Source organism: Chanodichthys erythropterus, chromosome 14, assembly GCF_024489055.1.
Source record: "Chanodichthys erythropterus isolate Z2021 chromosome 14, ASM2448905v1, whole genome shotgun sequence".
Taxonomy (NCBI): domain Eukaryota; kingdom Metazoa; phylum Chordata; class Actinopteri; order Cypriniformes; family Xenocyprididae; genus Chanodichthys; species Chanodichthys erythropterus.
Window position 1 is genome coordinate 8,679,845 of NC_090234.1, and position 288,358 is coordinate 8,968,202.

Below are 288,358 nucleotides of genomic sequence, written 5' to 3' on the forward strand. Positions count from 1 at the left end.
GGTTAATGTATTACAGTTTTTTACATTCACTTTGTTACTATTTTCAGTACCTTGATGTCATTTTTCAAAACTCTAGACACAAAACTCAAAACGGTTATCACTTGTAACACAGGCTGTCTAATGTTCAAAACATAGCATTGTGCATTCACATCTTTAAAGAAATCTTGCACTTGCACAATCATTGGTTCAAAATACAAATTTACTGTGAAATACCATTGAAACATAACTACAGATCACCAACACACAAGCAACCGATAGTTTCACTGTGTCATTGTTCTTACAATCATTAAATATTGTAGAACAAAATAGGTGATACAGGTTTCATTATGGTACTACATGTACTCTGTAAAAGTACTGCAGTAGTAGAGAGAAGACACAGACACAGTGGAATCAATGAACAAAGTTTGTAATATACAATCACAACATTGGTTTATTTGAATCAAAGCAAAAATAATTAGCTATGAAATAAAAAAGAAAAGACAGTACTGTAAAACATCAAATGCAGTGTTCCTCAACTTGCTTGCTTGTACTGTAAGAAACAAAACAGGAGTGCACTGCAAAAAAAATGCTGTTCTTACTTAGAGTTTTTGTCTTGTTTCTAGTCAAAATATCTTAAAGTTCTTTCATCAAGAAGCATTTTCTTGACAAGTAAAAATGATTTTCTTGTTTTCAGGAAAAATAAGTAAAAATTAAGTAAGTTTTTCCTGAAAACAAGAAAATCATTTTTATTGATCAAGAAAATGCTTCTTGATTTAAGAACTTTAAGATATTTTGACTAGAAACAAGACAAAAACTCTAAGTTAGAACAGCATTTTTTTGCAGTGTGAGAAGGTGGTACAGTATTTGGGGCCATAGACACAGTGTCTGATGAAGCATTATGATAAAATATTAGGCTACATCCATGGATATTGTAGTCTAATTGGTTCATGCTCCATGCTAATTGGTGACAATGAATCTCATTAACCTGAAACTTTCATAATTTACAGTAAATATGGAAGATTGTTTTTCTGTTTCCATACAACTAGAGTAATGCAACAGTTACTTATCATTTTGAGCAGTTCTATCAATTGATAGTTAGATCATTGTAAGGAAATGAGCAGACACTCATTTGAAATGTAATGTGTGAATTGCCTTTTGAAATAGTAGTAATTTGATGTTAAGTTGTGTCATATTGAACAGGTGATTTTTGTTGAATGAACAAATGATCTAAGTTTTATGTGTATTGTATCCAAGCAATTGAGAAAAGGGTTAGAGTTTTGAAAAATGTGCATTTTGATCATTGGTTTTGAGTTTTGTGTCTAGAGTTGTGAAAAATGACATCAAGGTTCTGAAAATAGTAGCAAAGTAATTGTAAAAAACTGTAACATTGTCCTGATTACACTGCGTTAGAGAAAGTGATTTAGGAAGGAACAAATAAAGGAGAGAACGACAGGGAAACAAACTGGCAGCAGTGCGACCGATTTTTGTCAATATCATCATTGTTTCAATTGCAGGGTTCAGCACAAAGTGGCTTGTCAGTATTTATCAGGTGCAGGCAGTGACAGAGAAAATGAATGGGCTAGCAGTTGCAGATCGAGCCACCTGAGGGCGCTGGAGCGTCAACTTGAAGAGATGTTGGCTGTTTCTGAAATGGAATATAAGCTTATGGCTTGCTGCATACTGCGCAGTACACAGTGATGCCTGCTGTTTTTAATAGTAAGTGCCATTATTCCGCTTTAAACGCTGTAAACAGAACAGCATTCCTGTCACATGACCTCACCCCACTATCAGTGGCGGAGCCAGGATTTTTTCATAGGGGTGGCCAGGCAGGGGCCAGCAACCAGTCCGAGTCTGACTATAATGTAGGCTACTGGACTGTGATTACAACACAACTGAATACAGTTAATTTGTACTTAATTGTAATTAAGATAGGGAATTAGATCATGGAATGCTAAGTGAATTTGACCTTTTTTTGTTGTTTTGTTGTAATCATTCCTCACTTGCAGGCATATTAATAAAGGGGCTCACACTATAGCTTCAACTTGTTCAGTCAGTTTTGGTTCTCAAAACCCCCAATAGCTTGTTCTCCATTGTTGCATCTCCATGGATGAGACATGCAGATAACTACATACTGTAGTTCAAAGATTATTCAACCTTCATTGAATTTATGTATAATCAATGAACCTCAACAATTCTGAGTTTGTCTGTTTCAAAAAGTAACCAAAAAAGTAAACACTAAATGTTTAACTTTCTATATTGTCAAAATAAATAATTGCAACAGTTCTATCATAAATTAAACTCAGTACAAAGAAAAAAAAAAAAGTGTTCTCTTTTGAATTCCCATAAATTTGCTGACAAGGAAGCAGAAATCAACAGCACATAAATGCCAGAATGTAAAATTAATTATGCATTTAAATGTGATATTTTTGTTTGTACTTTATAAATTAACAAAATTAGCATCTTCTATTACAAATGCACAGTTCTCACATTTATTTATGCATTAAAAAATTACATATCAGCTTGTGCCTTATATTGTGATCTCACATAGGCAGAATATTTTAGTCCAGAGACATGTGACGCATATATATATATATATATATATATATATATATATATATATATATATATATATATATATATATATATCAAATAGGCCTACATACATGCATGCACAGTTTTAACACAGCTTTAATCGCCTTTTTGGTTATTTCGTGACTTAATAGATGACAGAACTACGACGTTGCATGCTCGTAGTTTCTTTTCTGGCGCTGAGGCGAAGTTGGAGTGCGCGTCTGAAAAGTCTACCGTTTTTTGTGGTCTTAAAGAGACGGTTCTGTGTTTAAATAAACGCAATTCTTGTCATCAAAAAAGTAGACAGAAACAGCAGTTGTGAGCGGGGTGGCCAAAGGGGTGGCCAAGCTTAGGCCAAGGGTGGCCACGGCCACCCCTGGCCACCCCCTGGCTCCGCCCCTGCCCACTATAGCATCTGTAATTCAGGGAGTGGCTTTCAATTATTACAGATTTTCACCTACTGGCTTTTTTTTTTTTTTTTACAGTTAGCACATTTTAAAGCACTTAACGGATTAATTAAAATTTCCTGATAATTTACTCACCCCCATGTCATCCAAGATGTTCATGTCTTTCTTTCTTCAGTCAAAAAGAAATGAAGGTTTTTGATGAAAACATTACAGGATTTTTCTCCATATAGTGGACTTCAGTGGAGCCCAAACTGTTGAGGGTCAAAATTACAGTTTACAGCGATCCCAGACGAGAAATATGGTTCTTATCTAGAGAAACCATTGCTCATTTTCAAAAAATTTTGATGCCACCTGAGGAGGGCAGTAATACACTTCTACACTGCCTGAATTCAAACAGAGAAGAAGAAGAGAGCTATTTCAAGATGAGCATTTATGGTTAAAACATATACAATTTTTAATATTTTTTTTTTAGAAAATGAGCGATGGTTTCTCTAGATAAGACCCTTATTTCTCATCTGGGATCGTGTAGAACGTTTTGAAGATGCAATGAAACTTTGTAATTGAGTAATTTTGACCATTTGGGCTCCATTGAAGTCCACTATATGATGAAAAATCCTCAAATGTTTTCATCTAAAACCTTAATTTCTTTTCAACTGAAGAAAGAAAGACATGAACATCTTGGATGACATGGGGGTGAGTAAATTATCAGGACATTTTAATTTGAAAGTGAACTAATCCTTTAAAATCCAACCTGTGACTCACTAACCAGGTTAACACTACTAACACTAACCAGTAGTAGTGCTGTCTTAGACACAGTGATGGTGTCAGATGGTAATGCCAAGTTATTTTTATATATGTACACCATGATACTGTTTCATCGTATTCAAAGGCACTTCAGAGAATATCAAGGTACTTTTAGATTATTGTGAAAACAGACATTAATTGTAAAGAGGTTTCACAAGAATCTATTTTGTTTTGGATGGTTATCTTATGAAATGGTAAAAGCTTATTTGTGTGCAAGCTGCTTTGTGTATAGGGGGTGTCAAGGTAGAGCAGACGGCTGGTATTTCTCAGTCTACTGCCCATAGTCTGCACAGCACACCTGAGACGTGTGTGTGGGAACAGAGCCAAGCTTATTCTTTCCAATGCGCCTCCAAGTTTAATAATGCTTGTAATTGGAATTGATGGGTGAAGAAGAGCTCTGCTAAGACTGTGAAGGTAATGTGAGTAAGCGTGAGCTCCTTTGGCGGCTTTCCACAAGGTTCCACAAAGCTTATCCATTTGGCATTATGGAGAAATAACATTTACAGGTGTACCAGCAGCAAAATAATTTTGTTGAGTTTAATTAAAGTTATAAACAAATACCATTACTCTTAAAAAAAATATCCATAATTTTCCATATAATTTTATGTCCATATATCATTATCTTGTTATTTCAGCAAACTTTTTGTTTTGCCTTTTTTGCACATTATTAAAGGTGCTCTAAGCGATCCTGGGCGGAGTAACTTCCCGTTGACATTCAAAGTGTTGTCAAACAAAACAGAGGCTAGCTAGCTCCTCCTCCTTCTCCACCTCCCCCTCCCCTCAGTGCTTCCTGAAACAGTCATGAACGCGCATTTAAAATCATTCTTGTCGGTTATTGGCTGGAGCATGTTTATTATGATTCGTGGTCCAGACTGCACCAGTTTGTTTTTATTGTCGTTTTTGGAGCTTGTTGTGACTACAGAGACCGCATTTTTACAGTGTGTTCAGGGGACAGGCAGCTAGCGGATAGTTTGCTGTATGTGACAAAAAATGTTTTGACCTAAAATGGCATGACATTGCTTAGAGCACCTTTAATTAATTTGAATTTGTTATCAGTGTTTCCATGAGAAATCTGTCATTTTAAAGGGATAGTTCACCCAAAAATGAAAATTCTGTCATTAATTACTCACCCTCATGTTGTTCCAAACTTGTAAGACACAAATGAAGATCTTTTTAATTAAATCTGAGAGCTTTCTGTCTCTCCATAGACAGCTACACAACTGACACTTTGACGCTTCAAAAAGTTCATAAAGAGATCGTAAAACTAATAAATGAATTGAGTGGTTTAGTCCAAATTTTCTGAATGCTGAAATTGGCTCCCCCCACAGGCCTCCTTTGCTTATGAAAAAGAGCAAGTCCTGATGGCTTTTATAATAAATATGTTTAAAGAGCAAACTGCTCCCACAGAGGGCTGGAAACTCTTCACTGCTGTGATCACTCAGTAAAACTCCTGCTCAGGGTTAATAATGTGAAAAGCAAGGAGTGACAGAGGAGATTGAGTGACAGAGGCTGGATATAAGATGAGATACCGAGTTTCTTTTCTCTGCCCTTAGGCTAAACACTTTTACAGCAGAGAGCTTTCTTGAAAAGCTGTCTGAAATCTGCCACAAGAAGCGGTTTGGATAAAGTAATGGTGCGTTTTGTAGTGATTGCATTTCGAATAGTGTGTTGCATTAAATGCTGCAGCTGTGTCACAACATTACATCCAATGGCTGTGAAATTCAAAGATAATCACTGTGAAATGGGCTGGAACATGAAAATTCAGCAGCTTATGCAATCTAATGAGTGGTATGGCACAGTTCTGGCTTTTTATCTGTTACGACCTCAGTGCTTTGATTCAGTTCCTCATGCTGGACCATGTCTATGAAGGGACTGACCCAGTGACACCCCTGTTTTCCTCTTCAGAGAAAACCATAATAACATAGAACACCGCATTCACTGGAAGAGACAATCGTTTTTAAGGGATGCTCTACTCACTGCTTATTAGGCAAACCTCAGTAGTGTTCACAAGTTGAACATTGACATATTACCAATATACAGTGGGCTCCAAAAGATGGTTAATTGAGTTTTTAAATGAAACTTTTCACTTAAATTCTTGTATGGATAATATAACTCATAATGAAAAAATGTCATTACATTTACAAAACAAAATTCAGAATACAAGCATTTCCACTACACTGAAAAAAATGATACTTTGGACCAACTTAAAAAAATTGCTGTAATTTGTTACAGCTAAATTTATTAGTTTTTCTCAAACTATATTTTTAATTTGGTTAAAACTTTAAATTTTATTTTAATATCAATCAAAATAGTTCTTCAGCCCAAGGTAAAAAAAATACATTGAAACAAAGTTAAAATATTGGTTTTTATGGAGACCAAATCATTATTTTTACTTTAGTACAGCTTAAAATGTTTACTTTGGAAAAACTTACTTTTTACCGTAACATCCAAGTATAATTTTTACTTTGGACTAAACTAAAAAAATTGCTGTAATTTTGTTACAAGGAATTTTATTAAGTTTACTCAAGTTAAATTTCTGATTCAGTACAAACTAGATTTTTAATAACACCTAAATCAATTTATTCTCTTTAGTCACAAGACAAAATGTTACTTAAATAAAGACATGATTATTCTCTTCAATAGACCTGTTTATTGTGATGTCTTTAAAATATGCATCAGTTTCTCAGTCAAAAAATAAAAAATAATAAAAACATACAAAAATAAAAATAAATAAAGCCAAATGACTTTTGCTGCCAGTTAGACTAGCCTTTATCAACAATAGATGGAAAAAACATTAAAATAAAATGGTTTTAAAAGGTTTTTGAATACAAGATCTAACACAATAAAACATCCTGTATCCAAATTTCTCCAATATTTAGAGCTTCACACTTAGACTACACACAATAAAGCACAATAAAACATCTAACATCAAATATTGGGATGACCTTGACAGTTGTCAAATCCTCAAGTTCCACAGTAGATGTCAAGTTCACTAGTGCATCTCCAAAATCTCTGTCTTGGTACTGCAGTCTGAAATTGCCATTTAACCCACACACTTTCCTAACTTCATCCATAAGCTGCTCCATTGACTCTGGAATTCCACCAGGCAAAACTAGCTTCCTGGTGTCATCAGGATTCAGAATAACACGCAACTTGGCTGGCCTTTTGACTGCCATGTCTGCCCATCCAAAAGGATCTAGTCAAAACAAGAAAACAATAATATTAGTTGCAGTACAAAATTGGTCATAACTTACATTAAATTCATATTTCACAAATTAAATGATTAACAACACTGTCTTTTGACAATTCTGGTTAAAAAAAAGAAAAGAAATTTCACAGTCAATATTATTTAGTAAATTCTGAATATTTGTTTAAGTCAAATTGATAAGGCCTTATGCTGTCTTAGCAGTTTTTTTTTAACCAGAATTGTCAAAATAGAGTTGTTAATGTGTTTATTTTAAACAAATTTAAATTCATATTCACAAATTCGTCTTTTAACCCTGTTGAAAAAACGAGCATATGCTGGTAAAGTAGGTTTTGTAGCTGGTATGGTGGTTTGAGTTGGTTTATGCTGGTCCAGGACCAGCTTAGGACTAGTATGGACCAGCAAGACCAGTTTAGGACCAGCGTTTGACCAGCATACAGCTTTAAAACCTACCTTACCAGCATATGCTGTTTTTTTCAACAGTACACAATGGATGTTTGAGCATTTAATTATTTATTTATTTATTTTTATATTTCAAAATTTATTTAATTGAGGTAGCCTATATACACACACAATCCAAATCATATTTAATGTTTTTAAAATAGGCTATATAAAATAGTAAAATAGTTCCAATAAATTTTACTGTGGTACCGAAATTGGTACCGAGAACCATAAAATTTTCATGGTATCGGTACCGACTACTGGAATTTTTGTACCGTGACGACACTACTCTGTGGTCATTTAAAAGCTATTCTCTAGTGTTAGTGATTCCTATTTACAACATAAAAATAATGTTCACAGATGTTTACATTGGTACTCACCAAATTCAGCAATTAGGGCAAAATTCTGGAATTTCCAGGGAACAAAATCCAACCTGTAAAACAAAGGAAAAGTTGAGATTTCACATCTTAGTTTTTTGTTGGGGCAATTAGCACTATCCATAATCACTAGACTGTAATTATTAATTAGTCCCTACTTTTGTAGTGATATTGTACTAAACTGCATTATGCTGACAGGAGAAACAATGGAATATGAATTCTTCCTTGTCAATCAGAACTCATTTTCTAATTCAGTAAGTTTTATTAATAACTTTCATTTTTCTTAGTCATTTTGCTTTCCAGATTTAATCTCTTAACGTTACTTGCGTAAAGAGCACGTACACACATGCGCACTCTTCAAAAACGGTGCTTAAAATCTCTTGACAAACTAAAATATGTAAATGACATTTGTATATATTCAAAATAAAAGATATACATTGTACTTAATGAGAGCTTGCTTATTTTGCTCAAGATAATGATTAAGTCCATATGTCGTAAAAAACAAGAAAGCTGTCGTTCCAACCACACAAGTTTGCGATGCTTTTTGTGAATGTTCGTTTGAACTATGGTTTCGGGAAACACAGAATCATTTAACTAAGTTAGTAACGACAGAACTTGCGATGTTAGTTGGACGATGTAACAATGTTTTTGGGAAACGCACCTCCAACAACTGGCACCGCTTCAGCCGTTTGCCTATGTGAAATCCGAATAATTGTTTTCCGTTTAAAAAAAAAAAAAAAAAAAACAATTACCGACTCTATACACAAATAGGCTCAAACGAACATTAACTGATTCCGACATTACAATTAACGTCTCATATAACGTTACAGCTCCCGCGGTCAATGTTTAACCAACGTTAGATTATTTGACGGCTGCAGTGTATGTGAGAAAGCTGTTGTAGTTTATTCGAGCACTAACTTTGTTAGAGACAAACGAGCCTTATCACACTAAATTACAATTATATTTTCCTCACATCACAGTGAAATAAAAATTAAATTAACCTTGTATTTGTCACACTGAGGCAACATGCGTATTGCGATAGCATGGTTTGGTTTGGCTAGCTTTAGCTAACATGTGCACAAACACAGTTGTCTGTAAAGAAATAACCTAATTGTCCATCCTGCCACTAACCATAAATGTGAATGAAAAACACTTATTTTCGTTAAAATAACACATTTTCGAATGCTTACCTTGTCTAAAAAGATTTCCTGGGCAACGGACCGTCTTCAGACTCGAAGCGATAATGGCGGATGGCAAAATGCTGGCTGGTGGCGCGAGCAGTTAGATGATGTGACGTCATGTGGTCACGTGACATGAAAACATCTGGTTTAAAGTAAAAATACTACTTAAGTCAAATTGTTGTTTTTAATTTTTTCTAGGGGCTTCGTTATTTGCTTTAAGGCAAACTGAAAAAAACAGGTTTAAACCAGAAACCATGATTTTCACTTAGTCCAATGTAAAAATGCACTTTAAATGAACAACACAGTAGTTTCACTTTTTTCAGTGTAGTTGTCGCAGACTTCACCACATATTTATGTAATGTTATTTTATTGTAACAACATAAACGTGTTGTATATATATGAAAATATGTGATGAACTTTACAAATTTATTGAACTGAACTGAATCAAAATTGGACTGACTTGAGCTGAATATTGACACTATTCCCTTCTTTAGTGCTGCTTTCCAGTAGAATTTCATTTTGTCAAATATATAATGAAGTTTGCATCATTGATTCTGATATTTTCTTATTACAGTGAAGCTGCTTTGAAACAATCTGTATTGTATAAAGTGCTATATAAATAAAGATTAAAGTAAAAACACTTTGTCCAGTGTTCTGTTTAGAGTTACATGTGATAACCTCCATTCCCTTCTTTTATGAATAAACACAAAATAAATCAGTGTTTTTAAAGCTGAGTATTTATTTGCAGTGGTGACAGTGAACAGCAATATTGCACATATTGCAGGCCATTTAAAATGCACATCTTTTGTTTAGTAAACACTCAGGGCCTTCAATGTAGAGATCTTTAGCTTCACATTTACAGTGCAGACTCAAGTAAGCATAGCGTACACAAAATATTAGCATAGTTTGTTGATTCAGGAATGTGTAATTGTGTTTGGCACATACCGAAGAAATGAAACCTTATTACTAATACTACAAATAGCATCTAATAAAATACATGTCCCTTTCTGGAATGACGTGTTGCTGTGCTTCTCTCTTAACCAAATAAAAACAGACTTTAATGTTAGCATTCTTCCTTCCCTTTTTTAAGTTGGTTGTACACCATTTACTGCACTCTGGTTGGAAAATGCTCTGATATCATAACATTCATTTTTTAGACTAAGTTAGATACACTATATGGCCAGAGGCAATGATGTTGAGTTTGGCAAAGTTGTTAAGTGGGGTTCACGTCTGGGCTTTGTGCAGACCCGTCAAAATCTTCCACAATGGACTTTGTAAACCATATTTATATGGACCCTGTTTTGGCACCAGCATTTCTCTAGAATGTCATTATGAAGTAGCATTAAAATGGAATTACTGGAACAACCAAACCCATTAATTAGAATCCACATACTCTTGGCCATATAGTGTAGTGTTACTGACAGTGTTGGTGTAGACTGACAGTGAAATATAATTTTTGTTCCATGTCTTTGGGAAATAAATGAATGAAAATCTCTAATGCAGTGTTTTAAACAATATAGATAAATATTGTCTCTCAAAATACAAATGAAAATACTACAAATAGAGGAGTAATCTCTGTCACAATTATGTTTTGTGATATAAATAATATATCATCAAATATTCCTATTTATTAATCTTTACTACTATTCAAACATTTCTTACTGTAAAACTATGTGATATATATTTGTCACAAACAATCACAATTTGCACAGAGTCATAAGTTCTAAAAACACAGCGTGTCAATACAGTACTTGGTACAATGGTACGCACTTCAATTAATCTTCATTACATAACAGCTAAGAAATTATGCATTTGACTGTTGACGGTCCAAGAGGTTATTAGATGCTGATATAGTACATTATATTCTATTTTTATTGAGAATTCATACCAGTTATGGATTTTTAAGGAAATGTTCCTGGTTATGCACAATATGCACAGAAAATTTGATTTGTCCCTCAGTTTGTACATAAATATTGTGTTTAAATTAATGCACTTATAACAGACATCTGTGGGGCAAGACATACAGGTTTTAAAGCACAAATTTGAACCTATTATTTTTTGTTCATGTGCTTATCTTAATTATTCTGTACAAAACTGTGTGATATTTGAGATGCAAGTTGTCTAAATCATACTTCTGTCATGACAACTCTCGGAGTGTTTGGCATGGTAATGGATATGACAATGTTCATATGTTTGGTCTTGGTGGAATAGATCTGCTACACTGCTGCTGCTTTTATTGCTGCTGCTGTTGATTATTGCTGCTGCTGCAGAGCAAGTACGGGACTTGCTGCCGCCAATACATACACAACACACTGCTGTGAGCAAGTAAGACATGCTGCTGCTGTACAATATAGCGGACATGAATTACCTGCAGCAGATCTATACAGGTGGAGCTGGGGAAGGGTGAGGGTTTCTGAAGCGCACTGCACTGCAAAGGCAAATGCTACCAAAGTATTTGAAGGTTGAGCATGCAAGCTCATTGGCTACTGATACAGCAGGAACCAATAAGCTGTGCCCTATAGATAACAATGTGATTACGAGCAGGTTGAGTTAAAGGACCTATTAGCCTGTGCCATCTAGAGTTTCATGACAGAACTTTGTATTTGTGACTATATTTTTACTGCAGTGTGGTATTATGACCCCAATGTAATGCCTTGCTCCTTATATTTCATTGTAAAAGCTATACTGTAAGCACAATTTTTGTTTCTTTGTACAAAGTGATGGACAAATTATTTCTACCTTCTATGGTAATCAACCTTGAATATTCCTTTAATGTACAGTTGTGCAGTTTACAGTGAGTATAATATTTCCAGTTAAAAGAAAGAACAGAACAGAACACAACAGAATAGAACACAACTGGGAGAAGGGAAGAGGAGAAGACATATAATGTCATAGGATGAAAATCTGGTCCTTCATTATGAAATTATAGCTCAAAGAGCTCATCACCTCTGCATTCTGGAATGTCCAATTTAATTCTAGAATATCCGAGAGGTTCATTATTCTAGAGCACTTCACTGGTCTAATACTCTGGAATGTCCAGCTGAAACAATACTTCAGAATGTCTTCTCAATTTCCTATATCCCTACAGAATCTACTAACGTCTACTGAATTTCCACCCGGTGCACTCTATAAATCCTGTCCCAGTCTTTCTATCTCATCAATCAGGAAGTCAATGTCAGACCTGGTTACAGCCGGATTGGAGATGACCATTCTGAAGAAGTTGACCTTATTACCCTGAGGCTGGTAGCCCACCATTGTTGTCCCACACTCCATCATCAGTGCCTTGATCTTGGGTGCAACCTAGATAAAAGTCACAAGACAGAAGTTTAATACTTGTACAGTATTATGAATTATGAATACATGTAAAGTATTTAGTTGTACAGTATTAATAAAGTGAGTTCTCTGTAGTGAAATATGTGGCGTACCAGTCAAAATTTTGGAATAATTATAATTTTTTCTTATGTTTTTATGTTTTCTTTTTTTTTTAAATAAGTCTTATGCCCACCAAGGCTAAATTTATTTGATTAAAAATACAATATTGTGAAATATGTTTACAATTTCAAATAACAGAAGACACTGAAAATTCAGCTTTGCCATTATAGGAATAAATTACATTTTAAAATATATTAAAATAAAAAAAGTTCTTTTAAATTGTAATAATATTTCACAATATTGACGTTTCACTGTAATTTTCATGAAATAAATGCAGGCCTGGTGAGCAGAGACTTCTTTCAAAACATTTAAAAAATCATAATTATTACAAACTTTTGACCCAACTGGTGTTGTAAACGATACTGGAATTTCCAATTTTTAATATGATACCTTGAAAATACCGATATTCAATACCATTTTCGATCAATACCACAAGGAAAACTGTCATATATACTAGATATTTTTTATTATCCAATTTTTATTTATTTATTTATTTTTATCTATTTTTTGTGATAATTTGGGTAATTTTGTTGCAATAGCTTACAAACAGAGACTTTATTTGAAATTCTGAACTAAATTTACAAAAAAAAAAAAAAAAGATAAATAAACAGTCAGTCATAAAATAAGAACAAATAAACTGCAAAAGATATCACAGATAAATATAACAGAATAAAGATACAAAGGAAAAGCACAGATTTAAGTTTTTCAGGTGGGTCTAAAGGCCTGTACACACCAGGACGAATATAGCATGCGTTTATCGCCAGCGTTTTTCGAGACGTTCATACCCAAAATACCCAAGTAATTTTCACTAGCGATGCGCAGAGTGAACGTGCGAATTCCCTCCCTGACAGTATGTGCTTAACGGTAGTACAAATAGACATATTTATGATATTAATAAAAAGTTAAAGAATATAAAAATGCAGATATAAAATGGAATATATATGTATGTGTATATATATATATATATATATACATATATATATATATATATATATGTATGACATATGAGAGACGGTAGTCAGAAACGGTAGTGCAAGTCACAATGACAGTAGTGCAAGTGAACGGTAGTGCTAATAAACATATTTATGAAATAGACATTCTCAACTATATTTCTTGAATGTAAAAGAAAAAACAAACAGTAAAAATACAGAAATAAAATACATCTATTGGTGTGGCCAAGAACTGGCAGAGCACCCATTTGCGTGCGTCTCAATCAGCTCTCCCTAGTTCACTAGTCAGGGTACTGATCAGGGAGTCAGCCACATTCATTTACACGGTATACTGATACACGACCTAGGAAGCTAGGGAGCTGTTTGAGACGCAGGGATAGTTTATAGGGTTCTTCCTCATCTACTTACTTTCTCTTCGTCGTCTTGGTATCAATGTGTGCTCGGCAAGACCGTTTTGTGCTCAAGTGCCACCAAGTCGTGTTTTACTGTAACTTCAGCAGCTCCAGGCACGTGAACGAAAGTGCCACTCTCATTGGTCTGCCAGTTTTTAACGCAACGCGTCAAACCAAAAAAATAAACCCGAGGCGTTTTTTAAAAAATGAAGCTTTTACGCCTCACGTTTTTCATGTCGGTGTGCACACTCACATTGGCACCCTTTGTTTAGTCATGAGGCGTTAAATGTCGCCGATAATCGTGCGATATTCGTCCCGGTGTGTACAGGCCTTAACAGTAGTGTTCAAGTAAGAAATACTATAATAATCAAATAAAGTAATTAAATGTAAAATAACACTGGATATTCTTAAATGTAAAAATTTTATTAAATTAAATACAGATGAATGCTTACAAATTAAATTTACAAAAGTTATTCAGTCAAGAGCAGTGAGTCTCTTTTGTTCTTTGGTTAACATGACAGCATGGAAATTAGGCTGCAGTCACTTTAAGAGTGTATGTACGGATCCAATATACTGTTACACAACATGCATTTTGTCAACTATTTACATTCCAAAACTGACTTTCTTTTACCTAAATACTTGCCAAGACAGGCATTTTGACAATTTTGTGAGTTTTTGAAGCCCAATAAGCCAGAAAAAACAACTCAGTTTGGTACTCAACGGCTGTTTGAGAGGTGTCTTTATGTGCGCACCATTTATATAGATCACACTTTTGGTGATGTAAGGTTATGTAAAATTATGCGCAATACAAGCACAATTCAACCAAAGTGAATGAGACAAGTGAGTGAGAGGAGGCAGGTGTGTGTCAATTCGCCGTTGAAGAGAAGAGAGTGTGAGCTGGTATCGGTGTATCGATACTGCAGAAAACGAGTATTGCAACCATTTCAGATATTTCAGTATTGATATGTATCAAAATATCGATATTTTTGATGACACTAGAGTGTACACATTTTTTATTTTATCAGTTCATGTATATAAGACAGTGAGTCTTTGAGTATCATCTCACCTTATGAAGCCGTTGTCTTTTCTCCTCTCCATCTGGCAGGAGTCGCAGGCTTGGAGGAATGTACCAGAAACACACATTGGTGTGTTGGGGCTGAGAAACAGACAGAAAGACAGCATAGCATTTAAGAAAACAGGACATATTCTAAGCAGACATTTGTCAAAGTATTCTTCGAACAAATTATACATTTGTAAATCATAATAAATTGCTACATTCTTTGCTTTTGTGCACTGCAAGTGTTCATTTTCAACATCTTTAAAGTTGTCTAAGGTCTGAAATATATTCTACACAAGTACATGGATGTAAACACTTTGACCAACACAAATGCAATTTCATGTATTGCTGCATTCTGAAATGTGTCAGAATGCAAATCATAATGCATTGCAAGTATGTGCTGCATTCTCAGCATTGGCATAAGGGGCAGTATAGTGATGTAAACTTCTACAATCTTCTTCTGTGGTCAGTTTTCTTTTCCAGGTCAACTACTGTCGGAGCAACCATTTGAAGACAATCTTGTTGAACAAGATTTTAATGTTAGTTAAACATAAACCACATGAGCAATGTGTTACAGGCCCTTACCAGATTGTAGAATATAGAACAACTCTCTGCTAGTCTTAAAGAGACAAGGCCATGATGTGGCTCAGACTAATAACAGACACCTTGACTCTGAATTGTACTAAAGTATGTTATTATGGACAGTGGTAAACTCTGTTGTGTTTTCACTCACCTCCCCTTGAAACACCATCTCATATCCTTCTCGGTTCTTGATCTTGTGGTAGAGATACTCAGACAGCTCCAAACATCTGTCAATGTGTTTCTCAAAGCCAATAGTGCCCTGTTAAAGATGAAAGATCCATAACATGACAGCTGATATTCTGCACAAGCATCTTGTGTTGGATTGACATTGATTCTCTACATGACAATACAATACCCATCCATCCATCCATCCAGACATCTACCCACCCACTCATTCATCCATCCATCATTCATCCAACTGTTTACCTATCCATCCATCCAACCGTTCATCCATCCATTCATCCATCATCCATCCATCCATCCATCCATCCAACCAACCAATCGTTCATCCATCCGATCATCCATACATCATCCATCTATCAACAATTCATCCATTATCCATCCAACCGTTCATCCATCCATCCACCCATCCATCATTCATTCATTCATTGTTGTATATCAGTGATTCTCAACCGGTGGGCCTTGGAGCGCCATAGTGGGCCGTAAGCAGTGTTAGACTACACCCAAATTATTTTTTTATTTTTTTTAAATTGACAAATCTTGATATTTTCTAATTATCTAATTATTCTTATGAATTTATGTGACCAAATATACATATTATGTGACAGTCAAGTCAAGATGCATTCACCATTCATCTATCAATCTATATCATTCATCCATGATCCATTCATTCATCCATCTATTCATCCATCTATCCATCCATCATTCATCCAGTCATCCATCCATCCATCCATCCATCCATCCATCATTCATCCATCCATCCATCCATTCATCCATCATCCATCCATCCATTCATCTATCCATCCATCATTCATCCATCCATCCAACCAATCGTTCATCCATTCATTCATCCATCATTCATCCATCCATTCATCTATCCAACCGTTCATCCATCTATCCAGCCATCATCCATCCTTCCAACATTCAACCATCCAACCAACCATTCATCCATCCAACCATCCATCCATCATCCATCTGTCCACCATTCATCCATTATCCATCCAACCGTTCATCCATCTATCCATCAATCATTCATTCATTCATTCATCCATCTGACCATCCATATATCATCCATCAATTAGTGTTGGGTGATGTCTACCAAATTGGCATCGGACGATGTCTACAGTGAAACATCGTGATGGACTGTGACATCGGGGCAAGGGTGTGGGGAAATTTAATTAATTGGCTTGCTCTGCTCCGAGCCAGTAGACATGCACCGCTAATGTGGTGCACGTCTGGAGAAAGAGAGAACACACATGGAGCTGGAAGGGCTTGAATGAAGCGCGTTTGGTTTTAAATAAAACTACTAGAGGATATCGCACTGAAATCCATCCAACCAACCAACAATTTATCCATACATCCATTCATCCATTAACCCATCTACCGTTCATCTATCATCCATCAATCCATTTGTTTGATTAATTCATAAGTAACACATTATCAGACACTGAGCTTCTGATCTCATGAATGTGCACACACACCTTTGACTTCCACATGAGCCAGAATTTGAAGATGTCTACATGGCGGCCACACTGTATGGCCTTGTCCCCCGTGTCATAGTTGACATCATACTGTTTATCCTGCTGAAAGAGATATCCAGCACACATGGAGTTGCAGTCCTGTAGTAGACCCTGTTAAACACACACACATGAACACAGTGAGATGGCAGGAGCACTGAGCAGAGATGAACATAATCACATGTCAAACTGTCCTGTCTATCGCTCTTTTACTTTATTGCCTTTTGAACATCTTGTTTCTAGTCAGTTTTCTTTGTATCCTATCACTAAATTTTACTCCATTCTATTATCCTTAAGACTCATTCATTCTGCCACCCCCATTTCTGTCTTTCTCTCTTACCTTCTCTCGCACCAGAATGGCGGAGCACTGTAGTGGAACACCCATCATCTTGTGTGGGTTCCATGTGACAGAATTAGCTCTGCAGAAACAGCACTGATCAGAATACGGTGTTGGCATGTGGTTTAGTTGGTTATAGAGGCAATAAAATACCATTATAACATTTAGAAATGTCAAAGTCAGCCCCTCCCATTTTGGGAAATCCTTATATTACAATTTAATTTTGCTTGACTGCAGTGCAAAGATAAGCAGGCAAATAAAACCAAGGACTTTAGGACCAAGCAGAAACCTCTACTAACTGGTTGAATCAGCAGAGGACAGCTCTTGTGAAATGAGTTCTTATTACAGTAACAGTATACTTAAGTGCGAACTGAATGTAATGTTAATTGCAATTAAATTCAAATGTAGAGCATTTGTGATAAACTGAAATATACTTTAATGTTATTTCTATTTACTTTCATGTCATATGTTTAAATATATATGTAACTACACATTTGTAACGATGAAGATGCAATCTAGTACATTTAATATAAATTTAATATAATATATTAACTTTAAATGTAATATTAAATAACACTACAGTTACAATCAAAATCAAGTACTTTACATGTGCTTCAGTATGTTAGCCAACACATCAAAATAAGTGTACTTATTTAAAGCATCACTTTAATATGTACTATATTTATATGGTAAAATAATATTCATGAATATAATATAATATTCACGAAATAAAAAGCTCATAAGGTTTATAATATGTCTCTCCACTTTTGAGATCATCCCAACGCCGCTGATGCTTATGTATGATACCTCTCAATGCCGTTAAGCTTGTGTCTGTGTTTTCTGGACATCAGCAAACCTCCTCCCCACGCTCCCTTAAAAAACACATTTACACCATCAGAAATTTATTCACAGCATTTCAACATAATACATCTGTTTACCTGAGTCAAGAAAGAATCACAAACGTACATCCACATGAAGCCAAATGTTGTATTTCTCACAGATGTCAGCGATCTCATTGATTGGATCAAAGGCTCCGTACACTGTAGATCCAGCTGTGGCATTCACAAACATCGGCACAAACCCCTGGACAGCACAGACACAACAGAGCCACTTCATATAAACTGACTTCACATACACAAACAAAATCAAAGTAGATGCACTGCTTAGAACTAACTGCAACTTAATTGCAAGTTTAAATTCATATTAAATGCAATTAGCTGAACTTTAGAACATTTTTTTGATGTACTTAAGTAGAACTTAAGTATATCTTAATATGAAGTTTCATATTTAGTTCCATTGTGTTTGAAATATGGTTACTGTATGTACTGACAAGCATTTATGGTCAACTAAAATGTACTTTAATACTGTCATATTTATACTTGCATGTATATATGCATGTACAAATATATTTGTAATTACACATTTCTGATGAGTCTAATAAGTCTAGTACATTTAAAATATATTAACTTTAAATGTAATATTGAATAAGACTACAGTTACAATTAAAATCAAGTACTTTACATATGCTTCAGTCAAAACATCAAAATAAGTGTACTTTAAAGCATGACAAAAGTTTATTAAAACATAATGATATAAGATGTACTTTAAAGAAAAGAATGTTTAATTTGACATTATTACAAAGTGCACTTTTAACCTCTTAAAGGATTAGTTCACTTCTGAATTAAAATTTCCTGATAATTTACTCACCCCCATGTCATCCAAGATATTTATGTCTTTTGTTCTTCATTTGAAAAGAAATTAAGGATTTTGAGGAAAACATGCCAGGATTTTTCTCCATATAGTGGACTTCACTGGGGTTTAACGGGTTGAAGGTCCAAATGTCAGTTTCAGTGCAGCTTCAAAGAGCTTTACATGATCCCAGACGAGGAATAAGGGTCTTATTTAGAGAAACAATTGGCCAAAATTTACATACTTTTTAACCACAAATGCTCATGTTACACTAGCCCTGCGATGCTCCACGCATTACGTAATCACGTTGAAAAGATCATGCGTGACGTAGGCAGAAGTACTGCAGTAGGGCAAAAAACTCACACAAAAAAAAACATCACATTTTCTTCTCCAAATTCAAAATCGCCCGACATCATTGTTTTACCTATCTTTGTAAAAGCCGTTTGATTTTTAGTCTTTGCATGTTCGCTTTGAAAACATAATTTTAAATTTTTTAGAAACTGACTAATTGTTTCACTAGATAAGACTCTTATTCCTCATCTGGGATCATGTAAAGCTCTTTGAAGCTGCACTGAAACTGACATTTGGACCTTCAACCCGTTGAACCCCAGGGAAGTCCACTATATGAAGAAAAATCCTGGAATGTTTTCTTCAAAAACCTAAATTTCTTTTCGACTGAAGAAAGAAAGACAAACATCTTGACATGGGGGTGAGTAAATTATCAGGAAATTTTAATTCTGAAGTGAACTAATCCTTAGCGTAATGAGATGACAGAGAGGTTTGTTGAAGAGTTTATTCTTGTGTACAGGACATTCACCTTCTGTTTGGCGTCAATGACTTTGGCCTCCAGATCAGCTGGAATGACTCTACCTCTAACAAAGAGACACAAATGTAACAGACTCTCACTGATGAGAGGGTCCTCAAACACACAGCACAGACACAGAGAGCTTCCGCTTACCTTTCATCTGTGCTCAGCAAGATCAGATTCTCTGTGCCAAAACCCAACACAGCACTGGCCTTCTTTATAGAGTAGTGACTCTGGGAACGATATTGTAACAGACTTGTAAGTGTATGATAGTTCATACATTAAATGCTTATTTCGCCAAAAACATGAAAATTAATTTATTCATCTTCATGTCATGCCAAACTTGTATGACTTTTCTGTGTGACACAAAAGGAGATGTTCTGCAGAATATCCTGACATTCCATACAATGAAAGTGAATAGAAATGAGGTCTGTCAAGCTTCAAAACTGACCCATGGAAAGCACCATCCAGCATAGCTCTCACATCTCATTTGCATTTGCACACATTCAAATATGGTGCAAGACACATCACACCAGGTTGGACATCAATGATGATCTGTCCTGGAACCGCAAATGTTTGATGTCATTGATATCTTAATGAGTGCAAACGAGATGTGAGAGCTGCGGCAAAGGAGGTTTACAGAGAGTATTGGGTAAAATTTTGGTCTTTTGATCTCCAAAATGCTCGCTTATGGTTTCAGAAGACTTACAATAAGTCGTTGCATCAGACTTTCTCATTGTCCATCATCAAAATTCTATCATAATCTATTATTACCCATCATTTTCAAATTTTAATTTATTTAATAGCATTTGTTTTCACTCACATTTTCATTTTTAATCATGAATTTACAGGATGAGCATATAGGCTAGATTATGCATTTATTTTACTTATGAAGAGAACAGATTAACAGTCAACTGTGCATCATTTTACATGTTCAACACTACACGAAAGAGATGAATGTTTGTCTTTTTCCGCAGTGACAGCGGAGGCCACTAAAACATGACCTTTGTGCCCGAACTGGAAAATATGAACAATTATGATTAAAATATGAACAAAACACTTAATTGGACTAAACTCGACTTTCTTTTTCTGCTGGGTTCTTGTGATTGATAAACATTGTGTGTTGTTTTGTCCTTCATCCTCCACCACATCCGCATCAGTCCCTCATTTTCACCTCTTTCATCAACAACATCACAACTCTTTGGCCGTTTGAACTGAGATCAAAGATGAGACAATGCTACATAATAGCTCATTAATATGCATGCTCGCCACCATCTGGACAGGGGTGGGAATTACAGTTACAAGTTACAATAGATCACCCTCAGTGTAATCTGTCAAATGACAGACAGCTTTCAGATTTGTTCGTCAATTCTAAAAAATTCAATCAATGACAGAAGAAATTTGGTTAACACGACCACAACTTACAATAAAATTCACAAGTTGTATAGACTACTTTTAAAGTACTTTATGGTGCTTATTTTATCTGTTTTGGAGCTCACTGGATTCACTGTATGGAAAAGAGACACCAGGATATTCTGCAAAACATTTTTTTTCAAGGGGGTTCAGAGAGAAAGAAAATACAGGTTTGGAACAACCCTCATGGGTGAGTATGTGATAACAGAATATTCATATTTGATTCCATTCCTATTATGCAAGTTTAACCATTGATGTGACTTCAAAAACATTTGATAGGAGCAATTCAAATATTAAAAATATTATTAAAACTTTCAGGCTCTCAAACCACAAAAAAGTCGCACATAGCTATGTGTTTTGCACATCAACACTCTAGTGTGAAGTGAAAATACTATTTAAACAAAATAGTTTCTTTTAATTTTGACTTTGGAGAGTGTTATTTACTTTTAGATAAACTGAACAAAATGGCTTTAACCGGAAATCACAATTTTCAATTAAACCCTTATAAAACTGCAATAAATTACACATTCGTTTCACTTTTCTCAGTGCACAAGCATTTAACTACACAGAAATGAAGAGACAAAAAATAAACTGAGGGAGAGAGAAGAGAGAGAGTGAATGACCTACATGTTCTGAGGTGAACAGCACCAGTCTGGGAACCGCTGCCATGCCTTTGATTTTCACCTCAGGGTAGTGTTTGTACCGTGCCACCATCACGCTGTACATGTTTGAGATCGCTCCTCCTGCAAGAACAAACATGCACCCACCAGTTGTTGAGAGGAAAACATCAGTATTAAAAAATTACCCCATTTAGGCATACTGTGTAATGTTAGGCTGTCTAGTGGAAAAAAAAAACTGCATGCATTTTGCAGAAGAACATTGTTTTGGTTGTGCTTTGGCTCTGCGTGACTTTTAATGTTACAATTACTTCTGTTAGAGAGCTACATATGGCAATTTATCTGCTCAATAAAATATCTTACTCACCTGCTGAGTAATAAAAACGTCATCGCTTTTACAATATTTCAAATCCCTCAGTTCCCGCCATATTCGAAAAGCCAAGCCAATGTTGATTCTTGTTTTATTACGAGTTCTGTCTTGTTCTCTTTTTGGCAGCAGACTCTCCTCTGTTAAACGTTTGTTTAAACTGGTGATTCACCGGAGGTTGGAGATTTAGCTGCTCCATGTCAACCTTTCTCGCTCGTTGTGACAACTAACCTATGCCACTCCCACACCAGTCAAAGTACCAGAGCAATTTTTCTCTATTTACAGATATGACAAGATGTATGAACACAATTTCCTGCAAAAAACAATCCCGACAGGTCTAAAATATAAACATTTATAACAGGCTTTTACCACAGTGAAGCAGGGTAAGACAAAAAGATGTTTTGGAGAAAGTTGTATTGATGAAAAAAAAAGTTACATAGTGTACCTTTAATCTAGAACTCTTAATTATTCTGTTGTTTAAATGGCCATACCTGGTGAGAAAATTCCATCGCCCTCTCCGTTTGGCCAGCCGACAATCTCTCGCATTTTCTTCAGGGTGAGCTGTTCCATCAGTACAAACACTGGTGCAATCTCATATGTGAACCTGTAAACACACACACACACACACACACACACACACACACACACACACACACACACACACACAACACACACATTTATTTTTGTGAATTGTGGGGACTTTCCATAGGCCGCAATGCATTTTATACTGTACAAACCGTATCCCCCTACCCCTAACCTTAAACCTAACCATCACAGGAAACTGTGCACACCTTTATTTTCTCACAAAAACATCATTTAGTATTTTTATTAATTAATTTACATTTTGGGGACCAGTGGCTGGTCCCCACGATGTAGGTGAACTCAGGTTTATATTACATCGTGGTCCCCGCAATGTAATATAATCAAAAGCACACACACACACACACACACACACACACACCCCTCATTTCTACTTGTCCCATATTAATAAGTGTCTTGACAGCAGGAGGTAATTCACTATCTGTATTCATGTAAGTCTGTTCAGTCCATCACAGAATCATTCTGATGGGAGGCCCTCGCTGGATGCATCTTCAACCTATTAGTACCCGTCAATAATCATCCACTGTGATTAGTAATGATGAGCAGCTCATTAGTACATGCAAATGTCAAGTGCTCATGCAGTTCTGTCTAATCAATATAAACAGTACTGACATATAATTTACAGACAGCAGGAACATGTGCAAACATGAAAGGTGAAATCATATGCTGTAGGGGAGACTGGGGCTAGCTGTCACATGGGGAAATTGAAACAAGGATGCATTTCAAAAACTGAGGTTTAGTTTCAAAAGTGCAATTCTCTAGCAGGTAAATATATATAGTGCTGGGAAGTAACTGATTACATGTAATCTGGATTATGTAATCAGATTCAAAAAATTAAATACTTGTATTTAGATTACATTACATTTTAAAATATTTGTATACAGACTATAGTTACTTTTTTATTGATTAAATGATTACATGTTATACATTAAAATGTACAAATTCACGTCATTTCATATGTAGATGCAATGTACACCTCTTTGACCTAATATATTTACTTGAAGTTCCCCGTCAGATTTTAAGTTAATAATTTAGGTCAATAAAAAAATTAAGTAATTTATAAATAAATAAATAAATTTAAGTTCACGGTTCTCTGATGTTGGTTAATGGTCACATGACTTACAGGTAAACAAAAATGTTTTAATCTTTTTATTTTAAAATTATTTATTTTAATTTTCAGTTTTTATTATTTAATTACTTAAAAGCCTTCATTAAACTCACAAACCCCAGTCTGAGAAAACCTGAAGAAATGTAATATTTAATTCACTTCATGTAGTTGATAACAAGGAATATATTAATATATTTTATATAGAATTTATTTTCTTTCTCTTTGTATTTTTATATCAATATGGTACAAGAATATCCTATGCAAATCAAGGTGATAAATGGTCAAAAGTAATTTAAAAGTAGTCAGATTATATGACCTTAAATGTGTAATGTAATGGATTACGTTATGAGCTACAATTTTTGTCATTTAATATGGAATCAGTAACCAATTACAGTTTGTAAGTAATCTACCCATCACTGATTACAGAACTGTTTATGTTTTTCCCGGGCTATAACTGTGAAAATGTTCAATATCTTTAAAACAAAATTTTAAGGACTGACAATAAGGGGGCAAAAAGTGTGACTATCCCTGGTATATACTTTACAGACTTCTGAAAATGCTCACTCCAAAGTGCTTCATGAGGACAACAAGGCATTTTCATCAGCTGATTTTATCAAATCTGATGTAATTTTCTAAAAGTGGTCATTTGCTGCTTTATGATACAATCAGTTCTATCATAAAACTGACTATTGGCCATTACAGCCGTTAAGCAGCAGAGTCACAAAATACAGCCCCCTAAAATCCAAAGGTTCAGTCATTTGGGGAAGAGGGAAGTAAATCTGAGGATGAGGAGTAAATCTTTTATTGATCAAAGGAGAATTTGGGCATGGACTGTGAAAGACATCATAAAATCTCTGACCCTCAGAGGTCAAACAAGATCCTTACATAAATGAAGAATATCCCAATGGACCAATAAAAAGTACGGATCCATTAGAGTAGAATTAAACTTCCTTTTAGTTTTGTAATCTGACCATTGTTTTGTCATTAGACCATTCCAGCAATACGTGTCATATAAATGTCAAATATTTCTCACAGATACCAGTCTACTTGAATGAACAGACAAATGGATGGATGGTTAGATAGATGGATAGATGAATGGGTGGCTGGATGACGGGGTGGAGGTGTGGATTGTGTCAGAGGCTCAGCTGGCACTGTGTCTCACCGTGTAGCTGTAAATTAGTCTTGACCAATGAGGTGTTACTCTACATTCTGGCCATTTCCATCTGCATGCTGTCTCAAAACACTCATCACATATCACAGGAGCTTTTCTGCTGAGAGCTTATATGTGTTATTAATGTGTTATTCTGAGCTAGCACACTCAGGTAAATGCCAATTTTATCCAGTGGAGCAATATTACACTTGATTTGCTTTCCCTGAAGGAAGTGCTTGCAAGGCAGCAAAGGGCTGTTAAAGTTTTAGGCTTAGTTTAAATGTATGATTTTAATTCTCTTTAAATGAAATGCTGCATCAGCAGTCATGTTTTCTGTCAGCTGTGCATGGTGTAAAGATGACTGTATGGTTAAACAGTCTGAATATGCACAAATGATGTTGTCACTGAAGTTGGTTACACTTTGAATGTTCAACAGCAAGCCAATGGTAAATTTTCAAATCTGTTGTTTAAGATGTGTGTATACTGTTGCACTCATGTTGATTTGATTGCTTCTACTGTTCTCATTTGTAAGTCGCTTTGGAGAAAATTATCTGCTAAATGATTAAATGTAAAATGTAAGATGTTTTAAAAAAACATAGTTCTTTAAAACAAATTATAGCAGATCTAAAGCTAAAATGATCTGACAAAGTTTGAATTGAAGCAGTACATTTAGCCATGGGCTAAATTAATAGTAGATTTTTAATACACATGGTTAAGGCTTTATAAAAAGCCCCATCTAGAAAGTTTGGGGAATATATGTGCAGTTCTGTCTTGCAAATAGTGTAAAACTTCATAGACAGTCTGAATATAAACTCTTACATGTTCACATTACTGAAGTGTCTAATTTGGTCAAATTCATTTACTCCCTCAACACAACTAATCTGTCACATTCTGTTGCTGTTTTGGTTTCATTTTTTAATGGACTTTTAGTCTGTATCACATTTTCATTGGTTGTCCTGGTTTTTCATTAGATCATTGATTATCTGTCAGCTGTTTCTTTTCAGTTCATTATCTTGTGTGTGTATATTGCCCTCAATTCTCTCAGTTCTTTGCCTAGTGGCCATTTCACCTCAGGTGTGCATTATTTTGTAATAATTCAACAGACTAGAGTCAATTATTCCATTTATACTATATGGTTACCACACCTCAAGACATTGTTCAGATGTTGTATTTTAAGACATTTGTCAGGTTCTTGTGTGTAGGACTAATTTCTTATGCATCTCATCCCATGCCTCCATTGCTAATTCCAAAATGACATTAAAGCAGTCATGAAAGGGCCCTCACTCCCGGGCCCACGCCACCCAATGGCCTTAGGAAAACAGTGAACAGTGGGCTATGTGCATGTAAGCGAGTAAATACAAGAGAAATATGGCAAAGTCATTTCAAGTCATTCAACTGTAACTTAATGTTGCCATGTAGATGTCTTCAGGCCAGGACTGTTATCAAACATGTGAAGTTTGGAGCAGATCAGACATCGTATGCCTGAGTTACAAGAACTTCCTGTTTTGTGGCTTTAATCACATACATTAGCGCTTAGCCAAGTGTTTCATGATTTAACATGTTTCTAGTATGTTTGGTATTTCGTGGCATACTGAAATGTGTTTCTGGAAGTGAATTACAGTGTCAAACATGCCGTTTCCTGTTGCCAGCAGGTGGCGCTATGACTAATTGAATATTGGCATATAGATGTCTTTAGGCCAGGACTCTTATCACACATGTGAAGCTTTTTTGTAGGTATTGGGATGTTACATCTGTCTACCGAATTTCATACCTGTACATGAAACGTAGCACAAAGGACACTTAATTAAAATTTTGTAGGTGGCGCTATCGAGCCAGTTTGCCACACCTAATTCTAAAACCCGTAAATTTTTACCACTTCAGACGCGTGTGCAAAGTTTCATGAGTTTTCAAAGAATTGGCCGAGCAATTACAATAGGGTCTTCACACTATTGGTGCTCGGGCCCTAATTAGAGGAGAGCAAGAGAGAGAGCGAGATTAAGCGTGTGTGAGTTATCTGAGTATGTGCATCTCTCAACAGTGTTCGGAAATAATTCTGAATAATTCTGAAAATAATTGCACAACCTAAGAACATTCGTCAACCAATCAGATTTGAGCATTCAAGAGCCCCAAAGTATAATTAATGTTTTTATGCTGCTAAAGATCTGCTATGCCTTGCCTTGTCATCTTCATCAAAACGTTACAAAATCCCAAGTGAATGGAAGGAAGGTGGAACTCACATGTTAGTGTTGGCAGTAGAGGTTAGCCACTCTCCAGCTAAGCCAATGATGTCTAGACCTGTTGACAACTGGTTAAAAAACCTTGGGTGACCTGCAGGGAAAGAGAAAGAAGGAGAGAAAATAAGACACACACAAACCATGTGTTTCTATGATACTAATGCTTCTTTTGCTAGTTAACAGGACTGAAAGAGCAGGTATCCGTCATCACCTGTCCGGACTCCATATTTGAGTGTGTCCCTGCAGTCCACCAGGATCTGCTCCAGGCTCTCCGGCTGATCACACAGCTCTAAGTTGAAGCCTTCCAATCCTTCCAGCAGCTGGTGCGGATGATGGAAGTCCAGCACTTTTGTGGATCTGTCGAAGGTCTTCCGCACATAGTTAGTGAGGATCTCCACCACCTCCAACAGGAACTGCATTGTGTACTCCTCGCCATTTTTAGCAGGAAGCAGATCTGTGACCAATTTTGTTACACAGTTTTATCAGTCAATCAAATTGCTGTTCTACATAAATGTTTTTTTGTTTGTTATATGTAATTTATATATATATATATATATATATATATATATATATATATATATATATATATATATATATACATATATATATATACAGTGCAAAGTTTGTGAACCACTTGCAGAATCTGTGAAAATGTGAACATTTTTTATTTAGTACTGTCCTATATAAGATATTTTACATTAACAATGTTTACATAAAGTCCCCAAGACAAAAGAAAAATCTGAATTTATAAATATGACCTCATTCAAAAGTTTATGAACCCTTGATTCCTAATACTGTGTGTCGTTATCTGGATGATCTATGACTGTTTTTATGTTTGTGATGGTTGTTCATAAGTCCCTTGTTTGTCCTGAGCAGTTAAACTGCCCAATGTTCATTAAATAGTCACTGCTGCAAATATGCAAAAGATGCTGGAAAACTGAAGAATTTTTGGGACCTGGAGGATTTTTCTGAAGAATATTGGGGAGTTTAACTGCTCAGGACAAACAAGGGACTCATGAACAACCATCACAAAACAAAAAAACAGTCGCAGATCATCCAGGTAACGACACACGGTATAAAGAATCAAAGGGTTCACTAAATTTTGAGCAGGACATTTTTATAAATTAAATTATTTTTTGTCTTGTGGACCATATATAATTTTTTTATGTAAAATATCTTACACAGGACAGTACTGAATAAAAAATAACATGTATATTGTTTGATCCCTGTTATTCCGATAAAAATATTCACATTCACAACTTTCAAGCAGCACTGTGTGGGTGTGTGTGTGTGTGTGTGTGTGTGTGTGTTTATATATATATATATATATATATATATATATATATATATATATATAGTGTATTATGAGTGTAAAGCAGAATATTTAAAATGAAAATAATGAAACCATAAGGTAAATCATGCAAAGCATTTACATAAATGTAAATCATGGTGACATTTTTGTCAAATCTTCTGGTAGAAAGAGAAAGATATTTTACAAATCATTTAAGGAAGAAATGCACTGTAGGCAGCCAGCATTTGGACACATTTGGACTCTAGAAACAGATCAAGTTTAAGTGGATGGAAAATTTACTTCTATTTAACTACAATGTTAATTTCACTATATACTGCATCACAGTCAAATTGAGTGAACTTGTGCATTTACTTTTAGTTTGTATATATATATATATATATATATATATATATATATATATATAAAAAACATGATCTGCTTTATTGTTCAAAACCCTGGAATTTCATTTTTTAAAACCTTTTTTAATTTATTCTAAAAACATAACTGTTTATTAGAAGAAAATGTGTATATTAAATAAAAAAGTATCCAACTGCAAATTCTATAAGTATTATATATATATGTATAATATTATATATTATAGAAATAATATATAACATTATATATGTTTATATGAACAGTTCTGGTACACTGTAAATAAATATTTTCATGATTTGTTATCACATTTTTCCTTTTGTCAAATCAACTTATATAATTAATGTGGTTCAGATAACAATATTTTGAGATTCTGTTGATTAAACCAATTGCCTTCATTGTATTAACTCATTATTAACTCATTATGAACTAAAAATTTTAAGTCAACTTACTTTATTAAGTTAAACCAACAATAAAAGTCACTTAATCGAGTTTTCTGCACATAAGGGTGATAATAAACCAGCATCTTTTGTGGGTTATGTTTTAAAAAAAAAGTGAGCCTATCTTCAGGTTGCCTGAATTGACTGTATGAGGATACAACTGAAAAAAACAAAAAACAAAAACAAAACAAAAATAACAAGTCTGATGTATAAATGTATTTGTCGGCTGGATGATTCACATAATGATATTATTATGCTTTTGTCTAACAAAATGAGGTGCAACAGTCGTGAGAAAATATTGGTATAATTGCCTATATTATATAGGCAATTATACCAATATTTTCTCATGACTGTTGCACCTCATTTTATATATATATATATATATATATATATATATATATATATATATATATATATATATATATATATATATATATATATATTGCACTGTCTGTTACTGTTTCTTCTCTCTAATGGTCTGGAAATAAAGTTGAATTGAAATTTTATCTCTCACCTCTTGCATACAGATTGGAGAAGTCAGTCTCTGTGCGTCTGAAGCGGGAGTCTGGCTCGTTGTCCCGTGTTAAAATGCTCTTGGGCTGCTGATCGTTAAAAAACCCGACAATTCGGCTCTTGTCGTCAACATTATTGTTCTTCTGCAAAAATCCTATATTATTACACAGAGAAGAAGACTGAAATGAGCGACCTCCGTTCCCAAACATTGCCGCAAATATTTGACACAAATGAAATGTCTTTAAACTTCTCTTCGGAGCTGTGGGGATGTCCTTACTGTCCGCCTCATGTGTATTTATATGGCACAGGTTATCTGGGGGGAGGTCACCACTGATGACATCAGTGTAACAATGATTTAGATGCCCAATGAAGCCTCATCATCACCACAGAGAAGCAGACGTGAGCGCGAGGGACGCATAGGCTATTTGATGCCGCGCGGATACTCACAGACTATAACTGATGGTGTTAGGGACCGTAACAAATTAAATCATTTTACTTTTGTATATGCTGTAAAAACAACAACTAAAGATCTATCTGAGAGCAGAATTTAAGATCTCGTCACATTGCATATTTACTACAGACGAATTCGATTTAACATAATGTCAGTTTAAGACAGAAAAAGTCGGCATCGAGACAGCTGCAGCTCTTTCCATCCGCAACAACGGCTGCAGACTGTTTCATTTTGTCTTCTGCAGCTTCCTCAATGTCCTCATCTTCATCTTCAGCTTCATATATGGGATCATTCAGGCGGTGCTTCTTCTTTTAACACGGCAGCCAGAGCGACATTTCAAGTAGGCCTATGCCAAATGTTAAATAACGCAATATTTCATCTAAATATTTTTTCAGATAAAAGATACATTTGTATGGTTTTTTTTCTACTCCTTAAAACACATTGTAATTTTATAGGCAGCATTATTTATATGTAGGCCTATTTTTTATATAAATGAAACAACCGAAATAAACCGATTTAGCACGATTAAATCATGGGGGACCATTTCTTTTGAAAGCACCATCCATATAAAGGCGACGTGCGTTATCTCGGCAAAACAGAGGCTTGACGGATTGTCATTAATAGATGTCCATTGAGCATAAATTCTCTTGGGACACAGATTTATCTGTTCACCTCTTAACTCGACTATAACTCTGCCGGATAAAACAATCGTAAAATAGCTAGCTATTCTTTAACATTAAAAATCGTACCTTTTCGAAGGGATTTTCTCTTTAAATCGTGTGGTTAAGCAAATCAACATTTAGCAATTAATCTAATCTGCATCTAATCTGCAGCGCATCTTCGATCTTTCAGATGATCAACATGCCGAACACTCACCCCTTTAAATTTGTCTTTAAAAAAAGAAACGCATTTGAAGCCTTCTGCTTCATTCATGGTACATAATAGAGGTAATTGCTGTGGTGCTGTTGACTGTCAATTAGGTGACCAACTCAAACCACCAAAAGGCGTCGCTAAATGACACGTCTGCTCATTAAAAAGCAATTAATACAGACATATAATGCACCGCAGTGCCACTTTAAGTGGTATTTCAGGCACAGTATGGCAGTCGACGTCCATCTCAATCAATTAATTGTTTATAAAGGAGTCAACTTTTTTTTTTTTCAACTTACCACATATCTTCATTCCAAGTTTCCTTGTACATCCATGAGCGACTCCACTCCAGTCATAGTCTACAGGAAGAAAACGGCGAAACCTCTAAGTAGGTAGGCTAATATTACGAAATAAAGCGATAATTAAGGTTCCTTCCTATCCACAAAATACAGTTGAAGCCCTCTTCTTCCTAAATTTACCCAAGCGGTAAATGCGCCATCCTTTATGCTTAATATGGGCAGCCGAACAAAATTTAGCGTTAATACAGGCCAAATCAGGACAAGAGGCTCCCTCCATTTGGAGCTCGGCGGTCCCGCCCCTGCGGCCCAAACCCTCAGCAGCGCTATTACGAGTTCAGCCCCATTTACCAGCTCATTATCTCTGTCGGTCCAGACCTCAGCCAGCCAGCCAGCCAGCCACTTCCTTCCCATTCTTCTCCAAATGGCTTCTCCTCTATTCATCTCAGGTGCATTAAATCGTTTTGAACAGATTTACTTTTTATTAGACAGTGATGTAAATAATTGCCATGCTTGGTAGGCTATAAATGTGGCATGCAGGGAAAAAACGGATGGTTTGAAATCTGATTTCCAAATGTAATCTTCACAAAAGGCAACTGAACAATAGCCTATATATAATTTTGTTTTATATATATATATATATATATATATATATATATATATATATATATATATATATATATATATATATATATATATATATATATATATATATATATATATATATATATATATATATATATATATATATATATATATAGCCTGTATATATATATATATATATATATATATATATATATATAAACAATTTTATTAACATGTTATTTTTTAAAAGTTTGAAAGACTGGGACATTTAGAGTTCAAGAGGATAATTGTATTGAATAAATATGACTTTTCGGTTTTAAAAATGATATATATATTGAGATAAAGTATTAAAATCTATAATTGCTAACGTAGAAAAAGAATAAAATGGAGCTCAGGGTGAATGGTCGCTTATTTACCCTGCAGCTACAAACACAGCCTACACAAAGTCACAATATGCCGTGACTAATTTTTGAAGAACATGTTTCTGTTCAGGTCATAAGGAAATTAATAAACAGAGCTGTGTGCCTCCCCCATCACAGAGGAAGACAGTGAAGCGAGCAGAGCAATTAGTGCCGATTTAGAGCGCCTACAATTAGCCTATAGACACACTTCATATAATTACACAGACAGACTCCTTCACGGTTTTTCCTTTTAGACGAGAAAAATATTTAATACAATACTGAAGCTATAGAATTGTCCTGCTGTTGTGGTAATAATAATAATAATAATAATAATAACAACAAGGGTCGTTTTAAAATAATAAATAATTTTAAATAGGCCTAATACATTTAAAACAACCTTGTATGACATAGCCTACCTGTTAGTACATCTAGCAAGGCAAAAATGTATTTCAAATGGATAATGACGGATCACAGTTGGCTGCTCATCTGTCTTCTCTAATTGCCTGTGAGCAGGTGTGTTTAAAGGCCATCACCTATGTTGACAACGACATTGACCTGGCTGGCGCGGGAGGTCCGCCGCGCGCTCAATGCTGCGGTGATTTGTTGGTCCTGACGCGTAGCGAATAGCGCCGTTTTCCCGCCTCACCGACAAGATTAATGACGTTGGCCACAAAGCAAATAGCCGGAGTGAAATAGCGATTTATCGGTGATGGACCTACTTGAGGAAGGTGGCCGTAAATTTGCCGAGTTGGGATCCGGATCGCCGCCAGTGGAGGAGGAGGAGGAGGGTGCAGACGCCGCCATCACCCCAAGTGTTTAAGACCTCAATTCACTTTCAGAGAAACCGCTCCTGTTTTAGCAGACAACAAAAGTCTGACTGGAGGGGAGATGGGGGATTCAGCAAGACCTGCATAATTAATGGTTGGTTAATATCATTAGGCTATTTAATTGAAGTAGATTTTTTCACATTATGGCCTTTAAGAAAAATTCGTTTAAGCTACATTATGATCTCATATAGCCTATCCGTGTCACTTTTTTTTCTTTAAAATGTCAAAGTTCTTTGAGTTGTAACAATAACAGATGTTCTTCTGGAAATAGAATTTAAAATCTAAGAGAACAGAAGAGAACCTTTAAAAAAGAACCATTTCAGCATAAAGGATTCTTTAAGTTCATATGGTTTAAAATTAAACTATTAAACTCGCTGAACCCTGAAGAAATCCTCTTTTTTAACAGTCTACGCACAGGTTGCCGAGCCCTACATTATTTCTTAAGCTAACCTTCCCTAAAAAAAGTCAGTTAAGCCAATAATAAACAATTATGTTTTGTTCGTTTGTTTGACTGAGAATGCTACCGGATCAGTTCGTCAAATGATTTTGCATTTAAATAATACCTGTGAAGTGAAACTGTGAAAGTTTCTCTCAGAGAAAAGGATTTGGTAGGCTATATCATAATCATGCCATACGAATCACATACTGATTAAAAGCCCAAACATATAAACATTGATTAAGAATTAAGATAATTAAGAATTGGTGCATATTGATTTCTCAGTTCAGATGACATATGGATGATTGAAATTGATGACTGTTGAAAGGTTAGTAGAAACCTGATTTTATATCATTATGCAATAGCCTATAGATTTCCATTATTAGCTTCAAATAGGCAATATTTTTTTTTCAGAGCCCTCAGACATAAACTACACTGTTTATCGATTGAACAAAGGCAACCTGTGTGAAGCACCTGTTAGATTAATCATTTTACATGACATGATCAACAGAAACATTTAAAAGTAAAGGAAGCCGCTTACCTTGTGAAAGAATCGACAGAGAATCGCAACAGTATCCAAAAATCTCCACGCAACTAAATTTCCTCGACGTCACTCCTCCAAAATCAGCTCACAAATATCAGTCAAAAAGATCACGATGACCTTTCCGGAGGCAATGTTTGATTTGCTGCTGTCCAGAGCGTAAATCGCCTATTTATTCGATGCGCAGATGCACGGCTGGTAATCCTCGAACCCCTCCACAACATCAGATTGGCTCTGAAACACATCTCATTTCTACAGAAGCGTCGGCATGAGCATTACGACAGCTCTGGCACGTTCCCGCAGGACTTTGCGCCTTAAATGAGAAAGCAAGTCACGAACAAACACTTTCCAAGTTGAACACAACAACCACACACAACAACACAACACACGACATGCTGCTTCAGAGGACTCTGTATCATTCTGACCTTGAAACATGAAGGACAACAGTGCTTGAAGAACACGAAATGTCCTGTTTTATTCGCACCTGTTCTCGAACAGGTTGTTTATGAATATCCATAAGCGAGATAAGCTACTTTTGCATCGAGGTTTAGAGGTTTATATATTTATGGGACAAGCGACCCTCTTAACCTTGAAAAGAGAAGCTCTTGTCTTAGAAAGTTTTAGTCCTAAATGTTGGCCACGAAAGGAGATGCTTTTCAGACTGATGTTGAAGAAGAATTCCACATGGTGGCAGCAAGCGTTCAATTAATAAACTCCTGCTTCATACACATATTCATAGTTCAGGCATGCAGTGAGTGTTTATGTTTTTCATTAGTTCACCAAGGAAGGTGATAATAGCATTATTTTCCCTAAACATTGTTTGCGTGATATGACACGAAGGAATGCATTGATTGTAGGAATAAAACTGATTGCTAGATTTCGTATTACATGTCAATATTTTTGCACGAGAGCTTCGGGCGGTTCAGCAGCTGGACAGCTCCCTCTGTGACTCACATCTGCACTCCAACAACACAATAAACATTCATTAAGCTTTCGTGAGTCAAACGGAAAACTCGTCATGTCCGCGTTTTATTGTTATCGAGGTTCTTCAAGGGTTCCTCAACTCAAAGGACCCTCTTTTATGAAGAGCCATTTTCTGTTGAACTGAGTTCTTGAGCTGCCAGGTACTGCAGGTTCCTCAGATGAGTTCTACAGCACCTGCAGTCCGAAGAAATTTATATTTAAAAATTCTTTCTTGAAAAGACAAACCCTTATTAGGTTTACTATATTGTTTGCTATCAAACATTTTTCCATATGCTGGCGGTCATTACAAAATAAAGCAACTTTTAATGTTGTTTGTTTGTGTTGATTTTGCAGTAGGTCTATGGATGTGACTGAACGTTAATTTTGAGAGAGAGAGAGAGAATGCTGTTCTTTTCAGTAACGCCAATAATTCTATAGAACGACAGAACTTCCATGAAACTATACTCACCTATGGATTATATGGATTATAACTACCGCTGCTGAAAAGATAATGTCATGTTTAAACGAACCGTTCTTGCAATTGTATTTTCAGTGAGAAGCAGCAAATTGCAGAAGAGAAGCAGATGATCACTTTTAGGCTCAGACCCACAAGTCGCCGCAAGATGGCGCTGGTATATTAGTAGCTGTCCACAAAGCTCAGTCAGCATTTGCACCTGCTCTTCTATGCAAATATTCATCATGTATATAAAAAAACCCTCTCCGAGTAGATGCCAAGAAAAACAATCAAATAAATAAATAAATAAATACATTTCTGTTTGTATAGCACTAAAAGAGTGTTCTTTAATTTAGACTTTTAATGTTGTCAGGTGCTTGCAGGCTTCAGGTAAGTAGTGATAATAATAATACCAGTAATGTAAATGTAAAGATTTCATAGCCTAAAAATAATATTCAATTTAGTTTAGGGTCCAGTTCTCAGTATTAACTAGCTGCTGATTAGCATGCATATTACTGGGATATTGGCTGTTTATTAGTACTTACACTTTAAAAATGCTGGGTTAAAAACAACCCAAGTTAGGTTGAAAATGGACACACAGCAATTAGGTTGTTTTAACCCAGCGGTTGGGTTAAATGTTTGCTCAACCTGCTGGGTAGTTTTATTTAACCCAACAATTGTTTAAAAATTACTGTAGGCCTATTGCTTGCTTAAAATGAACCCAAAGTATGTTGGAAATAACATACTTACTATGTTTAATAAATTAACATTTCAGTTGAATGAATAATAATTGATCAATAAATATTTATTAAATTGCTTATTAATAAATGTCCACCTTTTTATAATTATTGTTGCGCCTAGTAATTATGTGTCTGATTTTTAATTTCCAACATATTTTGGGTTCATTTTAAGCCAGCCATATAGTAATTTTCAAACAATAGTTTAGTTAAATAAGACTACCTAGCACATTGAGCAAACATTTAAAAAAAACGCTGGGTTTGTCCATTTTTGTCCGTTTTTAACCCAGCATTTTTTATAGTGTATGAAGCAAATATTAATACCTTATTCTGCATGATATTCTACATCCCACAATTCTACCCAGTACCTAAACTTAACAAATACCTTACTAACTATTAATAAGCAGTAATTAGGAGTTTATTGAGGCAAAAGTTGTAGTTAATAGTTAGTTTATTATAACAGAGTTAAACTCTGTTTACATTTTTTTCTTTTTTTTAAATGAACAGATGACTACTTCTGGCCCTGGCTTCTGATTGGTCAACACAATGTTCCAGCCACAGCTTTGGCCTGTTTAGCACTGCACTATAGCAGATTGTTATTTTTAATGCACAAAAACATAGGAACTATAACTATAGTGAGGGGATGCTACTTAGTCAATCAACCTAATAAAATGTATAATAAAATTTTATATGTACCATTTTAGAAAAGCAATTAGGCAGTTAAGTCACAATATAGCACATCTCGTATCTCAGCGCTTAACAGAATGTGTTTTGAAGAAAAGAAAAAGTATCATGGGACAGTGAGGTAAAAATGTATTGATCTGTTGACGCAGAGCGCCATGTCATTCTCAAGACATAAGTGATGCTCAAAACAACCTTTGATGCTCAGCTAGGCCTGGGTGTATTTGATTTATTTATTTTTTCCACATTTAATACTCTAAAATAAACAAGCACATGTTAGATTTCAAGTATGCATGCTTAAGTATGTGTGTCTAAACGGCTGATTCTGCCAGACTTTCAACAGACTCACATCAAAGGAAGATCAGAGTGTGGCATTCAGATCAGGTCACGGTGAGGCTTAAACACAAACTCCCTGCAGCAGTCCCTCCATGCAAAGCCACATGTGCTGTTGTGATAGCCTGACCATATCTTGCTCTCTGAAGCAGAGAATCAGCCTTCTCTGCCCCATGGGAATTCACTGCGTGTGCAGTGGCACATTGAGACATGTTACTTAGTACCTGAAAAGGCACTTGGTGCAGATCCTTCAGAAACTGTTTTTTTTTTTACTTCATAATGGGAGTTATTATTTATTCTATAGCATGACACCAGTCAAAACAAAACTGACACATCTACTAAAGCACGTTACATGCTATTTTGTGAATCAAGACCAATAGAAACACACAGACTCTTTTCACATTTCTGGAAGCAGAAGTCATCATAGTTTTGTCTTTTGTATGTATTTTGGGTTTCATCTAGGCAAGGTGTGGATTTAGTAACATGATTGATAACCAAATACAGTTATTTGTATGGGCTTCTCATGGTGTTTAAAAGAATGGTTCACCCAAAAATGTTCTTCCAAAAAACAGTTCTGTTACCAAACAGTTGATGGACCCTGAAAAAAAAAAAAAAAAAAAAAATACTATGGACATTACAGACATTCTTCAAAATATATTCTTTTATGTTTAGCATAAAAAGAAACTCATAAAGATTTGGAACAACATGAGGGTGAGTAAATGATGACAGAATTTCATTTTTGGATGATCATTCCCTTTCAGTCCTAACTTACTGAATATGTATTTATGTGTGGTAAGAAAATACCTGCTACAAACATGAATGAATGTGAAGAGACGACTAAGAATGTCTGAATCATTTGTCCTCTTGTTTTGCATATACAACAACAACAATAAGCAATTCCATGTTGAAAAAAAAAACCCATTATTTATTATAATAGAAGTATATATGAAAGAACTGTTTAAACAATAAATTTTAAAGCTATAACATGTTTAAAATTTAAAGTTCATTCAGAAATATATAGTAATTAGGGCTTTTCTTCTGTACATAATTCAGAATGAGGTTTTAAAAATTCTTTTGTTTATGTATGAAGATCCAATAAATGATTGCGTTTAACTAAACCGGCACAGACATGAGATTGTTCTGATAGGATAGAAACAAAATCCATTAAAAACACTTTTTTATTAGTAGTAATGGGAGTTTTGGAGACTAGAATCATGGCTTGCCTGAAGTGGTTTTAAGAGAAAACATAATAATAAAGAAACAATAATGAAGAAATCTTTTTTTTTTTTTTTTTAGGATACTGAAGTACAGATGTCAGTGACATTTGAGGAACACGTTACAAAACACCCGATTGTCAAAAACTTTAACTCAAACACCGCCTTTACCAACAACCTATCACTGTATGTCCTCAATGAGAAAGCGGTTTTATGAATCCCAATAAAATTGGATTGATAAGTGTGTTTAATAGTGTGTTTTCATGGAATATTAATACCTTTTATAATTTATGCAGAACTGTAACAATTATATTTGCAGTTCAAATCATTAAAGCAGCATGGAACAAGTTGTGTTGCTGTATTTGCACTTATATAGCTGAAGAGAGAACGATATTGATGAAAATCCCACATAGAACATTTGAGTTGTTGACAGTAGTATAACTAGATCCTCTGAACACAAGGAAGAGGGCAAACATTAGAGAAGCGTTTAGTGATTTGTGCCAGGAATTTACCAATGGAGGCGCTATTGCTGGAGAAGCTGCACAGAGTTCAAAGACATGAACATCTTTCTAAGAGCCAAAAAGCCTCTTCCAAATATCATTAATACACACTTCATATATAGCAATGCTGGTTTTACATGTTGTCATGTATGAAACATTTTGTCAAGGCATGCAAGATAAAAAAAAAAAAAAAAAACTCATTTGATGACCAAATGTTTACTTTATGGGCTTTCTGTGCCACTATGTGCAAAACGTGCAAAATTGTCAGTACAATTCAGACATATAATTAATTACCATCATTCTCCTCCTATTTAGAGTGAACTGCCAGAAACCAGTAAAAATCTAAACGCATTGAGATTGCGGTTAAAATCGACTCAATTTGATTTTAATTCAGACAAAGTGAGAGTGAGAGCACATCAAAATCTGCATTGAAATGATTTGCTATTGCAGTGCATCTGAATATGTGTTATATCTAGATGGAGCAGAGTTGTATGGCACAGAAGTGATCTTGTATTTTCTAATTAATTCCATAGATGGTATTAAATGAACTTATATAGTTCGTCACAGTATTTTTTCATTAATGTGATTTTGAGATTTCAATGCAGTGCAAACACTCCAAGAGCACTTCTTACAGAGAGACAGATTCTGTTTTGTAGCATAGCTTGGGGATGTTTAAATATTTTACATATCAAATACTGACAGCATCTGCAAAACGCTCAAAACGAGTGACACGAAAAACAGAAAAATACAGCTGATGGTAATGTTTGCTTTATTGTCATTTTTGCTGACTTCAAATCATATAATGCCGTGTAAAACTGTCCTCATCAGAACTCTACGTATCCTAATAACTGATAAATCTCACAGTGCTCGATTCTCGGATCATCCTGGACGTTTCACGCAATCACAGAGTTTCACTGTTTCTCTGTTGAGCGTTTCATACACACTCACACTATAAACTCGAACTTTGACATCTGTTTAACTTGCATTTTTCCTCTTGAAAAAAAAAAAAAAAAATCTATCCACTTTTAATAACTCCACCTCACCGCCTTATGATTCAATGGCATGTACAAGTCATATTCTTTATTTTCACACAATAATTTTGAAAGTTTAACAGATGGTTTTTAACAGCATGCTAAAACACCCCACAAGGAGCGAAAAACTGACACTTTCATTCAACAAAAGCTATCAATATATATTTACAGAATAAAGAAATCTTCCACCGAAGACAGAGATCTGAACACAAGTTGAAACTTGTTAATGTTTTGAGTAGCTCAGGGACAGGAAACATTTTCCAGGGTTCCTTTAGGAACTGAGAATGACTTGAAATCATATTTACAAGTCCAAAAAAAGGTAAGTCTCATGAACCTTTTTAATGAAAAAATAAAAAGCGTATTTTTCACTTCATTAGGATCCTGAAGATTATATTGCACTAGTCTATGGTCATCTGAGTCTACTACACAGTTCTCAGCTCTTCTCTTTTCACGTAATCAGAAGTCTTTTCGTGACTTTTGCTCTTCTTGTTCTGGTGAGTCTTCACATGTTTGGCCAAATGGTCGCTCCTCATGAACCTCTTGCAGCAGTCCGGACACACAAAGCGCTTTTCCCCCGTATGAGTTCTCAGGTGCCTCTGTAACTCGTCCGATCTGGTGAAACTCTTCCCACAGAAGAGCCAGTTACACACGAAGGGTCTCTCTCCTGAGTGCCAGCGCAGGTGCGCCTTCAGGTGGGACGTTTTGCCATATACTTTTCCGCATCCGGGGATGTGACAGATGTGCTGTTTCTTTTTCCCGGGCTCATCGCTGGAGCTGGATGACTGACAGTTGGGACACCGGCATCTCCGGCAGCGCCGGGCAGTGGCCAAGGGGGATTTGGTATGGAGAAGGGCTGCGATCTGGGTCTGGTACTGTGCAAAGTCTGTGTGTCCTAACACCAAACCCCTCTGGATGGGGAAGCGGTGGGGGCCAAGGGTCGACGGATGGCTGACGTGGTTCCCTTGTTGAAGGCTCCACCACGGTATATCCTCCCCCGGGTTCGGAGACAGCTGTCTCTGCTGCTGATGGACCAGGCCCGAGTGTCCTGGCACGAAACCGGGCATGGCGGGCGGGATGGGGGCCGGCGCCGCGTAGGTGACGGCGGGAACATAGGTCGGTGGGCAGGTTGATTGTAACGACTGCATGGAACATGGCAACATTTTGACCGGAGAGAAATCATATGGATAAGTAGGGTCGGCCGGAGGGGTTAACGGGAGCTCATGGTGGGAGGTGTAGGAGCCCTGCAGGTGAGATTTCGAGGATAGTCCAAAGGTGGAATTGCTGGAAAGCGCGGATTGGGGATTCGCCTCGTTACTCCACGGGTGGAAAATCCGTGACGGCGACCCGAGGGTCGTGTCGTAGGGAACTTGAATAAAGTCCGTGGGAGTGGATCCGTGATGATGACCGATCCGGTTACATGTCGCTGCTAAAAGTGCCAGAGGAGAATGTTTGCTGTTTTCCGGTGAGGAGTTTGGAGTGCGATCCTGGATCATGAGAAAGAGTCATATTAAACACTTACACATGACAGACTGGTAAAAAAAAAAAAAAACACTTTTTGAAGATCAGATTGAACCTTTTGGGGAAGGTTTTGCACACACAATTTGCTCAAAGATTCCTACTAAATTCTCATGCAAATGTACTACTTTATTTCACAGGGTTTATGAAGGAATTGATGTACTATGCAGATAAAATTTCAAAACAAGCCAATGGACAGAAATTTGCATAACTTTAGCTGCATTGGTGAAATATGTTTAGAATCAATTTCAAGTAAAAAACGATTAAATATTTTTGACACTGTTTAAGTTTAATTGTTGCCGTACAAATTCAAAATGAAAGCGTTACCTACATTAGCAAGTTTATTGCACTTTTTGTAGCTACCACTTAATTTAATTACTAGTTATGAGATTCGAACTGAAACATCTGTAATAACTCATTGATGGATGGAAAAGCATTCTTATAGTTCTTGTTATGTGCACACGTTTGCTTAATGTTAAATCGTTTGAATAATCTTTCGCCGAATAAAGTAATAATGTCTCGCTACCTGCACTATTTTGCGCAGTTCAGAGACACATCTCGTCAAACAAGCACCGTTTTTCTGCGAAAGACATTTTCAACAATATCTCAAACTTTTGACGAACCTGAAGAAATGCCTGTAGTGTGTCGTTCCTCAGCACAGCCACAGCTGCCATGGCAACACTTCCTCGAGCTCCTCAAGCTTCCCGATTTAAAGCAGCCAAATGCAGTTCTTCAGAAATACTTGTTCGCGTCTTCTCGTGGAAAGTGCGGTCGCGTCGCTTCCTCTCCTCCAGCTATCCCCGGACTATCTGAGGGAGTGAAGGATCACTTCTTTGGATTTGATAAGGACTTTGGTGGGCCGCCAGCCAGTCAGGAGTGAGATTTATGACTTTGAAGTTCGCCGCTGCCCAATCATCAAAGAAGAGCGGCTCTTTGAGAGGGGGAAGCAAATCCTCTGAATCCACACAAAGCTCCTATGGTGTGTTTGTTGGTCTGGATAAAAGGGCTGATTATTAGTGGGGGATGGGACGGGTGGGGATAAAGGCGGGACAATTAATGAAGTAATCACTATGTGGGAAATGTATATACACAAATAATTGGATTTTCTTGATCAAAGACCCCCTCGCCGCCTGGAGACCCCCGCTATTGGATGCCGGAGTCACCCGATCCCCCTTTCTGTAATTAAGGATTTGTTGTGCGACAATGCGACTGTGTGTTATCTCCAGAGATCTCGTACGGGCTTATGAGATAACTTCAAGAGGAAGGAATCATTTGACTCAGTATGAAGTTCACACACAGTTTACGATTTAATTTACGATTATTGGCTAAATTAGTTACACTTACAATGAGTTTGACTTGTTTGGCTTGATCCAAAAATCACAGTGAACACGTCATATCAGTTAATAACATTTCATAATGTAGGCTGTAGATATTGTAGCTATACATACACACAATAGGCTATACTATAGTTAGAAAAAAGTTATAAAGTTTGCAATGATGTCTGATAAAATAGAATCTGGTGTAACAGTGATTTAACAATTAGAAATTTCAAGTTGCCCTGAATGCGAGAAAATGCAATCATATTTTAATTTAATTACAACAGATATAACCCTACATGAAATATGTCTTAACCCTCTGGTGCTGTTCGAGTCTTGGTAAAAAATTAAGTTTTTTTATTTCAATTAAATGTTTGTGCTATATTTTAGTTTGATGATATTTTTTATTTAATATTTTGTATTTTTAGGGGATTTTATGGTACTGAATTATATTTATGGAGTAGTTATAATCCATTTATTCACTTTTTGAGCATGGTCCTGAAAATGAAATTTTTCAACTTAAACGGTCATAAATCTTGAATGCTTTGGAGCACAGACTTTATTTTTTATAAAAAAGACTTGGCAGATTATTGCTGAGTTTAAAGTTTTAAAAAGTTGACTTGAAAAAAGTTATACAATTTTACATTTGTGACCCTGGACCACAAAACCAGTCATAAGGGTCAATTTTTATCACCTGAAAGCTGAATAAATAAGCTTTCCACTGATGTATGGTTTCTTAGGAATGGACAATATTTGCCAACTATTTGAAAATCTGAAACTTGAGGGTGCAAACAAATCAAAATATTGAGAAAATTGTCTTTAAAGTTGTCCAAATGAAGTCCATATCCACTTACAAAAATAGATTTTTGATATATTTACAGTAGGAAATTTACAAAATATCTTCATGGAACATGATCTTTACTTAATATCCTAATGATTTTTGGCATAAAAAAAACAATAATTTTGACCCATACAATGTATTGTTGACTTTTGCTACAAATATACCTGCATGATCCAGGGTCACATGTATTGTAATGAAAAATGCACAAAAATACCATTTTCAATTTTTATATGAAATACATTTTCCAAAACATGATTTATTCTAAAACTGTGAGAAAATCAAAGCCATGAATCTAAAAAAAGCTATGTTCCAAATTTGAGGTTGATATCTCAAAAAAAGCTTTCAGTAAAATGTTGTTTGTGCGCAGTACTAAACGTTTCCACTAGATGATATTTGTCTCCCATTCATTTTCAATCCACTCATTTTTGATTGCGAACAATACAACTGCGGCTGTTTTTTCAGGACCATTTAACCTTTTCGAATCATGTCCATGATTTTTTTTGTGTTCACACAGCAAGTGCCAAAACCTTTACCAAGTTTTGTACCATTCCAAAGAACTAAAAAGTAAAATTCTAAAAAACTAAGCGTCAAATTTTTGGGTCAAAAAGTCCCAACAGCACCAGAGAGTTAAACACATGACTAATGGCAACAAAAACAGACAACACATTTTCCCACAGAGGGCTTTTAACAAAATTAAAATAAGATCAGGTTGTTTCTGGCACAGAAGTCAACAGAACGCCTCTCAAATCACTTTGCCTTTGTTTGCACTAAATGATTGTGATTAAAGAACAAAAAGAACAAGCACTTTCTTTTTGCTTTCATAGTTGAAATGACAAATTATTTAGTAAAGAACAAGTCAACGTCAACGCATCAAGGTGTGGAGGTGACATGATGATGATGATGATGATGTCTTAGTTGTGTGATTCGCAGGCTGGCGAGAGGAGGAGATCCAGTCTTTGAGAAAGTCTGAACGTTTTCCAGTTCTCCTCCCACTGCTCCCCCCTGAACCAGTCAAGCTCTCAATGCAACCCAGTCTCCAACACACGTGACGCCTTCACAAATATTACAGGAATCAGGCACTAAGCATCATAAATGAGTGCTAAAACGAAGAGTGCTCTAAAGTAGGATAAGTTTAGTAGTTTCAAAGTTTTGCAGGCAAGTAAACTGTCATATCAGAGCAGCTTCAAATGTGAGCGGTAGACTAAATAAAAACAAGACAAGTAAACACCCACAGAGAGATGCCTCTAATCTATGACTTTTTAAACTGTCCCTTTCGAGCAGTTTTGGAGTGCTTGATGTTGAAGCAGATCAGCTCTTTTGATGGGATTAAGGTTTCTCACATAGTAATGGGGGGAAGGAGGGATATTCCCACTGGGAGGAGATCTCAGTTTTCCTGCAGTCCAGAGAGAATTGCAAGGGGACACAATTCTGTTTGTTCTTCTTAACCGTCACCTCCAATTATAAGGTGTATACTGTATATATTTATAACCTCTCTTTATGAGCATATTCCTGGGTCCAGACAGGTTAACAACCACCACAAACCTTAATTCAGGTTATACAGTGCACGGAAAAGAGTAGCAGCAAACAGTAAATGACAAACGTGCAAACTTGATTTTGTTGACTTTATTTCTCAGACAGATTAGAATACAAAACAGCTGCTGAGATTGGATTGAGAAACACTAACACTGTACAAGGCTGAAACTTCACCCAAACTCACATGCCATTCACAGACGTGTTACTTATTTTTAAACTATACTGTCTATATGGAATTAATCTATGACCAGAAAAGGTAGTTTTATAATATCAACACTACAATGAGTTATGCAGAGAACAAGAATGTACTTGTTCTATGTTCAGTCGCTCATAAACAGCTCAGACCAAACAGTCTTATAAAAAAAGAAGAAATAAAAGCAGCACAGTGAGTCAGCCATCGCTCATCTAATCATGTTGTTTGGCAACATATTATTTTAAATATGAACAGTTCAACAGGCTGCCTTTGAGAGTCCTTATTTAATTAACCATGTATTTTTCCTTTTTATTCTAAGAAAACTGATAAATAGCACATTTGCCTTTAATAATAAATACATAAATGCAAATACTGAGAAAATAATGCATACATAAATAACGCTCCCTCATTATTTTGTATGTACAGCACATTTTGTAGCAAAAGACTGGAAAAGGTCATCTGTAAAAGAAGAAAAAAAGGAAGGTGATTAGATTTTAGCAGTTACATAAAACGTAAATTCTCACATTTAACCCTGAAAAGCCTGATTTTAAATAATATTAAGATAAAAAAAAAAAAATGGTTTATCAAACTTTTAGACAAAATATTAAAAACATTTTGGTTACACTTTAGGCTAGGGTCCAATTCTCACTATTTACTACGAATTTTGCCTTAATAAACTCCTAATTACTGCTTATTAATAGTTAGTAAGGTAGTTGTTAAATTTAGGTACTGGGTCAGATTATGGGATGTAGAATATGGACATTCAGAGTAAAGAATTACTATGTGTTTATAGTACTAATAAACAGACAATATCCTAGTAATATGCATGATAATAAGCAACTAGTTCATAGCGAGAATTGGACCCTAAACTAAAGTGTGACCAACATTTAAAAAAAAAAAGTTTGCACATGTGTTTTTTGTAGAGCATCATATTTGATGAGGAAAACAACACCTCAGTTCTATTCAGAGGCCCAAACTGAGCAAAAATATGCAATTTGGTGAAGTTACTGATATTTACATGGACAAAAAGTAAGATGACGTTCTGATACTTGTAAAGTTAATCAATGAGATCTTTCTAACAGTATGGCAATCTCAACTCAATAACATATATGGATAATCAAGTAAACCTAAGTTGCTTCAGTCCAGTTAAGTGTTCATTTTGACATATTACAAACAATATAAAAGTTATTTGGTAATACTTTATAATAAGGCTTCATTTGCTAACATTAGTTCAACAATACTTCATTAATGTTAATTTCTACATTTACTAATACATTTTTAAAATCAAATGTTAACATTATTTAATGCACTGTGAACTAACATGAACAATGAATAACAGTATTTTTATCAACTAACTTTAAGAGACTAATAATGTAAAAGAAATGTATTGCTCACTGTTCATGTTAGTTAATACATTAACTAATGTTAACAAATGAGTTCTTACTGTGAAGTGTTACCAGTTATTCTTATATTTAACTAATAAAAAATCAGCAAGGATTTCACAGTAAAAAGATGCAATGTGAAGGGGGTGAGTTATAGAATTATACTACAAGGTATTTTACTTGATAAAAAGTATAAACTAACAATCAGACGACAGAAGGGATGTGGTAGATTGTGTGCAACAGGTTTTTCTGCAAAGTTTTGATCATGTTGATAATTTAGAGGTCCAAGAAACAGTAGGCTTTAAAGGGAAATTGGAGAGCTATAATCATATTAAGTAAATATTGTAAAATATCAGTCTAATCTACAGAATTTTAGTGGTGACACAACTTTAAGCGATGTTTTTTTGTCAGGATCACAGCACCGTCTGAGAGTTTTTGATAGAAGTGTCAACAGTGAGTTTCTTCATTTTCTTCGGACAGGTCAGAACCGCGTCTAGCTTTTCATGTTCTTTGGACAGACAGCAGCAGAAAATAAGTAAAAAAGTCTAAAAAAGAAAAAAAGGGTTCCACATCTGTCTCACACACAAGAGCAGGAGAGATGGAAAGGCAGAGAAATGCTCGGGGCTACCGGGTACGAGAGCCTCTGTAATGGTGTCTCGTATGAGAAAACATCTGTGAATTTCCTCAGTGATCTACAACAAAGTCCAACTCAGAGTAGTCACTCAGCGGCCCTTTGAAGTTTCTCCCTGACAGAAAGCTGCCATTGTGTTCTGCCCTCGACGCTGTGTAGCCTGACTCTGCTCTTGCTAATTTCCAACATTTTCCCCTGAAATCTGATACTGTTGCCTGTGCTCAGGCTGGCGCGGTGTGCTGACGGGCCTCGGGTCAGGAGATGAGGTAGAAGTTGGCCCTTAAACAGCCGTTCGCCGCTGTGTGTGGCAACGCAACTCTGACCCGCTCTGTTCCCGCTGGCCCGTGGTAATTGTTGGGGTCACGTCTGGCTTCCTTGAGCGGGATCAGAGGTTCTGGATTATTTGAACATCTACTTCATGGATATTTACTAATTTTAGATTCAGTCTGGCAGGGTTTGAAGTTCTGTGCAGATATTTGTCCTTGGGACAATTAAGGCTCTTTTTGTTGCAGAATTAATCAAACATTTCAGATTGAGTGCAGAGAACGAGATAATTAACATTCAGATTTCACTATAAACTTACAACAACAAACTATTTTGTAGGCAAATTAACATTAAACAATGGTAGGCCAAATTAGGGAATTAGACATATTGTTCAAACCACTGAATGATGGAAAATAAAGCTGCAAAATCCACAAATCCCAGAGAACAAAGTATTGCTCAGAGCTCAAGAGACTTAATTGAGTTCTTATAGCTGTGCTTAAGAATCAACTTTATCGCAAATGCTTCTCCTTAAATCCATATATGAAAATGCATATGTGCAATGCATATAGACTCAAATGTGTCAATAGTAACATACATACAATAATAGAGCTATAAAGTAAATGTAGAAGGCAGCTCGGATCATTTGGTCTTGGAAGAATTTGATATTTCACAAACACATTGGTGAATCAGGAGACTTAAGCAATAGACTTAATATGATTTTCATTTCATCTGTTTGAGTCACAATTGAGATATTAAAGAGATCAAGTTTATTTTAGCATTTTAGTGCATTGTGTGTCCACCAAAGCCTATTTTTCCAGGTGAAAATGGCAAGCTGTGGGTGCTTGAGAGCACTTCAGAGGCGCAACGTTTTTTTTCAGTTGAGATGTTTGGTTGCTATAATATAGGATATCAGCAGAAGTGTTACTAGTATCTGATTTCGCAGATAATTTATTTCTGACTAAAAAAATGTCAACTCAATGTAAAGTAATTGCTCTGACCCATGTTTTAAATAACTTTAGCCTTGTTTCCACGTAAATTACCCAGAACAATTTGTCCTAGGAACTTTTTTTTCCCCCAGACCTGTTGCTGTCTATGTTTTCATCACATTCCAGAGTACCATGAAGACTAGGCAAATTAGTCCGGTGACGTAGGACTGTGTGTGACTTTCCAGTTCCCGCTGGATTTTGTCCTCTGCATATAAGCTTAATAAAGCCTGAACCTCCTCGGTCCATCAGCCGTAATTTTTAAACACCATTGTTAATTTGAATAGCAAGCAACTCTTACTGCACGCACCGCAACAGACTTTTAAAAATGGTGGTTGAAATAAAAGCTGCTCGGAGTCAACCAATCAAAATGCTGCTTGAACTCAACCAGTCAGCATGTACAGTGCCCAAGTCCCACCCCCAAAAGTTCCTGAACTTAGAAAAAGTACTACCTCATGAGCAGGGACTTTCTGAGGGGGAAATTTTTACCCAGAACTTCATTTAGACCCTGGTTCCTGCAGTCGAAACGTGGCTTTTGTTCTGTTGTTGTGATTGTTTTTGTCGATTGTTATCGTACAAGCAGGATGTGGCAATTGGTCAATGTGGTATTTGTCCCTCCCCTCCTCCACTGTGATTGGCTCATTGGGTGAAAAGTTACAGTCATGAGTGGTGCATTTTACCCAAACTTGAACATGTCAACTCTTGGCGCCAAGCGCTCAGTGTGAAATAGACACTCATCGCCTTGTCATGCTGATGGTGTTTGTAAATACACAGCGTTCCCACTGAAACAACTGAAAAAATATGCTGGCATCAGGAAAAAATGCTTGGTGGACATGCAGCCTTAAGTTATAATGTAGTGATTATATTATATCCCATTAGTTATGGGTAGGTTAGTATAGGGTAGGGTAGGGTAATTAACTGAAACTAAACCTAAAACCTTATAAAAATATTTTGTTACTCAAAATAAAATAAACAATACTAACATAACTAAAACTAAACACAATTACTACAACTTTAAGTAAAATTAAAATGAAAACCAATTCAAATATATTAATAAAAACTACAATAGTATCTCAATAATACTAAAATAATACTGATTCAACCACTCTTTTCTTTACAGTACCACTCAAAAGTTTGGAAACATTACGTTTTTTTTTTATGTTTTTGAAAGTAGTCTATTAATCTCACCAAGGCTGCATTTATTTGATCAAAAATACAATAAAGTAATACTGTGAAATAAACAGTAATACTGTGAAATATTATTTCAATTTAAATTAACTGGTTTCTGTTCTAATATATTTTAAAATGTAATTTATTCCTGTGATCAAAGCTGAATTTTCAGCATAATTATTCCAGTCTTCAGTGTCACATGATCCTTCAGAAATCAAACTTTAGATCAGTACTGTATATCCTTATAGATCTTTTTTTTTATTTATGATGAACTCATATTCTGATAAACAGGAAACACATAGTGTAGGGAAGCTAATGGTTCAAGCTGAAATAGGTAAATTATTTCCACAGTCTGTAAAAGAGATGAGCCGCAAGAAAGTCTACACTGAGTCTCTTTCCATTGCTTGCCGAATTGTTGTTTTGCCTCCTGAATGTAAACAGTCCTGGCCACCTCTCTCACCACTCACCCTCCTTGCGTTTACTCAGTGGCAGCTGCGAGCACCATCTGGGAGGGCTTCAGCAAGGCCAAACAAAACAGGTTACACCTTCGGCCATGCCAAGTCCTGTAGCCTATTCCTGGTCTGCAGAAACAACAGGGGCTAATCGCAATTTCATGCTCTGATTTTCCCCAGACCTCCAAGCCCCGGAGGAAAGAAACTTTAGCTCATTTTCAGGAGATATGGGCTACACACGCTTCCATATGGCCGTGTGCGGGATAGTGTTCAGCTCATACCCCATGATTACAGAATTCAGCATTTTCACGTTGAAAGTTGTTTCTCCAACTATGGGCACTGTTTTGAAACAAAAACTCCCTTAACACTTTTCACAGTATCTCTGTGAAATCAGTCTCTCTTTAGTCTAATCAGTGTCTAAATGTAGATTTACATACTTAACAGGAGAAATCTGTCTTACTGACTCGTCACATGTCAAATCACTTATTGTGTTTTAATAGCATTCTCTGGTGAAAATGAGAATGCTATTAAGCACAATTTGTTTTTTCTGTTTTTTCACATTTATTGAGTCTCCTTGGTAAAGGAGTAACTCTAGTGGTATATTTGTTGGTCTGATTGCTAATTTGTGCAAAATCTGATATAAGTCATTTTTACATAAACTACAATTAAAAATTACATATAGTTGACCAAATGTGACAGTAAAGACATTTATAATGTTCCAAAAAAATTCTATTTCAAATAAATGCTGTTCTTTTAATTTTTTTTTATTCATTAAAAATATATGAAAAAAGTTTCCACAAAAATATAAAGCAGTTTTCAAAACTGAAAATAATCAGAAATGTTTCTTGAGCATCAAATCAGCATATTAGAATGATTTCATATGACACTGGAGACTGGAGTAATGATGCTGAAAATTCAGCTTTTTTATCACAGAAATAAATTACATTTTAAAATATATTCACACAGAAAACAGCTATTTTGTATTGCAATAATATTTCACAATATTACTGTATTTTTGATCAAATAAATGCAGCCTTGGAGAGCGTAAAAAACTTCACAAAATCTTACTGAGGGTTTTTTGAACCGTATAGGGTAACACATATTTAAATGGTTTATGTTTATTGTTTGTCTGTTTAGGTTTATCATAGTTTTACCAAGAAAAAAATGATATTTTTATGAATTTTATATTTTAGGAGCAAAAATAATAAATAAACCATTTGCAATGCAGCAAAAATAAACAGGGAAGACAGAGTGAAAAGCTTCCAAAAAAAGTTAGAAATCTGAAAAAAAAACTCATCCTGGAACATAAAAGCGCCCGTAGTTGAGGAAACACACTTAAGTTCACGGAAATCGATTTGTCAAAGTATAGACTTGTTTGGTAAATCTTAAATCTTTCAGACACAGTTGAGCTAATAGCTCAGTCACTACAGAGACAGATGACGAACACTGGCAAGATTTGGGCACATTCAAGTCCAAATGCAGCGGAGTAAAATCTCCCACTTTTATCCCTTCGGTATTCACTCAGTGCTCATGCAAATGTGGGTAATTCAGCGGGGCATAGAAAGCCCTCAACAAATTGCAGGTGTTAGGAAGCCGAAACAAAGGCCACTACAAGCCCTAATGGCATCCACCATCATTAGCAAGTCTTTGATGTGCGTACTCCACTCACTCTTTTATCTCCTTCTCCCCCTCTCAGCCCTTCTCTTTCTACATCTTACGCTAGCTCGCTCTCTCCTTCTGTCTTTCTCCTCGTAACCCTCTCTCTTTCCGTGGTTCTTCATTAAATCAGTCTTTAGGGAGGGCGCCCACTCCTGTACCCGACATCTGTTTGGCTCTTATGCCTGTCTGTCTGTCACACATCAGTCAGCGTAAAGCGTCGCAGTGCTAATCTGCAAATATCCTAAAGTACCTGTTTATTCGGAGAGGCGGCAAGCAAAGACGGCAAAATAAAGTGTTTACTTTCATTCCCAGCTTTATTATCCCGGCGCGATTACGAGATGCGGCTTGCGGGAAGCGTTTACTAGCAAATGAACATATATGCGAGTGCGGGAGTGTGTGTTCTTGTGTATCAATAGCAGGTTACCTGCTTTACATCCCAGCAGGTTTGAAAGAGAGGCTTTGGAAACACTGCTATTCAAAACTCTTCCTTTGAACTCTAGAGGATATAGAGACAGGACAATGCCAGTCTATTTGTGTTCCCCCTTTGAAGTCCACCCTGTCTATTAGTATGAGAGAGTGTGCTGTCTGACAATAAATACTCCTCTATCTAAAGATTACGGCTGCAGAATATCTGAAAGGTGCCACATTGCTCCGCATACTTGGGAAAGAAAACACACGGTCTAGAACAAACAGTTAAAACCGAAGGGGAAAACTCTTTGGCGGTGTGCGGACCACATTAAAAGAGATCGTCGGGCGCTCCAGATGCGGAGGGTGCTTTAATGAGTGCAAAGAATAGGCTGTCCTGGTTTTATTGAGAGTTATTGAGATATTAAAGAGCACAGGTGCAGGGCCAACACTGAGCTTCTGACACAAGATCAGGGATCATCAGTAGCATTGCGGTGTTGGACAATCACAGCTTGGTGAAATACTTCTGATTATTTAACTTCACGCCATTTCTTGGGTTTTATATTGTCTTAGTTAACTGAGGATGTCTACTGAAGAACAGTCCCCACCGTGAAGGCAAACTTCAGAGGCTTCTCGCAAGCACAAAAACTAGAGAGCTTGTTCAAAATTGATTTCCATGGCAAAACAGGGCCAAAATAATCTAGGGAACAAGATCTCTCTTAATGGATTCGATGTTCTTTAAAGAGGCACTCGCGGGTGTTAGAGTGACCTATTTCAGCCGGCGCTTTTCAGAGGAACTAAATATTCTCAGACGGGGAATAATGCTCACAGAATATTCTCATTACCGCCTCATCCAAGCGCAAGAAAACTGGACACGGCTAGCTATGATTAGAACAAGAACTAGTCAGTATGCATAAGCTGACACACAAACACTGACAAACACAAAGCAAATTTGCTACTGACAGAACTTTGTGATGATCATTTATCTATATTGTCTGCTGGCTTAAGCATTACTGTCATTCGAAATTACGCTTTAAAGTCCCCATGAAATCATAATTGAAGATTTTTGGCTTTTAGTATGAATATGTTAGCCTTATAGCAACACATAGCGTTAGTTCACCCAAAAATGAAAATTCTGTCATTAATTGCTCATGTCACTCCAAAACCGTAAGACCTTCGTTCATCTTCAGAACACAAATTAAGATATTTTTTGATGAAAAGCGAGAATTTTCTGATCCCCATAGACAGCAACGCTATTACCACTTTCAAGGCCCAGAAAGGTAGTAAAAATATTGATAAAATTGTCCATGTGACTACAGTGGTTCAACATAAATTTTAATTTTTTTACGAGGATACTTTTTGTGCCCCCCCAAAAAGGAAACAAAACAAAAATAACAACTTTATTCAACAATTTCTTCTCTTCCGTTTCAGTCTCTGATAATTTTCACATTATAAACACAGTGCAGCGCTTCCGGGTTCTACGTCAGAATGCAGACTCATGCGCCAGCATCACATGCATGTGCCGCAGTGCTCACGTGAACAGCATAGGAGACTGACACGGAAGAGAAGAAATCGTTGAATAAAGCCTTTTTTTGTGCACAAAAAGTATTCTTGTCGCTTCATAACATTAACGTTAAACCACTGTAGTCACATGGACAATTTTAACAATGTCTTTACTCCCTTTCTGGGCCTTGAAAGTGGTAGCGTTGCTGTCTATGGGGGATCAGAAAACTCCCAGATTTCATCAAAAATATCTTAATTTGTGTTCCAAGATGAACGAAGGTCTTACAGGTTTAATACGACATGAGGGTGAGTAATAAATGACAGAAATTTTCAGTTTTTTGGTGAACTAATCCTTTAAGGTTATCTATAAGCTAGTGTGCTCCAAAAAAATGACAAATTTCGCATTTAGAAGAAATAAGCCTTCAAAAAACAGTCTCTCATTTCCACCAATATGGATCAACGATTTTGATGACATCACACTGCACTTCAGCTTCTCATCACATTTTCTATCCAATCAAATGCTCTCTCGACTCTGAAGCGTCCCACCCCCTACAAATAGACACTGTATCTGCAGCAAAAATCGGTCACTTGTTCACACAATTACTATTTTCTATATATGGTGAATGGCACATAGTGCACAATATAGGGAATAGGGATCAATTTGAACAGTGTAAAAATGCTTCCCATTGGGTTAATGAAGTCTGGTTTCACATTGGTGTCAGCACACAGCACACAGTCTGCTCCGGTCCAGAGACGCGATAGCACAGAGCGGATCACATGCGCGAGTCGGTGCAGACCACAAAATGTATCGGACCCATTTGAATTCTGCACAGAATGCTATATTTTAAAGCAATATTTGGAGGAGATTAGAAGGAGAAATGTACTATGCATTAGAAACAACACTGACAAGTAGAAGAGATAACACTGGTACCATGCGTCAACATAAATTACAAACTACACATCCTCAGCATGATTATGATCACTGTTTTGTAGTAACAGATTCATATTTAATCTAAAGGGGGAATCTATTAGACTGTGGCTGTCGTAAGATGTCAAATACAGCTTTTTCTGAGCTGTGATATAAATGAAACGCTTTTGGCTACTTAAGAAAGGAGAGGAGCTGCTCGATATGTCCTGCCCTGTCTTCCTGTTTCAGTGGAAATTATGTAAACACATTGAATAACGCAGCGCATTTCAAGGTACTTCAGTGGGCCTTTAAGTCATTTTGGTAACTGGTTCATTTTAATTCAATGTTTAAGAGTATTAAAGTGTATTAAATTGACACTTTCGGTTAAACATAAAAATTAATTCTAAAACCAAAGTCTAACTAACCTTTGTTATGAGACATATGGAAGCTGTGAGTAAGTGTAGGCTATTTATGAACATGGGGGTTCTTTATTCACTGTAATACATGGGAAAGCACTCATGTCCACAACACATTCACAGAAGTGTGCATAATGTGCCCGCTAGAAAATCACTCACAGTAATATTTGTCTTTAAATTGTTTTCCAAATATGTCACAAACTCTGCAATTTCTGAAAGCCTCTTGAGCCTACACTGTCAGAAAAAAGTACAAAAGCTGTCACTAGGGAGGTACCATTTCAAAAGGTATTCCTTTGTACCTAAAGAGTTCATATTAGTATCTCAAAGGTACATATTGGTACCAAAGCATACATATTAGTATCTAAATGGTGTATTACAACCTTTTTAAAGGGTACCATCTGGTACCATTCCAGTGACAGCTTTTGTACCTATCTGTGTACCCATCTATAACCTAAAAATAACAGAAAAAAACTTACTAGTTCAGTGAGAAACTGCTTTATAACACATGTAAAAGGAAAGAGATGAGAACCTAATAAGAAACACAGAGGACTTTCTCACTTCTGTCAGAATGCTCTGAGGAGGAAAAACAGATCCAAATCAAGACACTTTCAAAAATGAACTGGAAACTGGACCACAGTAAACAAACATCACCATGGACATTTAGATAACTGGAAAACCAATTTCTATAACCTCTTCTATAACGAAAACAACAAAATATGCACCTGAATCTGCATGGACCATGAAAAATGTTGCAAATTTAGATCAGCCATTCTCAAATTCATCTCTTCAGGACAAGCATATTTCCCACCATCTGAGAGCAATGTTTCATTACTCAAACACAGTACACTGCTCAAAAAAATAAAGGAACACTTTTTAATCAGAGAATAGCATCAAGTCAGTTAAACTTGTGGGATACTGATCTGGTCAGTTACGTAACAGAAGGGGTTGTTAATCAGTTTCAGCTGCTTTGGTGTTAATGAAATTAAAAACAGGTGCACTAAATGGGCAACAATGAGACGACCCCCAAAACAGGAATGGTTTTACAGGTGAGGCCACAGACATTTTTTTATCTACTTATCTTTTCTGACTGTTTTTCACTAGTTTTGCATTTAACTAGGGTCAGTGTCACTACTGGTAGCTTGAGGCGATACCTGGACCCTACAGAGCTTACACAAGCAGTCCAACTCCTCCAGGATGACACATCAATACATGCCATTGCCAGAAGGTTTGCGGTGTCTCCCAGCACAGTCTCAAGAGCTTGGAGGAGATTCCAGGAGACAGGCAGTTACTCTAGGAGAGCTGGACAGGGCTGTAGAAGGTCCATGGCCCATCAGCAGGACCAGTATCTGTTCCTTTGTGCAAGGAGGAACAGGATGAGCACTGCCAGAGCCCTACAAAATGACCTTCAGCAGGCCACTGGTGTGAATGTCTCTGACCAAACAATCATAAATGAGGGTGGCCTGAGGGCCCGACGTCCTCTAGTGGGCCCTGTGCTCACTGCCTGGCACCGTGGAGCTCGATTGGCATTTGCCATTGAAGACCAGAATTGGCAGGTCCACCACTGGCGCCCTGTGCTTTTCAAAGATGAGAGCAAGTTCACTCTGAGCATATGGAGAAGCTGTGGAGAATGTTATGCTGCCTGTAACATCGTTCAGCATGACTGGTTTGGTGGTGGGTCAGTGATGGAGGGATGCACAGACCTCTACAGGCTAGACAATGACACCTTGACTGCCATTAGGTATCGGGATGAAATCCAATAGAACACCTCTGGGACATTATGTTTCAGTCCATCCGATGCCGCCAGGTGAAACCTCAGACTGTCCAGGAGCTCAGTGATGCCCTGGTCCAGATCTGGGAGGAAATACCCCAGGACACCATCCATTGTCTCATTAGGAGCATGCCCCGATGTTGTCAGACATGCATACAAGCATGAGGGGGTCATACAAACTACTGAGTACCATTTTGAGTTGCTGCAATGAAATTTCAGCTAAATGGACTAGCCTGCTGCATAATTGTTTCACATTTTCGGGGTGTCTTTGAATTCAGTCCTCTGTAGGTTAATAATTTTCATTTCCATTAAACTATGTGACATCCTTTCATTCTTAACACATTACCCAGTCCATATCAATATAGATATCTAGCATGATATTTTTCTCCAATGAGATCTGATGTGTTTTTGTGTTATGTGATTTTTTTTAGCAGTGTATTTGACTATAATCATTAATATGGGATACGTGTAAACCTGCGTAAAATACAAGAGCAAATTCATCAACTTTTTTACTGACAGAAATATATTGAACAAATGCCAAATTGGCTTCTTACCAAAATGTCACACATCAAATGATACACTCACTCTGTGTGGACTGTAATTGATTAACAAACCAACTGAAATATAGGCAAAATCTTCATCTGCTTCATGGATTTAAAAGAAAAAAAAATCCTTCATAGAGTGTTTGGCATGAGAGTCACCAAATCACATTGACTGACAGCAGAACTGGAGGAAAAACTTAATCAAATCAAAATAAACTACTGTTACAATTGGCATCAAACACAGCTCAAGTACAGACAAATATAAAGTACCATAAATGGACAAACAAGGCCACACATCCAAAAGAAGACAGAATAACTTGACCTGCAACTGTATGTGTTAACATGCACATTCATAAACACACTGATATCACTTGATATCCATTTTTTTTTATCATCAATACCTCTATTACGTGTATGTAAATATGTGTGCAATATTTGTTCACTGAATTTCATTCTTTGAAAATATTTGAAATGTAACCCTGACAATGCCAATAAGGCAAACATGCTAATAAGGCTGTTTTTGACCAGAAAGGAATTGAAAGAGAGACAGAAAGATATGGAGAGAGTCTGAGAGAATAAGATCTGTCTACATCTTTACTAAAGATCAGATTTTCCTCTGGGCCCTGAGGGGTCAACAACTGCAGATGAACCAAATGATATGCAAATTTCAAAAAACAGCGCCACAAATTGGCTTGTGTGCTCGGTGCGGCCCTTCTCATCCGAGAGAGAGTTTTGTCCAGAATTTCTCAATAAAGAATCTCACGTCTACACCGACATCACGACAGGTCCACAAATGTGGAGGTGTTGAATAAAAGATTTATAGAAAAAAAACGTTAAAGGAACAAAGTTGAATACAATTTGAAATGCGAGGCATTCATAACAGTCTTATCTTGCTCTCTTCATGTCTTTTTGTCTCTGTTTCTGTGAGGGGGGATCAAAAGCAAAGAATCACTTTTCATGTGCTAATGTTATCTGCCTCCTTGAGGAGAATTCAAATTAATGATTGTATCATTATTGGTTTGATAAACTGTGTTTAATGAAAGAATTATATCAAGGATGCGAATCAAAAATACGAAAGACATTGTAGAGTATTCCTCAAACTTTCCATAACCATGAGTGGCTTTGAAATGCAGATATTGCCTGACGCCATGAGATAAGGTCAAATCCATCTCTGAGAGTGCAGGGCTGCCCTAAACATCACATAATATTCAAAAGGGCAGTTCGATATTTGGTTCATAGGGCCTTAAAAAAGTAGGTTTAGACAATAAGGACCATTAAAAAAAACTTAAAAACTAAATACATTTATTATCTATTAATCTATTTATTTTTTTTTGGCTGAATTATCCTTATAACTTTACATATAATAAATATTTATATACTGTATATAATAATATCTTCATGTATTATTTAATAATACAAATTTTGACACTGAAATCACGCTTAAAAATGTATGAACGTTATTGCAATATATATAAAATATCAAAGAAAGTGCTTTTCTCTTCACTATCTTCACTTTTCTTCATAATTTTTGCTCAATATATTTGAATCAACTGATGTATACTGATGTAAAAAGGTTGTGTACGCACAAAAAAAAAAGCATTAAAAATGTAAAATTTTCCACGCACATATCGGGATTTATAAAACATAAACTTAGCATAAATATGTGCACACGTACATACACTCTATACCGTACTCACTCTTTTACTGGAGTGAAGCAATTAAGTAAACAGAATGATTTTAAATTCTGTTTTCATTTTGATATACACATTTAGATTAAAAATACCACTCTCATTAATGAGATTCAGAACTCAAATTACATAAAGTCATTATCTAGAAGTTAAACAAACATTTTATAAATTTATATTTATAATATTTGTAGTGGATGCGCAGCTTTTGATAAGAAAACGTGCATAAACTACGATGGAAACACATTTACCAAAAATCTTGATGCCGAAAACCTTGATCAAAAAAATCATGTGACTTTGCATGATGGGATGGCATAACTGTACTAACTAGCGGAAAATCTTGTTGCAAAGCATCTGAAATGCTGTTTAGGTCATTCTGAAGTTTGTCGTCAATGTGGTTTGGTATAATTCCTCCCAGAACTGTCTTACTTGACTGCGTTCCCAAACAGCAGCATCCGCCTCTGAAAGCAAGATAAAATTGTATTCCGTCTGCGTGCTCAGAGACGCAAATAATTTATTATATTTGAAAATTATTATATACAGTGGCTTCACCTACTTTTCTTAGTGATATGTATCAGGAAGTGACGATTTTGTTCTTTTTATTTGCAATATTGTGTTAAATTCACAACTTTGGATGGAAACATAGCTAGTGAGGAGTGCTAGGTGCATGATAATTCCTCATTAAACTAAATTTGGCGAATATTTCTCGATAGAACAATAATCAATGATGCACATTTTCGTTCAGTGGTAGAACGGTCCATTGGCTGGTTTGAAAAGGTCAGATGATAAAAAAAGTTGCTGTTTGGATTTAAACAGGCAAATGCTTAAGAGTCTATGACTGGATCATTATTGCAGAGATTATTATGTTTCTAGCATGTTTTATGTTTGGGAGCAGTTCTTTTAAACCTAATTGATAGAGTGTGTAGCTTTTCATTTTTTTAAACAACCATTTAGGAAAACACATTATTGGCCATATTCCAGCCAGGATGACACTGTCAAGATTCATCAGGCTCAAACTATGAAAGAATGGTTTGGGAGGAGCATGAAGAATCATTTTCACACATGTTGTGATGTTATTTTCATCAAGACGTGCATCGATGTTTGGTCAAGAACTTGTATTGACAATGCAAGAGGTGAGCACTCTGTCTTCTCCAGCACATCCCAAAGACTTTCAATGAAATTATTTTAAGGTCTGGACTCAGAGGTGCCAGTTCGTGTGAAAATGCATATGCATATGGAGATGATATGCAGATGATGTTATACATAGTAAAACTAGGCATTGTAAGCTCCATATATAGTTATTTCAGGGAGGAGACAAGGTGGAGATGCATTTATCACAATCTTCCTATGACTGGGTTTTAAAAAGGGAATTTTGCACAGGTTCTGGAAAAATTTAGCTTTTGTGGTGTTTATGCACACTTTAAGGATGAAGTTTTACACAGGTGTAGAAAATCACATTAACTATCAACATGATCCACTAATATTTCACAACCGCAAAGTGTCACATTATTGTTTTTCTTCATTTCAAACTAATTTTTGTCAATGTTTTCTTGAAAAGTGTGCATGATATCTTTCTGTAAAATAAATATCACTTGCTTTGATAAAGCAGAGAAATTCATAAATCTTTTTAAGTGTGTCTTAAGTATCCATGTACTTTTTGGGGCCACTGTATGTATACGGGTAGAAAGTTAATAGAAAATAAGGGTTTATGCAAAATAACTGCTGTTTAGTCCTGAATGACTATTACGACACCACAGGACATCAATGTCTCCAAACTCAGTGAGCTCTGTCATTACATTCTTCATTCATTCATGCCATGTGACATCTGCACTGTCTGTCATGTGTATTAGGGCGAAACGTGTCTGATCTGACAGTCTGCCACAGCAAACAACACAACAATCACAGAAAGAGGTGGAAAAAGCACAAAAATAAAGAGACAAACAAAGCAGTGTGAACGGATGTAATGCTGCACTTGATGGGAGTCACTGAAGACTGAAACATGTTTCTCTGAGGAGCAGTTTTGCTTTACTTTTTAGTAGTACTCATTTATCTGTGTTTGAGCACAGAGAGAGAGACTGACACTAGTCCTGTGCCATCGTCACAAAGTACCACTTATCTTCTGTGGCCAGGTAAGTGTCCTGTAACTCATCTTTGTAAAACAGATGGTTCAGGTCTAAAATCTGACTGCATGAGCCATGTCTGAAACCAAACTAATAAAGCAATAAAGCATGTGAAGTTGTTCTCTAGTGTGATCATATTCAAGGCTAAAAGGGTCTGAACCCCATTCAACTGTAACTATTTTCTCAAAAAAAATATATATATATATATTTAATTTGTGCAAATTCATAATTTTTCAGTCATTCGTGATGATTCCGCTAGAAGATATAGTTCCTGACATGTAAACAAAGCTTTGGCATAAATCGACTTGCGTAGACTGTCTGCCGGAAGCTAGTTATTATGCTTAGTAAAGTTGAAAATATGGATATTTTTCGTACAAAAACCCATCGCTTCACTTCAGAAGGCCTTAAGTAATCCACTGGAGCCGTATGGATTATCTTTATAATGGATGGATGCATTTTTTTGGGTAAAATTGCGACACCCTCATTAACTACCATTATAAAGCTTGGAAGAGCCAGAATATTTTTTAATATAACTCTGATTGTGTCTGAAAGAAGATAGCAATATACACCTAGGATGGCTTGAGGGTGAGTAAATCACGAGTTAAGTGCACATTAAGTGCACTTAACAAGAGATTACAAAATGTTATAGTGTACAGAATGTTATAGTGTACTTTTTCACAAGAGTGTAGATGGCCTCAAAGCTACAGATATGAACTTAAAGTGATGCTTTCATGTCAGCTTTAATCATTGTAAAATCATTGTAAAGAACAACCTGCAATGGCTTATTGTTATTGCATTTAAAGGAGTCATTCAGCCAAAAATGAAAATTCTGTCATCATTTACTCAAACTCATGTTGTTCCAAAACCTGTATGACATTCTATATTTTGAGGAATGTAACCAAGCAGGTGACCACTGAGTTCCATTGTATGGACAAAAAAAAAAAAAAACAAAACGAAACATTGCACTTCTTATATTTTCAGAAGAAAAATTAATACAGGTTTGGATCAAAATGAGGGTAAATAAATAATGACAGAATTTTCATTTTTTGGTGAACTGTCCCTTTAAATACTTAGAATCATCATGTAATATGTATCTAAGCCAACAAGTTTGTAGTGTGTGTTTAATTGTGTACAGATGCAGTGGTCTGGCTGTCTGTGGAGCTCTTACCAGCTGCCAGCAGGAGTCAAAGTGGTGGGCGGAGCACAGCTCATCTGGATGGGATAGTGGGAGGGGCAGTAGGCGTGACAGACTTGGGGTTTGAGGAGGGGCCAGACAATACTTCCTCCTCAGGAACAGACTCTATTGTGGACAGTAATTGATAATATTCATCCTCTCCATCCAGAAGCTTGATTTGCCTGAGCATTGAGAGGGAAATATAAGAGAGTCACAGACACATGAAGTCAAACAGAGCATACACTGTAAAACTATGCTTCATGTATTATCTAAATTAACTGGATCTATCAAGTCAAAAATATGAATTAATATGACTGAATTATAGCTTAACTGTATAAGGTTACAAGAACAAAAGTCATTTTTAAGGGCGAGATAAGGAGCTAAGTTAATGGCTCTAACATGGACATTTTTAAATCCAGTGTTAAGTTTTTATATTAAAACTTATTAATTGCAGTGGTGGAAATGGCCAATATTCACTGGAGGGAATCTAGTCTAGTTGGGGACAATTTCCAGCCCTGCCTTGTATAACATATATTTTTGGGAATTTAAGTTGATACACTGAGTACAGACAGCAATGAGAATAATGGGGAGGAAACAACAAACAAAAAATCAGTTTTTATATGAGCAGTGCATACTTAGCCAGGTAAAGAAAAGTGATACATCTCATTATTTGTACTAACAGTATGAATTGCTTCCTTCTGGGAGAAGATACAGAGCTCCACATGGTAAATTTAATAAGTTTAAGAATGAATTTGTGCCTGTATCTGTACAGATTTTTAATAGTAATTCAACTCAATTGAATTTTTTTTATTTTTATTATTGTGTCCTCAGTAGTTAAATGAAATGGTTCTATTGAGAGGCAAATGAATTAATTAAATTAATTAAGTACAAATACTTAAGCATAATCTCTCAACCAATATGAGATCATAAAAACTGCATGGATAATAATTACAGTAGAATTAGCAAAATACTGTTAAAAATTAGTTTTTAAAAATAGCAGGACATTTCAAATTCCTTAATTACATACTAAAATAAATTGGCTGTCTGTCTCATTTCCTTTAATGACCTTTCAAGTATCTCTCTCTCTCTCTCTCCCTCATGAATTTCTCATGTCACAATGTACAAATTATTTTCATGATTTATCACATTTTTTCAACTTAGATAATTAACGTGGTTCAGATAACATAATATTTTGAGTTATCGTTGATTAAACCAATGGCCTTCATTGTTTTAACTTGTATTAATTTTTAATTTCGATGAACTCAAAATTTTAAGGCAACCAGGAAACTTACTGTTTCAAGTTAAACCAGCAATTATTTTTTATAGTGCAGTCAGTTGCACTTGTTTCTGAAACATCTAAATATTACAGGAGCTAAATTAATAAAACATATGATTTATTATTTTATTGCTACTCTTTAACAGTGTAACTAAACGAAAGTAACAAACTAAGAACAAAAAAGGTTTTTCACAGGGGTTAAAAATATTAAATAAATAAAAGAAAACGCGAGAAACGGTTAATCCTTTAATAAAGAGCGCTGATATACAGCCTGCTCGAGGCATTAGAGGATCCAGGCTTAACTTCACAGACTGTGAGGTCACATATCTCACAATTAATACATGCATTCTTATACCACGTCTTCTCTCCTCCCAAAAATAATACAAAAAAAAAAGGCTTCTTAAATAGCTCGTATTTTCAGCTGCAAATTTGCATGAGAAGCAAACAGAGCTGTGGTCTTCTCAGCTCCCCTCCTGAGCTGGTGGGGTGTTTAGATACGAAGAAGGAAAGCTGTTATTTACCCCAGTTTTCTGGGTTTCCTCTTGCTCCCCTGATAATCCAGACTTCTCTGCAGAGAGGACACAGAACCAGCACACGCAAACACACGCAGACAAACACACACACGCACACGGAGTTAGAAAAGCTTCAGAAAAGACAAGCGCGAAGCAAGGAACATGCGCGAGAGAATCATTAATTTTTAATTCAAAGTGATTTTGTGTTGAATGTGTGCAGATGCTGATAATATCAGAAGTCACAGCATAATTTTTCTTGATCAAAGCGCGCGGGGCTGAGGCTGATGAGGCAGGCATCTTGCTCGGCTTTGATAAACCACATCAATTATTCACCGTGAAGGGAGACATCCTCACATGAAAGCAACAGATAAAGCGCCAAAGCACATGGTGGAGACAACAGAACGGCAGAGCGGCGTGGGGGTGGGGGCTCGGGGGTCTGGCACAGGTAGCTTTAATTGTATTATCATCTGGAAACAAAGTTAGACAAAGGCTTCCATGAAAGGCTTTGAACTCACGTTGAGATGGTTGTAATAAAGACTGTCTTCCGGGCTGTTCAGGAGCTTGGGCTGCTGTCCTCTTCGCCGAGGGGAACGGTGATGTAGCTTCACCGTTGGACCTGCGGGACACACACACACACACACACACACACACACGGGACGGATCAGTGACACGTCTCCCATTGTGTCGCCCTGAAGGAATTGTATAAGCAGAGCAGCGCGAATAAAGCTGACAGCTGCAACATAAATACATCACATGTACATGCTAAACAACAGTACACTGCAAGATTTGAACATTTTGGAAGAATGAAATGTGAGTGGCGTCCATGCAAAAGTTGCCGTTGCAATGCTGAGGGAGTTGCTAAGATGATCTGATTAGTAATTAGGTAGCTTCTTACTAGTAGAGATGCACTGATACTAAATTTCTCTGCCGATTCGATAACGATATTTTAATTTTTCTTAAGGAAGAAAAATCTTCCCCAAATAATGCTGCAAACTATACAGGGAACCCTCTCATTTGGTACACTATAATATTAGAGCTTACAGTTAACAACAGAGGTATTATATTCAGCTGCATTTATTTTCAGATATAATAATTACACTCAAATAAAAACTCAAATGTTTTGTGTTTGTGATTGTGTTTGTATAATGTTTGTATAAAAGTAATTACAAACCCGATTCTAAAAAAGTTGGGACCATGTACAAACTGTGGATAAAAAAGGAATGCAATAATTTACAAATCTCATAAACCTATATTTTATTCACAATAGAATATAGATAACATATCAAATGTTGAAAGTGAGACATTTTGAAATGTCATGCCAAATATTGGCTCATTTTGGATTTCATGAGAGCTACACATTCACATACACAAGTTGGGACAGGTAGCAATAAGAGGCTGGAAAAGTTAAATGTACATATAAGGAACAGCTAGAGGACCAATTTGCAACTTATTAGGTCAATTGGCAACATGATTGGGTATAAAAAGAGCCTCTCAGAGTGGCAGTGTCTCTCAGAAGTCAAGATGGGCAGAGGATCACCAATTCCCCCAATGCTGCGGCAAAAAATAGTGGAGCAATATCAGAAAGGAGTTTCTCAGAGAAAAACTGCAAAGAGTTTGAAGTTATTATCATCTACAGTGCATAATATCATCCCAAGATTCAGAGAATCTGGAACAATCTCTGTGCGTAAGGGTCAAGGCCGGAAAACCATACTGGATGCCCGTGATCTTCGGGCCCTTAGATGGCACTGCATCACATACAGGAATGCTACTGTAATGCAAATCACAATATGCGCTCAGGAATACAATCCACCGTGCCATTAGCCGTTGCCGGCTAAAACTCTATAGGTCAAAAAAGAAGCCATATCTAAACATGATCCAGAAGCGCAGGCGTTTTCTCTGGGCCAAAGCTCATTTAAAATGGACTGTGGCAAAGTGGAAAACTGTTCTGTGGTCAGACAAATAAAAATTTGACCAAAAGTTCTTTTTGGAAAACTGGGACGTCATCCGGACTAAAGAGGACAAGGACAACCCAAGTTGTTATCAGCGCTAAGTTCAGAAGCCTGCATCTCTGATGGTATGGGGTTGCATGAGTGCGTGTGGCATGGGCAGCTTACACATCTGGAAAGGCACCATCAATGCTGAAAGGTATATCCAAGTTCTAGAACAACATGCTCCCATCCAGACGTCGTCTCTTTCAGGGAAGACCTTGCATTTTCCAACATGACAATGCCAGACCACATACTGCATCAATTACAACATCATGGCTGTGTAGAAGAAGGATCCGGGTACTGAAATGGCCAGCCTGCAGTCCAGATCTTTCACCCATAGAAAACATTTGGTGCATCATAAAGAGGAAGATGCGACAAAGAAGACCTAAGATGGTTGAGCAACTAGAAGCCTGTATTAGACAAGAATCGGACAACATTCCTATTCCTGAACTTGAGCAACTTGTCTCCTCAGTCCCCAGATGTTTGCAGACTGTTATAAAAAGAAGAGGGGATGCCACATAGTGGTAAACATGGCCTTGTCTCAACTATTTTGAGATGTGTTGATGCCATGAAATTTAAAATCAACTTATTTTTCCCTTAAAATTATACATTTTCTCAGTTTCAACATTTGATATGACATCTATTTTGTATTCTGAATAAAATATTGAAATTTGAAACTTCCACATCATTGCATTCTGTTTTTATTCACAATTTGTACAGTGTCCCAACTTTTTTGGAATCGGGTTTGTACATGAGACATGATACATTCTGGTGAGTTGTACTGTATCTTTCAACATACCTTTTGATATTCATGCATGTTTTTCAAGATATAACTTGTATTAATATGGAAGATTGCTTGAGATTGCTTACTGAAGATTTGTATATGAATTTCTTCTTTCAGATGAACACAATTAATAAATATCCTGATGCATCTAAGCTTTATAATGGCAGTGAGTGAACAGGACCAATGAGTATAAAGCTCAAGAAAGTGCATCTATCCAAAGCAAAACTTACTCCACATGGCTCCAGGAGGTTAATAAAGGCCTTCTGAAGTGAAGTGATGCATTTGTGTAAGAAAAATATCCATATTTAACAAATTATAAAGTAAAATATCTAGCTTCCGTATTCAACCTAAGAAGAAAGTGTAAATCCTCTCACAGTTCAAAACACTTACGCTACTTCCTACATCTTCCGTATTCAACATATGAAAAAAGCTTAACTGACCAACATCAGTTACGTTTTTTACCTAAGTTGAATGTGGAAGGCGTTCTGGCAGAAGCAAGATATTTTACTTTATAACTTGTTACATATGGATATTTTTCTTACACAAACACATCACTTCAGAAGGCCTTTCTTAACCCCTGGAGGCATGTAGAATAGGTTTTGCTTTGAGTGTTCATCAGAAAGAAGAAATTCATACAGTATACACCTAGGATAGCTTGAGGGTGAGTAAAGCTTGGGGTAATTTTCATTTTAAAGTGAACTAATCCTTTAACTACGGGTGATTCATAGGGTCAGATAGAGCCTGCTTTAACATCACTATTTTTTAACTGTTAATGCGTTATTGTCGTGTTAACTAAATTCAACATGAGAGATTTTCTTCACACACAGTATTAGTTGCAGCATGAATATATTTTTCTGCACCCTTTTGATCGACAGGAAATAATCGGGCCTGATCATCAGCTGTTTTTAAACAACTGACTGTTGGCCGACAGTGATGATAATAGCTTTTTTCGGCCGATACCTTGGTGCATCTCTACTTTCCAGTCTAAGTCAGTAGGCTTCTTTAATATGTCTATATGATTTTATCATCCACTAGTAGAAAATATGAAAAAATATTAGCAAACCCTTCCACAACAAGCCACATGATTTGAGGAGTCATGAATATAGCACAGACGATGTGTGATGAATTACACACAGAAGTTTTTGTTTAAACTATATTATAGCATTAAAAAGTCTGTTATACTCATCAAGGCTGAATTTATTTGATCAAACACAGTAAAAACTGTAATACTCTGAAATATTATTACAATTTAAAATACCTGTTTTCTATTTGAAAATGTAATTTATTCCTGTGATCAAAGTTGAATTTTACAGCATTACTCCGTCTTCAGTGTCACATGATCCTTCAGAAATCATTCTAATATGCTGACTTGATGCACAAGAAACATTTTTTTAATATTATCAATGTTGAAAACAGTTCAATATTTTTGTATAAAACTGTGAACCACTTTTCTATCATAAATGTTCAAGTAGTTTAAATATGCAGTATGTCCTTTTCACAATCAAACATTAGTGCCAACCATCTGATCCACCAAAATTCTGTCGGTTTACAATTATCGTAGATCAAACAGCATGTCAGGAACAGGAGAAAGAAGAAAAAGTCTTGCTTCCTCATGTTCATTCGTAACCTTTCAGATCTACAAACATGACAAAATGAGCAGAAATCCAGGACACCTTTCTACGCCAGCATGTATATTTAATATCGGGGCCTGTTTCATCTCGTCTTCATTTTAGACGAGGCAGAGCTTCTCTACTCATCATCTTTCCAGATCCTCTGTAAACCTTCTCTAAAACAGAGTTCAGTGATGTACTAGTTCTGCGGAATTCTCCGGAACAGAATGGCATGATGGCTTTGAACAGACCGAAGAACATCTCTATCCTTCTAACACTTCAAAGCACTGAGGTTCAGTCTTTCTCTCGCTGGGTGTAATTCTGCTTTGCATAGATTTGACTTTCTGCTGCTTCAAAAATGTTTAAGGAGCAGGTTATGTGCTCTACCACTTTACATTGATGCACAGTTCTGGTCCACAAGTTCTCCAAATGGGTCAAGAGCACTCAGTGTCACATGCAGTAACTGCTTTAAACTTTAAATTCAATTCTTATTTCCATAAAAGTTGACTTTTCCCATCTCCCATGCTTAAGGACCTGCAACCTTCCCGTATAACAGAACTGCTCTGCAAATCATTTCACGATTGTAAATCAAAACTGGTTTGGACAGAAGCTCTATTTTTGCCCAATGAGTGGAGATCAAACAGAGCATAACTGTCTAGGACAAAAATAAGAGATGAAAAATTGGAAAATCACATTTATGAACAAGTTTGTTCTAACAGCAATACAGTCCTTTCATCCAGATACTAAACACACAGAAGAATATTCCTTCCCACCAATCATACGGAATACAGTTCTGGGAAAATCGATGAATAAAAATATATGATCTGTGCTGGCAAAATTAGTTATTGTTATTCACAACCTATATTATAAACCTTCAAAATGATGTATGATTTGTTGGAATCAGAGAACAAATGACTGAGCTACACCTGTTCAAATTCAATTTTGAGAAAAAACGAGTTCCAAAACAAAATCACCAGCAACCATACCTTAAAATCCCTGGTAATACCACCAAATTTGGTGCACACACCTCGTCAAAACCAATTCTCTATGGAAAAATATATATACAACTTTTTTTCAATATTTTACTTAAATATTTTGAAGTACTGTGATTCTGTGTTTATGTGTATATCAGTCTGTCTGTGCTGTCTGAGGTGTCTTTGTGCGCATGCTTTGGTTTTGTCAGTCTGCGCGAGTAAGACCTTTTTTGTTAAATCAGCATGAGTTTGAAAGTCACATTTCATTGGTTCAGACTATTGCCATCAAAACATTCGCTATGAATATTCACAAAAACAATACCAAACTTGTGCTGAGAGGAAGCGCGAGTGGTGAAGGGAGCAGAGAAAAATGTAATTTTTCATGGTCAAGGGAAAGGTACTCCTCTCAGAAAATGTACATATAAAGATATTCTTAGATGTTTAATTGCTATGCGGAGCATTGGGATCACTAGATGAGGGCTTAATGAACTCATTTTTGTGAAAACCTCAAATTCGACCAAAATCAACATTTTTTTCGTTTTGCCTGTAGCTCGTAATAAGCATGTGCGCATTCCCACTCATTTTGCCAGCACGGGTCACATATATTTATATTGAAATAATTGATCATTGAAATATAAGCTATAATTAAAAGTAGGTTAAATAAAATTGTTCACTAAAAGTTTTGGATTAAAGTTAACATGAAATCATAATTGACCATATTTACTTTATTAACGTGCAAGGACTTATGCATCGGTTCACGTTTGCATACAGCATTACTGTAGCTCAAACAGTAAAAGCATGGTGCTAGCAACGGCAAGGTCATGAGTTTGATTCCAAGGGAATGCATCAACTGATCCAAATGTACACTTTCAATGTAATGTAAGTTGTTTTGGATAAAACCGTCTGCCAATGCATATAAGTAAGTTTAGTGAAAGTTATATCATATGGCAAATTATTGGTAATCAATTATTTCTAGAGAAAGTGGGAGATAGAGTGTAATACCATTCAGTAGGATACTCTCCTAACACAGCCTTTAAGCAGTCTGACCTTGAGCCATTAGTGATATGTAAGTCCCACTACCACACACATGTGGGTTAGTGCCTGATCCTCCCCCTTTGTCTGGGAAATCAGCACCATTTGATCCAGAGCTCTCCCTCAGGGCTGCTGCTCTTCCTCTGATAGACCAGCAGCACACAAGCAGTCAAAAGCCATCTAAACGCTCTTCATCCTGCCTAGGGCCTGTGTACCTCACTGCTGGAGCAGAGAATCCCATCCTAGACTAAACTTAGTCTTTTACCAAGGGGACACCTCTCCATAAATTCAGGATAAAATGTAACCTTTTTTCTAAGAATTTTTTTTACACAGAAATGTTTTTTGTACTGGCTAGATCTAAAATAAAAAAGGAAGTATGATATGAAGCATGGTATTTATCTGAACCTTCGATTAATCAGGCAGTCACATTATTTAAGCATAGATACAGATGTCTGTGCTTATGAAAACATATTTTAATAGAGAGACTCAGCATGTAATAAAGAGACAATTTCTTGCACAGTTTGCATCTAGAAGTTGCTCTAACTGTACTGAGAAATACCAGTTTATCACAAAAGTAACACCAGCTAAGCACACGGTGTACCTCAGGTTCTGGTGCTCGGACCTCTTCTCTTCTCAATAAACATAACATTATTGGGACTAGTCAGGCACAAAAGCCTGCTGGATTGACTTTCCATACTCCACCTGAGTCACACATAATTCAGATGCTTCTCGGACAACTGTGAAGGACCAGCTAATCTCCTGTCAAGCAATCATTCCACCTAAATAAGAGTTTTAAACTGTCAGTTATGAGCCAGAAAAAGAAAAAAAGGAAGAAAACCATGCATATAACACCAGGTGTTATAACATTCCTGTACAGCTCAAACAGTAGAGTATGGTGGTAGCAATGTCAAGGTCATGGGTTTGATTCTCTGATGAACTGATAACATGTGTAATTCATACACATATAATAATTCATCCTTTTGTTGTTGATTCCAAAATATTGTATATTTAATGTCACTGGATGGCAAGAAACAATGACTAGATCACACACACACACACACACACACACACACACACACACACACACACACACATCCATTAACACCATTACAAACCATTGCATGTTTCTCGTTGTGCATGTTTGTGTTGGGAGGGACAACAATCTCTGAAGCAATCTGTGACGGTTTGCACAAATATAATCCTTTATTCAGAACTTATTGATTTGCCTTATAGACTGTTGGGTGGAAAAAAGGAGAAAAAGCAATAAAATAATCCACTAAGGGGTTGAGTTTTATGTTGTACCATTTGCCTTGCATTTCGTAACTGTTTGTATTTGATAGATAAAAAGGCTGAGAATTCTTCTCGGAGAGAGGTTTTAATTTGACAAGACTCAGGCCGGCTGTTAAAAAGCACCTCTAAATCCCTTGAAAATCAGAACGCGCTTCAGAAACTACATAAAAGAGATGCTAAAAGGGTTTTTAGCCGTATAAACGCGGGAGGCGTATTGATTCCCGTCGCTCACGTGCGTGATCACCTGACACGTCTCGGGCTGGGCCGAGCCGTCGGGGTTTGTTTGTACAGATGGAGGAGAAGGGGTGGATTGTAAGGCAAAATCATCAGCAGTGCTCTTTGATGTCTAAATGAAGCATGTGCAGACCAGACCATACACACACACACACACACACACACACACACACACACAGCTGAACAGAGATGCTGAGAAACACCACTCACACACAGAAAAAAGCACACAGAGACAACACTAACCCACATACCTACATACACACACAAAAGTCCCATATACACACTAACACAGGCCTGTCCTCTAAGAGTGCATGCAGACTGCATTCTTGAACCCTCCCAAACAAAGCTACTGAACAAACCTAAAGTGAGACACTTGGGAGGATTTCCAAGCCAATCTGGAACTATTCTGACATCAGGCTCTCTCAGTAACGTCTGATGATTGGAATTGAAATAGGCTTGTTAAAATCTAATCCCAATGTGCTTAAAATTACACACACAGCAGGGAATTCACAAAGAACGAACACACACACACACACACACACACACACACACACACACACACACACACTAGGTTTTCATGTTTTATGGGGACTTTTTCCATAGACATGATTTTTATACTGTACAAACTGTATATTCTATCCACTAAAAAATGGACTAGAAAATATGGCCTATTTTAGGTCCATCAAGATTATGTACTTCAGCATTATTTTGTCACTTATGCAAATTTCTTCTCAAATTTTCATTACAGTAATGCAAAGAATCTTATTCCATTACTGCGATTTGAATCGTGTTACTGTAATTATGTAGTGAAAATCATAGACACTTTCATAGAATAATATTTTATTTAAATAAAAATATTATTTAAAAAAAAAAATGCACAATAAATATGTATTCTCAGAACTGTATTTTACAAACACTACCATTAAAAAGTTTGAGGTTGGTAATATTAAAAAAGTATAACAATAAATTAAACTCTTATGCTCTCCAATCATGCATTTATTAAGACAAAAATACAGTAAAAACAGAAATAGTGAAATATTATTACAAATTAAAGGTGCTAAAGAGGATGTTTTGTTTTATACATTTTTGTAATATTACTTGAAACTGTCTTTACTAACTGATAAAAGGCTATTTATTAAGTGCACTGAAAGTAATAATATTAATATACATCATCTGTGCACGAGGTAGGGCCTTAAAAACATCAGCCAATCATTTACACAATCATCGCGTAAACGATTGGCCCTCTGGCTTGTCAATCACTGCCGTGACGTTCCTTGTGAGAGACAAGCGCGGCTGCGCGCTCCACTAACTTTCCACACTCCACAGGCGCCGCATGCAATGTTTTTGTCAGGAGACAGGATTAACAACTGCAGATTATGAGTTACCTCCGGAGAGTCCGACATAATGAATCCAAAAAACACGACACAGCGAATGCCGGTGGTAAACACTCGTGTTCCAATACTCGTGAACTAGGCGTTCCTTTGAAATGAGCTGTGAAGGAGGGGGGATGTTCTTACACATGTGCTCATTTCAAAAACTCATAACAGTCTTTGAAATCTCAGTCGACGAAAAAATCCTCTCTATCACCTTTAACATAACGGTTTTCTATTGTAATATATTTTAAAATGTAATTTATTCCTGTGATCAAAGCTGAATTTTCAGCATCATTACTCCAGTCTTCAGTGTCACATGATCCTTCAGAAATCATTCTAATATGCTGATTTTCTGCTCAAGAAACATCTCTTATTATTATCAACGTTGAAAACAGTTGTGCTGCGTTATATTTTTGTAGAGATCATTATACTTTATTCTGGGATACTTTAAATAGCTTTCTATTCAAAAGAACAGCAGTGGTTTGAAATAGAATGTAATCTCCACATGTAACACACATCTGTCCCTATAGTGTCTGTGGTCACAGGAAATCTGACTTTGATAAGAAGAGTCTTTAACTCGAAACAGTCACACCTCAGGAGGATGAAGGGAAATCCACCCAACTCATCATCAAGACTTAAACCATAATACCACTGATGCTAATATGCTAATAGATGGGACAGTATAAGTATCATTTTAAAGACTCAGAGTCTGTTACTGTCCCGTGTGAAAGTACATCCTGTTAGACTCTATTAAACTTACTCTGTTTCTCACTGACATTAAGAGGATTTCAAAAGTTGGCACCAAGTTAACTAAACTTTCCCACGACACAGTGCTCAGTCAGCCAAATCTCACCTACTGAAAACAGGTGGAGAAATGAAGAGCAATGTTTAGTGAGAGTTGGAAAGCATCTAATTGAAGTAGATACTATGGGGAAATATGTTTTAAATCATAGAATGATCAGATTATGATTCAACAACATCATAATTTATATTACTGAATAAGAAATTTGAAATGACTGAATCAGACTTCCCAATGTATGTGCAACATAACACGACAAAACAGCAATGTAAATTTTGTCATACTATGCCACTACTATTTGTTTATACTGGAAAACTCTTATAAAACTCTCTTATGAAAACAGAACATTTTTCAGCAGTGAGAACTCAGCTAAGCTTGTATTAGGGCTGTTGACTAGTTGTCCAACAACACTAAGAAAAGTCTGAAAAATAGGGCCCACTGTGCTGTGTTAATATGATGTAATTTTCCATATTGATTTTTCACAGGTGTTTTACCTGTGTTTTGAATTACACATTGCATTGTGTTGTGTTTTAGGGTTAAAGGAAATATCTGTAAACTTAACGGATAATGTCCTGGTAGATTACCAGTACCTATTCTAGTTTTTCTATGATTTTTTTTTTCCTTACAATGAACCAACAAGGTAATAAGGGGAGTTAAAGGGTTAGTTCACCCAAAAATGAAAATTCTGTCATTTATTACTTGCCCTTTCACACCCGTAAGACCTTTGTTCATTTTGGAACACAAATTAAGATATTTTAGTTGAAATCCGATGGCTCCGTGAGGCCTCCATAGGGAGCAATGTCACTTCCTCTGTCAAGATCCATAAAGGTACTAAAAACATATTTAAATCGGTTCATCTGAGTACAGTGGTTCAATAATAATATTATCAATCGACGAGAATACTTTTGGTGCAGCAAAAAAACAAAATAACGACTTATTTAGTGATGGCCGATTTCAAAACACTGCTTCAGGAAGCATCGGAGCATTGTGAATCTGTGTGTCGAATCTGCAGTTCGGAGCGCCAAAGTCACGTGATTTCAGCAGTTTGGCGGTTTGACCTGCGATCCGATTCATGATTCATTTATGCTCCGATGCTTTCTGAAGCAGTGTTTTGAAATCGGTCATTACTTAATAAGTCGTTATTTTTTTGGTGTTTTTGGCGCACCAAACGTATTCTCGTCGCTTTATAATATTAATATTGAACCACTGTACTCACATGAACTGATTTAAATATGTTTTTAGTACCTTTATGGATCTTGACAGAGGAAGTGACATTGCTCCCTATGGAGGCCTCACGGAGCTATCGGATCTTAATTTGTGTTCCAAAGATATACGAAGGTCTTACGGGTGTGGAACGACATTAGGGTAGGTAATAAATGACAAAATGTTCATTTTTGTGTGAACTAACCCTTTAAGTTAGTTGGCTAAGTTTAATATATTTAGGGGGGCATTTAAAAAGTATAAATTCTCAAATGATTCAGATACACAAGTTGTTGCAATGTGCTTGGAGTGTACAGTGCTTTAACAGTCAGCACAGTAAAACCTTCTCTGAAACATTTCTCTTTATACATTTAACACATCTTTATTGATTAAAGTTTATGTGAAAATTCACTTCAACAATGAATTTCAAGTCAATCACTATGGGACTTCAAATCCCCTGCTGTGAGCAATGTTCCCATTATTATGCAGAATCCACAGGTTTATTTGTGAGATTAAAGCACACTGCTTTTTTTTCCTAGAGTCTGTTGCTTATTCATTACGATGTGCTACTCATTCCTGCGTGTCTGTCAGAACAGATGGCTGCTTTAATAAATAGCTGCTATAGAAAGAAACAACAACAAATTGTTGGATCCCACAAACTAGCCACAATATTTCTGTTCTAACAGTAATAAACTTTCAAATGTGGCTCAGAGTCCAAGTGCTCAGGTTACATGCAAGGTGCATCATTCTGCAACTGAGATGTTTTTTGCTGCCAAGTATTGGAACATTTCTTATAAGGACTTTAACAGTGTTTGGAATTTCAAGTTTATTTTATCTGTTTATTTGTTGAATCTCTGCTATGGGGTCATTGACGTGCTGCACTGAGTATTTATATATCCCTCCAGCCTCCAGCGTGATAGCGTCTGAAGCATGTTGCAAAGCATTATATATATCATAGGCAATATAAGAGAGTAAGAGGCAATAAAAGGGGTGTGCATCTCCCTGTCCTTGGTATATCACGGTGGGAACGCACACTTGCTCTGTGTTATGTGCCTCGGAGTGGAGCATGCATAGGCAGCGCTCAACGGTGCTGCCTGTGCGAGCTGCTGCTGCTCAGAACGCTCCAGTCCAGCCTGGCTCCGTTGAGATGGGCCAGGCTTGCGCTCCCTGTGGTTCGGGATCATGGAGCTGGCTGACAAGCTCGAGATGGCTTTGGCCCTTTCTCAGCTCTCATCAGTCAGCTCTATTGTTCCCATTCAGGGATCGGAAGCCCATGCTACGGCTTCTTCCGCCCTGAATGAGAACCCGATGCTAGAATTATCTAGTTCTGAGGATCTAGAGGTTCTAAGCATTGAGGCAGGAAAGATTGAGGATTTGCCACCCCAATTCTTTGATATTGAGAAGCTGCTTGAGGTTGTGACCAGAGCAGTGGCCAAATTAATATTGAATGGCCATCAGAAAAGCAGGAAGTGCAAAAGAAAAGCAAGCTGGATGAGTGCTTCCTGCAGGCTTCGTCGCAGCCTTCACGTCAGGGTCTTCCTTTCTTTTCTGAAAAGGCTGTTTACGTAGAGAATTTCAAGCACAACATATCACCATTATTCCTCCATTCTGGGCTTGAAAGAGAATGGCTATGGGGTAATGCACGGGTTGAGGAGATTCTAGGTTGTTAAAGTCTACATTCAAAGGTCTATTTATGAAATTTCATCAATGTCAAAGGTCCAGAAATTTTGGTTATTACAAAACTTGTTTTTAATAAACATGCATAACATGCATAACAAATCAACACAATTTAAAAATAAAAATAAAGTTCCTTTTGCATTCAAAATACATTAATAAGCGCAAAAATGGCAAAACAATTAATTTAAGTGTCAGCATTTTGTATGAACAAAACAATAGGTAGGCAAAAGCCGCTTTTCCACTGTCAGGCCAAGCGGTTCTCACTGCGTAAGCATTCCATTCCTTGTAGATGCGGGCCAGCTTCATTTTCCACTGCGGCCGCTTTTTGGAATGTAATACAGAAGCGTCAGTCGTTGCCTTGGTATCGCAATGGTTTACTGATGATAAGAGATGTAAATAATGACCGAGCTATGGAGGATGCTCAAATATTTCTTTTAATTTAATTATTAATTTGTGTTTACATCGCTCAAATAGCCAGGCAACATACAAGTGACCAATCCTGAGTGGCGGTGTCATAGATTCTACCAGCACGATTTAGCATGGTTAGACAGCCGTGACGAGAATTCCGGGCCAAGAACAAATTATGTAATTGTGCCGTGCCATACCAGGCTCAAGTGCAACCACAACTGGAACCGTTCCTTACCCATCCAAACGTGTCGCCCAATTACGTCAAATGTCATATGCTCACTGGATGTCATGAAAACAATGTCACGCATGTTCACTTTCATTTTGGACCATCTCCAAAAAGACATAAAAACTAAACAAATAATTTACAAGTTTAACATGCATTTATTCACGTTGGAAATCCACACTTTTAATCACTTACACACAATTAGTGCTCTTGAAATACGAAATGGAGTGCGCTAATTGTGTATTTCCTAGTTTGGCAATGAGATGTCATTCTTCGCCATATAAGGTGCTTGGGGTTAAGACTAAACATCAAGAAAATCTCACTGTCTCCCCAGCAGAGAACTACGTTTTTGGGGGTGGTGTGAAACTCAATTATTATGAGGGCACAGTTGTCTCCTGCTCGTATAGAGACTATCTTGACTACAGTCACCAACATTAAACTAGGCCAAGCCATCACTGTCAAACACTTTCAGAGAATGCTGGGGCTTTTGGCAGCAGCGTCCAACGTAATACCTTTTGGCCTGCTGTACATGAGACCCCTGCAGTGGTGGCTCAGGACCTTCCGCATGATCAAAGTAACGCGCAAATTCCTTTGTTCTTTGGCTATGTGGAAGAAACCATGGATCTTGTCCCAGGGTCCTGTGTTGGGAGCATCTTGTTAGTGGAAAATCATGACTATGGACCCATTCCTCACAGACTGGGGAGCAGTCATGGAAGGCCACTTTACCAGAGGTCTGTTGATAGGGCATCATCTTTCATGGCACATCAATTGCCTGGAGATGATGGCTGTGTTTCTATCCCTGAGGCACTTCCTCCTGGACCTCAGGGGCCATCATGTTCTTGTATGAACAGACAATACGTCGGTGGTCTCCTATATAAATCGACAGGTGGGCCTGAAGTCGCACCCTCTATGCAGACTGGCCCTTCAGGTTCTTCTGTGGTCACAGGGAAAGTTGCTCTCGCTCAGGGGTGCGTTTCCAGAAAGCATTGTAAGTCAACTATGGTCGTAAGTCCCATTGAACTCTAATGATAACGACAGAACTTGCGACCATAGTTTGCTTTGGGAAACGCACCCCAGAGCGATGTATATTCTAGGGGACCAAAATTTGGGAGCAGACATCCTATCAAGGCAGTGGCTCGACATTGTGGAGCTGATTTGGAGGAAGTTCGGCCAAGCGGAAGTAGATTTGTAGGCCTCCCACGAGAACACCCACTGTCTGCTTTGGTTTCACCTCTTTCACCCTCAGGGGCTGAATACCATGGTACAGGCATGGCCGAGGCGCCGCCTGTATGCATTTCCCCCGATCGCTCTGCTCCCGGGAATGTCCACCAGGATGGCTCCTATTAGTCAGTTTGCTCCTATTAGCTCTGTGCTGACCAGCTCAAGTCTAGTTTTCAGACATCATATCACTCCTAGCAGGCACCCCATAGGAGATCCCCATCAGGCAGAACCTGCTGTCGCAAGCCAGGGACCTAATTCATCACTACCTGAGGGGACCACCTTCTGAGCACTGGTCTCTCAACCGAGGATTTTGAGACCATTTTAAGCACTAGAGCTCCCTCCATGAGGAAACTTTATGCCCTAAAGTGGAATGTGTAACTGCCCAGTGGCTTCAGTTCTGGAGTTCTGGTGGCCCTCTAGGGAAACACCAACTTAAGTAATTAAGTACAATTTAATTCCTTTGATGTAATTTCATAATTACTCTTTGAAATATGGTTAAAGTTTACTTCTGAATGTACAAACAAACATTTATGGTAAACAATCGTTTGTTTCCTTCGTGGCACTCAAAGGATAAGGCCTGTCGTCCAAGCCAGAGTTCCTGTCTGGGACCTGGCAGTGGTTCTTGAAAGGTTATCCCTGGCACCCTTCAAACTTATTGACGAGGTGTCGAAGAAGTTTCTCTCTTTCAAAGTGGCCTTCCTGCTAGCTATTACATCCCGTTAAAAGAGTTGGGGATCTGCTGGCTTTTTCTGTTGCTCCCTCTTGCCCTGAGTATGCTCTTGGGAGGGTTAAGGCCATTCTCCACCCTTGGCTGGGCCACATGCCCAAAAGTGGCATCTAATGTGGTGCAGTCTGTTATCCTGCAGGCCTTTCATCCTCCACTACATGTGTCGGCTGATCAGGGCACTTTCCCTTTAAGAGGTCTGTGATGCAGCTGGCTGGGCCTCCCTGCACACCTTCATAAGATACTGTAGCTTGGATCTGCCCTCCACACCGGAATCTCAATTGCTCACATCCTAAGGTTTGCCTGAAAAGCTTCACACCAGAATAGGCACTAGTCATTGTGGTGCAGTGGGTATTTCGTTGCCCAAAGCATTGTCTTCGACACAGCGCGAGTTCCCTTGAAAGGGAACATCTCGGGTTACAACTGTAACCCGTCTTCCCTGAGAGGGGAACGAGACACTGCATCCCTATGCCATACCTCCTGAGTGCCTGAGAATTACTTTCTTCAACCTATCAGAAGGTAACAATGTTGCGTGTCGGCTCCCCTTAGTAGCTTCCGTGTAAGCTGTCACATGTAACGCCACACGTGGTTCAGACGCTATCATGCTGGAGGGGTTCCCCAAAGTGTCGTCTTCAATGCAGCATCTCATTCCCTTCTCAGGGAACAAGGATTACCAAGATTTTTTGACTAGCTAGTAAGAAGAGGGGAGTGATGTTGAATGAATGAGCCTGAGAGAGAGAGAGAGAGAGAGAGACTGTCTGGCTGTGCTCCAGATGGTTTGTGTGACAGAGATGATGACTATGGTGGTGACAATAAAGGACCCAAAAAATAAATTCCAGATCTGTGTTCATCTTGCATGACATGACGTGTTCCCTGCGGCCGAAACAGTCAACAGAGCAGCCAATTAGACACAGTCAATGACTTCAGCCCTGCACAGGCAGCCTGTGTCTGTCAAATGATCTGATCTACAGGAACAACAGGAGCAATGTCAGATGTTCAAAGATTTTTTTTTTTTTTAAAAGCATTGCTTTGCATTCTCATTAAAGCAAGTGAGAACAACTGCTTTTCTCTTCATTAACTTCACTTTTCTTCATTTTTGGTCAATGTCTTTTAATCAGCTGGTGTTTTGGTGGTTTTTAGTGGATGTATGAAGTCAGTTCTCAAGTTCACACAGGTGTCTAGCAGAGGAACCACAGGTGTAGAGAATCACATTAATCATCAACATGATCCACTAGGATGTCAAGCAAATGTGCTTGTGATATCTTTTTTTTTAATTAAAATTGATATTTTGTTATCTGATTCATAAAAATATGGTAAAGCCTGAGAAGTATATTTAAAGTTACTATTCCACAGTGAACTTTAATTATATAATGGTTGTTTAATTATTTAATTAATGCTTATACTGTAAATGTTTAATGGCCCATGATCTATATTAATAGAACATAATGTTTGCAAATGAACACTATAAAATCTTACTATTTTGATATGATGGCATGGTTTTCTGCAGGTCATAGTTACTTATGTAACAGTTTCAGAACAAATCAAAGAGAAGATTTTGGTTTCAGCCCAAACCAAGATTAAATTCATTTGGGCACAAACTACCTAAAGGAAATGTGCACTTCCTGAACTTAATCCACCAAAGTGAGTGAAGGCACACTAACTAGGGATGACACTATCTGTTTGTGTGCACACATTAATTTGTTTTGTTACTCATTTGTGCTAATCCTGCAAAACTTTTGATCTTGTACTCGATGATGCATTCAAATGACATGTTCAGAGGTGTGTTTCACAGCCAACACACTGAGTAAAGCTCAGATCAGACTATTCTAACACTCCCACTCCCCAAAACCCTTCAGGCCAATGTGCAGGCCTGCCATCCACAAGCAAACAAATTGGAGAAGGCAGCATAAAGTGTTTCTTTCTAGAATTTTCTTTATGCCTTTCAAGGACACTTATGTATATGGAATAACACATCATTGTCTTTATATGTCCATACTTCATAAGTGCAAGTTAGTTCTCTTCTGTTGCTCCCTCTTCTAAAAAGGATCAGACTTCATGGTTTATGAAAGCTGAGCTCCTTATGTTAACCCGCTTTATACAGATTATGCTTTTGGTAAACATAAATGTCAGTAGTGAGAAAACAAGAAAGGTAAATTATGATGCTGAGGGGCTGAACGAGAGAGAGACCTTAACTCCCAATCTCTACTTTAAAGGAATATCCCAGTTATTTCCAAACTAAATGTCTTGCTGCACTTGCTGTTGATTACTACAGAAAACAATTTCAACTCATTCCTCAATAGAAACAAACACAAAACATTTTAACAGAAAGGTATACCCTTGTGAAAAAGAAGTACACTTTGCACCATACCTTTAAAAAAAGTACTTATTATAAAAAATAATGTATACTTTAAAAGAATTTAATGTGATCTGAATGTAATGTTTTCAGACACCTAATTGCATGTTATTTGCAATTAAATGCAAATTTAGTATAGTTTACATTTATATTTAATGCAATTAGCTGAACTAAGAGTGCTTTTTTGACCCAATTAAGTACAACTTAAGTCCTTTTATGTAATCTCATAATTCCAACTGTCTTTGAAATATGGCTAAAGTTTACTTCTGAATGCACTGACAAACATTTATGGTAAACTAATATATACTTTAATTTCTATTTGAACTTGTATGTCAAGTTCAGTTTTATCTGAAACATATGAGCGATATGAATTTGAATTTGGCAATGTTTGGTTATGTTGATTGTTGTATGTATTGTAGGCTAAAATGTTAATGTATCATGCTTGAGAATAACGTATAACCTACACTAAACTCTACCCTAAACCTAACCGATAGTGTTAATAAATGCAAAAAGTGAAAAAAAAAAAATGCATTTGCTGAAGCAACCATGCCATTTTGTCTTGCTTCTACAATACTTTGAGCTCTTTTATTTTGACTCTAAGAGCTCGGCATCAAAAGTGCAGTGCTGTACAAGGTGAGCTACTGAGCAAGTTTACTATGTCATACATATGAAGCTGGTTATGTGATTCAAATGTCAAAATGTTTTAGTTTACAGTACAAATCATGCACTATGGTAGAAGTGTTATGAGGTCATAACATAGGCTTGTGCAAGGAACTACACAAAAATAAATCTTTATTAATCGATAATCTGCACCTTTATTCATAATTTGTTTGCAAAAATGTAGGTAGTTGTACTTTAAACTAATACTGTTAATTTGAAATTTTTAACAAAGTGCACTTTTTAAGTGTACTTAAATGTGTTTAAAAAAAGTCACGAAAGTGTACCTTCTTTAAGTACACTTAAGTGGCCTATTATTTACATTATGTTATCTGCATGTACAGTTTTTTTAAAATCTACTTTTAAGATTTGAAGTATATTCAGTACAATTAATCAAATTTTTTTTTTTTTTTAGCAACCAAGTTTAAAATGCAAAACTATCACACTTAATCATTGCTCATGCTAGTATGACATTGGTGTGCAATCGTTCAGCAACCTTGTTGTCACCAAATAAACAAAAAAAAATTAAACCCAGATAATTTTGCTTGCTTTCTGCTTGAGGATACCAGGGAAGGATGAGATACAATGTGATGCAGTATACAACTGAGTACATAGTGTGGAATGCTCCATCCCATAAAGTAATGCACTCACCCTGTTTCCAAAATTCTTTCCGAAAGCCTGTTATTTTTGAGCACTACACTCTTTCTCTCGGTGTGGAGGCTGAAGCCTTGCAGCAGAGAAAAAGGCATAGGCATGATCACTTCTAAATAAAATGAACCGCCAATGTCATGAATGAGTTGTGATTTTTAACATCCTCTGGACTTATTTATTCTGCCAGAAGTTCAGGCATATTTAAATAAAACTTTAAATTCAATATCAAATCTTCAAGATGGTAATTGGATGCCCTTGATAACAAAGTGGCACCCATGGCTATCATATGACGTAAAAAGTTTAATTTGTGTTTATAGGTTTGACAAAAGGTATATTCTTTATAATAAAACAAATTAGTCAATCTTTCTCTTGAAAAAATGGTTATGATTTGTGATATTTGGCTACCGTGTCCCTACTGTCCCTACTGTCCCTACTAACTGTAGTCCTTTATTTACTATAAATCAAAATTATTATCTGTGGCAATGGAAACAGGTGCTGTCCATAAACATTAAAGGGTTAGTTCTGCTAAAAAAAAATGAAAATTCTGTCATCATTTACTCACCCTCATGTTGTTCCAAACCTGTATGTGTTTCTTTCTTCTGTTGAACACCAATGAAAAGAAGATATTTTAAAGCATGTCAGTAAGCAGACAGTTGACGGCAGCCAATGACTTCCATAGTATTTTTTTTCCTACTATGGAAGTCAATAACTACCGTCAACTGTCTGTTTACCAACATCCTTTAAAATATCTTCTTTTCATTGGTGTTCAACAGAAGAAAGAAACACATACAGGTTTGGAACAACATGAGGGTGAGTAAATGATGACAGAATTTTTTTATTTTTGGGTAAACTAACCCTTTAATGCATAATGTTAACTAATGGAACCTTATAGTAAAGTGTTAACATATATTAATTATGTGTTTCAAAGATGAACGGAAGTCTTACGGGTTTGGAATGACATGAGGGTCAATAAATGACAAAAATTTCATTTTTGACTGGAGTAACCATTTAAGATGTGAATAAGCTCTAGTGTGTGTACTGAATCTACAGCATTAGTGTAGGGTTAAAATCAGACCATGTGAAATGGTGATGGACTTTCTGTTCAGTCAGAAGCACACACAGCTGGGATCAGATCAGAGACTCAGCAGTGCACTTAACGTCCAATAAAGACAGGAGAAGAGTGTTTGGGTCTCAGAGTAACACACTGGCCATGACCTCCTGAACATTTGATATGGAGAGGTTAGACAGGGATAATGTGTGTGTGTGTGTATGTGTGTCTCTAGGGTGACAGCAGCAGGATGAGAGGCAGGAAGTGAGCAGAACTCCAGACATCTGGCACTGCCGTCTCCCCTGACACACACATACACACACACACACTCTGATCTCCTCCGATCAAAGTCTGCCCTGCTTACTCTTCCACAACACACACATCCACACACATCCAAATAGCATCCACACACTCTTACACGTGTTCTCCTCACAGACAGAATCAAGTCTTTAGTTTAGCCAACAGCTCCTCTGATGAAGGCATCAAACTGTGATCTAAAACCAGTCTCTGTGTGTGTGTGCGCTGTCTCTCAGGGCAGTCCAGTCAGCAGTTCTGTTCTTTGCATATTCAAGGTAAGGTAATTTGACTTAAACAGCTTTAAACAGCGAGAAAGAGCCATGCTGAGAGATCTTTATCCTCAGCACCGCTTGAATGTAAATATAGTGAGTGACAGCTGTGTGAACAGCACAACTAGAGCTGGACAACAGTGTAAGCAACTACATTTTATCAACACTTTTAAAGCTACTCTAGCAGGGACCAGGCTGGAAATCTCCAAGTGGGTGGATCTTTGTGAATTAGGCTGAACCCCTATTCTGTGCCTCTATTCAATAATATTATTTAGAATTATGTCATTGTGGGTTTTTGAATGAATGGACAATTCCAGTTAGGGTGACAATATCAAACTTGAAAAGGTACATTTATGTTCAATATAAATAGCTGGTTCCCTGAGAAAAGAACGAGATGCTGTGTCTGACGTTGATGCTATGGAGAACGCCTCAGAGTGACTTCGTCTGAAGCACATGTGCAACTATTCCGGTACTGGTAAGCTTAGCTTCGCCCCTGAAAGTGAACTGTAGGAATTTCCTGTGTTGAGGAAGGATGGAAATATTGAAGTATGCGTCCTCTATTATGATAAACCAGTCCTCTGCCCCGATTTGAGTCACGATAAGTGGAATGCTCAACAGTTTGAACCCGTATCTCCTCAAAGTACGGTTTAACTGATGTAGATTTATGATAGGACGCAATCTCCCAACCTTTTTTTGGAACTATGAAGTACCAGCTGTAGAACCCGGACTCGGGAGGAGGAATACATTCTATGGCCCAAGAGAAACTGAACCTCCAATTCCAGCGCCTGAGCCTCACCGCCATGCGTCAGGGGGTGACGTTGCACCAATCAGGATTGGAATATTTGCACACATGCTTCAGACACAGTCATGCTGAGGCGTTCCCCATAGCATCGACGTCAGACACAGCATGGCGTTCCTTTAAAGAGAACTACAATACTCCCTAATTTACAGAACTCAACTGAAGTGGAATGAATCAGACTTTGATAAGCTATATATGAGAGAGAGGTCGATTCATTATCGTCTTGTCATTAAACCACTGTTTTGAACAAAACTTCACAGGTTTCATATCCTCAATATCAACACAGGTGCAACATTGATCTGTAACAGGTGCAAAATTGCATTATATGCATTTGTTGGCATTTTTCCTGTCTTCTGTTTTGTTTTGTAGTCAAATAAATCTTTAAACAATGAGAACATTATTTTTGATTTAGTTACTTTTCAAGACTTTTTAAGTAGTTTAAGTTTAATTTTGAATTTCCTTGTTTGAAATCCTCCAGATACAGCATACCTCCAGAAAACCAATCATTTATATAAAACTGTATTAATAATAATCATTAAAATGAATGATTGAGTCACTTACAATCAGACATTAAGTGTGTTTGTGAGTCTGTGTGAGAATATGATCAGTATGTCATCTCCAGTGTGTGTGTGTGTGTGTGTGTGTGTTTCAGACAGACAGGATGAGTGGGGTCACCTGTTCTCAGTCTCACAGAGTTAGCGTGGCTGTCTAACCCAGGCGTGCTGTGGTGATCTGACAGTAATCCGGAGCCACTGCAGTGCGGAGTGTGTGTTACATTATCTGTCTTAATACGCTAATCCGCGGACACACAGCTAATCTCAATCCCACCTCCACACACACCTTCCTCAGTAATCACTCTAATGATGGACCCCCGGCAACTGATCCCAGCAGCGCCGCCCCTCCCGCCCCTGACTGACACACCTTCCCTCTCTCTATGTATGCGTGCACCCACACACACACATGCATACACACACACACACACGCACGCACGCACGCACGCACACACACACACACACACACACACACACACACACACACACACACACACACACACACACACACACACACACACACACACACACACACACACACACACACACACACACACACACACACACACACACACACCTCCCAGGCAGCTCTCATTAATGGAATTCACAGCCCAGGGCGAAACACAAAGCAAACATATGTTCAGCAAATATGTGTGTTTTGGTCTCTGTGTCACTGTAACTGGGAGTGTTTAATAGAGTCACTGGTGTGTGAGAGTGTTTGATGTTATTGGTGTGTTTTGTTAAAAAAAAAAAAAAACCTAAATAAATAAACCTTTACAAAGACGCACACTTCTAATCCACTGCCTGGCCCGAAAGTGAAAGCTCAGCCAAACCATAAGCTGATATGACAGGACACAAATATAAGAGAGGGACAAGTTCAGCCCAAAAAAAAAAAGTTTCTGTCATAATTTACTGACTTTCATGTGGGTCGAAACCTTAGTTAACGTAATAAAGTTAAGTACAATATATACACCGATCAGGCATATATTTTGCTGCCATATTTTGCTGCCAAAACAGCCCTGACCCATCGAGACATCGACTCCACTAGACCCCTGAAGGTGTGGTATCTGACACCAAGATGTTAGCAGCAGATCCTTTAAGTTCTGTAAGTTGTGAGGTGGAGCCTCCATGGATCAGACTTGTTTGTTCAACACATCCCACAGATGCTCGATTGGATTGAGATCTGGGGAATTTGGAGGCCAAGTCAACACCTCAAACACTTTTTTTCGTGCTCCTCAAACCATTCCTGAACCATTTTTGCTTTGTGGCAGGATGCATTATCCTGCTGAAAGAGGCCAGAGCCACCAGGGAATACCGTTTCCATGAAAGGGTGTACATGGTCTGCAACAATGCTTAGGTAGGTGGTACGTGTCAAAGTACCATCCACATGGATGGCAGGACCCAAGGTTTCCCAGCAGAACATTGTCCAAAGCATCACACTGCCTCCGCCGGCTTGACTTCTTCCCATAGTGCATCCTGGTGCCATGTGTTCCCCAGGTAAGAGACGCACACGCACCCGACCATCCACGTGATGTAAAAGAAAACATGATTCATCAGACCAGGCCATCTTCTTCCATTGCTCCGTGGTCCAGTTTTGATGCTCACTGTTGGCGATTTCGAAGTCTGAAGCTATGCAGCCCCATGTGCAACAAACTGATGCACTGTGTATTCTGACACCTTTCTATCAGAACCAGCATTAACTTCTTGAGCAATTTGAGCTACAGTAGCTCGTCTGTTGGATCGGACCACACGGACCAGCCTTCGTTCCCCACGTGCATCAGTGAGCCTTGTCCGCCCATGACCCTGACCCTGGCCACTTTTGATAGATACTGACCACTGCAGACCAGGAAATCCCTACAAGAGCTGCAGTTTTGGAGATGCTCTGACCCAGTCGTCTAGCCATCACAATTTGGCCCTTGTCAAACTCGCTCAAATCCTTACTCTTAACCATTTTTCCTGCTTCTAACATATCAACTTTGAGGACAAAATGTTCACTTGCTGCCTAACATATCCCAGCAAATAGGTTCTGTGATAATCACTTGAAAATTACATTGGAGGTTCTTCAAAATGTCTTCTTTTTGGGAGGAAGAAAGTCAGTGTGGAACATGAGGGTGAATAAATTGTATGTTTTTTGGTTATTGTAAATGTGCGTTTGTGTGTGTGTATTCGGGACTATGAGAATGTTGCAGACACACACACGTGGATATATGTGTGTGTGTGGACTCACCTTGTTTGCTCAGTGCCGGACGCTCCTGAAGCCCGTCTCTCTCTCTGCTGTCACTCTGTTTGTCTGTCTTCAGCAAAGACGCGTCACTGGAGCTGTCCTCTCTGCTGCCCGTGTCTGCGTTGACAGAGAAAACCTGAAAAGAAATGCACACACACACCCACGTCAACAGACATCACATCAGGAAACAAAGCGAACAAATACAAACAAGCGCATCATAATGAATAAAACAGCAGTAGTCTTTTGTGTGAATTAATTGAAGTGATTTATTAAGAGCAGGCTGGTTTTGAGCATCCATTAACACACAGTGTTTGGCAACAGTAAGTGCTAATGCACTGGTACTGGAGTGCTCTCCCTCTCTCTCTCTCTCTCTCTAGCACGCTCTTGTCACGCTCATTGTAATGCAGGAAATAACGGAGGCCGTCCTTGCAGACTTCCACACACATTTAATTTTATCTTTGAATAAAAGAGCTATAGGAAAGAATTAATCTGCTTAACATTTCTAAGTACACCCTCCAAAGGAGCGGGCTGTTTTAATCTTACATATGCTCAGCAGAGTTACTGGCAAAAACTGTACGTTTTCTTCATCTCATCCTTTCAACATCAAATGGCGAGCAGCAAAAATTGGATCAGACTTCAAAGCTCAGCGATGTGCTCCAAGTCACAGAGTGGCTCTACTATTTCACATATTGAATTCGAGTAGGATATCAAAGTCCTAGCAAAGAACCTCAGGTCTTTACTGGAAAAAAGGGGCTCCAACATCTGTAGAGAGAGCAGCGAAAAGACAAATCACCTCAGGGAGAAGTCAGCGTTTACTCTCTACCACGCTTTTCCAGCCTTTTGATTCACTCCTTCTCTCTCTACCTCCCTGGAATCCTCTCTCTCTCAGCGGAGAAGTGAATTCTCTATGAGGGAACTGTCTCTTTTGTCTCAAGGATCGCGCTGTTTGATCTGAGGGTTGCTCTGTGTAATATTCAGTGCAGTTAGGTGACAGCAGAGTTCATATTAACATGAGCCGTATCAGACGTGCAATTAAAGGAATAGTTCACTCAAAAATGAAAATTCTCTTCATGTTGTTTCCTGCATATTTTGAGGATGCACTATTCCATACCATAAAAGTGTACAGTGACTAAGGTCAAGAAGCACCATAGAAGCAGGGAAAACCATTTTTTGAGTAGCCTGGAAAAGAGCAGCATGGCAATTCTGCAAAACGTCTTTTTTATGCTCCACAGAAGAAACAAAATTATGCATGAGAGTGAGTAAACGCTATACCTTTAAATTCGGGAATAAACATATCTGACCTTTTCATCTGAGATAAGATTGGTGGAAGATCTTCTTTCAGGTGTGGATTGTCTGAGGACAAAAATAATCATAAAACAATCAGAATTCCTCACAGACATGCAGTTTAGGATTGCTGTAATTCTCAGAAAACAATCTGGATAAATACAAGATGATGTCATTGATATCAGATTTGGCATTACTTTCTACAGCACTTATATTATGAGTTTTCTGTGTTTCTACATTGTCTTCTGGTTTACATCACTCTCTCCTTCAAACCATTGTAAACATCTGTTCTACAATCACTGTGTGGTACTAATAAATGGGCCAAACTAGTCTCATTCTACGAACAGCGGACCAGAAGAAAAAGCCCAGAACATTATGAGGAACAGCTCATGTTCTCCACCAGGTCCAGCTGCTTCTTTGCATGATGCTGTATATATCATTGTATTTATATTCTGATTCTGGTTGTTATTCCACTAAATTATTGTTTATTTTGCAATTTTTCATTATAAATTTTGTTGTTCATAACGCTGTAAATAGCAGTTTCTGTGTTTTTTTATGAGGAAAAAAAAAAACTTAAATATGTTTCAGAAGAAATATCAACAATGCCAAGAAATTCTGCAAAAGTCAGTGTAAACTCAGTTATTTTTAATTGTTTGTTTGTTTTTTTATTGCCATATCAGCATCTATGGCTGAATTAACCAAAATGAAAAACTTTAAGCTCCCTATCTGTCAGTAGTTTTCAGAGCTCGTGATCTTTGCCCCTCCCTGGAAAACTGCCCTGAGAAAGGACCTTCTTTCTCAGGAACGGGGCACAATCTGGCACCCGCGCCTAGACCTCTAGAACCTCCATGTCTGGCCCCTGGATGAGACGTGGAAGACTTGAGTGGGCTATCACCAGCGGTGATAGACACCATCACTCGAGCTAGAGCCCCCTCTAGAAGGCGGACCTATGCCTTGAAGTGGAGTCTGTTCGCTAACTGGTGTGCTTCCTGAAGGCAAGACCCACAGACCTGCAGTCAGTTCTGCAGGTCTGCTTTCCTTTCCTTCTTGCAGGAAAGGTTGGCAGGCCGGCTGTCTCCTTCCACCTTGAAAGGGTATGTGGCTGCCATATCGGCACATCAAGATGCAGTGGATGGCTTAAGTCAAGATACAGTCTAGGTAAGCACAACCTGATAATCAAATTCCTCAGAGGCACCAGGAGGTTAAATCCTCATATGTCATGCCTTATTCCCTCATGGGATCCCTCTGTAGTCTTGCTGGGCCTGCCAGGAGCTCCTTTTGAGCCCTTGGAATCAGTAGCGCTAAGTACCCTCTCTTTGAAGACGACACTCCTGACTGTGATCCTGAGACTCCGGCTGGGCTACGTGCCCAAAGTTCCCACTACCCCTTTTAGGGACCAAATGGTGAGCTTGCAAGTGTTGCTTCAGGATGAGGCAGACCCAGCCTTGTTGTTGCTGTGTCCAGTATGCGCCCTGCATGTTTACTTGGACTGCACGCAAAGCTTCAGAAGCTCTTAGCAGCTCTTTGTCTGTTTTTGGGGGACAGCAGAAGGCTGTCTCCAAACAGAGGGCAGCCCATTGGATTGTGGATGCCATTGCCTTGGCATTCCAGGCCCAAGGTGGCCCGTGGCCCTTAGGAGTGTGAGCACATGCCACAAGAAGAGTTACATCCTCCTGGGCTCTAGCAAATAGCATCTCTCTAACAGACACCTGTAAATCAGCAGGCTGGGTGACGCCCATTACCTTTGTGAGATTTCATAATCCCCAGAAAGGTCTAAAAGCCAGAATGAAGTGTCCTATTCCCATGGTAAGTACTGTCCTCAAAGTATCAGAGGTGTTTGGGGCTCCCAAGTGCAACCCCCTAGTTTCAGTCATCGACACCATGTCCCGTTCCCTCCATCAGGGAATGGAGGTTCAAATAGTAACCGAGACATTTCTAATCCATTGAATACCCACTGAAACAATATCTTTATCTATCTGGCATTGCTATCTAAAATTCATTCCAAATGAATTTTGAAATTGATTCCACAGATAAAAGTCAGGTTTGTAATGATTTGAAAGTTATGACAGAATTTCCATTTCGTCTGCTTCTCAGATATTTAATCTGAGCAAGAGACCCAGAAGTAAATCTCACATATGCCTCCTCTAGGGTTTCAGAAGAGATCTTAAAAATGTGCTGAAATAAAATAAATTCTACAATCAAAAGTCAGAAATCTCAATATGATCTGAAACATTTGTAAGGTCATCTAAGACCAATCATCTGAGTTATATTATATATATATATATTTCTTTAAAATTAAGTTAATTGTGTATATTTGTTTTCTCTCATAAGTAATTTTAGGACACCTGATATGAAGCTGATGCTCAAATTAAACATACGGAGAACTCTCATGTCCAACAACATTAAGTACATTAGCATCACAAAATGTGTTGATATATGCAGCTGTTCCAGATATGTGACCCAAAGATTAATTGTTATTGGTCAGTTAGTTGTTTTCATAGCTGGATGAGTAAAAATAAATAAATAAAATAAAATAAAATTGACAAACTCACTGATGATTTGGGAAAAAATGAAAAAGAAAAAAAAAGTTTGTCCCCTGTGTGAATAGCTCCATAGCTTCACAATAAATATTTGTGTTTGGTGTGAACAGGCCATAAAGTCTCCTGAGCTATGAAAGAGCAACTCTGAACAACAAGATGATCTCCTGCGTACATGGGACTGCCACAATATCAATGACATCATCAGCATGTTTCTCCCAGGAATCATCTGTAATTTATTGCAGCAACGCTGATGCGCATTGGAACATGTATGATTTCAATGCACACACACCGATGTCAGCTGGTAGTCGAATCCTGTGATAACACTCCTGTCAGCTAATGAGCATGTAGGTAAGTTTATGAACTTTACAAGAGAAAATTGGGCCAGTTGATGTCAAAATAAATCTATAACGTTCCTCTCCAGCCTTGATGAAACAGAATAGCAAAGTGTGAGGTTTGAAGATTCACCACTGAGACTTCTGATATAAACAAGCATTGAGAATCCCCTCTGATAGGCCAAATGGCTGGAGGATACACACACACACACACACACAAACATATACACGCACCACCCAAAACACTCTTAGATGTGGGAGGGTGGATGAAAACTTTGGATTTTTTTTTTTTTGTAACTAAGTCTATTTAATGAGTTATTTCGATACGATTGTCAGCAATCTTTGTGCTAAAAAAAAAAAAAAAAAAAAAAAAAAAATCAAAACACAACAAAAACAAAACAAACCACAAAACAGTGCACTGTGCTTTTCGGGCAAATCAAATCCAAAATTAATAATAATAATAAAAAAACTAAACTTAAAATAGTTTTTATGAGGAGATGACTGAATCAGAATTTTGCTGTACATGTACTTGCATTCAGTAACACTGGTCATCATCATTCTGTGTGTGTGTGTCTGTGTGTGTGTTTGTGACATATCAGGACACAGATTTGTATAATGACATGGGTATGACATAGGTATTACAAGGAGAGGGTGACTTATGAGGACATTACCCCATGTCTCCATTTTTCAAAAGGCTTATAAATCATACAGAATGTTTTTTTTTTTTGTTTTTTTGAGAAAGTAAAAATGTGCACAGTTTTCTGTGATGGGTAGGTTTAAATGTAGGGGTAGTGTAGGGCGATAGAAAATACAGTTTGTACAGTATAAAAACCATTATAGAATTTCCCCACAATGTGTGTGTGTGTGTGTGTGTGAGAAAGAGCTTGTGGATCATTGCTCAGGATTTGTGATTTAAGGAAGGTTAATGAATACAATGCTTGCACACACTCAAACACAACATCACTGCAGGGAACCTACTGTATAGAACAAACAGATACCTAAACACACAATCATGCAAAAATACACTATGATAACATACAAAGGAAACAAACACAATGAACACACCCTCAACTCACCCTGTGTGTCGACTCTGTTTGTAGTCTTTCCTGACTCTGTAGCCTCTGTATGCTGTAACACATATAATTGTGGAACAATGAATAAAATAACATAATATCAGATAACAATTGGTAGCAGGTGAAAATCTTAAGTCTGATCACTTAGAAATGTACTATAAAAGCAGGCATACTGAAGAATCTGTAGCGCAAATGGTGTGAGCATCTCTAGATAAATAATCACTACTAAGTTTGAGCAATAATGTATGAAAGCCCCATTTATAAACATTTCCTAAATTAGTATGACTAAGTATACTGCATGGTAGTATCAAATGTAATGTAGCAGTTTTTTACATACATTCAGATAAATTGATTCCTTTGATCAGACACTCTAAATGCATGTTTAGGATAAAAAACACAATGAGCTCTGAGTGAGTAATTAGTACTTTATCACTCATACAAATGAGTGTAAATCTCAGAACACATGAAAGCAGCAGCCCTGCTCTAAAATGCTAAAGTAGTCATTTATTCCACTTTCAATGAGACGCCCAATTAAAACTCAAAACTTTACGCTTTAATCAGAACAGAGGGTGCGAACGCAACCATGTAATCTCATACTCTCACACAGTGTGGGAGTGCATAGTTTGTCATGTGTTTTTGTGGGTGTTCAGAAAACACTTTGCGTCAGTATCATGACTATAGACCCTTTTCACATTTCCGAGTTTGTCAGAAGCGGAAGTCGACATTGTTGGGTAAAATTCTATAGTGGTGAATGAGAGAATACATTAAATATATTTTTTGTGTTTCCATTTGCTTGAATAGCAAAAGAAAAACTCCACAATAGTGTTTTCACAACTTTCAAAAAGAAGAAAAAAATAGAGAGGGATTGATAACAGCAGTCAGAAGAGAGAAAGATGTAATTTTTACAGTCACTCCCATAGCCGCTGTATTAGAAACACCAACTAGTTTTTTGTAATTTTAATATACTATAGTGTTATAAATGTACATACGTGTTTTAAAAAATGAAAATTTAAAAAACTTTGCAGGATTTACAATATTGATGACCATTAAATGCGTCATCACAGACAAAGGGTCTATTATATTTACAATCTTGATAAAACTTTCTGTATTTATAATGATATATATCTTAATACAAAGTCTTCTTGTAAACATCCAAAAGGCTTTATAATGTAGTCATAATATAAGTGGTCTTTGTCTGCTTTGAGTAAAATAACATAAGAATAAGAATGAATTTCTGAAGAATGTTGGTAACCAAACATTTGTTTGGCAGCCATTGACTTCCATATATTTTTTTCAATACTATGGAAGTCAATGGTCATCAACTGTTTGGTTACCAACATTCTTCAAAACATCTTCTTTTATGTTCAGCAGAAGAAATTCATACAGTTTTGGAACAACTTGAAGGTGAGTAAATGATGACAGAATTTTCACTTTTGGATGAACTATTCCTTTAAGTGTTTACAGCTATAAGAAATCATGAATGGATTATTTGACACATTTGCTTTCAATGTTTTATTGTAATATCAACAAAACCATATTGCATTGTTCCAGATGTAAATAGGTTACCAGTGAACTTAAAATATCTTACACTGAAATGAACATTAGCCTCACTGGAAATACTCAAATATGAACAACCACTCCTAACCACTCATGAAATATAGAAAGACACTGTGCAGATTTTAAATAAAAAAATGAACAAAGATATAAGACTTATAATCCATAATAAAACTATAATCCATTATAACTTAAGTGGATGTAACGGTGTTCATCGTGCTTTAAATCTTAAAAGTTATAACCACAAATAGATAAGTATTATAATTAATTATAACTGTTGTTACAATTATTCATGAGATGATACAAAATATTATACATTTTTAAATTTTTTATAAGCTATTATGCATACATTACAATGGCTTAAAATACCCTTATAATGCATTATAAATACAGGCTTCATAAAATGGTATCACTTTACTTAAAGCCATTATATGTATTGCATTAGTATTTTTAATGCATTAATTATAACTTGTATTATAAAACGGTTAGTTCCTGTCCTTGATTCTGATTGGTCAATAGCTGTGTTTTATTCATGATAATACACGGCTATGACCGCTTCACCCAACAGTTCTGTGTATCACTACACAACACCATTAGTAACCACTCTTAGCAATGTGAACTGTTTGTTCTCAATTGATATTGTTCATTGAAGCTTACTGTATTATGTAGAAGATAATGTGAGAAAGAGACTGAGTGAGCAAGTTTATTACCTGCATTCAGATTTAGCATTTTCCTTCAGGTCGGTCCTATGTTCATGATAAAAAATGTCCGATGTACTACCCTTTTAAACAGTTAAAGGGTTAGTTGTATAAGTCGTATTTTTTGTTATTTTTGGACTAAAATGTATTTTAGATGCTTAAAAAACTTCTAACTAACCCACTGATGTCACATGGACTACTTTGATGATGTTTTTATTACCTTTCTGGACATGGACAGTGCACTGTACCTACACTTTCAATGGAGGGACAGAAAGCTGCTCTCGGGACTAAATCTAAAATATCTTAAACTGTGTTCCGAAGATGAACGGAGGTCTTACGGGTTTGGAACGACATGAGGGTGAGTCATTAATGACATAATTTTCATTTATGGGTGAACTAGTGTTAATTTCGGCACCTATTTTTAATTTAGTCTTAGTCTTAGTCTTGTGCCAAATGTCCTTGTTAGTTTTAGTCATATTTAGTCATTCACATATCTTTTTTTGTTAGTCAAGTTTTAGTCGACTAAACGTCTCGTCATTTTAGTCTAGTTTTAGTCAAAAGAAAACTCAAGGTATTTTAGTCAAGTTTTAGTCGACTAAAAGTCTTTCAATTTTAGTCTAGTTTTAGTCAAAAAAATTGTAGTCTTTTTTTAAAAATAACACATTATTACTGAGATTATTACTGATAAACATTTCAGTAAAAAAAGTGTTTCATACATCTCAAACATTGGTTAAATGTCATAATTACCTGACAAAATACACTTGTTGAATGATTTTTGTTGAATGCAAATGTTAAATGTGTCTGGTTTTCAATTTCTGATTTAGGAGACACATTCACAAATGATTAACCTGTGCTGAAGAGTATTTTATATTAACCAACACAATTCAAAAGCTGGGGCCCAACAGACTCCGACTGACAACTTAAGTTACAAAGGTTTTTAGTCAGACATAGATGGCCTCTCCTCTTTCCTGGCTGGTTGCTTGACCATATCTAGAAGCTATTGTAAGAATAAATACAAATATAGCTGCGAGCAGCGATGGCGGGCCCAAGCCCGGTGGCACCGCCACCCCGGTGGCTTCAGGGCAACTGTGCACAGCGGGCAATAGGCACTTAAAACGGTTAAACATCAAAGGACTATGTCAAATTCACTCCACATTTACTGCACTACAAGGTGCCATTATAGAGCCCCTCCTCCCTGCCCATTTTCAAAGGATTACATGTGCCAAGTTTTAACATTATTCTGATGAATTTTGAAGCAAATCAGGTAAAAATAAGAGGGTGATCTCAATGTATGCTGAAAGTGACACATTTTCTGCTTCCAGTTGGTGGCGCTATGACTTTGAATCACAATAGTCAAATCCATGTGATCAGCCTTGTACAACGAAGACTAAGCCAAAGTTTCATCAAAATCAATTAATGTATGCAGAAGTTATAACACTTTGTTTCCCTTTTCTTGCCATAAATTCGTTGCCTCGCCACGGCCAAACCGTTTGAGATATCCAAAATCCGTTTGCAATTAAACAACTTCAATGTGTTAGCAACAAGTTAAAAAAAAGCTTGGTGTAAATTGGATAAACCCTGTAGGAGTAGTAGTATAAAATTCATAGCCTGTTTTTTCAAAAAATTAACATTCAAACCAAAATAGCTGACTTCCTGTTGGTCGGAGCTAATGAATGTAAATTAGAAAATTGTCCGGCTTGATGAGAGTAATATGTGTACCGAGTTTGGTGACTGTAGGAAAAACTAACCCCCCCACTTTTGTCAAAAGGTGGCGCTACTGAGCCCCTCCACCACGCCCATTTCTATGGCTTTGTCCATGTCTACTGGTTGACAATATTGATGTGTGTGTCGAGTTTCATGCAATTTGAAGCATGTTAAGAGCCTCAAAAACACTCAAGAATATTATTACAGTTTGACCTGTTGCCATGGCAACAATATTTCAAATATCAAAAATCCTGTCATAGGTCTACATCTGCTGTGTATTGACATTACACTGATGAAGTTTGAAGCAAATCAGGTAAAAATAAGAGGGTGATCTCAAAGCATTTTAAAAGTGATACACTTCTTGCTGCCATTTGGTGGCGCTATAACTTTGACTCACAATAGTTACATCCATGTGACCAGACTACTACAACCAACACACTCCTGAAGTTTCATAAACATCAATCAATGTATGCAGAAGTTATAACACATTTCCTGTTTCCCTTTTCTCGCCATAAATTCGTTGCCTCGCCACGGCCAAACCGTTTGAGATATCCAAAATCCGTTTGCAATTAAACAACTTCAATGTGTTCGCAACAAGTTAAAAAAAGCTTGGTGTAAATTGGATAAACCCTGTAGGAGTAGTAGTATAAAATTCATAGCCTGTTTTTTTTCAAAAAATTAACATTCAAACCAAAATAGCTGACTTCCTGTTGGTCGGAGCTAATGAATGTAAATTAGAAAATTGTCCGGCTTGATGAGAATAATATGTGTACCGAGTTTGGTGACTGTAGGAAAAACTAACCCCCACTTTTGTCAAAAGGTGGCGCTACTGAGCCCCTCCACCACGCCCATTTCTATGGCTTTGTCCATGTCTACTGGTTGACAATATTGATGTGTGTGTCGAGTTTCATGCAATTTGAAGCTTGTTAAGAGCCTCAAAAACACTCAAGAATATTATTACAGTTTGACCTGTTGCCATGGCAACAATATTTCAAATATCAAAAATCCTGTCATAGGTCTACATCTGCTGTGTATTGACATTACACTGATGAAGTTTGAAGCAAATCAGGTAAAAATAAGAGGGTGATCTCAAAACATTTCAAAAAGTGATACACTTCCTGCTGCCAGTTGGTGGCGCTATAACTTTGACTCACAATAGTCACATCCATGTGATCAGACTCCTATAACGAACACACTCGTGAAGTTTCATAAAGATCAATATATGTATTAAGACGTTATAACACATTTCCTGTTTCCTTTTTCTCGCCATAAATTCGTTGCCTCGCCACGGCCAAACCGTTCGAGATATCAAAAATCCCCTGGCAATTTTTAATCATCAGTGTCTTGACTTCATGCTGACCGAGTTTGGTGGCGATCGGATTAATCGTCTAGGAGGAGTATATCAAATTCCAGAGCATGCGTTTTTCAAACAACCCTTAATAGCTGACTTCCTGTTGGCGTGGCGATTAACTTAGAGCGCGAAAGTTGTTCGGCCCGATGAGGTCTATATGTGTACCGAGTTTCATACTAATACGTGCAAGCATGTTTAATATATGGACCAAATTTTCAGACTTTTTTCAAGGGGGGCGCTGTCGAGCCCCCCTGCCACGCCCGGGTACCAGCCTCTCCGGCGTCCTAATGGCCGCGGATTCCAATGTGTGTGCCAATTTTCAAGAGTTTTTGAGCATGTTAAGGCCCCCAAAAAGCCCCGGAAGACGGAAAAAAAAAAAAAATAATAATAATCCTTAGAAGAACAAGAGGGCCCTGCGCGAATTTTCGCTTGGGCCCTAATGAGGCCTCATTAAATGCAATAATATCAGGAACACACGTGTTATAGTGGAAATAAATATGACTTAATGAAACTTAATGAAAAGCCTAAGATCAAAACTATATATATATATATATATATATATATATATATATATATATATATATATATATATATATATATATATATATATATATATATAAGTATAAAGTAAATTACCAACTTAATGCAAGTTATACATGATATTGCACACACCATTATTGATATTTGGAGCAATATTACATGTAATTGTTAAACTTGATTCCCTTACATATACATTTGCTTTTAAGCCTAATTATTAATTTTGATTATGATGTAATGTGACAGGGGTGTGGGAAGAGGTTTCAGGTTGGGGGTGCTTAGTTTTTTCTGTCACAACTTTTGAATAAGAAACAATATCAAGGCTATAAAACTTGTCAAAACTCCGGGAATCACAAAAGTATCAGTGAGAAGTTGAGAACACTTGTTTAAACAGTGCATACACTCGAACTTGACTGCACATCACATTTTTTTTACTTTATTGATAATGCTTTTAATCGTAATGCAAAGACCGGTCATCGGGACCTAAGCTGTCATGTACAATAAAAGAGCCTGTGCAGCGACAGGAAATATCATTTAACATAAAAAGCCTGCCTAGACGGTGGACTTGCACTGTTTTTTTTGTTTGTTTTTTTTTGAGCGGTGTGGACGAATTCTTTCTACGCACACACTATTTTATTTCTTGATAACAGACCGCTGCTAACTATAACACACCGTTGCCATGGACACACAGGATTCTAACCGTAGAGACGGAGCGCACTATTTTCTTTAGCGGAAGCAATACAATCGTTTTTAAATCAATAAACTCCTTTTTAAATCATCATTTTGTGTCAAATTATTGATTTATTTGGTAGGTAGTCAGCCTAATCAGCCTGTTGGGGTTGTATTAGCTATAACAACCGCCGCGCTGAGACGATTGTAGACGAAAATTAAGAGAGATTTTATCTTAGTTTTTATTTCATACAAAACATTTTCGTCTCGTTTTTTTGTCAACAATAATGCATGTTAATTTAGTCTTAGTCAGCGTTTTTGGACAGTGGTGCAGTCTTTCATCGTCTCGTCTTTGCCACCATCTAATGGCGTAATAATGTAACTGCTGTTGCTGTTCACGGTCAGGGGCTATTTTTTTCAGGCGTAAGGAAGGAGGGAAGATAGTTTAATTCATGAAAGTTGCACTGATACATATTTTTGGCTTTATTTTTCGTATTGTGTGGTAACCGTTTTATAAAAGCAATAAGGTACTCAAGGCTGTGCTGTATCGTGAATAAGTCATGGATGAAGGGGTTACTCCACTTCACGCTGCGCCTAACAGCGGCATTCAGCTGTGACTTATTCATGATACATCACAGCCTCGAGTACCTTATTGCTTACATGTATGGTCTCATCAATAATTGTAACTATAGTTTATTATTATTATTATTATTATTATTATAACTCTCTACTCATTCAACATACCCTTAGAAAGTATAACGCATTAAAACACTTGACAAACAACTACTTCAGCTGTAACAAGGAATCTGCAAATATTATAATGCATTTTAACTTTGGTTACAATTATTTATAAAAAGATTTTATTTATAATTATTTATAATTATAATGTACATTATGAATACAGCATTATACATAAAGGCTTTAAGTAAAGTGTTGGCCATAAAATCTTTAATATAGCTGCCGTTTACTAAAGATGAAACTCAGAACAGAATGGTCACAGAAAATCTCCTACACTGAAAAAAAAAAAGGTAACAATTAAATTTCTAAATTTTTACCTAAATGTTTTATTTTTTTTTTTATTTTTTTTTTTTTTAAAGTTATACTATTTTATTTTAAGGTGCCCTTGTTATAGTTTAATTATACAAATAAGTACAGAATAATATTAATTAACAAAATGTACTTACTATAGAATTACGATTAGGGTTTGGTTTAGGGTTATAGTTGCTTGTAATTATGCTTTTTTTTCTATATTATGACAATAGTAACACCATGTTATTACTATAGTAAGTACATGCAAGATGAGTAACAGGGACACTAAAATAAATAAAATTATTTAATATAGCTGAATCAACTTACATTTATACCAACAAAACTCTATTTTATGGGTTAAAGAAGGTAAAAATAGCTCTTTACAGTAACAATTACAGGGTTTTTTTTTTAACAGTGTATAGATATCCTGTATGGATATAGAAAGCGTTTCTCCCCGAAAGCCCGTTTTTTTAAATCTGCATACTGTGCTCAGCATATTCTCTGCATATGGGTCTCAAATTTTTGAAAGATGAGTGTTTATTTTAGAAATGCTAATGCAGCCCACCTCAAAGCGGATACACACACCTCTACACGGCTCTGAACATGTGCCGTACACCGCGCCACCTGCACCAGTGGACATACTGTGAGCACAGAGCGAGAGAGAGACGTCTGCCAAAAAGGAGAATTGAAGTACTCCAGAAGAGGAGAGGAGAACAATAGCATCACTCCTCCCTCTTCTTCCTCCCCCTGGACCCCTGCCTCCACCCCTCCCTCCTCACGCCCTCAGAAGACGAGCGCGGCGATGGAAACGCGCCCCAAGAAGGTTAATATGCCCGCTTTGATCTCCGTCAGGCCACACCGAGTAAGAATTCATTTACATTTCAGATGAAAAGGGTGACAGTATAAAAAGCCATCTTGTTTCTGGTATGTGAGAGTCTGTAATGGGCCGGGAATGTGAGAGAGGAAGTGGCAGGGAACCCCCAACACCCCCCATCTCTCTCTCTCTCTCTCTCTCTCTCTCTCTCTCTTCGCTCCTCTGCCGCCTGCACTGGGAAACAGATGAAAGCAAAGCGAGCTCAAAATGCAGCTTTCTACTGAAACATGGGGACCAAATGCTGTGACCCAAACTTTCAAAAGAGACGCTGGCTCCACACATTATTAATTTAGCAGCACTGTTTCATGGGATTGTTTGTTGAGATCAAAAAAGGTACTTTGTGAAAAATGCTGTAAAAATTGCAAGTTGGAAAGATTTGGAAAGATGGAAAGTGGGAGCAGTCTTAGCACTTGTCTCTATCACTAAACATATTTACATTTTTACTACTGCTCCTTCTTATTTTTCGCTCTTATTTTCCAAACACGCTAGTCATCTTGCTAAATGGGAACACCCGACAAGTCCTGCCGTTTTGGAGATGCTCTGACCCAGTTGTGTACCCATCACTATTTGGCCCTTGTCAAAGTCACTCAGATCTTTTCGCTTGCCCATTTTTCCTGCTTCCAACACATGAAATTCAAGAACTGACTGTGCTGTCTAATATGACAGGTGCCACTGTAATGATGTAATCAATGTTATTCACTTCCCCTGTCAGTGCTTTTAATGTTGTGGCTGATCAGTATAGATATACAAGGGTCTCACAATATGACCCTTTTAATGACTAAAGTATGTAATTTAATTAATTTATTTTGTAGTGTTATTCTAGTTTGAAAAAGTGCAGAATAAAGTAAAATAGAAATTAGGAAAAATCACTGTTTGCAGCTCATATGCAAATAGCATTATAAACAAGTGTTACTTTTCGTGCCAATAAATCAGACTACACTGAAATCGAGAGACACAAAAGTATAGAGTAGAAATTCTTCAGAAAATATTTCCACAATTTTGTAACATGAATTTGGGTTCAACAGAGCTCTCTGAGAGATGCGTACCTGACTGGATCTGCACTGCAGCCTGCTCACGCTCTTTCTTTATCAGCTTCAGATTCTGACGGGCCGTGTAACCCCTCCAGGCTGAACAGAGACAAAGAGAAAGAGTTGATGGGAATAAAACACAGAGAATTAGTTTTTGTAAACTGGTAAACAATTTCTAGAGGTCACAGTAATGTACTACAGATCGGATATCAACATTAAGGTTTTTTTTTTTTTCTGTTGGCCTAGTCCAACGAGTAGTTCAGATATTTACTAACAATATTTTCCCTGGATAAACAGTTATATACAGTATACAGTTATATACAGTATATGAAAAAGTTATTTTTAGTAACATTTTAGTACATTTATAGTAAGGTTTTTGATACACTGAACAATAATTTATTATAATATACACTACTGTTCAAATGTTTGAAGTCAGTAAGATGTTTTAAAGAAATTAATACTTTTAATTAGAATTGATCAAAAGTGGCAGGAAATAAATTTATAATGTTGCAAAAGATTTCTATTCTAAAAAAAATGCATCACTGTTTTCACAAAAATACTAAGCAGCACAACTGTTTTCAACATTGCTAATAATTAGAAATGTTCCTTGAGCAGCAAATCTATTATAAGTTCCCTGTGTCATGTCTGGGCTCTTATGTTGTTCTGTCCCTGTTTCTTGTTCATGCCATCTTTATAGTTTTCCCTGTTGATTAGTCCTGATTGTTTCCAGCTTGTTACCCCTTATGTATAAATAGCCCTTGTGTTTCCTTTGTTCTTTGTCAGTCATTGAATGTATTGTGCGTGTTCGTGTTCCCAGTGTTTCCCTGTTTTGGTTTTGTTTTGTTTTCATTAAACTCACTCCTGCACCTAGATTCTTCATTTCCGTCTGCCTTCCTAGGTCCCCAGTGTTACAGAATAATTTCTGAAGGATCATGTGACACTGAACACTGGAGTAATCATGGCATCACAGGAATATATTTCATGTGGTGATCACTGTTACATCCACACTCACACCAGTCATTATCCGGACTCACAGCATGAATTCTGAGCCTCTCTCCCATCTATACCTTGTTACCCTCATCAGCCACCGTATTTAAGGACCTGTACTTCCCTTTTACCGTGCAAAGTCTTGTATCTTTCTAGTGCATTACTGAGTGTTGTTTCCACTGCTGTGTTTTCTGTGTATGACCTTGCTTTTCTTGTGCTTATACCTTTGCCTTTCATTTAGACTTGTTTGCTTAATTGGACTTGCTGGATTGAACTCTCACCTGTCTTTTGACCCTGTCTTCATATATGCCTAATAAATACTCTGCACATGGATCCTGCTGTGCCTTTCAAATTTTTTGTGTTACAGAAGACTTCGCACTATTGATCCAGCAGAGTCTTCCATCCATGCCATGCTGGCCTTGCAGTCCGCCACCATGGATGAAGTTCTCATTCATCTGTGGCAAGATTCTGTCACATTAGGTATAGTATCTTCCAACAACACAACACCAGTTGCTGTCACCAACACCTAATGCTCCACAGGCTGCATTCAGCACTGTAAATCCTTTACATCGCTCTTCTGGAATAGTTTGATGGCACCCCCAGATGCTACAGAGGATTTCCTACTCCAGTGCTCACTTTATTTCCACTCAGCAGCCATAAACTTTCCCCACCAAGGAGGACAGGGTAGCATTTGTTATTAATCTTTTGTGTGGAAGAGCGCTAGAGTGGGCCACCACCATGTAGGATCATACGTTTAACTCGTCTGTATGATGTTTTCGAGCACCCTGTTGGTGGGATAAGTGTTGAGAATCATTTGGTTACATGCAAGGCAAGGCAATTTGACGGTGACTATCCTGAGAACTATGATGCAGGGAACCGTACTATGATGTGGGAAGCTGTTTACCATAGTGGTTGCTTTTTAAGAGTGGAGGCACTAGCTGGAGGAAGCCCAACACCCCTTTGTTCTGCTGACTAACCATAAGAACATGGAGTACATACAGGGAGCCAAAAGACTGGACACTAGACAAGCTAGTTAGGCCTTGTTTTTCTTTCATTTCCACTTCTCTGTCACCAAACGGCCGGGATCTAAAAACATCAAAGCAGATGCTCTCTCTTGTATGCACACGGACAGCAATCACTCTGAAACTATCACCACCATCCTGCCCTCATCACTGGTAGTGGCTCCGGTCCAATGGAACATCATGAAAGAGATAACACATGCACAATTAACTGAACCCACCCCTTCTCAGTGCCCACAGGCGATGGACATATGTCCCCCAAACTCTGCGCTCTCATGTTATCCTTTGGGTCCACATGTTATTAAGCTCTGGACATCCAGGTGAGAACTGCACCACACAGTTGGTGCAGAACCGTTTCTGGTGGCTCTCTCTAGCCTCGGACATTTCCTCATTCATCATAAACTGTGCAAACTATGCGTAAGTGAAACTGCCCAAGAACTCCCTGCTGGTCTTCTTCATCCTTTTCCCATACCTCACCAGCCATGGTGTCACCTAGGTGTTGTCTTAACATCATGCTGACTCAACATCAGCCTCACCTCCGGGTATCACCCACAGTCCAATGGGAGAGCAGTTCAATCAGGAGATTGGCCAGTTCCTATGGACCTACAGTCGTTTATTTCCATGGTCAGACTATTCACAAAACTCCCTCTGCAAACCCTCCACAGGCATGAACCCTTTTGAGCTTGTATTAGGATTCCAACCCCTGCTGTTCCCCTGGTCTGTCGAGTCTGCAGATCTTCCCACGGTGAACCACTGGATGCATCAGAGCAATCAGGTCTGTGACACTGCCTACATACATCTCCAATGAGCCATCTGTCAACAAAAGATCCAGATGGATTGGCACCGATGTCCCTTTCCCATGCTTCTCCCTGGGCAGAGGGTCTGGCTGTCTACCAGTGACCTCAGACTCCCGTGAAAGAAATTCAGTCCCAGGTATGTTGGCCCTTTCAAAATCATCAGTCAGATTAACCCTATAACATACAAAGTCTTGCTTGGGCCTGAGCCCCACAGAGGACTCTACCTCTCCACCTCCCCTTGAAGTGAATGGTCCGCACCCTCCAGGATTGCCGGCGTAGGGGCCAATGCATGTTTTACCTGGTGAACTGGGAGAGATACGGACTGCAGGAGCGCTTGTGGATAGCATTGGATGACATCCTGGATCTTGCCCTGATCATGGAATTCCACACCTGTCATCCAGATCATCCACGACCCAGACCTCATGGTCAAAGGGGTCTGGGGTCCAGGGGTCTGGTGGCATTACTGTTACCCTGACTCACCGCATGAGGAAACTATCTACTGAATTCTGGACCTCTGTCCCACCTGCACCTTATCACCATATTTAAGGACCTGTATTTCCCCTTTACCTTGCAATGTCTTGTATCTATCTAGAGCATTTCTAAGCTTTGTTTTTGTGTATGACCTTGCTTCTTGTGTTCACCCCTTTGTCTTTCATTTGGACTTGTTTGCCACGTTGGACTGTCTTGCTGGATTGAACCCTCGCATGTCTTTCGAACCTGTCCTTATATTTGCCCAATAAATACTAATAAGTGGCTTCTTTTAAAAAAAAAAAAAAAAAAACATACAGACCCCAAAATTTTGAAAGGTAGTGTATGTAACTCAAAGCCAGTTATTAAATTATAAACAATTCTTTTGGAAAAAACTAAGAACAGACTACCTTTGTTTAGAATTTTTTTAAAGATTTGTCCTTGAAAATGCAACACATGTGTTCTTACTACTGAGCCCTGCATATCCAGTACATCAGTTATCAGAAGTGTTCTTCGGTAATGAGTTTGAGTTACAAGAACCTGACTGAATGATAACTGCCCCGTTGTTTCGTTTCTCTCTCTCTTTGCGGTACCGCCGAGCTCCCAGCCAGCCCTTTGTGTAGGCCTGCATCAATACCACTCGAGCAATCACTTCCCGCAACATCAGATTGAGCTGCTCCACGTGATAGTACTTCAGAAACACCTGCAAAGACACAAACACACATCTATGCAGATACAGGGAAGCATGCTCATACCTCACAATGAACACTCTACCTTCATGTGTCTGTCTGGAACATGAAACAATTGCAATCAAGGGGTTCAGGATGAAACAGGACACAAGAATGTGAGGAAAGAAACCATGACTTGGAAGCACTGGTCTGACAGTAAATGCACTAAAAGAAAAATCTAGAATTGTTTTCTGTGCTATTAAAGGTAAATCAATAATACATTACATATATATCTGTAGTAGACATGCCACTTAACCTTCTCTGAAACACAAAGTCAGATATGTGTACAGCTTGTTTAGTTAGTTGAACAATGTCTAGATCTCTTCCTGCCTGATCCACAGCTCTATGTATATTCTATCAGACATTCAAACAGCTGTTAGAAGAATAATAGTGAAAGTGGAACGGTTATAATACAAGTGGAATACCAGTCATGCACTGTAAAAAAATAATTTTCAAAGTTGTAAAAAAGATTATTGGAGTATGTCTTATAAGAACGTACCATTTCACTATTTTTACTTCAAAACTGTTTAATTTTGTTTAATCATGCATAATTCAAGTCTTCGATTCTTTGTAGTTACTGTAATTTGTGAGTGAAATTAGTTTCTACACCTTTTTTTAGTGTAGGATCTTTTAAATCCCAAAGCCTCTCTCTCTTTGTCAGCAGAAACTAACAAACCAGTGACCAAACCTATACACCTTGACAAAACAGATCTACAACTACACTACTCATCAGGATTGGTCTCTGGACTGGGACCAATGCTATTACTATTAACTATGTATTTACCACAGATGGACAGAGAGAAAAAGCGAATGCACAGAAAATAAAGAAGACATTTCATGAGGATGATAACTCTACCTTGGTCTTGCCCAGGACCCAGTGTTCCAGTTTGGCTCTTTGCAGTATAATGACAGCATTCTCTTTACTGCCTTCTGGCATCTGATGTGCACGAAAGGCCAGATAGTAATACCTACAAGAAAACAAAACAATCAGACTCAAATTATACCAGTCAGAAATGCAGAGTGTTAAACAAACTTTTTTTCGCAAGCTCACCATTTCTCAATCACCAGAAGTAAAAATCTATACGTAGGCTATAAACAAACAAACAAACCACGGTCACATGACTTCAATGTCACCATCATGAAGCTTCCAGCCACTCTTTCAATCTTTATTCAAAAAACATTTTACCTGAAAGTTTAGTTACAATAGTTCGCAAGACCATATTTATAAAAAATAAAGGTTGTAGAAGCTAGAGTTAAATTAGTGAGTAGATGACTTTATCTGTTTGGTGTCATGATTATTAGGCTAATGTCCCAACAACCTTTGTAGTCATAAAAGTAAAAGCTTAAAAAAAAAAAATAAATAAATAAATAATTATATATATATATATATATATTGATATATATATATATATATATATATATATATATATATATATATATATATATATTTTTTTTTTTTTTTTTAGGCTAATATCCCAACAATTAGGCTAATGTCCCAACAACCTTTGTAGTCATAAAAGTAAAAGCTTAAAAAAAAAAAAAAAAAAAATTATATATATATATTAATGAGGTATTATTGATGTATTTTATGTCATTAAATAAAACATGAAAATACAGTTATTTTTTTATTTATTTATTTTTTATAAGTAAGGTGTGGTGACGTATTTTTGTAGAATTAAAAGAAAAAAAACCCCTTTGATTTCAGGACAATGTAACTGGAAGCGCTAAAATGAGTTAAAAAAAAAGTGCTAAAAATGTTTTGGCCTACAAACATACGTCATCCCCACAACATTCTATATTTAACTAAATTTTTTAAATATTTTAGTTATATTTTAATGTTAACTTGACACCCTTCACTAAATTAAGTATTACATACTAAACAAAGCCTCTCATTATTTTTGCACAGACCTCAAGAATGTTTTAAGACTGTTTTACACGGAAAAAGATAAAAGACCATGGTGAGACTTATCTTTCTAGATCTCTATATTTCAATGATAGCATCTTTCTGTGACAAAAACCTTTGATGGTCAGGACAGAAATATAAAGCATCACCTGATTCTCTGATAAGTCTATAAATATGGGGCCTTAGTTGCCTTGTTGTTATTGTCTGGGGGCCTTCAGTTGTCCTTCTGAATATACCTGCCTATAAATAAACTGGCATGAAACTCATAAATGTGTCTCATCGAAATTTCTGAAGCTTGCGGTTGATGCTGGGTATTTACTCACTCTAAAGGGGAAGATATCAGCCTATGTGTTTAAGAAAGAATACTGCTTTTGATTCCACTTGAACCGTGGTCTTTCATAATTTCTGATAGTAGTTATGTCTCTGGTAGAAAATACAAAAAGGCTCTCCTTAATGACATCAGAGAAGGTTTTCCAAAAAGATCCATTTCAATCTATTTCTTCATATAGAAGTTGTTATTTTTACAGGAACAGGAAGAGCTCTAGACGTTGTCCGACTAAGGACATGCAAACAGAACGGTCACAGAGTATTTCTTTTTCATGCAAACTGGTTGGGGGAAGTCTGGGGAAAATAATGATAATCAGGACACTTCTGTGCTCAAAAGGACGACGGGAAAAAAAGCCAGAGAGAGTCTTACGTTTGAGCGGCCCCTCTGAGTGTGGAGAAAAATTGTCTGGGATGTTTATGTAAAAGAGATGACCTACATGTCCACCATCTCACAGCCCACGAGAGAAAGAGATGGATGGGTTGAAAGAAAACACAAGAAAGTGAAAAGTTTATGGAAAATGAAGTGTGATTCCCTAAGCCTCGGAAAAGTAAATTTGGACCATGAATTTCCTCGGCGCTGAGAAACTTTCAGCGGATTCACTCCGCCCCTTCAAAGTACCATTTCACCACTAATTACTCAACCAGAGTCTAATTTAGCATCACTTGTATTCTCAAAGGCTTAATGACCTATTATTGATGATTACGGTCTTCTTTCAGCACTATCAAAATATATAGATAATAAACCTGCAATGTGAGTTTCCCAGGAGCTTCAGGGAGCACTAGAGGAGGTGGGTATATTCAATATGCGCTCATGGAGCAGTCTCTAAGCTTTGATCTCTCTAACTGTCTGTCTGTCTGTCTTTCTTCCTTCTTTTCATGAAGCCCAAGAGCTCCAGCTAATTAAATCTAATAAAATTCCTGTAGTCCAACAGGAACGCCTGGAATAATGTCATTTTGACTGCATAACTGATGAAGCCTGGACTTGGAGTCAGAATGTATTTTTTTTTTCTTTGCAGGATAACATAATCATTATGACCACCGTTATTAACATATCCTCAGTAAAATGGAGCAGGAAAAGTGTTCTGGGTGGTTGTTCGGTGGTTTCTTTGTGAACCAAGTCTATAATATTATGAACTCTAAAGTCTCTCCTTCAATATAAGTCTAAGGGAGTTCCTCCAGTTGAAAATCATAAGTTAACAGCACACATAAGTTACATACCAAAGTTTCCTATTCAGGGTTAAAGGGATAGTTCATGCAAAAATTTCTTTCATTAATTACTCACTCTCATGTCATTCCAAACCAAGACTTTTGTTCATCTTTGGAACACAAATGAAGGCATTTTTAATATTCTCTCATCATTTTTGCCCATCCTTTGAAAGTCCAACCTAAATTTTCAAGCTTCAAAAAGTTAATAAATGCATTGTAGAAATAATTCATATGAACTGAGTGGATTATTCCAAGACTTCTGAGGAGACACTATCACTTTATATGATGAATGGATTTAATTTAGGCTTTTATTCACATTTAATAATTGATCAACAAATGTGCATAGAGCTCATCAAATATGGTAAACCATGCCAAATGAAAGAATAATAAAAATTTCTTAATTTGTGAAAGATGAATGAAAGTCTTATGGGTTTGGAACACCATTTTTGGGTAAACTTATCCTTTAAGTGTTTATTTAGATCCCTAACCCTAAATATGAGCAATATCAGCAAGTATCACTAATTAAACAAACCGCAAAATGAAAAAAAAATCCCATTTTATGTAACTTCATGTAACTCAGGAATCAGCTTATGAAGTGCATCAAATATTTAACTCAACAGTATTCTCCCTGACTTCCTGTGATGAATTGTCAGTCGTGTTGTGTCATTCCTAATTTCTCTCCTCCCGCTCTCATTAGCAGCTTGTGTTTTGTATGATCTTCGTTGTTTCTCAGGCCCTGTGGGACAAGCACAACACTCATTCTGTGAGCGTTATGTTACACTGTGGATGTTTTCTACCTGTTAACAAACTCCTCAATGAGTATCCGGTGAGAATAACCCTGCCGGCGGATGTTGACGGTCTCTAGGATGCCGGTGTAACGCAGCTGAACCATTACACGCTCCTTATTGAATCGCAGAGCCTGGCGGTCATCATTGGGTTTGATACAGCGGACGAAATGAGGCGTGCCCACCACCATCTTAGACAGCAGGTCCATGAGAGAGTACTGAAAAAGAAGATATGCAAACACGTTGTGTTTTCATAATAATTTCACATAATGACTTTTATACTGTAAAAAATATATTCTGTCCCCTTAACTCTACTCCTAAATACAACCCTCACAGAAAACTTTCTGCATTTTTACATTTTCAAAAAACATGATTTATAAACTATTTTCCACATGGACAGCAAAAAATGTCACCACAAGGTCAAATATTTCTGATAAATTGTATTGCCACCCAAACGTAGGGTTTACACACTCACACACACATAATGTACCTTTTAAAGTGGCAATACTGTTTAACTTTGTGCCCTGTGTATGATGAGACATGGTCAATAAAAAAAAAAAAAAAAAAATTCTTTGCACTGTGTTAAGTAGTTTGATGTACAAATGTAAGATGTGTTATACTAGAGTTTTTTTTTTTTTTCGTTTAGTGATAATATTTTCTTTAAAGTTATTTATTTAAAGTTTTGTTTCTTATTTTGGTCATCAGTAATGTACATTAGGGTGTTTCGTGTCATCTATTTTCTATTATTTAGTAAATGTTTATTGCATTATTTTAGTGTCAAGTGTTTTACCCAGACGGTGTTGTGTTTGTGTGTTTGACCCTGAGCGCCATCTATATATGAGTATTGGTCATGTTTGATGGACAGGCCACTTAAAATGAACTTAAAATGAACTGTGGCTTTCTATTGTGCCACCTGTAGCCTACTATTATGGTGTTTCAGTACATTTTAAGGTAAAAAGCAGATTTTGGTTGTTCAAAGAGATTGGTATATTAATATTATATCACTTATATGGTTATGCATTGTAAAATATACATACATCCCATAATAAAAAGAAACATTGTCAGAATATATTTTACAATGAATTTCTGGCAACCACAGAATTTTTTTAAACCATAAATTTAACAGGATTTTATTTTATTTATTTATTTTTTTACAGTGGGTTAAGTTCTATAATGAAATAAAATGTATAACTCTGTAGATTTTGTAATCGTTGCAAGGAGGAACTAAATATTCTGTTAATTAGCCAAGCAGACACATTTATTGGCAATGCTGATAATCACAAAATGTCCACAAATCGTCTGATTAAAGGGATACAGCGAGTATGGAAAGTATTCAGACCCTCTTAAATTTTTCAATCTTTGTTACATTGCAGCCATTTGCTAAAATCATTTAAGTTATTTTTCTTTCCCTCATTAATGTACACACAACACCCCATATTGACAGAAATACACAGAATTGTTGACATTTTTGCAGATTTATTAAAACAGAAAAACTGAAATATCACATGGTCCTAAGTATTCAGACCCTTTGCTCAGTATTTAGTAGAAGCACCCTTTTGATCTAATACAGCCATGAGTCTTTTTGGGAAAGACGCAACAAGGTTTTCACACCTGGATTTGGGGATCCTCTGCCATTCCTCCTTGCAGATCCTCTCCAGTTCTGTCAGGTTGGATGGTAAACGTTGGTGGACAGCCATTTTTAGTTCTGTCCAGAGACGCTCAATTGGGTTTAAGTCAGGGCTCTGGCTGGGCCATTCAAGAACAGTCACGGAGTTGTTGTGAAGCCACTCCTTCGTTATTTTAGCTGTGTGCTTAGGGTCATTGTCTTGTTGGAAGGTAAACCTTCGGCCCAGTCTGAGGTCCTGAGCACTCTGGAGAAGGTTTTCGTCCAGGATATCCCTGCATTAATCTTTCCCTCGATTGCAACCAGTCGTCCTGTCCCTGCAGCTGAAAAACATCCCCATAGTATGATGCTGCCACCACCATGCTTCACTGTTGGGACTGTATTGGACAGGTGATGAGCAGTGCCTGGTTTTCTCCACACATACCGCTTAGAATTAAGGCCAAAAAGTTCTATCTTGGTCTCAATCAGACCAGAGAATCTTATTTCTCACTATCTTGGCAAACTCCATGCGGGCTTTCATGTGTCTTGCACTGAGGAGAGGCTTCCGTCGACCACTCTGCCATAAAGCCCCGACTGGTGGAGGGCTGCAGTGATGGTCTGACTTTCTCAACTTTCTCCCATCTCCCGACTGCATCTCTGGAGCTCAGCCACAGTGATCTTTGGGTTCTTCTTTACCTCTCTCACCAAGACTCTTCTCCCCCGATAGCTCAGTTTGGCCGGACGGCCAGCTCTAGGAAGGGTTCTGGTCGTCCCCAACATCTTCCATTTAAGGATTATGGAGGCCACTGTGCTCTTAGGAACCTTAAGTGCACCAGAATTTTTTTTGTAACCTTGGCCAGATCTGTGCCTTGCCACAATTCTGTCTCTGAGCTCTTCAGGCAGTTCATTTGACCTCATGATTCTCATTTGCTCTGACATGCACTGTGAGCTGTAAGGTCTTATATAGACAGGTGTGTGGCTTTCCAAATGAAGTCCAATCAGTATAATCAAACACAGCTGGACTCAAATGAAGGTGTAGAACCATCTCAAGGATGATCAGAAGAAATGGAAAGTACCTGAGTTAAATATATGAGTGTCACAGCAAAGGGTCTGAATACTTAGGACCATGTGATATTTCAGTGTTTCTTTTTTAATAAATCTGCAAAAATGTCAACAATTCTGTGTTTTTCTGTCAATATGGGGTGCTGTGTGTACATTAATGAGAAAAAAATGAACTTAATGATTTTAGCAAATGGCTGCAATATAACAAAGAGTGAAAAATGTAAGGGGGTCTGAATACTTTCCGTACCCACTGTAGTTCACCCAAAAATGAAAATTTGATGTTTATCTGCTTACCCCCAGCGTATTCAAGATGTAGATGACTTTGTTTCTTCAGTAGAACACAAATGATGATTTTTAACGCATCATTAACAAATGATGATTTTTCAATGGCAACCCAATCTATAAGAGTAAAAAAAAACATGCACAGACAAATCCAAATTAAACCCTGCGACTTGTGACAACACATTGATGTCCTAAGACACGAAACGAGCGAGAAACCGAACAGTATTTATATAATTTTTTACCTCTAATACACCACTATGTCCAACTGCCTTGAGTGCACGAACGGCATCCGGTGTGTGAGGTGTGTACGTTATTTTGTTACTTTTCGTAAGGGCAGCTTTACAAATAAAAAGGACACATACAAAGATCTTGTTCTCATACCTCAGTTGGATGTGGAAAAACCATAGGCACAGCTGATGGTTTAAGTCGTACGTGATCCTCTCCTGTGTATGTAAAATCATCAGGGGAAAAATGATCGCTGCAGACCCTCAACAACTTTAGTACGTTAATGGGTGTGTTTATATCCAAAGAGCAATCAACCATAATTTCAGGCGAGCAGGCTCAGAAGTTGGGAATACGTGGAAAGTCACCACTCCCGAATGAGTTCGCATGAGAGAACGTAATCTTTTAGTTTAAAGTTAGTTTGAATAATCCGGATAAGCGCAAGTAAGTACCATTTTGATTAGCCGTTGTACCAACAATGTTTGTGCACTGTGTAAACAATGAGTGACGTATACGCACGAGAGATCACTTCCGGCGCTTGCGTAAACTACGCCAGAGCTCGTACACACCTCACGCACTGGATGCCATGCACGCACTCAAGGCAGTTGGACATAGTGGTGTATTAGAGGTAAACAATTATATAAATACTGTTCGGTTTCTTGTGCAAACTGATCGTTTTGTGTCTTAGGACATCAATGTGTTGTCACAAGCTGCAGGGATTAATTTGGATTTTTCTGTGCATGTTTTTTTTTACTCTCATAGATTTTGTTACCATTGACATTGCATTATATGACTGACAGATGGCAACGGTTTGAGTTAAAAATCATCATTTGTGTTCTACTGAAGAAACAAAGTCACCTACATCTTGGATGCCCTGGGGGTAAGCAGATAAACATCAAATTTTCATTTTTGGGTGAACTATCCCTACTAAGCACTCTGCTTTCTCACAGTAGTGACTTATAAGATATTAAAACAGAACGATAAAACCCAAAACTGACAATGTGACGTGCAGAGGACTCACTCTGAAATAAGATGCCACTGTCTGTCTCCTCATGTTAGTGGTTTCCTCAGGGTGACGCATCATTTCCATGGTGTCCACCTAAACACACACAAAAACACACTTGCTGTAGCTTAGCCTACATGTGCACATCACCAGTATACATGTACACAGAACTGGTCACATCCACTTTAGCACTAGGATGAATTATCGGTAACACTTTACAATTACAATAAGGTTTCTGTAAAGTGTGGTCAGGCAAAGGAAGAGGAGATGGAGAGCTGGATCTGAAAGCAGCCATATAACTTTATTTCTAAACAAAAACAAAGAAGATAATCCAAATGAGAGGAGTCCCAGGAGTAGACACACGTTACAGCTTTGGCATGTCCACAAAGTAAATACTGGACATAGAACTGAACCAAACTCAGGGGTTTATGCTGCCGTCACGTGCTATCGAAATTTGATAATTTCCACTTCTGAAGACTTGATTACGAGCTCATCACATTCGAAATGGGAGGGTGTTCATGTGCAATTTTTACCTAGGAAACTCATATTTATGATAATTCTGAGATCACATGAAGGCAGCATAAATACACAGATAATGAGCAACTAAACTAAAAACAGGTGTACAGCATAATCAGTTACTATGGAAACTAGTGACTAGAACAAAGCAAAATGAAACAGGAAACAATAACATACAAACTAAAAGTCCATGGAACACAAACTGAAACTGACAAAATCTAACAGTTTCATTTATTTAACATTAGTAAACTATACTAGTAAACACAAACAAACAATGAACAATACTTCAACAGTGTTTGTTGATCTAAACATTAAACACTAACATTAACAAAGAATAGAGGGTATGCATTGGCATCACTTTCCCACACCGCTTCAGCTGGACTGAGTGGCAAAAGAGCCTGCTGCATGACTGGATTTAATAGGGGAAACTGTGAAAACACGAGTAAAACAAACGATTACACTAAAGGTTGGGCTCGATAGTGTTCCTGTTACAACTTAACAAAGATCCAATAATCCATGGATATTGACATGCAGCCAGGAATCATGTTTCCTGACATTTATATGTGCCTGAATTCAATGCCGAGGAAATACATAAAGCACATTTGTCTGTGAATGCTTAATATAAATACAATAGTAGGTCTAAATTCCAGTGATGATTTATATTATTGTTATATATATTGTCATATTGTCCAGCCCTAAAACATATATAGCGTTTGTCAGTGTTTATTTAAAAACATCCAATTACGCAGAATATAAGATGGTAAATATTTAACTGATGAGTTGTCAATATAATATATAACAAAACATGATTTTGGGGTATGATTTTACCTCAAATTCAACATATTGACAAAATGGTAACTGCAAATCCACATTTCTCTGCCTGGAGTCCAGTTGTTTCTGTAAACTGTAGGAATCCATTAGCTTCTCTTTTCTGTAAATTTCGTCAGTCTGTAAAAATATACCTTTTTGTATAGTCAATTGCAGAGCTCTTTCCCATTTTAGATGTGTTTTGTGTGTTTTTTGCAGCATTCAAGCTGAAAACCAATGCTGCCACTCAGTCTTTTTGCCACTCAGTGTACGTAACCACAGTCACTCCGGCTAACTATGACGTCATGTGCATACCCCTCTATAATAAATGCTGTTAAAAAAATATGTTCATTGTTAGTACATGTTAGCTAATGCAAGTATTAGTATTGTTAACGAATGTGACCTCGTTGTAAAGTGTTACAGAATTATCATGCTAGTAAAATGAAGTTATATTTTCACAAAAATATAAGTGTGTTTGTAAGACAGAGAAGAGAGAGAGAGAGAGAGAGAGAGAGTGTGTGTGTGTGTGTGTGTGTGTGTGTGTGTGTGTGTGTTTGTGTCATTTCTAAACAACACATTTACATGAGACTACTATTTATAGGGACAATGATCAATTAATATATATATGTAAAGACACAAAACAAGCACTTTAAAACATCATGATCCAGGCAAAGATCCCTGAACACGATTGGTTTGCTTTCAAAAGGAACTTCACGTTTCCAACTGCTCCTAACAAGGACAAGATATGATGTGTATAACAGCCATCTCTATAACAGACCTCATGAATTTATCAAGGTAATGCATAATTTAAAGCAGGTCTATACCAGCAAAGTGTATCTTAATATTCTATTTCATCTGAGTGCATGGAGGTAGGTGTGTGTGATCTTTATGAAAAACGGCTGAGAAACTGAAGGGTTGGACATGAACCTTGACTGAGAGACAATCGAACTAACCCAGTGTTTTAATAAGACATCTGTCCCACTTCTGCTTACACACAGGGCTTTGTAAAGTGTCTCATCTGTGACTGAAGCAGTTTAAAAGTATCTGCAATATTAACTGGAACCAATTAATTGGGTTCTGTGCAGCGATGTCTAATTATATTTCTCTGATACAGCAGGTAGTCTGCAGGACTGTTTTAATCTTACCAACAGAACACAGGAAAAGGGAGAAATAATTATCCAGGAGGTTCTTTCATGAGAACAGTAACTCAGAACTGTAGTTTGGACACATTACTGCAGTGTGAAGCAGACTTCCCAAAACCAGCTTTATGAAGCTAAAGAAATGCAAACTTCACCTAGGCCTGTCACAAATATGAATTTTGTGCCGATGATTAACTTTCATACAAATAATTGCAATTAACAATTTAATTCTGTTTTGTATGTCATTTACAGTGCAAGCCTAATACATTTTTTTTCTTCTTGAAATCATTTATAATATAATAATAAAAATCATAATAAAATAAGCCATATGATAAAATTTACTGTGAAAATAATAATATTTATAACATAATTTGTGTCATGAATCCTGTCAAGTTCCGGACTACATCTCCCATCATCCTCTCTGCCACTCACCTGCACACACTTAACACTAATCACTAATCATCACACCCAGCTGCAGCTCATTACCAGGACTATTAAAGACTCTTATACACATCACCTCACTGCTAGGTCTTGTTTTCCCAAGTGTTGCATTTCCAAGCGTTACTTCCTGTCTGCCTGTCCTGTGTTACCGTTCCTGCCTGTTTCCTGTTTGTTGACCCGTTGCTGCCTGTCCTGACCATCGCCTGCACCTTGACTACGATTCTGCCTGTTCCTTGTTGTTCCCGTTTGCTCCCGTTTGACCCTGCCTGTATGACAACGCTCACTGTAAATAAAGCTTTGCATTTGGATCCCTACCTGAGTCCCGACTTCGTTACAGAAGACCTAGCCATCCTCAGATCCAGCAGCTTGGTGAGTGTTCCAGTCTCAGCTATCATGAATCCGTCTGCTCAATTAATGTGTCTCCGTCAGGGAGAGAGAACCATTGAGGAGTATGTCATGGACTTTATAGAACTGGCACCGTTAACTTGTTTTAATGAGGTGTGCCTGATGATATTCTTCCGCGGTGGACTATCTGACCTGCTCAGTTCCGTCATGCCATTGCATCAGCCTGAGGGGTCGTTGGAGCAATATATTGTCCTCGCATTGCAGCTGAGTGGCTCTAGTTTTACCGTGGGTGTCGCGGAGGAACACGACACCACGTTGCATCACATAATGGCTGCCGCTAAAGAGGACATTCACAAGATGGCGTCTACAACAACAACAACGCCAGTTCATACCCCCGCTGATCGCCCAGAGTCAAGTCACGTCTTCGCTGATCACCTAGAGCAACGTCACGCCTTCGTTGATCGCCCAGAGCAATGTCACGTCGCCGCTGATCGCCCAGAGCACCGTCATGCCTTCGCAGATCGCCCAGAGCCACGTCACGCCTTCGTTGATCGCCCAGAGCAATGTCACGTCGCCGCTGATCGCCCAGAGCACCGTCATGCCTTCGCAGATCGCCCAGAGCAACGTCACGCCTTCACTGATCGCCCAGAGCAACGTCACGCCTTCGCTGATCGCCCAGAGCAATGTCACGTCGCCACTGATCGCCCAGAGCCACGTCACGTCTCTAGATCAGTCAGAGAACGGCAAGGATTACGTTCCAGTGTGGTTGACCCACCGCTGATTTCAGCACGGGCGGCTGGTATTCCCAAGCATACACCAGCCGTCTCATTCTCAATCCCGCCGGCCGCTTCGCTCTCAAGCCAGCCGGCCGCTTCGCTCTCAAGCCAGCCGGCCGCTTCGCTCTCAAGCCAGTCTGCCGCTTCGTTCTCAAGCCAGTCTGCCGCTTCGTTCTCAAGCCAGTCTGCCGCTTCGCTCTCAAGCCAGTCTGCCGCTTCGCTCTCAAGCCAGTCTGCCGCTTCGCTCTCAAGCCTGCCGGTTGCTACGCTCTCAAGCTCGCCGGTTGCTACGCTCTCAAGCTCGCCGGTTGCTACGCTCTCAAGCTCGCCGGTTGCTACGCTCTCAAGCTCGCCGGTTGCTACGCTCTCAAGCTCGCCGGTTGCTACGCTCTCAAGCTCGCCGGTTGCTACGCTCTCAAGCTCGCCGGTTGCAACGCTCTCAAGCTCGCCTGTTGCAACGCACTCAAGCGCCCTGGACGCGATGGACAAAATGGCTGCTTTGCCAGTGCCCACGGGCAAGATGGCCGCCCCTTCGGTGTCTGTGGACGTAGGGGTCGTTCCAGCCGTTGAGTTGGCTGCAGCCAGTGAGTCCGCTCCAGAGCCCACTCTCCTTGTTAGTCCTGCCATGGCCAAGAGGGCTGTTTTCACTTTTTATGTTCTGGCTGTCCTACGTGCGTGGAGGATGCACTCGAGCGCAATTGACTTTGAAACTGTATGCCAGCCCGAGCTCGCTGCCGTCCCAGAGCAGTACGAGCCCGCTGCCGTCCCAGAGCTGCCCGCTCTCCCTGATACAGACACGGAGGTCGTCACCGAGCTGCCCGCTCTCCCTAATACGTCTGCCCTGCTGCCGGTGCCACCCGAACTCCTTGCCCACGAGCCCGTTACGGACCCCGCTGAAATCCCCAAGAACTTTTGGGGGGGGGGCAGTATACCTGAGGATGGGGAGCTTGTGGGTGGGGACCTTGCCTGGACACTGCCGTTTTCAGACTTTGAACTACTAGGGCCATTTATGGACTCATTGTTGCGGCTGCCCAAGCCGCCTAACCTGCCGTGGCTGCCCAAGCCACCCGACCTGCCGTGGCTGCCCAAGCCACCCGACCTGCCGTGGCTGCCCAAGCCACCCGACCTGCCGTGGCTGCCCAAGCCACCCGACCTGCTGTGGCTGCCCAAGCCGCCTGACCTGCCGTGGCTGCCCAAGCCACCCGACCTGCCGTGGCTGCCCAAGCCGCCTGACCTGCCGTGGCTGCCCAAGCCACCCGACCTGCCGTGGCTGCCCAAGCCACCCGACCTGCCGTGGCTGCCCAAGCCACCCGACCTGCCGTGGCTGCCCAAGCCACCCGACCTGCCGTGGCTGCCCAAGCCACCCGACCTGCCGTGGCTGCCCAAGCCGCCTGACCTGCCGTGGCTGCCCAAGCCACCCGACCTGCCGTGGCTGCCCAGGCCATCTGACCCGCCGTGGCCGCCCGTGGCACCTGACCCGCCGTGGCCGCCCGTGGCACCTGACCCGCCGTGGCCGCCCGTGGCACCTGACCCGCCGTGGCCGCCCGTGGCACCTGACCCGCCGTGGCCGCCCGTGGCACCTGACCCGCCGTGGCCGCCCGTGGCACCTGACCCGCCGTGGCCGCCCGTGGCACCTGACCCGCCGTGGCCGCCCGTGGCACCTGACCCGCCGAGGCCGCCGGCCCACTATGGCTGCCTGAGTTCCTGGACCTGCCCTGGAGACCTCCGTACCCGCCTGCACATCCAGTATCTCCTGCCTGTAGGTCTCCAGGGCACCCACCCCCCCTCCCCAGTTGTGCCATCTACGGCGCGAGGACGCACCTTCCGGGAGGGGGACATTCTGTCATGAATCCTGTCAAGTTCCGGACTACATCTCCCATCATCCTCTCTGCCACTCACCTGCACACACTTAACACTAATCACTAATCATCACACCCAGCTGCAGCTCATTACCAGGACTATTAAAGACTCTTACACACATCACCTCACTGCTAGGTTTTGTTTTCCCAAGTGTTGCATTTCCAAGCGTTACTTCCTGTCTGCCTGTCCTGTGTTACCGTTCCTGCCTGTTTCCTGTTTGTTGACCCGTTGCTGCCTGTCCTGACCATCGCCTGCACCTTGACTACGATTCTGCCTGTTCCTTGTTGTTCCCGTTTGCTCCCGTTTGACCCTGCCTGTATGACAACGCTCACTGTAAATAAAGCTTTGCATTTGGATCCCTACCTGAGTCCCGACTTCGTTACAATTTGATTGCCTAAATTTTCCTTACTTGGATAAAATGTGATTGAAATTTAATCTGCACAATTGTTGCGGTCTAAAATAATTGCGATTAGATCAAATAACCACACTCAGATAATTACTCAATTATTAATTACCGCGTTTTTACCGGGTGCCTTGAGTTGAAGAATGTTCAACTTTGAGTAAAATGCTGCACTCATCACTGTCACTTTTTAGCCAGCCATCCAATCAGAGTGGAGGTGGGGCTGGACAAATAAAACACCCACCAACTGTCACAACATTCTCGCTGTACAACGACATCAACAAGCAGAGAACAGAACAAAATGGATGAGAAATTAATATTGCTGGTCTCCGAACATACATAGCAAGTACTCGACATTGTGCTGACTATTTCAGTCGAAGCGCTCACAAAGGCACTCACAGATAGGCGTTTTATGCAGATCGCCTTGCGTTTTCAGCTGACTAAAACGCTGGGCACGTGGTTTAACTTTACCTGGAGCTATTTTAAAGTGCTTTTATAATGGCAAAAATGGACTTTCTTTGCACTTTTAAAATTTTTATGTGTACTATTTACTTGTCACATTTCTTGCATGTTTGTTTTATCCGGACTCTTATTCTGATATAGTCTTTTTTAGTCTCCATTACCACTTCCTGTGTTGTATTGGTTTATCATTGATTATTAATCACACCTATTTCTAGTTTAGTTCATTACTCTGTATATCAAAGCAATTTGTAATTACCATAGTTACAACAACAACTGTTGTAACATAATTATGAGCTTTCAACTTGTAAAAAGCGTTCACATCCTCATAGAGCTTATAACTATAGCTTTTAAGATGGAAATTTTTTGAGAGCTCCTACTTGTACCACATGACCACTGCAGCACCTGACCGCTGCAGAATCATTTTAGGCCAAAGCCACTTCAAGTCTCCAAGGTTAGCAAAAAATAGCATTAAACTGTGGTACACAGAGAAGGAGACCAGAGGCCTTGCTTTAATGAATGTCAATTCACTACGTTGAATAAACTGCTTTTGTGGAAAAACGGCTTATTTAAAGGTGCTACAGAGGATGTTTTCGACGACTGGGAATCCAAAGACTGTTACTGAGTTTTTGAAATGAGCACATGCATAAGAACAACCCTCCTCCTTCACAGCTCATTTTGAGGGAACGCCTCCCAAAACTTGTGCACGAGTGTTTGTTTACCACCGGCATTCACTGTGTCGTGTTAGTGGATTCATTATGACGGACTCACCGCAGGTAACTCATAATCTGCAGCTGTTACTCCTGACAAAAACATTGAATGAGACGCCTGTGGAGTGTGGAAAGTTACTGAAGCGCGCTCGTCTCTCACAAGGAACATCATGGCAGTGATTGACAAGCCAGAGGGCCAATCGTTTACGCGATGATCACACAAATGATTGGCTGATGTTTTTAAGGCCCTACCTCGTGCACAGATGATGTATATTAATAATATTACTTTCAGTGCACCTAATAAATAGCCTTTTATCAGTTAGTAAAGACAGTTTCAAGTAATATTGCAAAAATGTATAAAACAAAACATCCTCTATAGCACCTTTAATGAATCAACAGCCTAGTCAGATAATCTTCAACATGTTTGTGCTTAAACATTATTTTTGGATCCTATAACTAATTTTAGAGTATAAACCAAATAAATGCTGTTTTATAAGAGAAGTCACAGACAGGTTTAGTTTATGGCACTTCTCATTCATTTCTATGATATCTGCAAAAAGTGATTTACTGTAGCACAACACTGAACGAAATTCAATGCTGTTACTTTTTCTCTAATGGTAGAGCCATGATAGAAAAACCTTCATTAACATTATAAGTGTACTTAAAAAGGATAGGACGCATAGGCCCCATTAGAGCTGCTTCTCAAAGCATTAATTCATAGTCTTAGGATTAAAGTTTTCAGATACAGATAGTTTAGATAGATTTTTGTCAATTGGCTCAAAGAGTTATGAAAATAAAGTAGTGGAAATTACATCAGAAAATATGAAGATGAATATGAAGAAATTCTTACCTTTAGCAGGTATTTAGGAGACTGGGAGGAGAGAGGATAGTTCAGACAGACAGATAATAGATCAAAAGTACAGTGAAGAACAGGGCTATTTTTCAGTGAAAACATACAAGAGTTCTGGAGCAAATGCACTGGCACAAGAATTACATTACAGGCCTCATCAGTTGTAATGTATTCATTCAGATTTTGTAGTGGATGCAAAAGAATTTATCATGTGCCTGATGAAGTAACTGGTACTGTAGTGGACCATAAAATAACACTTTGCATCTTCAATAACACAAAAAAAATGTTATAAAAGTCTAATGTCATGACTAAGCTTTGAGTTTACAACAAACCAGCAACTTTATATAAAAGATAAAATGGTCCAAAAATCAGAAAAGGAACTAAAATATGTGTTATGTGAATCCTTTTTATCTGATTGGATAAACTATATAAAATTGAAAAGGATACATCTGAACGCAATGAAGGCAATGTGATAGTCACTGAGCAGCACAGACCTTATTTCTTCCGCTGTTCAGCTGTGGAGGCAGAGATCTGGATGCTGCTGTCACTCTTGCCCTGGATGTGGCCAAGTTACCTGCTCAGCAAAGAAGAAACACACATCAGTGACACGTCAATCCTCCCTCTCTGAAGCATGAATGAATAAAACAATATGACAGTGTAGTGCTCTAGGCTTGCAACCCAAAGAATGCATGTTTGAACCCTGGAGGAGATCAACCCAAAGAAAGGACTGGACTAGAATTACAAAGACTATGATCTTGATAAAGACCCTAAATGTCAGATTACTCTACACTTATGGACATTCAGGCCCTGTTTACACCTGGTATTAAGATGCATTTTGGTCGATGGGATCACATACCCATTTACACCTGGTGTTTTAATCCGTCTCTTTTTTTTATTTCTTTGAGGGGAGGGTCTATGGGATGGTAAATATATATATATTTTTTTCAGATCTTTCGATCTAATTGACAAAATAAGCTCACACAATTTACATATGAATGTGCCCAGAGATCACGGAAAAACATACGGAAAGCATCAGCTTTCATTTCTGCTCTGACAGCCACGCCGAATGCTGTAAGTGTGTGTTAGAAATCACAAATGGTTAGAGAACATTGTGCTTGGTACATTTTTCATCTTCAAACCAAACCTGGCTCTTCAGCTGACAAAGTTTAAATCCCATCTGGCTAACACGCTTCCCATAATGTTTACGCGTTAGGTCAGAATACAGAGAGGTGGCGTCTTTAGTGGCTTTTCAAACGCATTTGACCACATGAGCATTTACACTACAAAAGCAATCCAGTTTCGACTACCTATGGAAGTGGTCAGAAGTGGACAAGCTCAAAACGCTTTGGACTCCATTTACACCTGTATTTAACATCGTCCACTTGTGATCCAATTGACCAAAACACATCTTAATACCAGGTGGAAACAGGGCGTCATTTACAGTGTCTGTAAAGAATACCACAGCTAGCCAGTTATCAAACTCTTATTGTTTTCATAATCTTATTCATCTTTTCTTTTCTTTTTTTTTTTTGAAGTGCACTCAATTGTACTGAATGTGCACTTGTAGTGTACTTCTTTTTTTTCTTTTTTTTTCTTTATTTTACCAGGAAATTTATTAAGAACATGTTCTTATTTTCAATAAAAGCCTGGCAGGAAAACAAAAGTCTCATGAAAGACATACAGCCATATATTACGATATACATACACACACACAAAAAAAATCATTTAAAGCATTTACAGGTTGTAATAAAAGCAGTCATTAATATTTTTTTAAATGCACATACTGAAATATATGTCTCTAATTTCAATAACTTCTGTAACACATTCCAATCATTTGGGGCAGTAAATTTAAAAGCAGAATGACCATAAGTAGTTTTCTTTCTAGGGATAGTCAAAGAGATATAATTAGATGATCTAGTTGCATATGTATTAGTTTGTAATTGCAGCAATTTTTGAAGATAGTTTGGTAGAAACACTAGTAAAGCTTTATAAATGAAGATATGCCAGTGTATTTCCTCTCTTATATGCAATGATGTCCAGTTCAGAGAAGAATATAATTCACAATAATGTGTTCTATAGGGTGCATTAGTGCACAATCTAATTGCTGCATGATACAACACATCTAATTGTTCCAGAACACCTTTACATGCATTTCTATATATCACATCACCGTAATCAAACAAGGGTAGAACATTGGATTCAACAAGGTATTTCTTGGCTGATATAGTAAATACAGATCTGTTTCGATATAGAAAACTAAGTCTTGATTTAACTTTCTTCTGAAGTTGAGTTATATGATAAGTGAAAGTCAAAGAACTATCGAGCCAAAATCCAAGATATTTATATGAAGGAACTACTTCAATTTTTGCCCCTTCTAAGGATGTAATATCTTTATTACCTTGTTGATTTTTCCCGAACCACATTACTTTCGTTTTTGTACTATTTAGAGCCAATTTTAAATCATTAAAAGCTTCTTGAATTTTATTAAAACAGTCATGTACCTGTACCTTTCTGACTACAGATCACCTAAGAGATATTGTTAATATAGATTGAAAACAGAGTTGACGCTAACACAGAGCCTTGTGGGACACCCGTGTTAATAGTTAATGGTTCAGATAATTGCTGATCGATCTTTACATATTGGGATCTATTAGATAAATAGTTAGAGAACCAAGATAAAGTTGGATTTGACACACCAATACTACTTAACCTAGATAACAGTACAGAATGGTCGACTGTGTCAAACGCTTTAGCAAGATCAATAAAAATAGCTGTGCAGAATTGTTGTGTTTCTAGTGCATTATAGATATCATTCATAACTTTTACAACTGCTGTAGTGCAACTAAATGATGAACGAAAGCCAGATTGGACATCAGATAGTATATTACATCTATTTAGAAACCCTATCAATTGCTTATTCATGAGTTTCTCCATTACTTTTGTGACACATGGTAGGACTGAGATTGGACGATATGAATTAGGATCTGCTTTATCACCACCCTTATAAACTGGAGATACAATGGCTGTTTTTTTTCCAGATTTTATGTATTTCTGCTGTATTTATAGACAAATTAAAAATATATGTTAAAGGTTCAGATATAATTGATGCACTTACTTTAAAGAAGAAGGGATCTAAAGCTGATTTTATAGGGTAAAGTTTACTTAACTCATACCAAACATGTGACTTATTAATCGGTTAAAGAAAAACTAAAAGGTGATGAAGATGAACAATTTTTGTATGTCTCTGTTTTTTATTATACTGTTTAGAAGCTTGATTCTCAAACAAATTACTTACTCTAATAAAATGCTTATTTAAAAGATCTGTTATTTTTGCGTTATCTGTAACAACTATATCTTCAATCTTTAATGATACAGGACCCTGTGGTAACAGAAGTTTATTTTCTAGTTCCCTTACTGCATTCCAAAAAGTACTTGAGTTAGAAGAACAGTTAGAAAATTGTTTTTTATAATATTCAGATTTTACTTTTCTAATGGTTTGAATGCATATATTCCGATGTTGTCTAAAAGAGAGCCAATCAGTCTCTGATTTTGAGAATCGTGCTTTACGCCAGAGTATATTTTTTTGATGTAATAAGGTGACTAAGGTCCGATTTATCCATGGGCTGCAAATTTTTATGCAGAATTATTTTTAGGGGGATATGTTTGTTAATAATCATACTAAAAATTTGGTAAAAATAACACCATGCTTCTTCGACAGATGGAATTAAACTGATTTTGTGTAAGTCCGCAGCAGCTAAATCGTGTAGGAAGGCTTGCTCATAAAAATTTTTAAAAGAACGTTTCAGACGAGTTATACTAGGTTGATTAAGCGTACATTTTTTTCAAATACATGCTATAAAACAGTGATCACTAATATCATTGCAAAAAAACATCAGATTGATATCGATCTGGAGTATTTGTTAAGATCACATCAAAAAGACTTGCATTTCCCAAACATTTATTATCATACCTGGTAGGTTTACTAATAATCTGTGTGAGATTTAATGAATCAAATTGAAGCAGAACATGAAGCAGATCCAATTCAGATCACCCATTAATATAAATTCTGAATTGATATAAGAGCTAAGGATTGTCCCAAGAGTTGTTAAAACACAAGAGGGAGCTGATGGAGGATGATAGCAACCTGCAAATGTTACTGAACTATTTGCAAGTTTTATTTTTAGAATAAGAAGTTCAAATTGTTTCGGGATAGATTTTGATAGGATTTTTGAACACTCTAAATAGTCTTTTACAAAAATAGCAACTCCTCCGCCTTTAGATAATCTATCTTGCCGGAAAATATTATATCCAGTTATACTAATTGACAAATTTTCAGTAGTCTTTTCCAGCCATGTTTCTGTAATAACTAATACATCAGGTTTTGTGCTTTCTACCCATAATTTGAGTTGGTCTAGTTTGGATATTAGAGTCCTTGTTGATTCTTAAGGGAACAAAATTTATCAAAATTCAAGTCTGAGTCTAATGTGGATATATTAGTTGAAGATAGGGGACCAAGATGCACATGAACATTTCCAGATATAATCAGTAGTAATAAAATCAGAATATGATATGTGAAATTATATTTCTGCACTGATATTTACTCATACTTTCAGTAGAATTCCTAGAAGGCAATTCTTCAAATCTTAAAAGTATATTTTAAAAAGTAAGTATATTTAAATAATACTTGCAGATAATATATAAAAGCCCACTGAAGTGTACTTAAAGAGAATACACTTTCATAACTGTTTAACACACTTAAGTACACTTTGAAAATGTGCAGTTTGTAATGATGTCAAATTAAAACTTTACTTTAAAGTACATTTTAAATTATTGTTTTGATAATATTTTGCCATGGTTTAAATAAGTACACATTTTGATGTGTGGACTAACATACTAAAACATGTAAAGTACTTAATTATAATTTTAACTGTAGTTTGTTTTTTATATTACATTTAAAATTAATATATTTTAAATGTAAATTGCAACTTCATCATTACATGTGTTTAAAATACATAACATACAAGTTGACATTAAAAAAATATATTTTAGTTTAACACACTTGTCGGATTATTTGGCAGTACAGTTTAACCATATTTTCAAAGACAATAGAATTATTAAAATTACAAATAAAGGTGTACTTATATCCTACCTAAACGGGTGAAAAGCACTCTAAATTTCAGCTGATTGCTTTTAATGTAAATTTAAATTATAATAGATTTTCATTTTATTGTAAATAACACCATTTTGAGTTTGAAAACTTCAGTTCACATTTAAGCATATACTTTTAAAGTATTTTATTTCTGTAATGATTACACTTTTAAAAGTGTACTTTTTCACAAGGATAGCTTCTTAGAATAAAAGCATTTTGACAATATTAAATAATATTAATAAAACTGACAAATGACTTTCATTATTATAACGGGTCGTTGTAATAAAACTGCAACCCTCCAAGTGTCTTTGTCTTTCTGTGACCACATTATGGACCTACAATGACCTTCATTTAAACTGTAATATACTACATCAGTGTTTCAAAATAAATAAATAAATAAAAAATACGCCTTTAAGTGCACCTTTAACAGCCAGCCTCAAGGGAGCTGTGTTGACCTTGTGACCTATGCACAGTCTAATATCCAAGTGCTGAGAGCGTTCAGGATCAGAGCGAGGCGTCACTGTCTATTATCTCCCTTTCGCTCTATCGTTAATACACTCTCTTTCTGCTTCCTCTTAAACACACGCGCACACACACGTCTTTGGGATATGAAACCCCACTGTTGCATATGCAGCACCGTCTGAGCTTTTCAAAAGTTTCTGCACAAGATGTCCAAATGTTTTCCCTGGCTGGGTCTTCAGAGACTAAACTCTGATTAATGGTACTGAAGGAGCCTTTGAAGCCGGATTGGTGACATCAAAGTGCTAATCCATGGGTGGCAGGAGTTTTATAATGAGTGGGAAGCATTTTAGCACGTTTCAAAGGCTCCGGCGCATGAATAAACAATGGCAGCACAGATGTGCCACACACCTTTAGAAAAATACCCACCGCAGAAACGGCGAGCGGTGCGCAACTGTAGCTGCAGCGCTGTGTGTGTGTGAAGTCTGAAGGAATCTAGGGAAATGAAACATCTGTTGTTCTTGTAGTCTGCGCCCCAGTAATACAGCAGATGACAGATTAGAAAGGGTCACAGACTGAAACAAACAAACAATAAGTCAAGAAAACAATTATCGTTTTTCTTCCCATTGCCACACTTGTTTCGTAATGACCGTCTCGTGTGAATGAGCACGCATGGTTCCCTGTGTTCAGAGCAGATCATGTTTAATTGCTCTATTTGTCAAGGATTAATTGAGTTGTTTCAGATCTAACCATAGCTCAGGAATCCCACGCTCCTGCCAATGGGATTACACGTGTAGGCTGCTGGTTAATGTTGTCTCTGCTGTAGTCAAAACACTGACACAGCACTGGAAACCGGCTCCCTGCGTCAAGGCCGTTCACACCAAGAACGATGACTATAAAGATAATGATAAAGGTGTAGTTCTATAAATCATTCTAAATATAAAAGAATAGCAGAGTCCACACCACAACTATAATGATAATGGAACCGTGAAACAATATATATATATATATATATTTTTTTTGATAAAAACTTTGACAGCCAATCAGAATCCACCTGACTTTAAAGAGCTTGAGCATTTAAAGTGGCAGACAACAAAACTGCAGCATGTGCTTAGAATAAACAGAATGATATCATTCACTGGTGTCAATGCTAATATAGTTATCATTATAGTTATCTTTATAACTATCTTCGAATTATGGGGTGCTGGTGCTGAAGTCGGTGCTCGGTCTCCAAAAGGAAAAACCAGCTCAAATCAGTATCAAAAACTGTCTACATATTAATAAACTGATGCTACTGTTTCATGCTGCACAGCTACTCCAGCTACTTTTTTCATTCCCTGATAATTTGAATTAAAAAATGTTTTTATGAATACTGATTGATATACAGTTTTATTCATTACATATTTGCAGCTTGTGATATCATAAATATGCTGAATCAACTTATTTAGATGTTAAAAAATGTTCACTAATCTAGAAGTAAGACGTGATATGAAATGTTTATATGTGATGCAGTAAGCTGCTTTTACACATTAAACCTGCTAAATTGTTGGATCGCCTTTTCTGCTAAATGTACACCAGCTGTTCACACAAGCAATGGCTTACTGTCTTTTTATGGCTAAAGAGATAATCCACCCAAAAATAAGAATTCTCTCATCATTTACATCATTCACCCTTATGCTGTTCCAGATGACTTTCTTTTTTCAGATGAACACAAACAATGATTTATAGAAAAATAATCCATCTATGCGAATCCATATAATCCAAGTGCATAGAAGGGGTGGGCTATATGACCAAAAACTATACACAATAAGTCATTTTATTTCACGACAATGATATACAGTATATCACCATTTTTGCTTTAAAAGGGTGGTACAGTGGTTTTTTTCTAGGCTTGATTGTGTTTTTGGGGCACAGTTTAACATGTCTTAATGCTTTGTTTTTTTGAAAACGCTGTATTTTTCATATGTTTTAGCTTTATTCTACACTTCTGTTTCCAATGTCATACACTCTAAAAACTGCTGGGTTAAAAAAACCCAAGCTGGGTAAAATATGGACAAACCCAGCAGGTTGGGTTAAAGGGCACCCATTATGCCCTCTTTCAAATGATGTAATATAAGTCTCTGGTCTGGTCAAGTTTCAGCTTAAAATACCCCACAAATTTGCCCCTATTTGGGGGTGAGCAAAAACATGCCTTTTACTATATTAATATATTGCTGGCTAAAAAAATAAATCCAAAATTGGTTGAAAAAAATGGCTGGGTAAAAACAACCCAATCCCTGGTTTATATTTAACCCAGCATTTTTTAGAGTGTATGAACGGCTCATTTGACTTCCTGCTTCTAAGATACCACTCCCTCCGAAATATGCAATGTGCTCAGATTGGTTGGCAGGTTGGTAGCTGGCCCAGTGTATCATGATTCGCTGAAGTGTCTGGAAACGCCACGCCCCTTACCGTTCGTAGTCAGGGCTTCAGAGGAAGTGTAAATAATGGTGTCTATATTGCTGTATCAAATTGAGCCGAATCAGACCCAGATGAAGAGGAAAAAGCAGAACCTCTCCAATTGCAGCTTTTAAAGGACGTTTATGAATGGTATTTCATTTAGTATTTGTGTCAAAGTGTTTAGATATGCTGTCACTGCTGTTTGTTAGCTTTCAATATACAGTTTTATCCTGATTAAAGCTTTACTTTAGCCGAATACATGCCTGAGTAGTCGCATTTTTGTAAAGGTAGCGTTTAATTTATAGCATGAACAACTGCTTGTCTATGAACATAGACGTTTGTTGGTGTTTGTTGCACTAGAATTTAGCTAACTGGCTAGCAAAAACGAGTTGCTCTTTGTATATGTCCTTGATGCAACCAAAAATAGCAACAGAACTATACATTTAAAAGACATGTACAAACAATAAAATGTACTTACAGTTTGGGGCTGATAAACAGCAGCTTCTGCTTTTAAAGTGGGAACTGCTTCATCTTTCAGTAATAGTCTTTGTGTAAATCCAGCATTGAACTGTTGTAGATTCTGGAATGTGAGCGCCGCATCCAGTGTAGAAAATATCACAGATAATAATGGGTTCTATATCTTTTGATGCGTCGCGTCGCACAGCTCGCGTTCGGTGTAAACAACTCTTCCGCTTTCATTATGCTGTGCCACATGGCCTCGCCCACTTTGTTGCGTGTTCCCGGGGGCGTGTTTATGTTAATAGCAAGGGTTTATGATGTCACCAACCCGGGAAGAAGCTCGTTGTAGTCCAAACCGGCCGTTTTTGTAGGCAATAAACTGCCATAACTTAAAAAGACAATATCTCCGTTTGCACTGAACTTTCAGTGCTGTAACTTTGCAGATACTGTTTATGCTCAAGCAGCAACATTACACACTAACTAAAGTTAAAAAAGTGAAATCGCATTGAACCACCCATTTAAATAACTACATTTTTGATAACACTGAAATTCCTTAATTCTTGTCGCCAATTTCAGTATCGCCAAAAAACTAATACTAGCCTAAATTTTAAAAAAAATCAGTCAGTGATAAAATAACCAAGAAATTAATTACAAGGATAAAACTACAACAGAACAAAGACACAAATGAAACAGACCAACCTTAAAAACTTCAAGAACTAGAAATAAGAAATACTACATAAATTCTATAAAAAGTAAAGTAACTAAATGTACAAAATATACTGCATAGTCGTAAATAAAATATACATTTATTTTCATTAAAGTTACAAAAGTGATTCAGTCAAGAGCAGTGAGAGATTTTCACTTTGTCTTTTGTTGTTTGATTAACATTAACGACACAGACTACAGCAGTTTATTGCACGGATCCAATATACTGATACACATGCGCTTTTTTTCTCAAATTTGTTTACTTTGTTCAGCAAAAAGAACTCAGTTCAGTACTCAGCGGCTTCATGTGCGTGCATCTCTCAGATAGCGCTCAGAAACAGTCTCTCAGACAGCGCTCGCATATAGCCAAATTAGTTCTCTCTCGCTGCATATTGTGGTTCAGTGGTGTAAAATCACTTGTTTTTAAACAGCAATGCTTAAAAAAGCATGCAAATGATAAGGTTTCATGATGGCGTGATGAGCGGCATTTAATAGACCGAGCCGTAGATCACTGATAAGACACGCAATATCGATATATATCAATATATATCGCGATATGTATCGCCGTCGATATTGAACGCGATATTGCGTGGCTTATCAGTGATCTACGGCTCGGTCTATTAAATGCCGCTTCATTTGAAAGCAGGTGATGGCGATTTAGCGGTAATCAGGGAACCGGCTTTACTGAAGAAATGCGCGTGACAAAAGCCCTAACGGCAAGGTCATGTGAATGTAACCGCAATAGAGATGATAATCCAAAATCTCTGCCAGTAAATCGTGTCTACCGGTATATCGCACACCCCTAGTGAATAGTAAACCAAAAGTGGACGCTATAAAAACCACACAAAACGAACACAAAGGTAATCCATATGACACCAGTTGATCACTGAGGCAAAAGATAGATGTGCATAGAAAAAAATACTAATATTTTACATGTTTTAAACTATAAACCATTGCTTCTGGCCAACTATCAAACACAGATTCATGAGTTCTCGTTCAGCGTAAACATAAATGTGTTTATCTGAAGAAGGAAAGCCATGTACATCTGGAATGGTATTAGGGTGAGTAAATGATGAGAGAATTTTAATTTTGGGGTGGAGTATCACTTTAAAATGCCATTCACACATTTGCACCAAAATCGAAAAAGATCTTTAAAGTCACAGTGTAATGGAAGTAGCGACAGATATTTTCCTGTGAATTGTGACACATCCATGAGGATGAATTATTTACATTTTTGTACTATAAGTACTATAAAAATTGTTGGAACTGATTTAACGGCATTTCTCAATAGGTCTTTAATTCTCCAAAGGCTGTATATGTGAAAGTGCCTATAGTCATCAGTAATGTTTTTTTTGGGGGGGGGTTGGAAGAGGGTTAAAAAAGGCACTATTACTGGAATCACTGAGATAGCTAAATCTCAGGTACTGCTGGTCTAATTGCCGTGATATTGTGTCTGTCAGGTCACATGACATCATGCTAAACACAAATGAGAAGAACTTCTATTTCTCTCAGCCTGTCATTTTTCCTCACCACTCTCTTTCTCTTCCTAGTCCTGTCTGTCTGAGACGCTCTCCTCCTCCCTCTCTCTCATCTCTCAGTACAGATTATTAAAGGACATTTGTCAAAATGAATTAGTGCAAGTGGAACAAGCATGCAATGCATAAGTGCATTTTCACGCTTTTCACACAGACATCATGGTCTGATGAAGGGGATCTACCCTGAAGTCAGCTTATAACGCACCTACGCACACTGACACACACATACAGTATCTGTCTCTCTCTCTCTCTCACACACACACACACACACATACATTGGAGTGGAGCAGTGCCTCTGTATGCATGTAAATTATTCACATAATGACTTCATGATTTCTTGACACCCACATACCAGTTCATGACACGTCCACCTAATATTTAATTGTAAATTCCCAACAAATACAGCATTTTCAATGGTCGATTTCTAAACTACTACCCCCAATTCCAATTAACACTATAAGCTTAACCCTGAAGCACAACATCATTTCAACCCCTTCACAGTATGTTTTCAATTTATAATTTGAATAGATAACTGAGTAAATTCTGGAATCACTCCATTTGTGTGCCTAATAATCACACATTATAAATGAAAAACGAGTAACCTTTCATGTTTTGTGCAAACTCTAAAAAATTGCTAACAGCACCCCTAACTGGTATCACCACAATGCATTATTTTGTCACTTTTTTGTGCCAAGAACAAAACAAGAACCATGAACCAAAACCAACTTATTGTCTGTCTAGAGCGAACAAACACTCTAGGGGACCTATTTTAACGATCTAAGCAATGGTCTAAAGCACATGGCACAGGTGCACTTAGGACGTGTCCAAATCCACTTTTGCTAGTTTAACGATGGAAAAAAATGGTTGTCGCACCAAAATAGCAACACGCCAACAATGCGCCTGAACACATCATGTTTTCAAACCAGCACGCCCATGGGCGAACAAATGGGTGCGAGTGCATTTAAGGCCCCAGGTACATCCCAATTCACGTACTTATGCGCTATATTATGAAGTTTTTAAATACAACTAGTGAGAATAGTGCGTTCACACAGAAAATTATAAAAAGAAAAAATACACTTAAAATACTGGGATGATGCACTAAATTAATGGAAAAAACGAAGTGTGTATTGTTGCTGCTCAACTGTTGCAGCTTCAATTACGTTGCTGGGGGGGAGGGTGATCAGACTATGATGTTAAATGACAAAATAAACTTATAAAATTCATACATTACATGGATGAGTACATAGTGCATAAGTACATAGTGTATAGTGCGTCATTTGGAACGCAACTTCTAGAGTGTTGACAAGCATCTCACTAGTAAACCCATCCAATGTATCTGTACCGGCCACATATTTGCAGTTTACACTGGACACATCAAAGTAAACATGTACATGTACATTTGTCTTTCTGAACAGATGCATGATGATGCTGAATGGTACTGAAACGTCCATGTTAGTGCCTTTGCATCACAATGTTCTTGACCTGTTGAATCTTTGAAGGTTTAAACGCAGCAAATTTTGGTTTGCACTTCTGAATTTCTTTTCAGCCATGGTCTCATACCGGATAAACACCCTCTGTCTCTGCCTGCTACAGTAGCCACACCCCACACTCACTCTATAGATTGAGCTGGAAATAGATTGACAGATTTGGGCAGACCGCTCTCAATATTTAGGTGGTACCCAGGAGGCTCAGTGTTTACAGTTTTGGAGGCGATAACCCATGAATGGCAAATAAACAGTAGTCAATAGCTATGTTTCCATCCAAAGTTGCGTATTTAACTTATGTAAATTTGGAATATTGCATAAAAAATTTGTGAATAAAGCACTGTTTCCATTCAGTGAGTTGTAGAGAACAAAAACGTCAGTTCCTGATAAACTGGCGCTAAATATCACTAAGAAAAATGGAAGTTGCTGCAGTAGAAGCCACTACATAATGATATAAATTATTTGTGCCTCAGAGTACGCAGATGAAACACAATAAACTCTTTCAAGTTATCTTGCATTCAGATGCCTGTTGTTTGTGAGCGCAATCATGAGAGGCGCTTCTGGGAGGGAATTATACCGAACCACTTTAACGACAGGCCTTGCTCAGGAATTACAGAATGACCAAAACAGTATTTCAGATGCTTTGCAGCAAGATCGGTCCACGGGTTGGTCCAGTTATGTCGTCTAATTGCAAAGTCTTTTTTGATGCGCATCAAGGAATTTATTTGGTAAAAAAAATGTCCATCGTAGTTTATGCTCATGTTTTCATATCGCATAAAAATCTAACTTATTTGAGCACGTACGTTTTTTTATGCGCCTTTTTAGATTTTATGCGCATCTTGCCGTTTCCATCCAACAATTTTTATGTGATATCCCAAAATGATAAAATAGATATATAGCTAATGAACAATAAACTTGGTTTTTAAAAAATGTATTTTACATACGTCACCTTTAGAGTGGGTAAAAAATTATCAAGCAGCTCTCATGTAAAATGGAAAAGGCAAAAGGCAAAACTAAATGTGAAATTTATTATAATGGGTTTGTGAATAATGTTTTTAGTCCTGGCTTTCAATTATACTGTAAAGTTGAATGGCTATAATTAATCAGTTTATCCCCAAAAAATTTAAAATAAAAAAAACAAATAGAGGTGTCAGTATCAGTATTTCTATCAGTAACAGTGGCCTTCATTCATATTACTCTAGTATAAATATGCAAATATCTTGTTCCTACATTAATTTGGAGATTCAATGTGAAATATATTTAGGATTAAACATTTTAATGTTTGGTGAGTTTTACTGTGAATAATTGCAGAAACCTGTATGATTGATTATTATTATTTTTTAATTAATCAACAACCCTAATAAAATGTAGGGTTATTTTTCATTTTACATTATTCAGTATAACCCATTAGAATGCAATAGTGATGATGATTGAGACATGCAAATTGCAATATTCTAATAAAATTACATTGGTTTATTTTAAAAACTACACTACTAATTAAAGCTATCAAATTATTTGACTACTGTCAGAACTTGTCACACTGTCAGAGCTTTTCCGTATATTGTGCTTGCAAACTTTAATTGTAATATATAATAACACAGTACAGTATAATCAAGTACTTTACATGTGCTTTAGTATGTTAGTCAGCACTTCACACACAAGGCTCTCTGGAAATGTCCAGGATGAAAGTGCAGTGTGAATCCAGCTATGGGGTATGAATGGGGAGAATGAATAACCATTTACAGATAATGACCCATGCCTTATTTTGTGTACCACTGCTGTGGTAAAAATTCACTAAAACTATAGGATTTCATAAAAATAACTCAAATATATTTAACAAAATTATGTTTTATGTCTATTTACAAAATACATCAAATATTAACTTTGGGGGAGACATTATTACAATCATTTAAAATGTGAAAAAACCCTTTCTGTACAGCAGTACATTTCTACAGAGAGAACACAGAAACCAAAAGAGAAGGTCAGAACACGAATGAAAGGAAATCATCTGTGCGTGTGTGTGTGTGTATGTGTATACACTCTTCCCATCAGGTCAATCTGTCTGTTAAGTCACAGGCCTGTGAAAAAGGATGACACCCAGCATCTCTCTTCACATGTGCTTCTGACACAAGCTGCCGAATGAGAGATGGGGAAAAAAGAGAAAGAAAGCCCTGTGCATTCACTTTGAAAATTAAGCCCAGCAAGATTCTCACAGAGAACAGCGGCCCAAGCTGCCACTTGTGTTGCCTTTCTATTGACCAGAATAGTCAATGTGCCCTGGATTATAAAGCAATCCCTGCTTCGGTATGACACCTTTCATCCCAACGTATGTGTGTGAAGCCCAGGAACGAGCTGTCGGCACAGGGGACAATCAAAGTTGTCAGACAGCAGTCTACACGAGCTGACTTCTGCTGAGGAAAGCGCCTTCGTATCTCCTGGCTTTTCCTTGTACTTCATCTCTTATTCAGATACTCTGCTCTTTTAAATAAATATGAAATATTCTTGAAACTCAGCATGGTAAAAAGGCAAATGTGATTGTTCCAGTCCGTGATACCTGTCCCCATCTTGACCTGAGGCGGTTTGAGCCACGTTAGTTCTGTCCACTTTAAAGGGCTTTGGGTTCTTCTACATGGGTCTCTTTAATCAGGAGATGGTCTGTTGGGCCAGTTTAGTGTGACTAAGACCCAATATCACAGTCGGAAAAGCAGCAAGGGATTTTGTCGAACTAACACTGCACTGCCCTGAGGTCAAGCTAAAGTTGAAAAGTGGTAAACCTATTGGAAAGATTGTAATACTTTTGAGAGTACAACACTGAAAAAGATACCTTATCTAGGATCATATCCGCTACAATGAATCCAACAAAGTAAGTACTGAAAATAAAAACCCTGATATAATTGTAATGTGTAGTCTGCTTTGGTTTCATTTTCACTGTGTTCTGTTCCTTTTTTGCCTGCCTGAGCTCCTAGTTAGTTTCCCTGGCTGTTAATTAGTTTCCACACACCTGTTTCTGTTCACCTTGATTATGTATTTAAGCCTTGAGTTTCATTCTGTTCCTTTGTCCAGTATCGTCAATAGTCAGGTTTCCATCCAAGGATGTTTTTTGCGAAAAAAGGTTTATCGCTTTAAAATGTTTAGCTGATGGAAATGCCATTTGTCGATAAAATTTCTCAATTGTCGGCACAATCTTTTTCCATTTATCTTTAGTGCACAAATTCTGTCGATACTTTAAATGTCCCAAAAGTTGTTTTGGAAACACTTTTTGTCGAGAAAAAGGGCTTTAACGCAAATAAATGTGGTGTCACATGACAGAATTAGCCTATACGTGCAGCGTCTGCATTCATGGTGTTGCTCCCGTTAAAGCACTGTAGTTCAAAGGTGCATCACAAGGATGAGTAGTGTCTTGAAAATCTCTGCAGCTCGAGAAAAAAAGCCGGGTGTCTGTCAAATTAAGGAAGACTGTTGGAGTTTTCAATGCTGACAAAAAGAAAAGTAAAATAAAATACAAAAATGTTACTTCTGTATCTGAATATATAAAAGTAGCCTACTGTCATAAAACCATGAGTCTGTTTCCATTTCATTAACAGAAGCGGTTCTAGGCTACATGACAAATGAAAAATCACAAACATGACAGTTCTAAATGAAATAATTTTATAAGTGCAATTTAATATAGAAATATATGTTATAATATGTTGGTCTGTGTGGGTCCTAACGCCCCAGTATAGTGATGGGGACACTACACTGTCAAAAAGCACCGTCCTTCGGATGAGGCATTAAACTGAGGTCCTGACTCTCTGTGGTCATTAAAAATCCCAGGATGTCCTTTGAAAAAAAGTAGGGGTGTAACCCTGGCATCCCAGCCCAATTTGCCCATTGGCCTCTGTCCATCATGGCCTCCTAATCATCCCCATATACTGACTGGCTTCATCACTCTGTCTCCTCTCCACCAATAAGCTGGTGTGTGGTGGGTATTCTGGCGCAATATGGCTGCCATCACATCATCCAGGTGGATGCTGCACATTGTTGGTGGTTGAGGAGATTCCCCCTTCCATGTAAAGCGCTTTGAGTACTCAAGAAAAACAACAGCGATTTGATGTTTTTGATTGGTTTGGTCTGAAACCAGAACATATGCTTTGAATGCGTTCCCGGCCAGGTCAAATCGCAACTGTTTTTTTTAATTATTATTACCGGCCTTTTTTTTTTTTTTTTTGTTCAAGGCCGTTAAAGATTGTTGCAATATGCAAAAAATGAATATTTCACTGTACCAGTCTTTTTATGGAGCCTAAATATTTTTGCATACAGGACAAATGAGCTGCTGTGTCCAAACCTGCACTTCTTCAAATCAGGGTTCCTACACATTTTCCATTTCAAAATTCCATACTTTTCCATACTCAAATGTCCAGACCTTCCAAACGATTTCTGCCATTGGTAAGCCTCGGTCTCCTTTTCTGTTTTCTCTTTTACATGTTTGTAGTCTGGGTCCTACAGTCTTTTAGTGATTTTTAAATTAGTGTTTGATTGTTGAAGTTTTGTATTTAGTAATCACGTCTAGGCCCTTCTCTTCTTAAAACCACATACCTGTGTAACTTTTGTTAGGGATTAATCTACAAGTACTAATATATTCCCTGTTTAACAGGGTGACATAGTGACTTAGTTTGTTTCCCTTTCAGACCATACCACTTGCTACATAAGTGTAAATATTTGATTTCTCTATTAAATCTATACATTTACTTTATAGACATCCTTCTGTGATTTATCCATTCTGGTCAATGTTTGCTCTGTTGTTGGTATTAGTTGCTGGTATTGAAGCAGTTGCTGGTACAAGTGCAGTATGATAGTTTTAGTCTTCAATATCCCTTCAGTATCTAATATTTTAGTAATGTAGAACTTTCTAAACATATGTGCAAAGTGAAGAGTGGTGAAAAAAGTGATGTGTATGAAGTAAATAGTTGTAGGGGGGTCTGGGCGCATCCTCCCCCATGAGAAGATTTTTGTGATTTCAACATGTAAACGAAGCATTCTGGTGCACTCTGACGAGAAAATAAATGGGAAAAAAACAACATTTGCTTCAAGTAAAAATAAATAAATAAAAATAAATTGGCACTAGGTCTGTGCATTGACAAATTTCACAACTCAATGCGATATTGATTCAGAAGCTTGCGATTTGATTTTGATTTGATTCAGTATTTGTTAATTTGGGGCCTATTAGGTACAGTACATGGCAAATTTCCTCAAAGAAAAAATCTCAACCAATGCTGTAAACTGTACAGGGAACCACAGCTGGTACATCATTATAATAATAGGTTAAAATGGATTTGTAAGCTACTTACATATAGGCTAAATTACACATAATGACGTTTTTATAATAATTTTTTAATAAATCTTTCTTGTCAATTAGTTTTCTCCTCTTTTTTTTTTATGTAGGCTAAACATTTAAATGGTGGCTGTCATAAAATGGATTTATACATTCAGTATCGAAGCACATGTTAAGTACAAATACAATGAATATCCAATACCCTAAAGTGCATATATTTGGCAAAAATGCTCCTCTCAAAGTTAATTTTTGTAGTTAAATAACGAGTTTTTGGACATTTAATGGCTTTTCTGAGGTAGGCTAAATGTGACATTTTTACAAGCTATTTTATACGAAACACTGATTGATCAATTGCATGTGACATGATACAGATTTCGGTAAGTTGTACTGCATATTTCAACATACCTTTGGAAGTTCATTTATGTTTATTTTGTGTAAAGCGGATGAGATGGCTGGTTCAAGAGTGCTACAGCGATCTATCATGCCACAGAGCACCAAGAAAGATTGCGACTGGCTCCAGTTTATGGGAAAGTAGCCGATTTTTGATTCTTGTGAGAATCCTGTGACAAGCACACACTCGCCCCGAAAAAAACTTCGGATCTAAATGATTCACATACGTATTTTGATTCAAAACGGATAATTTTGCCAAAAAGTGACTAGTTTGCAGGTAGTGATAAATTAAAAAAATTGAATAGAGCCAATAGTCTGGAAACACAATTATTTTTTCATACTCTGATTTCTTTTTTCCATACTTTTCCAGACCTGGAAATTACTCAAATCAAATTCCATACTTTTCCATACTTTTCCAAACCGCGTAGGAACCCTGTCAAATAAAGGCAGTAAAGTCCTGTCAGACGAGCTGCTCCACTTCACCGTCGTCTTTTTCGTCGTCAAATTTCATAACATTATATGTGAAAATAAGCAGTAGCCTACTGGCGAATTTCAATTGTCTCCAAAGAACAGACCAATCTCAACATAACACTGATTGTTACGTAACAGTCGGGATCATTAATATGTACGCCCCCAATATTTGCATATGCCAGCTCATGTTCAAGGCATTAGACAAGGGCAGGACGGCTGGATCTGTGCACAGCAGAATCATCAGACTAGGTAAGCAAGCAAGAACAATAGTGAAAAATGGCAGATGAACCAATAATATCCATGATCTATGATATTTTTAGTGATATTTGTAAATTGTATTTCTAAATGTTTCGTTAGCATGTTGCTAATGTACTGTTAAATGTGGTTAAAGTTACCATCGTTTCTTACTGTATTCACGGAGACAAGAGCCGTCGCTATTTTCATTATTAAACACTTGCAGTCTGTATAATTCATAAACAACTTCATTCTTTATAAATCTCTCCAACAGTGTGTAATGTTAGCTTTAGCCACGGAGCACTATCAAACTCATTCAGAATCAAATGTAAACATCCAAATAAATACCATACTTACGCGATTAGACGTGTTGCATGACGAACACTTTGTAAAGATCCATTTTGAGGGTTATATTAGCTGTGTGAACTTTGTTTATGCACTGTTTAAGGCAGTCACGAGCTCCGGGGGGCGGTGAGCACGAGAATTTAAAGGGGCCTCAGCCTGAATCGGCGCATATTTAATGATGCCCCAAAATAGGCAGTTCAAAAAATGAATTAAAAAAAAATCTATGGGGTATTTTGAGCTGAAACTTCACAGACACATTCAGGGGACACCTTAGATTTATATTACATCTTTTGAAAACACGTTCTACGGCACCTTTAAAGGGTTAGTTCACCCAAAAATGAAATTTGTCATTAATTACTCACCCTCGTATCATTCCACACCCGTAAGACCTTTGTTTATCTTCAGAACACAAATTAAGAGGTACATGACTCATCCACAGGCAGCAATATAACCACCTCTTTCAAGGTCCAGAAAGGTACAAAAGACATCGTTAAAATAGTCGACATGAATGCAGTGGTTCAACCCTAATTTTATGAAAAGACAAAAATATTTTTTGTGTGCAAAAAACTTTTAGGGCTTTTCTCTGGAATTTTTACAGAGGTCATGTAGAGGTATCCCAGGTCAGACATGGGAGATTCGGTTTAAAATCTCAAAGTACGTATGTGAAACGCAAATTTCTCTAACGTCCCCCTGTAAAACTAGTCCCGTCCAAATAGGGCTAAAGACTAAATGGAAACACAGGGCTATACATTCATGGAGTAAACAAGGAACTAAATAAGACACAGATTAACAAAATTAGTAACCAAGGGAACAGAACAGATAATACATGACATTCTGTTAACCATTTCTTACTATTTCTTCCCCATGGAAAAAATAAAGTCATACAGGTTTTTAATGACATGAGGGTAAGAAATTATGATTGTGTGGCTTTGATTATTATAAACTATCCCTCTAATGGTACTAAGGCTCAACAAGAACAACATGAAAAAAGCATTTTTGTTTGTTTTTCATAGTCCTGTATGTTTCACTGGAACTAATCTAATATAAAGAAATGTAAAGCAGTTTATAAAATACAACTGCACAAATCTAATCACATTCAGACCTCACAGAGTTGAACTGTAAGCTTAAACATGCAAATGTCAATATGCCAGTCTGACTCGACTCATTCGGTCCATATGTACAAACTGCTTAATCCATTCTGCACTCTGCAATTTCCTATACAGCAAAAACACCATCAGTTCCTCTCCAGAGAGCATGAGAGCGGCCATCTCTAGCTGACAGTAACCAGAACACCATACGGTTCTGTTCTAACACACAGATGTTCTATGCAAATCCATTGAAAGTCCGCACAGAGGAGCATATACATGCAGTGTGGCCACAGGCCTGCAGAAAAAGCCCCATGGAGTTTTCTAGAACAGGGCCAAGCCAAACACCCCAAACCTCCAAATCCACACAAGAGCCCTGGCTTTAGGGGAATTTGTTCATGCAAATATAATCCATTTCCTCTAACAAAACAGCACCACATGGGTGGACTGCAGGCTGACCCCAGACCCAAACCAGAACTCAAGACATTGGTCTTCTAATGGGCATCAGTGTTTATTCTGCAGTTTCAGAACTTATCTCAATGCTGAATGTTAATATAACATTACTATAACATTTCTTATAATAACACTGAGCAGTTCATGCCACTTAATCTCAGAGTTACGGATTTCTCTGAAATGTTAATTGTCCTAAAGGTCTGAGTAAACAAGAATAGTCAGTACTCTACATGATAACTTGTAGGCTTTTCACACTATGTTTAACCTTGAGTCAATTATAACTACTGGGTAAGCAATGTTTTACACTTGAAATTTTCAAAGGGTGTTATGACTGTCTGAAACAATGGATTGGGGTGTTTTGATAACTTGAATTGTGATGCCCATAGTATACAGTGTGAAGCGATGCAGTGCCAGAATAGTAAGTGGTAAATCAACAACAGACAACCAATTATAAACTAAACAAATCTTGCCTCATAAAAAATCTTTTTATTGTACAGAAACATTTTTCTTTATGCTGAATATTGCAATAACATATTGTGATATATTACCTTTTTACAACTGCAAATATCTCCAAAGGAAAACTTTGTCTACATTTATTTGTATCTAACAAGATAAAGTCTGTTCATTTCACATCTTCATATCCATCTCCTTCGTCCCTTTCTTGTTCAACATTTCCCTTCCTCGTATTTTAGACATAGTTTTAATAGAAATTACGGTAATGTTTGCACATTTCACTGTTTTCACACTCAATTCAATATATTTGTTTTTTACAATTAATAGTTAAGCAGTTTTACAGAGAACAAGCTTACTAACACCCTATGAACAAGTTGAAGGTGACAGTATTCAGTTATGAAATGTAATTATGTGATGAATCATATTTATAATGTTGTTTACATAAATTTGCCATTAACTGCATATAACTTGGACGCTAAATGGCGCTACAGAGATTTTTTTTCATTGTGAAATAGCCTACACAAAAACGTATGCAACTATAATGTAACAAGTGAGCTCTCAGGTAATGATGATGCAGGTGAAAGTTTACAACATGCAGCTGGCTTTTAATTAATTAATTTTAAGTTTAATTAATACATAAACCTAGTGGTCCATGTTCAGAAATATGAGAGAACATGCTTCCTGTACACACAGCTCAACTCGTGAGATAGAGAAAGTGAGAAAGAGAGATGTACTGTTTGTAAAATTAATGTATGAAAGAAATATTTCAAATTATTAGTATTTCCAGCATTATAAGCGTGGAGATTAGGGTAAAATTGTGCACAATACTTGCAATCACAAGCTGTAATTCACTCCCTGAAAATATCGATACTTGGCGTTCATGTATCATTACAAAATTCCCAAGCAATATACAAGCAGTCTACACTGGATACAATATAAAAATGCGCATTCAGTTTCTGACATGCTACAGTACATGCACTTGATTCCTTCGACAAGAGGACAAACAGAAGAGTGAAAGAATGTTCATTTTCACTGACAGTTTACAGTTTCTTTGAGTCTCTGTACAGCCTTCAGAAGGATTAGAGCATTGGAAAACAAGTGGATGTTTTTATTTAATGTCGTGTAGAGGATTACATGTTTGTTCGGAGCATTTGACAGCACATTGTTTGTAAATGCAGCACAGTGTAAGACAACTTAAACAGTTGTTAAACAGACAACTGTATTGATCTGACAGCAGCTGCATCACATACCTAAATGTGTAGCAAGCAGGGCAGAGCCGAGAGCCATGGGAACGGAGTGAGGCCGGTGACGCGAGTGCTAGTGAGCGTCACCTGTGTGCCACACCAGTCTCAAGTCCCATGGAGGAGCTCAGGAACGATAAAAGGAGGCATGACAACAGTGGAGGAGAGAGGAACAGCCTGGGACATTTATGTTATGTTTACATGCGGCAGTCATCCGTGAGGGGCTGCCACATTACTTTCATTTTTTGTTTGTTTATTTTTATATTCAAGTTTATGTTGAACATTCCCTGGTTCCTGCCTTCTCCTTCCCTGAATTTGAACATTGTTACAAAATGATTTCTTAATGCATTGTCTGTAAATCAAGGTTTTATATGGATAATGTTTTCAAAACACTCTTGTGCAATAGCGAGTGGGCGTTGATACTGTTTCCTATGCAATGATATTAGCCAATCATAACAGAAGCTGCTTACTCTAGACAGAGGGTCTGAAAGAAGGTTTAAAAAAGAATAATTTTTCCACATTTCTTTAAATGAAAATGTATCATATTATGTAATTTCATAATTACTTCTATTGTCTTTGAAATATTGTTAAGGTGCCGAATGTACTGACAAGTACTTATGGAAATCTTATACTATGACTATATGTCATTTGAAACTTGTATGTCATGTATTTAAATATATTTGTAATTACACATTCGTAATGAAGTTTTAGCACATTTAAAATATATTAAATGTTTTATAAAATAACACACTACAATTAACTTTATAATCAAGTAGACTACTTTAGCTGCGCTTTAAATAAGTATACTTTCACAATTTAAAATGCACTTTAAAGTAAAACTTTTAATGACATTATTACAAAGTGCACCTTTTAAAAGTGCGTTAAAAAGTACACTTAAATTGTCTTTTAATTATTAATACATTATCTGCAAGTATTTTTATTTTTTTTTTAAATCAAACTTTAAAATTTCAAAGGTTATGTTAATCCTTATCTATACTATGCAAGTATCTTTATGAGCTTATATTAACAGAGATTAAATACAATATTTAAAATTGAACATCAAATCATTTAAAATGAACTAGTGATGTCAAAAAAGGTGATTTAGAATAATGAAAAAAGAAAATGGTGTGACATACATTTTCCTTTATAGTCAAATGCAGTTTAACCTAAATTGATGTTTATTTAAAAAAAAAAAAAAAAGCACAATGCATCAATACCATTAAAATGTAAATAAAAATGTTAAGGGTTTACAATGTACCATGTAAAATTATGAAACCTGGAACAAGGTTACCCATCTGTAAATTGCCTATTATTGAAATGAAAACACTATAAGTATTCTAATTGTAAAATGGACCTCCACAGCACTCACAAATATAATTTATTCAGAACAGGTCATGATCAGACTATGATTTTACAGCATGTACATATGCTACAAACATCACTGACTTCAAAAGAACAAGTATAACCAACACAGACATTATCTGTGACTGTGATGTGGTTGAATCATCAAGCCTGACCCCTAGTGGTCCGAGCTCACTCTGCACTCTGGTGATGCAGATGTACTTCTTAAAGTCACCAAGGACAAACTGATTAAATCAGGTTCAGCTAGAATTTTAGAGATGACAGCAAAATAGAGAATAATGAATATATATGCTAATTAAACCCACCAGGAAATTTACCCTGCAGATTAAATTGATCATGTTATTTAAGTATAAGAAAGAACATGGCTACAATATTAAAACATAAAGGTTCAGTGATTCTTTGTAGCATGTTAGATTAATCAAAAACCCATTTCTTATCAAGAATTTTTTTTTTTTAACTTTTTTTCTGCATAGGGTTCTTGAGTTGGTCCTTTGAGGATTACAAAAGTTCTTGATGTTTCATTACAGGTTCTTCAGATCAGTTTATTTCTGGTATCTATGCTCATGTGAATGAATTATACTTATATTTAGTTATGCATCTAAATTATATTAAAAGGGAGTGTACACTACCATACCATTCCATAAAAAAAAAAAAAAAAAAAAAACTGAACCGTCTCTGTTCACTAAAATGCAGAAAAAAATTATTATAATTTAAAATAACAGAAATCATTATAATATGCTGATTTGTTGCTCATTTCTTATTATTGTCACAGTTGAAAACAGTTGCACTACTTAGTATTTTTGTGGAAAACATGATATGTGTGTTTCCAGGATTCTTTGATAAATAGAAAGTTTAAATGAACAGAATTTATTTTAAATAGAAATATTTTGTATAATTATAAATATCTTTACTGACAATTGAACAATTTAATGCATCCTTGCTGGATAAAAGTATTAATTAAAATAAAAACATATAAATAAAAACATCTTGTTGACCACAGTTTTACTTTTACTTGATGTGGGTTTACATTTAGGCAATGTTAAATATCATGTTCATTAAAGCTTATTCTGGATGTTTATTTTAACTTTCCAAAACATGAACATAAGCCCACTTCAAAAATCGACTGAAATATTAAATCATCCACAAACTTTTTCATACTCTTTCAAAAATCTATGATCTAGAGTGTGAAATGGGAAGCAACCATTAACATATCTCTCTCCACACACACACACCTCAAAATTGACCAATGAAATGATCCTATTCCACTTAGCGAATTAACCAACACTTTATCGTAAGCTCAACACATTAATTTAAAAAGACTCTGGTTTTCAAATCTCTGAGTTTTTCATTGGTTTCTCACTAAACACGCTCATTAACAGGTAGCCGCAGGCAGCGGCCAGCCACATAATGGCTTAACTAAAGAGATGTATGAAAATACACATCTTATAATTACCCAGTATGCTCCTATTCACACCTCACTAAGTCTAGTGACCGTCTAGCAACTCTTGGCTTTATTAAGCACCTGCCTGGCAAAACGATAGCAGAGGAAAAGCAGTTTACTGGGCTAAATAGCTGCTTTTCTTCCTCTGGGTATTTGAAAATCTTATCGCAGGAATATCCCAAACTCCAGCAGATAGCAGAGAACCAGCGGGAGCCTAGCGGACAGCTTAGAGGAAATGAAAACACATCCATCCACAGCTCTATCCTTCCATTCTATTCCACTATTCTTCTGCCTGGAGATCAGCCACTCCAGAGATAATGGGGGGAGAGATTTGTATTTATAAAAGATAGAGAGAGGCACACACACAAAAAGTGCAGAGAATATATGAATTTAGCTGACTTATTTGATATTGAACATTTACACACCACGTTCATGCAATCATGCTCTACAGCAACATCAGTAAGTCAGACCAGACATTTCCAAATGGGTGCTGAATTTCCATAAACTCAATACTTCCACAAACACTCAATATGGGAGGCACTTTTCACGAAAAGAGTACAAATTGGTGTGCCATTATAATTTAAAGCAATGTTTAGAGAGAGAATTGATATGTATTAGATCAAGTACTGTTCAACATTATATTTTAACAGAGCAAGAAAAGCAGTGCAATGCCTTTCATGGCATTAAATAATTAAAACACTAAAACAGGATCATTTTATATAATCCTTGACAATCTGTAGAAAAATTTTGTAAAACAAAAATAAAAACTGTCCTGTGTATCCTTGCTGAATACAAATATAAATTTATTTAAAAAAAAGAAAAATCTTACTGACTCCAAATTTCTGAATGGTAGTGTATGAATACTTTTATGTGCAGCATTATTACAGTGGTGGTCAGAATTATTGGCACCCTTGGTAAATATGATCAAATATGACTATAAAAATAAATCTGCATTGTTTATCCTTTTGAACTTTAATTCATAAAATTATCAAAAATCTAACCTTTCATTGAAGGAAAATAATTGAAAGTGGGGGAAAATCACATTATGAAATAATTTTTTTTCTCCAAAACATGCTGGCCACAATTATTGGAACCCCTAAAAATTCTTATTAGTAAAATATCTCTGAAGTATATTCCCATTCATTTTTCCATTTTTTTTAACACACCAGGGTGATCATGAACATGAAAGTGTCCAGCCATGACTTCCTGTTCCACAGGAGTACAAACATGTGTAAACACAAAGGCCAAATTCCCTTAATCATTCATCACAATGAGTAACACTAAAGAATATAGTTATGATGTGCAGCAAAAGAGCTTCACAAAATAGAAAGTGGCTGTAAGAAAATAACTAAAGCATTGAAAATCCCAATTTCCACCATCAGGGAAATAATTAAGAAGTTCCAATCAACTAAAGATGTTACAAATCTGCCTGGAAGAGTACACGTGTCTAAATCGTCCTAATGCACGGTGAGGACAGTTCGGGTGGCCAAAGACTCGCCAAGGATCACAGCTGGAGAATTGCAGAGATTAGTTGAGTTTTGAGTCTCAGAAAGCCTAAAAAACTGATGAAACAGCACCTACATCTCCAGCATATTCAGTTGTCAGACAAGACTGAAACTTCAAACGGGACGAGCTTCTATGGTCAGATGAAACTAAAACAAGAGCTTCTTGGCAGCAAACCCACCAGATGGATTTGGTGCACACATGGATAAAAAGTACCCCATGTCCACGGTTAAATATACTGCTGGATCTTTAATCTTGTGGGCCTATTTTTCTGCTGGAGGTACTGGACATCTTGTTCAGATACATGGCATCATGGATTCTATCAAATAAAAAATCAAAACCTGACCGCTTCTGCTAGAAATCCAATAATGGGCCGTGGTTGGATCTTCCATCAGGACAATGATCCAAAACAAACATCAAAACCAACACAAAAATGTGTCACTGAGCACAAAATGAAGCTTCTGCCATGACCATCCCAGTCCCCTGACCTGAACCCTAAAAAATGAGTGGAGTGAACTGAAGAGAAGAAGCACCAACATGGAGCTGGAATCTGAAGGATCTGGAGAGATTCTGTATGAAGGAATGATCTCTGATCTCTTGTCAGGTGTTCTCCAAATTCATCAGGCATTATAGGTGAAGACTCAGAGCTGTTATCTTGGCAAAAGAAGGTTGCAAAAAGTATTGAATAAAAGGGTGACAATAATTGTGGCCAACGTGTTTTGGAGAAAAACATTTATTTCATAATGTGATTTCCCCCCACATTCAATTATTTTCCTTCAATGAAAGGTTAGATTTTTGCTAATTTTACGAATTAAAGATCAAAGGATAAACACTGCATATTTATTTTTACAGTCATCTTTGATTATATTTACCAAGGGTGCCAATAATTCTGACCACCACTGTATATGCAGTGTACCGAGTATACTGTGTTTACATAAAAGAAACACATTTTGATGTTGATTGAATTTATGGGAAATGTAAGCTTACCAATAACTACAAATCAACATTTGGTCCCAAACTAGCTCTGAATTTTTTTTTTATTTAAGCTAGATCTGCAGTCCCTTTATTTGCCCTGTAATCCATACTTTTTTATACTTTTATGCTAATATGTTTCATATTAAAAATGTATGCATTTTTAAGAACATATTTTTGTAATTTGTACCCTATTTGTGGAAACACACATCACTGCATTCTCTCAGTAATGTGACCTGTTAGCGGTTCTGTTGACCTCAGACTGACCTTAGCATAGGAGCAAAAAACTGTCACATAATGACAAAGAGAATCAATCTTATTACAACAGGTTTCTGGGCTGAAGTGTGAACAACATCACTTTCATGTTTTATGTTTTACAACAAACATTCACACTAACAATTTTAACATTTTATGGTCCACCATCAGGGATTTTAATGTAGGGCAATCTCAAGCAATTGGGATCATTTTAACACCATTACTGAATTGCCCAATAAAATGACACTCTGTTCCAAACTCCTAGATGCTCTTTGTCACCACAGTATTTGACCTGACAATCAATTCTGATTGGCTAGAGAGGTGACAGAAGGGACACCACAGACATGCTCACTGGATGAATGCTGAATGATTCTAGTACCTGTTTTAGTCAGGGGGCTGGAAAACAGCTGTTGCAGAAGTTTGTTCTCTGACGTTCTCAAAACCACCACAATGTCTGCAGGAAGAGTGTCACGGTTCTTCTCCAGAAAACCACTGACATTATACAAGACCTGACAGGAGAAACAATTATTTTAATACGTTTGTAATACGTTTACGTGTGAAAAGATTTGTTAAAGAAATTAATACTTTTATTATTTTAGAATCAAACTAACATAGCTATGAATTTTGTTATAGATACTGCATTTGATAGCTACTGAAAGTTATTGATAATGCATTTTATTTCAGCTGCTAGTAAAATAGCATCTAAAAAAAGAGTTTCTCATTCATATAAAGCAGTAAGTACTGCTTGAAGAAGAAGAAGAAGAAGAGATTTTATGAAATAATATTCAAGCTCTTTACCTTGCCAGCATAATGCTGGATCCCAAAGCAAAGCTCCACACGCTTGGGTGTCCAGAAGTACTTGTTTCTCAGGTTATCCTGAAACTTATCTTTATTACAAACACTGAAAGTGAGTGAAGAATCTTATTAAACAGATACATCATCATTATTCAGAATAACTGGAATAGTTATAGTCATCTCACGTACATATCTCATAAATAAAATTATTTAAACACAATGAGAACTATTCAGTTAATACTTGTTAGCTATTTAGCATTATCATTTAAAAAGAATGTATACTGAACGTCATAGAAGTGATTTTACATGAACGAGTACTGATGCAGCGTTCACTCAGCAAATAAGCAGCAATGATGAAACACTAAGCAGAAAGTATTACCAACGAGTGTTTGGTCGGTGGCCTGTGGGAAACGGCTCTCCTCATCCAGCAGAGACAGTAAACCCATGGGCTTCTGAAGAAACATGTCTAGAATGGGCCTGTTGTCCTCGTATTCCACCAGACTGGCATCTACACCCTCACTCTGATACTCTATCTGAACAAACACACACAGACACACTATTTCATAACAGATGTGTATACCTTATAATTAGGGATGTTGATTTAGTGTGTAGTTTAATTAATTATGGAAAAATAGAATGCAGTTATAATGCCCCTAAAATTCATTTTTGCCCTGATATTAAATTCGATATTGTTTGTTCTTTTGATCTTTCATTTAAAAAAATTCACAACATTCTAACCTTTCATTGAAGTAAAACAATTGAAAGTGTGGGGGGGGGAATCACATTATGAAACAAATGTTTTTTCTCCAAAACACGTTGGCCACAATTATTGGCAACCCTAGAAATTCTTATGAGTAAAATATTTCCGAAGTATATTCCCATTCATATTTCATTTTTTTTTTTAGCACACCAGGGTGATCATGAACATGAAAGTGTCCAGCCATGACTTCCTGTTCCACAGGAGTATAAACATGAGGAAACACAAAGGCCAAATTCCCTTAATCATTCATCACAATGAGTAAAACTAAAGAATATAGTTCTGATGTGCAGCAAAAGATTGTTGAGCTTCAAAAAATAGAAAGTGGCTGTAAGAAAATATCTAAAGCATTGAAAATCCCCATTTCCACAATCAGGGCAATAATTAAGAAGTTCCAATCAACTAAAGATGTTACAAATCTGCCTGGAAGAGGACGTGTGTCTAAATCGTCCTAATGCGTAGTGAGGAGGAAAGTTAAACTGGCCAAAGACTCTCCAAGGATCACAGCTGGAGAATTGCAGAGATTAGTTGAGTCTTGAGTCTCAGAAATCCTATAAAAATTTTCAATTGTTTTACTTAAATGAAAGGTTAGAATTTTGTGAATTTTTTGAATGACGGATAAACAATGCAGATTTATTTTCACAGCCACCTTTGCTCATATTTACCAAGGGTGCCAATATTGGTGGAGGGCACTGATATATGAAATTATTTCAATATCATATTTTGTATAATAATATCATGATTTGGGGATAGTTTGCACAAAAATGAAAATTCTGTTTATTTACATTTACTCATCCTCATGTCGTTTCAAATCTGTATGACTTTCTTTCTTTTGTGGAACATAAAAGAAGATATTTTGAAGAATCTGGTCTGTAAATATATCTAAATACCAATTAAAAAAATTTCTGCGATTAATTAGATGAATTAATCAGCACATCACGTCATACTGTACCTTAACATCACTAAGAATGTGTACAGATAACAGTAAATACATGGCAGTACATGCAGAATTCATTATATCACAGATCATGTGTAAAACAAAAACATTCTCAAAGCAAATCAAAACTTGTACTCTTAATTTGCAGGAAAAAAGTACACTTTAGAATACTATTAAAAGGAGTACTTATTACAGAAATAATAAACTTCAAATTAATATACTTTAGTGAGAACTAAATGCAATGTTAAAATAAATGTATCATATTTTGTAGTTTATTAAGTACATCTTTAAATGTAATTTCAGAATTATATCCATTGTCTTTTATATAGGTTGAGGTGTACTGCTGAATATGGGTGGGAGGGTTGGCTGTAAAAAAAAAAAAAAAAATCAAACCGCTTGCACCGCGGTTGATCCTAAATCTGATGCATTTATAATATGGTTTGTTGAAAACAACCTGTAAAACAGACAGACTGATTTTTTTTTTTCGGCTAATGTATGTTTCAGTTGACAGATATGCATTCTGGTTTCCCAGTATGTTACAACAGCGATGATCAAAAGAACATGGACAAAACAGTCACTCATTGTAAACAAATGTTCAATGATGTGCCCAAAGCTCTATGACCAGTCATTTACGCCGTCATCAACTGGGTGTTGATAGCGCACGAGTGCAGGTGAGACCTGAACATCTCACGTTGCTATCAGTGTTTAAAGGTGCCGTAGAACGTGTTTTCAAAAGATGTAATATAAGTCTAAGGTGTCCCCTGAATGTGTCTGTGAAGTTTCAGCTCAAAATACACCATCGATTTTTTTTTTATTCATTTTTTTAACTGCCTATTTTGGGGCATCATTCAATATGCTACGATTCAGGCTGCGGCCCCTTTAAATTCTCGTGCTCCCCGCCCCTGGAGCTCGCGCTTGCCTTAAACAGCATAAACAACGTTCACACAGCTGATATAACCCTCAAAATGGATCTTTACAAAGTGTTCGTCATGCAGCATGTCTAATCCCGTAAGTACAGTGTTTATTTGGATGTTTACATTTGATTCTGAATGAGTTTGATAGTGCTCCGTGTCTAAAGCTAACATTACACACTGTTGGAGAGATTTATAAAGAATGAAGTTGTGTTTATGAATTATACAGACTGCAAGTGTTTAAAAAGTGAAAATAACGACAGTCTTGTCTCCGTGAATATAGTAAGAAACGATGGTAACTTTAACCACATTTAACAGTACGTTAGCAACATGCTAACGAAACATTTAGAAAGACAGTTTACAAATATCACTAAAAATATCATGATATCATGGATCATGTCAGTTATTATTGCTCCATCTGCCATTTTTCGCTGTTGTTCTTGCTTGCTTACCTAGTCTGATGATTCAGCTGTACACAGATCCAGACGTCCTGCCCTTGTGTAATGTCTTGAACATGGGCTGGCATATGCAAATATTGGGGGCGTACATATTAATGATCTCGACTGTTACGTAACAGTCGGTGTTATGTTGAGATTGGCCTGTTCTTCGGAGGTCTTTTAAACAAATGAGATTTATATAAGAAGGAGGAAACAATGGTGTTTGAGACTCAATGTATGTCATTTCCATGTACTGAACTCTTGTTATTCAGCTATGCCAAGGTAAATTCAATTTTTAATTCTAGTGCACCTTTAAACTAAACTCATTTAAACCTTGCCAATTTAAATATTCATCCGTAAGAAACGAAAGAGAACTCGTGCACGCTGTGAAGAGATTTGTGTTTGCACTGCGCTCATCCAAAGTGCGTACACGGAGAGCAGCGTCAAATACTCTCACGCAAGTCTTGCACCTAAATGGACAAATTCACACAAAAATTATGTCAACATGTCCATCTTAGCGAGTGTCCTAAAAAACATAGTAGATTATGTCTTAAGAGAAAAACGAGACAGACAACGCATGTGTATCAGTATCAGTGTACTAGATCTTTGAATTATGTCTTAAAGGGACAGCAGTCTAATATTCCTGCTCTATATGTTTTAATGTTAATCAAACGACAAAAGACGAAGAAATCACTCTTGACTGAATAGCTTTTGTAACTTCAATAACTTTTTTTAATTATTCAAAAAAGTTTATATGAAGTGTTATTTTATATTTGATTACTGTTAAATACCTGAAAAACCTGTAAAGCATTGTTTATTTTATTTGTATCTTAGCTCTCATGTATTTATTTGTGCTGTTTCTTGTAGTTAGACATTTTTTTTTATTTTCTTCATCTTTATTGTCCCATTTTTTACTGAACATAGCACATACCGAACCGTACCAAAACCATGTCACTAAAACCGTGATATAAACCGAACTGTGAGAAATCTGAACCGTTCCACCCCTACTGCTGAATGTACTGGCAAGCATTTATGGTAAACTAAAATATACTTTAATGCCATTTCTATTGAAACTTGTGTGTTATATATTTACATTTTTTGTAATTAAACATATTGAATAACATATTGAACATATTGAGTAATATTGAATAACACACAACACAATTAAATTTATAATCAAATATTCTGCATGAGCTTTATTATGTTAGTAAACTCATCAAGTGTACTTCATTAAGGCATGACAAAAGATTATTAAAACAAAATTTTTCAAATGTACTTTAAAGTAAAACTTAATTTGGCATGACAAAATGCACTTTTTTAAGTCTTTCTATTTCATTGATATAATATTATTTGCAAGTACAGTTTTAAAAAACTATTCTATAACTATACTATACTATAAGATTTTAAGTACACTACATATGCCACATTTGACACGATTGACTGATTTGACTAATTCATAAGTCATAAGAAAGTGTCAGGCCACTTGATAGACTGAACAATATTGGTGGGTTTAAGATCAACTTGAACTAACCTTCACCTGTTTAAAGGTGTTTGTGTACAGAGAAAGTCTTACCTGTTCCAGGGCAAAGATATGTTGATTGAAGTAGAACTGGATCTGTTCGTTAGCGATGTTGATACACAGCTGCTCAAATGAGTTCTTCTTGAAGTTTTCGAAACCAAAGATGTCCAAGATCCCCACATTCATTCCACTCTCAGCCGCACTTCAAAGACACAAAGAGCCAAACATTAGCTGAACGTCACAACACATTAAGGCCTTAACCACGCTAATGACCCAAACAACTAAATATTTCACAACCTGTCAACCAAGAAAACACAAAAACAAAGACCTTTAAAAACACAGGTCTGCCTCAGTATGTCATTTCAAATTACAAAGAGCTGCTGTGCTCGTCTATGAACATTCAGTCAAACGCGATCTCCTCCAAACTCCTCAGACAGCGACCAGAGGTCACCTTCTGCTCCCGCTAACAGGTTATTAGTGGCAATAACGTTGAATGCGCTGCTGATTGGAGTGGAAATGGCAGAATTTGGATTGTGTGTATCGAGGTGGAAGACATGAGTTTCTCTGACAAGCCCGTGGCTGAAGTCTGACAGGATTCACTCGGATCAATGAACGGCTTTTCCACTCTCTCTGAAGTCTTTTTAATCATCTGCATATAATTTTTTTCAATGTAACTCTGTATCAAAAATTTATACAAACCTCTTTTTTTCATAGCTCTTTTCTTCTTTTGCTGAGGATATTAATATTCTGAGCTGGTTAGACTGGAGGTCATTGCTGGAGATGCTTGCGCATGATTCAAGGAGGGAGAATGGGATGAAAGTTTAGAAATTACCTTTAAGTTATCATTAAATTAACTTGATATAAAAGTCAATGCACAAAGATAAGCTCAACGGTACATACCGTAGCTGAAACAGCCTGCCTGAGTCAAGGCTTGGAAGAATTTTTTTTTCCCCCAGCAGATAAAAAGTTGTTTTCTATTTATCTATTGGTTTGGCTGGTGACCATCTTAAATGACCACTCGTGTCAATTCCACATAAACAAAATTAAGCCCCGCCCTACATTATTTCTTGTTCGAGAAGACATTTCACTCAGATATGTCATAATAGTGAAGAATCGCAACCTCTGATTTATGCCAACTTTTAAATGTAACTTCGCTGATTTTCAACCCGCTTTGTGTTGTTACAGTGTCAGAAGTACATGATAATGAACAATGTTTACTCTTTCTCTGTTTTTACCGGGACTGGGAAATTCATGTGTATTTGTCAGCAAAAAAAGTTACGACTGCTTCTGGGCTTCTGTGAAAACTACAGATTATACTTCCGCATTTTTGTATCTCTGACCACCGACAGTTGCACTGTAAACCTGAATAAGTATACTAAAAATTTTAAAAAGTTTAAATAAGCAGAACTGGCAGATTATTATTTTGTACTCATACATCTTGATTGCTCTTAACAATTAACTTAAACAACTTAAAATTATAATGTGATCTCAATTTAAATATTTTTAGCAGTAGAAACTTGCTACCTTAAACTAGCTAATTCAGTAAATGCTAACTTGCTCACTGGTAACAGGATGCTTTAATAGCATTAGCTTAACAATTACTGAATACGTTCAGCAATATAGAACATTTGGTTACACTTTATTTTAAGGTGTCAGTATTACAGTGTTATTATGCATTTAAGTACTGAGTTATAATAATTAACTACATGTACTTACTATATAGTTAGGGTTAAGATGATGATTTGTTTTAGGGTTAATTGCAAGTAATTATGCATAATTTATAGTTATTACAGTACTCCAGTAACTATATGTAACACGTATAACAATGACTGTAAAATAAAGTGGTACCAAACTACGCTCATTCTCCACTCGTCACCATGATGGAAAAAACTCAGCATAACAGAAACTCTTCTAAATTAGAATAGTAAACATTAAACACTACTAAATCTCCCGATACGGGTCCATTCACGGATACGTTCCGGAAGCCGCAATATAGTTATTTTGCTGTGAGGGCTTTTATTTCATTAATACTATATTATCTGCAAGTACAGTTTTTTAAAAAAAAAAACATTTAAGATTTAAAGAACACAACAAGTGCACATCTTTTTCAACAAGGGTGATGACAGTATTTTCATTTTTGGGTGAATTATTCCTTTAAGACAATCTTGAAATTTAAAATTGGTCTAAGCTATGTCAATGGGCTATGTGAAATGGTAGGCTTGGGTATATTTTAACAGTAAACCGAAGGATGAAACCATGATGATGGTGATAATATTTTGCCATACCAGATGTTAGTGTCAGGCTGCAGCAGAGCATTAATGCGGTTCACAATCCAGCTGAAGAGGCGTCCATACAGGGCTTTAGACATGGCATCTCTCACATCAGTGGCCTTGTCCACAGTGTTGGTGCGAATGATGGTTTCTCCTCGAGTTACCACGCAGTGGGAGGTCAAAGCTTCCTGAAGCTCCTCAGAGCCGATACTGAGCAGAGCGGCCGCTGTAAATACAGAGAGAAGAACATCAGGAATGGATGGCCAATTTATTATTGACACATTTGCAAGATTTATGTCATGAGGAAAATGTGGGTTCTGTAAATGCAAACCTAGAAACGAACAGTCATTAAAGGGAAAACAGCTTTCAAATAATCATTTAAATAAGCCACTTACCATTATCTAAGGCCTCAGAGTTGGGCACCTCACTCTTGTCGCTCTGATGTTGGGAGCTGGTGGATGTGAACTCAATATTTCCTGTATTTAAAATGGCTGCTAGAATTCTGTACACAGAATTCACTTCCTGTATATAAAGATATAAACTATTTTATATAGAAGTATGCAAAAAACATGGAAGAAAGCCTGATTGACAAAATGGTATCTTAAAGGGATTGTTGAACCAAAAAAAATGAAAATCCTGTTATGCTTTACTCACCTTTATGTCATTTCAAACCTGTATGACCATCTTTCTTCTGTAGAACATAAAGAAGATATTCTGAGGAACGTTAGGATCTAAACAAATTTGGACCCCACTGACATTCATTTCATGGACAAAAAGCTCTAATACTTTTTTTTATGTTCCACAGGATAAAGAAATGGATACATGTTTGAACGACATGAGGGTGTGTAAATTCATTTTTTAAGGAACTATCCCCTTTAATAATTATTGCATATGATTAAGAAATATAAATCAGGATTTCAGCTGTACCTCCTCAGTAAATCCTATGATACGGAAACAGTCCTGAATGGCAACAAATTGCTCCTTGTACAGTTTGCTAGAGATGATGTCCTGCATTACTTTACCATTAACACAATCAATATATCTGAAAGACCAGAAAAGTAACATGAATCTCTAATCTTTATCAGTAATATTGTAGATACGTTAACTAGAATTACTAGAATTAGAGCTAGAATTATCTTTTTAAGCACTGAGTTTGTTACAAATAAACACAAGAACCTGGGGGCAGTTTTGTTGGGTAGCCTGTATTTCTTGAGGTTGTCTTGATGGTAAAGACCAGCATAGATATAGTAAAATATGTGGAAGTTTTTCTCTCCCCTGCAAAAGAAAATATACAATATGAAGAGTAATAAATGAAAACCAAAATGTGGGAAAGAATTGTTGAAAAGTTTAAAGTCAACATGACATCAAAATCAATTGGTCTTATGGTGAATGATTCAGATGGTTATTCACACATTATAGAAAATTGTCTGCCACACCTCAGAATTTTTTTTATTTTTTGACTAATGTCAAAGACCACTTTTCTCCATCCAATCAATCCCCTATGGGTAAAATCAAGTCCTGCCCTTAATGTTTTTCTTGTTAATATAAATAAATAATAAATAATGTGTTACACTCAGAAATATGTCACATTACAGAAGTAAAATGCGTTGTATGTTGACTTTAACGTTCTGATGGCCACAGATCTAGGCAAAGTGGTTTCTCACGTAGCCTGTTTGATGACTCTTGATTTTTCCAGAAGATACTCAGAGATCTTAGCACCCATCACCGCCCCTGTTGGTGTGAACTTCATCTCCAGGTACTTCCCAAAGCGGCTGGAGTTATCATTAATGGCCGTGCACGCATTACCAAACGCCTCCACCAGGGGATTTACTTGAAGAATCTTCTCACGAAGTGTACGATTATTAGCCTTGAAATAGAAAACAACAGATGATGTTTGAAGAGTCTGACCCAGATTCTTTATCTGCAAATCTTACAGCCATAGTTCATTATATTACTAGAGGGAAAATCATCAAGAATCCCATAATCAAACATGAAAGGTCGGCTACTGAAGTATTTCTTTGAAGCATATGAGTATGTATTAATTGTATTAGGTAGTGTATCAAAGGTGTGAGTACTCAACCTTGCCCAGAAATGTGAGATGTTGGACAATGAGGTGGGCACTCTCTGTTTTACCAGCTCCACTTTCTCCACTAATGATTATACACTACATAGACAAAAACAATGAAAACATATAAACACTCATTAATGTACAGAGCCAGCACATACATGGATTAACATACCCAGAAGCAACATGTAATCTGACATGTTTTTTTGTCCACTACACGACAAGAATTTAGATGTCAAACCACATTATCTGACACAGTGACTATCATAACAGACAAAAATATTGTGCAGTCTGAACCCACCATTACTGACCCCAAATTTTTGAATTACACTGTTATTTGACAAACAAAACTAGTGTAAAAAACTGTTGAAAAAAGAGACCATAGATGAATTACACATAAGTGTTAAAAACAAAAGACAGCCTACTATGTTATATATACTCTGTATTGTTTTAGAACTGAGAGTGCAGACACACAGAAAGCAGTACCTGGTCTTTAGAGAGAGTGACCATGCTCTGATAGGCTGCATCAGCAGTGGCAAAGATGTGTGGGGGGTTAGTGGAGCGTTTCATCCCATGATAGAGCTTTGAGAACTGAGAACAGAGACATTTTCAGACAGGAAACTACATCTTAGTTCACTCTCTACAAAGAAGCTTTGATTCAGAAAGCCAACTTGAAGTGGACTCCACATGAATTACGCACTTGATCAAAAAACTGTATGCATTAGACATTAATTATGCCCTATTGCACAGCCTGACGTTGCTCATCTCACCTGTGGAGAGTAGATGCTGAGGGTCTGGAAGGGGTTAAGGGCTATGAGGATATCACCAACATACGTGTAGATCTGTAGTTCCTGATATCTCTTGTGAAGATGTGTAATGATTGTTTCCTATAAAAGAGAGATGCTGGAGATGGAAATGTTTCTTTGCTGTTTATACTACCAGAGAGTCACTGAATTCACATCGTTTGAGCAGACAGTTTAGTAATAGTTTCTAACTGAATTTCATTACATTTTAACATCAATTATGAAATAGCATTTGCAACTCATTTTATTTTCGTGATATCGGCATTTTTAATGGAGTTCTATTATTCTTTGGAATAACATGTAATGTTCGTACTCAATACGTCCAGGAATGTCTTTTATGAAAGTAACTAAGATTTCAATAAATTTTGAATTTATGCTGACTCTAGATCTAAAAGTAAAACATTTTCTGTATGATTAAGATAACAAATGCCTTAAATTTCAGCTAGATCATCTACAGTAAATACCTCATCTAAAACCTCCAGGTTCACGAGATCATCATCAGGACAGATCTCAATGATGAGGGTTTTCCGAGTGTTGATCCGCTCATGCCTATAAATGACAATACAGCAATAATACAGCCTCAATAAATATTAAAAACAACAAAGATCTATTCAATCATAAACAATTTTTTATTTTTTTTATTTTTTTATTTTAGGGAAATGCAAAACTCAGTGCCATGATTCTAAGCTGTTGTGGGAGGTTGCCAGGATGTCACTATGCAATTTCTATGGTGTTCTGTGGGGTTGTGGTGTTCTAGATCAGGGGTGTCCAATCCTGCTCCTGGAGGGCCACTCTCCTGCAGAGTTCAGCTCCAACCCCAATTAAACACACCTGAACAAGCTAATCAAGGTCTTACTAGGCATACTAGAAACTTTGTCTGTCACCCCCTATACCATCATTCACTATTCCCTACATTGCTCCACTAATATAGTTTACTTGAGGAAGTAAATGAAAATTAGTGAGTGAATTTGGACACTGAATGCACCGGAAAGGCTGCCGCTTTTGCATAGTTAGTGCTAGCTGTTTGATATTTATTTAAACTTAGCAAAATAGCAGCTCCAGTAGTAATGAAAAGATTTATCTTCATTTAAATTATGTATAAATCTTAATTAAACAATTTAATAATCAATTAAAAAGGAACTTATACCTGTATGATATTACGCTGTAGCCACATTGGACCAGCGGTTTGGAACCACTACAAATGGCTGTCCCCTGAAATAGTGCCTTATTTAAGGGTAGCCTATATCTCAGACACAGCCTTCAAGGCAGGTGTTGAGAAAAGTTTGAGCTAAACTCTGCAGGATAGTGGCCCGTCAAGAGCAAGACTGGACTAGTTCCTCCTCGGTTGAATTCACATTCGGTTTAGATCATGTTCTGATTTAAGCCCTTCAAAAAGGATCACCAATTCCCCCAATGCTGTGGCGAAAAATAGTGGAGCAATATCAGAAAGGAGTTTCTCAGAGAAAAACTGCAAAGAGTTTGAAGTTGACATCATCTACAGTGCATAATATCATCCAAAGATTCAGAGAATCTGGAACAATCTCTGTGCAGAAGGGTCAAGGGTTATGCCCGTGATCTTTGGGCCCTTAGACGGCACTGCATCACATACAGGAATGCTACTGTAATGGAAATCACAACATGGGCTCAGGAATACTTCCAGAAAACATTGTCGGTGAACACAATCCATTGTGCCATTCGCCATTGCCGGCTAAAACTCTATAGGTCAAAAAAGAAGCCATATCTAAACATGATCCAGAAGTGCAGGCGTCTTCTCTGGGCCAAGGCTCATTTAAAATGGACTGTGGCAAAGTGGAAAACTGTTCTGTGGTCAGACGAATCAAAATTTGCTCTTTTTGGAAAACTGGGACGCCATGTCATCCGGACTAAAGAGGACAAAGACAACCCAAGTTGTTATCAGCACTCAGTTCAGGAGCCTGCATCTCTGATGGTATGGGGTTGCATGAGTGCGTGTGGCGTGGGCAGCTTACACATCTGGAAAGGCACCATCAATGCTGAAAGGTATATCCAAGTTCTAGAACAACATGCTCCCATCCAGACGTCGTCTCTTTCAGGGAAGACCTTGCATTTTCCAACATGACAATGCCAGACCACATACTGCATCAATTACAACATCATGGCTGCGTAGAAGGAGGATCCGGGTACTGAAATGGCCAGCCTGCAGTCCAGATCTTTCACCCACAGAAAACATTTGGTGCATCTTAAAGAGGAAGATGCGACAAAGAAGACCTAAGACAGTTGAGCAACTAGAAGCCTGTATTAGACAAGAATGGGACAACATTCCTATTCCTGAACTTGAGCAACTTGTCTCCTCAGTCCCTAGACGTTTGCAGACTGTTATAAAAAGAAGAGGGGATGCCACATAGTGGTAAACATGGCCTTGTCCCAACTTTTTTTTGAGATGTGCTGATGCCATGAAATTTAAAATCAACTTATTTTTCCCTTAAAATGATACATTTTCTGAGTTTAAACATTTGATATGTCATCTATGTTGTATTCTGAATGAAATATTGAAATTTGAAACTTCCACATCATTGCATTCTGTTTTTATTCACAATTTGTACAGTGTCCCAACTTTTTTGGAATCGGGTTTGTATTTGTCTCTGATGATCACCAAGGCTGGATTTACTTGAAAAAATGTACACAAAAAATATAAAAACAGTAATATTGTGAAATACTATTATGATTTAAAATAACGGTTTTATATTTAAATATATTGTAAAATGTAATTCATTCCTGCGATGGTAAAGCTGAAGTTTCAACATAATTAGTCTTCTGTGTCCATGATCATTCAAAAATCATTATAATATGCTGATTGGCTGCTCAAGAAACATTTCTGATTATTATTATTATTATTATTATTATTATTATTATTATTATTATTATTATTTTTCTTTTTTCAGGAATCAATGGATAGAAAGCTCAAAAGAACTGCATTTATTTAGAATATAAATCTTTTGTAACATAATGTCTTGACTGTTATTTTTGATCAACTGAATCCACTCTTGCTTAATAAAAGTATTAATTTCTTTAAAAAATAAATATATAAATCTTACTGACCACAAACTTTCGAATGGTAGTGTAAGTCTTTTATCATTCGCCTGGTTAAAAAATGTAAGTCTGATCAAATGTAATGGCACATCTCAATAAACCTCATAATTTGAGATATCATTCATGTTCGCAGCACAATTGGTGTAGAACTACAGTAGTTAGTTACATGAAAGGTTAATACTTAGTGTTAGAGGTTTGTTGAAATCCCTAACCCTAAATATTAGGAACAGTAATAGTGATGCTTGACTTAGCAAACACCAAAAACAAAAATGTATGCAGTTTCAAGATCTATGCGGGTCTATTCTCTGGGGTTTAAAGGCTATTATAGCGTTTAGTGAATGCACTTCATCAGCGTTTGACCCTCTATTGTATTTCTGACCTTTAGATCATGAGGAAGCAGCTGCTCTTTTCACAGCTCTTAAAACCCATCGGGCCCTGGGGACATGACAGCGTACAGATGCAATACACTATGCTTTATGTGTGCGAGAAACAGACTGAGTGTGTGTGGCGCTGTTTCTGTGTGCATCAGTGTACCCTCACTCTGTAATCACTTCACTGATATTTGCCATCAGTGACTACACAGAGAGAGCACAGCCAAGCTCATAATCTCATTACGTCTCTCTCACTGTCACTATCAGGCTAGCAGATTATAAGTGGCCTGGGGAATGAGGGGCTACAATCTGGCAACCTAGTGACTGTTTATTCACAATCACAGAGCGTACCAACCCCTACTTTCTCAGAACAAGGTATAATTTTCTTTATAGACATTTAAGAAAAGAGTAGTGTATATCCTGCCCTGATCAGTGTGTCTCAGTCATGTGGGATGAAGGAACATTGTAAAATCCTCTTTATCGCATTGAGTTCATCAGGGTTATTCAGGACTGTCCTCATCAAACCCTGAATCAGAGATGGTTAGAGGGTTAAGAGTACTAATCTAACACTCTAGTAGAATTCAGATGTATCTTTGTCCAGAATTAATCTCCCAAGCAACAAACCCAACATAACCCCATGCACAACTGAACTGATTTAAGTGAATGAAGATGTCATTTATTTAAAGTGCATTTGTATATACTGGCTTATCGAAAATCATGGGTTCCAGTTTAAACCTGCTTTGTTCAGTTAGTCTATAAGCTAATAACACTTCCCATAGACAAAATTTAAAGAACCCATTGACGTGCAGAACACATACTGGCTAGCTTTACTGACTGCAGAAATGACTGTGGGTTTTCTTAATTTTTCTGGTGTTTATTTATTTAGAACATAACAGAAAATACGATGCATTTTTTAAAAAGACATCACAATAAACTAAGGTATTTCAAAGTAAGCTAAATTAATAAAAGAAAATATTTTTTAGTTTTATCTTGAGTGAAAATTCCACTTTCATATTATAGATAATTTAATTTTTGTTGTAAAAAGCAAAAAAAAACCTATATATATACATTTAGCAACATTAAGCAACATTTTGGCTTATGTCTAAATTAAAATATATTGATTAAGTATGGTATATGGTCTTTATACTTTGTACGAATGTTTTTTAAATTAAAATTTAAGGTCTGAACCAAACCTAATAAATAAAAATATAATTTAAGAAAAAAGAAATTTGGCTGTAACAAATTAGACTCACAAATTTTAAGTTGGTCCAATATATCTTTTTTTGGTCCCACTTTATATTAAGTGGCCTTAACTACTATGTACTTACATCAAAAAATTAGTACAATGTACTTATTGGGTTCATATTGAATTTCAAAACACTTTTCTGCTATTGAATTGGGATACGGGTAAGGATAGGGAAAGCTTTGGTGGTAAGGGTAGGTTTAATGGTAGGGGTAATGTGTAAGGGATGGGTCAACAGTGTAATTATAAAAGTAATTACAGAAATTAATTTCAGATGTAATTACATGCTGGTATTTTTAAAATATAAGTACAATGTAAAAACATGTATGTACACAATAAGTGCATTGTATTAAATGATTAATTTAAATGTAAGTACATATTAGTTAAGGCCACTTAATATAAAGTGGGATCTTAAAGTGGCTTTTTTAGCGTACAAAAGTTTGGGGTCAGTAACTAATACTTACTCAGCAAGGATGCATCCAGTTGATCAAAAGTGACAATAAACACATTTATAATGTTACAAAAGATTTATATTTCAAATAAATGCTTTTCTTTTGAACTTTCTTCAAAGAATCTGGAAAAAAATAATTGCGGTTTCCACCAAAAATATGAAGCAGCGCAACTGTTTTCAACATTGATAATAATCAGAAATGTTTCTTGAGCAGCAAATCAGCAAATTGGAATGATTTTTGAAGGATCATATGACACTGAAAATGTAAGTAATGTAATATAGCTGAAAGTTCAGCTTTGCCATCACAGGAATAAATTAGATTTTAAAATATATTACAATAGAAAACAGTTCTTTTAAATTATAATAATATTTCACATTATTACTGTTTTCACTGTATTTTTGATTAAATAAATGCAGCCTTGGTGAACAGAAAAGATTTATTTTAAAAATATTAAAACATCTTACTGACCCCAAACTTTTGAATAGTTGTAACACTATCATTTTTTGTTTTGTCGAAGCAAATAATCAACAAATATAGACCTCATCTATAGAATCATGCTGTTTTTCAAACTTTATCCAGCTTTTGAATACAGTACACAGAATCATTTTACACTGTTTAATACTTATATTTGACATTCAGCAATGGACACTTTTAAACAAATCTAAAGGCCAATGTGAGTTAATGTTTTAACTCAACTGCTATGAATACTATAGACAGGGCTATCATATAATTCACAAGGCCTGGGACAAAATTTTGCAGGCCCTCTCTCCCCTTGACAAGATCTGCAGGTTTTGAGGGGTCTAAATGAGAATTTTGGATGATAAGCCAGTGGAAAGTCTTTCATTGTGTTTTACTGTATCATCTATAACAGCATCAGAGATATCCAATTGACTTAATAGAAGCTGTTGATGTGATGCAACCCGACAGAATCTAATGCTCCTGTATCCAAGGCTCTTAGGATAAACCTGATAACACTGCCATCTGCTGGAAAGAGGAAACTCTCAACACACAGGTGATAGATGACACAGTAATATAAAAAACACTCTTAACCGGCACAGTCTGATTCATATATTTCAAGATTGTCACAACAGCAAGTCTCACTGCTTCACATTTAGACATGATAAATCCACTGCGACAGCTCTGCATCTACAGAGGACAGTGATTAATGCAAGTCAAGCTCCTCACAATGACCGCTGTCATGGTCAAGGCTGCCAGATCTTTGGTGTGACCCTGAGAGGAATCAAAACCTCCTGAAACCATTTCAAAATGACAATACATGATTGGCAGGCTATTATAAAACTACTGGTGATGTTTAACGCGCTGCCTTTTTTTAAACGTGCCGCAATGTATTTTTCTGCAGCTGATGAACATATCGATCTCATTTCAGAAAAGAGCTGAGAGGTCACTTTACACCTGCGGTTTGTGTTGTGGGCAGGATGTACCTGGTCTTGGTCCTGCTGCCCACGTCCTGTTGCTCACGGATGAGGACGGACAGCTGCTGCCTGAGCGACGCGTCTTTTCCATGAGCCTGTTTAATGAACGGATGCTCCAGCAGATGAGTCACTGATGGACGTGTCTCAAAATCTTTTATCAAACACCTATAAAAGACGAGACGAGAAGAATAACATAAGCTGTGAAAAGGAAAAAGACAGACAGAAAGAAAGAGAACAGAGAAATGCAATGTGACAAACTACACATAAAACAGCAGGAGTTTTCCATAGACAGCAGCAAAATGAACATGAAAAAAATGAGTAATACAGGATAAAAAGATCCTGTATTATCATATATAGGCCTTCAGTGAGGTAATAAGGCATGTCACCTGTACATCTTCATATAGCTCCAGTCTCCGATACACCTCACAGAAACCTCTCTGGGTCTGAACTGAACATCTGACCAGCCGCCTCGCTCTGTCTTGCTCTCTCATCACCATAGTATCAAGTGTAAACACTCTTATCATGAGTCTTCAGGCCCATCTCTGTTGACTGCACAGTGGCCTACAGCTCCATACCTGTTGACCATGGCTTATGACACCATTTTTATATTTCTTATGATCTCTTTAACAGGAGTTATTTCCATTGACAATTTGTGTTTTGTAGCTGTGCCCTTGAGAAAAAGAAGTGCCCTTAATTGTATTGAAGTGCAATTCTTAATTGTATTGAAGTGCAATAAATGTGCACTTGTAGTATATTTAAAATCTTAAAAGCATATTAAAAAAAACTGTACAGAAAATACAATATTAATGAAATTAAAGGCCACTTATGTGTACTTAAAGAAAGAACACTTCATTGCTGTGTTTTTAACACTCTAGAGCACTAAGTGTGTTAAAATTATCCCACAATTAACCTCAGTCCATCCTAGATGTATATGACTTTCTTTTTTCAGCCAAACACAGAGTTATAATAAAAAAATTCCTGGCTCTTTATAATGGGAGTGAATAGTACCTTATGGCTTGTTTCCGCCGAGCGGTTCGCTTCAGTTCAGTACAGTATGATTCGGGAGGGTAAACTCTGATCTGGCTAGTGTTTCCACCGTCAACAGTACCCTTACTTGAAAGTAGCTATTGACGTCATTCTCGTGTGAAGAAGAAAGTGACAAACAACAATGGAGGACATAGAGCAGGTTTGTTTGAGCAAAAGCTGAAGGCTGTAAAAGGAAAAAACAGCCGAAAAATACACATTGTGTTGCAACGATATTGTGTTGTCATGCCCCTTGTAGCACGTGTAAGTGACGATTCTCTGTCAACCAATCAAAGTTCTGCAGTGAGTGTAGCTCCACCCTTTTGGTACCGGTACTATTGGTACTATTGTGCTAGGTACCCCAATGGAAGGATGCCAAAAAAGTGGTATGGTTTGGAATTAGGGTACCATTCACCTTCTGACAATGGAAACGGCAAAAATTGTGTACCGTACTGTAGTGAACTGAACCGCACCATTTAGTGGAAATGAGCCATTAGATTTTGAAGCCCAAAGAAGTGCATCCATACATCATATAAGTAATTCATATGACCCAAGGGGTTTATAAAGGCCTTCTGAAGCAAAGCAATGCGTTTTTGTAAGAAAAATGTCCATATTTATAACTTTATAAACTATAATCACTGGGTTCCGGTAACGGCCACACACAAGTCGAGTTTTGGAGGAAGTGTGACCTCTGTGAAAAACACAACAGATATATTCATCTCAGAGAAGAAACTACATGGATTGTATTTCATGCTGCGTTTTTATTAATCTGGATTTCTCACAATTTGTGTGCTTTTTTTGGGTCAAGTCGGAGTGAACTGCGGCACTAATAGAGTCTCATGAACACGCAGTTGTGGACAGAAGACTAACAGCCAAGGTCAGGATTTCTGTTAAATAATACATTAAATTTCAGGTTTTTTTTTTTTACCAAACCCTATAACATAACCCCTGAACACTTGGAATATGTGGCATGTCACATGGGATCATTTCGTGATGCTTTGTGTCTTTTTTTAACAGTTTGTCCATTGTCCATTCATTTTAGGGTGAACTTGTCAGGGTTCCGTCATTTCGGTTGGGTTTATTTTGGTGACAGATCTCTGACACTCCTATTGTCTTGTCTCTGCGCAAGCGTGCAGTTTCGAGTTCACATGGTCCATACGCTCTTTCGCCCGCTTGATTACACTGTACGTGCAGAGCACGATGTTCAGATCCCGGCATTTTGTCTAGTTTCGGTTCAGTGTTTGTGTTAGGACATTCATCCTCCATGCTTTGTCCTTGTCCTGTGCTGGTTCATTTTGTATCCCTACTCATGCTTCCAGTTTTCGGTTGTTCTAGTGTAGTCTGTGGATCTTCTGCCTACTTTCCCTGTTGTGTTTTGTTAGTTTTGGCTTTTGTTTCCCCTGCTGGCTGGATTTGTTTTTGCCCAGTTCAATTAAGATCCTTTTGAGCTTCCCTGGCTGCTCTGAGTTTGCAAATCCTGACCAAACTAACCCTTTAAGTATATTATTTCTGCAATAAGTACTTTTTTATAATATAGCTATGTTACTTTGTTTTCACAAGGGTAGTGATTATCTGAATTTAGTTTTCCAAAATGTAATTTCCCATATTCTCCTCCTATTTTGAATTTATTTTCTTGTTTTCCTTATTTTTCAGAAAGTAAAGCACTAAGCACAGTGTCCATCCAAGGGCCAGATTTACTAAAAAGGACAAATTAGCTCAAGAATGCAATTCCAAAAAAAGTGCAGATGGGAGTGGAAAGTTCTGCGCATGATCTACTGATGAGGCACAAATTAAAGAACACGGACGCAGACAGATCATTTTCATAATGACCAATGCAATCTTCCAAGAGCAATGCAAATTAGAGTCTGGTTTAAGACATGCTTTTTTCGGAAGTAAATAAAGCCGCAAAACCAGTAAACTGACTAGTGCAAATCACCTTGCATGATCCATTTAAATACTCTTCTCCCATAAATTTTGCATGTAAAAATGCATATGCAATAAGGTCAGCCACAAAAATAACTGTCCACGCCTTTTCAGTGTAAATTTTTCACTGCGTATCTTTAGTAAATCCTGATGGTATTTTTTTAAAGCCAAAAGAGGGTTTGCGCTGGCACAGGCTGTTAGTAAATCTGGCCCTATATCTCAGTGGCCTGCTTTACTTTAGACTGAAACTGCTGCTGTGCTGAGACCAGCCCCTCTAGACCCCATTAAACGCAGTAGATTAGGCCCAGGGGTCTGTCATTAGCGCACGGCATGGCTGAGGGTCTGAACAGCAGGCAGCTCTGATAGCAGGGGGAAGCCATTCAGCTGCACAATTACAGACACATTCATAACACAGCAACAACAGCGTGCAGTTATACACACAGGCAGAGAACAAACGGCCGGCACCTCGTGATAACACGGTGTCCTCGTACACTTACTGAAGCACCACACGCACACTGACAGATTTATGCGGCAGAATTATTTCTGATATAATGGCCCTCAAAACCCAGTTTTTAGTGTGATGTCTATAAAAAGCTTTATCTGGGCTGAAGACGATTTATTGTGCCAAATGCTGAGTGATACAGTGCTTTTTTTTTCTTTTCTTTTTGCGAGTATATGTGGATTTTTCAAGCTGTATTTAATTCATGACCACATTATAATTAGACAAACAGATTTATACAAATGAATGTCAGTTTTTTTTTAAATAATGACACTGAAATGTTGTGGAAAGTACTTTTCAAGACAGGAGCAATGGCCTCTGCGCATGCGTACTTGCCTAGGTGTTTCTAATAAAATCTCAAAAAAATGCCATGCAAGCTTACAAGCAATCTGCTAGCAATCACATCACTTACTACATGGCACAAACTGATTAACCTCTGCTGATTCTGCAGCCAATGAGCTTGCTTGCTCAGCATTTAAATAGTCTGGTTCAGTTTTTGAGATAAGCTGGTCCTACAGCGGGCTATTAGTGTTCCTCTGAACCCCTCCACCTCCCCAGCTCCACCTTTCTAGATCTGCTACAGGATTTAGCTATGTCTATTCATGCAGCAGCATAACTTACATGCTCACAGCAGTGTCCATATTAGCAAGTCCATATTTGCTCTGCAAGAGCAGAGTGCGTAGCAGACCTAGTCCACAGACCTAGACCTAGGCACATTAACATTAGCTATGTTTAAATTAAAGTTGCGAATTTAACTTAATAAACGCAATCAACGCTGTCATGTTACCTCACATTCGGATGTTTGGGAACACAATCATGTGAGATGCTTCTGAGAAGGAATTAAACCAAATCATTTTGATGACATTTCAGAATGATCAGACCAACATTTGAGATGCTATGCAATGAAACTGATCTGCTGGTTAGTCCAGTTATCCAATCACATCTACTGTTAAGGCAAAGTCACGTGAGTTTTTTGTTCCGCATTGAGGGATTTAATCGGTAAATGTGTTTCATTGTAGTTTATGTGAATGTCTCGTTTTATTGAGCGCATACATTTTTTAATGAGTATGAGTTCCAAAAGCTTTAAATACCTTCATTATTACAGTGAATTTTATCAATATTATTTTTGCTGTGTGACACTTCTTCAAGACTTAATTTTTCTAAACTTGCTAAAGGCCCGTTCACACCAAGAACGATAACTATAAAGATAACTATAATGATAACTATATTTGAGCTCACACCAACGAATGATATCAGTCTGTTTATGCTAAGCTCACGCACTGCGGTTTCAAAGTAAGCTACAACATTTTGCTGTTCTTGCTGCATTTACACACTTTAACAAGCATTTGTCCTCAGCATGCTATGTTTCGAGTGAATAGCTAGTGTAATTCATATAATCTAACAGTGAATTTAGCTGACAAAGTCAATAGTGGACTAAATTCAATGCATAGTCTTTTTCACTGCAACTTCAAAGGAAGCAATACAATGTTGTCGAAACTATGGCTGGATACCTGAGGTAATTTTATATTACACTGTTTGCTAGCCTGGCATAATAATCTCACCATTTTTCATTCATTTTTTTAAAGTATCCTTGAAAAGGGTATTTGACTTGTGGTGGCTTTTTCTGGACCTTAGTAGTGGTGGCTTTTTCTTAACATCTCTGCAATGTCGTCTGTCATTTCAAATGCGCGAGCCCTTAAATTAGAATGGATTTTGATTGGCTGTCAGTTTTTTATTGTTAAACAGCTGGGAAAAAAATCTTTCTGAAAGTGATCTCAACTATATTGTTTCTCTATATTGTTATCGTTATAACTGTGGTATGGACTCTGCTATTATTTTATATTGACATTTTTAGAACTAATATCTTTATTGTTATCGCTCTTGGTGTGAACAGGCCTTAAATGCGGAAGCGACCGTACACAGAGTCTATTCACCACAACATTTTTACCTATTAAATTTGTTTCTCGTCTTAAAGTCAGCATGAAACAGAAGCTGCAGTCGACTTCTGTATTATTATGTGTTTCCCAGAGAAATGGCAAATCAAACAAGATTTTTGGGCCTGATTTTTTGAGTTTTTGATTGAAGGGCGAAAAGTGAAAATCTGATTTAAATGATAGACCAGTGGTTTTCAACATTTTGTTTGTCCTCAATGCTCCCAAGAGAGCATTGAGGACATTTTAAACTTCCACAGTCATACTAGAGTACAGAACCTTCAAAATCTTGCCGATGCTCCCCTGGAATAACCTGCAGTTAAGTGTCTTGCTCAAGGGCACAATGGGTATAGTTAATGGCTCAGCCATTGTGGTACCAGACAGAACAACCAACCTTGAGTTTTAACCACCACACCAAACCAGCCATTTGTGTGGCAGATTGTACACATACAGTTAGACGCTCAGAGCACTTAAAGAGCAGTCAGGATAAACCCACCAGCACACAGATACATGCTCAAACACACAAACACACTTTATGAATATGACTCCGTCTGTGCTTTTAATTCATCAGGAGTGGCCAGCAGAGCCGCCACACTGACAAATGAACAACTAACACAAATAAATGAGTCAATTAGCATTCACAGCCCTCCTGCTGTGCACACAACATCCCTCTCTCTGATGTTTTCATTCTCAATAATGAAATAATAATCTTGGCTTCATTGCTTTTATACATACAGGCACACACAGAGCCTTTTATTTACAGACTCTCTGACAGGAATTAGACCGTATATCTGAGCAGCGCTTGTGGGAAGTTCTCACTGTACGTTTTGATCATACAGAAATAGCCAGAATTTGCCTAGTCAAGCGAAATTACAGCTGAGCATAGGGACTGAATGGAGGTAAGAAGTATTTAGACACTTAAAATATCAGAATGTCATTGCGTTAGATATAAAAAATATCACAAGCCACTGGATAATACAAAGATAATGCTCAAGCAAAACATTTCACAAAAAAAAAAAGAAGAAAAGAAGCTGCCAGGATCACTGCAATCTTGTCTAGTCAGATCTTGTTTTGGTTGTTCTTTTGGTCTTGCATGTTTTCCTCCTCCTGTGCAATCTGTTTTGGCTCCTCCCCCTCGTTTGCTCTTTCATCTCCTTGTTTCCCAGAATAATTGTCGCCTCCTAATTTCCCCCCCTTTATTCCCTTTGTTAATCTTGTTCTGTTGCTGGTTTGTTATGTGTGCTTTCTCCTGTGTCTTGTTCTGTGTCAGGTGACGAGCACTATTTTCTGGTCATCTGCAGATACGGCCCTAATGCTCGCTGCTCTACCCTTTTTGCTTTGTTTTAGTGTTTTGTTCCTCTTGCTTTTAGTTTCTCAGCTGTTTGGTGTAGTGTGGCCTTTTTGTGTTTTGATATACTGTTCCTTAAAAAGAATTATTGGCACCTATGGTAAATATGAACAAAGAAGCCTGTGAAAATAAATCTGCGTTGTTTATTCTTTTTTGACCTATATATATATATATATATATATAGGTTCATACAGAATCTCTCCAGATCCTTCAGATTCCAGCTCCATGCTGGTGCTTCTTCTCTTCAGTTCACTCCACTCATTTCTTTAGGGTTCAGGTCAGTGGACTGGGATGGCCATGGCAGAAGCTTCATTTTTGCTCAGTGACACATTTTTGTGTTGGTTTTGATGTTTGTTTTGGATCATTGTCTTAATGGAAAATCCACGGCCCCAAATAGGATTTCTATCAGATGCGGTCAGGTTTGATTTTTTATCTATTGGTATTTGATAGAATCCATGATACCATGTATCTGAACAAGATGTCCAGGACCTCCAGCAGAAAAATAGGCCCACAACATTAAAGATCCAGCAGTATATTTAACCGTACACATGGGGTACAAGCTGTGATCCTTAGAGAGTCTTTGGCCACTCGAACTACTGTATGCTCCTCGCTGTGCATTAAGACAATATAGACACACGTCCTCTTCCAGGCAGATTCGTGACATTTCCTGTTGATTGGATTTTCTTAATTATTGCCCTGATGGTGGAAATGGGGATTTTCAATGCTTTAGCTATTTTCTTACAGCCACTTTCTATTTTGTGAAGCTCAACAATCTTTTGCTGCACATCAGAACTATATTCTTTGGTTTTACCTATTGTGGCAGATGATTAAAGAGATAGTTCACCAAAAAATTTTTTGTTTTTGTTTTTTTTTTTTCTGCTGAACACAAAAGAAGATATTTTGGATAATGTTAGTGGGCAAAAATTTGACGGACCACATTGACTTCCATAGTAGTTTTTTTCCATACTATGGAAGCCAGTGGTGCCCCACAAATGTTTGGTTTTCCATATCCTCCAAAATATTTTCTTATGTGTTCAGCAGAAGAAAGAAATTCATACAGGTTTGGAACAACATGAGGGTGAGTAAATGATGACAGAATTTTCACTTTTGGGTGAACTATCCCTTTAAGGAGATTTGGCCTTGTTTCCTGTTTATCCTTATATTTGTACTCCTTTTAAAACAAGAAGTCATGGCTGGACAATTTCATGCCCCTAGTCACTCTAGAAATAAAAATATACTTCAGAGATATTTTACTCAAAAGAATTTCTAGGGGTATCAATAATTGTGGTCAACATGTATTAGAGAAAACATTTATTTCATAATGTGATTTCCCCCCACATTCATTATTTTTACTTCAAAGAAAGCTTAGATTTTTGTGATTTTTTTGAATGAAAGATCAAAAGGAAAAAATCATGCAGATTTATTTTCACAGCCTTCTTTGATCATATTTACCAAGGATGGCAATAATTCTGACCACGACTGTGTGTGGGAGTGTGTGTGTGTTTTACATATATATATATATATATATATATATATATATATATATATATATATATATATATATATATATATATATATATATATATGCATCGTCAATAACTGACTTTTGTTTTAAAACCCTGACAAAAGTTTGAAATGAAATACTGTATAGCCTATACATTACCATTTAAAAGTTCAGGACTCAAATTATATAAAACTAGTATGTTAAATGTTAACATATTTTGCCCCACCTGACGTCTGTACATTTTATTGTATTTGAAGCCACATATTTTACTACACTTATTTAGTTTTTCTCAATATTTCACTTGTTTGCATACATGAATTATCAGATCAACTTAAATTGATATGTTAGTATATTGAAGTTTAATGTTTTGATAGTGTATAATAAGTTATAGTAATAAAAGATCAATACATATTAAATGTCGGTACTTTTCTTTCTTAGTGCTGACTAATGACTAGTCTGACTCTTGCTGACTAGAATAAATATACTAGTGACAACACACATCAAAGTGAGAGTTTCCTCAGCACAGGAACAGAGAGATGAAGCTGTTGTACTCACTGAGCGATGAAGTGGCTGAAACTCCTGCACCAGTGCTCAGGGTGGCGTAGGGTAGGCGATGGGTTCCTGCGGATAAAACACACAAAGGCACAACAGGCTTGAATGAGACAGAAGCAAACGTATTGGACTGACCTCATTCAGTGATGGTAAATAAATTACAAATCTAAATGGACAACTGTGTTTGTTCAGAACAAATGTCTGTTCGCATTCATCTCCTTACACAAAGAAAACCAGAAAACACAAACATGCCATTCAGGTACAGACCGGTGCCGAAGAACAGCTATTCAAAACAGCTCCTCTAGAATAAAAGGCTAGAAATGCTTCTCTACAGTCTTACACTAAAATCAATATGTTCTTTCAACTTCTCTTTATGCCATCACTATCAAAAAAATCTCACAAAACTTTCATACATTAATTGCAGATTTCAGGTTATAAATGCAACATATTGTTACTATGTGTTAAAATACCACATATTCTGACAACGTTTGGTTCAGCACTGAAGTGTTATTTTAGGATATACTACTATAGTTTTGTTGTTGTTGTTGTTAATATATGGAAGCTCATTTTTTTCCACGGAATAAATAAAATGAATTGCAATTCTGCCTTTTTTTATCAGAATTGTGAGATATAAACATGCAACTGCGAGTTATGAAGTTCAATTCTTGCTCAGAATTTTAAGTTTATATCTCGCAATTCAGACTTTATAACTCACAATTGTCAGAAGTAAGAAATTGTGAGATAAAAAGTCCCAACTACCTTTTTATTTTTTTATTCTCTGGTGGAAACAAGCTTCCATAGTTTTCTTTTTTAATTTTAGTTAAAGTTTTAATAATTTTGTTGTGTGTTTTTGTTCATTTTTTAAACATGCCTATATGCTTTTATTAAGTTAAAGTTTTTAGTCTTAGTTTATCTGGTTTTAATTATTTAGTTTTTACAGCTTAAACTAACAAAAAATGAGAAATATATGACATAAAATAAGTTTGTTATATTTTATTTCACTTAAAGTTTATTTTATTTAAATTCATTGAAATTTTTTTTTTTTTTTTTTTTTTTTTTTTCATGGTTTTAGTTTTAGTTAACAATAACAACCCTGTCAGGAGGTTGATTTGGGGCCCTCCCTCCTCAAGTGCAATCTAAATTTGTTTCCTTAGACCGTGTTTCCACCAAAGTGTTTTTTCCTAAGCCCAGCATATTTTTTCAATTGATTTCAATGGGAGCAGCATGTATATAAAAACGCCATGACAAGGCGCTGAGTGTTTATTTCAGACTGAGCGCTGTTTGCTTGGGGTTCTTTCTGGGCACCAAGAGTTGAAAAAAAATGTTCAACTTCGGGGAAAATGTAGAGCTCATCACTGTCACTTTTCACCCAGCCGTCCAATCACAGTGGAGGAGAGGTGGGACAATTAAAAAGTATAAACTATCAATCAGATTACAGAAGACATGTAGTAGATTGTGTACCTACTTGTGTACAAGTTTTGATCATGTTCAGAATTTAGAGGCCTTAGAAATGTGCGTATCAAATGATATATTAGTTGTTATAGGATTAAGTTGACAATGAATAGAAAGAACCAATAAGAGAAAAACGCATCGAGTATTCAAGAATATCAAGTAGAAGTTTGTCCGACATATAACGAGGGCGGGGTTGTGTTAACTAAAGCGTCCGTCATTTACCGAATCTCAAAAACACGGATGGATAATCCAAAATGTTTTCTGACAAAAAAAAATAACACAAGCAAGAACAAATTTTAAACCAAGCACGGCCATTTTCATTTTACAATGATCTTTCCTCTCTGTGTGCCATATAGCAATTTCAATTTTATTTAGATTTGTTGTTCAACATTACTTGAGCATTTTATACCCGTTTACCTTAAGGAGTCAGAAGTACCGTGACTACTGCACTGTCCTCGTTGAGAATCAGTCACTGAGACAGCGGGAGTGGAAGGAGGATCAATCAAGCGGGATTTTGTATTTCTGTCGATTTGCAGTGTCTTTTTATTGATAGGCCGTACGCATTTGTCAATCATCCCCGCTTGCTATTTGGGGAAATGAACCCAGCGCTCAGATTGGTCGAACTCTTTCTTTTGCTGTATAGAGTGCCCCAGGGATGACGCGTTTTTGTAGGCCAACCCAGAAGTTAGCGGTGCGCGGGTTCCCTCGACTGAAAGCCTATTCATTTTTCCCATAGACTTTTGGAAAATCGCAGAAAATAAGCTCTGTGTTTAACAAAGGGTTATGACACTTACATGTTTTGTCTATCAAGATAATCTTTACAAGTTAACACAACATTTATAGATTTTGAAGCCTAAATAAAGTCGTCAGATATAAAAGGCTAATAGTAGGCTATAAACGGACTACAGCACACCATGGTCGCGGATCAACATCGTCACCACCTAGCGTCCTCAAACTTTATTTAGAAAACAACTCTATATTTAAAAACAACTCGCTGATTATGATCTGCGCTGTGTATGAATACTTTTCTACTTTTTCATGAGAAATGCTGTCCAAATGTCCCGTTTGTCATGATGACGTCTAAAGTCCCTGCCAAAGGAAGTAGTCCCTTTTAGCAATTTGTATTTGAAGACACAGTAAAAGTTTAAAAAAAATCACAAGTGGGTTATAACTGGTGTGTTTTATGTCATAGATCAAAACGTGAAAGTACTTAGAGGCTTTGTTAACCACAGACTTTATTTCAGGCGATTTAGCAAAAACCCATTCAAAAAACCCATAGACTTTACGGCGTTGGAACCGGAAGTCCTAAAATGCTAACTCGCTTCCGGGTTTTGCCTACAAAAACGCGTCATCCCTGGGGCACTCTATTTGAGTACTACACGTGCACAGATGAGTCACCGGGTTTAGCGTAGAGTGACAAATTGCACCAGCGTACTCTGAGGTCAAAATGCGTACCCGCTACGAAAAAATGCGTACATGTTGGGCGGTCTGATATCATTTTGTTATAACTTTGCATGTCTGACTGTGATGTGTATACTACACTGCCATTATTATGAATTTGAAAGAAAGTCATTATTGCTGGTCTTCAATGATAACTGCAAGCTATTTTAATGAATACGGCAAGAAATAATAAGAATTTATGCAGATATTGTCTAAAATCCCACTTTGCTTAAGGTGCTTCCAAACTTTTGAAGGGAACTGTATACACACACGCATATACACACATGTATCCGTGAGATATATCCAAACTTTTGTTTTGACTTCCATTTTTGCATGTTTAAGTGACAGTAATGACTGAAATATGTCAAACCTCACAACCCATCAGCACTTCAGTTTTGAGTTTTTGCTGCAGAGGAGCAGTTAAGCGAGTCTTCATCTCTTCTGTAGAGCAGGTTGTATCTCAGATGAGCTGCTGTATATCAGTTGTAAGTGTTTAAGTCTTTAAGGCACTGAGTGTGGGCCAGGGACGTGTCGGCCTGCTGTTGGATGACAAACGAGCCGCCCTGCCGAGTGTCTGGCAGGCAACATCTGTCCGCAGAGCTGCCGAGTTATGAGAGCGAATAATCCCTCTGTCAGCTACACTCAGACAGAGCCATCTATTAACTCATACACACACTTTCACATGCTCATATTAGCGCACACACTCTCATAGACTCATTTATTAACACACAAGCAGCTCTGAATGGCTGTGATGCTTTGAGGCCTCAAACTCTAGGACAGTTTTAGGCCATATAAGAAAACATCATTTTTAAGCACAAGATGCTGGAAAATGTGTCTTCCTGAACAACATACATTCCAGCCTCAGGATGTTCTTTGACTTATTGGAGACATTTTTACACCTAAAAGTATATTTGTTTAAATTTATTCACTCAATCCCTTGTAAAAAAAAAAAAAAAAAAAAAAAGGAGTGTGCTTAAAGGTGGGGAATGTATTTTTTCAACTATTTGAAAGTTTCACTGTTTGGAAGTTAGTCTTGCCGACACCAACAACATCTAACCAATCAGCATTGGGGGCGTATAGCGGTCGAGGAGAGCGAACGAGCTACGAGCAAGAGGGAGATTTGAAAATAAGAAAAAAATCTGCAGAACGAGAGATGGGACACAATACAAAAGAACTCAAAAGAATATCACTGGAATGAAGGTTTATGCCTGGGCAAGCACTTTAGGATCCGCGTTTATATTAGAAAAGCTTTCAAGTGCTAGAGAGAGCTAAGTGGGAAGGCCTGAAAACTGACGCGGAGGCTGCTTTGATCCCACTACTCATGTGAGTACACTGGGTTTTGATTGTCTCGAGCTGCTGTGCTGTTTACGACTAACAACGAACATTTTGTATTTACTCTTGTGTACTGTACGTTCATTTTTTGTGCTTCCTTGTCGTTCGTTCATCATCTGCGCTTTATTTTTCGTGCATCATTTTGTTGCCTGTCAGCTGTGATAAACAGACATCCACTAACATTGCGTATGTAACAGTGGCAAGATAGGGAGAGTTTTGCTGTTAAACCACTGCACACTGAAGACCACTAGTGAATGAGGCGTTTAGCGTCATTGTAAGTGCACTTGCCTCGCATACCAGCGGCGCTCAGGCCGGGGTTCAAGACCGAAGTAAATAAATGTGTGTTATTCAGTATTAGTTGATACATTAGTTAATACATTTTAAATGTACTAAATTGCAACTTCATCATTACAAATGTGTAATTACAAATATATTTAAATACACAACTTACAAGTTTCAATAGAAATTACATTAAAGTATATTTTAGTTTGCCACAAATGCTTGTCAGTACATTCGTCAGTACACATTAACTCAAGAGGACTCCAACTCCTGACAGGACTTCAGATGAATCAACATGCACCAATGCTACTTCATTGAGCTCATTGTTTCTGCTTTAAATTAATACATTGTTTAAACTAATACAGTGTTAGCTAACTGCATGATTTGTACATAACTTGGCCCTTCTGATAACAGATTACTCTAAATTGTAATGTAGACACATGCATTTTCTGTACATGTATGTATTGGGAAAAGGGTTATACAAATAAATGTGGATTGAATGTAATTGAACACCATATTTCAAATATTTTCAAATTACATATAAAGTCCTACTTAAGAGGGTCAAAAAACACTGTAAAGTTCAGCTAAATACTTTTAATATAAATTTAATCTAAAATACCGGTCATTTCATTGCAATTAACATGCAATTAAGTGTCCAAAAACATTACATTCAGTTCACAATTAAAGGTGCAATAGGTGATCTGGGAAATGATCATTTTAGCCTGCTAGGCTAACACTGAAAGGGTACATCCCACCCTCCCTGCAAATCTCCGTCCAAAGCCATGCCTCCTCATAAACACATGAACGCGCACAGACCAGAAGCGAGACCGAAGACAACGTTATTGGATTGCATACATATATATGCAATCCAATTATTGGACACATACATATATATATATATATATATATATATATATATATATATATATATATATATATATAGAGAGCGAATATAAAATTATATATATATATATATATATATATATATATATATATATATATATATATTTATTATTATTATTATTATTATTATGTGTGTGTGTGTGTGTGTGTGTGTGTGTGTGTTTCCTCTTCCCTTTCTCTTCTCTTTTCACTTTTCTATAAACATTCTCATCTGACCATCTACAAACAGTTTGTTCTAAATATATATATTAGAAAACATATAATAGAGATATACACATACTCAACACAATTTACAGACACACTTCACATAATTACATGTACATCCTACTTTCTGTTTTATGTGTTCTGTATTGATGGTATTGTCTACCTATGTTTTGTCTTATGTACTGCTTTAAAAATTAATCATGAAAAAAAGTCATAAAGAAAAAAAGATAAAGAGGCGCTCCCTGGTTTTCAACCACAATAACTCAGAATCAGACACTGCTGCTTTTTATATAACACATTTCTTATTATGAATTATGATACTGCTTGGTTCACTGGGTCGGATTGCTTTCTCACCGAATCGCTCCAGAGCTCGTTTTAAATCACACCGAGACCACCTCGTTCAGGCGATCTCAGGGCGATTGTTTTGGTGCGGTTCAGAGCATGATTGCCATATTCATATATGCCTAAACAAACCAAACTAAGGGAGAAAATGCACCAGGTTCCAAAACAAACGCTCCAAATGAGCTAGCTGTGCCCTTAGAGCACCTAACCCCCAATCACTCCCTGGGTGCCACAGCAAAAACGGCTGCCCACTGCTCCGGGTGTGTGTTCACTTTCACTTGTTATGGCCCAGGAACCATGTGAAATTCCTTTTATTTTTGACCTTGATGAATGGAGCTTCTAAAGTCTAAAGTAATAACATGTTTTTGAGTCTAAAGTAATACCATGTTGTAAGAATCCACACAGATGACAACAAAATAAATGGGCCAACACTCATTTTCCGGTAAAAGCTCTGCAACAAGGACAGGAAGAGGAACAGCATCAATATGATTAAATTCACAATTCAGCCCTGTCTGCAGTGTCTTATTGCTTGATGGGCTGTTTTAGGCAAATATGAATGTGGCGCTCTCATCTTTTTATTTAAATTCCCTCTACTTCTGCTTCAAGATCTCCTTTTTTTCTCTCAATGACTCTTAATCTAGTTTCGGCTTGACTGAAGTCTCAAACAGACATAAAGAGACATAAAGAGCAGTGCAGGTCGAAGGACAGACATACTACTTAAAAACACATCTTCTGTGACTTTCATCAGAAACTATCACCAAGAACAAAGCATTAGGCATATAAACCAACCCCCGTTAAACACAGCTTTCTTTTTTTCCACAGTAATCTGTCATTCTGCGCTGCTCTAAGTCACTGGGTGCTTTGATAGATATTCAGACAGGCCGTCCTCTCTGAAGAACACATCAAAGGAAAATAACCGACTCCTTCAATGCAAAATATAATGCGTGCCTGCAGCCACACGCTCGCCTTGATGTTGCAGTGCTGTAGAGAGCTGCTTATACATAACAAAGTGAAGGCAACGTCGCTGATGGCGCTCCTATTGTGCTGGGTAAATTCTGCCGTGGTATTCACCCTCATTGGGTGTTTGTGAGCACACGCAAACAGGATGTAAACACGCTAGGTTTATTCTAATCTAGCTGCAGAGCCACTAAACTCTGGCAAACAGTCACGCTGTCAGCCATGTTGCTCACAACATCAGTTTGTTACGCTGTAGATGACAAGCTAGACACAAACACAGGGAGGGAGGGATAGATTAATATACATAAGAGGGAATCTCATAAAACCTGTCAGGAACATGACTAGGTCAAATTTTAACCCAAAATCAGAAAGAAGGGAAAAAAAACAAGAAATTATACATTGAATAAGCCTATTTGAGAAGCCTATTTTTAAGACCATTAAGTTTTTCTTTTTGCAATTGTGATATTTATTTAGTTTTACCACAAATTTTTTATTACCATATTTTCAAAAAAAATCTCATTCACGTAATTTAAAAAAAAATTATTATTTAAAGGCTTAGTTCACCCAAAAATGAAAATAATGTCATTTATTACTCACCCTCATGTCGTTCCACACCCGTAAGACCTTCATTCATCTTCGGAACACAAATTAAGATATTTTTGTTGAAATCCGATGGCTCAGTGAGGCCTGCATAGCCAGTAATGACATTTCCTCTCTCAAGATCCATTAATGTACTAAAAACATTTAAATCAGTTCATGTGAGTACAGTGGTTCAATATTAATATTATAAAGCGACAAGAATATTTTTGCAGCACCAAAAAAACAAAATAATGACTTATTTAGTGATGGCCGATTTCAGAACACTGCTTCATGAAATCACGTGACTTTGGCGCTCTGAACCGCTGATTCGACACGCTGATTCATTGTGCTCCGATGCTTCCTGAAGCAGTGTTTTGAAATCGGCCATCACTGTATAAGTCGTTATTTTGTTTTTTTGGCATATCAAAAATATTCTCGTCACTTTATAATATTAATATTGAACCACTGTACTCACATGAACCGATTTAAATATGTTTTTAGTACATTAATGGATCTTGAGAGAGGAAATGTCATTGCTCCCTATGCAGGCCTCACTGAGTCATTGGATTTCAACTAAAATATTTTAATTTGCGTTCCGAAGATTAACAAATGTCTTACAGTTGTAGAACGGCATGAGGGTGAGTAATAAATGAATGTAATAAAATTTTCATTTTTGGGTGAACTAACCCTTTAAAGCTGCAGTCCGTAAGTTTTGCCTCTTTGTTGCCATCTCTGTTTAAAACCCGCAATTGCAGTTATTTGTGGAATTATCATCTTTACGTGGGTGCATCAGTACATCTCCTCAGTGCGGATGAATCTAATGTTTGCTGTCGGTCACCACATTGGTGTGGATACTGTACTTCAGAATCACAGATTCTACGTCTTGAAAGTATGACCAAAATAAGAATTTTCACTGGAAAATATCATCTGAACATGTCTGCCACTTTTGTTCTGACCAACTGAGAAAAAGACATTACAGTAAATCACGCTGATTAAATCTAATGATTGCTTAGCTCGGATCAAGTCAAACCGTACAAATTATTATTACTGTTACTTTGTTTTCAAATTGTTAATGTTAACAACATCAGCATTGTGTGACTGTGTGTATTTAGTGTGTATTAGCGTTAACTGTAGATTTCAATTTCTGTATTCACTCCGCAGTCCGACGTCTTTTGCTTTTGACTACGGGTGAATCTCCAGTTGTCACTGATGATTGTCATTTGGACCTTTCTGGATCACAATCCGCCATCAAAATGCTAAGTTTAATTATTGCAGCTGCTGAGAGAAAAGGCTATAAATGATCCATCACCTGCAGCATCCTCACATTATATAGCCTACTAGCTGGGACTCTTTCTTTATGTAAACAGACGTGACGTAATGATGCAAAGATGAACAGCTTCATGTTTGAATTTCCCACAGAAACCCACCAGTACAACCCGAATTACAAAAAAATTATTACAACTTACTGTTGTGAATCGGGCTAAGGTAAGGAGATAGTTTTGAACAATGGCTGTTTATGTAGGCCTACTTGCTCAAAAAAACTTTAACCAAAAAGTTAAGAACTGCAGCTTTAAATGTAAAGTATTTGTTGTATGGAATAATTGATGACAGGCCATTGAATTATTAGAAAATTTAGCATTATTTTTCAATAATTCAACGGCCCGGAGTCAATTATTCCGCTTATACTATGGTTTCCACACCTCAAGACATTTGTCAGGTTTTTGACCTTAAAACACTCTTGTGTGTTGGATTAATTTCTTGAGCATCTCATCCCAAGCCTCCGTTGCTAATTCCAAAACGTCATTTTAGAGCTAGTAGGGGAGGCTTCAGCCACTGATAGCAGAATAATGCAGTTAGAGAGAGAGAGAGAGAGAGAGAGAGAGAGAGAGAGAGAGATTAAGCGTATGTGCGCCTCTCAGCGGTTTTCGGCAGCAGCATCTCTACTAATAGTGAAATTGTAAATTTATCTGGTCCAAGAACAGCGCCGTTATTACATTGTTAGTGAGAAATGTCATGTAGCTTTTAAGTTGTTAAACTATTTTACTGATAAAGCCGTCATAACATCGCTGACAAAACGTTTCTGTGTGAGTGTGTGTCTGTAAAAATGTCCCCACAAGGGCAAGAATTTCACATAGTGCCATTTCTGTGGGGATATTTGGTCCCCATAACGTAGAGCTTACCTGAACCCCCCTCCACACACACAGAGAGAGAGAGAGATATGTTTGTTTTTCTATCATAATGAACACTTTCCATTGACTTCTACTGAGCCAGATGTTTTTTTTCTCTAACTGTATCAGTACTCCTAAACCTTCACACCATTTTTGAATGTACTATAATGTACAGTAAATGTTGACTTACAGTCATCTAATGTCACTGCACTGTGCTCAGTCGCTGCTGTAGGTAAAAACAGCCTCAGATGGACACACAAACAAGCTCTAAGGCCACATCGGTTTCTGATGATATATGACATGGTAGACATTTTGTCAATACTAATCTGCCACATTCAAAAGACTCCACAATTTCTCAACCTCCTAGTGCTCTGGCCATACTGATAAAATTATTTGTAGGCAATTGGAAATGAAGGCAAAGTCCTGACACCAGCTAAACACAGAAACTAGACTTACAATCTTAAAGAGTGATGGTATATTGTCTTTTTAAATGTTTCCATACATGTACATTCTACACTGCCACTGATTTGCCACTGTTGTAAAAACATACAAAATTACTTACACCGTGTCTACACAGATGCGCAGCGCCGATGAACGCGACAAGACGACCGTTGGAAAGCACTTGGACTGCGTCAGAAATAGAACAGGGAATCCGTTTACTGCCGCGCCGCATCCAGTGTAGACACTATCATGGATTATAATGGGTTCTATTATCTTTTGACGCGTCGCATTGTGCCGCTCGTGTCTGGTGTAGACACGGACTTAAGCGGTTTATCAATATGCGTACTTGTCTGTACTTGTGTCCTTGTGAAACATCATCAGTCGCTGTCCAAGTATGGATCAGCACGTTAAATCAGCAGTTCGGAGCACCAAAGTCACGTGATTTCAGCAGTTTGGCGGTTTGACACGCGATCCGAATCATGTTTCGACACAAAAGGTTCATAACACTCCGATGCTTCCTGAAGCAGTGTTTTGAAATCGGCCATCACTATATAAGTCGTTATTTTGTTTTTTTGGGGCACCAAAAATATTCACGTTGCTTTATAATATTAATATTGAACCACTGTACTCACATGAACTGATTTAAATATGTTTTTAGTACATGAATGGATCTCGAGAGAGAGGAAATGTCATTGCTGGCTATGCAGGACTCACTGAGCCATCAGATTTCAACAAAAATATCTTAATTTGTGTTCTGAAGATTAACGAAAGTCTTATGGGTGTGGAACGACATGAGGGTGAGTAATAAATGACAGAATTTTGGGCTGAACTAACCCTTTAAAAATGATCTGTAGGATATTTTAAGCTAAAACTTCACACACACACTCTGGGGACATCAGAACTTTTATTAACAATAGGTCCCCTTTAAATGCACTTTCAAAACTTTACATTCAGTTCGCATTTAAGTATATACTGTATATTAAGTACGTTTAAGTATGTTTCAGTAATAAGCACTCTTTTTACAATTATGCTAAAGTATGTGTCTTTTAAGAATGGTAATCACTCTGGAGTCGCAGGAAAATTATGTCATGAACACTGATTGGCTGACTGACAATACTAAACCCTTCACTGGTGACTATCCTGAACTGTGACATCAAAGACAGCAGCCAGGGAAAAATAAAACTGTTGCTTCACAAAAATCTATCTAGTCAGAATAAATGTCTGCTTTTGAATGGTAAGGATTTATGTAGCTTAAACAGTACAGCCAAAGTCATGGGTTCGATTCCCACAAAATGTATGAACTGATCAAATGTAAACCTTGAATGCAAAGTAATTTACTTCGGATGAAAGCATTTGCCAAATGAATAATGGTATCTATGGAGAAAGACACTTCTTTACATGGTCCATGTGTAGTATGCCATCTCTTTGCAGGGGATAACTGGATCATGCCTACCAGTCAAACCTTAAAAGGATTAGTTCACTTTCAAATAAAATTTTCCTGATAATTTACTCACCCCCATGTCATCCAAGATGTTCATGTCTCTATTTCTTCAGTCGAAAAAAAAATTAAGGTTTTTGATGAAAACATTCCAGGATTTTTCTCCTTATAGTGGACTTCAATGATCTCCAAACGGTTGAAGGTCAAAATTACAGTTTCAGTGCAGCTTCAAAGAGCTTTAAACGATACCAGATGAGGAATAAGAGTCTTATCTAGCGAAACGATCTGTCATTTTCTAAAAAATGTAAATGTATATACTTTATATAAACAAATGATCGCCTTCCAAGTGCTTCCACCAAAACCACACTTTCGTATTCTTCAAAAAGCTTACACTGTATGTCCTATTCCCTATTCAACTTACAGAAAAAATGGAACTGCCGCTGGGAAGGCCACTGAAGTCCACTATAAGGAGCTGGAATGTTTTCATTTAAAACCTTAATTTCTTTTCGACCGAAGAAAGAAAGACATGAACATCTAGGATGACATGGGGGTGAGTAAATTATCAGGAAAATTTTATTTGAAAGTGAACTAATCCTTTAATCCATTGGTAGGGACACCAGCACACAAGATTCCCATTCTGGGGACAAGCGTCCAAAACACAATGTATGCTGGTCTTGGCTTGAAAGTGACTTCTGCATGAGCAGTGTTACCTCTCTATTGACAACAGACCTTTATTTTACCCACAAAATTTTGCTGAAATATCACTAATGTGACTGAAGCTAAAAGATGGAATTGAAATGCACATTTCAGCTAATCAAAATAAAATCTGTCATGGCTAAACACGAGCCTTTAAGTCTATTAGCTGCAGTGGATTAAATACAGTTCACTTCACACCACAGCTAAGCTCAGGCTTTGAATATTTCCAGTAAATATAAATGATTTACCCTTAATTAAACACCCAGGAATCCTTCTATGCCAGTGAGAAAAACATGTTAGCTTGAGCTCAAATAATCATATTCAAGTTGGAGACTGTGCAGCCTTGTGTATGAGCAGCTATTCAGTTCCCTCTGATGCCCTTCATCAAGAGTCAAACATTTCGCACTGAAAGGCTCCGATCGCTCCACGCCCCCTCATAATCTCTCCGTCTGAGACTGGGCTGATGGTGGGAACGGCGCCCCGGACAGATGACATGTTAACAGAATCATTTCACGCCCCAGTACACACACGAACACTGATTTATTCACCCGCTGCCGTGCAAAAGGTCCCGCGCATCTGATTTATGCGCCATGGCCCAAATATCTAATTTCATTTGAAGAAAAAAAATAAAGAAAAGGAAGGTAGAAGCAAGAGATAGAGGGGGAGAGACAGCTGGGTGAAAAAGCAGAGGGAGCACATCATTTTAAAGCACGTCATGATGGTGTAGATACTCTACATGATTATTGCACCGAGGCATAAACTATATGACAAATGGGCCTGCAAAGGCAAAAGCACAGTATTCTAACATTATCATTTCTCATATCCAGCATTCATAATCGAAACCTCAAGCGGCATTAAAGCACAGCCACAACACCGGTACAAACACACAAATCTTTAAATTCTCAGTATTTAAAAAAATACAGTGGGATTCAACAGTGCGCTTGCACTTGAAAATGTACTTTTTTCCATTACAAATTAAATTATCAGCACAACGAATTAAGTGAAATGCTAAATTGAAAAATTAGAAAGAATGTCTTAGTACATTGTAAAAAACAATTATTCAAAGCTGTAAATGAAACAAAGATTATTGGAGTACGTTTTACAAGAAAATACTATTTCAGTCTTTAAAATTTGATGTTTAATTCAATGTTACTTGCCATTTATTTGAGTTTAATTGTAAATCTAACTTTTTCCCCCTTTGCTTTAATGATAGCATCAGTAGAGCTCACATGAAAAAAAAAAATTAATGATGCTATCCAGCATAATTTGTAAAAAAAAAAAAAAAAAAAAAAAAAAAAACATTGTGTGATTCGATATATCTTGGCGAGTATCGTCGAGAACATTCAGTTATGTCTCAAGTGAACATAAACAGTTGAGAAAGAAAGAGGAGTGTATCATTGGATTCTTGCATTATGTCTTAAAGTGACCGCATTTTACCAGCTGCTGTCTATGTTTATTGTTAATCCAGCAAAAAACAGACAAAGAGAAAATTAGACACTGCTCTTAACTGAATAACTTTTGTAGCTTTAACAAGGATCAATCTATATTTCTTAAAGTCTATGCAATGTTTTTTGACATTTGATTATTCAATTTCTGTACCTGAACACCTACAAATCTGAAACCTGATTTATTTGTATTATTGTTTGTACTTATTGTGAACTTTAGCTTGTATATGTATAATAGGGCTTTGCGATATTTCACATCCTGCCCAATGTTTTCCTATAAACAATGTTCATATTGAAGGCTATTAAAACAAATAGTGAATGTAACCATATAGTCTATGCTATAGCCTAGGCTATATGCAAAAAATTACATTAGAATCTAACATTGTAAAATTACATTTGCGCTTGTATTAAACTACTGTTTATCAATATAAACGGTATTCCCATATTTCGTATCGTATATAAATAATATATATTGATATATCGTATAAACTCAATATACCTCCCTGCCCTAATGTATAATTTTGCTGTAATAATAAACTTGTTTATTAGAATACAAAATAGCAAGTATGGAAGCCTGTTTCCGCCATTAAATAAAAAAATAAAAACAGTAATTGCGACTTTTTTTCTCACAGTTGTGACTTATAAAGTCACAATTCTGAGATATAAACTCGTAATTGCGTGATATAAAGTCACAATTCTAGATATTATATCACGCAATTGCGAGTTTATATCTAGAATTGTGACTTTATATCACGCAATTGCGAGTTTATATCTAGAATTGTGACTTTATATCATGCAATTGCAAGTTTAAATCTCAGAATTCAGACTTTATATCACGCAATTGCGAGTTTATATCTAGAATTGTGACTTTATATCACGCAATTGCGAGTTTATATCTAGAATTGTGACTTTATATCACGCAATTGCGAGTTTATATCTAGAATTGTGACTTTATATCACGCAATTTCGAGTTTAAATCTCAGAATTCTGACTTTATATCACGCAATTGCGAGTTTATATCTAGAATTGTGACTTTATATCACGCAATTTCGAGTTTAAATCTCAGAATTCGGACTTTATATCACGCAATTGCGAGTTTATATCTAGAATTGTGACTTTATATCACGCAATTTCGAGTTTAAATCTCAGAATTCTGACTTTATATCACGCAATTGCAAGAAAAAAAGTCAGAATTCTGAGATAAAATCGCAATTACCGTTTTAATTTTTTTATTTAGTGGCAGAAACGGGCTTCCATACCTAACACCTTAACCCACCCTTATACCTACCCATACCACCTAATCGTACCCGTATATCACCTTAATGGCAGTAAAAGTGTTTTACAATATATCAAAAAATAATTACATTGTACATATTGATGCATGCAACTGATGCATGCAAGTACATAGCAGTTAAAGACACCTAACTGCAGTAAGCAGTATGCTAGTATTCTATTTCAATGAGTTGTATAGCCTCTCTGCAAAACTGAGCTAACCGCTGTAGTGTCATAAAGGTATGCGAGACACTGCCAGTGTCCTGACAGAGAGCAGCCCATCCCCTGCAGACCCTGAGCAGGGCTGATAACATGAGTGTCAGCCTCATCTAAAAGACAATGGGGAAGGGAGGGTGGCTAATCACAAATGAAATTACAATCAAAGGACATAACCAATGCATTCCGGGTGATAATGGTGTGATCATAGAGATGGCAGAAGGTCAGATTATTATCAAAACTTATCATTTATCATTTAATTCAGAATATTTTGACACGGCAGATGTCCTGATTCTGTGAAAATAAAACAGTCCAGCTACATGAGTGTGAATTGGGATACAACCAGGCATGACAAAGTGCACAGTGGAATATAGCACAGAATAAAGGACCAATATGAAAGTTTAGACTTTAAGGAGTCATATCATGGAAAACAGGATTTGGTCACAATATTCACAATGCAAAGCTGCAGTCCAGTGGGACAGACCATTTACTAAAAATAATCACTGAAATAAATGTTCACATCACATATGTCAATAACAGCACAACCAGCTCATCTAAACCTATTCAGTGTTCGGTAACTTGGCCAAGGATGACATAACAGAGGTCATTTACATATCGCAGTCTTAAAGGTGCAGTAGCAAAAACATCCAGGCTGCATCCGAAATTTTATTGTAAAATTGTAATTGTAAATTGTATAGTTCCCTACAATGTTGTTGTATGTTATGTGTTTTATGTGGAGCATTGCTGCAAATCCAATTTCCCCTTGTGGGACAATAAAGGTACTTTGACTTTGACTTTAGACGAAAAAAATATGTGAAAAGAGTAGCATGTCTAAATTTACTCCCTCTCGCAACATCTCTTCTCTGATGACGTGTTTACTGGAGCCATGGCGGGACAACCTGTCACTCACGTGACATCACAGTAATAGCAAACAACAACAATCCAACGATGCAATCAATTCTGATGGACAAAATCAAGTCCCACATAACCTTTTTTCGTATTCGACAAGCCGTTTCACTTGAATATACACCACAAAAGTGAAGAAAAGACTAATCGCAACTTCTGTTTCATACCAATATTATCAACAGTCTACTAACCAAACCCTTCAGCTGCCTCTACAAGTTTTTGAGCTGTTTTATTGAGATTCATGTTTCACAGGACTTGTACTCAATCGCTAAACATCACAAGTGTAATGCTGTACCAGATGAGCTACCGAGCAAGTTTACAGTCAGAAAAGCCTTACATATGGAGCTGATTATGTGATGTTTACAAATCACACACTATGATAAAAGTGTTTTGAGGTCATAACATAGTATTGTAAAAGGAATCATGCAAAAATAAATGCTTATTAATCAATAATCTGCCCACATAATCATAATTTGTGAGAAAAAAACATGAGGACAAAAGGCAAGTTGTTGATGTTTTACTGCCAATTACAGCTAGAAACTGCAGTGAATATACGTACATTTTTACAATATTTCAAATTCAAGTCTTCAAGACTTCATTTTTCCTTGAATTTGAGTTTACTCTCCTATTTAAGTGTTTTTATTGGTTTTAATTGCTTGAATCTGCTGACAGTGAGTGACAGAGTGTCAATGTGCATGTGCATTTCCTGTCGCTCCCTCTCTCTTTCACAGTACTCTTATTCCTATTTTCCACTTTTCCTCAATCTCTCCTGTCTATCTCCATTTCCATCTATTCCTCCCACTATGTCCTGACGTTTCCCAGTCTTTTGTGAGTGCTGTGTGAGTATAGCTCCCCCTGGTGTCTCTTACCGTGGTATTTTGAAGAGTGCTTTGACGGGGTGCATCTCCGCCAGTGGTGGGTCTCCGTCTGCCAGCTCTATGGCAGTGATGCCCAGAGACCACACATCACAGCGGGCATCATACGAGTAGTCATACTGCTGTTCACATGCTATCACCTGCACACAGAGGCATCACACAAATCATGATGTTCACTCTGTCAATGGGAAACAAAGCTCACAAATAAGATCTGTAATGCTGTATTTCTCAGAGACAGCACTTAGAATAAATTAAGAAAAAGAACCTAGTAATTTCACATGCGTCTCCACTAGAGTTTCAGAATCATCTCAACTGTGCTCAGATTTGTCAAGACACGAATCATCAGTCAGCAAGCTTAATATAAACTTCTTTCTTATTTAATTTGTATTATTAGTTATGCAATTCTACATTAATTGTATACGCCTGTATACATTAAGTTTTTACTTAGACACAAATGAATCCATAGTTGACATGCAGTCGATTTTTATATCCCCAAAATAATTTTATCCCAAATATCTGATACCTCCAAGAAGCACTGAGAGCTTTAGGTTTTTAAAACTGAATGCGCTCCAATTTTTACTAAAGTTAATTTAAATTTCAACCTTAGACACCATATTGAACTTTACGCAGATGAAAACAAGGCTCTAAGGGATAGGCTTACATTCTTTACAATGGCATGCACAGTATAAAAGTCCAAAATCATGTCTTTGCACAACTCACAACTTTCAAAACTGCTTTGTGGAGGATTTTTTTTTGTCTCTCGGAAAAGACATTTTGTCAGCTGAAAAGTACAATCCATTAAACACACTGTCCTTCTATCCCTCACAGCTTCGTTTTCATTCCTGTAGTTAAATATGGTGCGACTATGGTCTATTAGAGGGATTCATATCAGTTTTGTTATTACATTATTCAAAATGGTAAAATAAGCTCTTTAATTTTTGCTCATTTACCAAGCATAGCCGTTTGGATTTATCCAAATCATTTTCTAAATTAAACTAATTTCATTTCAGTTCCAGTTAACCAGTATTTTTGATGTTTAATCATTACTGGACTGTAATAATCACAACTGTATGTTGTTCTTCAGCATTAAACCAGTTTGTCAGAAACACTGTGGCCAATCGGCATATTGCCGAGCGTTTAATTTAGACTGTATTTTAATTAGCCCTGAGGGGCCTCCCCCACTGGCCCCATCACCTCTCTTTATTTCACTCTCAGAGCGGCACTCAGCTATTAACCTTCACACGACCCACACACACACACAACTCTCTGTGACAGCTCACTAATACATACACAAAAACATACACACAGCATTAAAATACACTTTTTTTTTACAAAGCTGTACTGAATCTACTCACAGGTTAAAGGAACCCAGATTGTTTTAGTCAGTACAGTAAATAAAACTATGCACAAAAGTATCTTTTTTTTTTTTTTGTATTGCAAATTTATTTGTATAGTGCTTTTCACAACACACATTGTTTGAAAGCTGTTTTACAGAAAATCATGATGTTAATGTTTAAAATATTTATATCTTAAAATCTTTATAGTCGCATTTAGTCGCGAAAATCTAGTTTACATTTTGTAGTGATATAAACAATCAAAAAGTTGGGATTTGCAATATATATACAGTGAGTATATGGGGTTAAAGCTGAATGTATCGATATACAATATACAAATTTATGTACTGTATAGAGATGTGCAATAATATAGTTTAAAAGCAAGCATCACTTAATTAATTAATTAATTGTTAAACACTAATTTTCACACAATTCCTTGTACAACACTATGGTATGACCTCAAAACAACTTTACCATAGGGCATGATTTGTAACTTGATATGTTCTGATGTTTGTATCACATAACCAGCCCCATATGAGTGGCTTTTCTGACATAGCAGATGCACACACTAGCTCACCAGGGGCCCGTTTCAGAAAGGAGGTTAAGTGAAAACTCTGAGTATGTTAACCCTGAAATGAGGGAAACTCTTGGTTTTCCATTTCAGAATGGGAGGTATGTCAAACCCGAGAAAGCAGGTTAAGTCAAGCCATTTCTGAAAGAGAGGTAACTTATACTCCGAGTCAGTTAACATGATAACTTAACCTGGTCGGGAGGAGGTTTTCTTTGGTAAACCCAGAGTTTCCTTTGGTCTCCTCCCCCTTTTTAAAGTGCAAGTGATGTTTAAATAGTTCAATCATTCATTCACGCTGCAAAAAAGTCTTATTTCAAGTACAACTATCTAAAAATTCTTAAATCGAGATGGATTTTCTATATAAGAAAATTATATAAAATATTTAGTCTTGTTTCCTGGGAGGATATAAATTAAGTGCATTTTACTTAAGTAAAATGATCAATATCTGCCAGTGTGGTAATTTAAATAATCTTAATGCAAACAAGATTATTCGGAGTGTCTATTACTAAGTGCAAATTTATAGTAGCCCCGCCCACCAATGTCACACAAGGTGAAAAACAACACATGTGATTAATGGCTTCAGTGGTGTAGGCAGTAGCATGCTGGGTGCGGAGAATTAACTTGTGACCATAGACTGTAAAAAATCAATCACTGATGAACATCTTTGGTTTTAATGAGAAAAAAATAAAAATAAACTGCCGGATTAGAACTCGGATCCTCTGGCATGCTTAAAATGGAAAGTTCACCCAAAACTGAACTTTCCCTTTACTCAACCTCAAGTTGTTCCAAATATGTATGAGTTTCTTTCTTCTGTTGAACACAAAAGAGGATATTTTAAAGAATGTTGGTAATCAAACAGTTGACAGAAGCCATTGACTTCCATAGTATGCAAAAAGTACTGTAAAAGTCAATAACTACCGTCAACTGTCTGGTTACTGATATTCTTCAAAATATATTTTGTGTTCAGCAGAGGAGAGAAATGCATACAGGTTTGGAACAACATGAGGGAGAGTATTTTCATTTTGGGGTGAACTGTCCCTTTAAGTTTGCTTTTGTTAACACTATCAGTGAGGTTTAGGGTAGAGTTTAGTGTTTAATCTTTTAGCACCACTCATTGGATATATAATTAAAAAACTGCCAGAAGACATATTAAACTTAATAAAACATTGCCATATTCACATTCTTCTCCTTTTAGCACTACTCATTGGACATTTCATGTAGAAAGTGTTGCAATATGTGCAAGAAGCAAAGTTACTGACTTCAAACCTGCCATAACACATATCGATGAGTCATGTTTGAATAGATTTCACTTTGAATTCACTTTCATTATGCAGAAAAGAGCAGCCAGAACATTTTGATAAACACTGAGCCATTCAAGTTTCAAATGGCACGAAGGTGAGCGAATAATAGGCCTTTATTACAGTCGGCGTGTCGTCACATCTGACTCTGATTAGAAGCGTAATTGAATTTCTGCCTGCAATACTGTCAATGGACGGTTGCCAATTTTGACAAGAAAATTAACTTGATAAATGAAGATCTGCATTCTGCTCAGGTTGCCGTCAAAGTAATAATCATTATACAATCTGAATTCTATTTTTAATGTCATTTTTTTTATTGCTGTGGCATATTTATTATGATTAATCTCCAATCTTGTCTACAATATAATGCTATCCAATCATTACACCCAAACCCAGAGGATATGACACGTTTAAGATGATCAAACCAGTTATTTTTGAATAATCAACTTTGGGCTGGAAATATTCCTTCACTTGAACAACTTCAATTTGTTTTAAAAACTGATGATTGTATCAGAAATTGAAAGCAATATGAACATTATTAATGTTTAATTTGTACAGTCTTTACTCATAATTAATATTTTATGGCATGTATAACCTAATTCTAATCCTCCTTAATGTGATTTGTTCTATTATTGCATTTCTTGAATAAAAAGTTGTTCAGACTCTGAAGTATTGTGCATACACATACAGTACCTCGCGCGCTCCCCTTTAAACATGAAATATGCGCCGGAATAACATTTTCCTGATTTCACCTGATTAAAGACTGTAAACTGTGGTTGATGTGTTTAGATGAAGTATCTGTACATCAATAAATCACAACAATCCTGCGCTATGGGTGCTATATGCCATTTATACACTACAGTGGGACGTATTTTACGCTGCTATTTAAAGCTTCTGCTTTTTGAACAGCTTTTTATAAAATAATTTTAATTTCTGGGTGAACTGTCCCTTTAAGAATAAAATGTGTTGTACTGTAACATAGGAAGTGATGGATGTTGACTGGCAAGATTTAGAAATAAAGACAGCAGAAAAGGGAGTAAGTTAGTATTTTATGACAGGACAGACCTCAGGAGCCATCCAGAAAGGGGTTCCCACTGATGTGTTTCGGCGTAGACGGGCACTCGTCAACTGAGCGGAGACACCTGCAACGGATCAGAGACCTCATGTGTCAGAATCATAGTTTATCTTTCTTTTCATAAGGTTATTCTGTCCCTTAATTTTGGAATTGAATGTGATTTTTTACTGACATTTGTGAACATTTGTGATAATAAACGGCAATAACTGTACAATTATTAAGTAGGACCAAATAACACTTTGAAGTATTCAGACATTTAGAAGGTGGCAAATAATCTGACGTGACATTAACATTCATCAGCATTACGTGATGAGGGCATTTTGCTTCCCGGCAGGGATCCACTTCATTCTCACATGCACACGGGACAAACACGCCTCAGGCAGACGAGAATCAATGGCCCCACACACCCCCCTCTCCCCCTCACACACACTTTCCTTGCCAAACACCATTTAACCCCATTCACATGATGTGTGAGGGTGCGTTTGATAAGCACACAGACGCCAGAACGGCTCCACCTCAATTTAGTAGCATTTAACTCATGGCAGAGCATTAGCATACTGTTCATTTTATTATGCCTACAATTATATTATATGATGTGAATCTGTATAATAATAATAACAATAATAATATCATTTATATCTCATGTATGTTCAATAAATTAATTGCAAATAAACTGAGGCAGTAAATCAAATATATTTGATGTTTCACACTCAGCACTGAAAAAAAATGCCCAAGACCAGCTAAACTGGTTCAGCAACTAGCTTAAAGGGATAGTTCACCCAACAATGAAAATTGTCCCATGATTTACTCAAGCCATCGTGTATATGATCTTCTTTCAGACCAACACAATCAGCGTGACATTTTGAAGCCCAAAAAGCGCATCCAATCATCATAAAAGTAATCCATACGGATCCAGGGGGTTAATAGAAATCTCTTAAATCGAAATCCTCTGACAATTCTCTTTAAAAATTATTGTTTTTGACTTCTAAATCATGACTGGTGTTTTGCTCTATCCTCTGTGCTTCCAGGTTCGTCGTTGCATAATGCGTCGGGGTCAGAGGTCCCTCTTCTGCTGCAAAACGATGTGTACTGCTGAAAGCTAGTTATAGTCAATATATTTTCCTTACAAAAACATATCGCTTCACTTCAGTAGGCCTTTATTAAACTCCTGTAGTCATGTGAATTACTTTTATGATGGATGGATGGATGGATGGATGGATGGATGGATGGATGGATGTGCTTTTTTGGGCTTCAAAATCTCATGCCCCATTTACTAAAGCTTGGAAGAGCCAGGATATATTTTAATATAACTCTGATTGTGTTCGTCTGAAAGAAGACAGTCACCCAGGATGGCTTGAGGATCATTTTCATTTTTGGGTGAACTATCCTTCTAAATGACCAGTAAAAGTCAGTTATTGGTTAGCATTATAAGTAAAAGTCTTAAAAGTAGCTACATTTAATAAAAAAAAAAAATACTAAAATAAAAGACAACTTAAGTGTACTTAAGGAGAGTACACTTTATTCTTTTGAAGAATATATTATATTTCCATTATTTTCCAGCTAATGTCCGTAATAGACATCATTGCCCATAAATGTTAAAACCATCTTGGAAAATAAACTGGCCCAAATTGGTGTAAGATGAACCAAGCATATTTAAGATGTTTATGACCATAAATACATTTTTGTTTGATATTTACTTAAATGTCAATAAAATAAACAGAATGACCTTATTTTTGTCATAGTTTTGTCATTATTTACTCTCATGTCATTCCAAACTAGTATGTGGTCAATTTTGGAGCTTGACAATCATGTCGCCACATGGACATTTGGAGTGTGGAAAGGGAAATGTATATAAAACTGTAAAATTCAAAATAAAATCCTCCAGCAGGAGGCATTACCAAAGTCCACCAGTTTGACTCCACCGTCTGTGGTGAGGAGGATGTTGTTGCCCTTCACATCACGGTGGATTATTCTGTTGTTGTGAAGATGCTGTAGACCCTGAGAAAAAAGCAAGAGAAACTTTTAGTCAGTTTAAGTCAGTTAGTTGTGCCTGAAGGCCAGACTGCCTCTGATCAGCCCCTGAAGCTTACAGCTGGACACCCTCTGTCTCTCCTCACTATCACGGCCCAAAATAACTACCCTGGCACGGTCAGAGCGCTGAGGCAGCGTTCCCTGTGCTGGGGTGAGCAGATTACTTCAGTGTGTGTGTGTGTGTGTGTGTGTGTGTGTGTGTGTGTCTCACCAGAAGAGCTCCACACAGGATGTAGGAGATGATGGGCTCCTCAAGATGTTTTCCCCTCATCAGCAAACCCTTTATCAGGTCTGTTACTGAACCCCCATTACACAACTAACAGAGAGAAGCACCAGACAGAGAGGGAGAGTAATGAGGAAAAGGAGAGAGAAAAAATAGATTAATGCAGTTATAGAGAAAAGGACAACCAACTGGAACTACATTAGTAAGACTTCAGCATTTTTTTATTATCCACAGGCTAACGAAACAATCCACACAGCGTTTTTATTCATCTTGTCAGTGTATTTGTGAAACCAGCAATGACACATTATCATGCATGCATGTTAAATAATAATTAAAAAAAACAAGATTCTGTCACCAAATCTTTTATTCAGCTATACATTCCAAACATATTACTTTCTTTCTTTTGTAGAACACAAAATAAAATGTTTAGAAGAATGTCTGTGCTGCACTTTTCCATACAGTGAAAACATGCAGTGACCAGGGGCTCGCGAGCTCCAGGAATAGTTCAAAATGCTTTCATAGCTTTAAATGGGTTTTGTTTACATTCAGGCTATCTGCATACTTAAATGAGATTTGGGAGCTAACAAAAGATTTTTAGTTAATTCACTCCCCCAAAAAGAAAAAAAAGTATTTACTCCTCATTGTGTTCATATTGTGTTGCAGTGCTGCTATTGAGGTGGATATGGGTACAGTTAGGACAGGTTTGGTGGTATGGGTAGGTTTAAGGGTGGGTTAAGGGGTAAGAGAATGTCAACAGTGAAACTACAGATGTAATTACATGCTGATATTTTTGTTTAATATAAGTACAGTGTAAAAATGTATGTATAGAATAAGAGCTTTGTATCAAACAATTACTAATTGAATGTTATTTGATATGCAAATTTCAAAGCCTCTAAATTATCAACATGATTTGCAGAAAAACCTGTTGTACACAATCTAGTACATGCCTTCTGTCATCTGACTGATAGTTTATACTATTTAGAAAGTAAAAGGCCTTTAGTATAATTATTAATATGTCCATCTTTAGGTCGAGGTATATGTCTTCTGTGCTGTGAAAACCTTATCTGTGAATTCTTTACTGACTTGTATAAAGTAAATGTAAAATTAACTTTTATATTGCTAGTAATATTTCAAAATGAACACTTACTGGACTGAAGCAGCTTAGGTTTACTTTATTATCCATACATCATGGTTGTGAGGGAAAGATAGCCTTGCTTCCCAAAGAACCCAGAGTTTAGTGTAGCTGAGAGATTTGTGCTCACGCATTACATTGATGCGCTCTCGACATTTGTCATTAAAATAACCATAGAAAATTAACTAACTTTTAATTAAATTAAATTAACTTTCAAAATAAGGATAAAGTCATGTCTGAAAGTTGCAATCAATTTTTTATTGGTTAAAATTAATGGAGAATATCTTGTGTTTTTCCATGGCTACTCGAGCCCTCAGGATCAGCGCTTATGGTTTCATAAACAAGGCCCAGTTCTGCACCGGATTTACAGATTTTTTGAAACTGAAAGATGGAGCGGTCACAGCAATAATGATAACAGTCATGAGTCGGAACCGCAGGTGGTGAGTAAAATGTTGTTGCCAGCTGGCGCGTAAGTGCATATAATGTAAATAACACAAACCTATAGTGATTTAAAAGTTATCCAGGGATAATGTGATGGTGTATTGTGTGTGTTTAAATACATTTGTTTAGCTGACCATTGATAGCTTGCAGACGTTTGCTAATGCAAAAGCTGTGCATGTTTGTCACTCTTTGGCACGCCTCCAGGAGCTCAGCTGTTTTCGGAAAGACTTGATATAGCATATCTGTCTTTTATAAATATTATAAAACTAAAGACTCTTCGGAGATATGAAGGATGCTATACTACTATATAGATACTCAAGATTAACATGAGAAACTGTGTGTGTGTTATGTACCCTTTAAAGGTACAATATGTAAATTTTTCCAGTAAAATATCCAAAAACCACTAGGCTAGTGTTATATATTTTGTCCAGCTGATTACTAACAATATCTCTAATGTTTTCAACTACTTGTAAATCATGAGAAAATTCCCATTCTAAACAGTAACACGGGGCAGTGCAGTCGCCTGTCAATGACGTCAGTTACCTTTGTTACCGCCTTTACTGACGTAGAAACCACATGACAACAGTGCCGTGGACAAATGCGGAAGTAGTGTCTAGTGTCCAGCAAACCACTAGCTCGCTTCAAGCAGTTCCTTATTTACTTCTTGCACGTTTTATGGTGGATTGTTACTTATTTATGGAACATAATTACTGTTTACCATCTGCCGCTGGTTCTGTCGACAAGGACAGCTCCCGTAAACTCATGACCGGAAAAGCGGGAGCGGCGCCGACGGCTGTGTCATAATAAAAGTCCCGCTGCACGTGAGGTGTGTGTTGATCAATCGCTCCAGCTCCTCGTTCATCTCCCGCAACACTCGGTCCTGCTCTGCTTCATACTACAGTAATGTTAATAATCGCATCCACGAACATGAGTTCTTTCAGACTCCAATCCCTATTCTTTTGCACCGTCCGTTGAGATGGAGACCACATGTCCCAAGTTTCCGCTCTAAAACTTGACGTCATCAAACTACGCCTTTGTTTTGAATAGGCTTCTAGCGACCTCTAGCGGAAAAAAATATCACAAATTGTACCTTTAAGTAGCCTGCTATATCGTTATAAAGATCTCATTGATTTACATCTGAGGCTACAAGAAATTCATCGTACATTTTGGCCATATAAATATCAGCAACTGCACCAAACTGCATATTCTCACTCAGTTTTGGCCTCTGAAAAAAATGTGGTTGTTTTTCGCCTTCGAGTTTGAGCTCCATATTAGTCTATATCATGCTATATGAGTTTTCTGACTATTATTTCATATGTCAGGGTTAAAGATTAACATAAAGTGGGTCCATCTATTTTCTGTTCCTTGGTTCAAAAGAAAGACAGTTTTTGAACAACATCAGGGTAGTAAATTATGTAAATGATGACAGAATCTTCATTTTTGGCTGATCATCATAAAAATGATATATCATCATAATCATATATCTAGAATGTTGTGTGTTTTGAGATTGGGTGACTACTCCAAATTGCTCAGCTGAAAAGCACTGAACTCCCCGACTGCATTAGGGCCTGCGTATGGTAACATTAACTTCTTTCAAAGTAAAACCCCTTCACAGACTAAATGGGATTTAAATTTCAACTGTGTTTGTCAAAATGACAAGACTAAAAATCCACAACATCAGATTTGAGCAACATTTGAAATGTTACTTTAACGCAGTTCTTAAGTCTGATGTCACGCATCACATTTTCCGGGTCCAAAAGCTCCTTCAGATCCCAAAAGCAAACAACAAATGGTGCTAATATACACTTACGATGAGCTGTAGTACTATCAAAAAAATCCCAATGTAACCTTTACCTCTATAACAAAATCTCAGTTGGCCAGACAGTGATTCATCTTTTCTGAATCACTAAAATATTGGTGTTTGGGACTACAGATTGTAGTGTACAAAGTGAGTATTAAAAGCTTAAATGTGTGTTATATATGAATAGTACTCAAAAACGGCTGTTGAGATTATAGTAAAGGCTTGGACCCGGAAACAGTTATCAGAAAGATATCATGACTTTACAAGCAGATACTGACAATGCCACTTGGAAATCTCCTAGAAAGTATTTCTTGTGTATTTCTAATGCAAAACCAAACTATGATAAAGAAATGTACCTCCAAAACAAGCCAAAGCTGCCCTCCAGAGAGCTCATCTGCTTTGTAGAACATGCCAAAGAACTTCACCACGTTGGGATGGTTGGACAGCGAGCGCAGGATGTTGTACTCCGCTTCAATTTCCTCATCCACATCCTGACACAGCCATTAGCACAGCCACATTAATCATATATGTTAGTACACAAAACAGTGCCCTGATTTGTGGCGGTTCTATATACTTTGCATTTGTTGTGTGTAATGACATGGTGTGCTTCTGTGACTAACTACTGTACATGGACAGCTGTCTTTAATTGAAGCTAGAAATGACTGAAAAATTGCTTCTGACTCAAAAAAGCTAAACTGTCAAAATAGATGATAACAATGTTAAAGGTGTAAAAATGCTCCCAAGCTTTCGTGCATGTGCTTGTATGACCAGCAGGGTATTCGACGGGTACAGTGAAGGCAGCCATGCATGCACTGTGCAGCAGGGGGTTATGGGGGATCAAGCAGCACTAATGACATCACACTACATAGGGAATATCAGGGTTGGGCATAGAAATAAAACATCCTGACTAGTTTTCCAAAAATCAATAGCGCTATAATAGGAAAACATCTGGGGGAAATTTAGGAAGAACATCTACTTACTCTGTTAGTATGACTGGGATTCTGAGACAAGCCAGAGGACAAGAGGAGAAGAAATGCCTTTAAAGATTTTGTCTGTTTTTGTTTGATTTTCAAATCATCGTAAATATGGAGTCCTACATCCTAAAATAAATTCATTTGACTGTAGAGAGCACAGGAAAAGGTTACATATATTCACAGCACATTTTCAGCACATTTTTCAGATACATTACTGAATAGTAATGTTACACTGCCCCCTTTTGAATCTATTGGGTCTAGTCTTAAGGCTTAAGACTCTCAGAAGAAAATCCCAAGGAAAACAGAGTACAGTACATGGAAGTAACAGTTTCCATGTGAAAACATCAGGAAGAGGACACTATTGCAATATACTGAACACAGATGCCACAACTGAATAAAATCTCAGAAAGCCCAACAATGACTCACATTAATGGGATCCAAAACTTTCACGGCTGCTTGACTTCCATCTTTCTTACTGATGACTTTGTAGACCTTTCCATAGGTTCCTTTTCCAATTGTTTCCAAGATATCCCAATCAGAAGATGGATCTGCCAGCGACTCTAGACCGATCATGCTTGACTTGTAGGGATACAGTCCATAGAGAGACCTCCTGAACATTACAAGTAACAGTAATTCAAAGCATAGATTTACACATATGTACGGTTACATTTATCATTGTTCGGTGAATTTTCATGGTCAAGTCATTTCAATAGAAATTCATAAATCTGGGAATCTTGCAAGAGGACGAAGGATATCCCTATGCAGATTTTGCAACAAGTTCAAGTTGGTCACACAAATTTGCTTGCCACATTATTGACAATGGACTTTTTTGCCCTCACTTGTTACTGCACCTTTATGCTAAATGTAATATTTCTACTCAAAATTAAAATTCTGTCACCATTTACTCACCCTTATATCATTCCAAAACTGTATGATTTTTATTTCTCCACGAACACAAAACAAGAAATTTAGCATAGTTTGCACATTTAATGATCACTGTTCTTTTTCACACAATGAAAGTGAAAAGCGAAAATTGGCTACAAAGATGATGAATTGTGTGTAATGTTTCAAATCTTCTGAAGCCATATAATAGATCTGTGTGAGGAAAAGATTGAACTGCTTTAGTCAATGACAACCTTCTTCTCTGCTGCAGGGCTCAGATCTCATTAGTGTTCACATACAGTATATTGAAATATCACATCAAAACGTGTCACACCAGGTTTAACATCAGTATGCAAAACATGTGCCAAGATGCAATGTGCCAAATTTGAATATGCACATATTCATAATCGCACAAAGGGAAAATTGCACTTGAGGAAAATTAAAGGGAAGATTCAAAGTAAAAGCTGACCAGATTTCAGTCTTTTCCTCACACAAAGCTTTTTTCATTCCTCACACAAAGCCTTTTTGTCATTTTTTTGTAGCGAGATCATCCTGTCCATCATTCCTCTTGTATTTGGTGGGGATAAATCATTCAGGTTTTGGAACAACATGTGGGAAAATATGTAGAACTATCCCTATAAATGCTCGAAATTAGATTTGAAGAAATATAAGACAGTCTTGTTTGCTTTTGTGTTGTTTCATAATTTTTGTTAATGTTACTATTGTTCTTTGCATACTGCAAACTTTTGAAAGTTAGTACATGAACACTAGGTAAATCTTATTAAAAATATCCTTAAGTCAAACAGGCTAAGGGTCACATCAGGTTGGAGAATGCTTTACAGGATTTACAAAATCACAAAACTTTGATATTATCTTTTTCTTGATGTTTGAGAAATAACAAAAAAATAATCTCTCAAGAAAATGCATTAAATACCAGATTTAGAGCTGCTGTTACCGGTCTGTATGACTTCTGCATAAGAAAGCAAGCTAATGTTCTCTACAAAAAGAAAACGAAAAGAACCTAAGACTGAGCCTTGTGGTACACCATTAGTGTTTGTTAAGGTTTGAGCACTCACTAACTCCAAAACAGTGGTAATGATCTGATACTGCAGGTAGGATCAAAACACTTATCCACAAATAAATCAAGAACATGAGAGCCGTGTTCATAATCTGCTTTAGTTCACTGCTCTAGTATAATGTCTGTTTGCCATTATGGCAGACAGTTTTAAAAGAACATTGCGATCACAATAGTGTAAGTACTTACATGGAGAACAAGACCTTTCTTTGACTCATCCCCTTAACAAACAGTAAATAACCCACAAATAGTCTCAGGAGTACAAAATGTCATCATAGTGCTCCAGGCAGGACAAAAAAAAGTAAGAGAAAAGGGAAAAAAGGGTCTATAATTATTTTCTAAGCAAGAGAGCTGTCTTTTGCTGGTGCCTGAGAGTATTCGTTGATGGATTCAGATACCACTTTCCTGTCACTGCGCTCTAAGAAGTCACAATCAGCTCATCGTGATTGGATTTAACTGAGATTAACTGAGATTAACGTCATGTAGCTCAGAACTACCACTCTCTCATTTATCATTTAGAGTCGAGATGTCCAAAACTTTCCCTCCTGAACGTAATCTAGAGGGGTATGGAGAGAGATACCACAGACAGGGACTGCAATACCAGGGGAGCGATGTCTGTCCTCACTGCAGGGTGATGATAAACGAGGCACAACATGTGCTCTGATTCCCAACTTTTGTTTAAAAGGATGGATTGACTTTAAATGGTAAAGCATAACGACAAATTAGAAAAATAATACATAGTACAGAGGTGCTTAGGACGATGGATGCAATGGTTGGCAACCTTTTGACTTTATTTTTAATTAATTTGCCAATATCATCATTATGGTTCCCATTAAGTTTAATTATGACACCTCATCAAAATAATGTAATGATCTCATTCCTTTGTAATAAAAGGCTAAGTCTGGAAAAAACCGAAGCATCTAGACCAACACACTGCAGAAGATGGTTTTACTTTTACATGCTTGCATTTCATATTCACCTTTACAAGATTTTTTTTAAATAAATGATAATGGCTTTACGGAGTCTAATATATCAGATCCATGTGATGAATTTTGCCTCTCATGCAGACTCCTGAGGGAGGGAAGCGTTTATTTTGAGGTCACGTTGAAGTGGAAAAGGTAAATGGTGTTCTGCCCATGGGGGCTCTGAGCCCTGCACACACAGAATTACGAATAGCATGAGAGATTAGACCAATAGACGCTTTGACTGTGCTGTGTGAGATGGATATTTCGTACCCCTCATCTATTTTCTGGAAAGGTAGAAAGCACAGCTGAATTTTGACTGATGTTCTTTTTCAGGAAGAAACACACATTTGCCAGACCATCCAAAGAAAGCAGAACAGCTTATAACACTTTGAATACTATGCTATGATTGTGCACCATTCAATATTAAATTGAAAATGGCTTTTAAATCACAAATTTGATTTTCTTAATTTGAAACAAATTTGAATTGAGATATAGTAAACAGGCTGCAGAATAGTAATTAAATTTTGAATTCTCATTATGAATTACTCGTATGTTATCATCATACATATAGCATATGGTTTTTATTCTAGAAAATATGATAAATCAGTGCCTTATAGAAACTGTTTATGTTATAAAGCATTTTAATAAATTAAGCTGTTTTGTATTGCTTTGTATTTGTATAAATTATTATAAAAATAAATGTGATTTGACTTAAAGGATTGGTTCGCTTCAGAATGAAAATTTTCTTATAATTTACTCACCCCCATGTCATCCATGATGTTTATGTCTTTCTTCAGTGGAAAAGAAATTAAGGTTTTTGAGGAAAACATTCCAGGATTTTTCTCCATATAGTGGACTTCACTGGGGTTCAACGGGTTGAAGGTCCAAATGTCAGTTTCAGTGCAGCTTCAAAGAGCTCTACATGATCCCAGACGAGGAATAAGGGTCTTGTCTAGAGAAACCATTGGTCATTTTCTAAAAAAAAATTAAAAATTATATACTTTTTAACCATAAAATTCTCATCTTGCACTGCTCTGCGCCACGCAATTACATAATCATGTTTGAAAGGTCACACATGACGTAGACGGAAGTACCAATCCAGTGTCTACAAAGCGAACGCGCAAAGACTAAATCAAAACTGACTTTACAAAAAAAATGGTTAAAACGATGTTGGACGATTTTGAAGTTGAAAAAGAAGTTGAAATGAAATTTTTCGCCCTACCGCGGTACTTCCGCCTACTTTCCAACATGATAACGTAATGCGTGGCACATCCCAGAACTAGTGCAAGACGAGCATTTGTGGATAAAAAGTATATAATTTTTTATTTTATTTTTTTTTTAAATGACAGATGGTTTCTCTAGATAAGACTCTTATTCCTCGTCTGGGATCATGTAGAGTTCTTTGAAGCTGCACTGAAACTGACATTTGGACCTTCAACCCGTTGAACCCCAGTGAACTCCACTATATGGAGAAAAATCCTGGAATGTTTTCCTCAAAAACCTTAATTTCTTTTCGACTGAAGAAAGAAAGACATGAACATCTTGGATGTCATGGGGGTGAGTAAATTATCAGGAAATAAGTTTTTTTAGTGGAAAGGCACTTGTTTTCCAAAAACGCTTGACCCCAAAGTCAATTTAATTTCATTAAAATTTACTTCAATTCAAAATCCAATTCAACATCCTGTTAAAAGTTCAATTCACATTCACACTCATGAATTGACAGTTAAGACGATTCTTAAATTCTGAGTTTTTTCCGACACTGTTATATTCATATTACAATGCAGCAGGAAACATAATTCCTTAAATGCTGCTTTAAAATTCTATCTAGAAAAGCTTTAGGTCTGACCAAACAGACAGCAGCCTTCAGCACTGAGAATGTGCAAGTCACTTTCTGCTGTGTGTAGGACAGCATGGACGGTTTATTAATGCGGCCCAAATGTGTTTTGAGTCACTGAAGCATCTGTCAGTGTAGTGGAGTTGAGTTGCCTGTAGGTATCATCTGATCTGCTCTCTTCCATATTAACTTTCACCGTCTCTGACACTCCCTCACCTCTACACACCTTGCCCCACACACACGGAGAGACGGGTTAACTTATAGAAAAGCCACAACTCAGTTCAACTAATATATTCTTCTTCAGATCATTAAATTACAGAGTATCTACTTATATTTCATATTTCCAAGCTTTAAATTTTCATAGACTGAAGAAAATAAAATCCATCACCAGTTCTATTCACATTATTATTATAAGACAGGCTTAACAAGTGCCTAATCATGCAAAACTTTGTTACATAACCATAAATATAACTGTCCCCTCAGATACCATATTTAAATCCAATACAAAAGAGCACCAATATGAATATCATAAAACAAGCATTCCAGTTTTCTCTTTTAGGAACTTTGGCAAAAATATACATAGGAAAGAAATTTCAAGGGTATTACTTTGATTATAGCTTAAAATCGATTAATTTTGAGCAATAAATATGAAAAAAAAAAAAACATTAAAAAATACATTAAAAAATGAACAAAGAACATACCTCAATTTGATAGACCTTCCTAACAAGTTGCTGAAATGTATGTGAGGGTTTGTCAATGCTACAAGCCTAAATCATTCTAATCAGCCTCTATGAATTATTCATAAGGTTGTAATGTGTAATATGATCTTGTTTTAAATATTCATTAGCCAGATGGATCGAATCATAAAAAAGCTTCATATGGAAGACAGTAAGTTGCACAATACAGTTATACAGGTGCACATGAGTGGGAGGGAATTGTTTATGAATTGTGTCAGTCATGTGACTCAAACAACTCCCATAATGTTTTGATAGGCAGAAGCACTTACATTCACAGATTATGTGTTCACATGTAACAGGGGATGATTAATATCAAAGTATTAGCTGTAAACTACCTATTCATTGTTTCAGACAGGTTCAGAAATATAAAAAGAGGATTTAAACCATCGTGGTCACAGAAATCAAACAAAAACGTGCTTATAAATAAAAAAATTATTAGTTCCAGTGAAAAACGCAAGATCTTTGTGTGCTAGCTCTGAGACGGAAATGACAGGATGAAACAGTGTCTCTGCAGTCATAAACAGAGACTGTGTTGCTATGGCTCATATTCTCAGGGGAACAGGAGACCAGTGAAGCAGGACCTGAGTGAAAACAACAAGCCAGTACAATAGTTCAGTGAACGCTGTCTCTCATTCTCTGCTAGTGCACGTGTCAGTTTAACATCTGTCCAATACACACAGATCGCATTCTGAATTCACAATGCACAGACTAAATAGTCAATTAACCCTTTGAATCCTACTGTATCATATTTGATACACACATTTATAAGGCCTCTAAATTATCAACATAATAAAAACCTTGCTGAAAAAAAAAATTGGGGGAAGTTACTTTTAAAAGTAATGCGTTACTCCCTAAAAAAGTAAATATTTGCGTTACTTAGTTAATTTTTATGAAAAGTAATACGTTACATTACTTTTGCGTTACTTTGTCTCACCTGGGCTGGGCTTGCTTTGTGTTTTATTAATTACAACAAAAAAAAGGTCTATTTTTGGCAAATATTTAGGCCCTTTCACAGCAAAAGTGAAATGAATAAGCCTCAGGCTGAAGGAAATGCATATTTGCGCCTGTACAGTAGAGGGCGCAGCTCAAACAACCCTTTCAGCTGAGCTGCCATTCTGGATTAAAGAAGAACAGGATACAGGAAAAGGAAGTTCAACACTCTTATTTCTAAAGTAATTTTTGCATATTATTATGGTTGAATTAGATCATTAAAGGTCAGCAGCAAAGACATTGGTTAATAAAGAGAGATTAAATACATAAAGTATATATGTGTAATTTAATATATTTAATTACATGTTTGCGTAACATTCTGAGATTGCATTTCACTGTTTTTATTAATTTTGAGGAATAGTGTATTGTTTTTGTGCAAGTGAGATGAGTAAATGAATGTTCACATTTAGTCTAGAACTAAAATATTCACATTCATAAAGCGCACTCAACACCTCTGTGCTTTCTTTCTCTCAACACGGGGACAGGAGAGCTGTCAGTCAAGAAATGTGAAAAAGTAACTAATTTGAAAAGTAACTCAGATATTTTGCTGTAAATTGAAAAAGTAATGTGTTACTTTACTAATTACTTGAAAAAGTAATCTGATTACATAACTCAAGTTACTTGTAGTGCGTTACCCCCAACATTGGTTATGTCATGACTTTTACATTTATGCATTTGGCAGACGCTTTTATCCAAAGCAACTTACATTGCATTAAACTATACATTTGTATCTAAGTATGTGCAATCCCTGGGATCGAACCCATGACCTTGGCATTGCTAGTGCTATGCTCTAACCACTGAGCTACAGGAAAGCTTCATAAGCTGCTTCATAAGCTGCTTCATGAGCCAGTAATTCAGTATTTTTTTAATCAACTGTAAAACTGCCCACTTCTGGTTGTGGTACACATGTTTTTTGCTGTAAAAAAAACATAAGAATAACTTGTATATTGTTAGTAATATTTCAAGATGAACACTTACTGGACAAAAGCAACTTAGATTTACTTGATTGTCCATCATTTTTAAAATCATGTATCAAATATGATCATCAGGCTTTTGAGGAATGGTTATTTGTCCATCTCTCAATTATCATTGAACTGCATTGAATTATGCTTTAATCCCCACAATAAAAACAAGTGAGCTTTAATCATAATACTAAGCATTTAAATATCATCTTACTAAGACATACAGTACAGTCCAAAAGTTTGGAACCACTAAGATTTTTAATGTTTTTAAAAGAAGTTTTGTCTGCTCACCAAGGCTACATTTATGTAAAAAAAACAGTAATATTGTGAAATATTATTACAATTTAAAATAACTGTGTACTATTTGAATATATTTGACAAAGTAATTTATTCCTGTGATCAAAGCTGAATTTTCAGCATCGTTACTCCAGTCTTCAGTGTCACATGATCCTTCAGAAATCATTCTAATATGCTGATTTGCTGCTCAATAAACATTTATGATTATTTTCAATGTTGAAAACAGTTGTGTACTTTTTTTTTTTTCAGGATTCCTTGATGAATAGAAAGTTCAAAAGAACAGCATTTATCTGAAATACAAAGCTTCTGTAGCATTATACACTACCGTTCAAAAGTTTGGGGTCAGTAAGAATTTTTATTTTTATTTTTTTGAAAAGAAATTAAAGAAATTAATACTTTTGTTCAGCAAGGATGCATTAAATCAATCAAAAGTGGCAGTAAAGACATTTATAATGTTACAAAAGATTAGATTTCAGATAAACACTGTTCTTTTGAACTTTCTATTCATCAAATAATCCTGAAAAAAAATATTGTACACAAATATTTTGTACAATTGTACGCATTAAATGTTTCTTGAGCAGCAGATCAGCATATTAGAATGATTTCTGAAGGATCATGTGACACTGAAGACTGGAGTAATGATGCTGAAAATTCAGCTTTGATCACAGGAATAAATTACTTTGTGAAATATATTCAAATAGAAAACAGTTATTTTAAATTGTAATAATATTTCACAATATTACTGTTTTTACTGTATTTTTAATTAAATAAATGTAGCCTTGGTGAGCAGACGAAACTTCTTTTAAAAACATTAAAAATCTTAGTGGTTCCAAACTTTTGGACTGTACTGTATGGTAGATAAAAAAGTGGCAACTGATATTTATATGCAGTTTATGACTTTTATATTGTTATAAAGATCTCATTTATATACATTACCATGCAGCTATCAAAATTTCATCTCATTTTTTGGTGATATAAATATTAGAAACTGCACCAAATTGGATAATATATAATATAAACGAGTTTTTCCTCCTAAAATATGAGATCCATATTCTTCTATATGAGCCATAAAAGCCTGATGCATCAAATATAATACAAAACATAAAGCACATATGCAATCTTCTTCTTAGAATTTCTTTTATTATTTCTTATGCCCCTCTTTACAGAGTTAACTTTCAGTTTAAATATATTTTTTTAAGTTTATTACTTTTCCAGTACACCAGAGCAATCACTTAGCTCTGCCATAACAAACAATACCCTAGCAGCTGTACAGCAGTGCACTAAAAACACTCACTAAGAACACCTTAGCAACCGCATAACAACGGCCTGGCACTCTCTCTCAGCGTGGGAAACCTGTGGTAGAGCAAAGCAGACACCACCCGCAGAGGCTGATGGGTTTACATTACCATGCCAGCCACACACCGCCACACAACAACAACACAAAACCCAGAAATAGAAGGAATACTAAGCATAACTTTCAGTTTAACAACTTCCTAGCGGATCACAGAGAGAAGCGTGGCAGAACTGGTCAGGTGAGCGTGTAAGTGTAATTGGAGTTGGCAGCATAGGCAGAGAGAAAAAAGGTCTTACAAGATAATCTTATTTTCTAACCTCCCCTCTCACACATTCACTAGAGCCCGACTTCATTCAGGGCAAAAGTGCACACTCCTGTCCGCTGTAATCCCGTTAAGGGAACGTGACAGACTGTGTCTACCAGTAAACCCTGGATTTAGAAGCATGACCTCCCATTTTCTGTCTGTCTGACAGATTGACTCATACTGAGACCAACATCACATCTTTGCTGTATCAGAACACTAACACTGGACAAAGCTTGATGAACACATTTATCATGCCTTTCTTAAAGGGATAGTTCACCTAAAAATGAAAAATTCTGTCATCATTTACTCACCCTCAAGTTGTTCCAAACCTGTATGAGTTTCTTTCTTCTGCTGAACACAAAAGATGATATTTTAAAAATGTCTGTAACCAAACAGTTGCTTCCATAGTATTAAAAAAAAAAATACTATGGTAGTCAGTGGGGACCAGAAACTGTTTGGTTACCGACAATTACATTTTTTGGGTGAACTGTCCCTTTAAAGACCATTCACACTAAGTAAGATAACTATAACAAAGATAACTAAAGTTGTAATAGTCATTAGATAAAAATAACTTTTTTTAATCAGCCATGATTTATTAATTCATTCCCTCATTTTAACTAAATTGTGTACACGATATAATTATTAGTTTCGTTTTACTAATATGCTTTTTCTCGTTTGCACTAATATGTTCCCTCGCTTTGATTTAAATAAAACAACTGAATAATTATTATATTGTGCACAAGATTTATGTAGGAACAATTTGTTCATTCGTGGCCATGATATACATATTTTTTCAATCAATCAACAGAACAGGGAACAGGTGTGAAACTAATCAGAAACCATGGAAACAAATGATGAACGAGAACTCGGGAAACCGAAACGGAACATGACCATGAAACTAAACAGAACAAGATACCGAAACTAAACATGACATGATCGTGACAAAATATTATAACAACTTAAAATAACTGTTTTCTATTTTAATATATAGTAATGTAATTTATTCCTGTGATCAAAGCTGAATTTTCAGCATCATTACTCCAGTTTTCAGTGTCACATGATCATTCAGAAATCATTCTAATATGCTGATTTGATGCTCAAGAAACATTTCTGATTATTATCATTGTTAAAAAAATTTACCCTTTAAGAAAAAAATGTGATATATCTTTTTTTAAGATACTTTTATGAAATGTAAGTTCTAAAGAACAGCATTTTTTAAAACAGAAATGTAACACTGCCTTTACAGTCACTTTTGAAAATTAGATCTGCCCTTGCTGAATAAATTTATTAAAATAATGTATTAAAGATATTAAAAAATATATTATTGACCCCAAACGTTTACAGTAATAATAATTATTATTATTTTAGCCACCACAACATAAAGAAACAACCTTGGCCTATTCAACATCCACACAAACTGAAACTTTACTGTATCGTAAAACTCTAGTGACATATGTGTTTTTGAAATGTGCATCCATGTGATTTAATGGCTAAATCTGCTGTGATTACACTGGCTGAAAGAACTTGTGCATTGCTTTTGATAGCTTGCCTTAACCATGTCAATTATTTTAACAATTAAATAAACTGAAAATTACAATAATTTGCTTTAAATTAAAATATTTAAAAAAATAATAAAAAATAAATGGTTTAAATTATATATGGCATATATGTCATGATATAACTGAAACAATAAATGGTCAAATTAAATAATAATAATAATAACTTATACTGTGCGTTTGCACTAGCAACTAAAGCGGTTTTATTTTATTTTATTTTATTTTATTTTATTTTATTTTATTTTATTTTATTTTATTTTATTTTATTTTATTTTATTTTATTTTATTTTATTTTATTTTATTTTATTTTAGCAATCTATTGTTTAATTACGACTGTATTTACCATGACTGTGATCAGTTACAACAGTGGATGCAACAGACATTTCTGATCAGGCATTACACTCAGCCTAAGGCAGATGAAACTTATATCTGATAGTGATGCTAGCTAGATGTGATTACCAATGCCAGTGCACACCAGCGGATTGGAAGCAACCACTGACATGTACGTTTGTGGTACAGTGCAGAGATGTATGTTCTTCAGCTGTGTGTGATGCATATTAAATATCAGCATCACAGTGAAGAACCCCAGTCTCTCTCTCTCACCATATCCTGCCATGGAGATGATAAAACTCTGGCTTCTGTGTTTCCTCAGAGTTATCCAGCCCTCTGGGCACAGGGTAAACACACACACACACACACACACTTATCATGAGCTTTAACTGGACATGCACTCATCAGACCATAGATTTCACTCCTAAAGACCCAATGTCAATGCAGCCCTTGACACAGTCATTTATCTCTCCATACGAGAGTAATAAACAACATATTGGCAGGCTGAGCCAAAATAAGGAAATATAAATATTTTTAACCAAAGAACATTATAGGTAAGTTTGGGTGATATGTAGGGGTGTAACGATACCCTCATGTCATGATTCGATATATATCACGATACTGAACTCACAATACAATATTATTGTGATACTCCTGGACATACGGTAAAAGGATAACAAAAATGTTACTGTTGATTAAAATGTTAAATATGGTATTACATTGGGGGTGGAAAGGAATTTGCTTGGACTTGGTGCTGGTAACCCAATGCACAGGACGTTGATACCAGAATAAAAATATTAAATTGTGAAATTGAAAATACAGATTTATTTTAGATGAATATGCTTGCACTCTGTCACTGACTAGATATTGTGACCCTGGACCACAAGACCATTTGTTAGTCGCACGGGAGTATTTGTAGCAATAGCCAACAATACATTGTATGGGTCAAAATTATTGATTTTTCTTTTATGCCAAAAATCATTAGGATATTAAGTAAAGATCATGTTCCATGAAGATATTTTGTAAATTTGTAAAAACCCTGAATATTTTATATATATATATATATATATATATATATATATATATATATATATATATATATATATATATATATATATATATATATACTTATTTATTTATATTTATTTATTTATTTTTGAGTGGATATGTATTGCTAAGGACTTCTTTTGAACAACTGTAAAGGTGATTTTCTTTTTTTCTTTTTTTTTTTTTTTTTTTTTTTGGCACCCTCAGTTTCCAGATTTTCAAATACTGTCCTATCCTAACAAACCATACATCAATGGAAAGCTTATTTATTCAGCGTTCAGATAATGTTGACCCTTATGACTGGTTTTGTGGTCCAGAGTCACATTTAAAATAATGTTGGCCACTTTTTACTGGTACCATAAGACATTTGGCATTATCAGGACCCACAAATATTCCCCCATTTCATTATTATACATTACATTCAACATTATAAATAGTAGTTTAATGTATTAATGACAATAAAACTCTGTAAACTTCAATTTTTTTCTCACATTAATTTTAATTTTGGTTGAACTATACACAATACATGTTGTCACTATCCACGAAACATATTGTTGCATTTTTGTATTGCGATATATTGTGACGTGATATATTGTTACACCCCTAGTGATATGTCTAGTGAGACTCAAACAGAAACACAGTAACCCCAAAATAGTAAATGTCTAAATGGCATTAAGGGGAACTTATCACATATCTAATGCAATACAAATTTAGACATATTTACATGGTGTCCAAATACTTATGGTGCTTCTTAAAAAATGATTTATAATAAATTTCCTAATCAATAATTTTAGATACATTCATTTTGAAGACCAAAACAAAATATGGAGCGATATTATGAGTTTTCCGTTAAAATTGTCTTCAGTCATAAGAAATTAATAAAAACTCTTTAGGTTGTTAAAATTGAGGCATTTCTGTTTTTACCTGCTTTGGACCGCATCGGTTCTTCCATTGGCATTTCCTGTAAGGATATTGAATAATTAGACTAAACAAAACCTTATGTTCAGTGTGGACTAGCTCAGGTTTTCTAGATGCTGTTCTGTGCACTCTCAAATAACCTATCACAGCTCCCTGGATCACTCAGCACATCACCTGCAGTCACGTCTGTATCTATCTGTGGCCTTGTACTGCACTAATGGCTTTGTTTTTCTATTCTGATTATTTTTCGACCAGCTAAAATAATAATTTAGAGAAGACCTACCTTCCATAGCTGGCTTCTGACATATCCGAAGTGATTTTCAAGCCTTCCTAGCTGTCCTGAGGTTAATAATTCACTAGAATTTGATAAGTTCCTGTGTGAGCGTTTCAGAGAGGAAGCAGCATGCACACATGACCAATCCCAGCACGCACCTCACAGCTCAAGCATGGTGCAATATAACACACACTCTATACTTACAAAAAGCTGTATAATGATTTAAATAATATAAAAAATATACAGTAAATATGATACAGAATTCAGGACTTTGCTGTCATGAAATGAAGGTCAAAAAGCAAAAACAACTCAATGGTCCTAATAGTAATAATAATAATAACATACTATAGATGATAATGATACCTACTGCAGATGCTGGAATACATGTGCCATCAAAATATTCACTGCATCCATTACAAAGCATTTTTGGATCAAATTTGCATGAACCGAAACTGCAACAGTCCAAACAAATCCAGTTTGCCAAGCTAATACACTATGATGTCATGCAAAATGCGGCGGTGTATTGGTCAGTGTGTCGTCCAGGCAGCTATTGTGTTGCCAACCCACTTTCCATTCAGCGTACAAACATGTTTACAGGGGTTTGGTTTCTGGGCCGCAGCAGGACATCATTGAATACTGAGCCATTAGACAACTGAATGGCACACATTTAGCAACTAATGCAGCGAATCTAATGCTGTTTTGAATGTGTTCTAAGTTATAACATATAAGAGAAATTTGTTTAGCTTTAGCAAACAATAAATCAGAAAACCTAAACTGTCACAGAGTTCATTTTATCTGCTGTAACTAATTGGCGCAGAAAAGGTCATTATGTTGTTCTCTCTCGGCCTAGATAAACTCAAGTCTCTAGAGGCCACAATTAACCCTTGTGAGAAAAGACAAGACTCTCATTAATATGATGCGCTCAGTTAACAAACTTCAGCAAAATTAACTGCTGCTACAATTGCAGATGAGAAATTTTAATTTTTATGCTACTTTAAATTTTGTTTTGGAGTCTCCTACAATACGTTTACATGCATCCAAGGTCAAAAAACACTTTCATTTTCTCATAATATACATTGCTTTTCTTCTTTTGTATTCAAAGTAATATAGGTTCAAAACAACATGAGGGTGAATAAATGATGACGGAATTTTACATTTTGAGTTAAAGGTGCAATATGTAAGATTTTTAGCAGTAAATTATCCAAAAACCACTAGGCCAGTGTTATATATTTTGTTCACTTATGTACTTACAATATCGCAAATGCGGTACATTTATCAACACAAGCCATCCAGCATTTAATATGATATTCTAAATTCGATCTATCTTACTGCAGTGTGTAACAGTGTCTCACAGCAGCCACCAAGCGAACACACAGAGTAACGTTATAACATCATTTTTAACACACTCAGATGTATCTAATATGATAAACACAGCTGCGTTACCTCATACTCATGACCTGAAAAGCGGAAGCAGCGCAGACGACTGTGGCATAATAAAAGTTCTGCTGCTTGTGAGGCGTGTGTTGCGCAATCGCTCCTGCTTCTGCTTCATACTACAGTAACGTTAATAATCGCATCCATGAACATGAGTCCTATCTTCTTGAGTCCTATCCCGATTCTTTTGCACCATCCGTTGAGATGGAGACCACATGTCCCAAGATTCTGTGCTCAAACTTGCCATCATCAAGATACACCTTTGTTTTGAATATGCCTCTAGCGGACATAAATCCTACATATTGCACTTTTAACTATCCTGTGAGCTTAATTTCTAGAAGGCCAGTTTAAAGAGCGGTCCACTTTTGACAAATACTGGATTTAGCATTCAGACATTGACCTGCAATCCATTTTAAGGATTGAAACCTACCAGTTATGAATAGAGTGTCAAAGAATTTATAAAAGCAAACTTGTCTAATTGTGTAGTGTATTTACATATATGCATCTAACAGATGCTTTTATCCAAAGCAGCTTACAATAAATATGAAGCAGCCATCTAGATGTACAAAGACACTTTAGACATGACACATGTGTACGTGTGTGTGTGTGTGTGTGTGTGTGTGTGTGTGTGTGTGTGTGTGTGTGTGTGTGTGTGTGTGTGTGTGTGTGTGTGTGTGTGTGCATAATTACTTATACTAAACATGTGACATCTTCTGGAGTATAAATCATTTTAAAAAATGTTGTAATAATTGTAATTATAATTACATATACAGTAAGCATATAGGCTTGTCTGTGGATAGATGGTTCAGGTTTAAAAATGCAGCTTCATCTACTCACTGTAAGAAAGCCAAATGTACTTCATGGAGGTCCAGAGAAAATGAAGGGTTTTGTATCTCTGGAATATAGGCTATGAAAGTAGGTGGAGATTCATTTCCAGTCTGTAAAGTAAAATTGAACAAAACATCACTCAGTATTTTGTCTTACATCATTGTAGTCAATTTTTCTCTGACACATAATTTTAGTCAATGTTCCAGATGTCAAAAATTGTAATAGACCCGTGAACATTTTTAAATCAATATATCAATATATGTATTAATATATCAATATGAACAAGTCAAAGTACAACAATTTACAGTAGAGTCTGTAGGTGGCAGTATTGAGCAGCCCATCATTACAAGAGATAAAAAGAGAGTTCATGAAATAATAGCCTTTTTCTGCTAATAATTCAGTATAGCCTACTGAATTGTCTGCTGTTCAGAAATCATGTGTGCTGAATTATTATTGTGGCGTATTCTTACCAGCACGTAATATTATTCAGTGTGTGTGATAATTTAAACGAAATAAATAAATTATTAAATTGATTAAAGGGTTAGTTCATCCCAAAATTAAAGTTCTGTCATTAATTACTCACCCTCATGCCATTCCACACACGTAAGACAGTCCAAATTTTCCGAAAAGGTATCGCTTTTTATGATGAACAGTGATTCTAATGAATTTAGGCTTTTACTTGCATGTAAACAGAAGCTCAACTCTTGCGGAAGCTCAATGTGCTGCGTAAAACACAAGAATGAATCTCATTGGTTACACAGCACGTTTGAGCTTCCGGATGAGGTTTGTTCTTGTGCGTTATTCAAGTATGCGCGTAAAAAATCCGTTCATCATAACATGATCAGTTCTCTTCAGAAACTTTGGACTAAACCGCTCGATTCATATGGATTCGTTTTCATCTCTTTATGGAATTTTCAGTTACAAAGGCATTCAAGGAAATCATAAAGATCTTCATCTGTGTTCCAAAGATGAACTAAAGTCTTATTGTTGAGGGTGAATAATTAATGACAGGATTTTCATTTTTGGATGAACTAACCCTTTAATCCACAGTATTTAAGGTAAGAAATAAAAAATGAAATAGTAAAATTGCTTTGTTTTCTTCTTTTTTTTAATGTAACGTGCAAACTATTTGCCAATAATATTTTATTTTAAAACATGCACACATTCACTCTTAAAGGATTAGTCCACTTTTAAATAAACTTTTCCTTATAATTTACTCACCCCCATGTCCATGTCTTTTTTTCTTCAGTCGAAAAGAAATTAAAGTTTTTGATGAAAACATTCCAGGATTTTTCACCATATGGTAGACTTCAATGGGCACCAAACTGTTGAAGGTCAAAATTAGTTTCACTGCAGCTTCAAATTGTTCTACACGATCCAAGACAAGAAATAATGGTCTTATCTAGAGAAACCATCACTCATTTTCATTACATTTTAACCAGAAATGCTCATCTTGAACTAGCTCTCTTCTATTGAAGAGATATACTATTGAACTAGCATATTGCATATAAAAATTAGTTCAAACTTTGACCTGAGGAGGGCAGTAATACACTTAGCAGTGTCTACACCGTCAGAATTCTAATAGAGAAGAAGAGAAGCTAGTTCAAGATGAGCATTTCTGGTTAAAATGTATACATTTTTTTTTTTTTTTTAGAAAATGAGTGATTGTTTCTCTAGATAAGACCATTATTTCTTGTCTGGGATCGAGTAGAACAATTTGAAGCTGCAGTGAAACTAATTTTGACCTTCAACGTTTTGGTGCCCATTGAAGTTTGTTATGTGGAGAAAAATCCTGGAAAATTTATTTTCGACTGAAGAAAGAAAGACATGGACATCTTGGATGACATGGGGGTGAGTAAATTATCAGGAAAAGTTTATTTAAAAGTGGACTATTCCTTAATCATATGTCTATTGATCGAAAACAAGTTACAAAAATGTATAATACATATATTTTCAATTAAAAATGGCAAAAAGTTTGTATCACTGGATTTCTGTTTGTCTTTTAAAAGTTTCCATTGTAAAACAGCTGTCAGATGTAGCTACATGTTTCCCTGTTGCAGATATGAACAGCCCTGACACTACTGGATGAGAACTGAACTGAGCTTCTGCTGAACTGTTCTATAGATGAAATTAACTAATTTAATAATTGGTGATATTTATTACGAAACTGAATCAACACTGAACGGACTTCAGAACAATGACACTGTTTTCTTTTAGAGCTGCTGGCCAGCCGAAATTAACTCTATGAATCATTTTCCTGTTATCACTGTGAAGCTGCTTTGAAACAATCTGTTTTGTATAAAGCGCTACATAAATCAAACTGACTTGACATAAAATTAACAAAAATTGTTTAGTTCACCCAAAAATGAAATTACTGTTGTTAATTATTTACCTTCATGTCGTTCCACACACGTAAGACCTTAAGATGAATTCCTTCATCTTTAGAACACAAATTAATATATTTTTGATGAAATCTAAGAGGTATATGGCTCCTCCATAGACAGCAATATAATCACCAGTTTCAAGGTCCAGAAAGGTACAAATGACATTGTTAAAACACTTGACATGACTGCAGTGGTTCAAGTGGTTTTTGTGCTCAAAAAAAAAAGGAAAAAAAAGAATTTATTCAACAATTTACATCTACATCTTCGTGTATACATCTGAACGCCGGCTCAGTATTGGCCGAAGCTTTTTATATTAAAAATTGTGAGGAAAATTGTGTAGAAATCAAATGTAAATAATCGATGTTAAGTTCCAGTACTGAAACTTATCTTAAAGGAATGGTGCACCTATAAAATAAAATGAAAAAATATTTTTTGAAGAATTCAGTTCAGTGTATCAATAATAGATGAATTTGGTGCAGCCTGGACCACTAAACATAATAAACATGCTCCAGCCAATAACCAACAAGAATGATTTTAAAGTACACATGAAATCAAAATTGACCTTATTTATTTTGTTAGCTCAAATTGCTAGTTTTGTGGTGAACAATTCATCTGTGAAAGTCAATCCACACAAAAAAATTGTTTGGCTTCGTAATATTTAATCAAAATCTGAAAATGTTCCTCCCCTCTGCAATGGTGCCCCTTCTCAGATGACATCAGTTTGACGGCTTGGGTTGTAAACACTTAAACCACTCCCCTCCGACCGTTAGTCTGCTATGAGTGAGAGATGGAGAGGAGGAGCGCTAAAATAAAACTCTGCCCTCTATTCAATATTCCGTTTCACTTGGAAATACGTCACAGCACTGGAAAGTCGTTTGCAACTTCCGGTTCACGCAGACTTTAAATGCGCGTTCATGACTGTTTCAAGAGGCACGGAGGGGAGGAGGAGGAGGACGGAGGGAGGGAGGGTCTAGCTAGCCTCGCTTTTGTTTGACAACACTTCGAACGTCAACAGGAAGTTACTCCACCCAGGATCGCTTAGAGCACCTTTAAGTTCAGTTTGACAATAATAGATGGATTTTTTCTAGATGGTAAAATTTCTGTCACGACAACTTTCAGTGTGTTTGTTATGGTAATGGATATATGACAATGTTGATATGTTTGGTCTTGGTGGAATAGATCTGCTGCTGCTGTTATTGCTGCTGGAAAGCAAGTTCAGGACTTGCTACTGCCAGTAAATAAACAGACATTCAGTATTGCATTCATGAATTATCCATAGCAGATCTATACAGGTGGAGCTGGGGAAGGTGGAGGGTTTCTCAAAGCGTGCCGCAACTACAGCAAATGCTATCGAAGCACTACAAGGTTGAGCAAGCGAACTCATTGGCTACTGATAGAGCAGGAACCAATCAGCTGTGCCCTAAAGAGAACGATGTGATTGCAAGCATACTGATTTTAGGACCTATCAGCCATCTAGAGTTTCATGACAGAACTTTGTGTTTTTAGGTAACTATTCCTATAAGCTTCAAGATTGACCTAAATCTTTCTAATACAAGAATAGTGGATAGTGCACCAAATTATTATTATTATTGTCCATTTATAGTCTCATTTAGAGTAGGTTTGTGTTTTAGACAGGCTCTACAATGCACAGAAGTTTGCAGCCATGTAGCATTTATGCAACTAAAAACATTTATTCAAAGGGGTCATATAGAGATTTTATATACATATATACATGAACAGTCATAAACAGATTGGGTCACACATAAAGAAGTATATAAATAAAGATGACTCGTCTTGACGTTTAAAAACAAAGCAAGTGCGTCTGTGATGACTTGATGATTCTCTCCAGTCTTGTCGTCTCTCAAGTTCTTCTCAGACGTGGACAGGCTCTTCTGAGTCTCTGGTGCGGCGGCTCGGAGTTCCTGTCAGGTTGGGGTTGGACTTCAGGCTTCAGTCGAGTCTCGAGTTCGAGCCCTCCGCCGAGGACAGCAAGTCTGTTATTTCCTGTCCAATACAAAGATTAAATGAACAAGTCAACTCACGAATGATGTTAGAGCTGATTTACAACAGAACTGAATTCTGTTTGCATCACTGACTCTGTTATTTTCCTGTTTGTTAATGTGAAGAACATTACAATGAAGACAAATTTGAAAATCCCACTAGAAACAATCCAGAATTGAAGGCAAATGATAATAATCTACTCTGTCTGTTACACTTCCTCACACCTGTAATCACTGATCGAGTGAATCTCCTGAACCTCTCCAATCTACATCATTTCTAATCCACTGGTGTTGTAACATCTGCTCTAACGTCGGCCGTTTAGTCGGATCCCGGGTCAGGCACTGGCTAATCAGATCTCTGCATTCTGTGCACATTTTAATAAGGAAAGAGCTGGTTAGTCATGACCATGTGACTTGGCATCTATGAAAACAGCACCTGAAACAAGATTAATGTCATGTAAAATGTTCCACACTTCACCTTTAACTGTGCAGAGCTTTTTGCTTTATGTGTGTGTTTAATGTTCTCAATATTATTCACTCACCTTTGGATAAGCTGGAGTTCTGAAATGTGACTTTGGCTCGTGTGATTTCCACTCTGTCCTGAAAAGGAGAACATGCGTTCACCATCTCGTACAGCAACACTCCTAGAGACCAGACATTCGCTGGGACGGCGTGGAATCGAGGGTCTGTCAAGGCTTCAGGTGGGCAGTAATACAGCACTCCTGTAAGAAAGACATTTGGACATTGTTGAGCTTTTTTTAAAGCATCAAGTAATCAGTAAGTTCACTACATTCACTCCCAAAACGCTCACCACGGTATAGGTCCCTCTCGTAGCCATCGCTGCTAAACAGCTGACCGCAGCCAAAGTCTATCAGCTTGAGCTCTAACGTGTTTTTCTTCAACAGGAAGTTCTGCGCATGGACGTCATTGTGAAAAACGCCGTGCTCAATGCAGTGTTGTACTGCCAGCACAGCCTGTGGCATGATGACCCGCGCTGTTGTTTCGTCCAGTTGAGGATGACGAATGATGAAGTCCAGCAAGCTCTCGCAGGGTTCAGGGAACTCCATGACCAGAGTGAATTTTCGAGGATGTTCAAACCACTCGTATAGTTGTATGATGTAGGGGCTGATGGGTTCTCGCCTCATCAGCAGCAGCAGCGCCACTTCTGTAACGAGAGGTTCGGGATGCCCAGGCTAGAGAAAAGCAGTAGACAGAAGGTTAGCTGGGTAAAAATCGGAAGAAAACGTATCATTTTTAAATGGACTTTTCTTTGATGTTTTCAGATGTGTTCAACAGAGTCTTTTTGGTCATTTGGTGTTTCTGGGTTTATTTGTCTGTTACATTTACACCTAATGCTTCCTACAGGTGTATTAACTACAGTAATCTGCACTTAAAGGTTTTGGCCAACTTACAATATCAAGGTAACGATTGTTGTCAGTCTTGCGAATCCTCTTGATGGCAACCTGAGAAAAAAAAAAAATAATAATTGGTCTAAGTATTAAACCATCTCTTAAATGTTTTAAATATGTTTTGATGCATGCAAGAGCAACACGTTTGTACAGTTCGGTAAGATTTACCTTTTTGGCGTCAAATTTGCGTGTTCCCTCGAACACCCTGCCAAATCCTCCAGATCCAATCATCTCTCCCGCGTTATAGAGAGACTCAAAGGGCTCTGAAAGCAAACAGAAAAATATGAGCTTGATAGATCCTTTGTTTCATTTTAAAAGTATCAGTGCCGGTTGTGTCGAGAAAATAATATTAATATGGGACATTAACATTAATATTCCCTGAAAACAAACCTTAAGATATGTTTAGTGGAAAACAAGACGACATAACATTGGAGAAATAACGCCTGGCAATTTACCGTTTTTTGTCTTGACGGCGGAGTGATCTGGAGCAGGTGACGGTTCAGGATCAGGCTCTGACTCCAGATCTGCTGGAAGGACAAAAGGCTCCACAACATCCACAGCACTACTGTGGAAACAGCAGCCGAAAGGACTCTTCATAGCCTTCCACAGCCTCCGGAAGAAAGAACCAAATCCTTTCCTCTTCCGACATTTTGTAGGTTTTTCTGAAATGAAGAAAAACAATTGAAAAGGACTATTAGAAACAACTCTGACCTCAAATTAAACAATGATATAATGACATAACTTACATTTTACTGTTAAATTCTTATATCTGTAATGTTACAAATCAAAAGTAGGTCCATTTTGCTGAGCAACAGTAAATGTGAACGAACCTTAACGTGTTAAAAACTTGAAGCAGTCTTATGCATGAAACAGCAGAATCTCTATCTGTACACTTTACAGCGCCAGGCCTTATTTCAGTCTCACCTGTTGAGCTCTTGTTCACAGGTGAAGCCTCCTCCATGGCACCCCGAGCAGTTCGGCCATTTGAAGTCTCTGGCGGCCCGACAGGAACTTGACCCGGCAGCGGAGGGCACAGCCACTCCTCGAGGCTGTCGGACCTGGACAAACGCCGGTTGCCCTGTTGGTTTGGGCGATCTGATCCATCTCCACTCCACCTCCATACGACGCTGTACGAGCCTCTGCTGCTGAGGCTCAACAACTCTCTGCATGACCGCCGCCTCTCTACATTGTCCTCAGAGAGGGACAGACATGATGCAGACATGACGTCCGGTGAAGAATCTGTCGGAGTGGATCTGGAGCGGCCGGAGGCTGGAATATTTCAAACATCAAAAACTGTTTTTTAATAATATCAATGATCAATGTCAGTGGTCACAACAATTTTTTTTTTTTTCAACTTTCAAAGATAAATCTTTTATTAACTGAGCCATAACTCGTTTAATAAAAGCCTGTTCTGACCTCTGTGAGAGCATTTATCAAGTCTTTTAAATGGAGTGGACGGACGTCCATCATCTGGGCTCTGCTGCCTGCCGCTCTGCCGCTTCCTCCTCCACTGATCCTGACCTGTGGACACAAAAACAGAAAACTCTGACGGCAGAGGTGTTAAATATCCAGATATCTCCTGGCTCAGTGTCTGGGTCGGGTCTGGCAGCGGATCCTGATCGCGGTCATCAGAACCGGGTCTCCAAACCTCCTGACCAGCCGTCTGAGAGGAAGCAGCTCTCCTGGATCTGGAGCGGCCTGAGGCTGGAATATTTCAGACATCACATAGTTAGGCATGTTTTATTAATAATAAATAATACTCAACATCAGTGTCTTGGTACTATTGTTACTCAAATTGAAGAGTTTACTTCACATGCAAGGAATCAAATACTTGTGATCACTTAGCTGGGAAAATTGGGGGATCAAATGGGTTCCCTCGCACAAGTTTCTTCACATTAATTTAGTAACTGTAAAAACTAAACTAAAGCACTCACCTCCTCTTTCACCCTCGTGAGACGTCGACATCCTCTTCCAAACTGCAATAAAAACAATAACTTACTAAATACAATACAAATAAAAAAAGAATAAAATACAACTCTCCTCAGAAATAATCCTCACAATAAAAAAAAAGAAATGAAAAAAACCATAAAAAAAATAAAATAAAATAACTGAAACTCCAAACTCCTTCTAAAATCAAACGAACAATAAAATAAAAGTGTCCTCAGAAATAATATGAATTCTTTGGAAATAAATAAAACTGTAACAGAAATCTCCTCCGCTCTCCTTCTAGAATAAAAGTCTCCTCTCAGCAATCCTCCGAACAGCTTCAATCTCAAGAAATGCAAAAGTCTCTGAATTCGCTTCGCCTCTCAATCATCAACAGATGCGATCTTGTTCCAGTGTGTTTATATGAGACAGAATTCATAACACGCGTCGCTATAGCAACTAACATTTGAATCGCTCATATGCACGCACACCAGAAGTCACGTGTATGAGCAGAGCGCGTGAGCGCACATCGAATCTAAATCAATTTATTGAATACTTTTACTAATAATTAATTAATAATAAAAGGCACTTATAGTCTAGTATGGATCCTAGAGTCGTTGATTCGGACTGAAATACTGAACTTTATTATGTTAATAAAATGAAAATTCAAAATGACGTGATTGACTTGAATTTATGGACAGCAAAACACAGTAAATAAAATAAAACTCAACACAGTTCCAAGTTACTTATTTAAACAAACAGTTGTGTATTATTTACCCTAATATTGTATTTAAAAAAAAAAAAAGCAGACATCTCGCTCCAAACACTTCATTCACGATAGAAGCGTGTGGAGATGTTTGACTGACAGTTTGAAGAGCCAATGGAGTTATGAGGTTTAGTCACGAGATCTTTTTAGAACTTTTTTATTGGTTAAACATTTTAAAACCCAGAGTAAAGGGTGACCTAATGATTTATGAAGAAAAAAAAACGACATTACGAGATTTCTGCACGTCAGCAACGATATGGATCAAAGTTTAGAATCTTTTAACTATAAATGTTTCTACTTATCTTTGCATGTCTTCTGCAATATTACTCTGAGACGATCGAAGGGCTGCTTCTGGTTAAACACGATGATCTCATCATCATAAACGGTCTCTGCTTTATGGGATTTGTGCGGTTTCATGCGGCAGTACATATCTAAATATATATCCGTCCAAATGAGGCATTTAAAGCATCGACTGATTGATATTTGCTTCATAGTTTTCAGATTCAAACGCGCAAATCTTACCTTTACATCCGGGGCGGGAAAAACAGAAACTTTTGACAAGCGTGTGGGAGAGAGGAACTACTGACCATGGAAAACTGCATTTAATCATTCTTTTAACTAACGTTAAATAAACAAAGTTGTAATGTGATGAGATGTTTATTAAAATTATTACTATCGCTTATTAAAATATTTCATGCATCTTTTTGGAAAATGACCGACTTTTTATTGGGTGGGCCCAGGCCACTGAATTGTAGGGGTGTCAATTGCTGTAAATTCATTCAATGATTGTACTCAATTAGCTTAAGGGCTATGATGAATATTTAGGCTTTGAAAATGAATAATTCCACGATTTATAAAACCATGAATTTAAAGGTGAAATATGTAGTTTCTGAGACACTAGTGCAGGGCCGGATTTATGCGTATTATGGGCATGCTCAGTTACAGTGAGGAGAATTATTATAATTTCTTGGACCTGCTTGAACCTGGACATGAGGTCATGGCAGACGAGGGTTCAGCATCAAAGATACGCTCTCCAGTGTTGGTGCTGGACGGATCATTCACAGGCCATCGCACGCCTCAGAGTTCTGCTGGAAAGGGTCATTCCAAGGGTCGAGGAAAACCACATTTGGGATTGTGTTGTGCCACTCACATTAATCAAATCTGGCATAACTGCTATTGTATGGTTCATTATGAGGGACCAATGTTTCTTGAGCAGTGAATGTATATAGACTACAGTACCGGTCAAAAGTCTGGAAACATTTGTAATGGTTTTGAAAGAAGTCTCTTATGCTCATCAAGCCTGCATTTATTTGCTCAAAAATACAGAAAAACAGTTATATAGTGCAATATGAACATAATTTTAAATAATGGTTTTCTATTTTAAAATATTTTAAAATATAATTTATTTCTGTGATGCAAATCTGAATTTTCATCAGCCATTACTCCAGTCTTCAGTGTCACATGACCTTTCAGAAATCATATACATATTTACACATTGTTTAATAGCAAGTACAACATACTTAATGTTATAATATGAATAAATGTGTGTATAAGTATAATGTATCAAATGCAACGTAATATCTGTTACAAACAAAAAATCTAAAACAAAATATAATTATGCATTCACCATGGTATGTACAATAGCCATCCTAGGAGTATACGACTTTCTTCTTTCAGACGAATACAATCAGAGTTGCAGTATATTAATAAATATCCTGATGCTCCTAAGCTTTATAATGGCAGTGCACGGAAACCACCAGTTTGAAACTCAAAAACGTGCATCCATCCATCCATCATAAACGTACTCCACGCGGCTCCGGGGGGTCAATAAAGGCCTTGTGAAGGGAAGCGTTGCGTTTGTGGAAGAAAATATCCGTATTTAACACATTATAAAGTAAAATAACTAGCTTCCGCCAGACCTCTTCCGTATTCAACTCAGTTACAAACAAAGTGTAACTGATGCGCTTTTATCGTGAGTCGAATACGGAAGGCACAGGACGTAACGTAAGCATTTTGAACTGCGAGAGGCACTACACTTTTTTCCGACACTGAATACGGAAGGCGGTCTGGTGGAAGCTAGATATTTTATTGTCACATTGAATTAAAGGTGCTCTAAGTCACACGTTTTTTAGGCCAAAACATTTTTTGTCACGTACAGCAAACATCTCCTCACTATCCGCTAGCTGCCTGTCCCCTGAACACACTGTAAAAAAAACGCGGTCTCTGTAGTCGCCACAAGCTCCAAAAATGGCAATAAAAACAAACTGGTGCAGCCTGGACCACAAAACCTAATAAACATGCTCCAGCCAATAACCGACAAGAATGATTTTAAATGCGCGTTCATGACTGTTTCAGGAAGCACGGAGGGGAGGAGGAGAAGGAGGAGGAGGGAGGGAGGGAGGGTCTAGCTAGCCTCGCTTTTGTTTGACAACACTTCGAACGTCAACAGGAAGTTACTCCACCCAGGATCGCTTAGAGCACCTTTAAGTTCAGTTTGACAATAATAGATGGATTTTTTCTAGATGGTAAAATTTCTGTCACAACAACTTTCAGTGTGTTTGTTATGGTAATGGATATATGACAATGTTGATATGTTTGGTCTTGGTGGAATAGATCTGCTGCTGCTGTTATTGCTGCTGGAAAGCAAGTTCAGGACTTGCTACTGCCAGTAAATAAACAGACATTCAGTATTGCATTCATGAATTATCCATAGCAGATCTATACAGGTGGAGCTGGGGAAGGTGGAGGGTTTCTCAAAGCGTGCCGCAACTACAGCAAATGCTATCGAAGCACTACAAGGTTGAGCAAGCGAACTCATTGGCTACTGATAGAGCAGGAACCAATCAGCTGTGCCCTAAAGAGAACGATGTGATTGCAAGCATACTGATTTTAGGACCTATCAGCCATCTAGAGTTTCATGACAGAACTTTGTGTTTTTAGGTAACTATTCCTATAAGCTTCAAGATTGACCTAAATCTTTCTAATACAAGAATAGTGGATAGTGCACCAAATTATTATTATTATTGTCCATTTATAGTCTCATTTAGAGTAGGTTTGTGTTTTAGACAGGCTCTACAATGCACAGAAGTTTGCAGCCATGTAGCATTTATGCAACTAAAAACATTTATTCAAAGGGGTCATATAGAGATTTTATATACATATATACATGAACAGTCATAAACAGATTGGGTCACACATAAAGAAGTATATAAATAAAGATGACTCGTCTTGACGTTTAAAAACAAAGCAAGTGCGTCTGTGATGACTTGATGATTCTCTCCAGTCTTGTCGTCTCTCAAGTTCTTCTCAGACGTGGACAGGCTCTTCTGAGTCTCTGGTGCGGCGGCTCGGAGTTCCTGTCAGGTTGGGGTTGGACTTCAGGCTTCAGTCGAGTCTCGAGTTCGAGCCCTCCGCCGAGGACAGCAAGTCTGTTATTTCCTGTCCAATACAAAGATTAAATGAACAAGTCAACTCACGAATGATGTTAGAGCTGATTTACAACAGAACTGAATTCTGTTTGCATCACTGACTCTGTTATTTTCCTGTTTGTTAATGTGAAGAACATTACAATGAAGACAAATTTGAAAATCCCACTAGAAACAATCCAGAACTGAAGGCAAATGATAATAATCTACTCTGTCTGTTACACTTCCTCACACCTGTAATCACTGATCGAGTGAATCTCCTGAACCTCTCCAATCTACATCATTTCTAATCCACTGGTGTTGTAACATCTGCTCTAACGTCGGCCGTTTAGTCGGATCCCGGGTCAGGCACTGGCTAATCAGATCTCTGCATTCTGTGCACATTTTAATAAGGAAAGAGCTGGTTAGTCATGACCATGTGACTTGGCATCTATGAAAACAGCACCTGAAACATGATTAATGTCATGTAAAATGTTCCACACTTCACCTTTAACTGTGCAGAGCTTTTTGCTTTATGTGTGTGTTTAATGTTCTCAATATTATTCACTCACCTTTGGATAAGCTGGAGTTCTGAAATGTGACTTTGGCTCGTGTGATTTCCACTCTGTCCTGAAAAGGAGAACATGCGTTCACCATCTCGTACAGCAACACTCCTAGAGACCAGACATTCGCTGGGACGGCGTGGAATCGAGGGTCTGTCAAGGCTTCAGGTGGGCAGTAATACAGCACTCCTGTAAGAAAGACATTTGGACATTGTTGAGCTTTTTTTAAAGCATCAAGTAATCAGTAAGTTCACTACATTCACTCCCAAAACGCTCACCACGGTATAGGTCCCTCTCGTAGCCATCGCTGCTAAACAGCTGACCGCAGCCAAAGTCTATCAGCTTGAGCTCTAACGTGTTTTTCTTCAACAGGAAGTTCTGCGCATGGACGTCATTGTGAAAAACGCCGTGCTCAATGCAGTGTTGTACTGCCAGCACAGCCTGTGGCATGATGACCCGCGCTGTTGTTTCGTCCAGTTGAGGATGACGAATGATGAAGTCCAGCAAGCTCTCGCAGGGTTCAGGGAACTCCATGACCAGAGTGAATTTTCGAGGATGTTCAAACCACTCGTATAGTTGTATGATGTAGGGGCTGATGGGTTCTCGCCTCATCATCAGCAGCAGCGCCACTTCTGTAACGAGAGGTTCGGGATGCCCAGGCTAGAGAAAAGCAGTAGACAGAAGGTTAGCTGGGTAAAAATCGGAAGAAAACGTATCATTTTTAAATGGACTTTTCTTTGATGTTTTCAGATGTGTTCAACAGAGTCTTTTTGGTCATTTGGTGTTTCTGGGCTTATTTGTCTGTTACATTTACACCTAATGCTTCCTACAGGTGTATTAACTACAGTAATCTGCACTTAAACAAAGGTTTTGGCCAACTTACAATATCAAGGTAACGATTGTTGTCAGTCTTGCGAATCCTCTTGATGGCAACCTGAGAAAAAAAAAAAAAAAAAATTGGTCTAAGTATTAAACCATCTCTTAAATGTTTTAAATATGTTTTGATGCATGCAAGAGCAACACGTTTGTACAGTTCGGTAAGATTTACCTTTTTGGCGTCAAATTTGCGTGTTCCCTCGAACACCCTGCCAAATCCTCCAGATCCAATCATCTCTCCCGCGTTATAGAGAGACTCAAAGGGCTCTGAAAGCAAACAGAAAAATATGAGCTTGATAGATCCTTTGTTTCATTTTAAAAGTATCAGTGCCGGTTGTGTCGAGAAAATAATATTAATATGGGACATTAACATTAATATTCCCTGAAAACAAACCTTAAGATATGTTTAGTGGAAAACAAGACGACATAACATTGGAGAAATAACGCCTGGCAATTTACCGTTTTTTGTCTTGACGGCGGAGTGATCTGGAGCAGGTGACGGTTCAGGATCAGGCTCTGACTCCAGATCTGCTGGAAGGACAAAAGGCTCCACAACATCCACAGCACTACTGTGGAAACAGCAGCCGAAAGGACTCTTCATAGCCTTCCACAGCCTCCGGAAGAAAGAACCAAATCCTTTCCTCTTCCGACATTTTGTAGGTTTTTCTGAAATGAAGAAAAACAATTGAAAAGGACTATTAGAAACAACTCTGACCTCAAATTAAACAATGATATAATGACATAACTTACATTTTACTGTTAAATTCTTATATCTGTAATGTTACAAATCAAAAGTAGGTCCATTTTGCTGAGCAACAGTAAATGTGAACGAACCTTAACGTGTTAAAAACTTGAAGCAGTCTTATGCATGAAACAGCAGAATCTCTATCTGTACACTTTACAGCGCCAGGCCTTATTTCAGTCTCACCTGTTGAGCTCTTGTTCACAGGTGAAGCCTCCTCCATGGCACCCCGAGCAGTTCGGCCATTTGAAGTCTCTGGCGGCCCGACAGGAACTTGACCCGGCAGCGGAGGGCACAGCCACTCCTCGAGGCTGTCGGACCTGGACAAACGCCGGTTGCCCTGTTGGTTTGGGCGATCTGATCCATCTCCACTCCACCTCCATACGACGCTGTACGAGCCTCTGCTGCTGAGGCTCAACAACTCTCTGCATGACCGCCGCCTCTCTACATTGTCCTCAGAGAGGGACAGACATGATGCAGACATGACGTCCGGTGAAGAATCTGTCGGAGTGGATCTGGAGCGGCCGGAGGCTGGAATATTTCAAACATCAAAAACTGTTTTTTAATAATATCAATGATCAATGTCAGTGGTCACAACAATTTTTTTTTTTTTTTCAACTTTCAAAGATAAATCTTTTATTAACTGAGCCATAACTCGTTTAATAAAAGCCTGTTCTGACCTCTGTGAGAGCATTTATCAAGTCTTTTAAATGGAGTGGACGGACGTCCATCATCTGGGCTCTGCTGCCTGCCGCTCTGCCGCTTCCTCCTCCACTGATCCTGACCTGTGGACACAAAAACAGAAAACTCTGACGGCAGAGGTGTTAAATATCCAGATATCTCCTGGCTCAGTGTCTGGGTCGGGTCTGGCAGCGGATCCTGATCGCGGTCATCAGAACCGGGTCTCCAAACCTCCTGACCAGCCGTCTGAGAGGAAGCAGCTCTCCTGGATCTGGAGCGGCCTGAGGCTGGAATATTTCAGACATCACATAGTTAGGCATGTTTTATTAATAATAAATAATACTCAACATCAGTGTCTTGGTACTATTGTTACTCAAATTGAAGAGTTTACTTCACATGCAAGGAATCAAATACTTGTGATCACTTAGCTGGGAAAATTGGGGGATCAAATGGGTTCCCTCGCACAAGTTTCTTCACATTAATTTAGTAACTGTAAAAACTAAACTAAAGCACTCACCTCCTCTTTCACCCTCGTGAGACGTCGACATCCTCTTCCAAACTGCAATAAAAACAATAACTTACTAAATACAATACAAATAAAAAAAGAATAAAATACAACTCTCCTCAGAAATAATCCTCACAATAAAAAAGAAAGAAAAGAAAAAAAAAGCTAAAAAAAATAAAATAAAATAACTGAAACTCCAAACTCCTTCTAAAATCAAACGAACAATAAAATAAAAGTGTCCTCAGAAATAATATGAATTCTTTGGAAATAAATAAAACTGTAACAGAAATCTCCTCCGCTCTCCTTCTAGAATAAAAGTCTCCTCTCAGCAATCCTCCGAACAGCTTCAATCTCAAGAAATGCAAAAGTCTCTGAATTCGCTTCGCCTCTCAATCATCAACAGATGCGATCTTGTTCCAGTGTGTTTATATGAGACAGAATTCATAACACGCGTCGCTATAGCAACTAACATTTGAATCGCTCATATGCACGCACACCAGAAGTCACGTGTATGAGCAGAGCGCGTGAGCGCACATCGAATCTAAATCAATTTATTGAATACTTTTACTAATAATTAATTAATAATAAAAGGCACTTATAGTCTAGTATGGATCCTAGAGTCGTTGATTCGGACTGAAATACTGAACTTTATTATGTTAATAAAATGAAAATTCAAAATGACGTGATTGACTTGAATTTATGGACAGCAAAACACAGTAAATAAAATAAAACTCAACACAGTTCCAAGTTACTTATTTAAACAAACAGTTGTGTATTATTTACCCTAATATTGTATTTAAAAAAAAAAAAAAGCAGACATCTCGCTCCAAACACTTCATTCACGATAGAAGCGTGTGGAGATGTTTGACTGACAGTTTGAAGAGCCAATGGAGTTATGAGGTTTAGTCACGAGATCTTTTTAGAACTTTTTTATTGGTTAAACATTTTAAAACCCAGAGTAAAGGGTGACCTAATGATTTATGAAGAAAAAAAAACGACATTACGAGATTTCTGCACGTCAGCAACGATATGGATCAAAGTTTAGAATCTTTTAACTATAAATGTTTCTACTTATCTTTGCATGTCTTCTGCAATATTACTCTGAGACGATCGAAGGGCTGCTTCTGGTTAAACACGATGATCTCATCATCATAAACGGTCTCTGCTTTATGGGATTTGTGCGGTTTCATGCGGCAGTACATATCTAAATATATATCCGTCCAAATGAGGCATTTAAAGCATCGACTGATTGATATTTGCTTCATAGTTTTCAGATTCAAACGCGCAAATCTTACCTTTACATCCGGGGCGGGAAAAACAGAAACTTTTGACAAGCGTGTGGGAGAGAGGAACTACTGACCATGGAAAACTGCATTTAATCATTCTTTTAACTAACGTTAAATAAACAAAGTTGTAATGTGATGAGATGTTTATTAAAATTATTACTATCGCTTATTAAAATATTTCATGCATCTTTTTGGAAAATGACCGACTTTTTATTGGGTGGGCCCAGGCCACTGAATTGAAGGGGTGTCAATTGCTGTAAATTCATTCAATGATTGTACTCAATTAGCTTAAGGGCTATGATGAATATTTAGGCTTTGAAAATGAATAATTCCACGATTTATAAAACCATGAATTTAAAGGTGAAATATGTAGTTTCTGAGACACTAGTGCAGGGCCGGATTTATGCGTATTATGGGCATGCTCAGTTACAGTGAGGAGAATTATTATAATTTCTTGGACCTGCTTGAACCTGGACATGAGGTCATGGCAGACGAGGGTTCAGCATCAAAGATACGCTCTCCAGTGTTGGTGCTGGACGGATCATTCACAGGCCATCGCACGCCTCAGAGTTCTGCTGGAAAGGGTCATTCCAAGGGTCGAGGAAAACCACATTTGGGATTGTGTTGTGCCACTCACATTAATCAAATCTGGCATAACTGCTATTGTATGGTTCATTATGAGGGACCAATGTTTCTTGAGCAGTGAATGTATATAGACTACAGTACCGGTCAAAAGTCTGGAAACATTTGTAATGGTTTTGAAAGAAGTCTCTTATGCTCATCAAGCCTGCATTTATTTGCTCAAAAATACAGAAAAACAGTTATATAGTGCAATATGAACATAATTTTAAATAATGGTTTTCTATTTTAAAATATTTTAAAATATAATTTATTTCTGTGATGCAAATCTGAATTTTCATCAGCCATTACTCCAGTCTTCAGTGTCACATGATCTTTCAGAAATCATATACATATTTACACATTGTTTAATAGCAAGTACAATATACTTAATGTTATAATATGAATAAATGTGTGTATAAGTATAATGTATCAAATGCAATGTAATATCTGTTACAAACAAAAAATCTAAAACAAAATATAATTATGCATTCACCATGGTATGTACAATAGCCATCCTAGGAGTATACGACTTTCTTCTTTCAGACGAATACAATCAGAGTTGCAGTATATTAATAAATATCCTGATGCTCCCAAGCTTTATAATGGCAGTGCACGGAAACCACCAGTTTGAAACTCAAAAACGTGCATCCATCCATCCATCATAAACGTACTCCACGCGGCTCCGGGGGGTCAATAAAGGCCTTGTGAAGGGAAGCGTTGCGTTTGTGGAAGAAAATATCCGTATTTAACACATTATAAAGTAAAATAACTAGCTTCCGCCAGACCTCTTCCGTATTCAACTCAGTTACAAACAAAGTGTAACTGATGCGCTTTTATCGTGAGTCGAATACGGAAGGCACAGGACGTAACGTAAGCATTTTGAACTGCGAGAGGCACTACACTTTTTTCCGACACTGAATACGGAAGGCGGTCTGGTGGAAGCTAGATATTTTATTGTCACATTGAATTAAAGGTGCTCTAAGTCACACGTTTTTTAGGCCAAAACATTTTTTGTCACGTACAGCAAACATCTCCTCACTATCCGCTAGCTGCCTGTCCCCTGAACACACTGTAAAAAAAACGCGGTCTCTGTAGTCGCCACACGCTCCAAAAATGGCAATAAAAACAAACTGGTGCAGCCTGGACCACAAAACATAATAAACATGCTCCAGCCAATAACCGACAAGAATGATTTTAAATGCGCGTTCATGACTGTTTCAGGAAGCACGGAGGGGAGGAGGAGAAGGAGAAGGAGGAGGAGGAGGAGGGAGGGAGGGAGGGAGGGTCTAGCTAGCCTCGCTTTTGTTTGACAACACTTCGAACGTCAACAGGAAGTTACTCCACCCAGGATCGCTTAGAGCACCTTTAAGTTCAGTTCGACAATAATAGATGGATTTTTTCTAGATGGTAAAATTTCTGTCACAACAACTTTCAGTGTGTTTGTTATGGTAATGGATATATGACAATGTTGATATGTTTGGTCTTGGTGGAATAGATCTGCTGCTGCTGTTATTGCTGCTGGAAAGCAAGTTCAGGACTTGCTACTGCCAGTAAATAAACAGACATTCAGTATTGCATTCATGAATTATCCATAGCAGATCTATACAGGTGGAGCTGGGGAAGGTGGAGGGTTTCTCAAAGCGTGCCGCAACTACAGCAAATGCTATCGAAGCACTAGAAGGTTGAGCAAGCGAACTCATTGGCTACTGATAGAGCAGGAACCAATCAGCTGTGCCCTAAAGAGAACGATGTGATTGCAAGCATACTGATTTTAGGACCTATCAGCCATCTAGAGTTTCATGACAGAACTTTGTGTTTTTAGGTAACTATTCCTATAAGCTTCAAGATTGACCTAAATCTTTCTAATACAAGAATAGTGGATAGTGCACCAAATTATTATTATTATTGTCCATTTATAGTCTCATTTAGAGTAGGTTTGTGTTTTAGACAGGCTCTACAATGCACAGAAGTTTGCAGCCATGTAGCATTTAACAACTAAAAACATTTATTCAAAGGGGTCATATAGAGATTTTATATACATATATACATGAACAGTCATAAACAGATTGGGTCACACATAAAGAAGTATATAAATAAAGATGACTCGTCTTGACGTTTAAAAACAAAGCAAGTGCGTCTGTGATGACTTGATGATTCTCTCCAGTCTTGTCGTCTCTCAAGTTCTTCTCAGACGTGGACAGGCTCTTCTGAGTCTCTGGTGCGGCGGCTCTGAGTTCCTGTCAGGTTGGGGTTGGACTTCAGGCTTCAGTCGAGTCTCGAGTTCGAACCCTCCGCCGAGGACAGCAAGTCTGTTATTTCCTGTCCAATACAAAGATTAAATGAACAAGTCAACTCATGAATGATGTTAGAACTGATTTACAACAGAACTGAATTCTGTTTGCATCACTGATTCTGTTATTTCCCTGTTTATTAATGTGAAGAGCATTACAATGAAGACAAATTTGAAAATCTCACTAGAAACAATCCAGAATTGAAGGCAAATGATGATAATCTACTCTGTCTGTTACACTTCCTCACACCTGTAATCACTGATCCAGAGAATCTCCTGAACTTCTCCAATCTACATCATTTCTAATCCATTTGTGTTGTAACATCTGCTCTAACGTCGGCCGTTTAGTTGGATCCCGGGTCAGGCACTGGCTAATCAGATCTCTGCATTCTGTGCACATTTTAATGAGGAGAGAGCTGGTTAGTCATGACCATGTGACTTGGCATCTATGAAAACAGCACCTGAAACATGATTAAGGTAATGTAAAATGTTCCATACTTCACCTTTAACTGTGCAGAGCTTTTTGCTTTATGTGTGTGTTTAATGTTCTCAATATTATTTACTCACCTTTGGATAAGCTGGAGTTCTGAAATGTGACTTTGGCTCGTGTGATTTCCACTCTGTCCTGAAAAGGAGGACATGCGTTCACCATCTCATACAGCAACACTCCTAGAGACCAGACATTCGCTGGGACGGCGTGGAATCGAGGGTCTGTCAAGGCTTCAGGTGGGCAGTAATCCAGCACTCCTGGAAGAAAGACATTTGGACATTGTTGAGCTTTTTTTAAAGCATCAAGTAATCAGTAAGTTCACTACATTCACTTCCAAAACGCTCACCACGGTATGTGTCCCTCTCGTATCCATCGCTGCTAAACAGCTGACCGCAGCCAAAGTCTATCAGCTTGAGCTCTAACGTGTTTTTCTTCAACAGGAAGTTCTGCGCATGGACGTCATTATGAAAAACACCGTGCTCAATGCAGTGTTGTACTGCCAGCACAGCCTGTGGCATGATGACCCGCGCTGTTGTTTCGTCCAGTTGAGGATGATGAATGATGAAGTCCAGCAAGCTCTCGCAGGGTTCAGGGAACTCCATGACCAGAGTGAATTTTCGAGGATGTTCAAACCACTCGTATAGTTGTATGATGTAGGGGCTGATGGGTTCTTGCCTCATCATCAGCAGCAGCGCCACTTCTGTAACGAGAGGTTTGGGATGCCCAGGCTAGAGAAAAGTAGTAGACAGAAGGTTAGCTGGGCAAATATCTGAAGAAAACGTATAATTTTTAAATGTCCTTTTCTTTGATCTTTTCAGATGTGTTCAACAGAGTCTTTCTGGTCATTTGGTGTTTCTGGGCTTATTTGTCTGTTCCATTTACACCTAATGCTTCCTACAGGTGTATTAACTACAGTAATCTGCACTTAAACAAAGGTTTTGGCCAACTTACAATATCAAGGTAACGATTGTTGTCAGTCTTGCGAATCCGCTTGATGGCAACCTGAAAGAAAAAATCAATAACACTAAAAGTATTCAAGCACAGACCTTGATCCAAGTATTAAACCATCTATTAAATGTTTTAAATATGTTTTGATGCATGCAAGAGCAACACGTTTCTACGGTTCGGTAAGATTTACCTTTTTGGCGTCAAATTTGCGTGTTCCCTCGAACACCCTGCCAAATCCTCCAGATCCAATCATCTCTCCCGCGTTATAGAGAGACTCAAAGGGCTCTGAAAACAAACAGAAAAATATGAGCTTGATAGATCCTTTGTTTCATTTTAAAAGTATCAGCGCTGGTTGTGTCGAGAAAATAATATTAATATGAGAAAGTAACATTAATATTCCCTGAAAACAAACCTTAAGATATTTTTAGTGGAAAACAAGACGACATAACATTGGAGAAATAACGCCTGGCGATTTACCGTTATTTGTCTTGACGGCGGAGTGATCTGGAGCAGGTGACGGTTCAGGATCAGGCTCTGACTCCAGATCTGCTGGAAGGACAAAAGGCTCCACAACATCCACAGCACTACTGTGGAAACAGCAGCCAAAAGGACTCTTCATAGCCTTCCACAGCCTCCGGAAGAAAGAACCAAATCCTTTCCTCTTCCGACATTTTGTAGGTTTTTCTGAAATGAAGAAAAACTATTGAAAACGACTATTAGAAACATGTCTGACCTCAAATTAAACAATGATATAATGACATACCTTACATTTTACTGTTAAATTCTTATATCTGTAATGTTACAAATCAAAAGTAGGTCAATTTTGCTGAGCAACAGTAAATGTGACCGAACATTAACGTGTTAAAAACTTGAAGCAGTCTTATGCATGAAATAGCAGAATCTCTATCTGTACACTTTACACCGCCAGGCCTTATTTCAGTCTCACCTGTTGAGCTCTTGTTCACAGGTGAAGCCTCCTTCATGGCACCCTGAGCAGTTCGGCCATTTGAAGTCTCTGATGGGCCGACAGGAACTTGACCCGGCAGCGGAGGGCACATCCACTCCTCGAGGCTGTCGGACCTGGACAAACGGCGGTTGCCCTGTTGGTTTGGGCGATCTGATCCATCACCACTCCACCTCCATATGACGCTGTACGAGCCTCTGCTGCTGAGGCTCAACAACTCTCTGCATGACCGCCTCTCTACATTGTCCTCAGAGAGGGACAGACATGATGCAGACATGACGTCCGGTGAAGAATCTGTCTGAGTGGATCTGGAGCGGCCGGAGGCTGGAAGATTTCAAACATCAAAAACTGTTTTTTAATAATATCAATGATCAATGTCAGTGGTCAATACAATTTTTTTTTTTTTTTTTAACTTTCAAAGATAAATAATTTATTAACTGAGCCATAACTCCTTTAACAAAAGCCTGTTCTGACCTCTGTCAGAGCGTTTATCAAGTCTTTTAAATGGAGTGGATGGACGTCCATCATCTGGGCTCTGCTGGCTGCCGCTCTGCTGCTTCCTCCTCCACTGATCCTGACCTGTGGACACAAAAACAGAAAACTCTGACGGCAGAGGTGTTAAATATCCAGATATCTCCTGGCTCAGTGTCTGGGTCGGGTCTGGCAGCGGATCCTGATCGCGGTCATCAGAACCGGGTCTCCAAACCTCCTGACCAGCCGTCTGAGAGGAAGCAGCTCTCCTGGATCTGGAGCGGCCTGAGGCTGGAATATTTCAGACATCACATAGTTAAACATGTTTTATTAATAATCAATAATACTCAACATCAGTGTCTTGGTACTATGGTTACTCAAATTGAAGAGTTTACTTCACATGCAAGGAATCAAGTTACTTGTGATCACTTAGCTGGGAAAATCGGGGGATCAAATGGGTTCCCTCGCACAAGTTTCTTCACATTAATTTAGTAACTGTACAACATCATACCATAACACACCATGAACAAATGATAAACTAAAGCACTCACCTCCTCTTTCACCCCCGTGAGACATCGACATCCTCTTCAAAACTGCAATAAAAACAATAACTTACTAAATACAATACAAATAAAAAAGAATAAAATACAACTCTCCTCAGAAATAATCCTCAAAAAAAAAGAAAGAAAGAAAAGAAATAAAAAGCTAAAAAACAAAACAATAAAATAACTGAAACTCCAAACTCCTTCTAAAATGAAAAGAACAATAAATTAAAAGTGTCCTCAGAAATAATATGAATTCTTTGGAAATAAATAAAACTGTGTAACAGAAATCTCCTCCGCTATCCTTCTAGAATAAAAGTCTTCTCAGCAATCCTCCGAACAGCTTCAATCTCAAGAAATGCAAAAGTCTCTGAATTCGCTTCGCCTCTCAATCATCAACAGATGCGATCTGGTTCCAGTGTGTTTATATGAGACAGAATTCATAACATGCGTCGGCGTCGCTATAGCAACTAACATTTGAATCTCTCATATGCACGCACACCTGAAGTCACGTGTGTGAGCGCGTGAGCGCACATCGAATCTAAACAATAATCAATTTATTGAATACTTTTACTAATAATTAATTAATAATAAAAGGCACTTATAGTCTAATATGGATCCTAGAGTCGTTGATTCGGACTGAAATACTGAACTTTATTATGTTAATAAAATGAAAACTCAAAATGACGTGATTGACTTGACTTTATGGACAGCAAAACACAGTAAATAAAATAAAACTCAACACAGTTACAAGTTACTTATTTAAACAAACAGTTGTGTATTATTTACCCTAATATTGTATTAAAAAAAAAAAAATAGCAGAGATCTCCCTCCAAACACTTCATTCACGATCTAGAAGCGTGTAGAGATGTTTGACTGACAGTTTGAAGAGCCAATGGAGTTACGAGGTTTAGTCACGAGATCTTTTAGTACTTTTTTATTGGTTAAATATTTCAAACCCCAGAGTAAAGGTTGACCTAATTATTTATGAAGAAAAAAACGACATTACTTCTTTTACTGTCTATGGACATTAGGAGAAAAGAGATTTCTGCACGACAGCAACGATATGGATCAAAGTTTAGAATCTTTTAACAATAAATGTTTGTACTTATCTTTGCATGTCTTCTGCAATATTACTCTGAGACGATCGAAAGGTTTCTGGTTAAACACGATGATCTCATCATCATAAACGATCTCTGCTTTTTGGGATTTGTGCGGTTTCATGCGGCAGTACATATCTAAATATATAACGTTATCCATCCAAATGAGGTATTTAAAGCATCGACTGATTGATATTTGCTTCATAGTTTTCAAATTCAAACGCGCAAATACCTTTACATCCGGGGCGGGAATAACAGAAACTTTTTATTTTGACAAGCGTGTGGGAGAGAGGAACTACTGACCATGGAAAACTGCATTTAATCATTCTTTTAACTAACGTTAAATAAATAAAGTTGTAGTGTGATGAGATGTTTATTAAAATTATTATTATCGCTTATTAAAATATTTCATGCATCTTTTTGGAAAATGACCGACTTTTTAATGGGTGGGCCCAGGCCACTGAATTGAAGGGGTGTCAATTGCTGTAAATTCATTAAATGATTGTACTCAATTAGCTTAAGGGCTATGATGAATAATTAGGCTTTGAAAATGAATAATTCCAGGATTTATAAAAACATGAATTTAAAGGTGAAATGTGTAGTTTCTGAGACACTAGTGCAGGGCCGGATTTATGCGTATTATGGGCATGCTCAGTTACAATGAGGAGAATTTTTATAATTTCTTGGACCTGCTTGAACCTGGAGATGAGGTCATGGCAGACGAGGGTTCAGCATCAATGATACGCTCTCCAGTGTTGGTGCTGGACGGATCATTCACAGGCCATCGCACGCCTCAGAGTTCCAAAGGGTCATTCCAAGGGTCGAGGAAAACCACATTTGGGATTGTGTTGTGCCACTCACATTAATCAAATCTGGCATAATTGCTATTGTATGGTTAATTATCAGGGACCAATGTTTCTTGAGCAGTGAATGTATATAGACTACAGTACCGGTCAAAAGTCTGGAAACATTATATTTGTAATGGTTTTGAAAGAAGTCTCTTATGCTCATCAAGCCTGCATTTATTTGCTCAAAAATACAGAAAAACAGTTATATTGTGCAATATGAATACAATTTTAAATAATGGTTTTCTATTTTAAAATATTTTCAAATATAATTTATTTCTGTGATGCAAATCTGAATTTTCGTCAGCCATTACTCCAGTCTTCAGTGTCACATGATCCTTCAGAAACACTGTATAATAGCAAGTACAATATACTTAATGTTATAATATGAATAAATGTGTGTATAATGTATCAAATGCAATGTAATATCTGTAAAAAAAAATTAATAAAAAAATCTAAAACAAAATATAATTATGCATTCACCATGGTATGTACAATAGCCATCCAGTATATGACTTTCTTTCAGACGAATACAATCAGAGTTGCAGTATATTAATAAATATCTCTAAAAAGCTTTATAATGGCAGTGCACGGAAACCACCAGTTTGAAACTCAAAAACATGCATCCATCCATCCATCCATCCATCATAAACGTTCTCCACACGGCTCCGGGGGGGTCAATAAAGGCCTTCTGAAGGGAAGCGTTGCGTTTGTGGAAGAAAATACCCATATTTAACACATTATAAAGTAAAATAACTAGCTTCCGCCAGACCTCTTCCATATTCAACTTACAAACAAAGTGTAACTGATGCGCTTTTATCGTTAGTTGAATATGGAAGGCATAGGATGTAACGTAATCATTTTGAACTGCAAGAGGCACTACACTTTTTTCCGACATCGAATACGGAATGCGGTCTGGTGGAAGCTAGATATTTTATTGTCACACTGAATTAAGTTTAGTTTGACAATAATAGATGGATTTTTTCTAGATGATAAAATTTCTGTCATGACAACTTTCAGTGTGTTTGTCATGGTAATGGATATATGACAATGTTGATATGTTCGGTCTTGGTGGAATAGATCTGCTGCTGTTATTGCTGCTGGAAAGCAAGTTTATATTCATAAATAAACAGACATTCAGTATTGCATTCATGAATTACCCATAGCAGATCTATTCAGTTGGAGCTTGGGAAGGTGGAGGGTTTCTGAAAGCGCGCTGCAACTACAGCAAATGCTATCAAAGTACTAGAAGGTTGAGCAAGCAAACTCACTGGCTACTGATAGAGCAGGAACCAATCAGCTGATGTGATTACAAGAAGACTGAGTTCAGGACCTATCAGCCATCTAGAGTTTCATGACAGAACCTTGTGTTTTTAGGTAACTATTCCTATAAGCTTCAAGATTGACCTAAATCTTTCTAATACAAGAATAGTGGATAGTGCACCAAATGATTATTATTATTGTCCATTTATAGTCTCATTTAGTGTATGGTAATGTTTTAGACAGGCTTCAATGCATTGAAGTTTGCAACCATGTAGCATTTATGCAACTAAAAACATTTATTCAAAGGGGTCATATAGAGATTTTATATACATATATACATAAACAGTCATAAACAGATTGGGTCACACATAAAGAACTATATAAATAAAGATGACTCGTCTTGACGTTTAAAAACAAAGCAAGCGCGTCTGTGATGACTTGATGATTCTCTCCAGTCTTGTCGTCTCTCAAGTTCTTCTCAGACGTGGACAGGCTCTGAGTCTCTGGTGCGGCGGCTCTGAGTTCCTGTCAGGTTGGGGTTGGACTTCAGGCTTCAGTCGAGTCTCGAGTTCGAACCCTCCACCGAGGACAGCAAGTCTGTTATTTCCTATCCAATACAAAGATTAAATGAGCAAGTCAACTCATGAATGTTTTAGAACTGATTTACAACAGAACTGAATTCTGTTTGCATCACTGATTCTGTTATTTCCCTGTTTATTAATGTGAAGAGCATTACAATGAAGACAAATTTGAAAATCTCACTAGAAACAATCCAGAATTGAAGGCAAATGATGATAATCTACTCTGTCTGTTACAGTTCCTCGCACCTGTAATCACTGATCCAGAGAATCTCCTGAACTTCTCCAATCTACATCATTTCTAATCCATTTGTGTTGTAACATCTGCTCTAACGTCGGCCGTTTAGTTGGATCCCGGGTCAGGCACTGGCTAATCAGATCTCTGCATTCTGTGCACATTTTAATAAGGAGAGAGCTGGTTAGTCATGACCATGTGACTTGGCATCTATGAAAACAGCACCTGAAACATGATTAAGGTAATGTAAAATGTTCCATACTTCACCTTTAACTGTGCAGAGCTTTTTGCTTTATGTGTGTGTTTAATGTTCTCAATATTATTTACTCACCTTTGGATAAGCTGGAGTTCTGGAATGTGACTTTGGCTCGTGTGATTTCCACTCTGTCCTGAAAAGGAGGACATGCGTTCACCATCTCATACAGCAACACTCCTAGAGACCAGACATTCGCTGGGACGGCGTGGAATCGAGGGTCTGTCAAGGCTTCAGGTGGGCAGTAATCCAGCACTCCTGGAAGAAAGACATTTGGACATTGTTGAGCTTTTTTTTAAAGCATCAAGTAATCAGTAAGTTCACTACATTCACTTCCAAAACGCTCACCACGGTATGTGTCCCTCTCGTATCCATCGCTGCTAAACAGCTGACCGCAGCCAAAGTCTATCAGCTTGAGCTCTAACGTGTTTTTCTTCAACAGGAAGTTCTGCGCATGGACGTCATTATGAAAAACACCGTGCTCAATGCAGTGTTGTACTGCCAGCACAGCCTGTGGCATGATGACCCGCGCTGTTGTTTCGTCCAGTTGAGGATGATGAATGATGAAGTCCAGCAAGCTCTCGCAGGGTTCAGGGAACTCCATGACCAGAGTGAATTTTCGAGGATGTTCAAACCACTCGTATAGTTGTATGATGTAGGGGCTGATGGGTTCTTGCCTCATCATCAGCAGCAGCGCCACTTCTGTAACGAGAGGTTTGGGATGCCCAGGCTAGAGAAAAGTAGTAGACAGAAGGTTAGCTGGGCAAATATCTGAAGAAAACGTATAATTTTTAAATGTCCTTTTCTTTGATCTTTTCAGATGTGTTCAACAGAGTCTTTCTGGTCATTTGGTGTTTCTGGGCTTATTTGTCTGTTCCATTTACACCTAATGCTTCCTACAGGTGTATTAACTACAGTAATCTGCACTTAAACAAAGGTTTTGGCCAACTTACAATATCAAGGTAACGATTGTTGTCAGTCTTGCGAATCCGCTTGATGGCAACCTGAAAGAAAAAATCAATAACACTAAAAGTATTCAAGCACAGACCTTGATCCAAGTATTAAACCATCTATTAAATGTTTTAAATATGTTTTGATGCATGCAAGAGCAACACGTTTCTACGGTTCGGTAAGATTTACCTTTTTGGCGTCAAATTTGCGTGTTCCCTCGAACACCCTGCCAAATCCTCCAGATCCAATCATCTCTCCCGCGTTATAGAGAGACTCAAAGGGCTCTGAAAACAAACAGAAAAATATGAGCTTGATAGATCCTTTGTTTCATTTTAAAAGTATCAGCGCTGGTTGTGTCGAGAAAATAATATTAATATGAGAAAGTAACATTAATATTCCCTGAAAACAAACCTTAAGATATTTTTAGTGGAAAACAAGACGACATAACATTGGAGAAATAACGCCTGGCGATTTACCGTTATTTGTCTTGACGGCGGAGTGATCTGGAGCAGGTGACGGTTCAGGATCAGGCTCTGACTCCAGATCTGCTGGAAGGACAAAAGGCTCCACAACATCCACAGCACTACTGTGGAAACAGCAGCCAAAAGGACTCTTCATAGCCTTCCACAGCCTCCGGAAGAAAGAACCAAATCCTTTCCTCTTCCGACATTTTGTAGGTTTTTCTGAAATGAAGAAAAACAATTAGAAACATGTCTGACCTCAAATTAAACAATGATATAATGACATACCTTACATTTTACTGTTAAATTCTTATATCTGTAATGTTACAAATCAAAAGTAGGTCAATTTTGCTGAGCAACAGTAAATGTGACCGAACATTAACGTGTTAAAAACTTGAAGCAGTCTTATGCATGAAATAGCAGAATCTCTATCTGTACACTTTACACCGCCAGGCCTTATTTCAGTCTCACCTGTTGAGCTCTTGTTCACAGGTGAAGCCTCCTTCATGGCACCCTGAGCAGTTCGGCCATTTGAAGTCTCTGATGGGCCGACAGGAACTTGACCCGGCAGCGGAGGGCACATCCACTCCTCGAGGCTGTCGGACCTGGACAAACGGCGGTTGCCCTGTTGGTTTGGGCGATCTGATCCATCACCACTCCACCTCCATATGACGCTGTACGAGCCTCTGCTGCTGAGGCTCAACAACTCTCTGCATGACCGCCTCTCTACATTGTCCTCAGAGAGGGACAGACATGATGCAGACATGACGTCCGGTGAAGAATCTGTCTGAGTGGATCTGGAGCGGCCGGAGGCTGGAAGATTTCAAACATCAAAAACTGTTTTTTAATAATATCAATGATCAATGTCAGTGGTCAATACAATTTTTTTTTTTTTTTTTTAACTTTCAAAGATAAATAATTTATTAACTGAGCCATAACTCCTTTAACAAAAGCCTGTTCTGACCTCTGTCAGAGCGTTTATCAAGTCTTTTAAATGGAGTGGATGGACGTCCATCATCTGGGCTCTGCTGGCTGCCGCTCTGCTGCTTCCTCCTCCACTGATCCTGACCTGTGGACACAAAAACAGAAAACTCTGACGGCAGAGGTGTTAAATATCCAGATATCTCCTGGCTCAGTGTCTGGGTCGGGTCTGGCAGCGGATCCTGATCGCGGTCATCAGAACCGGGTCTCCAAACCTCCTGACCAGCCGTCTGAGAGGAAGCAGCTCTCCTGGATCTGGAGCGGCCTGAGGCTGGAATATTTCAGACATCACATAGTTAAACATGTTTTATTAATAATCAATAATCAACATCAGTGTCTTGGTACTATGGTTACTCAAATTGAAGAGTTTACTTCACATGCAAGGAATCAAGTTACTTGTGATCACTTAGCTGGGAAAATCGGGGGATCAAATGGGTTCCCTCGCACAAGTTTCTTCACATTAATTTAGTAACTGTACAACATCATACCATAACACACCATGAACAAATGATAAACTAAAGCACTCACCTCCTCTTTCACCCCCGTGAGACATCGACATCCTCTTCAAAACTGCAATAAAAACAATAACTTACTAAATACAATACAAATAAAAAAGAATAAAATACAACTCTCCTCAGAAATAATCCTCAAAAAAAAAGAAAGAAAGAAAAGAAATAAAAAGCTAAAAAACAAAACAATAAAATAACTGAAACTCCAAACTCCTTCTAAAATGAAAAGAACAATAAATTAAAAGTGTCCTCAGAAATAATATGAATTCTTTGGAAATAAATAAAACTGTGTAACAGAAATCTCCTCCGCTATCCTTCTAGAATAAAAGTCTTCTCAGCAATCCTCCGAACAGCTTCAATCTCAAGAAATGCAAAAATCTCTGAATTCGCTTCGCCTCTCAATCATCAACAGATGGGATCTGGTTCCAGTGTGTTTATATGAGACAGAATTCATAACATGCGTCGGCGTCGCTATAGCAACTAACATTTGAATCTCTCATATGCACGCACACCTGAAGTCACGTGTGTGAGCGCGTGAGCGCACATCGAATCTAAACAATAATCAATTTATTGAATACTTTTACTAATAATTAATTAATAATAAAAGGCACTTATAGTCCAATATGGATCCTAGAGTCGTTGATTCGGACTGAAATACTGAACTTTATTATGTTAATAAAATGAAAACTCAAAATGACGTGATTGACTTGACTTTATGGACAGCAAAACACAGTAAATAAAATAAAACTCAACACAGTTACAAGTTACTTATTTAAACAAACAGTTGTGTATTATTTACCCTAATATTGTATTAAAAAAAAAAAAAATAGCAGAGATCTCCCTCCAAACACTTCATTCACGATCTAGAAGCGTGTAGAGATGTTTGACTGACAGTTTGAAGAGCCAATAGAGTTACGAGGTTTAGTCACGAGATCTTTTAGTACTTTTTTATTGGTTAAATATTTCAAACCCCAGAGTAAAGGTTGACCTAATTATTTATGAAGAAAAAAACGACATTACTTCTTTTACTGTCTATGGACATTAGGAGAAAAGAGATTTCTGCACGACAGCAACGATATGGATCAAAGTTTAGAATCTTTTAACAATAAATGTTTGTACTTATCTTTGCATGTCTTCTGCAATATTACTCTGAGACGATCGAAAGGTTTCTGGTTAAACACGATGATCTCATCATCATAAACGATCTCTGCTTTTTGGGATTTGTGCGGTTTCATGCGGCAGTACATATCTAAATATATAACGTTATCCATCCAAATGAGGTATTTAAAGCATCGACTGATTGATATTTGCTTCATAGTTTTCAAATTCAAACGCGCAAATACCTTTACATCCGGGGCGGGAATAACAGAAACTTTTTATTTTGACAAGCGTGTGGGAGAGAGGAACTACTGACCATGGAAAACTGCATTTAATCATTCTTTTAACTAACGTTAAATAAATAAAGTTGTAGTGTGATGAGATGTTTATTAAAATTATTATTATCGCTTATTAAAATATTTCATGCATCTTTTTGGAAAATGACCGACTTTTTAATGGGTGGGCCCAGGCCACTGAATTGAAGGGGTGTCAATTGCTGTAAATTCATTAAATGATTGTACTCAATTAGCTTAAGGGCTATGATGAATAATTAGGCTTTGAAAATGAATAATTCCAGGATTTATAAAAACATGAATTTAAAGGTGAAATGTGTAGTTTCTGAGACACTAGTGCAGGGCCGGATTTATGCGTATTATGGGCATGCTCAGTTACAATGAGGAGAATTTTTATAATTTCTTGGACCTGCTTGAACCTGGAGATGAGGTCATGGCAGACGAGGGTTCAGCATCAATGATACGCTCTCCAGTGTTGGTGCTGGACGGATCATTCACAGGCCATCGCACGCCTCAGAGTTCCAAAGGGTCATTCCAAGGGTCGAGGAAAACCACATTTGGGATTGTGTTGTGCCACTCACATTAATCAAATCTGGCATAATTGCTATTGTATGGTTAATTATCAGGGACCAATGTTTCTTGAGCAGTGAATGTATATAGACTACAGTACCGGTCAAAAGTCTGGAAACATTATATTTGTAATGGTTTTGAAAGAAGTCTCTTATGCTCATCAAGCCTGCATTTATTTGCTCAAAAATACAGAAAAACAGTTATATTGTGCAATATGAATACAATTTTAAATAATGGTTTTCTATTTTAAAATATTTTCAAATATAATTTATTTCTGTGATGCAAATCTGAATTTTCGTCAGCCATTACTCCAGTCTTCAGTGTCACATGATCCTTCAGAAACACTGTATAATAGCAAGTACAATATACTTAATGTTATAATATGAATAAATGTGTGTATAATGTATCAAATGCAATGTAATATCTGTAAAAAAAAAATTAATAAAAAAATCTAAAACAAAATATAATTATGCATTCACCATGGTATGTACAATAGCCATCCAGTATATGACTTTCTTTCAGACGAATACAATCAGAGTTGCAGTATATTAATAAATATCTCTAAAAAGCTTTATAATGGCAGTGCACGGAAACCACCAGTTTGAAACTCAAAAACATGCATCCATCCATCCATCCATCCATCATAAACGTTCTCCACACGGCTCCGGGGGGGTCAATAAAGGCCTTCTGAAGGGAAGCGTTGCGTTTGTGGAAGAAAATACCCATATTTAACACATTATAAAGTAAAATAACTAGCTTCCGCCAGACCTCTTCCATATTCAACTTACAAACAAAGTGTAACTGATGCGCTTTTATCGTTAGTTGAATATGGAAGGCATAGGATGTAACGTAATCATTTTGAACTGCAAGAGGCACTACACTTTTTTCCGACATCGAATACGGAATGCGGTCTGGTGGAAGCTAGATATTTTATTGTCACACTGAATTAAGTTTAGTTTGACAATAATAGATGGATTTTTTCTAGATGATAAAATTTCTGTCATGACAACTTTCAGTGTGTTTGTCATGGTAATGGATATATGACAATGTTGATATGTTCGGTCTTGGTGGAATAGATCTGCTGCTGTTATTGCTGCTGGAAAGCAAGTTTATATTCATAAATAAACAGACATTCAGTATTGCATTCATGAATTACCCATAGCAGATCTATTCAGTTGGAGCTTGGGAAGGTGGAGGGTTTCTGAAAGCGCGCTGCAACTACAGCAAATGCTATCAAAGTACTAGAAGGTTGAGCAAGCAAACTCACTGGCTACTGATAGAGCAGGAACCAATCAGCTGATGTGATTACAAGAAGACTGAGTTCAGGACCTATCAGCCATCTAGAGTTTCATGACAGAACCTTGTGTTTTTAGGTAACTATTCCTATAAGCTTCAAGATTGACCTAAATCTTTCTAATACAAGAATAGTGGATAGTGCACCAAATGATTATTATTATTGTCCATTTATAGTCTCATTTAGTGTATGGTAATGTTTTAGACAGGCTTCAATGCATTGAAGTTTGCAACCATGTAGCATTTATGCAACTAAAAACATTTATTCAAAGGGGTCATATAGAGATTTTATATACATATATACATAAACAGTCATAAACAGATTGGGTCACACATAAAGAACTATATAAATAAAGATGACTCGTCTTGACGTTTAAAAACAAAGCAAGCGCGTCTGTGATGACTTGATGATTCTCTCCAGTCTTGTCGTCTCTCAAGTTCTTCTCAGACGTGGACAGGCTCTGAGTCTCTGGTGCGGCGGCTCTGAGTTCCTGTCAGGTTGGGGTTGGACTTCAGGCTTCAGTCGAGTCTCGAGTTCGAACCCTCCACCGAGGACAGCAAGTCTGTTATTTCCTATCCAATACAAAGATTAAATGAGCAAGTCAACTCATGAATGTTTTAGAACTGATTTACAACAGAACTGAATTCTGTTTGCATCACTGATTCTGTTATTTCCCTGTTTATTAATGTGAAGAGCATTACAATGAAGACAAATTTGAAAATCTCACTAGAAACAATCCAGAATTGAAGGCAAATGATGATAATCTACTCTGTCTGTTACAGTTCCTCGCACCTGTAATCACTGATCCAGAGAATCTCCTGAACTTCTCCAATCTACATCATTTCTAATCCATTTGTGTTGTAACATCTGCTCTAACGTCGGCCGTTTAGTTGGATCCCGGGTCAGGCACTGGCTAATCAGATCTCTGCATTCTGTGCACATTTTAATAAGGAGAGAGCTGGTTAGTCATGACCATGTGACTTGGCATCTATGAAAACAGCACCTGAAACATGATTAAGGTAATGTAAAATGTTCCATACTTCACCTTTAACTGTGCAGAGCTTTTTGCTTTATGTGTGTGTTTAATGTTCTCAATATTATTTACTCACCTTTGGATAAGCTGGAGTTCTGGAATGTGACTTTGGCTCGTGTGATTTCCACTCTGTCCTGAAAAGGAGGACATGCGTTCACCATCTCATACAGCAACACTCCTAGAGACCAGACATTCGCTGGGACGGCGTGGAATCGAGGGTCTGTCAAGGCTTCAGGTGGGCAGTAATCCAGCACTCCTGGAAGAAAGACATTTGGACATTGTTGAGCTTTTTTTTAAAGCATCAAGTAATCAGTAAGTTCACTACATTCACTTCCAAAACGCTCACCACGGTATGTGTCCCTCTCGTATCCATCGCTGCTAAACAGCTGACCGCAGCCAAAGTCTATCAGCTTGAGCTCTAACGTGTTTTTCTTCAACAGGAAGTTCTGCGCATGGACGTCATTATGAAAAACACCGTGCTCAATGCAGTGTTGTACTGCCAGCACAGCCTGTGGCATGATGACCCGCGCTGTTGTTTCGTCCAGTTGAGGATGATGAATGATGAAGTCCAGCAAGCTCTCGCAGGGTTCAGGGAACTCCATGACCAGAGTGAATTTTCGAGGATGTTCAAACCACTCGTATAGTTGTATGATGTAGGGGCTGATGGGTTCTTGCCTCATCATCAGCAGCAGCGCCACTTCTGTAACGAGAGGTTTGGGATGCCCAGGCTAGAGAAAAGTAGTAGACAGAAGGTTAGCTGGGCAAATATCTGAAGAAAACGTATAATTTTTAAATGTCCTTTTCTTTGATCTTTTCAGATGTGTTCAACAGAGTCTTTCTGGTCATTTGGTGTTTCTGGGCTTATTTGTCTGTTCCATTTACACCTAATGCTTCCTACAGGTGTATTAACTACAGTAATCTGCACTTAAACAAAGGTTTTGGCCAACTTACAATATCAAGGTAACGATTGTTGTCAGTCTTGCGAATCCGCTTGATGGCAACCTGAAAGAAAAAATCAATAACACTAAAAGTATTCAAGCACAGACCTTGATCCAAGTATTAAACCATCTATTAAATGTTTTAAATATGTTTTGATGCATGCAAGAGCAACACGTTTCTACGGTTCGGTAAGATTTACCTTTTTGGCGTCAAATTTGCGTGTTCCCTCGAACACCCTGCCAAATCCTCCAGATCCAATCATCTCTCCCGCGTTATAGAGAGACTCAAAGGGCTCTGAAAACAAACAGAAAAATATGAGCTTGATAGATCCTTTGTTTCATTTTAAAAGTATCAGCGCTGGTTGTGTCGAGAAAATAATATTAATATGAGAAAGTAACATTAATATTCCCTGAAAACAAACCTTAAGATATTTTTAGTGGAAAACAAGACGACATAACATTGGAGAAATAACGCCTGGCGATTTACCGTTATTTGTCTTGACGGCGGAGTGATCTGGAGCAGGTGACGGTTCAGGATCAGGCTCTGACTCCAGATCTGCTGGAAGGACAAAAGGCTCCACAACATCCACAGCACTACTGTGGAAACAGCAGCCAAAAGGACTCTTCATAGCCTTCCACAGCCTCCGGAAGAAAGAACCAAATCCTTTCCTCTTCCGACATTTTGTAGGTTTTTCTGAAATGAAGAAAAACAATTAGAAACATGTCTGACCTCAAATTAAACAATGATATAATGACATACCTTACATTTTACTGTTAAATTCTTATATCTGTAATGTTACAAATCAAAAGTAGGTCAATTTTGCTGAGCAACAGTAAATGTGACCGAACATTAACGTGTTAAAAACTTGAAGCAGTCTTATGCATGAAATAGCAGAATCTCTATCTGTACACTTTACACCGCCAGGCCTTATTTCAGTCTCACCTGTTGAGCTCTTGTTCACAGGTGAAGCCTCCTTCATGGCACCCTGAGCAGTTCGGCCATTTGAAGTCTCTGATGGGCCGACAGGAACTTGACCCGGCAGCGGAGGGCACATCCACTCCTCGAGGCTGTCGGACCTGGACAAACGGCGGTTGCCCTGTTGGTTTGGGCGATCTGATCCATCACCACTCCACCTCCATATGACGCTGTACGAGCCTCTGCTGCTGAGGCTCAACAACTCTCTGCATGACCGCCTCTCTACATTGTCCTCAGAGAGGGACAGACATGATGCAGACATGACGTCCGGTGAAGAATCTGTCTGAGTGGATCTGGAGCGGCCGGAGGCTGGAAGATTTCAAACATCAAAAACTGTTTTTTAATAATATCAATGATCAATGTCAGTGGTCAATACAATTTTTTTTTTTTTTTTAACTTTCAAAGATAAATAATTTATTAACTGAGCCATAACTCCTTTAACAAAAGCCTGTTCTGACCTCTGTCAGAGCGTTTATCAAGTCTTTTAAATGGAGTGGATGGACGTCCATCATCTGGGCTCTGCTGGCTGCCGCTCTGCTGCTTCCTCCTCCACTGATCCTGACCTGTGGACACAAAAACAGAAAACTCTGACGGCAGAGGTGTTAAATATCCAGATATCTCCTGGCTCAGTGTCTGGGTCGGGTCTGGCAGCAGATCCTGATCGCGGTCATCAGAACCGGGTCTCCAAACCTCCTGACCAGCCGTCTGAGAGGAAGCAGCTCTCCTGGATCTGGAGCGGCCTGAGGCTGGAATATTTCAGACATCACATAGTTAAACATGTTTTATTAATAATCAATAATCAACATCAGTGTCTTGGTACTATGGTTACTCAAATTGAAGAGTTTACTTCACATGCAAGGAATCAAGTTACTTGTGATCACTTAGCTGGGAAAATCGGGGGATCAAATGGGTTCCCTCGCACAAGTTTCTTCACATTAATTTAGTAACTGTACAACATCATACCATAACACACCATGAACAAATGATAAACTAAAGCACTCACCTCCTCTTTCACCCCCGTGAGACATCGACATCCTCTTCAAAACTGCAATAAAAACAATAACTTACTAAATACAATACAAATAAAAAAGAATAAAATACAACTCTCCTCAGAAATAATCCTCAAAAAAAAAGAAAGAAAAGAAAGAAATAAAAAGCTAAAAAACAAAACAATAAAATAACTGAAACTCCAAACTCCTTCTAAAATGAAAAGAACAATAAATTAAAAGTGTCCTCAGAAATAATATGAATTCTTTGGAAATAAATAAAACTGTGTAACAGAAATCTCCTCCGCTATCCTTCTAGAATAAAAGTCTTCTCAGCAATCCTCCGAACAGCTTCAATCTCAAGAAATGCAAAAATCTCTGAATTCGCTTCGCCTCTCAATCATCAACAGATGGGATCTGGTTCCAGTGTGTTTATATGAGACAGAATTCATAACATGCGTCGGCGTCGCTATAGCAACTAACATTTGAATCTCTCATATGCACGCACACCTGAAGTCACGTGTGTGAGCGCGTGAGCGCACATCGAATCTAAACAATAATCAATTTATTGAATACTTTTACTAATAATTAATAAATAATAAAAGGCACTTATAGTCTAATATGGATCCTAGAGTCGTTGATTCGGACTGAAATACTGAACTTTATTATGTTAATAAAATGAAAACTCAAAATGACGTGATTGACTTGACTTTATGGACAGCAAAACACAGTAAATAAAATAAAACTCAACACAGTTACAAGTTACTTATTTAAACAAACAGTTGTGTATTATTTACCCTAATATTGTATTAAACAAAAAAAAATAGCAGAGATCTCCCTCCAAACACTTCATTCACGATCTAGAAGCGTGTAGAGATGTTTGACTGACAGTTTGAAGAGCCAATGGAGTTACGAGGTTTAGTCACGAGATCTTTTAGTACTTTTTTATTGGTTAAATATTTCAAACCCCAGAGTAAAGGTTGACCTAATTATTTATGAAGAAAAAAACGACATTACTTCTTTTACTGTCTATGGACATTAGGAGAAAAGAGATTTCTGCACGACAGCAACGATATGGATCAAAGTTTAGAATCTTTTAACAATAAATGTTTGTACTTATCTTTGCATGTCTTCTGCAATATTACTCTGAGACGATCGAAAGGTTTCTGGTTAAACACGATGATCTCATCATCATAAACGATCTCTGCTTTTTGGGAGTTGTGCGGTTTCATGCGGCAGTACATATCTAAATATATATAACGTTATCCATCCAAATGAGGTATTTAAAGCATCGACTGATTGATATTTGCTTCATAGTTTTCAAATTCAAACGCGCAAATACCTTTACATCCGGGGCGGGAATAACAGAAACTTTTTATTTTGACAAGCGTGTGGGAGAGAGGAACTACTGACCATGGAAAACTGCATTTAATCATTCTTTTAACTAACGTTAAATAAATAAAGTTGTAGTGTGATGAGATGTTTATTAAAATTATTATTATCGCTTATTAAAATATTTCATGCATCTTTTTGGAAAATGACCGACTTTTTAATGGGTGGGCCCAGGCCACTGAATTGAAGGGGTGTCAATTGCTGTAAATTCATTAAATGATTGTACTCAATTAGCTTAAGGGCTATGATGAATAATTAGGCTTTGAAAATGAATAATTCCAGGATTTATAAAAACATGAATTTAAAGGTGAAATGTGTAGTTTCTGAGACACTAGTGCAGGGCCGGATTTATGCGTATTATGGGCATGCTCAGTTACAATGAGGAGAATTTTTATAATTTCTTGGACCTGCTTGAACCTGGAGATGAGGTCATGGCAGACGAGGGTTCAGCATCAATGATACGCTCTCCAGTGTTGGTGCTGGACGGATCATTCACAGGCCATCGCACGCCTCAGAGTTCCAAAGGGTCATTCCAAGGGTCGAGGAAAACCACATTTGGGATTGTGTTGTGCCACTCACATTAATCAAATCTGGCATAATTGCTATTGTATGGTTAATTATCAGGGACCAATGTTTCTTGAGCAGTGAATGTATATAGACTACAGTACCGGTCAAAAGTCTGGAAACATTATATTTGTAATGGTTTTGAAAGAAGTCTCTTATGCTCATCAAGCCTGCATTTATTTGCTCAAAAATACAGAAAAACAGTTATATTGTGCAATATGAATACAATTTTAAATAATGGTTTTCTATTTTAAAATATTTTCAAATATAATTTATTTCTGTGATGCAAATCTGAATTTTCGTCAGCCATTACTCCAGTCTTCAGTGTCACATGATCCTTCAGAAACACTGTATAATAGCAAGTACAATATACTTAATGTTATAATATGAATAAATGTGTGTATAATGTATCAAATGCAATGTAATATCTGTAAAAAAAAATTAATAAAAAAATCTAAAACAAAATATAATTATGCATTCACCATGGTATGTACAATAGCCATCCAGTATATGACTTTCTTTCAGACGAATACAATCAGAGTTGCAGTATATTAATAAATATCTCTAAAAAGCTTTATAATGGCAGTGCACGGAAACCACCAGTTTGAAACTCAAAAACATGCATCCATCCATCCATCCATCCATCCATCCATCCATCCATCCCCCCGTTCTCCACACGGCTCCGGGGGGGTCAATAAAGGCCTTCTGAAGGGAAGCGTTGCGTTTGTGGAAGAAAATACCCATATTTAACACATTATAAAGTAAAATAACTAGCTTCCGCCAGACCTCTTCCATATTCAACTTACAAACAAAGTGTAACTGATGCGCTTTTATCGTTAGTTGAATATGGAAGGCATAGGATGTAACGTAATCATTTTGAACTGCAAGAGGCACTACACTTTTTTCCGACATCGAATACGGAATGCGGTCTGGTGGAAGCTAGATATTTTATTGTCACACTGAATTAAGTTTAGTTTGACAATAATAGATGGATTTTTTCTAGATGATAAAATTTCTGTCATGACAACTTTCAGTGTGTTTGTCATGGTAATGGATATATGACAATGTTGATATGTTCGGTCTTGGTGGAATAGATCTGCTGCTGTTATTGCTGCTGGAAAGCAAGTTTATATTCATAAATAAACAGACATTCAGTATTGCATTCATGAATTACCCATAGCAGATCTATACAGTTGGAGCTTGGGAAGGTGGAGGGTTTCTGAAAGCGCGCTGCAACTACAGCAAATGCTATCAAAGTACTAGAAGGTTGAGCAAGCAAACTCACTGGCTACTGATAGAGCAGGAACCAATCAGCTGATGTGATTACAAGAAGACTGAGTTCAGGACCTATCAGCCATCTAGAGTTTCATGACAGAACCTTGTGTTTTTAGGTAACTATTCCTATAAGCTTCAAGATTGACCTAAATCTTTCTAATACAAGAATAGTGGATAGTGCACCAAATGATTATTATTATTGTCCATTTATAGTCTCATTTAGTGTATGGTAATGTTTTAGACAGGCTTCAATGCATTGAAGTTTGCAACCATGTAGCATTTATGCAACTAAAAACATTTATTCAAAGGGGTCATATAGAGATTTTATATACATATATACATAAACAGTCATAAACAGATTGGGTCACACATAAAGAACTATATAAATAAAGATGACTCGTCTTGACGTTTAAAAACAAAGCAAGCGCGTCTGTGATGACTTGATGATTCTCTCCAGTCTTGTCGTCTCTCAAGTTCTTCTCAGACGTGGACAGGCTCTGAGTCTCTGGTGCTCTCTGAGTTCCTGTCAGGTTGGGGTTGGACTTCAGGCTTCAGTCGAGTCTCGAGTTCGAACCCTCCACCGAGGACAGCAAGTCTGTTATTTCCTATCCAATACAAAGATTAAATGAGCAAGTCAACTCATGAATGTTTTAGAACTGATTTACAACAGAACTGAATTCTGTTTGCATCACTGATTCTGTTATTTCCCTGTTTATTAATGTGAAGAGCATTACAATGAAGACAAATTTGAAAATCTCACTAGAAACAATCCAGAATTGAAGGCAAATGATGATAATCTACTCTGTCTGTTACAGTTCCTCGCACCTGTAATCACTGATCCAGAGAATCTCCTGAACTTCTCCAATCTACATCATTTCTAATCCATTTGTGTTGTAACATCTGCTCTAACGTCGGCCGTTTAGTTGGATCCCGGGTCAGGCACTGGCTAATCAGATCTCTGCATTCTGTGCACATTTTAATAAGGAGAGAGCTGGTTAGTCATGACCATGTGACTTGGCATCTATGAAAACAGCACCTGAAACATGATTAAGGTAATGTAAAATGTTCCATACTTCACTTTTAACTGTGCAGAGCTTTTTGCTTTATGTGTGTGTTTAATGTTCTCAATATTATTCACTCACCTTTGGATAAGCTGGAGTTCTGAAATGTGACTTTGGCTCGTGTGATTTCCACTCTGTCCTGAAAAGGAGGACATGCGTTCACCATCTCATACAGCAACACTCCTAGAGACCAGACATTCGCTGGGACGGCGTGGAATCGAGGGTCTGTCAAGGCTTCAGGTGGGCAGTAATCCAGCACTCCTGTAAGAAAGACATTTGGACATTGTTGAGCTTTTTTTAAAGCATCAAGTAATCAGTAAGTTCACTACATTCACTTCCAAAACGCTCACCACGGTATGTGTCCCTCTCGTATCCATCGCTGCTAAACAGCTGACCGCAGCCAAAGTCTATCAGCTTGAGCTCTAACGTGTTTTTCTTCAACAGGAAGTTCTGCGCATGGACGTCATTATGAAAAACACCGTGCTCAATGCAGTGTTGTACTGCCAGCACAGCCTGTGGCATGATGACCCGCGCTGTTGTTTCGTCCAGTTGAGGATGATGAATGATGAAGTCCAGCAAGCTCTCGCAGGGTTCAGGGAACTCCATGACCAGAGTGAATTTTCGAGGATGTTCAAACCACTCGTATAGTTGTATGATGTAGGGGCTGATGGGTTCTTGCCTCATCATCAGCAGCAGCGCCACTTCTGTAACGAGAGGTTTGGGATGCCCAGGCTAGAGAAAAGTAGTAGACAGAAGGTTAGCTGGGCAAATATCTGAAGAAAACGTATAATTTTTAAATGTCCTTTTCTTTGATCTTTTCAGATGTGTTCAACAGAGTCTTTCTGGTCATTTGGTGTTTCTGGGCTTATTTGTCTGTTCCATTTACACCTAATGCTTCCTACAGGTGTATTAACTACAGTAATCTGCACTTAAACAAAGGTTTTGGCCAACTTACAATATCAAGGTAACGATTGTTGTCAGTCTTGCGAATCCGCTTGATGGCAACCTGAAAGAAAAAATCAATAACACTAAAAGTATTCAAGCACAGACCTTGATCCAAGTATTAAACCATCTATTAAATGTTTTAAATATGTTTTGATGCATGCAAGAGCAACACGTTTCTACGGTTCGGTAAGATTTACCTTTTTGGCGTCAAATTTGCGTGTTCCCTCGAACACCCTGCCAAATCCTCCAGATCCAATCATCTCTCCCGCGTTATAGAGAGACTCAAAGGGCTCTGAAAACAAACAGAAAAATATGAGCTTGATAGATCCTTTGTTTCATTTTAAAAGTATCAGCGCTGGTTGTGTCGAGAAAATAATATTAATATGAGAAAGTAACATTAATATTCCCTGAAAACAAACCTTAAGATATTTTTAGTGGAAAACAAGACGACATAACATTGGAGAAATAACGCCTGGCGATTTACCGTTATTTGTCTTGACGGCGGAGTGATCTGGAGCAGGTGACGGTTCAGGATCAGGCTCTGACTCCAGATCTGCTGGAAGGACAAAAGGCTCCACAACATCCACAGCACTACTGTGGAAACAGCAGCCAAAAGGACTCTTCATAGCCTTCCACAGCCTCCGGAAGAAAGAACCAAATCCTTTCCTCTTCCGACATTTTGTAGGTTTTTCTGAAATGAAGAAAAACAATTAGAAACATGTCTGACCTCAAATTAAACAATGATATAATGACATACCTTACATTTTACTGTTAAATTCTTATATCTGTAATGTTACAAATCAAAAGTAGGTCAATTTTGCTGAGCAACAGTAAATGTGACCGAACATTAACGTGTTAAAAACTTGAAGCAGTCTTATGCATGAAATAGCAGAATCTCTATCTGTACACTTTACACCGCCAGGCCTTATTTCAGTCTCACCTGTTGAGCTCTTGTTCACAGGTGAAGCCTCCTTCATGGCACCCTGAGCAGTTCGGCCATTTGAAGTCTCTGATGGGCCGACAGGAACTTGACCCGGCAGCGGAGGGCACATCCACTCCTCGAGGCTGTCGGACCTGGACAAACGGCGGTTGCCCTGTTGGTTTGGGCGATCTGATCCATCACCACTCCACCTCCATATGACGCTGTACGAGCCTCTGCTGCTGAGGCTCAACAACTCTCTGCATGACCGCCTCTCTACATTGTCCTCAGAGAGGGACAGACATGATGCAGACATGACGTCCGGTGAAGAATCTGTCTGAGTGGATCTGGAGCGGCCGGAGGCTGGAAGATTTCAAACATCAAAAACTGTTTTTTAATAATATCAATGATCAATGTCAGTGGTCAATACAATTTTTTTTTTTTTTTTTAACTTTCAAAGATAAATAATTTATTAACTGAGCCATAACTCCTTTAACAAAAGCCTGTTCTGACCTCTGTCAGAGCGTTTATCAAGTCTTTTAAATGGAGTGGATGGACGTCCATCATCTGGGCTCTGCTGGCTGCCGCTCTGCTGCTTCTTCCTCCACTGATCCTGACCTGTGGACACAAAAACAGAAAACTCTGACGGCAGAGGTGTTAAATATCCAGATATCTCCTGGCTCAGTGTCTGGGTCGGGTCTGGCAGCGGATCCTGATCGCGGTCATCAGAACCGGGTCTCCAAACCTCCTGACCAGCCGTCTGAGAGGAAGCAGCTCTCCTGGATCTGGAGCGGCCTGAGGCTGGAATATTTCAGACATCACATAGTTAAACATGTTTTATTAATAATCAATAATCAACATCAGTGTCTTGGTACTATGGTTACTCAAATTGAAGAGTTTACTTCACATGCAAGGAATCAAATAACAGTTACTTGTGATCACTTAGCTGGGAAAATCGGGGGATCAAATGGGTTCCCTCGCACAAGTTTCTTCACATTAATTTAGTAACTGTACAACATCATACCATAACACACCATGAACAAATGATAAACTAAAGCACTCACCTTCTCTTTCACCCCCGTGAGACATCGACATCCTCTTCAAAACTGCAATAAAAACAATAACTTACTAAATACAATACAAATAAAAAAGAATAAAATACAACTCTCCTCAGAAATAATCCTCAAAAAAAAAAGAAAGAAAGAAAAGAAATAAAAAGCTAAAAAACAAAACAATAAAATAACTGAAACTCCAAACTCCTTCTAAAATGAAAAGAACAATAAATTAAAAGTGTCCTCAGAAATAATATGAATTCTTTGGAAATAAATAAAACTGTGTAACAGAAATCTCCTCCGCTATCCTTCTAGAATAAAAGTCTTCTCAGCAATCCTCCGAACAGCTTCAATCTCAAGAAATGCAAAAGTCTCTGAATTCGCTTCGCCTCTCAATCATCAACAGATGCGATCTGGTTCCAGTGTGTTTATATGAGACAGAATTCATAACATGCGTCGGCGTCGCTATAGCAACTAACATTTGAATCTCTCATACGCACGCACACCAGAAGTCACGTGTGTGAGCGCGTGAGCGCACATCGAATCTAAACAATAATCAATTTATTGAATACTTTTACTAATAATTAATAAATAATAAAAGGCACTTATAGTCTAATATGGATCCTAGAGTCGTTGATTCGGACTGAAATACTGAACTTTATTATGTTAATAAAATGAAAACTCAAAATGACGTGATTGACTTGACTTTATGGATAGCAAAACACAGTAAATAAAATAAAACTCAACACAGTTACAAGTTACTTATTTAAACAAACAGTTGTGTATTATTTACCCTAATATTGTATTAAACAAAAAAAAATAGCAGAGATCTCCCTCCAAACACTTCATTCACGATCTAGAAGCGTGTAGAGATGTTTGACTGACAGTTTGAAGAGCCAATGGAGTTACGAGGTTTAGTCACGAGATCTTTTAGTACTTTTTTATTGGTTAAATATTTCCAACCCCAGAGTAAAGGTTGACCTAATTATTTATGAAGAAAAAAACGACATTACTTCTTTTACTGTCTATGGACATTAGGAGAAAAGAGATTTCTGCACGACAGCAACGATATGGATCAAAGTTTAGAATCTTTTAACAATAAATGTTTGTACTTATCTTTGCATGTCTTCTGCAATATTACTCTGAGACGATCGAAAGGTTTCTGGTTAAACACGATGATCTCATCATCATAAACGATCTCTGCTTTTTGGGATTTGTGCGGTTTCATGCGGCAGTACATATCTAAATATATAACGTTATCCATCCAAATGAGGTATTTAAAGCATCGACTGATTGATATTTGCTTCATAGTTTTCAAATTCAAACGCGCAAATACCTTTACATCCGGGGCGGGAATAACAGAAACTTTTTATTTTGACAAGCGTGTGGGAGAGAGGAACTACTGACCATGGAAAACTGCATTTAATCATTCTTTTAACTAACGTTAAATAAATAAAGTTGTAGTGTGATGAGATGTTTATTAAAATTATTATTATCGCTTATTAAAATATTTCATGCATCTTTTTGGAAAATGACCGACTTTTTAATGGGTGGGCCCAGGCCACTGAATTGAAGGGGTGTCAATTGCTGTAAATTCATTAAATGATTGTACTCAATTAGCTTAAGGGCTATGATGAATAATTAGGCTTTGAAAATGAATAATTCCAGGATTTATAAAAACATGAATTTAAAGGTGAAATGTGTAGTTTCTGAGACACTAGTGCAGGGCCGGATTTATGCGTATTATGGGCATGCTCAGTTACAATGAGGAGAATTTTTATAATTTCTTGGACCTGCTTGAACCTGGAGATGAGGTCATGGCAGACGAGGGTTCAGCATCAATGATACGCTCTCCAGTGTTGGTGCTGGACGGATCATTCACAGGCCATCGCACGCCTCAGAGTTCCAAAGGGTCATTCCAAGGATCGAGGAAAACCACATTTGGGATTGTGTTGTGCCACTCACATTAATCAAATCTGGCATAATTGCTATTGTATGGTTAATTATCAGGGACCAATGTTTCTTGAGCAGTGAATGTATATAGACTACAGTACCGGTCAAAAGTCTGGAAACATTATATTTGTAATGGTTTTGAAAGAAGTCTCTTATGCTCATCAAGCCTGCATTTATTTGCTCAAAAATACAGAAAAACAGTTATATTGTGCAATATGAATACAATTTTAAATAATGGTTTTCTATTTTAAAATATTTTCAAATATAATTTATTTCTGTGATGCAAATCTGAATTTTCGTCAGCCATTACTCCAGTCTTCAGTGTCACATGATCCTTCAGAAACACTGTATAATAGCAAGTACAATATACTTAATGTTATAATATGAATAAATGTGTGTATAATGTATCAAATGCAATGTAATATCTGTAAAAAAAAAAATAATAAAAAAAATCTAAAACAAAATATAATTATGCATTCACCATGGTATGTACAATAGCCATCCAGTATATGACTTTCTTTCAGACGAATACAATCAGAGTTGCAGTATATTAATAAATATCTCTAAAAAGCTTTATAATGGCAGTGCACGGAAACCACCAGTTTGAAACTCAAAAACATGCATCCATCCATCCATCCATCCCCCCGTTCTCCACACGGCTCCGGGGGGGTCAATAAAGGCCTTCTGAAGGGAAGCGTTGCGTTTGTGGAAGAAAATACCCATATTTAACACATTATAAAGTAAAATAACTAGCTTCCGCCAGACCTCTTCCATATTCAACTTACAAACAAAGTGTAACTGATGCGCTTTTATCGTTAGTTGAATATGGAAGGCATAGGATGTAACGTAAGCATTTTGAACTGCAAGAGGCACTACACTTTTTTCCGACATCGAATACGGAAGGCGGTCTGGTGGAAGCTAGATATTTTATTGTCACACTGAATTAAGTTTAGTTTGACAATAATAGATGAATTTTTTCTAGATGATAAAATTTCTGTCATGACAACTTTCAGTGTGTTTGTCATGGTAATGGATATATGACAATGTTGATATGTTCGGTCTTGGTGGAATAGATCTGCTGCTGTTATTGCTGCTGGAAAGCAAGTTTATATTCATAAATAAACAGACATTCAGTATTGCATTCATGAATTACCCATAGCAGATCTATACAGTTGGAGCTTGGGAAGGTGGAGGGTTTCTGAAAGCGCGCTGCAACTACAGCAAATGCTATCAAAGTACTAGAAGGTTGAGCAAGCAAACTCACTGGCTACTGATAGAGCAGGAACCAATCAGCTGATGTGATTACAAGAAGACTGAGTTCAGGACCTATCAGCCATCTAGAGTTTCATGACAGAACCTTGTGTTTTTAGGTAACTATTCCTATAAGCTTCAAGATTGACCTAAATCTTTCTAATACAAGAATAGTGGATAGTGCACCAAATGATTATTATTATTGTCCATTTATAGTCTCATTTAGTGTATGGTAATGTTTTAGACAGGCTTCAATGCATTGAAGTTTGCAACCATGTAGCATTTATGCAACTAAAAACATTTATTCAAAGGGGTCATATAGAGATTTTATATACATATATACATAAACAGTCATAAACAGATTGGGTCACACATAAAGAACTATATAAATAAAGATGACTCGTCTTGACGTTTAAAAACAAAGCAAGCGCGTCTGTGATGACTTGATGATTCTCTCCAGTCTTGTCGTCTCTCAAGTTCTTCTCAGACGTGGACAGGCTCTGAGTCTCTGGTGCTCTCTGAGTTCCTGTCAGGTTGGGGTTGGACTTCAGGCTTCAGTCGAGTCTCGAGTTCGAACCCTCCACCGAGGACAGCAAGTCTGTTATTTCCTATCCAATACAAAGATTAAATGAGCAAGTCAACTCATGAATGTTTTAGAACTGATTTACAACAGAACTGAATTCTGTTTGCATCACTGATTCTGTTATTTCCCTGTTTATTAATGTGAAGAGCATTACAATGAAGACAAATTTGAAAATCTCACTAGAAACAATCCAGAATTGAAGGCAAATGATGATAATCTACTCTGTCTGTTACAGTTCCTCGCACCTGTAATCACTGATCCAGAGAATCTCCTGAACTTCTCCAATCTACATCATTTCTAATCCATTTGTGTTGTAACATCTGCTCTAACGTCGGCCGTTTAGTTGGATCCCGGGTCAGGCACTGGCTAATCAGATCTCTGCATTCTGTGCACATTTTAATAAGGAGAGAGCTGGTTAGTCATGACCATGTGACTTGGCATCTATGAAAACAGCACCTGAAACATGATTAAGGTAATGTAAAATGTTCCATACTTCACTTTTAACTGTGCAGAGCTTTTTGCTTTATGTGTGTGTTTAATGTTCTCAATATTATTCACTCACCTTTGGATAAGCTGGAGTTCTGAAATGTGACTTTGGCTCGTGTGATTTCCACTCTGTCCTGAAAAGGAGGACATGCGTTCACCATCTCATACAGCAACACTCCTAGAGACCAGACATTCGCTGGGACGGCGTGGAATCGAGGGTCTGTCAAGGCTTCAGGTGGGCAGTAATCCAGCACTCCTGTAAGAAAGACATTTGGACATTGTTGAGCTTTTTTTAAAGCATCAAGTAATCAGTAAGTTCACTACATTCACTTCCAAAACGCTCACCACGGTATGTGTCCCTCTCGTATCCATCGCTGCTAAACAGCTGACCGCAGCCAAAGTCTATCAGCTTGAGCTCTAACGTGTTTTTCTTCAACAGGAAGTTCTGCGCATGGACGTCATTATGAAAAACACCGTGCTCAATGCAGTGTTGTACTGCCAGCACAGCCTGTGGCATGATGACCCGCGCTGTTGTTTCGTCCAGTTGAGGATGATGAATGATGAAGTCCAGCAAGCTCTCGCAGGGTTCAGGGAACTCCATGACCAGAGTGAATTTTCGAGGATGTTCAAACCACTCGTATAGTTGTATGATGTAGGGGCTGATGGGTTCTTGCCTCATCATCAGCAGCAGCGCCACTTCTGTAACGAGAGGTTTGGGATGCCCAGGCTAGAGAAAAGTAGTAGACAGAAGGTTAGCTGGGCAAATATCTGAAGAAAACGTATAATTTTTAAATGTCCTTTTCTTTGATCTTTTCAGATGTGTTCAACAGAGTCTTTCTGGTCATTTGGTGTTTCTGGGCTTATTTGTCTGTTCCATTTACACCTAATGCTTCCTACAGGTGTATTAACTACAGTAATCTGCACTTAAACAAAGGTTTTGGCCAACTTACAATATCAAGGTAACGATTGTTGTCAGTCTTGCGAATCCGCTTGATGGCAACCTGAAAGAAAAAATCAATAACACTAAAAGTATTCAAGCACAGACCTTGATCCAAGTATTAAACCATCTATTAAATGTTTTAAATATGTTTTGATGCATGCAAGAGCAACACGTTTCTACGGTTCGGTAAGATTTACCTTTTTGGCGTCAAATTTGCGTGTTCCCTCGAACACCCTGCCAAATCCTCCAGATCCAATCATCTCTCCCGCGTTATAGAGAGACTCAAAGGGCTCTGAAAACAAACAGAAAAATATGAGCTTGATAGATCCTTTGTTTCATTTTAAAAGTATCAGCGCTGGTTGTGTCGAGAAAATAATATTAATATGAGAAAGTAACATTAATATTCCCTGAAAACAAACCTTAAGATATTTTTAGTGGAAAACAAGACGACATAACATTGGAGAAATAACGCCTGGCGATTTACCGTTATTTGTCTTGACGGCGGAGTGATCTGGAGCAGGTGACGGTTCAGGATCAGGCTCTGACTCCAGATCTGCTGGAAGGACAAAAGGCTCCACAACATCCACAGCACTACTGTGGAAACAGCAGCCAAAAGGACTCTTCATAGCCTTCCACAGCCTCCGGAAGAAAGAACCAAATCCTTTCCTCTTCCGACATTTTGTAGGTTTTTCTGAAATGAAGAAAAACAATTAGAAACATGTCTGACCTCAAATTAAACAATGATATAATGACATACCTTACATTTTACTGTTAAATTCTTATATCTGTAATGTTACAAATCAAAAGTAGGTCAATTTTACTGAGCAACAGTAAATGTGACCGAACATTAACGTGTTAAAAACTTGAAGCAGTCTTATGCATGAAATAGCAGAATCTCTATCTGTACACTTTACACCGCCAGGCCTTATTTCAGTCTCACCTGTTGAGCTCTTGTTCACAGGTGAAGCCTCCTTCATGGCACCCTGAGCAGTTCGGCCATTTGAAGTCTCTGATGGGCCGACAGGAACTTGACCCGGCAGCGGAGGGCACATCCACTCCTCGAGGCTGTCGGACCTGGACAAACGGCGGTTGCCCTGTTGGTTTGGGCGATCTGATCCATCACCACTCCACCTCCATATGACGCTGTACGAGCCTCTGCTGCTGAGGCTCAACAACTCTCTGCATGACCGCCTCTCTACATTGTCCTCAGAGAGGGACAGACATGATGCAGACATGACGTCCGGTGAAGAATCTGTCTGAGTGGATCTGGAGCGGCCGGAGGCTGGAAGATTTCAAACATCAAAAACTGTTTTTTAATAATATCAATGATCAATGTCAGTGGTCAATACAATTTTTTTTTTTTTTTTTTTTAACTTTCAAAGATAAATAATTTATTAACTGAGCCATAACTCCTTTAACAAAAGCCTGTTCTGACCTCTGTCAGAGCGTTTATCAAGTCTTTTAAATGGAGTGGATGGACGTCCATCATCTGGGCTCTGCTGGCTGCCGCTCTGCTGCTTCCTCCTCCACTGATCCTGACCTGTGGACACAAAAACAGAAAACTCTGACGGCAGAGGTGTTAAATATCCAGATATCTCCTGGCTCAGTGTCTGGGTCGGGTCTGGCAGCGGATCCTGATCGCGGTCATCAGAACCGGGTCTCCAAACCTCCTGACCAGCCGTCTGAGAGGAAGCAGCTCTCCTGGATCTGGAGCGGCCTGAGGCTGGAATATTTCAGACATCACATAGTTAAACATGTTTTATTAATAATCAATAATCAACATCAGTGTCTTGGTACTATGGTTACTCAAATTGAAGAGTTTACTTCACATGCAAGGAATCAAATAACAGTTACTTGTGATCACTTAGCTGGGAAAATCGGGGGATCAAATGGGTTCCCTCGCACAAGTTTCTTCACATTAATTTAGTAACTGTACAACATCATACCATAACACACCATGAACAAATGATAAACTAAAGCACTCACCTTCTCTTTCACCCCCGTGAGACATCGACATCCTCTTCAAAACTGCAATAAAAACAATAACTTACTAAATACAATACAAATAAAAAAGAATAAAATACAACTCTCCTCAGAAATAATCCTCAAAAAAAAAAAGAAAGAAAGAAAAGAAATAAAAAGCTAAAAAACAAAACAATAAAATAACTGAAACTCCAAACTCCTTCTAAAATGAAAAGAACAATAAATTAAAAGTATCCTCAGAAATAATATGAATTCTTTGGAAATAAATAAAACTGTGTAACAGAAATCTCCTCCGCTATCCTTCTAGAATAAAAGTCTTCTCAGCAATCCTCCGAACAGCTTCAATCTCAAGAAATGCAAAAGTCTCTGAATTCGCTTCGCCTCTCAATCATCAACAGATGCGATCTGGTTCCAGTGTGTTTATATGAGACAGAATTCATAACATGCGTCGGCGTCGCTATAGCAACTAACATTTGAATCTCTCATACGCACGCACACCAGAAGTCACGTGTGTGAGCGCGTGAGCGCACATCGAATCTAAACAATAATCAATTTATTGAATACTTTTACTAATAATTAATAAATAATAAAAGGCACTTATAGTCTAATATGGATCCTAGAGTCGTTGATTCGGACTGAAATACTGAACTTTATTATGTTAATAAAATGAAAACTCAAAATGACGTGATTGACTTGACTTTATGGACAGCAAAACACAGTAAATAAAATAAAACTCAACACAGTTACAAGTTACTTATTTAAACAAACAGTTGTGTATTATTTACCCTAATATTGTATTAAACAAAAAAAAATAGCAGAGATCTCCCTCCAAACACTTCATTCACGATCTAGAAGCGTGTAGAGATGTTTGACTGACAGTTTGAAGAGCCAATGGAGTTACGAGGTTTAGTCACGAGATCTTTTAGTACTTTTTTATTGGTTAAATATTTCAAACCCCAGAGTAAAGGTTGACCTAATTATTTATGAAGAAAAAAACGACATTACTTCTTTTACTGTCTATGGACATTAGGAGAAAAGAGATTTCTGCACGACAGCAACGATATGGATCAAAGTTTAGAATCTTTTAACAATAAATGTTTGTACTTATCTTTGCATGTCTTCTGCAATATTACTCTGAGACGATCGAAAGGTTTCTGGTTAAACACGATGATCTCATCATCATAAACGATCTCTGCTTTTTGGGAGTTGTGCGGTTTCATGCGGCAGTACATATCTAAATATATATAACGTTATCCATCCAAATGAGGTATTTAAAGCATCGACTGATTGATATTTGCTTCATAGTTTTCAAATTCAAACGCGCAAATACCTTTACATCCGGGGCGGGAATAACAGAAACTTTTTATTTTGACAAGCGTGTGGGAGAGAGGAACTACTGACCATGGAAAACTGCATTTAATCATTCTTTTAACTAACGTTAAATAAATAAAGTTGTAGTGTGATGAGATGTTTATTAAAATTATTATTATCGCTTATTAAAATATTTCATGCATCTTTTTGGAAAATGACCGACTTTTTAATGGGTGGGCCCAGGCCACTGAATTGAAGGGGTGTCAATTGCTGTAAATTCATTAAATGATTGTACTCAATTAGCTTAAGGGCTATGATGAATAATTAGGCTTTGAAAATGAATAATTCCAGGATTTATAAAAACATGAATTTAAAGGTGAAATGTGTAGTTTCTGAGACACTAGTGCAGGGCCGGATTTATGCGTATTATGGGCATGCTCAGTTACAATGAGGAGAATTTTTATAATTTCTTGGACCTGCTTGAACCTGGAGATGAGGTCATGGCAGACGAGGGTTCAGCATCAATGATACGCTCTCCAGTGTTGGTGCTGGACGGATCATTCACAGGCCATCGCACGCCTCAGAGTTCCAAAGGGTCATTCCAAGGGTCGAGGAAAACCACATTTGGGATTGTGTTGTGCCACTCACATTAATCAAATCTGGCATAATTGCTATTGTATGGTTAATTATCAGGGACCAATGTTTCTTGAGCAGTGAATGTATATAGACTACAGTACCGGTCAAAAGTCTGGAAACATTATATTTGTAATGGTTTTGAAAGAAGTCTCTTATGCTCATCAAGCCTGCATTTATTTGCTCAAAAATACAGAAAAACAGTTATATTGTGCAATATGAATACAATTTTAAATAATGGTTTTCTATTTTAAAATATTTTCAAATATAATTTATTTCTGTGATGCAAATCTGAATTTTCGTCAGCCATTACTCCAGTCTTCAGTGTCACATGATCCTTCAGAAACACTGTATAATAGCAAGTACAATATACTTAATGTTATAATATGAATAAATGTGTGTATAATGTATCAAATGCAATGTAATATCTGTAAAAAAAAAAATAATAAAAAAAATCTAAAACAAAATATAATTATGCATTCACCATGGTATGTACAATAGCCATCCAGTATATGACTTTCTTTCAGACGAATACAATCAGAGTTGCAGTATATTAATAAATATCTCTAAAAAGCTTTATAATGGCAGTGCACGGAAACCACCAGTTTGAAACTCAAAAACATGCATCCATCCATCCATCCATCCCCCCGTTCTCCACACGGCTCCGGGGGGGTCAATAAAGGCCTTCTGAAGGGAAGCGTTGCGTTTGTGGAAGAAAATACCCATATTTAACACATTATAAAGTAAAATAACTAGCTTCCGCCAGACCTCTTCCATATTCAACTTACAAAGTGTAACTGATGCGCTTTTATCGTTAGTTGAATATGGAAGGCATAGGATGTAACGTAAGCATTTTGAACTGCAAGAGGCACTACACTTTTTTCCGACATCGAATACGGAAGGCGGTCTGGTGGAAGCTAGATATTTTATTGTCACACTGAATTAAGTTTAGTTTGACAATAATAGATGAATTTTTTCTAGATGATAAAATTTCTGTCATGACAACTTTCAGTGTGTTTGTCATGGTAATGGATATATGACAATGTTGATATGTTCGGTCTTGGTGGAATAGATCTGCTGCTGTTATTGCTGCTGGAAAGCAAGTTTATATTCATAAATAAACAGACATTCAGTATTGCATTCATGAATTACCCATAGCAGATCTATACAGTTGGAGCTTGGGAAGGTGGAGGGTTTCTGAAAGCGCGCTGCAACTACAGCAAATGCTATCAAAGTACTAGAAGGTTGAGCAAGCAAACTCACTGGCTACTGATAGAGCAGGAACCAATCAGCTGATGTGATTACAAGAAGACTGAGTTCAGGACCTATCAGCCATCTAGAGTTTCATGACAGAACCTTGTGTTTTTAGGTAACTATTCCTATAAGCTTCAAGATTGACCTAAATCTTTCTAATACAAGAATAGTGGATAGTGCACCAAATGATTATTATTATTGTCCATTTATAGTCTCATTTAGTGTATGGTAATGTTTTAGACAGGCTTCAATGCATTGAAGTTTGCAACCATGTAGCATTTATGCAACTAAAAACATTTATTCAAAGGGGTCATATAGAGATTTTATATACATATATACATAAACAGTCATAAACAGATTGGGTCACACATAAAGAACTATATAAATAAAGATGACTCGTCTTGACGTTTAAAAACAAAGCAAGCGCGTCTGTGATGACTTGATGATTCTCTCCAGTCTTGTCGTCTCTCAAGTTCTTCTCAGACGTGGACAGGCTCTGAGTCTCTGGTGCTCTCTGAGTTCCTGTCAGGTTGGGGTTGGACTTCAGGCTTCAGTCGAGTCTCGAGTTCGAACCCTCCACCGAGGACAGCAAGTCTGTTATTTCCTATCCAATACAAAGATTAAATGAGCAAGTCAACTCATGAATGTTTTAGAACTGATTTACAACAGAACTGAATTCTGTTTGCATCACTGATTCTGTTATTTCCCTGTTTATTAATGTGAAGAGCATTACAATGAAGACAAATTTGAAAATCTCACTAGAAACAATCCAGAATTGAAGGCAAATGATGATAATCTACTCTGTCTGTTACAGTTCCTCGCACCTGTAATCACTGATCCAGAGAATCTCCTGAACTTCTCCAATCTACATCATTTCTAATCCATTTGTGTTGTAACATCTGCTCTAACGTCGGCCGTTTAGTTGGATCCCGGGTCAGGCACTGGCTAATCAGATCTCTGCATTCTGTGCACATTTTAATAAGGAGAGAGCTGGTTAGTCATGACCATGTGACTTGGCATCTATGAAAACAGCACCTGAAACATGATTAAGGTAATGTAAAATGTTCCATACTTCACTTTTAACTGTGCAGAGCTTTTTGCTTTATGTGTGTGTTTAATGTTCTCAATATTATTCACTCACCTTTGGATAAGCTGGAGTTCTGAAATGTGACTTTGGCTCGTGTGATTTCCACTCTGTCCTGAAAAGGAGGACATGCGTTCACCATCTCATACAGCAACACTCCTAGAGACCAGACATTCGCTGGGACGGCGTGGAATCGAGGGTCTGTCAAGGCTTCAGGTGGGCAGTAATCCAGCACTCCTGTAAGAAAGACATTTGGACATTGTTGAGCTTTTTTTAAAGCATCAAGTAATCAGTAAGTTCACTACATTCACTTCCAAAACGCTCACCACGGTATGTGTCCCTCTCGTATCCATCGCTGCTAAACAGCTGACCGCAGCCAAAGTCTATCAGCTTGAGCTCTAACGTGTTTTTCTTCAACAGGAAGTTCTGCGCATGGACGTCATTATGAAAAACACCGTGCTCAATGCAGTGTTGTACTGCCAGCACAGCCTGTGGCATGATGACCCGCGCTGTTGTTTCGTCCAGTTGAGGATGATGAATGATGAAGTCCAGCAAGCTCTCGCAGGGTTCAGGGAACTCCATGACCAGAGTGAATTTTCGAGGATGTTCAAACCACTCGTATAGTTGTATGATGTAGGGGCTGATGGGTTCTTGCCTCATCATCAGCAGCAGCGCCACTTCTGTAACGAGAGGTTTGGGATGCCCAGGCTAGAGAAAAGTAGTAGACAGAAGGTTAGCTGGGCAAATATCTGAAGAAAACGTATAATTTTTAAATGTCCTTTTCTTTGATCTTTTCAGATGTGTTCAACAGAGTCTTTCTGGTCATTTGGTGTTTCTGGGCTTATTTGTCTGTTCCATTTACACCTAATGCTTCCTACAGGTGTATTAACTACAGTAATCTGCACTTAAACAAAGGTTTTGGCCAACTTACAATATCAAGGTAACGATTGTTGTCAGTCTTGCGAATCCGCTTGATGGCAACCTGAAAGAAAAAATCAATAACACTAAAAGTATTCAAGCACAGACCTTGATCCAAGTATTAAACCATCTATTAAATGTTTTAAATATGTTTTGATGCATGCAAGAGCAACACGTTTCTACGGTTCGGTAAGATTTACCTTTTTGGCGTCAAATTTGCGTGTTCCCTCGAACACCCTGCCAAATCCTCCAGATCCAATCATCTCTCCCGCGTTATAGAGAGACTCAAAGGGCTCTGAAAACAAACAGAAAAATATGAGCTTGATAGATCCTTTGTTTCATTTTAAAAGTATCAGCGCTGGTTGTGTCGAGAAAATAATATTAATATGGGAAAGTAACATTAATATTCCCTGAAAACAAACCTTAAGATATTTTTAGTGGAAAACAAGACGACATAACATTGGAGAAATAACGCCTGGCGATTTACCGTTATTTGTCTTGACGGCGGAGTGATCTGGAGCAGGTGACAGTTCAGGATCAGGCTCTGACTCCAGATCTGCTGGAAGGACAAAAGGCTCCACAACATCCACAGCACTACTGTGGAAACAGCAGCCAAAAGGACTCTTCATAGCCTTCCACAGCCTCCGGAAGAAAGAACCAAATCCTTTCCTCTTCCGACATTTTGTAGGTTTTTCTGAAATGAAGAAAAACAATTAGAAACATGTCTGACCTCAAATTAAACAATGATATAATGACATACCTTACATTTTACTGTTAAATTCTTATATCTGTAATGTTACAAATCAAAAGTAGGTCAATTTTGCTGAGCAACAGTAAATGTGACCGAACATTAACGTGTTAAAAACTTGAAGCAGTCTTATGCATGAAATAGCAGAATCTCTATCTGTACACTTTACACCGCCAGGCCTTATTTCAGTCTCACCTGTTGAGCTCTTGTTCACAGGTGAAGCCTCCTTCATGGCACCCTGAGCAGTTCGGCCATTTGAAGTCTCTGATGGGCCGACAGGAACTTGACCCGGCAGCGGAGGGCACATCCACTCCTCGAGGCTGTCGGACCTGGACAAACGGCGGTTGCCCTGTTGGTTTGGGCGATCTGATCCATCACCACTCCACCTCCATATGACGCTGTACGAGCCTCTGCTGCTGAGGCTCAACAACTCTCTGCATGACCGCCTCTCTACATTGTCCTCAGAGAGGGACAGACATGATGCAGACATGACGTCCGGTGAAGAATCTGTCTGAGTGGATCTGGAGCGGCCGGAGGCTGGAAGATTTCAAACATCAAAAACTGTTTTTTAATAATATCAATGATCAATGTCAGTGGTCAATACAATTTTTTTTTTTTTTTTAACTTTCAAAGATAAATAATTTATTAACTGAGCCATAACTCCTTTAACAAAAGCCTGTTCTGACCTCTGTCAGAGCGTTTATCAAGTCTTTTAAATGGAGTGGATGGACGTCCATCATCTGGGCTCTGCTGGCTGCCGCTCTGCTGCTTCTTCCTCCACTGATCCTGACCTGTGGACACAAAAACAGAAAACTCTGACGGCAGAGGTGTTAAATATCCAGATATCTCCTGGCTCAGTGTCTGGGTCGGGTCTGGCAGCGGATCCTGATCGCGGTCATCAGAACCGGGTCTCCAAACCTCCTGACCAGCCGTCTGAGAGGAAGCAGCTCTCCTGGATCTGGAGCGGCCTGAGGCTGGAATATTTCAGACATCACATAGTTAAACATGTTTTATTAATAATCAATAATCAACATCAGTGTCTTGGTACTATGGTTACTCAAATTGAAGAGTTTACTTCACATGCAAGGAATCAAATAACAGTTACTTGTGATCACTTAGCTGGGAAAATCGGGGGATCAAATGGGTTCCCTCGCACAAGTTTCTTCACATTAATTTAGTAACTGTACAACATCATACCATAACACACCATGAACAAATGATAAACTAAAGCACTCACCTTCTCTTTCACCCCCGTGAGACATCGACATCCTCTTCAAAACTGCAATAAAAACAATAACTTACTAAATACAATACAAATAAAAAAGAATAAAATACAACTCTCCTCAGAAATAATCCTCAAAAAAAAAAAGAAAGAAAGAAAAGAAATAAAAAGCTAAAAAACAAAACAATAAAATAACTGAAACTCCAAACTCCTTCTAAAATGAAAAGAACAATAAATTAAAAGTGTCCTCAGAAATAATATGAATTCTTTGGAAATAAATAAAACTGTGTAACAGAAATCTCCTCCGCTATCCTTCTAGAATAAAAGTCTTCTCAGCAATCCTCCGAACAGCTTCAATCTCAAGAAATGCAAAAGTCTCTGAATTCGCTTCGCCTCTCAATCATCAACAGATGCGATCTGGTTCCAGTGTGTTTATATGAGACAGAATTCATAACATGCGTCGGCGTCGCTATAGCAACTAACATTTGAATCTCTCATACGCACGCACACCAGAAGTCACGTGTGTGAGCGCGTGAGCGCACATCGAATCTAAACAATAATCAATTTATTGAATACTTTTACTAATAATTAATAAATAATAAAAGGCACTTATAGTCTAATATGGATCCTAGAGTCGTTGATTCGGACTGAAATACTGAACTTTATTATGTTAATAAAATGAAAACTCAAAATGACGTGATTGACTTGACTTTATGGACAGCAAAACACAGTAAATAAAATAAAACTCAACACAGTTACAAGTTACTTATTTAAACAAACAGTTGTGTATTATTTACCCTAATATTGTATTAAACAAAAAAAAATAGCAGAGATCTCCCTCCAAACACTTCATTCACGATCTAGAAGCGTGTAGAGATGTTTGACTGACAGTTTGAAGAGCCAATGGAGTTACGAGGTTTAGTCACGAGATCTTTTAGTACTTTTTTATTGGTTAAATATTTCAAACCCCAGAGTAAAGGTTGACCTAATTATTTATGAAGAAAAAAACGACATTACTTCTTTTACTGTCTATGGACATTAGGAGAAAAGAGATTTCTGCACGACAGCAACGATATGGATCAAAGTTTAGAATCTTTTAACAATAAATGTTTGTACTTATCTTTGCATGTCTTCTGCAATATTACTCTGAGACGATCGAAAGGTTTCTGGTTAAACACGATGATCTCATCATCATAAACGATCTCTGCTTTTTGGGATTTGTGCGGTTTCATGCGGCAGTACATATCTAAATATATAACGTTATCCATCCAAATGAGGTATTTAAAGCATCGACTGATTGATATTTGCTTCATAGTTTTCAAATTCAAACGCGCAAATACCTTTACATCCGGGGCGGGAATAACAGAAACTTTTTATTTTGACAAGCGTGTGGGAGAGAGGAACTACTGACCATGGAAAACTGCATTTAATCATTCTTTTAACTAACGTTAAATAAATAAAGTTGTAGTGTGATGAGATGTTTATTAAAATTATTATTATCGCTTATTAAAATATTTCATGCATCTTTTTGGAAAATGACCGACTTTTTAATGGGTGGGCCCAGGCCACTGAATTGAAGGGGTGTCAATTGCTGTAAATTCATTAAATGATTGTACTCAATTAGCTTAAGGGCTATGATGAATAATTAGGCTTTGAAAATGAATAATTCCAGGATTTATAAAAACATGAATTTAAAGGTGAAATGTGTAGTTTCTGAGACACTAGTGCAGGGCCGGATTTATGCGTATTATGGGCATGCTCAGTTACAATGAGGAGAATTTTTATAATTTCTTGGACCTGCTTGAACCTGGAGATGAGGTCATGGCAGACGAGGGTTCAGCATCAATGATACGCTCTCCAGTGTTGGTGCTGGACGGATCATTCACAGGCCATCGCACGCCTCAGAGTTCCAAAGGGTCATTCCAAGGATCGAGGAAAACCACATTTGGGATTGTGTTGTGCCACTCACATTAATCAAATCTGGCATAATTGCTATTGTATGGTTAATTATCAGGGACCAATGTTTCTTGAGCAGTGAATGTATATAGACTACAGTACCGGTCAAAAGTCTGGAAACATTATATTTGTAATGGTTTTGAAAGAAGTCTCTTATGCTCATCAAGCCTGCATTTATTTGCTCAAAAATACAGAAAAACAGTTATATTGTGCAATATGAATACAATTTTAAATAATGGTTTTCTATTTTAAAATATTTTCAAATATAATTTATTTCTGTGATGCAAATCTGAATTTTCGTCAGCCATTACTCCAGTCTTCAGTGTCACATGATCCTTCAGAAACACTGTATAATAGCAAGTACAATATACTTAATGTTATAATATGAATAAATGTGTGTATAATGTATCAAATGCAATGTAATATCTGTAAAAAAAAAAATAATAAAAAAAATCTAAAACAAAATATAATTATGCATTCACCATGGTATGTACAATAGCCATCCAGTATATGACTTTCTTTCAGACGAATACAATCAGAGTTGCAGTATATTAATAAATATCTCTAAAAAGCTTTATAATGGCAGTGCACGGAAACCACCAGTTTGAAACTCAAAAACATGCATCCATCCATCCATCCATCCCCCCGTTCTCCACACGGCTCCGGGGGTCAATAAAGGCCTTCTGAAGGGAAGCGTTGCGTTTGTGGAAGAAAATACCCATATTTAACACATTATAAAGTAAAATAACTAGCTTCCGCCAGACCTCTTCCATATTCAACTTACAAAGTGTAACTGATGCGCTTTTATCGTTAGTTGAATATGGAAGGCATAGGATGTAACGTAAGCATTTTGAACTGCAAGAGGCACTACACTTTTTTCCGACATCGAATACGGAAGGCGGTCTGGTGGAAGCTAGATATTTTATTGTCACACTGAATTAAGTTTAGTTTGACAATAATAGATGAATTTTTTCTAGATGATAAAATTTCTGTCATGACAACTTTCAGTGTGTTTGTCATGGTAATGGATATATGACAATGTTGATATGTTCGGTCTTGGTGGAATAGATCTGCTGCTGTTATTGCTGCTGGAAAGCAAGTTTATATTCATAAATAAACAGACATTCAGTATTGCATTCATGAATTACCCATAGCAGATCTATACAGTTGGAGCTTGGGAAGGTGGAGGGTTTCTGAAAGCGCGCTGCAACTACAGCAAATGCTATCAAAGTACTAGAAGGTTGAGCAAGCAAACTCACTGGCTACTGATAGAGCAGGAACCAATCAGCTGATGTGATTACAAGAAGACTGAGTTCAGGACCTATCAGCCATCTAGAGTTTCATGACAGAACCTTGTGTTTTTAGGTAACTATTCCTATAAGCTTCAAGATTGACCTAAATCTTTCTAATACAAGAATAGTGGATAGTGCACCAAATGATTATTATTATTGTCCATTTATAGTCTCATTTAGTGTATGGTAATGTTTTAGACAGGCTTCAATGCATTGAAGTTTGCAACCATGTAGCATTTATGCAACTAAAAACATTTATTCAAAGGGGTCATATAGAGATTTTATATACATATATACATAAACAGTCATAAACAGATTGGGTCACACATAAAGAACTATATAAATAAAGATGACTCGTCTTGACGTTTAAAAACAAAGCAAGCGCGTCTGTGATGACTTGATGATTCTCTCCAGTCTTGTCGTCTCTCAAGTTCTTCTCAGACGTGGACAGGCTCTGAGTCTCTGGTGCTCTCTGAGTTCCTGTCAGGTTGGGGTTGGACTTCAGGCTTCAGTCGAGTCTCGAGTTCGAACCCTCCACCGAGGACAGCAAGTCTGTTATTTCCTATCCAATACAAAGATTAAATGAGCAAGTCAACTCATGAATGTTTTAGAACTGATTTACAACAGAACTGAATTCTGTTTGCATCACTGATTCTGTTATTTCCCTGTTTATTAATGTGAAGAGCATTACAATGAAGACAAATTTGAAAATCTCACTAGAAACAATCCAGAATTGAAGGCAAATGATGATAATCTACTCTGTCTGTTACAGTTCCTCGCACCTGTAATCACTGATCCAGAGAATCTCCTGAACTTCTCCAATCTACATCATTTCTAATCCATTTGTGTTGTAACATCTGCTCTAACGTCGGCCGTTTAGTTGGATCCCGGGTCAGGCACTGGCTAATCAGATCTCTGCATTCTGTGCACATTTTAATAAGGAGAGAGCTGGTTAGTCATGACCATGTGACTTGGCATCTATGAAAACAGCACCTGAAACATGATTAAGGTAATGTAAAATGTTCCATACTTCACTTTTAACTGTGCAGAGCTTTTTGCTTTATGTGTGTGTTTAATGTTCTCAATATTATTCACTCACCTTTGGATAAGCTGGAGTTCTGGAATGTGACTTTGGCTCGTGTGATTTCCACTCTGTCCTGAAAAGGAGGACATGCGTTCACCATCTCATACAGCAACACTCCTAGAGACCAGACATTCGCTGGGACGGCGTGGAATCGAGGGTCTGTCAAGGCTTCAGGTGGGCAGTAATCCAGCACTCCTGTAAGAAAGACATTTGGACATTGTTGAGCTTTTTTTAAAGCATCAAGTAATCAGTAAGTTCACTACATTCACTTCCAAAACGCTCACCACGGTATGTGTCCCTCTCGTATCCATCGCTGCTAAACAGCTGACCACAGCCAAAGTCTATCAGCTTGAGCTCTAACGTGTTTTTCTTCAACAGGAAGTTCTGCGCATGGACGTCATTATGAAAAACACCGTGCTCAATGCAGTGTTGTACTGCCAGCACAGCCTGTGGCATGATGACCCGCGCTGTTGTTTCGTCCAGTTGAGGATGATGAATGATGAAGTCCAGCAAGCTCTCGCAGGGTTCAGGGAACTCCATGACCAGAGTGAATTTTCGAGGATGTTCAAACCACTCGTATAGTTGTATGATGTAGGGGCTGATGGGTTCTTGCCTCATCATCAGCAGCAGCGCCACTTCTGTAACGAGAGGTTTGGGATGCCCAGGCTAGAGAAAAGTAGTAGACAGAAGGTTAGCTGGGCAAATATCTGAAGAAAACGTATAATTTTTAAATGTCCTTTTCTTTGATCTTTTCAGATGTGTTCAACAGAGTCTTTCTGGTCATTTGGTGTTTCTGGGCTTATTTGTCTGTTCCATTTACACCTAATGCTTCCTACAGGTGTATTAACTACAGTAATCTGCACTTAAACAAAGGTTTTGGCCAACTTACAATATCAAGGTAACGATTGTTGTCAGTCTTGCGAATCCGCTTGATGGCAACCTGAAAGAAAAAATCAATAACACTAAAAGTATTCAAGCACAGACCTTGATCCAAGTATTAAACCATCTATTAAATGTTTTAAATATGTTTTGATGCATGCAAGAGCAACACGTTTCTACGGTTCGGTAAGATTTACCTTTTTGGCGTCAAATTTGCGTGTTCCCTCGAACACCCTGCCAAATCCTCCAGATCCAATCATCTCTCCCGCGTTATAGAGAGACTCAAAGGGCTCTGAAAACAAACAGAAAAATATGAGCTTGATAGATCCTTTGTTTCATTTTAAAAGTATCAGCGCTGGTTGTGTCGAGAAAATAATATTAATATGAGAAAGTAACATTAATATTCCCTGAAAACAAACCTTAAGATATTTTTAGTGGAAAACAAGACGACATAACATTGGAGAAATAACGCCTGGCGATTTACCGTTATTTGTCTTGACGGCGGAGTGATCTGGAGCAGGTGACGGTTCAGGATCAGGCTCTGACTCCAGATCTGCTGGAAGGACAAAAGGCTCCACAACATCCACAGCACTACTGTGGAAACAGCAGCCAAAAGGACTCTTCATAGCCTTCCACAGCCTCCGGAAGAAAGAACCAAATCCTTTCCTCTTCCGACATTTTGTAGGTTTTTCTGAAATGAAGAAAAACAATTAGAAACATGTCTGACCTCAAATTAAACAATGATATAATGACATACCTTACATTTTACTGTTAAATTCTTATATCTGTAATGTTACAAATCAAAAGTAGGTCAATTTTACTGAGCAACAGTAAATGTGACCGAACATTAACGTGTTAAAAACTTGAAGCAGTCTTATGCATGAAATAGCAGAATCTCTATCTGTACACTTTACACCGCCAGGCCTTATTTCAGTCTCACCTGTTGAGCTCTTGTTCACAGGTGAAGCCTCCTTCATGGCACCCTGAGCAGTTCGGCCATTTGAAGTCTCTGATGGGCCGACAGGAACTTGACCCGGCAGCGGAGGGCACATCCACTCCTCGAGGCTGTCGGACCTGGACAAACGGCGGTTGCCCTGTTGGTTTGGGCGATCTGATCCATCACCACTCCACCTCCATATGACGCTGTACGAGCCTCTGCTGCTGAGGCTCAACAACTCTCTGCATGACCGCCTCTCTACATTGTCCTCAGAGAGGGACAGACATGATGCAGACATGACGTCCGGTGAAGAATCTGTCTGAGTGGATCTGGAGCGGCCGGAGGCTGGAAGATTTCAAACATCAAAAACTGTTTTTTAATAATATCAATGATCAATGTCAGTGGTCAATACAATTTTTTTTTTTTTTTTTTTTACTTTCAAAGATAAATAATTTATTAACTGAGCCATAACTCCTTTAACAAAAGCCTGTTCTGACCTCTGTCAGAGCGTTTATCAAGTCTTTTAAATGGAGTGGATGGACGTCCATCATCTGGGCTCTGCTGGCTGCCGCTCTGCTGCTTCCTCCTCCACTGATCCTGACCTGTGGACACAAAAACAGAAAACTCTGACGGCAGAGGTGTTAAATATCCAGATATCTCCTGGCTCAGTGTCTGGGTCGGGTCTGGCAGCGGATCCTGATCGCGGTCATCAGAACCGGGTCTCCAAACCTCCTGACCAGCCGTCTGAGAGGAAGCAGCTCTCCTGGATCTGGAGCGGCCTGAGGCTGGAATATTTCAGACATCACATAGTTAAACATGTTTTATTAATAATCAATAATCAACATCAGTGTCTTGGTACTATGGTTACTCAAATTGAAGAGTTTACTTCACATGCAAGGAATCAAATAACAGTTACTTGTGATCACTTAGCTGGGAAAATCGGGGGATCAAATGGGTTCCCTCGCACAAGTTTCTTCACATTAATTTAGTAACTGTACAACATCATACCATAACACACCATGAACAAATGATAAACTAAAGCACTCACCTCCTCTTTCACCCCCGTGAGACATCGACATCCTCTTCAAAACTGCAATAAAAACAATAACTTACTAAATACAATACAAATAAAAAAGAATAAATACAACTCTCCTCAGAAATAATCCTCAAAAAAAAAAAGAAAGAAAAGAAATAAAAAGCTAAAAAACAAAACAATAAAATAACTGAAACTCCAAACTCCTTCTAAAATGAAAAGAACAATAAATTAAAAGTGTCCTCAGAAATAATATGAATTCTTTGGAAATAAATAAAACTGTGTAACAGAAATCTCCTCCGCTATCCTTCTAGAATAAAAGTCTTCTCAGCAATCCTCCGAACAGCTTCAATCTCAAGAAATGCAAAAGTCTCTGAATTCGCTTCGCCTCTCAATCATCAACAGATGCGATCTGGTTCCAGTGTGTTTATATGAGACAGAATTCATAACATGCGTCGGCGTCGCTATAGCAACTAACATTTGAATCTCTCATATGCACGCACACCTGAAGTCACGTGTGTGAGCGCACATCGAATCTAAACAATAATCAATTTATTGAATACTTTTACTAATAATTAATTAATAATAAAAAGGCACTTATAGTCCAATATGGATCCTAGAGTCGTTGATTCGGACTGAAATACTGAACTTTATTATGTTAATAAAATGAAAACTCAAAATGACGTGATTGACTTGACTTTATGGACAGCAAAACACAGTAAATAAAATAAAACTCAACACAGTTACAAGTTACTTATTTAAACAAACAGTTGTGTATTATTTACCCTAATATTGTATTAAAAAAAAAAATAGCAGAGATCTCCCTCCAAACACTTCATTCACGATCTAGAAGCGTGTAGAGATGTTTGACTGACAGTTTGAAGAGCCAATAGAGTTAC

General features: G+C 37.3%; 3 protein-coding genes and 1 long non-coding RNA gene across 14 annotated transcripts; all 4 read right to left on the reverse strand.

Annotated features, from left to right (window-relative positions):
• Nucleotides 1-6,398: 6,398 nt before the first annotated feature.
• Nucleotides 6,399-9,125, reverse strand: LOC137036440 (uncharacterized). Its single transcript, XR_010897194.1, has 3 exons — nt 8,975-9,125; nt 7,788-7,840; nt 6,399-6,957 (listed from the first exon to the last, which is right to left on the reverse strand). It is a non-coding gene; the product is annotated as an uncharacterized lncRNA (long non-coding RNA).
• A 2,966-nt stretch (nt 9,126-12,091) lies between these two features.
• gad1a (glutamate decarboxylase 1a) lies at nt 12,092-33,418 on the reverse strand. The gene is made up of 16 exons (XM_067409005.1): nt 33,334-33,418; nt 31,632-31,691; nt 30,013-30,165; nt 27,607-27,849; nt 27,399-27,489; nt 22,795-22,907; nt 21,947-22,062; nt 20,060-20,139; nt 19,919-19,973; nt 18,379-18,495; nt 18,220-18,284; nt 17,416-17,494; nt 17,040-17,189; nt 15,530-15,637; nt 14,806-14,895; nt 12,092-12,265 (listed from the first exon to the last, which is right to left on the reverse strand). The coding sequence occupies exons 1-16, from the start codon at nt 33,416-33,418 to the stop codon at nt 12,092-12,094; spliced, it is 1,779 nt and encodes a 592-aa protein (XP_067265106.1).
• A 7,335-nt stretch (nt 33,419-40,753) lies between these two features.
• Nucleotides 40,754-42,520, reverse strand: sp5a (Sp5 transcription factor a). The gene is made up of 2 exons (XM_067410449.1): nt 42,470-42,520; nt 40,754-41,815 (listed from the first exon to the last, which is right to left on the reverse strand). Exons 1-2 carry the CDS (start codon nt 42,518-42,520, stop codon nt 40,754-40,756), a joined length of 1,113 nt encoding a protein of 370 aa, XP_067266550.1.
• A 3,145-nt stretch (nt 42,521-45,665) lies between these two features.
• Nucleotides 45,666-219,325, reverse strand: myo3b (myosin IIIB). 11 transcript variants are annotated; one of them, XM_067409685.1, is made up of 38 exons: nt 219,220-219,325; nt 218,943-218,979; nt 217,245-217,307; nt 206,172-206,355; nt 205,752-205,772; nt 205,128-205,262; nt 201,386-201,490; nt 201,042-201,141; nt 199,134-199,210; nt 194,860-195,005; nt 177,924-177,989; nt 169,150-169,305; nt 163,037-163,121; nt 162,540-162,656; nt 162,256-162,360; nt 161,785-161,868; nt 161,369-161,571; nt 160,881-160,979; nt 160,632-160,746; nt 160,100-160,226; nt 159,720-159,930; nt 157,489-157,636; nt 153,253-153,406; nt 152,877-152,965; nt 152,458-152,587; nt 124,827-124,906; nt 116,048-116,125; nt 111,870-112,075; nt 108,493-108,604; nt 107,449-107,611; nt 103,656-103,736; nt 94,197-94,248; nt 90,266-90,317; nt 88,968-89,100; nt 65,094-65,194; nt 64,588-64,634; nt 62,785-62,972; nt 45,666-46,188 (listed from the first exon to the last, which is right to left on the reverse strand). In XM_067409685.1, exons 1-37 carry the CDS (start codon nt 219,224-219,226, stop codon nt 62,825-62,827), a joined length of 4,017 nt encoding a protein of 1,338 aa, XP_067265786.1. In that variant the 5' UTR covers nt 219,227-219,325; the 3' UTR covers nt 45,666-46,188; nt 62,785-62,824. The 11 variants fall into 11 exon arrangements, 9 of the variants coding, with proteins under 9 accessions (XP_067265786.1, XP_067265788.1, XP_067265787.1 ...); XM_067409687.1 differs by lacking the exon at nt 217,245-217,307; XM_067409686.1 differs by lacking the exon at nt 205,752-205,772.
• Nucleotides 219,326-288,358: the final 69,033 nt, after the last annotated feature.

Excerpts from the sequence above, each read along its gene's own strand:
- gad1a (XM_067409005.1), bottom strand. The coding sequence starts at position 33,418 with ATGGCGGCGTCTGCACCCTCCTCCTCCTCCTCCACTGGCGGCGATCCG. Across the intron at positions 22,063-22,794 it reads CGATGGAATTTTCTCACCAG|GAGGAGCGATCTCAAACATG; the intron begins GTATGGCCATTT and ends TTGTTCTTGCAG. Across the intron at positions 15,638-17,039 it reads GGCTCATGTGGAAGTCAAAG|GGCACTATTGGCTTTGAGAA; the intron begins GTGTGTGTGCAC and ends CATCTTTAACAG.
- sp5a (XM_067410449.1), bottom strand. The coding sequence starts at position 42,520 with ATGGCAGCTGTGGCTGTGCTGAGGAACGACACACTACAGGCATTTCTT. Across the intron at positions 41,816-42,469 it reads CACTACAGGCATTTCTTCAG|GATCGCACTCCAAACTCCTC; the intron begins GTTCGTCAAAAG and ends CTCATGATCCAG.
- myo3b (XM_067409685.1), bottom strand. Across the intron at positions 205,263-205,751 it reads ATCCCAGTCATACTAACAGA|GATGTGGATGAGGAAATTGA; the intron begins GTAAGTAGATGT and ends TGGCTGTGTCAG. Across the intron at positions 163,122-169,149 it reads GGCAGCAGGACCAAGACCAG|GCATGAGCGGATCAACACTC; the intron begins GTACATCCTGCC and ends TGTCATTTATAG.